General features: G+C 43.8%; 49 protein-coding genes and 1 long non-coding RNA gene across 83 annotated transcripts; 25 read left to right on the top strand and 25 right to left on the bottom strand.

Moving 5' to 3' along the window:
* The first annotated feature begins 2,641 nt into the window (after positions 1-2,641).
* LOC6548140 (Na(+)/H(+) exchange regulatory cofactor NHE-RF1) lies at positions 2,642-13,257 on the top strand. Its single transcript, XM_001975196.3, has 2 exons — positions 2,642-3,358; positions 11,978-13,257. Exon 2 carries the CDS (start codon positions 11,986-11,988, stop codon positions 12,877-12,879), a length of 894 nt encoding a protein of 297 aa, XP_001975232.1. The 5' UTR covers positions 2,642-3,358; positions 11,978-11,985; the 3' UTR covers positions 12,880-13,257.
* A 139-nt stretch (positions 13,258-13,396) lies between these two features.
* LOC6548139 lies at positions 13,397-15,553 on the bottom strand. 2 transcript variants are annotated; one of them, XM_001975195.3, is made up of 4 exons: positions 15,340-15,553; positions 14,973-15,165; positions 14,096-14,857; positions 13,397-14,042 (listed from the first exon to the last, which is right to left on the bottom strand). In XM_001975195.3, exons 1-4 carry the CDS (start codon positions 15,445-15,447, stop codon positions 13,540-13,542), a joined length of 1,566 nt encoding a protein of 521 aa, XP_001975231.1. In that variant the 5' UTR covers positions 15,448-15,553; the 3' UTR covers positions 13,397-13,539. The 2 variants fall into 2 exon arrangements, with proteins under 2 accessions (XP_001975231.1, XP_026836254.1); XM_026980453.1 differs by lacking the exon at positions 14,973-15,165 and having other exon boundaries at positions 15,340-15,411.
* Positions 15,554-16,348: 795 nt separating this feature from the next.
* LOC6548138 (MAGE-like protein 2) lies at positions 16,349-18,257 on the bottom strand. The gene is made up of 4 exons (XM_001975194.3): positions 18,134-18,257; positions 17,782-18,012; positions 17,198-17,677; positions 16,349-17,074 (listed from the first exon to the last, which is right to left on the bottom strand). Exons 1-4 carry the CDS (start codon positions 18,140-18,142, stop codon positions 16,808-16,810), a joined length of 987 nt encoding a protein of 328 aa, XP_001975230.1. The 5' UTR covers positions 18,143-18,257; the 3' UTR covers positions 16,349-16,807.
* A 2,644-nt stretch (positions 18,258-20,901) lies between these two features.
* LOC6548137 (proteasome subunit alpha type-5) lies at positions 20,902-21,967 on the top strand. The gene is made up of 3 exons (XM_001975193.3): positions 20,902-21,032; positions 21,093-21,231; positions 21,288-21,967. Exons 2-3 carry the CDS (start codon positions 21,099-21,101, stop codon positions 21,887-21,889), a joined length of 735 nt encoding a protein of 244 aa, XP_001975229.3. The 5' UTR covers positions 20,902-21,032; positions 21,093-21,098; the 3' UTR covers positions 21,890-21,967.
* A 211-nt stretch (positions 21,968-22,178) lies between these two features.
* On the bottom strand, positions 22,179-28,134 carry LOC6548136. Its single transcript, XM_001975192.3, has 3 exons — positions 27,600-28,134; positions 27,279-27,442; positions 22,179-27,220 (listed from the first exon to the last, which is right to left on the bottom strand). Exons 1-3 carry the CDS (start codon positions 27,655-27,657, stop codon positions 22,778-22,780), a joined length of 4,665 nt encoding a protein of 1,554 aa, XP_001975228.1. The 5' UTR covers positions 27,658-28,134; the 3' UTR covers positions 22,179-22,777.
* A 164-nt stretch (positions 28,135-28,298) lies between these two features.
* Positions 28,299-34,036, top strand: LOC6548135 (uridine-cytidine kinase-like 1). Of its 4 annotated transcripts, none has more exons than XM_015156290.2 (8): positions 28,301-28,732; positions 29,615-30,093; positions 32,020-32,321; positions 32,386-32,492; positions 32,563-32,870; positions 32,928-33,114; positions 33,172-33,765; positions 33,825-34,036. In XM_015156290.2, exons 2-8 carry the CDS (start codon positions 29,855-29,857, stop codon positions 33,939-33,941), a joined length of 1,854 nt encoding a protein of 617 aa, XP_015011776.1. In that variant the 5' UTR covers positions 28,301-28,732; positions 29,615-29,854; the 3' UTR covers positions 33,942-34,036. The 4 variants fall into 4 exon arrangements, with proteins under 4 accessions (XP_015011775.1, XP_015011776.1, XP_001975227.1 ...); XM_026980244.1 differs by lacking the exon at positions 28,301-28,732 and having other exon boundaries at positions 29,369-29,726; positions 29,790-30,093; XM_015156289.2 differs by lacking the exon at positions 29,615-30,093 and having other exon boundaries at positions 28,299-28,732.
* Positions 34,025-35,918, bottom strand: LOC6548134 (threonylcarbamoyladenosine tRNA methylthiotransferase). Its single transcript, XM_001975190.3, has 2 exons — positions 34,794-35,918; positions 34,025-34,726 (listed from the first exon to the last, which is right to left on the bottom strand). Exons 1-2 carry the CDS (start codon positions 35,784-35,786, stop codon positions 34,046-34,048), a joined length of 1,674 nt encoding a protein of 557 aa, XP_001975226.1. The 5' UTR covers positions 35,787-35,918; the 3' UTR covers positions 34,025-34,045.
* A 287-nt stretch (positions 35,919-36,205) lies between these two features.
* Positions 36,206-37,725, top strand: LOC6548151 (S-methyl-5'-thioadenosine phosphorylase). Its single transcript, XM_001975189.3, has 3 exons — positions 36,206-36,500; positions 36,571-37,350; positions 37,411-37,725. Exons 1-3 carry the CDS (start codon positions 36,450-36,452, stop codon positions 37,447-37,449), a joined length of 870 nt encoding a protein of 289 aa, XP_001975225.3. The 5' UTR covers positions 36,206-36,449; the 3' UTR covers positions 37,450-37,725.
* Positions 37,726-37,735: 10 nt separating this feature from the next.
* On the bottom strand, positions 37,736-39,399 carry LOC6548150 (actin-like protein 6B). Its single transcript, XM_001975188.3, has 3 exons — positions 39,048-39,399; positions 38,128-38,970; positions 37,736-38,065 (listed from the first exon to the last, which is right to left on the bottom strand). The coding sequence occupies exons 1-3, from the start codon at positions 39,244-39,246 to the stop codon at positions 37,830-37,832; spliced, it is 1,278 nt and encodes a 425-aa protein (XP_001975224.1). The 5' UTR covers positions 39,247-39,399; the 3' UTR covers positions 37,736-37,829.
* A 22-nt stretch (positions 39,400-39,421) lies between these two features.
* On the top strand, positions 39,422-40,669 carry LOC6548149. Its single transcript, XM_001975187.3, has one exon. It carries the CDS (start codon positions 39,615-39,617, stop codon positions 40,590-40,592), a length of 978 nt encoding a protein of 325 aa, XP_001975223.1. The 5' UTR covers positions 39,422-39,614; the 3' UTR covers positions 40,593-40,669.
* Positions 40,598-53,774, bottom strand: LOC6548147 (myotubularin-related protein 14). 2 transcript variants are annotated; one of them, XM_001975185.3, is made up of 6 exons: positions 53,149-53,774; positions 42,531-43,378; positions 41,829-42,467; positions 41,621-41,764; positions 41,200-41,562; positions 40,598-41,136 (listed from the first exon to the last, which is right to left on the bottom strand). In XM_001975185.3, the coding sequence occupies exons 1-6, from the start codon at positions 53,263-53,265 to the stop codon at positions 41,001-41,003; spliced, it is 2,247 nt and encodes a 748-aa protein (XP_001975221.1). In that variant the 5' UTR covers positions 53,266-53,774; the 3' UTR covers positions 40,598-41,000. The 2 variants fall into 2 exon arrangements, with proteins under 2 accessions (XP_001975221.1, XP_026837112.1); XM_026981311.1 differs by having other exon boundaries at positions 41,621-41,785.
* On the top strand, positions 46,898-47,450 carry LOC113564354. Its single transcript, XR_003407949.1, has 2 exons — positions 46,898-47,098; positions 47,185-47,450. It is a non-coding gene; the product is annotated as an uncharacterized LOC113564354 (long non-coding RNA).
* On the top strand, positions 49,690-51,045 carry LOC6548148 (glucose-induced degradation protein 8 homolog). The gene is made up of 3 exons (XM_001975186.3): positions 49,690-49,718; positions 50,209-50,339; positions 50,394-51,045. Exons 2-3 carry the CDS (start codon positions 50,237-50,239, stop codon positions 51,002-51,004), a joined length of 714 nt encoding a protein of 237 aa, XP_001975222.1. The 5' UTR covers positions 49,690-49,718; positions 50,209-50,236; the 3' UTR covers positions 51,005-51,045.
* Positions 53,775-54,433: 659 nt separating the features above from the next.
* On the bottom strand, positions 54,434-56,417 carry LOC6548146 (probable G-protein coupled receptor Mth-like 3). Its single transcript, XM_001975184.3, has 7 exons — positions 55,916-56,417; positions 55,706-55,856; positions 55,474-55,650; positions 55,156-55,410; positions 54,928-55,099; positions 54,656-54,850; positions 54,434-54,587 (listed from the first exon to the last, which is right to left on the bottom strand). The coding sequence occupies exons 1-7, from the start codon at positions 56,414-56,416 to the stop codon at positions 54,434-54,436; spliced, it is 1,605 nt and encodes a 534-aa protein (XP_001975220.3). The 5' UTR covers position 56,417.
* Positions 56,418-57,869: 1,452 nt separating this feature from the next.
* Positions 57,870-61,861, bottom strand: LOC6556115 (probable G-protein coupled receptor Mth-like 3). Its single transcript, XM_026980786.1, has 9 exons — positions 61,716-61,861; positions 59,910-60,413; positions 59,700-59,850; positions 59,468-59,644; positions 59,150-59,404; positions 58,922-59,093; positions 58,653-58,847; positions 58,510-58,597; positions 57,870-58,271 (listed from the first exon to the last, which is right to left on the bottom strand). The coding sequence occupies exons 2-8, from the start codon at positions 60,408-60,410 to the stop codon at positions 58,513-58,515; spliced, it is 1,536 nt and encodes a 511-aa protein (XP_026836587.1). The 5' UTR covers positions 60,411-60,413; positions 61,716-61,861; the 3' UTR covers positions 57,870-58,271; positions 58,510-58,512.
* A 226-nt stretch (positions 61,862-62,087) lies between these two features.
* LOC6556117 (probable G-protein coupled receptor Mth-like 3) lies at positions 62,088-66,196 on the bottom strand. Its single transcript, XM_026980776.1, has 8 exons — positions 66,177-66,196; positions 63,619-64,122; positions 63,409-63,559; positions 63,177-63,353; positions 62,856-63,113; positions 62,628-62,799; positions 62,367-62,561; positions 62,088-62,297 (listed from the first exon to the last, which is right to left on the bottom strand). The coding sequence occupies exons 2-8, from the start codon at positions 64,117-64,119 to the stop codon at positions 62,186-62,188; spliced, it is 1,566 nt and encodes a 521-aa protein (XP_026836577.1). The 5' UTR covers positions 64,120-64,122; positions 66,177-66,196; the 3' UTR covers positions 62,088-62,185.
* On the bottom strand, positions 65,320-67,429 carry LOC6548145 (dynein light chain roadblock-type 1). Of its 3 annotated transcripts, none has more exons than XR_003407906.1 (3): positions 67,047-67,429; positions 66,481-66,984; positions 65,320-65,753 (listed from the first exon to the last, which is right to left on the bottom strand). XR_003407906.1 is itself a non-coding variant. In XM_026980787.1 (3 exons), exons 1-3 carry the CDS (start codon positions 67,068-67,070, stop codon positions 65,688-65,690), a joined length of 312 nt encoding a protein of 103 aa, XP_026836588.1. In that variant the 5' UTR covers positions 67,071-67,429; the 3' UTR covers positions 65,320-65,687. The 3 variants fall into 3 exon arrangements, 2 of the variants coding, with proteins under 2 accessions (XP_026836588.1, XP_001975219.2); XM_026980787.1 differs by having other exon boundaries at positions 66,763-66,984; XM_001975183.3 differs by lacking the exon at positions 65,320-65,753 and having other exon boundaries at positions 66,117-66,984.
* An 8-nt stretch (positions 67,430-67,437) lies between these two features.
* Positions 67,438-68,121, top strand: LOC6548144 (dynein light chain roadblock-type 2). Its single transcript, XM_001975182.3, has 3 exons — positions 67,438-67,558; positions 67,620-67,698; positions 67,770-68,121. The coding sequence occupies exons 1-3, from the start codon at positions 67,556-67,558 to the stop codon at positions 67,979-67,981; spliced, it is 294 nt and encodes a 97-aa protein (XP_001975218.2). The 5' UTR covers positions 67,438-67,555; the 3' UTR covers positions 67,982-68,121.
* A 545-nt stretch (positions 68,122-68,666) lies between these two features.
* Positions 68,667-76,779, top strand: LOC6548143 (dendritic arbor reduction protein 1). Of its 9 annotated transcripts, none has more exons than XM_026980778.1 (2): positions 68,667-68,928; positions 73,024-76,779. In XM_026980778.1, exon 2 carries the CDS (start codon positions 73,700-73,702, stop codon positions 75,233-75,235), a length of 1,536 nt encoding a protein of 511 aa, XP_026836579.1. In that variant the 5' UTR covers positions 68,667-68,928; positions 73,024-73,699; the 3' UTR covers positions 75,236-76,779. The 9 variants fall into 9 exon arrangements, with proteins under 9 accessions (XP_026836579.1, XP_015011777.1, XP_026836580.1 ...); XM_015156291.2 differs by having other exon boundaries at positions 68,674-68,770; positions 73,024-75,811; XM_026980779.1 differs by lacking the exon at positions 68,667-68,928 and adding an exon at positions 68,935-69,079 and having other exon boundaries at positions 73,024-75,811.
* Positions 76,780-76,841: 62 nt separating this feature from the next.
* Positions 76,842-80,139, bottom strand: LOC6548194. Its single transcript, XM_001975180.3, has 4 exons — positions 79,704-80,139; positions 78,990-79,633; positions 78,008-78,926; positions 76,842-77,944 (listed from the first exon to the last, which is right to left on the bottom strand). The coding sequence occupies exons 1-4, from the start codon at positions 79,996-79,998 to the stop codon at positions 77,352-77,354; spliced, it is 2,451 nt and encodes an 816-aa protein (XP_001975216.1). The 5' UTR covers positions 79,999-80,139; the 3' UTR covers positions 76,842-77,351.
* A 587-nt stretch (positions 80,140-80,726) lies between these two features.
* Positions 80,727-84,422, top strand: LOC6548193 (probable serine/threonine-protein kinase clkA). Its single transcript, XM_001975179.3, is given in 9 exon segments — positions 80,727-80,853; positions 81,656-81,964; positions 82,025-82,149; positions 82,255-82,706; positions 82,781-82,882; positions 82,942-83,162; positions 83,223-83,521; positions 83,579-83,892; positions 84,168-84,422. Coding segments are annotated over 8 exon segments (1,851 nt in total). The 5' UTR covers positions 80,727-80,853; positions 81,656-81,687; the 3' UTR covers positions 84,229-84,422.
* Positions 84,423-86,263: 1,841 nt separating this feature from the next.
* LOC6548191 (putative uncharacterized protein DDB_G0287113) lies at positions 86,264-87,291 on the bottom strand. The gene has a single exon (XM_001975177.3). It carries the CDS (start codon positions 87,001-87,003, stop codon positions 86,458-86,460), a length of 546 nt encoding a protein of 181 aa, XP_001975213.1. The 5' UTR covers positions 87,004-87,291; the 3' UTR covers positions 86,264-86,457.
* A 2,788-nt stretch (positions 87,292-90,079) lies between these two features.
* LOC6548190 (protein 5NUC) lies at positions 90,080-93,138 on the top strand. Of its 2 annotated transcripts, none has more exons than XM_001975176.3 (7): positions 90,080-90,154; positions 90,778-91,041; positions 91,098-91,248; positions 91,312-91,568; positions 91,627-91,921; positions 92,002-92,299; positions 92,358-93,138. In XM_001975176.3, exons 2-7 carry the CDS (start codon positions 90,806-90,808, stop codon positions 92,918-92,920), a joined length of 1,800 nt encoding a protein of 599 aa, XP_001975212.1. In that variant the 5' UTR covers positions 90,080-90,154; positions 90,778-90,805; the 3' UTR covers positions 92,921-93,138. The 2 variants fall into 2 exon arrangements, with proteins under 2 accessions (XP_001975212.1, XP_026836796.1); XM_026980995.1 differs by having other exon boundaries at positions 90,090-90,154; positions 90,799-91,041.
* A 3,008-nt stretch (positions 93,139-96,146) lies between these two features.
* On the top strand, positions 96,147-99,364 carry LOC6548189 (protein 5NUC). 5 transcript variants are annotated; one of them, XM_026980931.1, is made up of 8 exons: positions 96,147-96,178; positions 96,651-96,762; positions 97,252-97,478; positions 97,532-97,682; positions 97,740-97,996; positions 98,055-98,331; positions 98,394-98,694; positions 98,756-99,364. In XM_026980931.1, the coding sequence occupies exons 2-8, from the start codon at positions 96,739-96,741 to the stop codon at positions 99,304-99,306; spliced, it is 1,788 nt and encodes a 595-aa protein (XP_026836732.1). In that variant the 5' UTR covers positions 96,147-96,178; positions 96,651-96,738; the 3' UTR covers positions 99,307-99,364. The 5 variants fall into 5 exon arrangements, with proteins under 5 accessions (XP_026836732.1, XP_026836731.1, XP_026836730.1 ...); XM_026980930.1 differs by having other exon boundaries at positions 96,149-96,178; positions 96,596-96,762; XM_026980929.1 differs by having other exon boundaries at positions 96,153-96,284; positions 96,596-96,762.
* A 553-nt stretch (positions 99,365-99,917) lies between these two features.
* LOC6548188 (protein 5NUC) lies at positions 99,918-102,184 on the top strand. Its single transcript, XM_001975174.3, has 6 exons — positions 99,918-100,196; positions 100,257-100,398; positions 100,451-100,707; positions 100,761-101,037; positions 101,094-101,397; positions 101,456-102,184. The coding sequence occupies exons 1-6, from the start codon at positions 99,943-99,945 to the stop codon at positions 102,022-102,024; spliced, it is 1,803 nt and encodes a 600-aa protein (XP_001975210.2). The 5' UTR covers positions 99,918-99,942; the 3' UTR covers positions 102,025-102,184.
* A 6,158-nt stretch (positions 102,185-108,342) lies between these two features.
* Positions 108,343-114,663, top strand: LOC6548187 (protein starmaker). Of its 3 annotated transcripts, none has more exons than XM_001975173.3 (4): positions 108,343-108,990; positions 111,700-112,075; positions 112,207-112,359; positions 113,475-114,663. In XM_001975173.3, exons 1-4 carry the CDS (start codon positions 108,939-108,941, stop codon positions 114,367-114,369), a joined length of 1,476 nt encoding a protein of 491 aa, XP_001975209.2. In that variant the 5' UTR covers positions 108,343-108,938; the 3' UTR covers positions 114,370-114,663. The 3 variants fall into 3 exon arrangements, with proteins under 3 accessions (XP_001975209.2, XP_015011779.1, XP_015011778.1); XM_015156293.2 differs by having other exon boundaries at positions 108,576-108,990; positions 112,210-112,359; XM_015156292.2 differs by lacking the exons at positions 108,343-108,990; positions 111,700-112,075; positions 112,207-112,359 and adding an exon at positions 112,366-112,792.
* Positions 114,664-115,903: 1,240 nt separating this feature from the next.
* LOC6548091 lies at positions 115,904-116,380 on the top strand. The gene is made up of 2 exons (XM_001975171.2): positions 115,904-116,056; positions 116,120-116,380. The coding sequence occupies exons 1-2, from the start codon at positions 115,961-115,963 to the stop codon at positions 116,255-116,257; spliced, it is 234 nt and encodes a 77-aa protein (XP_001975207.1). The 5' UTR covers positions 115,904-115,960; the 3' UTR covers positions 116,258-116,380.
* A 1,643-nt stretch (positions 116,381-118,023) lies between these two features.
* On the top strand, positions 118,024-119,600 carry LOC6548090 (cathepsin L1). 2 transcript variants are annotated; one of them, XM_026980263.1, is made up of 4 exons: positions 118,024-118,091; positions 118,267-118,497; positions 118,558-118,766; positions 118,830-119,600. In XM_026980263.1, the coding sequence occupies exons 2-4, from the start codon at positions 118,276-118,278 to the stop codon at positions 119,533-119,535; spliced, it is 1,137 nt and encodes a 378-aa protein (XP_026836064.1). In that variant the 5' UTR covers positions 118,024-118,091; positions 118,267-118,275; the 3' UTR covers positions 119,536-119,600. The 2 variants fall into 2 exon arrangements, with proteins under 2 accessions (XP_026836064.1, XP_001975206.1); XM_001975170.3 differs by having other exon boundaries at positions 118,035-118,091; positions 118,270-118,497.
* Positions 119,601-120,230: 630 nt separating this feature from the next.
* LOC6548089 (U3 small nucleolar ribonucleoprotein protein IMP3) lies at positions 120,231-121,205 on the top strand. The gene is made up of 3 exons (XM_001975169.3): positions 120,231-120,614; positions 120,680-120,891; positions 120,952-121,205. The coding sequence occupies exons 1-3, from the start codon at positions 120,478-120,480 to the stop codon at positions 121,146-121,148; spliced, it is 546 nt and encodes a 181-aa protein (XP_001975205.1). The 5' UTR covers positions 120,231-120,477; the 3' UTR covers positions 121,149-121,205.
* Positions 121,206-121,287: 82 nt separating this feature from the next.
* Positions 121,288-123,781, bottom strand: LOC6548088 (pickpocket protein 28). 2 transcript variants are annotated; one of them, XM_001975168.2, is made up of 9 exons: positions 123,752-123,781; positions 123,535-123,706; positions 123,278-123,471; positions 123,019-123,219; positions 122,671-122,952; positions 122,503-122,618; positions 122,361-122,449; positions 121,724-122,309; positions 121,288-121,602 (listed from the first exon to the last, which is right to left on the bottom strand). In XM_001975168.2, the coding sequence occupies exons 3-9, from the start codon at positions 123,427-123,429 to the stop codon at positions 121,319-121,321; spliced, it is 1,710 nt and encodes a 569-aa protein (XP_001975204.1). In that variant the 5' UTR covers positions 123,430-123,471; positions 123,535-123,706; positions 123,752-123,781; the 3' UTR covers positions 121,288-121,318. The 2 variants fall into 2 exon arrangements, with proteins under 2 accessions (XP_001975204.1, XP_026836824.1); XM_026981023.1 differs by having other exon boundaries at positions 123,535-123,689; positions 123,752-123,767.
* A 49-nt stretch (positions 123,782-123,830) lies between these two features.
* Positions 123,831-125,131, top strand: LOC6548087 (probable palmitoyltransferase ZDHHC24). Its single transcript, XM_001975167.3, has 2 exons — positions 123,831-124,153; positions 124,214-125,131. The coding sequence occupies exons 1-2, from the start codon at positions 123,922-123,924 to the stop codon at positions 124,816-124,818; spliced, it is 837 nt and encodes a 278-aa protein (XP_001975203.1). The 5' UTR covers positions 123,831-123,921; the 3' UTR covers positions 124,819-125,131.
* A 220-nt stretch (positions 125,132-125,351) lies between these two features.
* On the bottom strand, positions 125,352-129,824 carry LOC6548086 (DNA repair protein RAD50). 2 transcript variants are annotated; one of them, XM_026980839.1, is made up of 9 exons: positions 129,480-129,824; positions 129,098-129,239; positions 128,829-129,042; positions 127,594-128,772; positions 127,114-127,537; positions 126,884-127,053; positions 126,565-126,825; positions 126,401-126,503; positions 125,352-126,343 (listed from the first exon to the last, which is right to left on the bottom strand). In XM_026980839.1, the coding sequence occupies exons 1-9, from the start codon at positions 129,735-129,737 to the stop codon at positions 125,378-125,380; spliced, it is 3,717 nt and encodes a 1,238-aa protein (XP_026836640.1). In that variant the 5' UTR covers positions 129,738-129,824; the 3' UTR covers positions 125,352-125,377. The 2 variants fall into 2 exon arrangements, with proteins under 2 accessions (XP_026836640.1, XP_001975202.2); XM_001975166.3 differs by having other exon boundaries at positions 129,098-129,821.
* Positions 129,825-130,097: 273 nt separating this feature from the next.
* LOC6548085 (28S ribosomal protein S29, mitochondrial) lies at positions 130,098-131,446 on the top strand. The gene has a single exon (XM_001975165.3). It carries the CDS (start codon positions 130,210-130,212, stop codon positions 131,386-131,388), a length of 1,179 nt encoding a protein of 392 aa, XP_001975201.2. The 5' UTR covers positions 130,098-130,209; the 3' UTR covers positions 131,389-131,446.
* A 368-nt stretch (positions 131,447-131,814) lies between these two features.
* On the bottom strand, positions 131,815-134,719 carry LOC6548251 (KH domain-containing, RNA-binding, signal transduction-associated protein 2). 2 transcript variants are annotated; one of them, XR_001448459.2, is made up of 5 exons: positions 134,154-134,719; positions 133,489-134,092; positions 133,331-133,431; positions 132,891-133,275; positions 131,815-132,834 (listed from the first exon to the last, which is right to left on the bottom strand). XR_001448459.2 is itself a non-coding variant. In XM_001975164.3 (4 exons), the coding sequence occupies exons 1-4, from the start codon at positions 134,452-134,454 to the stop codon at positions 133,031-133,033; spliced, it is 1,251 nt and encodes a 416-aa protein (XP_001975200.1). In that variant the 5' UTR covers positions 134,455-134,719; the 3' UTR covers positions 131,815-133,030. The 2 variants fall into 2 exon arrangements, 1 of the variants encoding a protein (XP_001975200.1); XM_001975164.3 differs by having other exon boundaries at positions 131,815-133,275.
* A 257-nt stretch (positions 134,720-134,976) lies between these two features.
* LOC6548250 (KH domain-containing, RNA-binding, signal transduction-associated protein 2) lies at positions 134,977-137,545 on the top strand. 2 transcript variants are annotated; one of them, XM_001975163.3, is made up of 5 exons: positions 134,977-135,395; positions 135,461-135,965; positions 136,026-136,127; positions 136,266-136,447; positions 137,185-137,545. In XM_001975163.3, exons 1-5 carry the CDS (start codon positions 135,140-135,142, stop codon positions 137,328-137,330), a joined length of 1,191 nt encoding a protein of 396 aa, XP_001975199.1. In that variant the 5' UTR covers positions 134,977-135,139; the 3' UTR covers positions 137,331-137,545. The 2 variants fall into 2 exon arrangements, with proteins under 2 accessions (XP_001975199.1, XP_015011780.1); XM_015156294.2 differs by lacking the exon at positions 136,026-136,127.
* A 408-nt stretch (positions 137,546-137,953) lies between these two features.
* On the bottom strand, positions 137,954-138,784 carry LOC6548249 (DNA polymerase epsilon subunit 4). The gene is made up of 2 exons (XM_001975162.3): positions 138,506-138,784; positions 137,954-138,451 (listed from the first exon to the last, which is right to left on the bottom strand). The coding sequence occupies exons 1-2, from the start codon at positions 138,684-138,686 to the stop codon at positions 138,165-138,167; spliced, it is 468 nt and encodes a 155-aa protein (XP_001975198.1). The 5' UTR covers positions 138,687-138,784; the 3' UTR covers positions 137,954-138,164.
* A 201-nt stretch (positions 138,785-138,985) lies between these two features.
* LOC6548248 (KH domain-containing, RNA-binding, signal transduction-associated protein 2) lies at positions 138,986-141,268 on the top strand. The gene is made up of 6 exons (XM_001975161.3): positions 138,986-139,279; positions 139,337-139,458; positions 139,516-139,880; positions 140,006-140,095; positions 140,237-140,319; positions 140,567-141,268. Exons 1-6 carry the CDS (start codon positions 139,114-139,116, stop codon positions 140,698-140,700), a joined length of 960 nt encoding a protein of 319 aa, XP_001975197.2. The 5' UTR covers positions 138,986-139,113; the 3' UTR covers positions 140,701-141,268.
* Positions 141,269-141,496: 228 nt separating this feature from the next.
* LOC6548247 (ventrally expressed gene D protein) lies at positions 141,497-141,976 on the bottom strand. Its single transcript, XM_001975160.3, has 2 exons — positions 141,873-141,976; positions 141,497-141,813 (listed from the first exon to the last, which is right to left on the bottom strand). Exon 2 carries the CDS (start codon positions 141,811-141,813, stop codon positions 141,568-141,570), a length of 246 nt encoding a protein of 81 aa, XP_001975196.1. The 5' UTR covers positions 141,873-141,976; the 3' UTR covers positions 141,497-141,567.
* Positions 141,977-142,232: 256 nt separating this feature from the next.
* Positions 142,233-146,405, bottom strand: LOC6548246. The gene is made up of 3 exons (XM_001975159.3): positions 146,121-146,405; positions 143,273-143,554; positions 142,233-143,140 (listed from the first exon to the last, which is right to left on the bottom strand). Exons 1-3 carry the CDS (start codon positions 146,173-146,175, stop codon positions 142,791-142,793), a joined length of 687 nt encoding a protein of 228 aa, XP_001975195.1. The 5' UTR covers positions 146,176-146,405; the 3' UTR covers positions 142,233-142,790.
* A 2,025-nt stretch (positions 146,406-148,430) lies between these two features.
* LOC6548245 lies at positions 148,431-156,648 on the top strand. The gene is made up of 3 exons (XM_001975158.3): positions 148,431-148,896; positions 155,888-156,091; positions 156,151-156,648. The coding sequence occupies exons 1-3, from the start codon at positions 148,836-148,838 to the stop codon at positions 156,477-156,479; spliced, it is 594 nt and encodes a 197-aa protein (XP_001975194.1). The 5' UTR covers positions 148,431-148,835; the 3' UTR covers positions 156,480-156,648.
* An 11-nt stretch (positions 156,649-156,659) lies between these two features.
* LOC6548244 (protein turtle homolog A) lies at positions 156,660-167,633 on the bottom strand. Of its 3 annotated transcripts, none has more exons than XM_026979964.1 (7): positions 167,549-167,633; positions 164,299-164,449; positions 159,448-159,669; positions 159,059-159,381; positions 158,403-158,960; positions 158,133-158,337; positions 156,660-158,070 (listed from the first exon to the last, which is right to left on the bottom strand). In XM_026979964.1, exons 2-7 carry the CDS (start codon positions 164,360-164,362, stop codon positions 157,937-157,939), a joined length of 1,506 nt encoding a protein of 501 aa, XP_026835765.1. In that variant the 5' UTR covers positions 164,363-164,449; positions 167,549-167,633; the 3' UTR covers positions 156,660-157,936. The 3 variants fall into 3 exon arrangements, with proteins under 3 accessions (XP_026835765.1, XP_026835766.1, XP_001975193.1); XM_026979965.1 differs by having other exon boundaries at positions 167,341-167,632; XM_001975157.3 differs by having other exon boundaries at positions 164,299-164,428; positions 167,549-167,627.
* Positions 167,634-168,355: 722 nt separating this feature from the next.
* LOC6548473 (neurotrimin) lies at positions 168,356-171,138 on the bottom strand. The gene is made up of 5 exons (XM_001975156.3): positions 170,789-171,138; positions 169,465-169,944; positions 168,888-169,397; positions 168,672-168,806; positions 168,356-168,613 (listed from the first exon to the last, which is right to left on the bottom strand). The coding sequence occupies exons 1-5, from the start codon at positions 170,964-170,966 to the stop codon at positions 168,417-168,419; spliced, it is 1,500 nt and encodes a 499-aa protein (XP_001975192.1). The 5' UTR covers positions 170,967-171,138; the 3' UTR covers positions 168,356-168,416.
* Positions 171,139-172,247: 1,109 nt separating this feature from the next.
* On the bottom strand, positions 172,248-175,717 carry LOC6548472 (RNA polymerase-associated protein Rtf1). Its single transcript, XM_001975155.3, has 4 exons — positions 175,505-175,717; positions 174,433-175,393; positions 173,184-174,368; positions 172,248-173,125 (listed from the first exon to the last, which is right to left on the bottom strand). The coding sequence occupies exons 1-4, from the start codon at positions 175,583-175,585 to the stop codon at positions 173,022-173,024; spliced, it is 2,331 nt and encodes a 776-aa protein (XP_001975191.1). The 5' UTR covers positions 175,586-175,717; the 3' UTR covers positions 172,248-173,021.
* A 1,923-nt stretch (positions 175,718-177,640) lies between these two features.
* On the top strand, positions 177,641-225,812 carry LOC6548470 (kazrin). Of its 5 annotated transcripts, XM_026980760.1 has the most exons (15): positions 177,642-178,173; positions 178,735-178,896; positions 201,640-201,700; positions 201,952-202,257; positions 203,005-203,638; positions 205,630-205,845; positions 206,695-207,597; positions 207,653-207,713; positions 208,135-208,334; positions 208,395-208,889; positions 209,062-209,223; positions 209,314-209,458; positions 212,516-212,627; positions 224,369-224,392; positions 224,453-225,812. In XM_026980760.1, exons 4-15 carry the CDS (start codon positions 202,144-202,146, stop codon positions 224,903-224,905), a joined length of 3,519 nt encoding a protein of 1,172 aa, XP_026836561.1. In that variant the 5' UTR covers positions 177,642-178,173; positions 178,735-178,896; positions 201,640-201,700; positions 201,952-202,143; the 3' UTR covers positions 224,906-225,812. The 5 variants fall into 5 exon arrangements, with proteins under 5 accessions (XP_015011783.2, XP_026836561.1, XP_001975189.1 ...); XM_001975153.3 differs by lacking the exon at positions 178,735-178,896; XM_026980762.1 differs by lacking the exon at positions 205,630-205,845 and having other exon boundaries at positions 177,643-178,173.
* On the bottom strand, positions 199,553-200,123 carry LOC6548471. Its single transcript, XM_001975154.3, has one exon. It carries the CDS (start codon positions 200,069-200,071, stop codon positions 199,607-199,609), a length of 465 nt encoding a protein of 154 aa, XP_001975190.1. The 5' UTR covers positions 200,072-200,123; the 3' UTR covers positions 199,553-199,606.
* LOC6548469 lies at positions 225,811-226,224 on the bottom strand. Its single transcript, XM_001975152.3, has one exon. It carries the CDS (start codon positions 226,162-226,164, stop codon positions 226,012-226,014), a length of 153 nt encoding a protein of 50 aa, XP_001975188.1. The 5' UTR covers positions 226,165-226,224; the 3' UTR covers positions 225,811-226,011.
* A 329-nt stretch (positions 226,225-226,553) lies between these two features.
* Positions 226,554-229,149, bottom strand: LOC6548468. The gene is made up of 2 exons (XM_001975151.3): positions 229,051-229,149; positions 226,554-227,143 (listed from the first exon to the last, which is right to left on the bottom strand). Exon 2 carries the CDS (start codon positions 227,113-227,115, stop codon positions 226,900-226,902), a length of 216 nt encoding a protein of 71 aa, XP_001975187.1. The 5' UTR covers positions 227,116-227,143; positions 229,051-229,149; the 3' UTR covers positions 226,554-226,899.
* On the top strand, positions 227,220-229,044 carry LOC6548467 (probable hydroxyacid-oxoacid transhydrogenase, mitochondrial). The gene is made up of 5 exons (XM_001975150.3): positions 227,220-227,316; positions 227,380-227,464; positions 227,662-228,036; positions 228,091-228,232; positions 228,290-229,044. Exons 1-5 carry the CDS (start codon positions 227,267-227,269, stop codon positions 229,030-229,032), a joined length of 1,395 nt encoding a protein of 464 aa, XP_001975186.1. The 5' UTR covers positions 227,220-227,266; the 3' UTR covers positions 229,033-229,044.
* An 11-nt stretch (positions 229,150-229,160) lies between the features above and the next one.
* Positions 229,161-230,078, top strand: LOC6548466. Its single transcript, XM_001975149.3, has one exon. The coding sequence runs from the start codon at positions 229,569-229,571 to the stop codon at positions 229,884-229,886; it is 318 nt and encodes a 105-aa protein (XP_001975185.1). The 5' UTR covers positions 229,161-229,568; the 3' UTR covers positions 229,887-230,078.
* On the bottom strand, positions 229,880-241,558 carry LOC6548465. The gene is made up of 6 exons (XM_001975148.3): positions 241,454-241,558; positions 241,236-241,308; positions 233,558-234,110; positions 232,940-233,494; positions 231,167-232,880; positions 229,880-231,104 (listed from the first exon to the last, which is right to left on the bottom strand). Exons 3-6 carry the CDS (start codon positions 234,089-234,091, stop codon positions 230,773-230,775), a joined length of 3,135 nt encoding a protein of 1,044 aa, XP_001975184.2. The 5' UTR covers positions 234,092-234,110; positions 241,236-241,308; positions 241,454-241,558; the 3' UTR covers positions 229,880-230,772.
* Positions 241,559-246,908: the final 5,350 nt, after the last annotated feature.

Raw genomic sequence — 246,908 nt, forward strand, 5'->3', positions numbered from 1 at the left:
CTGCTTGTGTGAGTGCGAGGAGGATGGTCTGTTGCTGACGTTAAAGTCGAAGCGAGACGGCGGTATGCAAAGAACCGTGACAAAGCAAACACATATGTACACACGTACCGTATATATGTGCCGGCCAATGTGTGTGTGTAATTTTATTTCTATTTGCACAGCGGTGTGCGTTGTTCGTTCGAAAGTTAAATTGAATCGGTTCCGTTGGCTTTCTGTGTTTCTCTGGCCGCCTGGTCGGTTGCTTAAGAAGATTGAACGATTTTTGCACGGTTTGAGTTTTGAAAGTTTTGAAAGTTCATTTGAGTTTTCTGTTTGGGACAAATTATAATGGCGGTGCTGAATTCTTCTACTAGGACTGCTGATTCGATTCTACAGCGTTTTCTAAGTATTTATTTTAAATACATACAAATTGAGCAGTTCTCTGTCATTAGGTTTCCAACCCCATTGAAAACGAAATTTAAATCATTTATTACGAAAACCCCCTGCTAGGATTAAAGAAAACTTTTTTATTGCAGGTGCTGAAAAGTTTTTGGCAAAATCTCAGCCTGCGCAGCTGCATTTGCGTATTCTTTCTCGTTTCTTTGTTTTTGTTGATTTCGTTTTTTGTGCATATAAATTTGTTGCCTAATCCGGCGACGTTTTCCCAGGCAGTTGCATTTAAAGCGCCATTTGCAATAAATATTCATGCAAATCGGCAGGGAGCTAAGAAAGTGCCACCAACCACCCACCAACCTCGAGAGATAAACAGGTGAATCGGCAAACAGAGCAGGTGGCGCCCTTCGTTCGTTCCTAATTAAATGTAAAGGCGTTGCGCTTTAAATGCAATTGCCCTGCTCTCTAAGTGGGAACTTATTTGCAATTTCATAATTGCCAGTACTAGTTCCATCTGCACGACTGTCCGCCCTTGCCGCGTTTCCCGAGTTTGTTGGTCCAACTTTTTCAAAAACTAATTAAAACGATAAGGGCAACCGAGTGGAGCAGCGAAATGTCGCCACGGAGTCCCCAAAAACGCGAACATGACACTGGAACAAGCTAATGCGTCTTATGTTTACACACTATTTCAATCCTGAACCACCTTTAAAGGGTAGAAAAGGATTTTGAACTATAAAATTTTATTTAAAATTTATTTTTTTGACATCATAAAAAATATCCAGTAGTTTTTTTTAGAGGGATTTCATATTAATAACTATCAGTCATCACCAATTTTTTTCGTAGTGGAATGTGCCGATGGAACTTTGACTATTCCACTGCGATGTTTATCCAAAGATCTGTCCAAATTTGCATTAGCACACGGCTTTTGTTTAGTCTCCCACACGTGGAGTGAAAAGAGTGGGCCCAGGGGCAGTGAAAGTCAATTTACTTGAATGCCCAGGCGGAAATTAAATAAATTCCATGAGCACACGTCAGGTGCGCCAGGCCGAAAATGACAGTTGTCAGCTGTCAAAGCAGGGCAAGAAGTACAGTTGACCACATCCATAAGCGTGAGCTCAAGGACTTATATCACTCAATGGCAGCGATTCTCATTGCTTTTAATTTACCAGTGTTCCACTACATTTCATAGATTTCGTTTAGGAACTGGCTTCTTTCTTGCAACGAAAGACAAAAACAATTGGAATTGCAGGCAGTGCCTTCTCGTTCATCCCTCTGATTGATTTCCATACAGGTAAGGCAGTGGCTTGGAAACATCGTTGGACACTGCTGATAAGAGGACAGACAATGGGATTTAAGGGGCTCAAAGGGGAAGACAACAGAGTGATGGGTTCTACGGAAATTAAGAGTTTGAAAACGAAACCATTATAAGATGGGCTAAAAAAATGTGTAATTTAGTGGAGGGTGAGTAAAAATTTGCTTAAAATTATTAAATTTAATAAACATTTAAGCACTCGCACATAATAAAAAAAAAGCATTTTCCAAAAAGTACCTTTCAGTTTTCAAATAGTCAGCCCACTACACTGTCGCCTTCAAACTCGGTTCGAACTCGGTTGAAACTTACCACAGTGATCTCTACACAAAGTTTTCCTCCACGCTTGCCCAAGAGTATACTACACAAGCAATACAAGAATCTTTTTCTCTTTCGCATTGATATTGAAATTGAGACCTTTTTTCTGATTTTGTTCTGACTTACACCTTGTATAAAAAAAAGTCTCATTACCTTCTAATTAATTATTTGTGTACATCTCATGTAATGTAGACTAATGTAACGTAGCATAATTTAATATTGTCAAAAATGTATAAAGTAATCAATAAAAAGTGTATTGTACTCAACAAAATTACCAGATCTATGCTCGATTAAAACCACATCAAGATTTTGACTTTTTCAAATATCCCTTTACCAAATATTTTGCGAATTCAAGTGAAACAGGTCAGTTATCTCAATCTTAATCGTTACCAATTTACGCCTTTTGGACGAACTTATATAGGCCGATCGAGTTCTGCCCATCACCTGTGACGGCGGATACTAGTAGGTTAGAAGTTGGAGTTGGAGGTATTTTCTGTGCGTGTAAAATTTCGGTTGTTTGCTTTCATTTCATTATTTATTTATTTAAACCAAAAGCCAAAAGTTGGTGCACTCACCTGTTTGGCGTTTTGCAACACCGTTCTTCAGGTTTTCCAGGGCGACTTCGTTTCTGGTTGTCAGTTACGAATTGCCCGCGAAACCGTTAACAACACAACTGATCAGCTGTTTGGCATTTAGCAACACCGTTGGCTGTCCTTCAGGGTTTCCAAGTCATACTTGTATATAACTAAAAATATACCTAACTATTCAAATATAAATTATCTTTCTAATTTGTACACAAAACATACGCAATCACAAATGATTTGACACGCAGTGTGTTATACTATGGTTTTTATTTATTTTTAACCGCTCTCACCACACCTGGCGGCGCTCTTGCGCACACGTCATCAGCTGTAGCCCGCTAACAACAACAACTTGATTTCAATAACTTGAAATCAGTTGCGATTTGCCCGCGAAAGCGTTAACAACGTTCCAACGGATCTTCAGCGTGCGATAAAAATACATACATAGAAATAATATCAGGAAGGCAGCAGCAGCAACAACAACAACAACAACGCGAGTAGCCTGTCAACAGTTATTTTAGCCGAGAGATTTTTGTGTGACTTTTTCGTGTGCTTTTCGCTTTCGTTTCGTTTGGTTGTTCGGCAACTCCTTCATTTCATTAAAAATAGTAAGGTCTTGCAACAACAGCAAAAACAACGTGCTTATGTGTTTGTATGTGACAGCGTTTGCATACGGAAAAGAGTAGAGTGTGCAACAACAATAGCTGCAACAATAACAAGAGACCAACATCAACAGCAACATTTGAAAGGGATCCATTTGTACTTGTTTGTTTGAGCGGTAAGTCGAAAAATGAAATTTGCAGCCTTGAGACAGTTTTAGAGCCACTGAACTTGAGCGAAATGCGAGCAGAATATCAATTGATCCATTGGAATTACTACGAACGAACGTAACAAAACAACGTGCCAAACATAAATGTGCAAAAATAATTATAAAATCGCATTGAATCATTTGCCATGATTTAACCAAGTTAATAAAAGTCCATTTCATTTGCTGGCCATCCCAATTGAAAGCCATCAAAACTGTATTTTCAATAACTGAAATTAAATAAACAATTTACACACGCAAAGCGGTGTGGTGTCGGAAAGAGAGGGCGATTTGGCTGCGGGAGCGAGAGGGAAGAGAAGCTGCAATCAGCCTTAACGATTACACTGAAAAATATATTGTCACAGGTTAAACAACAGTTCTAATTGCAATTGGTGGAACTGCAAGGTGTTTTAAACTGAAGCCCATTTTAGCCAATAGAGATAAGTATATCTCAACGATACTGATAAGGGTATTATTTGCATTTGAAATTGTATCCCCCCAACAACAACTTCTCGCTCTCTGCATTCAAGCTGAATCAATAAACTAAATAAGCCAAATTAAAATGGTATTTTATTGCGTACCGCTAAATGTGTTGCCCTGTTAACTACTTTTGGCTGCACTAACAGTCGCACCCGCCTTACATAATAATTGTTTTGATTTATTGCCCCCTCTCGCTCGCACTCGCTCGCCCCCTCTTTTTCGGGCGCATTGCATAAGGTCGTTTGCAAATGCGACATGCATGCGATTTTGTCTCTTTCTTGTCGCTTATCGCTTGACGCGGCCTCTCTTTCTAGCGCTATTCATAAATCGCCTTAGGTTCGGCGGGTTTTACTCCCACTTCTTTTTCTTCTTCTTCACGACACTAGACACTCCACACTCCGCACCTGCAATTCACCTGAAAAAGCCCCAAAATCCCCTATCCCCAAGTGACAACTCAGGTATTCCAGCTATGCCTCAAAGCAGGTTTTCTTTAATGGTTTTTTTTAGTCTTTTTCTCTGTTTTTGTTTAGACTTTGCTTTTATTTTAGTTTCGAGTCGCTGGTTGTTGCACTAATTCACCGGTTTACTTCTCCTGATTTGCTGGTTGTGCATTTTTGTCGCGTGTATTTCTGGTTTTTTCATAGCTTTTTTGCGCATTTTTCTTGCGGGTTTTTCTGTGGCACTTGCCACGATTAAGATCTGCGCGTTCTGCGCTCGTCACTAGCTATGCTAATTCGATTAATTCGGTATTTAGCGATCGGGTTTCGCATTTATCGCGGCCACAGCCCGTCGATTTTTGACACATTTCGCGGATGGAAAGATCTGTGCAAGATCAATGAATATGTCAGAAGCACAACCAGTTATTGAGAATTGGCCTAGAGTTTGTGGAATTCCACAAACAAAGTTTAGTTTCAAATTGTTATAGAAATCTATTCTAATGGAGATTCCCACGAAAGAAACAAAAAAACTTTTTATATAGAATTCTCCAATAAAAAAGGGTATTCATTAGGAAGAAGACTGTCAGCTTTCCCAAAGAGCTCGAGTTCAATATATCATTTGTATTTCTCCCAGCAAACAGCTGATTGTGAAGGCCAAAAGTGATCGTGATTGCTATGATCGCATTTTCGAATTCGTAGCCTTGAATGCTGAATGAAATTCGAAGCAAAAATAAACAATGATAACCGTTGAGCTTCCATAGAATTTGCAAATCCTAAACCTATTTATCATATTTGGGCGAAAATGAAGTAGTGATTCATGAGGTTCCCACATCCATTCATTTGCATTTTGAATGGCATGCGAAAATCTTCACAATTGCAGTGTCTATGTACAATGGATGTTACCTGAATATACGTAGTACCTGAATCTAGTACCTGAATATACAGTTTTTAGCTTTTGCAAACATTTCTTATATCTTCAATGTGATTGTGTTAGCAAAGCAACAATTTGCACCCTACACTCGCACATTGTTTGTGAATTATTATTATTTCTACTTAAGCTGCCGATCATTATTTTTTCTAAACGTTAATTTTTAATATTCCCAAGGTCTTCGCTTTACTGGAAATAAATAGATTCGACGCCGTTAAGATTCAAGATTGTTATATAAAAAGGCAACGCTGCCAGTTAATATATCAAATCAAAGCTTAGAAATTTTACTTTCCGCCTTTGATAAACTTTCGAAAAAAAAGAAGACGAGAAAAATAATGGTATAAATTATACAAAATATGTGCCTTATTAAATGGATGGGGCGAACAAACGAAAACGAAAGCCCCAATCCCAGTCGGAGTTTGGCTCCGAGTCTGGGATCTCTGACAGAAATGCTTTACTTTCCTACTCCCTTTTTTGTTTGGCTGCTCGGACAAAAGGCCCAAACGAGATTCAACAGCCGAAGAAACGCCTAAAAACAGCAGCAGCAGCAACCAAACAAGTACAAAGCCAAAGATATTTCAAAAGGCCAGCACAAAGCAGCCAGCAGAGAGAAGACCAGACCGAGCAAACCCAAAAAACAGGTTCTAGAATCAATTTTTATTTTCTCAAGCTCAACCAAAAAATAACTACAGAAACAGAATAAAACGAAATTCAAGTCGCAACAGGAAAGGAAGTTCGAAATTCGTTTCACCGAAATCTCAATGCTCTAAAAGGGAACGAAGGGCAATGTTTATTGGAGGCATACAAACAATTTATTAACGATTTCCAAGCAATCAAGTGCCATCAGTATGGATACTTAACACTTTTAAGCGGTTAACACATGCATTTTGTAATAAAGTAAAATACAAAAAATGTGATTTCCAACATATTGAACCGAATATGTAATAAACACATCTTTCTTAAGGTTCTTTTTTAAGCTAAACTAAATGAAATCAATATGGTTATTGTATTTCATGGAGCTCTTATGAAAGGGTATCTCGAAAATATTCGCCGGCTGAACGCACGAAAAATATTTGAGGCAGCCGCAGCATCAAAATGAATTTGGTTAGGACCAGGTTTCTACAGATACAGAGATACAGCATCTAAGTGGCTCTCCCTCTGGTGCCCCTTTCAACCCCCCTGCCATCCAGCCAGCATCCCTCACTCAGGGCAATCTTAAACCTTATTTTTTATTATTTTTTCTGGTTGCTAAAAAGTTTCTGTACGCTGCCCGCAGTGTCGTCAGCCCGTCAGCCGCTGTATGCTTTGTATCTGTATATCCGCGAGCGAGTATCTGGCGGTTCGTCGCTGGTGTGCGGTGCCACATGCACACGTTCTGTGAGATACATTGCGCCTAGAATTTTTCAGCCAAGTTTTATGAGCGTTTTTGCGCCAGCCAGCCCCGACCCCGACGAAAACAAGTCGGTTACTACACGGCTTACAACCAAAAACAATTTGTTGCATCTGCAAGACTGCTGGGGCAGCGTTTTAATTCTCTTTTTTCTTTTTCTTTTATTGACATTTCCTCTTGTCGTGTTGAATTCTATAATTTTACACGTAATTTCCCCAGCCGGGTGTTTTGCGTGGTTTATTTTGTTTTTGGCAACTCCGCAAATTGCTTATTAAAGTTTTGATTGATTGCTGAGTACGCCCAGAGAGATCCGTTGTACGTAAACTTGAACCGCCAAGAAATGATATATGTATGTATGCCCTGGGTTGGTCTCCTCTTGGGGTTTCTCTTTTCCCATCGCATTTTTTCCGGCTAATGAAATGTGCGAAGTGTAATTGCAAGATTCACTTTTTTCCCAACGAGTTTTAATTTATTACAGAGTAGGGTTGTTATATGGGAAAAGGCACGAGAGATCGGAAGACGGTTAGGTATTATTACTGGCTTGTGGCAAGCGTGTAAAATCAGTTAAGGTTCTCCTAACTGCTTTGCTAAGTAAAAACAAATAAACCTGTTCCTTTGCTGACCCCCTTTTTCATGTGACACAGGATTTACCTTGAGCAAATAAATATTTTAATGTACTTTGCTTGTCATGGGTGCGGTTCGATTAGTAAGTAAAGTGTCTACAACAAAGTGACTTCTTCTTTTCTCACCTGTACCCCATGTGCAGGTGTCTCAATCGCAAAGTTGCAGACTGTATCTCGACTTAAGGTTCGAGTTTCTAAGCGAGGCTGGCCCCTCAGGTCACATTCAGATTTACATTCACATTACAGCATTCAGTCGCCAGTGTCATTGAATAATATAGAAAACCGCAGTTTGCAGTGGTGAGCTCGAGCTGAGTTCTTTGGGCTAGCATTCAGAATATTTATGAAGTTATAACTGATATTTTCAAGAATTTAGCAAATGAACTATTAATAACGTGAAAATTCAAATACTTAAGTGCCCCGAGAACTACTGAAGCGTGCTCTACGGGCATTTAACTAGCCAGTTTTTCCCAATCGCGTGTCAACCCTCCAATTTAGCCTTATACACCCTCAATACCTTAGGCACTAGCCAGAGGTATGCAAAGAGTAAATAATCATAACCAGTTTCGCAGAGTTTCCCAGCAGTACTCGAGGTATTTGCTAACCATTCTCAGCCGCCCGCGGCGACAAAACCGACAGTCAGTCAGTCGGAAGGCGCATCTGGAATCCGAGATCTTGAATCTTTGGTTAGAGGCTGCTAATGAATTTTTATGGAGATCTGTGCAAGTGATTCATGGGTGGCTGTGGAACTGCCACCACAGTTGACCAACTGCTGGGTGCTAAACGCAGCCGAAAAGAAGTGGGCTCTAATCACTTTGGCGTCATCTTCCGAAAAAGGCCTCCACATAATTAGCCATTCATATCAGCAGCAGTGGACAAGGGCAATGGGCTAGAAATTTTTTAATTAAAATCTAGTTGCGATAAGATAGCCGTCTCGAATCCGTAGAAGAAGAACAATATTTGATAACGTCAAACACGAAAATTAAAATGTGTCTTAAATTGTTAAGATATGGGAGTGCAGTGCAAAATAGCGAATGAAAATCAATTATAGGTGTCCCGCCCTGAAGTTTGAATCACTCAACATTGAAATGGATTTGTTATATCTCATAAATCGTCGATCACGATCCAAAGATAGTGAAAGTTCTTCCTGCTCTTGCGTTTCACTTTTCTATATGTTTTATTACTTACGTAAAAATCTCTGTTTGAGCACACGAAGCAAACAGGCGAATGTCGTCAGCCTTTGTTTAATTTATTACGTAGCCTTTAACTTTTAGTCACTTTTATGGCAAACGATGAAATTATCATTGTTACTGTGTTTGTTGTTCGGCTGGCAGTGAAATATTGTTATAAGTTGATATTTTTAGCATTTTAGCCGGCTGGAAATGGCTTGTGATGCATCATTTGAGCAATGTAAAGGGCTTACATAATAATTATACATATATGAGCCGCCAGCTTGGAATGCCTGCTTATTTATGACTTGGCTAATTGAGATTTAGGGGGATTTTTGGGCGTTGAAAGCAATTACCTCATTACTGCGTGTTAAGGCCAGAAGGTGGACACTTGGAACACCCCTTAGACATAGATCCTGAAAAAATAGAGCTATATCTAGCTGACATTTTTAAGGCACTTTAAATTACCTGCAAAACAGCGAAACAAGTAGCTGACAGTGAATCCACGACCCCTTCCATATCTGATTACAAATCCGTTCCCATGAATTGATATCTCGAATGACCCACTCCCCGCAATTCCAGCCATCTCGAATGACTCATTTACTTAGCACTGGCTGTATGAATTCCTCAGCTAGGCAGAGATGAATTTGCATTTCATTGTTGCGGCGATAATCCCAAAGTAAATCCCCCGAATGGGGCACTTGGTAATTTCATGTTATCTTTGCTATTCGGATGCTTCCCTTTCTATTTCCTGCCTTATCAGATCGCCAGTTTGCATATTTACCCAAGATATAATTAAATTCGGTTCGAATGTGCGAAAATCTAACAATACACTGAGCCTAATTAGAATTCACTTGAAAGAGTGCCGCCCAGAGCAAATGTTTCCGTTCGGAAAAATTCCGGAAAGCTTGGTGGCTCCAGGAAAGCGTCTATAACGGATATTGGGGCAAAGGGGAGCTGTGGGTCTGGAGAATCCCCAACCGAATCGAAATCAACTACCTGCAAGTGCCTAACGGCTAATTTGCTTTAATGATGAGAAACCGCTTAAGTAAACAAACAGCCAACAACAATGGAGGCTGCCTGTTGTCCCCATGCGGGTTGTCAACGGGGGGCGGGGCTGTGGGCGGTGGGGGGCTTGGGGCTTTGGGCTTTGGCCAGCGGCGATTCCCCAAGCGTTGTGAATGATAAAACTTAGCATTGGTATATGTGTGTACTTCATGCTTGATTGCAAATTCAATTAAAGTTTGCGCAGTTCTCTAAGCTCGAGAAGCGGAGAAACTGGAGTGTTGCCAGGTGAAGGGAGTGAGGGGGTACAAACTGACAACGGGAAATCGCTTAGCAGAGCAAAAAAAATTGGGTAAAAACGATTTATGAACTTATGAAATATCACTAAGTCGAAGGTTTGCCTTTAACATTTTAAGATGTTTTCGTCCACAATTGAAATTGAAATAGTTTTATAATCAGTGCAAACCCCTGATTAATTTCAATTATTTCATAGCACCATCTTCAATTACATTTAATGGCAATTTTAATAATAGTTGTGTAGCTTATTAGCCACATGCAGAATACTATTTGTTTCGTTTAATTTCCGTCCGTCAATTCAACGATTTTTGTTTGTTGCCTATGATGTTTTGTGACGTTTTGCCAGCCGTCAGTTCCGCTTCCTAATATAAATATTAATCGGCTGGCTGAGAGCCATAAACCTACATACATGCGAGTGTAGGCAATTATTATTATTTTTATTATTATTTCGATCTCATCCCGTGCAACCAGCACAGGCACCCCTCCCCCTGAAACTGGCAAATTGTCTTATTGTTGGTTCTGAATTGATATTTTTTTTGCGCCTCATTGTTTACCTTTGAATTGAATTAAAAATCGCTTACAATGGAAGCTGGCAACAATTGGCGGTGGGAAAGTCAAGGTCAGCCCCTGCCCGCCCACAGCCCGAAAACACGAGCTCATCTTGTTCCAATAAATTAGGCTCCAAGGGGGGGAAGTGGGGCTGATTGTCCGCAGCTAATGCCAACATTCATAAATCTTATGGCCACCGATGATTCAACGGTCGACAACAAACCGTAAAAAACAATAACATAAATAAGTATATAAATAGAAGGCAAACGAAATTTAAGCTGAGGCGGAACACAAAAATGCTTTTGTAATTTGCAATGCCTGCGAATGTGAATGCGACTGCGACTGCGACTGGAGTTTATTCAGTTTATTCAGGCATTCAAAGTTCAGGGCTTTGAAGTCGGCTGCTGCATTCATTGCCTGAAATTACGAGCAATTATTACCGGAGCGGTGATTTGAAGTGCTAATGCCGCGATGTTTGTCCCATCAGTAATTAGCACGTTAGCAAATCGAGTGTAACATGTCGTCCGGAATGCCAAAAACTCTTTTCTTTTCGCCGAAACCTGATTGAGCTACGTTTAGCCATTAATTGTCCTAAAAACAAGATGATACATATCGAAATAATTCAATTGGTCGTAAAAATACGATTGCTGCATACTTTTAGACAGTTGTACAGCTTGTACAAAATTCAGTATAAATTTAGTTTTCTAAATAACGTCCCGAAAATGTTTAGACATATGTATATGTGATAGGGAAATGTACACGTATTTTTCACTACTTTACTTCGCATACGTTAAACCCATTTCCGAACTAAAGTTATACACGTTTACTGTTATGAATGATATTTAACAAAACATTTTTGCTAATGCCCTGTTGCCAAGTTTTCAGGAAAATCACGTTCCTTTCCGGCGAGTGTGTGTGTGTGTGTGGGTGGGTGCGATAAGCGGGGAGTACTAAATCATTTTTGACCCATGAACACATGCATGTGGAATTTGTATTTACCCGCTTGCCAGTTTCCAAAACCAAAGTGGAACACCGACGAATACAAAACCGAATCTTGAGCACGGCTATAAATGGTATTTGTCGAGCAATTACCCTTATGGCCAAGTACTTGCCAGATATGCCCATCGAAACTATTGACCAGAAGTAGAGCCGCAGAAACACGTACCTTTGTGCCGATCGGCCTTTGGATGGACCTTTTAGCCAGGGTCGTTTTTTGGGGTCAGGTAATGTGGGTCAGCATATTGTCCAATGTCGCCCATAAAGGGAATACGCGATAAGCTGGCCAAAAACTGAATGAACTGGAAGTTTTCTTATCTCTCAGTATAAACATACAACCATATATCTATATACATATATGTGTATCCACTGGGCATTGCTCTACCCCCATAAAAAGCACAACTTAATGAAGAACTAAGCACGATATTGCGACATTTCCATTCCAGACTCATGTATCGGTTGCCAAAGAACAATGGCTCATTATGAAATCTTGCATTTTATCAGCAAATGTCTCTGCGGCAGTTGAGTTCCACACACTGATTGGTGAACCAAATGGGATTGATATATTCTGCTCAAGAACAAACATTTTGAAGTATTTTTGCAAATATAGTAGTATAGAAAAAAAGTAATTAACATTTTTTAAAGCCAGTAATCAACCAGTAACCCTGTATTATTAGAAACTATAAATAGTGTCATACTTAAGTATTTCATTTCCTTCCAGAAGCCAAGATGTCCACGCCCACTTCCCCGAAGACGCCCACACCGCCCACTTTGCCACCGGGCGTGACCAAAACATGTCACATTGTGAAAAGGCCCGATTTCGATGGCTACGGTTTCAATTTGCACTCGGAGAAGGTGAAACCAGGACAGTTTATTGGCAAAGTAGATGCGGATTCGCCGGCAGAGGCAGCCGGCTTGAAGGAGGGCGATCGCATCCTAGAGGTCAACGGGGTGTCCATTGGCAGCGAGACCCACAAGCAGGTGGTGGCCAGGATCAAGGCCATTGCGAATGAAGTCCGCTTGCTGCTCATCGATGTGGATGGTAAAGCATTGGAGGTGAAACCCGCATCTCCATCAGCAACCGCTGCCTGCAATGGAAATGGCAGTGCCAGTCAGAATGGATACGAGGGCACCAAACAGGAGATGCCCGGAGCAAGTGCCAATATCAGTAGCATCAGTATGGTGAGCACCAAGCGATCCTCAAATGCCAGCAGCATTCAGAGCGGCAGTACCATGAATGCCTCCGATTTGGATGTGGTGGATAGGGGAATCCCGGCAGCCGCAGCTCCGGTGGCTACCACACCTTCTCCCGTTCAAAATGGTAGTAAACCCTCATCGCCGATTAATAATAACACCCTGATGAGCACACCCCCACCGCCCTCCGCTACCAAGGCTGGCATCAATAACAATGGCAGTGTTTATAACACCAATGGAAATGGCACAAATGGCATGACCACGCCCACTACGCCTCCCCCACCGAGCAGTGGCAATAAGGCGGGCAGTTTGAATTTGCCACTGACAGCCGCCGAAATGCGCGCCAAGTTGGCCTCCAAGAAGAAGTACGATCCCAAGAACGAGAGTGTGGACCTCAAGAAGAAGTTCGACATCATACAGAAGCTCTGAGACGAACAGGGAACCCAAACACACAATACTACTTGTTATAATGTCAGGATGAGGAGCTAGATAGAGCTGGTTTTGTCAGGCATACACCACACAATATATAATATGTTTAGCTAGTAGTACGAAGAGTCACTTATTAACTAAGCAAGTTTTTAATTATTACCCCCTAAGAGAAAGAGCGACCAACGATGGTAGTGTAGGCGGATATGATGGAGCACCTACCCTTGGAATATCTATACATACGACATACATGTATTCTTCACATTCAAATATTGCAAACTCCGATTGGCAATGTTGCCCTGGTTCATTGAACAACTTTCGTTGAATATGTACTTAGTTTTGCTTGTATTTTTGTAAAGTAAATAAAGCAAAAATATAAAAGAAATACAACTGGAAGTGTTTTACGATGGGGCAGCTGATCAAACAACACGGCAAGTCTGACTATGAAAATCGCGAAACTAGTGGAGTATTGCAAACAAAGCCATTCAAGTATGTTTCAGTTAAAAGCCAAACTCTCTTATACGATTTCATTCTTTGTAATACTTCAAATTGTATCCACTTCACTATTTATTGATTCACTGTATAAACAGTATGAAAAGTGCTTATTTCTAGTAACTAGAACAAGGACAAATTGTTGGCCCTAAAACAGACCTTATTTGTTATTTAAGATAGTAGCTCCTGGCGCTTAAGGTTGCATAAAGCAGCAGCCACCACGATCATTTCATCAAGATATCCCAGCAATGACTTTTGCTGAATAGCTCCATTATCCAGCATCTGGAATTCCCTAAAACAATCGATCATATCCCTCATTTGAGATCTACAGGCGGGTTCTTGGGCATTGAATGTGGGCAGTTGAATCGCTGGAGCACGCTTAGAAGTCAGTGCTCCATCTACAACGGATAGGGATTGCTGGTTTGCTAGCTGCCCACCCAGCCGTTGTGCCTCGAATTTGGTAAGAGATCGCTTTGGTTCTGCCACAGCATTATCCTCATCCGCTGAGTCGTGGGTATCTCCGCCGCCCGACCTGCGAGCACGGTGTACTGCTTTGCCTGGTTCCGCGCATAGTGTCAGGTACTTGGGAATGACATCCCGAAATCTGCTGGCCTCAAACAACTGAAGATCATCGCAACTGCCCGGAAAGGCGCTGGACACATAACTGATGATGCCTGGAAAAAGAGAACAATTTTAATAAACGTACTCCATTTAGGCTAACAATTACCATTCGTATTGATGCATAATATGAATTTATAGCTGTCGCAGCCCAATCCCAGATCAATCGGCACATTCGTTTCCACACACTCGATCAACGACCGCACATGCAGCAGGTTGGCCCGGTAATCGAATGGGGTATGCTTGAAGCGCTCGTTGTGGTGCCGTGCATCTGGCCACCGAATCAGTGGACGGAGGTAACGTGCCAGCTTGATAAGGGTGCGCTTGAACGTGTCCTCGACATCTGATTCGCTCAGCTCAAAGTTCTCGGCCAACAGGGCAAACTGTTCGTTTTGTTTGAGTTTCCTTAGAGTCAAGCAACAGTCCAGGTGGGTGACATTAGCATTGCGGCAGATCTGGCGTTTCAGTAGTGACAGGTGCTCTGGAGCAACACCCAAATGAAGTAGTGGCGCTTGTTCCACCAAACCAAGTGTCATACTTCGCATGCTCCTCTGCGGCTGTGGTAGTTCCCTCTTGATAAACACAGTTTGTCGCACGGCGGAGGAAACAGCTGCCACAGTTGGTGTGAACTGAGTGGAATTCCTACGCATGCTTGGTGTGCTTGGCGACGAAGTAACAACCGCTGAAATCGGAGTCAAAGGCGTTGTTTGCGCAGGTCTTGTCGTTGCCTTGATGATTGTGTTCGGCGGCAGAGAATTTATGGCCATTCCCAAGCTTTGGGTGTACTTTTTCGCCAGCATCTGGAGCTGATGGCCAGAGGATCCGCTTGGACCAGTCTGAATCACATACTTGGGTGTTTTGAGAACGGGATCTAAAATTGTTTAATAATTATAAGTATAAGTGCTACATAGTAATTATAATAGTAATTACTACTTAAAAAATGATTTTCCTATATTTCCTATTTTTGTTGGCTTTTTGTTACTCACATCCCACTGTACCAGTTGACGCTGTTGTTGTTGTTGTTGTTGTTGTTGCTCCCGCGGCCGCGGCTCCAGTTATCGTTCCTGTTGCTGCCCTCTTCATACTTGACCTAACAAGCGCTGGTATTTTGTTGAGAACTATACCGCCAGTAGTAACCCTCACTGAGGCATTACCCGGCTCCAATTTTGCAAACGGTTTCTGTGCAGATAAGTACAATTGCCTACTTTATTAGGATTTATGTACATTTCGAAAATGTGCTCAGCACATCACGCAGTTCAGTTTACAGTTATTTGTGCAACTCTTGATGATTGGGCAACGCCGAGTAACAACAAAAAGAATGAGAGTTTATACATTTGGCAGACTTTTGATTACCTTTGTGTTATCCTGGGAATCTATTGTTTTGGGGTGCAGGACCACTGTGGGCTGTGCGGCCACCACGCCCCCACTCGAATTGCGAAATTTTGTAATTGTTAGCGGCATTAAAGCGGCTTGATTAAGTATTTTATCCAAGAGCGAAAAGAGTTACTCTAGTGTTGCCAATAATAATTCAATAACTGAGCTACCAGATCGCCGGCAGACTTAACAGCGCACTGCCAACAGTCACTGTTAAGGTACGCGCCAGTTTTGAAAGCTCGAGAGCCCATGCTTACAAAATTGAACTACAATTAGTGGATATTTCGAAATGCAGAGCAATTTGGCTACGCGCTACATTTACTGCCCCCGAAAATGAGGCCATTGCGCACTTGAAGTGCCGTTTTGTTATGTTTTTGACTGTGTTTCGTGACTGTTACTATTGCGAATCAATTGCAAATTGAGCCGTTAAATGAGCACAAAGAAAAATCGGAACAAAGAACACATTGATTTATTTCATATTAAATATATCTGCAATGTATGTAAAAGATAGATGAAAGGTAGATTCCAAATGAAATATAATTTAATTAAAAACGGGCCCTAATAGCTAATCATTTCAAGATGTGAATACCTTACCTCTGCAATGTTTTTTCTAGCCGTGTAGCCATCAATTTGTTGGCAATCCATGCATTTATTTTCCATCTCAATCTTTTATGCCATTATGACAGCCCGCCTTAATTGCGAAAATGTTGCCAAGTTTTCAGCGACTGCTGGCGAGTGCTTCCTGCAATTAATTTGGCAGTCCGATGACGCAACGGATCGCTCCTTGCATAATGAACTGGCCCCAAGAATACACACTCTGCACTGACAGTAAGTGGTAACTGGTTTTCATTCGTTTTCATTTCCATTTTCCGCCGCGAGCGTTACGTGTCTGTCTTTCGCATGGCGATTTGGCCATGGCTGGCTGGTCAATTTTCACTTTCACTTCCCCGTCATTGCACCCGAAAGCCCATTAATTAACGACATCTGGTCGGTGTTTCTTTAGCTTATAATTTAAATAGAAATCGTAGGGTCTAACACGACGATAAAAGTACTAACACATTTGGCTTAAAACTGATGCGGAAACCGCTTTCGCGGACTTCCGCCAGATCTCAATGGGAGTAGCTAGTAAGTTTGTCCTCTGACTGCTACTCCCCGCCGGCTCTCCCTCTTCTGCTCTGGCTCCTCTTCTTCCTCTTCTTCGTCGTCATCTTCTTCTTCTCATTATCCTCCTGGCCAAAGAACTCGGCCTCTCATCGACTACAATTCCTCCCGCTCGTGTCACCCGTTCAACGTCCAGCTCAACGTTGCTGCGTGGATGCATCTGAGAGATGCACATGGACTGGCTGTCAGTGTCGCGCCTGCTGCTCCTCGTACTCCTTCCTGTTCGTCCTCCTTCTTCTTGTGCTCGCTTTCTGTGCGTCTGGCTCTGGATATCACCGGACGATTCCTAGTAGTGTCCATGGCCGTGGCTGTGGTACTCATGGTGGTCCTCGTGGTGGTGCTTGAAGATCGGCACCTCGACGTGGTACTTCTCTGGCACTGGAATCTCCTTGTGGATGGGCACCTTCACCTCCGTGTAGACGGGAATGGGCTTCTCGATGGGCACCTTAACCTCATAGGGCACGGGCTTCTCGACGGTGTACGGAACCTTCTTCTCGACGGTGTAAGGCTGGGGCACGGGCACCTTCACATGGACTGGGTAGGGCTTCTCCACCTGGGTTGAAATTGGAAGAAGTTGGCAAGTTAAAAGGGGAATTCTATAGGACCGATATCTATTTTTGAAGGTTTTTGCAAGACTTATTTTGGATGTCTCTGTTTTTAAGTGATCTCCACTCACCTCAACCTTGTAGGGCTTGTCGACGGGAACCTTGACCTCATAGGGCACCTTCTTCTCCACAACAACGGTGTATGGTTTCTCGACCTCGACATCGTAGGGCTTGGGCACCTCCACGTCGTAAGGCTTCTCCACCTCGTATTTGACTTCATAGGGCACCTTCTTGATCACCTCGTACGGCTTGGGAACCGGGACCTCAACCTTAACCTCATGGGGCACCTTCTTGATCACTTCGTAGGGCTGGGGCACTGGGACCTTGACCTCGTAGGGGATCTTCTTGATCACTTCGTAGGGCTGGGGCACGGGCACCTTAACCTCGTAGGGCTTGTCGACGGGCACCTTGACCTCATAGGGGATCTTCTTGATCACCTCATAGGGCTTGGGCACATGGACGGGCACTTTCACGTACTCCTTGACATGGACGGGCACCTTCTTCTCAACGATGTAAGGCTGAGGCACATCCACTTTCACCTCGTAGGGGATCTGTTTTAGATGTTGATAAATGTTGATTTGTGTTACACACATTTATTAAAGGACTCGGACTTTAAAATGGTTTGCATGGGAAAGGATTGGGGGTAAGGACTCACCTTTTTCTCGACGGTGTAGGGCACGTGCTTGGTGACCGTGTATGGGACGGGAATCTTCTTCTCGATGGTCACCGTCTTGATGTGCTCGTGGTGGGGCTGGTAGTGGTGGTAGTCGCCCAGGTGGAGGCCCCTCTTCTCCACGGTCTTGCCATCGCCCTCGGCCTTCTTATCCTCGACTGCTCCGCCACAGTGGGCCAATGCCACGCACACGGCGAGACAAGGAAGTACGAACTGCAATGGATATACAATTTAGAGGCACGATTCACACTCTGGTCACTGAGAACACTGCGGATAGCTGCGCATCCTCGCTGGGCATGCGCACTTCCGCTCCTCTGATGGACGCCACCATTACCATTCGCATTGTTGAGCTGCTGATTCGACGTCTCACGGGGGAACAATTACTCCACTATTCGCTGTGCTGCACGGGTAACGAGATCCAAGCTGGGACTGAATCGCTGAGCCGCTGCACTCAGCTTATATACACCGAAAAATTGGACTGTCTTGTCTTTCTATATCTCGCAACGCAAGTCGGCGGTGCGGCGCATTCGCAACTCTTTTGCTGCCCGTTGTTGTTGTTGTTGGGGATTTTGGCTTAGTAATGAAAAGTCAGTCGGGGGAACGGTGTTATATGAAAACAAGTTTCGGTTTCGTTTTCCACCAGCAGGGGGGGTTTTGGATGTACGCCACTGGAGGCACGACTCCTGCACTCGAGATATTACAACAAGGTAACCGGGTCGTTATCCTACAGACAATAGCTAGGAAGTGGAAATCGGTGGTACACAGACCCACATAAAACTTGGCGGTGGCTTTGATTTGTTGGCCCAAAACCATATCCAATTGGTGGCCGAGGCTTCCGTTTTCTTTCTGGTCCCACACCTGGACATATGATATATAGATTCGAGAGGCTGGGATTATGCAAATGCCTGCGGCTATTGACATCAACTTTGTTGCAAACCCAACTCACCGAAATCCAATAGCCAAAACATAAGACCCATGTGGTAAGTGGCGGAGACAATAAGAAGGTTAAATGTAGCACAATGCGTTTGGATATTCGATATATTTCACATTTGTGTATTTCATATCGTCTTATAGAGCTTTATGGGGTCATCCACAGCATCTCGTCGTGGTGAGTGGGACCACAAAAGATATACACTGCAAGAAGTGACTTCCCTTCGAATTTCCAATCTTCTAGAGGAGTTAGGAGCTTTGAGTTCATCCATGTTTCCTTAAGAACAATAACCATATGCTTGATTTACGTAATCTCATAGATTTTTCTAATAGTTCATTAAAATGTACTTATGATGGTGAAGGAACTCCATTCCTAACAAAAATATTCAGTAAGGTTCAGTAAAAGCCTGTGGTAACCAAATGGGGAAATACTATTTCTCATTAAAATTAAAGTGATTAAAATGAAATGAAATCCATCTAATGCTTAAATGTTTCTAGATTAAGCTCTGTTTCGCCTCTTTTCGAGTGCATAGCGTGGTTCAGTTATTGGCATCATTGGGTCAATGGATTTCCTAGTCTTATGGGCAAGGGGCTGCATTGGTGGACCGCCGAAACGAAACCCCTGACACATGGCTGCCACAACTGGCAATTTGGTGGCTCCCTGGCCGATCGTGATTGCTACCCAGTTCTGCCGCCAGTGGGAGCCCACGGCGTGACTGGATATATGGATATGTAGATACATACAAATGTATCTGCTGGATAGGCCATCGGAACCCGTGGATGTGCATGTGCGACGTATTCGCCGTGTGCATTATGTGATGTATGTATGTCTGACTGAATGACTGGCTGCCTGGTTGCCTGGAATTTTGTGCAATCACTGCAGTCATTAAATTGAAAACATACTTAGCTCCGTGGTCGGCTATTTTAAAATCCAACGTGTGGCAATAGCAACAATTCGACTAAACACGGCGACTTAAAACAAATGCCAGGTACCTCGCATTTTCTTTTATTTTTCGCCAATCCAGCCTGGCTTAAGCCCGAAATACAAAAAAGAAAAGAAAAGCGACAGACGCGGAAGACAGGCCAAGCATTTACATGCCCATTCTATTTCATAATCAAATTTAGGCCCCCGGTTTTTTGCCCGCTAATTGCCCATTGTCCAGTTTGCCCCACTTCTCCCCCGCCCCCCAACAGCATTTGCACCATTTTGCTATTGCAATTCTTCGGCGCGATTAACGGCTCTTTCGGTCTGATTAACGGGTTTGCAGTGTCCCTCCCGCTCGCACACGCCACCTGCTCTCCCTCTCTCTTTCCCGCGCACTGCATTTGGTCAACGACCTTCAGTTGTTTTTATTTATTTTTGGTTAAGTGGTGGCGATACTTCGCCCCTGCTCTTCTCTTCTCGCGCCACTCCCAAATCTTCAGAAATCTTCGCATCTCGTGGCGCACATTCGCTTTATCTTTGAAAGAAGGGTAAGACAAGATGGCAACCTTGACCCAATCGTTATTCCATTTCCATTCAATCATTGCTTCTCTTGTAACGCGGGGATTTTCTGACCGTTGGAGACTGTGCGTGTGGGGTGTGATTAGATTTAAAATTGCCATAATTGGACAGTCGCGCAAGCCGACGAGCCGCCAATGTGAAAGTAAATCTCTTAATTCGAGTGTTATTCAACGGCTTCCTTTAGCCCACATTACACTGGTGCTGCATTTGTGTGTAATGCTAATCAAAGTATATCTAAAATCAGAAATATATATATATGATGTCAGTAAACTAAATCAAGTTATATATGTATCTGAAAATGGGTAATTCAACCGGGTCCTTGAAGCAGTGCACCATTTAACTGGTTGTTTGACTTATATAACCTTTTAAAGGCTTAATGGCAATCGCTTCAGTTTGGACATTTAAGCGGGAAATGCAATAAACTCGATTGGCATTGTAGCAGAGAAAAATCCAGCCAAGTCCCTGAAAACGCTAGAAAAAGTAAGCGTTTTAAAAACGATAAAAAATGGTTTTAACCGTATATAAAAATAGTTCCTAATTTAAAAAAAAAAAATAGTTTAATAAAATTCAAATTTTTATAAAAATTAACAGCGACAATCTTGCCAGATCAACCAATATTAATATGGCGCTGCCAGTCCATGTTTATTACAGTAATGTTAATATGGCGAAATGTTAATGTCTGCTGTGTGGCAGCACTGGCTATCGATATATTTCGAGACGGCACTTTATCCGCAAGTCATTATTTCAGGCCAAGCACTGCGGCATTTGTTTGCGATTTTATCAAGGAAATTAAAGAAAAGTAGGCCCTTTCGAAGTGCTCTTTGACAAGAAACGTGCATAACCCTCACCCAAATTACAGCCCAGCATGTTTCTCACCCGTTCCGAGTACGACAGAGGCGTGAACACCTTCTCGCCGGAGGGACGCCTCTTCCAAGTGGAATACGCCATTGAGGCCATCAAATTGGGCTCCACAGCGATTGGAATTTGCACGCCTTTCGGTACATTTCCGCAGGGCATACGCAAATACCTATCTAATGGTAAAAACTCATTCCAGGTGTGGTTTTGGCCGTAGAGAAGCGCATCACATCGCCGCTGATGGTCTCCAGTACGGTGGAGAAGATCGTGGAGGTGGACAAGCATATTGGATGCGCCACCTCCGGCTTAATGGCCGATGCCAGGACTCTGATCGAGAGGGCGCGCGTGGAGTGCCAGAACCATTGGTTTGTCTACAACGAGCGCATGTCCATCGAGTCCTGTGCCCAGGCCGTGTCCACCTTGGCCATCCAGTTCGGAGATAGTGGCGACAGCGATGGGGCCGCCGCCATGAGTCGTCCCTTTGGCGTGGCCATCCTTTTTGCCGGCATCGAAGCTGGAAAACCGCAACTGTGGCACATGGATCCCTCCGGCACGTTCGTGCGCCACGGAGCCAAGGCCATTGGCTCGGGCAGCGAAGGTGCTCAGCAGAATCTGCAGGTCTACTACCACCCCGAAATGACCCTCGACGATGCCATCAACCTCTCACTCACCACACTGAAACAGGTCATGGAGGAGAAGCTTAACTCCACCAATGTGGAGGTGATGACCATGACCGAGGAAAAGGAGTTCTATATGTTTACCAAGGAGGAGGTTGAGCAGCACATTAACAAAATTGCGTAAGGGGTAGTGGTTTTTAGTTGGTTTAACTTCCAATGTAATGTGAATAAAGGGATTATAAATCGATCTAATAGAAGGTAATGCTTGTTTTCGATTATCATCTTATTTTTCTTATTCGGTAGCATTAATAAAAACAATCAGAACTGGGACTTCTGTCCAGAGTTAATTCTTGTGGCGCTAAAAACAATGATTCTGAATTCTCATCTGAAGAATTAACCGCGGCACTTTGTTTTACTCTTTTGAAGCGGTTCAGCCTAGTTTTTGAAAATTGCAAAAATAAAGAAAAACTGTGTTTCATTATATACAGTTGACTTTATTCGTATGCATGTATATTTCGTGTAATTGTGTATATATATTTCTTGTATTTGCTACAACATTTGTGGCTCCATTGGTGTCGCTGGATGCCGCTACAATAATATCTCGTTTCGCATAATAATATATGTATAATACACGCAATCTAGACACAAACTGCTGAGCAAGTCAAACAGCTCGGATTAACTTGGTTAATCGCGTACAAAGGCAAATCATAAAGAACTGTCTTTGTTCGATGCACAGACTTCTAAAGTTTTCTCCATTTTCGCTATAATTCATTGTTTTGCTTGCGTGAATACATGTGTAAAACATTTTGCCTAGAACCGAAATACAATGCAAATAAGGCAGATTAAACATTTACATCTAATTGGGTTTCGAATCGAAGGGATTGCAGGTATGCGTGTGTTTGTTGCTGGTGGACAGACAGGGAAGACGATCAAAATGAACAAGTTGTATACCTATATCGTACGAGAATATCGCTATATATAATATATATATATCTCTATATGCGTGTGTATAAATACATAAGTAAACGGGGGCTAATCCCCGCGAGCATTCACAATAGTTTTCATCACACATCTAGGTCTGATGGTGTTCGCTGCCACTGGGACTGCAGTTGGTGTTGGTGTTGTTGTTGGTGTTATTATTATTATTGTTGTTGTTGGTGCTGGCGGTGGCAGTGGCGGGTACACTGGTGCCACCACTGCTGCTGGGCGTCCGCATCATAATGCGGGACAATCTGGTATCGCTGAGCGAGTAAATTTCCGGCTCAAAGACAGGCGGGCACTCCATATTTGGGTAGTCCGGCGTTGCCGCTTTTGAATCCACCGATCCCGAACTCGACACTTTTGGTGTGGCTGCACTCTCTGATATCGCTGCCTCCGCTGGCTCCTCCTCCCTCTGTCTGCTGGCGTTGACGGGAGGCGGTGGAGCTGGCGGCAGCGGCGGTTGCAAGCCCTCCGACGAGCACAAATTAGTGGTCGAGGTGGTTATGATGCCAGGTCCCCGGTAACTTCTGTAGCCCGCCCGATTGTGCGTGGGCAGGTCGATCTGGGAGAAGATCTCATGATCGCAATCAGGATCCGCACTGCTTGGTGGCGTAACTGTCTGTTGCTGCTGATGATGATGGTGCCCGAACAGCGTGCGATGCAGCAGCGGTGAGCCCAGGAAACGATTCTCCTTGGAAGCCTTCGCCGGCGTGCCACCCGATATGGAGAGCTTCGAAAAGATCGGTATCGGCGCCGAGTTCTTGCGATGCGCATCGTACTTGGTGCCCACTATCTTGTCTCGCAAGTCCTGATTGTACGTCTGGCTTTTCTTGATGCTGCTGCCACTGCCAATGATGGCAGCTCCATTGCCCACGGCTTCATCTAGGGCGTGATTCGATTTGGACTTCTTGTTCAGCGGCAGCGTCATAGTCATCGCATGACCCGGTGCACAGCCACTGCCCGTGGTGCCAGTTGAGTGCTTCGAGAAGGGAAACCGACGATCGCTGCTCGATTTTCCCTTGGACTTCTTCTGATCCGCACTGGATCCGGAACTCTTACCGCTGCCGCTGCTGCTGGTCTTGTGCAGGAAACTGGAGAGCTGTAACTGCTGGGAGCGCAAGAAGTGCTTGGCCTTGCTGCTGTGCTGCTGCTGCGACTGCTGATGCTGTTGCTGCTGCTGCTGTTGCACGTGCTGCAGGTGGTGTTGGTGATGATGATGATGCTCTTGCCGGCTACTAGAGCTGGTGCTCGGCTCATCCCCGCATATCAGCTCGTAACCAAAGTCGCGCAACTTCTGACCTTCCTTAGTTCTGGTTCTCTTAATACTCTCGTCGTCAGGCTTGAAACTGATCTCGTAGTCCGGCGTCTTGGGCAGACTCACGCTCTGGATCTTGGGCAGCTTCTCCAGCGGTTTCGTCACGCTGCTGCTCATGGCGCTCTGCTGACTGGCCGTGGATTCCGTCCGTGCGTGCTTGTGCTTCTCCACTCCCAAGTGCACGCGATTGTTGTACATCTCCTGGGCCTCCTCTTCCTGTTTGCGCAGCATTAGATCCTTAAGCGTCACAAAGCCCTGTATGTTGTGACCGTGGTCCAGGGTGTTGCCCACACTCATCTTGGGGAGTAGCGTTTTCGAGGTATGGAAATCGAATTCCACCAAATTCGGATTTGAGGCGTGCAAGAAGTTGAATGGTGCCTTCTTCAAACTCGACTTGCTACTGGGACTTTGACTCTGGCTCTGACTCGGACTCTCCTCGGAGCTCTGATGCTGCAGCGAAGTGGGAGTGACTGTAGGCGTGGGCGCTGGGGAGGCGGGCGGTCCCAGAATCGAAGCGGGCAATGATGCGGCAGACTCGGTTCCACTAACCACCGAACTTCTACTAGAGCTGCGCGATAGCTTGGGACCCACCAAAGGTGGAATCTGTGTAGGCGGCATTGCGGGATCATGGTAGCCCGGGGTATTGGCACCAATCTGGATACCAAAACTTCCGCCTGGCACCTTCCTATAGCTGCGGTACTGCTCCGTTGGCACAGGAATGTCGCTCGATGGTTTCGCTGCACTGCTCTTGAATGTATTCGTAAACTTGCGAAACGAGTCCAAGTAGCCCCGTTCATGCTTAATGGGCGCAGAGGAAGGCGGTGTTCCACCAGAAAGTGTCATCGACATGGACATTGACTCCTTATTGCCCTGCGGCGAGGGCGTGCTCAGATTCTGGATCACAAGGGCATCGCATTCCTCGCCTGAGCTATCGTTCTCCGAATACAAATCCTTTGCATCATCACCGCCTTTTGATCCCGTGCTAGGCGGCACTTTGAGCGAAGCCTGGCGCAGGAAGTCCACCCACTGGTTAAGTGCGTCCAGCGACTCGGCCGCAAAGTAGAAGCTCTTGGCCGTGTGGTAAACTTTAAAGGCATGCGGTTTGGAGTGCACTTCTTTTGCCAATGAAACCGTAAAGCCGGGCAAAAATATTACCAAGCTGGCACTGGTACTCTGCTTACTGCGAAATCCGTACAGTATTGTATCCAGCATCACGAAATAGATCCTCGCCCAGTAAGTCACACCGCGATGATTTTTTTTGCGCCTGTACAGGTGACCTTGGATGTCCCCAGTTCCCAACAGCTTGAGATTTGTGTTCCGTCGCTTGGCCATTAAGCTGTGCTTCTTTTTAAGGGTCAGAGTGCGGGATTTACTGGGCGTATGAAGCTCACTGATCTCCGAGGGATCGACTGCGGCTGGCACAGGTACTGGCACGGGAATGGAGATACTAGTGACACTACTAGCCGGTTGCATGCTGGCTGGTTTTGGTGGAGGTGGAGGCACCGCCGGTGGCGTCATATCCCTCTGCTTGCGGGGTCGCGGTGGCGGTGCTGGAGGTGTGACAAGCAAAAACTCCTTTCTTGGCTCAATCGCTGGCGGCGTATCCGATTCCTCACCAGAATTGTCGTATGCCGGAGTACTATGACTCTTGTCTAATCGCCCCCTTCGACCCTGCTGCAGCAAAGGCATATTAATGGCCTCGGCGAGGGGCAAATCCTGACCTCTTGTCGCCAGATTTATTGCCTCTAGGAGCTCCTCGGCGTTTTCGGTTTTGCAGTTGCGCAGCGTTTCCAAGGCATCCTCATCACCCTCATCCGCAAAGGGAATCGGTTCAAAGGTCTCCAGTATGGTGTTCTCAACGTTGCAGATAAACTTTTCATTTTTCATCACATAATCTTCCTTGGCGTCGAATCTAACTACTTTGCTGACTCCCGGCTTGTAACGATCCACGAGGAATTCGCGCTGCGAGTCCTCCGTCAGCTGCTTTAGTTTTCTCACCTCATGAAACATTCGCCTGGCCTTGTCCGTGGAGGTATCGCCCGCAATCCCGATACAAGTGGTGGGCCTTGCGGTCATCTCTAGACCATAACCGAAGGATATCGACTTATCCCGAATGCTGGGCGAGCCAGGATCGCAGTTGGCGGGCGAACCAACTCCTGGCTTTCTTTCGTGCCACGATGGAACGACTAGATCCGAGTTCTTCAGGCTGAGATACTCGCATCCACAAATAGTATTTCTTCGTTGGAGCAAAGCTCTTGGCTTTGGGTAATACAAACGGATCTCTCGTGCGGCTAGCTTGGGATCCGTGGGTGTTGGAATATCACTGCAGCTGGAGTCTGAATCTGAGGCAGAGGACACTGGATTGACCTTGGTAAGCACCTCTCTTTTCTCGCTGCTTAGGGATTTACTGGGATCTGGAACCGCGCTTCCTGTCCCTCCTGTAGCCAGTTGCTCCGTGTCCAGGGTTAAAAAGTCAGAGCGGGGACTTGGCATCTGTGCCGCCCAGCGAGCGGCCATGTTCCTCTTCTTGCTGGGCAACCTGTACGGCTGCATATAGATCTGTCCAAACATCTTGGTGTGCTTGGGCCGTTTTTTCACCGTCAGCACCACATCGGGGAGCGCCTCCCTCAGATGCTCCAGCACTGTGCGATGCTGCCATCCCACTACAGTCTGGTAGTTGATCTGCACAATCTCGTCGCCATCTTCGATTTTTCCGGAATTGTGAGCTGGTGAGTTGTACTTGATATCCGTGACACGGTGAATGCCATTATAACTGGACTCTATGTTGAAACCCAACTCGGATTCGCGTTTTTTTAGGGTGACAAGGTTCAAGGACGCAGGCTGTAGTACCATGGGATCAGATATGTCCTGGATCACAAAGTTGGCAAGATTCTCGAGCCGTTCCGCCGACTGGCGAATCGCTGGCACCGGCTGCAGGGCAAAACGATCCCGGTGGGCAATTGTGGCCAGCTCCAGGCCGCACTTGAGCACATTGCCACAATATTCGCGGTACATCTCCTGCTTACGGAACGGTGTTCGCTCCAGGCTGCCCACCAATGGTTTTAGAGTGGCTATCGTCCTGGTAATATCGTGCAGTATCCGGGTATCGATCTTGGTGCTCTCCGCGTGATTCCTGGCCAGTTCGCGATGCAGATTTTTGGCCGCCGTGGCCACATGCAAGGCCATAAACTGCAGATTGTCGTTTTTCAGGTGATAATGCTGAAATATCAAACTCAATTAGGAGTGTGTATGGAACGCTATTAGCTCGGGGTCTCACAAAGTTCCTTAAGTTCTCCACCGCCTCCAGCACGATCTCCTGATGGCCAATGCGCAGCATGCCCAGATTCTCCAGCTCGTATGGCCGTATGTTGAGCAACGCCCGTCCGCCGATCTCCTGCTTGGAGAACTCGTACAAATACCCCTTCATAGACTCATCCAGACCTGCGCAAATCAGGAAAACATAATTACTATGTGCCTGTTGAAACCTTGAACAAAGCGGAAATTCGTGTTGCACTTGTTGTTGCTGCTTTTTGGGGCAGTGGCTGCGATATGCAGTTTTTTTTTTCTCAGCTGCGTTTTCCTTGACCTCGAGCGTTACCTTTGATCCAGTCGGTGACCTGGTCGGGCGTCCACTCGGCGATGTTGATGTAGGCCATCGCTGCTGCTGCTGATGATCCGCTGGGCCGCACCTACGGCATATTATCAATCCGTGCTTAAAAACACTCGAACCAACTTCAGATTTGCTATATTGTTGCGTCTCTCTGGTCCGGAGTGACCATCTTCTAGAGCTGGAACAATACTCGGTGCTCGTTCGATACTATCGAACTAGCCAGGCAATCGATTATTCATGCATTTCAAAATGCAATTTATCCAAAGTTTCTTTAAGATGCACAGTAAAAGAAAAGAAAACGAAAAATAGGTTTATGATTTAATACACATGCTCCATCCCATACAGCCCAAATGCAGCCACTGGTTACTTGATGTATTAATTTGTTTAGCCTCAACAAATATGACTTCAGTTTGTAGTGCATCTATATCGTCATCGATAGATACCTATATACCTATACTTGAAATAATCAAATAAGTCGACTGTCTCATGCATTGATATTTTCCGAGCTCTAGCGCTATTGACATACTCTAATTTTAAAATTTTAAGGTAATGACCCATTGATATGCTCTATTATTCTTATAAACTGAAAGTAATAATTATCACAAATTTAAAAATCCCGCTTCGCTTCGAACCATTCACACTGGAATTCCATTCTATCCATTTCGATATCGATACTTCCAAGCCCACAGCGCTTTGCAACACTATCGCCTCCCTAATCAAACAGCTGAGCGCCTTCAGAACGAAATAGAATTCACCCAAAACATTCAAATGAAATGCCTCAATGACAGCATCAAATGGAGATAAACAAGACAATGAGCGTCCCTCCGCTCCAATGCCTTTCCCCAGCTGACAATTAGCACTTTACTTGACCATTTAAGCTCGGGTAGCTTTACACATATGTATGTATACGAAGGCGGCGCACGTTTTTCCAACGCGATGCCTTCAGAAACGAATCAGTCACTTGCTGGGAGAGGGAGAGGCACGACGAAGTAAATCACCGCGTGTTTTTTTCTAATCGCTGCAACTGGCTGCTGCAATCACTATTCGCTGGTCGAAATGTCTGTGACCCAGACGAAACAAATCAAGTTCTACAACCCATCGAGTTCCGCTAGCTCCGACAGGTAACGAACGACTTTTTAATGCCGCATTAATTCATGCACGGCCGAAAGTAAAGTGTGAAAATCCAACAAAAGTCATTAGAATGTGATACACACTCACACACACCCGCGCACATGCATATCTATAGAGCATGTGCTCCAAGCCATTCATCGTATGTACGAGAAAGTACATACATACGTACTTACATGTGTGCGTTGTGGGGCCTCTAAACACGCAATATAAATAAATGCTGGGAAAATGGCATAGGGCCTGCGTTCGCAAACACCACTACACGTGGAAACGCATAACATGTGGTAAATTCAATTTCGATATAGTCGCCGGTTGCATCGGATCGGAAGAAAGAGGAAGAGAGAATGCGAAGCGAACCCCTTGCGAGAACAGTTAAATGATAGAGATGGGCACGTGAACAAATCTCTTGTGACGGTTGAAGCTTGCCAAAATAATAATTCATACTTTAGAAAGAATTTCAAAATAAGTTTGGGGAGATAAGTAAAAAAAAAAATTGTTTGTGTAATAGCGTATATGGTGTGAAATATTTTATGACGTTATGCATCTAATATATTAGCATCGTGTTTTCTCTAACAAATAAAACATCCTACGCTTAACAAAAGTCAAATAGATACACATGTAGTTGTTGAGCAAATATGATTAATATGAAATCACCTTCGACCAAGTCGTGTCACGCCATACCTCACGTACCACACGCCCACCTCTAGGCGAAGTCAGGCGACAACAACAATGCGGAGACGACGCCAGCAGAGAAAAACGCAGCGCAGCTTTTTTACCTTAGCTGCCTTAACACTTTTTCTTGTCATTCAATCCCCAAACGCCGCTCACCTCGCACTTCTCGCTACACCTTCGCCTTTATTTTTTGTTTCTATTAGTTATCGAATAAATATTGGCCGCAACGCAAAAGGTGGAATCGCTGCTAACGAAATAAAAGCTCTAAATCACATGTGATCCACGCCGGCGGCGATTCGCGTGAGCGTATTGTGAGTGAGTGACCCATTTTGGCTTGGCATCGCCGGTTGCTATATTTTTGCTGCTTCCACATCCAAGTTCTCACACCCACGCCGACGGACTGAGTGATTCAAAATCGCTGGCGGATCGGGATCGAGCTAAAAATGAGCAGCATCACGTTTTTGTGCAGCAAGTCGGGCCACAACAACAACAACATTAATAGTAGCAACAACGATGTGCCAAAAGGGGCAAAAGCGAACTCAGCATTTGCAGCCGCATCCGCCGGTTTACTAACCATCGCAACCCACCATCAGCAACCACATCAGCAGCAGCAGCAACAACAGCAACAGCATCATCAGCAGTTAAAGGTTAAGGCTATAGCAGCCAAAACCAATGGTCACATGTAATTCATTGCATTTTCCCCATTTTTTAACGTAAAAAACCAATCGAAGTCCCATTTTACATACATACGTACATATATGTATATTAATTTGTGCATGGGCATCTGTGTGTGTGTGTGTGTGTGTGTAATGAGTGCTGAGTGCTCTTTGTTGTTTCTGTTGTGTCATTTACCGCCATTCTAATTGTTTTGGTGCTGCGCTTGTTTGTCCAGTACTCCCGTTTCGCGACGTATCTTTCTGTTCTCAGTGTTTAATTAACGCTTGCTGGGTTTAACATTGTTTATTGAGTCTGCGGTCCGGCAAGTAACAACAAATGGGGAGAAGACTATAGCGTCAGCAAGTGCGCTCTCGATTCTCCAACATGGCAGCGATCACAACAACGCACATGAGCCACGTCTATCGGTTGCGTTTGCCATTTCCAGTTCTCTTTGCCTCCCTTTTGCTCCTCATGTCCTGCATATCCCTGGCCAGGAATCTCCCGTTTGCCGTCCTTGTTCCACCCGCCGCCTGGAAGGCCATAACCTGTTGGATACTTTTTCGGGAAGAGAGCACAGCACACGTGGCAAGCGCTCATCTCTTTCTCTTCTTGTTGGTGTGCAAAACCTATAAATATGCTGAGGAATCTCGTCTGTGGCGTCACCAGATTGTTGGCCCCACACTGAGAGAAAAATTGAGAGCTGTAAATAAAAAGGTATTTAGAGGTATCTTTCGTTTTAAACAAATTTGATTCTTCTAAATTTACATTTCATCGCGGGTAAAGGACCGTGTCTTGAGATTTTTACATGGTTTCTTGCATTTGAACAAAGTAAAGTGTTATGAATTTAGAAAAGTTTGCTAGAATTAATATGACTCAGTTTTTCTCTCAGTGTGGTGAATTTCTTTTTGGCACGCTAATGATGAGCAGAAGATACAGAGAAAGGCGGAAAGAAGAAGTGCAACGAACGCGCCTACTCAGCATTCGATAAATGAATCCGTCTAGCGTTGCTTTGTCTGCCTGCCCCAGTGTGCTTATAGTATTTGAATTCTTCCCAAAATGTATATTGACTGTTATTGCATGTATTTGGACCTAGTTATTGTCTGCCTGCTTTGTGTTAAAGGCTAAATATGGCCGGAAAAACTATTCGCTTACTCCCAAGCGTAAGGTCACGTCAGCATTCTGCAACGCACATGGCATAAATACCCAAACGCAATAATTGATTGGGCATATTTATAAAACTATTCTATCAATAACCTGTTAACCATTTTATAGAAACAATAATAACAACAATAATTTACTTACATATTAAACCACTTGATTAAGTGCTGTACAGTACATATACTTCATTCGCTAAGTTCCTATCATGATTATATCGCACTTCATGCCAAATCACATACATTGCACTTTCAAATTGAATATTCCTACAATACTTTCTCGATACCCACGTGCTTTATTAGGGGAGCTGTAATTGTAACGTGTTAGCTGTTCTCAATGAATGCCATATAGAAAAAGCTTGATAATAGCAAACGATTTTATCTTCTATCACGTTCAATTAAGGCCTCAAGTAACTGGGCTATTTATAGAGCATATTGAACAGAAGATTAATTTTGCGTCGGCGATATGCCTGGCTTCTTGCGTTTGTGTGGGTGCAAATACATGTGGAGCTGGGGGCTGTTAAAGTAGAGTAGGTCAGTGAGTATACTGCATCCTTGAACTTACAGCTTTAAGCTTGCATTGCAATAGCTATTTGTTAGCAATTTCACTAACAAGTTCTGTAATCTACTCCTCCGTACATAACAAAATATTTAAAATTATTATGCAATTAATCAGTGCTCGGTGATAAAAATGTTATCTCATGGCTAATCACTAAATTCCAATCATTATACTCGTAGCTAACGTCATCGTTAAATTGTGATAATCGCTAACTAATCTGTATATGTACTTTTTGCAGCGATGACCGTTCGGATGTCACTGAGCAACTCTACGTGGATCCGTATTCCGACCTGGGTAATGGCCTGTCCGGGGATCTCAACTGCTGCCCGGCCTCGCCCACCACAGTGCCTGCCAAAGCATCGTTGGAGTCGCCTCTGAAACGTTCCGGTAGGAGACAGCGAACGACATCCATTGGCAACCAGACAACCACCGCGAATCCGTCCGAATGCATCATACGTGCAAATAATCGCACGATCTACACGGCCGGACGTCCGCCGTGGTATAATTGTGCTGGGCAACAGGTGGAGCCCTTCGTCATAGGTATACATATATCACTCCCCAAAAACATACTTTTCTAGCCTCTAATGTGCTTAATATCCATCAGGAATCTGCGGCGGTAGTGCCTCTGGCAAAACCACAGTGGCTGAGAAAATCATCGAGAGCCTCGATGTTCCCTGGGTAACACTGTTATCCATGGACTGTTTCTACAAGGTTAGATATTGGAGGATATTGTTTTGGTTGATGAAATCTATTAACCGAATTTACTATGATTATCCTGTAGATCCTTAATGAAAAACAGCATGAGCAGGCCCTAATCAACGAATATAACTTTGATCACCCGGATGCCTTTGACATCGAGCTGCTGCTGGACGTGCTCACCAAGTTGAAGGAGGGCCGCAAGGTGGAAGTTCCTGTCTACAATTTTGTGACACATGGCCGTGAGAGCCAAACGAAAACCATGTACGGGGCCAATGTGATCATCTTCGAGGGTATTCTTACCTTCCACAGTCCTGAAGTACTTAAACTGCTAGATATGAAGATCTTTGTGGACACAGATCCCGATATTCGTCTGGCCAGGCGGTTAAAAAGGTAGGTCGTGGCTCTCGACTCTGCCTACCTTGATTAAAAGCAAATGTTCCATTTTAGGGACATCTCACAGCGAGGACGTGACCTAAAGGGCGTGCTGAAGCAATACCTAAATATGGTTAAGCCCTCCTATTGCAATTACATAGCTCCAACCATGGCCCATGCAGATATCATTGTTCCTCGTGGAGGTGACAACAAGGTGGCCATCCATCTCATTGTTCAGCACGTGCACACACAGCTTCAACTGGTATGAAGATCTTACACATCGCCGTTGCCCTAGTTCATTTCTCTCTCCATCTTTTAGCGCGGATTCAAGCTGCGCGAAACTCTGGCCAACTCCTACAAGGACCAGCCAATGCCACATTCTCTGCACTTGCTGCATCCCACGCCCCAGATTAAGGGCCTGCACACGTTCATCCGTTGCCGAAATACGTCCCGCGATGAGTTTATCTTTTATTCAAAGCGCCTGATACGGCTAGTCATTGAATATGCGCTTAGCCTATTTCCCTTTAAGAAAACTACAGTAGAGACTCCACAAGGTGTTCTTTACGAAGGCAAGCGTATGGAATCGCGCAAAATATGCGGCGTCTCAATTCTCCGAGCTGGTGAAACCATGGAGCAAGCCGTTTGTGATGTGTGCAAGGACATTCGCATCGGCAAGATCCTCATACAGACCAATCTGAAGACCGGTGAGCCGGAGCTTTACTACCTGAGGCTGCCTAAAGACATAAAAGACTACAAGGTGATACTAATGGATGCCACCGTGGCTACAGGAGCAGCGGCCATGATGGCAATTCGGGTACTCCTGGATCACGATGTACCCGAGGACAACATTATCCTGGCCTCGCTTTTGATGGCTGAGATCGGTGTGCACTCCATTGCCTATGCCTTCCCTAAGGTGAGATTGATATTAACTTCCAGAAGGGGGCATTTAACATTGAGCTCTCCTTTATGTAGGTGAAAATTGTTACTTCCGCTCTGGATCCGGAGATTAATAGTAAGTTTTATGTTATACCCGGCATTGGTAACTTTGGCGATCGCTACTTCGGCACGGAACCCTCTGATGAATACTAACGAGATCCGGGCCAATCCATACCTATATGGAACCATCAAGTTTCTAATGTATCTTAGGCTAAGTTCAAAACGTTACTTAAATTATGAATTTGAAACAAGATGTTTTATTGAAGTTGTAATAAGAGTCGAGCGACAAGCTGTATCAGAAAAGCCAGACTTCCCACCACAAGAGCAATGCCCAAATAGCGTTGGATTAGTCTTTCGCGGCTCCTGGTTTGCACCTGAATGTTAGTTACCTCCTTCTTATTTGCACATCTCGTCCAATCGCGTTCATCATCTAAAATTTCTCCCACCATGCTGAACTTGCTAGCGCTGGTAATTCGCACATGCACACGAGTACCAAGAAGATTATCCCGCATGGGTAGCAGTACCTGCTCGTAGCTCTTGTTGTGGCCCACGTAATGGAGCTTGTCGTGTGAGACTTCTGTGACTAAGACAGTGTATATTTCACCCACTCTTTTCGCATAGGGTTCATAGCTGTAGAAGAGATCTGTGAGTCGTTTGGTTCGCTTTTTCACTAGATTTGCGGGAATGCGCTCCATCTTAGCAGCTGGTGTGCCCGGACGAGGGAAGAACTGATTGATGAATAGACTGGGAAAGCGATACTTAGCGCACAGGGTCATCGTCTCCTCGAAATCCGCTTCTGTCTCTGTTGGGAAACCGCAAATGATATCTGTGGCAATTGTTACACCGGGAACACGCTCCCTCAAAAAATCCACGACGTGTTCAAAATCCTGTCGACAGTACTCCCGTTTCATCTCTCCCAGCACTGAGTCACTACCACTCTGCAAAAAGATACAATTGTCTAGCATATACAATGATTGAACTAGGTCTATTGAACTCGATTTTTACCTGTACAGGAACATGCAAAAAGGCGTATACTCTAGGGTGCTGCAGCACCTTGGCCACTTCCTCAAGATGCTCCAGAATATAGGGTGGATTGGTCATGCCCACACGCAGCATGCAGTGCTCGGGGATCACTTCCACAAGCTGCCAGAGCAATTCCGGCAGAGAGCTTCCTATATCCCTGCCATAAGCTCCTGTATCCTCGGAAGTAAGCCAGATCTCGCAGCAGCCTTCAGCAAACGATTGGCGGGCGCGCTCTACAACCTCCTCTGGGGGGTAGCTGGCCAAATCCCCACGGGCGTGCTTAGTCTTGCAGTAGGTACATTGATTTAAGCATCCAGAGTTGATGGATATGATCTCGATTAACTGATTCTTGCGGACTTTGGGTAATGAGAGTGGTGCTCCAGCCACGCGTCGGCCATGGACCTTCTTTTTGTTCTGCAACAGCTGGACACTGTTACCCTTAAGGGTCTCTTCAACGACCTCCACCACTCGGTCGATCTGCTGGACACCGATTACAGAAAGACCGTTCAAGTAGTCCGACTTGGGGGCTCCCTGGGGGACGCAACCGGCGACCACAACGTGCTTGCCATTTCGCATGCCCAACTTAATCTCGTTGCGGAACGTGTCTTCCGAAGGATTCTTCACCGTGCAGCTATTGAGTAGCCACAGATCCGCCTCCTCCTTGCCGCTTAATCTGTATCCGTAGGCAGCCAGCTGCCCGGCCATGTACTCCGAGTCCGAATTGTTGTGGGCGCAGCCCCATGTTTTCACAAAAACTTTTTGGGTGCCGGGTATAACACTTTCGTGGATGGTAGACTTCGGTTTATACTCCTCTTCCTCCTGAGACTCAAGTCGGATTTGGGTTCGTTTCTTAGCGCGAACCGTAACGTTCTTTTTATTTTCGTAGCGCTCACGCGGCTTCACATCGTCGGCGGATATCAGATCCTCGATGTCATCCACATCGTTGCCTGGAAGATCCTGTCCAAGGTGGTACATTGTGTTTCCGTCTCCTAGTTCAAGCTTTTATGCCAAGACACATGTGCCGCACTTCCTTTCAGCTGTTTACATTCAGATTTCTTCTTCTTCGCTTCGATAGTGTTGTGAAGTGCGTATGGGTAGGGTACCGATAAACGGCTCGATAACAGGGTCGGCTGTAAGTTCTAGTCACCCTACATTATAAGCGTCAAAATCAAGTTCGCCACTTAAACGATACAATAAACAATTTATTCTATGCCAGTTTTCACTTAATGTGTTTAGATTTCATTGAAATTGTGGTTAGTACGAAGAGCTATCAATTTTAATAGATAAAATAAAAAGAATTTGTTAGTTTAAAATTATGATAATTTAACAAATGATTATACCGCGATGGCAGTTTAATTTCATAATTCATAATTAAACTTATTAATTTAATATAACTATTATTATACACTATTATTATAAACTTTATAAAAAGCTCCGCCTACTGCAAAAATAATTAAATTACCATAATTACACACCCACGACGACGTAGTGAGTGCTATTTCAATATGCCCGAACTTTTGCGGCTTATGCACCCTACCGTGTAGACACACAGTTATCAGTGCGCTATCAGCGGGAACATTCTACTCTGCTCCAGACCGCCTTCCCAGCAGCTTGTAAAAGCACAATCCGTCGCTAGCCATGATTACGATTAAATGTAAAGACACCAATCTGGACCCGCTTCCGATTAAGGTAAGTTCATGGCCCGTACAAAAATGAAGCACCTAATTTTGTTCAATGCCAAACTATAAATAACTCACAGATTGGTATTATTGGCGGTTCGGGACTTGACGACCCAGATATCCTGGAACAGCGGCAGGAACGCGTGGTTGAGACGCCCTATGGAGAACCGTCTGATGCTCTGATTGAAGGCGAAATCAATGGAGTACAGTGCGTGCTCCTGGCGCGTCATGGACGCAAGCACGACATTATGCCCTCCAATGTTAACTACCGGGCCAACATCTGGGCCCTTCGCGACGTGGGCTGCACCCACCTAATTGTCTCTACAGCATGTGGGTCCTTGCGTGAGGAAATTAAGCCGGGCAACCTGGTTGTTCCACATGACTTCATCGACAGGACTACTAAACGCCTTCAGACCTTCTACGATGGCAAGGCACAAAGTCCACGTGGTGTTTGCCACCTGCCCATGTTTCCGGCGTTCAGCGAACGCACTCGCAACATTCTGATCGAGGCGGCCAAGGAGCTGGACATTCCCGCACACGATAAGGCCACAATTGTGACGATTGAGGGTCCGCGTTTCTCCTCACGCTCCGAGAGCCAAATGTTCCGTCAGTGGGGCGGAGACCTTATAAACATGACCACGTGTCCGGAGGTGGTGCTGGCCAAGGAGGCAGGCCTACTCTATGGGTCGGTGGCCATTGCCACGGACTACGACTGTTGGCGCATGGGCTGCGAGGGTGTCAACGTGCAGGATGTACTTCGTACTTTTGCCGAGAACGTGATCAAGGTGAAAAAGATCCTGGTTAACGCTGTTGGTCGAATCGCCAAGGAAGACTGGTCGGAGGACATACTAAATGCCAAGGTAACTGAGCTGAGGTATACATAAGTATTTATAAACTAAGTTCATGTGTTTCTCCCATAGCAATGCGTTTGCAACAACACAATGTCTGGAGCCATGTGACGATTTATAAAACTCTGCCACGAAATAACAGAAGAGACGCTGATTCGCCGCAAGATTTATGTGCCACCACTTTATCAACAGTTCCACAAAAAGCGTGGACCCAGAGTTCACTCCATATCCATTACGTACGAATTAGATCCGAGGGACAAAAGGCATTCGGTAAAAACTCCATTGAAATGTGAAACTGTAACGTCCGCGTCAGGGTCGCAGTAAATATATACATATGTGTGTAACTAAAAACATTTCGTAATCAAATGCAATCTATTCCTAAACAAACGCTAGAACGTCTTCTGAATAATGGGACACTTAAAAGTTCACATTTATATTATTACATAGAGTTGCGTCTTTAAAATTAAAATTGGAATTCGATTGCGCTGTCTTTACGGACATTTCCGCTCGACTTGGCTCTTGCCGGCCTCCTCGTACTCCTGTGACGATATCCACATCTGCTGGAAAGTACCTATGCTGGCTAGGATGGAGCCGCCAATCCAAGCTCCGAATCTTCGCTCCACGCTGCCATTGGCAGAAATCATTTTTAGGCGCGTGTTTGAGGGAGCACGTAACTGGAGATCGCGATTTAGGCGCTCCGGGAAGCCTTGCAAAAGAGTATTGCCACCTAAGAGCAAAATATTAAGATATTAGTGGTGTATTGAGAATAAACCTTTGGATAATGCCTACCAGTAACGACAACTGAGCCAAAAAGTGACAGCCGCACATCCGCATCACACATGCCCACGCTGGTGGACGCCAATTGGCCAGCTCCCAGCATGGCGTTGTCAAAGAGACTCTCTGCTATCTTGAACCGCTCAGAACCAAAGTCCTGGTGATATCCATTAGGAAACTCATAGTGCACCGTCGGGATCTGGGCAGCCACCCGTTCGTCAAATGGATTCTCTAGAACCTGCAGCACATTCATCTGAAAGTCCTGCATCATTAGCTGCAACATGTAGTTCTGCCACGACTGAGTCAGATTCTCTGGCAGTTTGCGCAACGTAAACCGTCCGTTGTCGCGCTCCTTCACGACGTCCTTGGAGGCAATCTTGTATACCGGTGACAGATCAATGCCGTGCTTCTCCAAATGCTGGCGGCACTGTCGTGAAAGAAAGTCTCCACCCAGAGGTGACTTAACGACCGCCTGGGAGAGCACATAGCCCTCATGGACAGGAACGGCTGAAGTGTGAGTGGCTCCGCTATCGACGACCAAAGCGGTGGCCCGCCCGCTGGAGAAGGCAGCCAGGACTGCGTTTTTCACCAGAAAGAAGGCTGGAACATTGTACTTTTCGAACATCAGCTCGGTCAACTTCTCGCGGTTGTTGCGGACATTCCACGATGCCTCGGAAAAGAGCACAGGGTGATATTCCGGCTCCGACTGAATGACATTGGCGTAGGCGTAATCAATCACTTTCTCAAACAGGTCCCAGTTGTCGATCATACCGTCTTTCATATAGGTCTGTACTTCCATATTGGAACGGGGAACGGTCACGTAGTTGGTGTCCACATAGAACTTGCGCTGATCAGCATCTAGAGGAGGGATTGGCGTTTTTTTCGGGGTTTTAACGGATTTTAAACGATATATAAAAGGCTCTGAGGAAACTCACTATTTGGCGTGGCATTGTTGTCTGTTTTGGTCTCCGGATCGAGATTGGTCTCCGGAGCGGCTCCAATTCCCACAACCGAGGGTATCTCCGCCTTGGGCGAATCCTCCTGTGCGTAGCCCACACGCAAGGAGTGATGTCCGGGATCGAAAACCAGGGCACCTATTTCGTCGCCGCCATATAGCATGGTGCCGCCACTCATTTTGGGGCGTTTCGAATAACTTTCCGCACGAGGTGTTCAAGAAATTCGCGAAAATATTTCAGTCTGTGTATATTTTGCGGCTTTTTTCACGACGCTTCTTTCTCGCTGGTGATGGTATGATCGGCTATCGATTGTTAACGCCAAATATCGAGTGTGCAGCCTATCGATTGGATCTGTGTTATATCGATTGTTGTCATCGAAAAACATTCATCTCTGTTAGTTTGCAATACAAACGCTAACATAAAATATATAAAGAGTTAATTAAGGAAATAATAACAACAGCTCAATTACCGTTATGTGGTAACTTGAAACATACGGACGAAGCATATTATAAAACCTTGAAACAACCTACTGCTGAAAATAATAAAATGAGTACCGACAGCGCCGAGGAAACGGTGACCCATACCAACGTTCCGCATATGGAAATCAACGTATCAAACACCAACATCAGTGGCCAGGTCGTTTTAAACGACGTGCTGCTTATGGAGATGCTCAGCCGGTATCCCTTCCTCATCATAACCGAGGTGGAGCCCCAAATGGACGATGACTACGACTCCTGGGGATGGAATCAGCTGGCCAAGTCCTTTAACCAAAAGTACGAGGGCGTTGAGCTTAGTGCTCCGTTCTCCGTGACTGAACTGCAGCTGCGGTGGGTGAAACTGCGTCCGCTGATCAGTGCTTTGTCTGGTGCCCCTGGGCAAATCCCTGATCCCCTGTGGCGGGTGATGAACAACGTGCACAACCGCATGCAAGCGGAGAAGCCGACGAATGTGCCCAAAACCAAGTGCCAAGAGTTCCTTCTCAGTCAGTTGAATTTAGTGAAATCTCTGTCGCAATCGGGACGCCGGCGTTTAGAAGTAGAGGTCCTCGACCTCATTCTAGAGCAGGAGCGCCTAGAGAAAGCCACTCAAAAGCTTGGTCCCAAGGAGCTAGAGACCGCTCAGAGCGAATACGACGAGTTTCTTAAAGCAATACGGGTTAAAGAGCTTCCAGCAGACACTTTACTCCGTCCGGCAATGTATAGATTCCGCATTAGTCCTCACTCAAAACAGAATATCGTAAATGCCAATGGAAGGAATGCGGGGACTAGCAAGACAATCAGCGATAATTATGTTAGCAATGGATCAAATGATGTAGAAATCAAAACAGAAAAAGCGGACGAACCTGTAACTCAAGGTAAAAAAAAATTTGACGACCGACCGACTGAAACACCGCGCTACGTTCCACTTAAAAGCGCGAAATATTACATTAAAAGTTGTCGCATCCGGGTGAAGCGAGTGGATTTTAAGGATTATGTTCCTTTAGTCAGAATCCGGCGTTCCAGGCGGCCTACGCTGAGAACATGACTTTCTTTCGTATAAAATGCACATAAGTTTATTAAAAAATACATTACTATAAATTACAACTTAAAACTATTGTATAATCCAAATCGCATTTTATATTTCGCTTGCTTTGCATTCTCGAAGAACTAATAACTAAATAAACAAGGAGCGGGGAGCGGGAGAACCAAGAGAACAGGAGAGCGGGTTAGCCAGGGCAGGAGGACTACGGAAGTTTGCTCATTGCCTAGGATCCGTCTGGTTCTTTCGATGCTTATCGGTAATCAGTTATCCGTTACACTACACAATCATCAACAGTCACTAAAGAACGCAATTCAACAGGTCTATAAATACAGTCGTTGGTTGAAAGCGCAGCACTTAACAAGAAACAATGGGGTGAAAATCTAACAAACGGTCATTGCTGCTGATCCTTTCTCAAAACAGTTGGTCCGCCAGGTTCCCAATGAACGTGGCCAGGTTCATGGATGAGCCTTCCTTGAATTTCAGTCCAATCGTCTTGCCGTAGGCTTGTATAAAAATGGCGCGCACTGCATTCAGGCGTTGCTTTCGTCTGCAATTGTACAACGAAATTATGTCATTAATGTCATTGGCCAAGTATCAAGCTTTAACTTACAAGTTTATGCATTGCTTGCTGGCCATAGTGCTGCCGCCCACATCTTTGGAGGAACCGTTTGCGAAACCGTGCGTCGAGCTGCCGTTACTGATGCTGCTTCCACTTCCACTTCCGCTTCCACTGCCGCTCGATGCTGCATTGATGCTGCAGTGGTAGCCGTTGCCGCCATTGCACAGAGGAATGTTTGAGGAGCCGCCACCATCCGCTGCTTGTTGCGCCACAAACCGCATCATGTAGCTGCCGTTCATCATGGAGTCAATTGAGCCCGTATCGGTAACCACCTGCCAGCTGCCATTGGAGGATGTAGACTCCTGTCTTTGTCGCGCATTTGATCCGGGCACTGAAATGGGGCTGGTTCTAGATCTGAAACAGGTTGAGCCAAAGTTAGTCAGGTTTCTTATTTTGGTCAGGGCGGTTCAACCTCTTCGGATTGGGCGACCTGCTGGTCAGCGGATTGACTTGCGATGGCGTAGTGGCATAGAAGTTATCTGTTATGGACATATCACAGTTGGAACAGTTTGAGTAGCTGTCGTTGCTATCTTGATCGAAGGAAAGGATGTAGTCTCTGCAATTGAATGTAAATGAACTTATAAACGCAATGTTTAATTGCTATACTTGGCTATACTCACTCCTTGAGCGGTTCATCGTCGCAGCAGTCGGATTTAATTACAATAACACTACTGCCGCTGCTGCTGGATGTCTTGGTGCGCTTGCGGTGCTCCACAATGCTGAACTCCTCGTCAGTGATAAACTTGAGCACGTGGAAGCAGAAGAACATGATGTCTTCGCCTCGTTTAAGGCGATCGGGCAGTTGATGGCCAAACAGGTACCAGTCATAGGCCAGTGTTAAATACGCCATTTGCATGGCGTTCAACGACTGATGGATGAGTCCATCTGCCCACAGAGACAGCCTGACCAAGGAGACAAACAGTGGAGTGCGATCCCAGCCGCTGATGCAGTGAATTAGCAGGCCGGAGCTTTCCTCTTGCACGTATTTCAGCGTGGCTCTTAAGTAGTTTTGGGTGATGGCCACCAGATCCCAATCCCGGTACTCCGACCACGCCACATCGATATCCGCAGCGGGTCCCATGTTGGGAATGTTGATATTAGCATCGTTAAACGTTTGCTTCCAGTTGTAGTGCAGGTTGCGCGCCATGTAGTTATTGTCCCGGAACTTTTTAAAGAACTCACAGCCCGGATACGGCAGGGATAGAAGATTAAAGCTCTTATAGTGCTTGTTGGGATCCGCTTTCTCTGACGAGGAAACGCTAAAAAAAAATAGGTTGGTGATCAGTGAGTGTTTTGAACTCAGTATTTTAGAGTGTACTCACGCCATGAAGTATTTGATCTTGCGGTTTTCGACCATCAGGTCCACAATGGTTGAGACATTGAGCGAATGTAGCAACTGGATGTCACTCTTGATGACTTCGTCGTAGCTGAACTGCGACTGCGCCTGGTCGTGCATGTGGGTGATCAGCGACTCGTCCGTGGAGTCCGCATCGTTTTCCTCCCCATTTGGCGCGGTGTAATTGCCGCCACTCAGGCAGTCGTAGGCATAGTCCACCACCTTCCGACCGTAGGTTTCTGGCATAACGGATAACGTGGCAGAACGGCATATGTACTTTCCGCGATACATGATCACAGGGACGGCGAATCGTTGACGGCATCTCGCGTACTTGGCCATCGTTACCAATTCCCGCATTCGCTGGATATCGTACTGATCCTCATATATCGTATTTTGGGATTGCTGTTGCGATGACTGCTGTTGCTGCTGGAGAGGATGTGGCTGCTGGGAGGGGTATTGCGTGTGGAGGGGATGCGTCTGCTGCGAGGGATATGGCTGCTGGAGCGGATGCTGTTGTTGCGTCTGCAGGGGATTGGCAAAGGTCACAAAAGCTTGGATGCCCACACCCTCGCTTCCGGTGCTTCCTGCACTGCTGTTCAGGGGCGTGGCGGTAGCGGTTGTTCCCGAGGAGCCACCACCTCCCAATCCTCCACCAACTTGCCCGAAGAGTCCATTTCCCGGTACCAGCGTCTTGGCCATGTGCCCGTGCTCACATTCTGGGATGAGTATTCGGCCGGGATATCGCGGACTGAGCAATCCGTTCGTATTATCCAGCTCTATTAGGCTGTAGTCGAGCTTAAACAGGTATTCGCATTTCTTGGAGATGTCGTACTCCTAAAAGAGAACGATAAATATAATATAGTATGATATGACAATATACATATGTATATAATAATAGTTATGTTGCATAAAGTCGTAAAGGAGCTGTTTAACCTTCCTTGCCCCACCTAGCATATTAAAGACTGAAGTTGTACACGCCATTAAGATGCTGATCCGTATACGAATGACCTTAGTACCTATTCACTTTGGATAACCATTAAGTATTTGACGGGCAGTCGATGGTTTGCATAAATCAGCGATGTCGGCGACGCTACTTAATGAGATTAGATTAGAACGCGGAGTGCAACTGGTTTTCATGCATTCTCAATGTGTGTATACAACGTATACTATGTAAACATTCCTAACCCGAGTTCAATGGAACTTGGACGCTCCCAGGGTAGGAGAACTGGAATCTGGATCGTTCGACTTCGACTGGTTACTATCTGCCGCTCAAGGGTTAAACGAGATAAGCTAGGAGGGGTAATGGCCAAGTTACTACACCAATTAGCCATTTAAGAAATTCCCAACATCTGTATATACATACATAATAATTTCAAAAGAAACAAAATAATACGTATTTAATTTCTTGGTATAGATGTAAAACTGATTTACTCGGTGTGCTAATCAAGAAGAATTCTAAAGGTTGTTTAGGCGACTGGCTAAAAATAGAAGGAATGGCGAGCAAGGGGGCGGTGGCGGCGAATGGTGGGCGTGGCCCCCAGCCAGCTGTCCCAGGCAAACAACTGCGACTAGATAAAAGCACAATAATAATACAGCAACAAAAAAAGCGACTCGTGCAAGCACAAACACCTTGGGAAAACAGGTTTTTAGCTCACAGAGAGAAATGTGCACGCAAATGGCGAAGAGAAAAACAAAAAATTATAAAAAGACAAAGACCGTAGCTGCGCAAAAATTGGCAACAACAAAAGCGAAGCAGCGAGCAAAACAAACCCGATGAAAACATAGTGGGGGCTATGTGTGTGTGAGTGTGTCGGTTGAAAACTACTGCACACAAGTGCGCAGTGCGAAGCGAACGAGCAAAACAACTAAAACGCAATTACAATTACCAACAAAACGCCGACGCAAACACGCAAAAACGAATTGCTGTTTATGGTGCTTTTATTGTATTTTTAGCATTTGTTAAATTGCATAAGCAAACGCTAAGTTTAAAATAAAACGAATTGTCAATATCAATACAAAACTACTATCGCTTTAAAATTGATTGTACATTGTACATTGCTTCCAGTTGAATCTAGTATTTGCCAATTCACATATTTTAAATGTAATGCGTAATAAGCGAAAAATGGGTTCACGGACTTATGCAAAATTAGCGGTGCTGCAACTATTAATGCTGAGGGGGAAAATTGAACTTTTTGTCAATGAAGTTTTGGTTATAATATATAATGTAGTAAATCCAATTTAATATGAAAATACATTTTTAGTGATAGCCTAAAAAAGTTGAGTTTTACTACAATGAAGTGTATGCTTCTACCAAAGCTCAAAGTGCCAAAACCGAGTATTAAAACAATTTAGCTACTTTTGCAGTTTCTTGCAACTACTTTCGGCAGCACTGCTTGAGAGTCAATGAGAGTGAGGAGCAAGCGAGGGGAAGAGCGTGAGAGAGGGATAGGGCTGCCAGAAAGAAAATATAAGCCCCATCGATGGCCGGCCGATGCGCGAGTGTGAGAACATATGTATGTGTGTGAGTGAGCTTCAAGTCGGAGAAGCTGCCGTTACAAAGCAGTCAAGTCACACATGCAAACGTGTACACATGCACAGGCGGCTACTGTTGTTGTGTATTGTGCATCGCACTGCTTGCTGACTGCTTCTGTTGCCGTTGCTTCGTTGCTTTTGCTGCCGCTGTCGTTTTTTCATTGTAAGCGAGCAAGTGCAGCTGTAAGTGCAGCAGCGCTGCTTGAAAAACTGCGCGCCTGTTCCAAAGGCGCTGTAAAACTTAAAAACAACAAACAGACGCGCGCTCGTGTAGTTACAGCGCGGAAAATAGTTTGCGAGCGTGGTGATCATTAGGCCTCATCATCATTATCATTGGCGCTTTCATCATCGCTGACCCAAATAGTGAAATTCAACCCGAACGAAGGCTGGCTCGAAACCCAAGCTCGCCTCACAAACCCGGATTTTAAAGACTCTGCCGATGCTGGGCCATCAGAAATGCAGCAGAAGCTGCAGAGTGCGACACACTTTTCTTTGCTCTCTCGAAAAATGGAACCGAACGGCAAATAAAGCAGAAAAGCTTACAAAAATTACAAAAAAAAGGAAGGAAAGAAAGAAAGAAAAAACTGAACAACAGCGGCAAGAAACCGCACAGCTGAAAATAATCGTACTCGCACTCGTGTGCAATCGAACCGAGAAAACCACCAACCGAACCGAACCAACTCGACCAAGCACAGGGAATCAGCAAAAGAAAAGGGAGGAGAGGGTCGTCCATTCAGTACAGTACGGCTTCCTTAACACCGACTTAACTCTCCTTGAAATGTAACTTCCAAAATGTAAATGTTTCCCTCTTTCGGAAACAGTTTAATATTTTTAAACACTTTAACTGCATAACACTTTAATTGCAGCCACAATGGAACTGCAAAACCAATTCAGAACAACAAATCCCTCGACTAAGCTTGCACTTCTTGTTTTAATAATTATTTCCATGCCATATTTCCCAATACGTTATGTTTACTGTAAAAGCTGAGGCTTGAGCTCCTGCTCTGACTCGTGTCTCGTTCTTTTTTTTGCCGAATAACCTGAAAAACTTAAGGAGGCCTCGATGCAATCCACACGTTGCATATTCATCAATCCGCCGGCGACAGGGAAATGGCTTTTCTTGAATGAATTATTGAGTGGACGAACTAAGGCTTTAAACTGGGGCCACTGACCACACCCAAAATGACTGGGACTGGGACTTCCGCCTTTGATACTCGTTGTTCTTGTTTACATGATTTATGCTTGCGCTTTAAAATGTGCAGCGTGTTGTTTTCGCCGGCGTTCAAAGACCCCCCGATATGAAAACAAGTTGCGCCCACGTTTCAAACGCTGAGTCGGCTTTGGGATCAGGTTCCAAATCAAGGAACTGGATGCGCAGTACAGTTCTGTTGGGATTATTATTAGTTAGAGCGCTCTTCTTTATCTCCGAACAATTCAACATATTTGCGCTTTGTTCGTAGGTGTAAAAGCAAGTTATTTCCCATCATAAAGCAGCGAAACAAAATACATTGTTTGCATTGTTCATTGTAAAATATATTGTTTTAAGGTTAAGAACGAGTAATAATAGGTTACCTCTGTACCCTAACAGCATTGAGAATAATATGCTAAAACTTTGAACCACAAATATGCGATGCATGTTTCTTAGAAACCACTTTGCATTTTTTTCCAATTATTTTCGCTAATCTTTACGTTAACGACTAGCATTTCTTTTAATTTATGTAACTTCATTCACATCGATTGGGTATATTAATGAACTTTTAATATGCAAATTGCCGGTGCAGTTGATTTGCATATTTTTCTTTTGCATTATTTTTTTTTTACTCGACAGTGTGTGTGGGACAACTTTCGAAAGGCATTGAAACCGCTTTGTGGATGATATGCGACGGAGATGTTTCCAATGGAGGTCTGAGGCACGTTTGAGTCGAAAGTTTTTTGCCGCCCTGAAGAGCTAAATGTTTTTTGCCTGCCAAACAAACGCATGAAAGCACTTCAAACACTTTGCCATGGCAATAATTGAGCGCAGTAAGTGGGCGTTACGAATACTCGTAATGAGTAAGAGCAGGGGTGTTTCAGAAACCTATTTATCATTTGCTTAATTTATTCGCCAGCCAGTCAGGAAGACAATTTCCTCGCCCACACACGCACACTCATACCCACAATCAGAATTGAGTTCCGCCAGGCGCCGATCGCTTTTCTCGCTTTCTGGTTTCCCATCAGGCAATTCACTGTGATGTGAAAAGAAGGTCATCGGAATAATCGATTCAGTTCGGCAATGCCAGCATGGGCTAGCAGAAAATGAAATGGAATTCTATGTCTATATGACATCATATATTAATATCATATATTAACTAATAAAAATTAAACACATCGTGGATATGTAGAATATATTTTTCGCAGTGCTTTACCGCAAATTAAAATCAATAGGTAGGATTTCTGCGCTCCTGTTGGCCCCTTGCAATCGAGCACACAACTTAACAATTCGTTTGCTTTCGGCCAACATCCCTTATTTAAGCTTTGGGCATAATCAAACGAAAGCCGATCCCTCCATCCAACATAACGAATCCGAATCTGAATCCGAACTCCCTGCAAATAGTGGAGTGAAGGCGGCATTGCCATTTCGCACATTATCGATTTTATCTGTCAGCGAACAGGCGAGCATGAATGTCAAGTTGGTGGCTCAAAATCGGCAGCATCCGAAAGCACACGTAGCTGGAAAATCGGAGGAGTAGTAGCGAACATGGCGATGGCGAGTTGTGCCCTTCTTCTAATCATGCTTGCATGGTGGGTCCGGATGCTAGGCAGTTAGTCCGGAATGCGCGAGGAGTTCCGCAGCAGGGTGCTTCGATTTACTCCACTTTGAATGCCGTTGCAACATCCATTCACACATATGTACGTACACGTATGTAATCTGGAAGCATTGGAACCCTTTATCGGACTGGCCCTTAATCAAATCGAACTCGCTGACTCTCTCCATTGCGGACATGCGCCCGGAAAGCTGCTGCTGCATCCCCGATAAGAGCTGGAAGCGCAGCTGCTCGCATTACTACAGCTGCGGGGATGCGGAGATGCACTTCCCCTCCAGACCACTAGACACTCCTCCCGAATATCCCCTTCGCACACCCCCACCCCACCTCCCAGGGGGCTGTTCAATGTTGCCCCACTACATCCACTCCTGCGTTCCTGGCACAAGTGTCTGCGGTGCGACCCACGCACCTTGCAGCAACAGCTGGCCATCGAACACATTTGCACACACACACTGCGACCGAGGGGGCGTTGCGGGTTGGCGCATCCAAACGCGTGGGAGCAAAGTTCAACGTGCAACAGGCTGCCATAAAAGGGTGCAGGGTCCCAAGTCGCCTGTGCACAGTGGGACTGATAATACGAAACTAACAGAAATTGGTTATGTACATATACAAACAAGTAAGAACAAGCAATTATTCGATTTAAATGGAGGGATACAATTTGTTTGACACGCTTTTTAATTATTACCCCGAAATCTAACCTTTATTCAAAAGTTTGACTTTGTAGGAGTGGAAACAATAGAAATCAAACGCTTATTTTGATCCTTCATTTGACTGGCATTTATATTTCTTTACCATTGACACAAATAAAAACAATCATTGACCCAAAATTCATGGCAGTTCTAATTTCCCCTCTGCACACTGAGGTCATCCAATAATTATTTTTTGCATGCTTGACGAGCTATTATAATGTATACATAAATTAAAAATCAATCACCAAAAACGCGTAAGCCTTGTCAATTTAAATGTATTTTTTATACATTTTTGAATATATATATAATGAGTATAATAATATTATAATAATAAATTTAAGGAGCAGCGAATTATTGTTTACTAAGTGAACATAAACATGTTATGATGTATTTCAGGATGACCAAAGCTCTCATATTTAAGCGAACTTATCCCACTGTGTCGAACTTTGGTTGCAATTGTTGCGCTGGAAGGCGTCGCACTTCCGCTCTTCCGGCGATTCCTGCGCGCCTGTGCCGCATTTTCCAAAGCGCCCACACAAATGACACCGCACGGCTTGCAGCGCAGCTGCATCCGTTTCCGGGGGCGGGGGTGGGAAGCTGACGTTATCGGGGGCGTGGCCACGGCACAGACTGCTGCCAACGAAAGCAGGCGACCAGGAGCGGCCAGAAGGGTCAAATACTCTATCCTCAGTGCATCGGCGTATGCCACAGGGAGGCTTCACTGTTCCTGGAACTGTTGCAACCCCCAAAACGAGTGCAATCTCCACACTGGAAGCGAGCTGCAGACTGGAAGGCGCCAGGCGGGATACACATTAATGCGGAGGAGTAGCTGCCATCCAGGTCCTGCAGTTCCTGGGACCAGAGTAGTGTTCCAGCAGGCGCCAAAGGCAGCGCTCGCTACGCGGCCGTTTTTGGTCCAATTGGTTTGGATTAAGCCGATTGTTGCCAAAAAAAAACAAGTCAAACTACATAGATATCAGCTAGCCATTGCTAGCCATCCGAACAATACAAAAAAAACAACAGTACGTTTTTCCATATTCCATTCCATGGTATTGCAACATAATTTCACCCTTTTCTTCGTTTTCAGCAGGTGAAATTTTTGCAAAAATCTTTGATTGACAACGAAAGCAGCAACAAAAACAACAACAGGTGGGTTCTAACACTGTGCGAAAAAATAAATTAAATATACAAATAAAAACAACCAAAATGGCCAAAACAAACAAAAATGTTTACGAAAGTTATATATTTATGAAGAAAAAGCCTTCCTGCTATTTTTGGCATTTTTGCTTGGCCCGGATTGACTTTTTGGCGCCCGCACAAGCAGACAAATGGTTCACCCCACCCACGCAGATACTAAATACAAATGCAAAACCCAATACACACTCGCATTTGCATCTGCAACAGTTTTCAATGCCAGGTCATAAAAATAAATCAGTTTGCGAAAGTACAACCAATGCGCAAAAGTGATGTGAAAACAAAAGTGATATAATGATCAGAACATTGCTAATAGATGATTAGCAACGGATCTTTCCTATATGGCACAAAGAACGCTTGGCCATTAGTAAAACTAAGAAGACAGATCTCGACAGCTTTCTAATAACTTTTCAATTGACTTTTTCACGTATCATTCATTTTCCAGTACCTAAATCAGTTTAGAACAATTGAGAATGGCCGAATATAGGCCATCAACTTCGTGGCCCCACCGGATGATGAGCTTCCAGTGTCGGCAGGCGGATCTGAATCGCCTGGTTATGAACTATCTGGTTACGGGTGAGTCTCACTAGTATGCTTTCTTCCAGGCTGATGTACAAAACATCCATTTAGAGGGCTATCAAGAGGCCGCCAAGCGTTTCATGACCGAGGCGGCGGTGAAGCCGGGTCCGCACATGGACACCATCGGGGATCGATTGAGGGTTCAGGATGCCGTCCGGGTGGGTCAGGTCAAGTACGCTATGGATCTGGCCACACGGATCTATCCTCGCCTCTTCGAGACCGACAACTATGTGTTTTTCCACATGCAACAATTGCGTCTGATCGAGATGATCAGGGATCAGAAGATGGAAAAGGCCTTGAAGTTCGCCCAGAGCAAGGCAGCGGGATTTTCCAAAGTCGATCCAAGGCACTACCACGAAGTGGAGCGGACCATGGGTCTGCTGGCATTTGATCGGCCGGAATACAGCCCCTACGGGGAGCTTATGTACTATTCGTATCGCCAAAAGGTGGCCGGTGAAATAAATGCAGCCATGTTGCGCTGCCACGAGGGTGAGAGTAAGAGCAAAGAGGAGCCCATGGAGCCAAGAATGATGTTCCTCATTAAGCTGATCCTTTGGGCCCAGGCCAAGCTGGATCGCGAGGGATTCACCGACTTCCACAAGCTTGATCTTGCACACGGGGATTTCGAGGAAGAGTTCCGCCGGAGTTTCCAGGGTTTCTAAGTCCATAAGCATGCCATAATTATCCAACGATCGGTCGGCGTCTACTGCAAAACTTTTTAAATGTACTTTTTTTTTTTTTTTTTAGCAAATCTACATTTATAAATGTAATTTTTTGTAGTGAACCATCATAAATAAGTGTAAGTTTTTTGAATGGATGTTGAATATTAAATATTTCCATGTCTTGATGTAAATTGGAGCCAACTTTATATTATTAATCTCTCGGTTTGTGGCTGAAGGCATTTAAGAAGTTTGCTTAAACGGCAAGTTCTTTTGGTAATCATCGTCACGTGATAAACAAGAGCCGCTTTTAATGGTTTGTTTTTGATTGATCATCGGAGACGACGAGTAATACATTTGGATTTGGAAATCTCTTAAATTCAATTTTAATGATTTCTTAAATATATATTATAGGTACTATTATTATGTTCAAGATTTATCTTAAAATTCCCGTGAATCATAGTAAATACTTTAGGGGTATATTTTCCCCTTTTTTTTTGCATTATTATCTCGTATATTTAAGATATTTAATGTTATTTACATACATTCTGTGGAAGTTTTAAACCTTATCGCCGGCCTATGTCATCTGTTTAAGTATTGTGACTTTGGCTGGGACGCCTAATCTAATCGGTGTGGCTAAACTTAACCCTGAACCCCGAGGAGACTGGGAAATAAACAAGTGAGAGAGAATCGCACACATATTTCACCCTTTGCACCCCATCAAAAATGCAATGCTTTGTATTATATCAAGGGGCAGTAGAAGCTTTTTGTTTGTGCCTTCAACTAGCTGGCTGATAAGGAATATGAATAGGAAAATACTTGTGGAAAATCAAATCGAAGGTTGGCGCCCTGCGTGGCGATAAGACCTGGCTATAGTTTGATAAAACACACGTTTACAACAAAGTATTAGCCCTTCTGCGGTGGCGGCACAACATTCTTGCCAATTGCAGCTGAATAAACCCATGTGAGATCGTCGCGGAAACGTGAGTTACGTGCCAAGTTTCGACTTGGCTTTCCTCGCTCTGTTTCCAGGCAGCCTGGCACTGAGATTTGGCTTAAATATATGTATATATATTCGCCAGCACTGGCATGCAAATGAGCAGCGCTGTTGCCAAGTTGCCATTACAATTGTTATTCTGGGTTATTGCCAGTTAAGCGGGCGATAAGACGGCATTACATACTAGACTATTTAAAGGCGTGCGTGACATTCGAGAGGTTAAATGGGTGAAAGGTTTGAATGGGGATGAGTCGAATGCAAAAGACAACAATCAAGTTCGTGCGCGTGTCGGGGAAAGAAAATGCACATTTACGCATGTTTTAGGGGCGGGCCCAAAAAGGCCATTAGGCTTTTAATTATCGCTTAGCACAGCTTAGTGGGACATTGAGTTTCAATGGCAATTCGAGAACAAAAGCTATTAAGAAAGTTTTCCGGTTTTGGAAAACCTGCTTGCTCGGCATTTCCTAATTAAATTAAATTTAATGCCCAGATTAAGTGCAAATCGATGAGGAACTTTGAAAGCTAAAACTCAATATAATTCTTAAAAATGGATTGAAAATTTTTATTATAACAAGCATAAAACGAAAGCTGCCAACACAAAATAATATTTAAAACACTTGCTTATGGAAAAGTTAAGACTTTAAACAAAATCAATTAAATTAAATAGTATTGTTGCCTAAATTAGACAGATTTTTTTTTATTAATGATTAGTGATCTAATAGGTTGATAGAAGAAAAGGTGATAGACTACCAAATTGGAAAAGCTATCCAATGAATAATTCCGGTCATAGAGGAAACGAACCATTAAGTCCATCGACGACATGTTTTAGCGCCTATTGATTGCCATGAAATGCGATTTTCATCACGGGAAGCTTAATGGCGGCCATTTTGAGTGACTGAGTATTTTTGGGGCGCGGCATAAGGAAGACGGCAATGAAGAGGAGCGCAAGGAAGGGAAAAGAATAAGAGCAATAGGAGGAAAGGACATTATGACGTGTCCTCGGCATAGACGCAACGCACACTAGCACGCCAAACATTTCGTGTATGTGTGTGTCTGTGTGTTTTTGCGGCGACAGCACGTGCACGTGCGCCTAAATGTATGTCACACCCACACTCACTGATACACGCACACACTGGTCTCGTTAACTTACCGCCGTTCCTTCCTCAAAGGCCGCCGCCTCGAAGGACTTTTTTTCGAAAGTTTCCAATAGATCGTGTAGGTGCTGCTGCGTTACGTTGACCATGTGGTTTGGCGTCAGGCTGCACATTTTTGCGGCGCTGCATTTACCGTTCTATTCCTTTTTATCCTCTTAATCACACACACACACAAACACTCACGACACTGGCAAACGCACACACGTTTACTCTCGCAAAAAGACGCCGAATATGAAAAATAATTCCCGTGATTTTTCTTTTATATTTTATCTGCTGCGTATTTGAGTTGCGTTTATCGCTTCTACGTCGTTTACACGTTTCGCTTTTCGCGTTTGTTTGCTTTGCTTGGCTTTTTACGCCCTAGAAGACGGCGACGTCATCAACTTTTTGCGGCAGCAAACACAATCTAATTTTTGGCCCCTGCGCTTACGGTTAGTACTACTACTGTTATTGTAGTCGTTGCGTTCGCAATTCCGTTTGTAATAAAATGTACTACGTTATATTTTCTATTCGCAACGGAGGAAAGCGACAAACCTCAAACAGCCGCGACTAAAAAAACAACATTAATAGGTAGAGGTGGAGAAACATCGATGACCTCCGATGCTTAATCGATTAGCAAAAGTTTTCTGTTATCGTTTGGTACTTGCGAGTGATGGGCCAGCATTGTTGACTCAAACCCTGGTTCGGATCACCGGTGTCAGAAATGTTTTTACATTTCGTTGGGGCATTTTCCCAATTTGATACAGTGAATCAGTGAATCCACGTGCAAATGAAAGAGTTACCCCATTGAATACTCTTGCGCAAGGTACTATTTTTTTAATGGTTACCTTCAAAGCCTGCACACAAAATTGTGTCAGTAAAAATATTATAGTAATCACTTCATATATATAAAAATATAAGCAATGTATGTAAACTCTGTTCGTTTTATTTTGAGTTGTTAGTCTCATATTGCCTCTTGTTTACTAGGTGTTTTTCAATAAACATTACTCAGAACAAGAAAGAATGCTATACTCGAGTTCCCCGACTATCAGATACCCGTTACTCAGCTAGTGGAAGTGCAAACGAGAAATAAAGTGAAATAAGCTACAAAAAATTGTAAAAGTGTGGGCGTGACAGTTTGTGGGCGTTAGAATGGGCGAGGCAAAAAGTTTGTTGGCAAATCGTGAGATCGAGGCGTTCATACGGGCAGACATGGCCAGATCGACTCGGCTATTGATCCTAATCAAGAATACTTTATATGGTTGGACATACATTTCAACAAATCTAGAACACCCTCTTATTCTACGAGGAACGGGTATAATTACTCATATCATACGTCTGGCATTCATCTTCATATGGAAAATGTACTTTTGAAAGCATGACAGTATCACTTAAATTAAGTCGATCTGCTTTTGATCTCGCGGTATGGTGGCTCCATTGGAGGTTTCGTTGTCCCCTATAACAAAATATTATTCTTAGGTAGCAGATGAACGAGTATCGTGATTATCGAAATAGATTACTTACCCTTGTATTATAAGTTTTAGAATTTTTGGATTTAAAATAAAAAGTACAAATATGATGGTACCCTGGGACCAGTTAAAGTAGTCAGCCACTATTAAAGCCTTGGCCCAAGCCTCCCTTTTGTTCAACATAAACGAGATTATTTCGAAGCTCCAGGACAAGCCCATGACGATGAAGAGTCGCAGGAATAGGATGTAACTTTAAAAGATTTGGTAAATAAATAAACATTTTAACTTTTGACTTTAAAAATGACTAAAATATTGTAAAATCATTACGTCTGTTTGTCCGAGTTGAGCCTTTTGGTTTTTGTGTGCTGTTGAGTAAAGTTTTTGGCTTCCTTCTTCACTTTTATGATACGAATAGCCGTCAGGACGAACATTACTATGTTGAAAACGATTATCAGTAGCATCGGGCCATAGAAGTAGATCATGACACCCATATCCCCAGCTGTTGGTTACAAGAAGGGTTACATCGCAATTGTAATTATAGGAATAGAAACCCACTATAAATCCAACAATTACTGCCGACGCCCACGCGGGGTTTCAACTGCTCGTTCTTAACCACCTGGTCAGCTATATAGGTGATTGCGGTCAGAAGTAGCGCCATGCCCCAGGCGTATAAATTGTAAGTTAGGAACCGATTTTCTGGCAGGAAACGGTTCAACCAGTTAGAGGATCCATTGAACATAATCCAGTAGTTTATACTAATAACGGAAAGCCAAAAGAACGCGGCCATGACGGAAAAGTAACCCAGGAACCCTGATGATGTTGATAACAGAATGTCAAATTAGTGATCCTTGATCTTTGTCGCCATAAGCAAACCTGCTGCAACGCAGAAGCCGGATGAGTATCTCCACACGTTTAGGACCAGGAAGAGGTAGCCCAGGAACAGGGAGACCAAGTAGCAGATGAAACACATCCCGTATAGGTTGCGAAGCTGCTCGACGTAGAGGTACACGCTGATCGTGAGGACTATGCATACTAGGGATAGCACTATCGCTGTGGAAGTAGGACATTAAACTAAGAAACAGGCCAAACAGGGATATAAACTTACCAACGGTTTTCCATGTTTTAGTGGGTTCAGATGAAAGAGGACAGAAGTGGGGCGCAATTCGGGTACTTTTACCCTTGAATGAAAGATGCTGGACGCAGTACTCCCGCTTGTTCAACTCCTTGGTGTCCCAGTGACGCAGAAGGGATCCATTCTACGGAGATTCAAAGGCGTTTAAATTTTTCATAGGAGACAGAAACACAGGCACCCTGCCTCAAAAAGAGTGAAGCCGTTGCCCGGCATTTCGTGATCCAGAAAATACATCTTGGGACATCCGGGCAGGTCCAGATCCGACTGCACGATTAGGTCCTCCTTGAAGTGTCTCTTGACCACCGACCCGTCGCGGAGCGTCAGGTTCACAAAGGGGTCGTGCCTGTCCATCTCGTCTTTTGACATGTCGCCTTTGCATTTGCTCATATGCATTTTGTGGTACGGAGGGCAGCAAAACCTGATGCAGGGCCTTAGTTGGCAGACACATCCTCTTACGTGGGTCGCCACCCTCTCCCTTGAGTCATTGGCCAGGAGCTTGAAGTCATATTCAGCAGTCAAATGGGCGGGGATCAACAAGCCTTCATAAAGGTACGTTCCGTTCGAGAACCTTTGTGCTTTTGAAATATCTACGGTGTCGTAGAAGTCGCAACCTGGGATTTCGGCAATTGAATTTTGCATCAACAGCAAAAGAACTGCGATTGACAATACGTCTATTAACCGCATTTTCTGCAAAGAAAACTAAAATCATAGTCAACTCATTTTAAATTAAATATGCTATAGTTTATCACCGTATAACTTTAATGTCTACGTTAAGAAGAATGCTCTGTCTTCCGTAATAAAGTAGCAGAAATGATCTCCGCGAAACTGAACTATCTGTCTAAAAATTGTGTCATGGCCTATAACATTTTGAGCAATTTTTTATTTAACATATTATTTATTACTCAGTTTGGTGATGTTACAAAAAAATAAACAATTTTTCGTTATCACGGGATATGAATAAGTATAATGTACTGACCTAAAGCAAATACAGTTTTAGAAGTTATGTAGGCAGAAGATTTATCCGTTGAAGAGGAAAAACTGCCAATTCGTATAAGCAATGTCCTTCTAATGCTTAGCGGTCCGAAATCACAGAAATTTGAAATATAAATTGCACAACGATAAAAAGGAACGACAAACGCAAAGAACATGCGTTTCCGACAAGAGTTTTAAGATGACTGATCGCAAAATGTAGGCCGCACAACTCTACCGATATAAGGATGAAAAGGGAGAACGAGAAAGTGCTCGACTATATAATACCCGTTACGCACAACTACTGGCGGTAGCCGTACAATGTTTTTGCCATGTAGAGAGATACAGATAAGTAATAATTACGATTTTACATCATCCACAGGATTTATGTCAGACACGAATTTAGCAAACCCAATTGCCCATTACCTTCTCTATTTGAAACTCATTTTTCTGACTTTGAAAACCTTCAGCACAGTAAAATGGTATAATAGATTCCTTAAAAAGTATGTAACACGTAAAAGGAAGCCCTTCCGATCCTGTAAAATACACATATTCTTGATCAGGATCACTATCCGATTCGAACTGGCCATGTCCGTCTGTACGTGCGTAAGGAGGCTGTGATCTCGGGAACTATTGAACGAAGTTAAGATTAAAGTTAAGATTGAGTTTGTAGTGACGCCTACGCTGTGCAAGTTTGCTCACAACGTTGCCACGCCCACTCTAACGCCAAAAAAATTGCATCTGCCCCATTCAACTTTTGTATTTTATTATTTTGTATATCAATTTTTATCGATACTAAAAATAATTTTGAAAAATCATTTTACGCAATGCCCCATGCTGAGTAATGGGAATCTGATAGTCGACGATCTCGACTATAGCGTTTTTCCTAATTTCCTCTATCGTTCAGTGGTGAGCCTACATAAAATACATATGTAATTTTTACTTAATGTTTATGTAAGTTTATAGAATTTGTTTTCAAATTTTTTAAAATATTTTTTTTGGATGGTATGCGTGATAAATAATTATACCCGTTACTCGTAGAGTAAAAGGGTATACTAGATTCGTTAAAAAGTATGTAACAGGCATACCGACCATATAAAGTATATATATTCTTGATTAATAGCCGAGTCGAACTAAAAAAATGTTCTAACAAGAATATAGTCTCCCGTCACTTGATTCACGGCGATTACTTTTATTATAAACACCATACATTTTAAATATTTAAGTCTCTGGAAACACTATTTTGTGGAAAGAATTTATGTTATTCATTAAAAACAATTGTATGAATCGTTGTTCAACAAACGATAAGTTAGTAAGTCATATTAGTTAGTCATGTAATATAATTATTTGTAGTTTTTTAAATGCTGATTCAAATCGAGAAGTTGATTAATAATAATTAATTATAAATTAAGGGTTGTTCCATTTGTTCCAAATATTAATTCCTAATATAATTTCCAAATATTCCTGAAATGCATTACGTCAGCCATAGACCCGTGGATAAATGCTAAGTATTCTTGTCGATACCTTGGTACTTGGTAGTCGTTGCTTTGGTCTCGTATTCCTGGCACGTCTAGGATAGATTAGAATAGATTATTATTAAGGTTATGACTTAATGGACAACCACATGCAACATTTAATAAATGCTTAGACAAACACCGTGCAGAAAACAAGACACTTGAGAGGTGATAAGTAGCAGACATTCGTAGCCTAAGATGAGTAAGCAAACACTTTTATATTTTGCTGCCTGTTAGGGGTACTAAATTAAGGGTTTCCAACACCAAACGATCTGATAAACTGATAAACATTACCTATTAAAAAACACTGGGGTCTATTTTCGTATTCTGAAGTGAGATATTTTCATCGCTGGCGCCGACTTCATGACTCTTACCCTTAATTCTGCAATGATAAAGTCTGAAAATTTGGAGCTCTAATGGAAGAAACGATTACTTACCGCTCCTTTAGCAGTTTCAGTGTTCCGGGCCTTAGAATAAAGAGTACGAAGATGACGGTACCCAGCGACCAATTGAAGTAGTCAACCACTAAAAAAGCCTTCGCCCAATCCTCGTTCTTCCTCAACAAAAACGATATTATTTCCAAGCTCCACGACAAGCCCATGACAATGAAGAGTCGCAAGAATAGGGTGTAACTTTAAAAGATTTGGATAATAGGTAAACATTTTAACTTTTGACTTTAAAAATTACTAAAATGTAAAATCATTACGTCTGTTTGTCCGAGTTGAGCCTTTTGGTTGTTGTGTGCTGTTGAGTAAAGTTTTTGGCTTCCTTCTTCACTTTTATGATACGAATAGCCGTCAGGACGAACATTACTGTGTTGAAAACGATTATCAGTAGCATCGGGCCATAGAAGTAGATCATGACACCCATATCCCCAGCTGTTGGTTACAAGAAGGGTTACATCGCAATTGTAATTATAGGAATAGAAACCCACTATAAATCCAACAATTTCTGCCGACGCCCACGCGGGGTTTCAACTGCTCGTTCTTAACCACCTGGTCAGCTATATAGGTGATTGCGGTCAGGAGTAGCGCCATTCCCCAGGCGTATAAATTATAAGTTAGGAACCGATTTTCCGGCAGGAAACGGTTCAACCAGCTGGAGCTGCCGCTGAATGTATTCCAGAGAGTAAGGCTGATGACAGAAAGCCAAAAGAACGCGGCCATGATGGAAAAGTAACCCAGGAACCCTGATGATGTTGATAACAGAATGTCAAATTAGTGATCCTTGATCTTTGTCTCCATCAGCAAACCTGCTGTAATGCAGAAGCCGGATGAGTATCTCCACAAGTTTAGGACCAGGAAGAGGTAGCCCAGGAACAGGGAGGCCAAGTAGCAGATGAAACACATCCCGTGTAGGTTGCGAAGCTTCTCGACGTAGAGGTACACGCTGATCGTGAGGACTATGCATACTAGGGATAGCACTATCGCTGTGGAAGTAGGACATTAAACTAAGGAACAGGCCAAACAGGGATATCAACTTACCAACGGTTTTCCATGTTTTGGTGGGTTGAGATGAAAGAGGACAGAAGTGGGGCGCAATTCGGGTACTTTTACCCTTGAATGAAAGATGCTGGACGCAGTACTCCCGCTTGTTCAACTCTTTGGTGTCCCAGTGACGCAGAAGGGATCCATTCTACGGAGATTCAAAGGCGTTTAAATTTTTCATAGAAGACAGAAACACAGGCACCCTGCCTCAAAAAGAGTGAAGCCGTTGCCCGGCATTTCGTGATCCAGAAAATACATCTTGGGACATCCGGGCAGGTCCAGATCCGACTGCACGATTAGGTCCTCCTGGAAGTGTCTCTTGACCACCGACCCATCGCGGAGCGTCAGGTTCACAAGGGGGTCGTGCGTGTCCAACTCGACCTTTGACATGTCGCCTTTGCACTTGCTCATATGCATTTTGTGGTACGGAGGGCAGCAAAACCTGATGCAGGGCCTTAGTTGGCAGACACATCCTCTTACGTGGGTCGCCACCCTCTCACTTGAGCCGTTGGCCAGGAGCTTGAAGTCATATTCAGCAGTCAAGTGGGCGGGGATCAACAAGCCTTCATAAAGGTACGTTCCGTTCGAGAACCTTTGTGCTTTTGAAATATCTACGGTGTCGTAGAAGTCGCAACCTGGGATTTCGGCAATTGAATTTTGCATCAACAGCAAAAGAACTGCGATTGACAATACGTCTATTAACCGCATTTTCTGCAAAGAAAAAATCATTTGCTGTATGTATAAACATATTGAAGACAAGATGATTTGGAAAGTCCATAAGCTTCTGAAGTGAAGGGCAAATGTTGTCAAATTTGCAAACATGAGCATACGTGTGCGCACATATGTATGTATATATGTTCAGTGATCGACTATCGCTGTATGCGTACAAGAGCGATGCTGGCTCTAGCGTTCTCTCTCTCAGCTGAGAGAGAAAAAATCGTGTGCAAAAAAACGTATGGCGCTTACGCATCGTGTTGTTCCAGTGTCTTTGGTATACATTCATATGTACATACATATCTTTCAATAATGCTAATGGGTTGGTTGCTATTTGGGAGAGTTTTTTTGTGTGCTTAACCAACAACCTCTCTTATACGCATTTGTTTGCTTTTTATGTGCTTGCTTGTTGTTCACTTCTTGGAACTCGGCCGTAACATTTTTAGATTTCTTAGAAATTTGCACACTAAATTTGATAGAAATTAATTTATTCTATGCTTATGAATAACAGTTCCACGAAAAAAAATTAGAAAACATTTAACACAATGTAGAACGTGTGCAAAATTGCCAAGTCGATGTTTAATACTATAATATACATTTTTTATTGTTACCAATCCACTTTTTATACTCGTTTCTTGTAAAGTAAAATGGTATCATAGATTCGCCTAAAATTATGTAACAAGTAAAAGGATGTCATTACACATATTCTTGATATTCTTTTTAAGCTACATACATACATATATGAATTAAGCTTTCATAAAAGTCTACTTTCTATTGCAAGTAGTATATGTACTTATACGCCGGAACTCGTCTGATCAGATGACTATAGCATATATGTACATACATACATATGTAGATGCGATAGGAATAATCAAACATTTTTTTGATTTTAATTTGACTTAAGCTGCCATAGGCAGAGGTAAAATTTAGTGTTTACTTTACATTCTTATATTCACTGCAAGGGTATATTTGGTGCGGCTTGCGGAAGCAGCTTGGTTCTACTATACATTTGTATATGTATAGTCTCTGCCAAAATCTATCTGAAATGTGGGTATTACTTACATACATTTCGGCTTTTTAAAATATGTTTAGTTAACGTCTGAATACAGTCATGTGCAAATGTATACATATGTATATGATGTGACTGGAAATTTAACTTTACAACAATACCATGTGCAAATTCTTAAATGTGTTAGAAGAAAGAGCGCAATTCACGCTCTCTTAAACAAAACATGGTAATTGAAATATTTTGGACTGGATACTTAGTATTATTGTTTTAGGAATTGAATAAAGATTAACCTTTTACACCAACAACTGATTTTCTGCGACAATTTAAGTCCCGATTACCCGATGACCCTTAGGAAATAAGTGTGTAGATACGCAACCGCGTTTCTTTGCCGACTGATTCGTTTCCCGCCGAAAGAGAGACTATTAGTCCAAATTCACATGTTGCGTGTGTACATAAATACATTTTGCACATACATATGTGTGTGTTCACCATATTTTTTGGCACTGTACTCTCTTGCGCTGTAGTTTAAAAGTTTTTAATCCCATTTTGCTTCTGTTAAGCTAAAGGGTTTTTTAACCTACTTTACTCAAAATTACTCATTCATATCATCATAGTTTATCAGTAACATTTGCATCTTCACATGAAGATACAATGTACTAAAGCGGTTATCAATTTTGAAGTCCAAATATTTTATTGTTATTGAATTCCATTAATTTTTGCTGAAAAAAGCGACTCCCTATCTATGTACATCCAATTAAAGCTATGCTCCGTTTGGATCCGCACTCGTTCCTTCACAAGCCGTATCACTTGAATTATATCGATCTGCTTTTGGCATCGCGTTAGGGTGACTCCATTGGGCGTTTCGCTGTACCCTACAGCAAAATATTATTCATAAGTATAAGCTGATCGAATATCATGATTATTTGAAACATATTACTTACGCTGATATTATAAGTTTTAGAGTCCTCGGTTTTAAAATAAAAAGCACAAATATGATGGTACCCTGGGACCAGTTGAAGTAGTCAGCCACCATTAAAACCTTTGCCCAAGCCTCATTTTTGTTCACCATATACGAGATTATTTCGAAGCTCCACGACAAACCCATGATAATGAAAAGTCGCAGGCATGTGCCATACCTGTAATAGATTACAACAAGTGCACCTTTACATTATAGTAATTATCTAATAATGTATAATCATTACGCTTGTGTGTTCGAGTTCAGCTTTTGTTTCGTTTCTAGTTGTTGGTTGAAGGCTTTCACTTTCTTCTTTGTCCGTAATATGGGAATCGCAATCAGGAGGAACATTACTATGTTGAAAACGAGTATCAGTAGCATCGGGCCATAGAAGTAGATCATGACACGCATATCCCCAGCTGTTGGTTACAAGAAGGGTTACATCGCAATTGTAATTATAGGAATAGAAACCCACTATAAATCCAACAATTTCTGCCGAAGCCCACGCGGGGTTTCAACTGCTCGTTCTTAACCACCTGGTCAGCTATATAGGTGATTGCGGTCAGGAGTAGCGTCATGCTCCAGGCGTATAAGTTGTAAGTTAGGAAGCTAGGATTTTCCGGCAAAAAACGGTTTGACCAATTAGAGGTTCCATTTAACGTGATGAAGAAGTTTGTACTAATAACGGAAAGCCAAAAGAACGCGGCCATGACGAAGAAGTAACCCAGGAACCCTGATGATGTCGATAACAGAATGTCAAATTAGTGATCCTTGATCTTTGTCGCCATAAGCAAACCTGCTGCAACGCAGAAGCCGGATGAGTATTTCCACACGTTTAGGATCAGGAAGAGGTAGCCCAGGAACAGGGAGGCCAAGTAGCAGATGAAACACATCCCGTGTAGGTTGCGAAGCTGCTCGACGTAGAGGTACACGCTGATCGTGAGGACTATGCATACTAGGGATAGCACTATCGCTGTGGAAGTAGGACATTAAACTAAGAAACAGACCAAACAGGGATATCAACTTACCAACGGTTTTCCATGTTTTGGAATGCTCAGATGAAAGAGGACAGAAGTGGGGCGCAATTCGGGTACTTTTACCCTTGAATGAAAGATGCTGGACGCAGTACTCCCGCTTGTTCAACTCTTTGGTGTCCCAGTGACGCAGAAGGGATCCATTCTACGGAGATTCAAAGGCGTTTAAATTTTTCATAGGAGACAGAAACACAGGCACCTTGCCTCAAAAAGAGTGAAGCCGTTGCCCGGCATTTCGTGATCCAGAAAATGCATCTTGGGACATCCGGGCAGGTCCAGATCCGACTGCACGATTAGGTCCTCCTTGAAGTGTCTCTTGACCACCGACCCGTCGCGGAGCGTCAGGTTCACAAAGGGGTCGTGCCTGTCCATATCGTCTTTTGACATGTCGCCTTTGCACTTGCTCATACGCATTTTGTGGTACGGAGGGCAGCAAAACCTGATGCAGGGCCTTAGTTGGCAGACACATCCTCTTACGTGGGTCGCCACCCTCTCACTTGAGCCGTTGGCCAGGAGCTTGAAGTCATATTCAGCAGTCAAATGGGCGGGGATCAACAAGCCTTCATAAAGGTACGTTCCGTTCGAGAACCTTTGTGCTTTTGAAATATCTACGGTGTCGTAGAAGTCGCAACCTGGGATTTCGGCAATTGAATTTTGCATCAACAGCAAAAGAACTGCGATTGACAATACGTCTATTAACCGCATTTTCTGCAAAGAAAACTAAAATCATAGTCAACTCATTTTAAATTAAATATGCTATAGTTTATCACCGTATAACTTTAATGTCTACGTTAAGAAGAATGCTCTGTCTTCCGTAATAAAGTAGCAGAAATGATCTCCGCGAAACTGAACTATCTGTCTAATACCAGCGAAAACAAAAAATTGTGTCATGGCCTATAACATTTTGAGCAATTTTTTATTGATCATATTATTTATTACTCAGTTTGGTGATGTTACAAAAAAATAAACAATTTTTCGTTATCACGGGATATGAATAAGTATAATGTACTGACCTAAAGCAAATACAGTTTTAGAAGTTATGTAGGCAGAAGATTTATCCGTTGAAGAGGAAAAACTGCCAATTCGTATAAGCAATGTCCTTCTAATGCTTAGCGGTCCGAAATCACAGAAATTTGAAATATAAATTGCACAACGATAAAAAGGAACGACAAACGCAAAGAACATGCGTTTCCGACAAGAGTTTTAAGATGACTGATCGCAAAATGTAGGCCGCACAACTCTACCGATATAAGGATGAAAAGGGAGAACGAGAAAGTGCTCGACTATATAATACCCGTTACGCACAACTACTGGCGGTAGCCGTACAATGTTTTTGCCATGTAGAGAGATACAGATAAGTAATAATTACGATTTTACATCATCCACAGGATTTATGTCAGACACGAATTTAGTAAACCCAATTGCCCATTACCTTCTCTATTTTAAACTCATTTTTCTGACTTTGAAAACCTTCAGCACAGTAAAATGGTATAATAGATTCCTTAAAAAGTGTGTAACACGTAAAAGGAAGCGCTTCCGATCCTGTAAAATACACATATTCTTGATCAGGATCACTATCCGATTCGAACTGACCATGTCCGTCTGTCCGTATGAACAAAACAGCCATGGCCACATTTTTGAAAAATGTAATATTTTTTTACTTTTTCATTAGTCTTGTAAATTACTATCAATTTTTTTGTAAAAATAAATAAAAATTTCCCCATTTAAAGAATTTTTTTTTTATTTATTAATTTTTTTTCGCAATTTTTACCGATACTCCAGAACATTATAAAATTTCTCTTTCGCACTTCCACTAACTGAGTAACGGGTATCTGATAGTCGGGGAACTCGACTATAGCATTCTATAGCATTGTTTTTTATTGTGTTCAAAATATGTATGTTCCTTTCAATTATTTAAAAAAATTTATAGCAAGAATATAGTTTCCCGTCACTTGACTCACGGCGATTACTTGTATTATAAACACCATACATTTTAAATATTTAAGTCTCTGGAAACACTATTCTGTTCAAAGAATTTATGTTATTCATAAAAAACAATTGTATGAATCGTTGTTCAACAAACGATAAGTTTGTAAGTCATATTAGTTAGTCATGTAATATAATTATTTGTAGTTTTTTAAATGCTTATTCAAATCGAGAAGTTGATTAATAATACAATTATAAATTAAGTGTTGTTCCAAATATTAATTCCAAATATAATTTCCAAATATTCCTGAAATTCATTACGTCAGCCATAGACCCGTGGATAAATGCTAAGTATTCTTGTCGATACCTTGGTACTTGGTAGTCGTTGCTTTGGTCTCGTATTCCTGGCACGTCTAGGATAGATTAGAATAGATTATTATTAAGGTTATGACTTAATGGACAACCACATGCAACATTTAATAAATGCTTAGACAAACACCGTGCAGAAAACAAGACACTTGAGAGGTGATAAGTAGCAAACATTCGTAGCCCAAGACATACATATGAGAGGTAAGGTGTGTGTTTATTTTACATTCTTATATTCACTGCAAGGGTATATTTGAAATATGGGTATTCATTTCGGCTTTTAAAATATGTTTAGTTAACGTAAGAATACAGCCAAATGTTTCTATGATGTGTCTGGAAAGTTAACTTTAAAACAACACCATGTGTTTCATACACATGTGTTAGAAGAGTCCAATTGTTTTGGCAAAGCCCTTTCTTTTAAGCCTTCTGGATACTTAGTATTATTGTTTTCGGAATTGATTAAGATTAACCTTTTACACCAACAACTGATTTGCTGCGACAAATTTAAGTCCCGATGACCCGATGACCCTTAAAGTTGGAAATAAATACCATAAGTTATGATACCATAAGTTATTTCAATCTAATTTAATCAATACAAAAGAGAAACTCCATCATCGTCAACCTATATAGCATCCTTTGGTAGTCAAGCGTTGAGTGCTGATAATAAACGTTCTGAAATGTTATGGTTTTAGTCGTGCATTGCATATTGAGAAATGCGGTCGTTGGTCTCGGTTTGTTTGATAACTTTGTTTCTTACACAAGAGGGACACTCACAGTTATTAGAGTCCAGCATACTCGTTTTTACAAATGTTATGGGACGCACGGAGTGGATACGTTCCTTGCTATAATCTTTTTATATTCCATCGTAAAATATCGTAAAATATTATTTTTATGCATAGGTGAACAATGAATAATAAAGAAATATAAGCCTTGTCGTTGGAAATCCGAATGTTAAATGATAAATCATTTCTTGAAATAATCGTGCGCATTCTGTACTACGAGTATTGTTATCTTGGAGTCCGGCACTAGGAGCACCTCATTAGTTCTGGTGCGTACTCTCAGCATTAGCAGTTCGTCCGTGGGATCTATTTTACTCATCCCACGTTCCAGTCTTCCTCGGATAGCCTGAAAAGGTCCTGAAAATTGCACAGCATCGTCTCGGACCATCGTACTCATCACCGGATGCCCCGAATCGTTGAGGATTACTACATCTCGTACATTTTGTTTTGATTTAATCTGGTCGAATGCTATTTCCACATATCGCAAGGTTCGTGGTGGCTATTTAACGGTATATGTAAGCATGAACAAATATATTTAAATAGCACATTTGTAGGTTTTACCTTTTGTGGAGTATCCAAAAACATATTTCTCGTTTTCGAAATCCTACAGAACAATACTACTGTTATATTTAACCTGATTTCATTGTTTTCTTGGTTTCCAAGGTGCACGTTGCTACATATATGGGTCAATATGTCAAGTTAAACAGTTCTGAATTGTAGTTATATATATGGGTCATATGGTTATATGGGTCAATATGTCAAGTTAAACAGTTCTGAATTGTAGTTACTTATTTACAGTCAGTTTAAGCTTATATACTTATTAAATTATTAAATCGCATTTATATCCTTAATTGCCGTTACCTTTTGTCATCCAAATTATTCAAATCGAAAACTTCATATCGATATTTTTCTGTTAACTTATCTGGAACTTAATGGTCTGTTAAATTAACATTAAGCTATGTGCCATCACTGGCAGTCCATCTCTAATATTGAACAAACAAAGTTTACTTCTTTATTCAACGGAGTTAACGCTGATTTCTGCCGTGTTTCCAACAAAATTATAGAACAAAATGGTAAGTAAGCGGTGTATATACACAAAAATATCAATCGACTAAAGTTTCTTTATGCTTACAGTCGCAGGAAGTTGAGGAAACACTCAAGAGAATCCAGAGCCACAAAGGTGTTGTGGGTACAATTGTGGTCAACAATGAAGGTGGGTGGTTCAACATCAATACAATGTGTGCTGCGATACCTAACTAATTTGCAACGCCAATTTCCAATTAGGTATTCCGGTCAAGTCAACGCTGGACAACACTACTACCGTTCAATATGCTGGACTAATGAGTCAGCTGGCGGACAAGGCACGAAGTGTGGTGAGGGACTTGGATCCCTCCAACGACATGACATTCCTGCGAGTGCGATCCAAAAAGCACGAGATCATGGTGGCGCCCGACAAGGACTTCATCCTGATTGTCATCCAAAACCCAACCGACTAAATGGCCTGGGGCGTCGTCCCAATTGCTGAATTAACTGCACATTTAAAAAAATCTATCCAAATTGTCAGCGGATGAAAGGAAAGTTAAATAATAATATAATGAAATTTTACTTAATACAGTATAATTATTTATGCATAAAATGACGTCACGTAAACATTTTGAGCTCCTAAACTTCAGGTGTTTTCAGCTGTTAGTCACCTATAACTATTGGCAGGGGCATTCATTATTTATTTTTAAGACACAATTGAATTATGTATCAGATGTAGGATCCCTTCCTTGAAACAAATAACTTTAGAAATAACTTTATTTCACCTTAAATATTAACACGTAATAATAATATTCTTTTTTAATGCAAAAATTTTGATAAGTTTTGGCTAGGTGGTTAAGTCTCAGCTTCAATCTGCTACCGACGCATTTATCGAATACTATCGCAGTGAACGATATGTACTAATACTACATTTTCTTGTTAGCTTTCTAATTTTGTACTTTGCTAATTTTTTAAGCATGCTTAAAAGTATATTATGTTGGATAACATTGGTCCTTTAAAATTGAGAGCTCAGCTACCAATAAACAACATTAGATGGGTTTTTACATATTTGGAAAGATTACAGAATTTACAAAATTATGGTAATCATTTTCTGTAAAATGGCTCAGAATCTATCGAAGGTGAATCAAAAAACATCGATTGCTCGTAGGTCCCGACTATCGATGTTTGACCAGCGCCTTCGCTTGTCACGGTCACACTGCTGCAAAGTCGAGCAAGACGGATTCGTGTGTTGGTGAAAACCCGTGAGTTTTGCGTACTTGCATTTAAAGAAAACCCCTCAACGCCCGTGGAATAGTCAATAAATTGATTGGAGAGCCCATTCAGCCACCGTTTTGTCCCAGTGTACGCGTGTGCAGCGAGTTAAGAGATCCACCGATCGATCGAATCGTATTGAAAAAAGGTAATTCGAAAGATGGGCGTGCAGCGAAAAGCGAACGACTAAAGAAAATGGCGTAATCACGCACTTCGAAACCCAAAAGGCAGTCAGCAAACGCAACGCAAACGGAATCCAAATCCACGAAACCCCAATCGGCCAGTCAGCATTACTTTGGGTGAAAAAACAAGCGTGAAAAAAGTGAAAAAATTAAATTTAAAAAAAAACTGTGTGGTGCAGCCATATTTGTTCCGTGAAAATGAAAACGATACACACACACACGGGCAAACTCAAGTGTATATAGTATATCTGTCTATACATATGTGCTAAGAATTAACTAAATAAAATGAAGCACTCGTATCGGATCGTCATCGCACCGTTCCGTTGTTCGCAATTTCATTTCCAACGCGATTCTCGTTCAACGTACGTTGGTACATAGCCTGCTCGTACATACACGTACATACATACATACCTATGTATGTACAGATGTACTTTCAATATCGACGATGGCATCACAAAAACACGACGCGCACACAGACACGCACACACGTACCGTACAAACAAGCATACGTGCGGACACAGAGCAGGGTCTGTATGTACGTACGTGTGTTTATATATGGGACTGGTTGTTGTTGTACATAACGGAGAGTTATACACATAAGGGCTGGCTGGCTCAATATAGAAAGAAGCATGTGGCTGCGCTGCCAGCGTCGCTGCATGCAGCGCGTAAGGGATTTTATTACGTCGGACGTTTCGGTCGTCGGTCGCTGGGTTCGTTTTATATTTTTGGATATTTTACACATGTCCATATGCCCGTCTATTCCCCTGCATCATCTGCATCCTCTCCCACATGCATCTCTCGTTCGCTCTCTTTTTGCGTGCGTGTATGTGTGTGTGTGCGTGACTCCTTGAATGCAACGTAACGGGAAACGGGCAACTGCAGTCATCAAACGGGTGGGAGGGAGACGGCTACAGCCCCCCGCAACGCAGGGCTCCGCACTTGCCTTCATAAACACAGTGATCACCCACGAAAGTGACCTCGCCAAACAGGACTCAAACGTGCCAATGAAAACAAGTGAAAATCATTACAAATTACGGAACATATATACCGAGTGAATCACCCTAACAACAAAGTTTCAACGTCCAAAACGTGAACTAGTGTACAGAAAAAAATATCGCATCTTACTATTAGTTTTATGATTAAGATAAATATTTGGTTGAATACTATACATTCTTATTGCATACCATGTTGTCTTTATATGAAATTGAATGTCGAAACAAATCTAAGATTGGTAGAAGTTATTGAACTTTGCTGTGCTTTTTTCAATTAATATTGCCATTGTGCATAAAAATCCGATATAAACACAAGTAAAAAAGTACATGACTACACTACACAAGGGGCTAGCATAGCTTTTCAACGTTTTCCGCTTTGAGCAACTTTAATGTCCATGTTTAAGCCCAGTTAGGAAGAACATTTGTTTATTGTTGTCAAGACTTTCATCTGTTGTTTCGTGTTATCCACTTTCAATTGATATAATCATAAATATCGATGTGCTTTTTTTCTGTGTGTGTATAAACAGTTGCCTGAACATGACTCAATTCCTTAAAACTTGATTAGTCAGCCGACTTGAAAGATCCCGGACCGAATTCAGAAACTTATCAAGGGCAAATGATTAGATTAAAAAAAAAAAAGGAGAAATACATACTTTTAGGCCTGCCAACATTCCAAGGGCTTTGAAAAACTGGCGACCAGCATAGTTTCAAGCTTGAATCTATAGTTTCCCCTTCAAGTACAACCAGTTTTTTTTTTGTTTTGCTTTCCATCATTTTTTTTTTGTATTTTTGGCCGAACGCAAGGCCAAAGTTCACACAACACTAAACAAAGGTTCTCGAACCATTCGTTGTTGAGTGTACAATGTGCCGTGTCTTATCATGTGCGTTGGGAATTCGCAGAGCAGCACAGAACTATCAATCAGTGCCCGGCGCTTATTATCTCTGCAGCTTTTAAACTCACAACTTCCCTCTAATTGCGCAAAAGAATGCCGAGTGCGCAATCAGCTTGGAAAATGAGTGGAAAACGCTGTGCGAACGATCAAAGATCGCAGCTGTTCTACGCAAATCGTAGAAAGTCGTTTCCACATAATGATAATTGAAAAACTTGGCAAAACAGTTGATCAAACAATTTGATTGGCTTGATCTTAAATTTCAGTTGGCAGCTTCATTTCACGCACACATGCTGTTCTACGTTCCATCAATACATTGTAATAAACTTTGTAAAGATTCAAATGAATTCATTTTAATAGGTGGTCTCGATTGTAATTTAGTCTATGAACTGAACATTTTGGCACGTTTTTACCTCTTCCTATCCAGATAAGGGTACTGCAGGCCGGTTCTTGAAACGCAGCAGCAGCAGTTTGAAGTCAACTGGCAATTTTCTCATCTGCTCTGCTTCGCACTGAAGAATTCGCGTTTTAGGTGTGACAAAGCAGTACTTATTCATAAAGGATCGACTTCCATATCCTAGTTTAGCAGTCATTTCTTGGGCGGATTCCTGCCATATTGGCTGCTCATTGGCGAGCCATCTCTCTGCATCTTGGCAAAAGCTGTTCGGCCTGACAGCACCGCGTCGAAGGACTTCTGCCGTTGAACTTTCGACCCGCTGACCAGGCCCCGAGAAACTTTTGCCCCAGCTAGTCAGCAGTTTCGAGAGGCGCACAGCTGCAGTAATTTCGATCGGAAGGCGACCGAGTTTGCTGCAGCAGCTAGCTACACAAAAGTACACACAGTAGTCCTTCGGTTGACACAGCCACCCCGCACACACACACACACACACACACACAGGCAGATATAGACATATATGTATGCGGGCAGAAGGCAGCAGCTTTCTTCCCTTAGGCGAATCGAAAACTCGATTTTCATCCCCGTGGCGAGCAGAATTTAGTTTTAATTTCATTACAGACCAGGCGAAGGGAAACAGTGGAAAACATGCGTATTAAAGTCGCTGTTTGCTCAGAGTGGGGAAAAATCTATTCCCTGGGAGTGAAATTTATATGCGCGATTAGATATAGGTGTGTTACATGGTGGGATTTCTGGACAGTGCCGGGAGTGTGCGGGGATTATGAATGGGGCATGTGCTGGGTGCGCGTGTCGGCATAGGAGCCGTCATAGCCCAGAGTCAGATGATAACACGGCAAATACATACACGTACCCGTGGTGCTACCACAAAGCTAATAATATAGTATGGGATGGAGTCGCAGCCTTATCGCTTTGTGGTTCGAACAAAACAAAAACAAAAATAACTTTAAACCGAAGTCTTAATACCCTGACACTGTTTATAGTTCTTAATATGTCGAATGAGCTTCTAAAAACTGTTTGAACATATAAATTTAATTATGCTAATGGAACCAAGACTCTTCAAAGTTCTCCAAGTCTGAAGTCTGGAAGTCTGATGTGAAAACTATAATACCCTGAGCGAGGGTACACAACAAAATAAAAGAAAACAGCAATACCAGGGGGAAACCTATTTTTGGATTGCCAATCGCTAAACAATTCTCTGCAGGATTTGCAACACCTGCCATCTGTATTTGGCATCTTTATCTCGCTTCTCCTTTTCAGCCGCTGCACTTTTGACCCTTCAACCACTTGTTTTCGCTGTGTTTTCGCTCGAAAAGGAGCACACAAAAGAATGTACTATAGAGGTACCGGAAAAGACCTGCTGGCAGAGACCGAAAATTGCAAATTCTGCGGCTGAAGCTGAGGCCGAAGCCGAAGATTTCCAAAATGCCAAAAACAAAACTGCACATGTGTGCCTGTGCCTGCGTGAGTGCTCCCATTTCGGTTATTTTTTGTTCTTTATTTTGTACGAAAGGCGGCTAGGGGTAAAAGAAAAAGGGACCTGAAATCCGAGCTCAACGAACATCTGTTCCAAAATATACTGCGTGTGCTGGTTGTTGATTTCACCAGTCGAAGAAAATATTAAATACATGAGTGCATTGTACATATCGCTTGAAAGATATATACAACTGGCACAGACACAGGCACTCACATACATACATACACACATGCAGTGCGAAGTGTGAAACAAGACTCTTTTTCACATACCTGCTTTTTATTTTATTCCAGGTAAATCGACGTCCACGACTGCGGAATACCTAAGAGCCAAAGCAGCGAAAGAATAAAGAAACAAGGAAACATTTGCACGCCAGCGGAGCAACTGCACCAGAGCACCACCAGCGACAAGAAAAACCACTTCAACAAAAGAGGATAACATACTGGAAGTGCTCCACTCGCATCGCACACACATACACACACACACACACTCCTGCCCAGCAACATACACACACACATCCACACTGAACGTGCCCGACGGTGGGAAAGTAAACCGACATCTTTTTACGACCGCCGAGAGTTTTGCAATCAGAAGAAGTCGGAGAGCCGAGCCGCGTCGATCGGTCAGCCCTTTGATAAGCCAGAGAGAAGGGAGCAGCTCAGTTCAGCTCAGCTCAGCTCAGCACAGAGAAGTGGAGAATAAGAGAGAGGAACAGGTTGCCAAGTCGAACGCGCAACGAATTTGGAAATCGAGACAGCCGAAAGTGCGTGAGCGTGATCGTTTGTACGTAGCCCCCGAAAAAGTTCAAAAGTAACAGAAATATACAGATACCCGCAGATCCGGACTTGCATTTAGGCCAGAGCAGCTTGAAGGGTTTCCAACCCAAGCCCATGAGCAGCTGAGCCAGCGGCAGCAGCTAAAACGGAAACCAGACTTAAACCTTAAGCACCCGATCCAAGCCGAATCCAAATGAAAACGTTAGTGCTTAGTCCGGAGGACCTGCAGAACTTCAACAAGTTCATCTATGACCCAAAGTCGGCCGCCCAGCTGGCCGCCAGTGCTGGTGCAATTGGAGCAGCGGCGGCGGCAGCAGCAGCGGTCCATGGTCCGCCGGCTGGCACTACAGTGCAGCTGCTTCAGAGCGGCGGAGTCGGCGGATCGATCAATCCGGGCGTAGTGCCCGTTTCCGTGCCCACCAGCACAGCCAACAGTGCCAACAATCTAATGGCGCTGCACTACTACCTGAAGCATCCCGGTATCCAGCAGATGCCCATCCCACAGCAGCAACATCCGCAGCAGCATCAGCATCAGCAACAACAGCAACACCACCAGCAGCATCAGCAACAGTTGTTGGCCCAGTCACAGACGCAGCTTAAACAGCTGCAACTCAAGCAGCCGACAATCCACCAGCACCAGCAGCACATCAGCTACCACCACCATCCATACTACCAGCAGCAGCCACAGCAGGCACCGCCACCGCAACCACAGCCTCTGAAAAGTCAGCCGCAGTCGCACCTGCCCGTTCACGCCCTCAATCAGAACTCTAACTTCTCGGCGGCCAGTTCCAGTACGGGCGGCACTGCCTCCAGCCATGCGCCCACCCAGCAATCGAATGGATCCAGCGTATCACCCACCATTGTGTCGAGGGTGGCGGCCGTTGGGACACCTAGCAGCAGCAATATTGCAGCCGCGGCCAATGCTCTTCTACGGGCATCGGCCGCCACCACAGCTCCGAGCTCCTCCGCCTCGTCGTCCTCTTCGTCCTCATCCGCGTCGTCGAGCTCTTCGTCCAGCAGCTCCTCTAGCGCCAGCAGTTCAGCGAACTGCGCCAAAAAGCTGAAGACGGAACCAATACTGTCACAGTACAATCAAACGGAGCGCCTTAATTTTGCCAACACATATATCGTGTGGAGCGAAGAGCACTGGCGGCGGGTGGTGTTCCACGACGAGCGTAGGTTCAATCTGGATGGACCAGATGGCTTCTCATACTATTTCCACGATTTGCGCAACTACGAGCGAACGCTGTCGCAGCGGCCGCGAGGAAACTCTGTGTACATTTACCTGATGGTCTGTGTGGGAGGAGCCGTGCTTCTGGAGGTGTCATCCGCCAAACAGCGACCAGAATCTTGCATCGAGGCCATCATGCGGGAGCGGCCCAATATTGTAACCAAATTGGGCGGTAACTCGGAGTTTGTGCTGCAAGATCACAATTGGATGTCGCACGCCCTGCCCACCGCCCAGGATCTTCTGAATGCCGAAGGCCTCAAGACCCAGAAGTGGCCCACCATTGCCCACGATTTGAACATCATGGAGAACGTGTGGGGCTGGCTCATACGCGAGGTGTTCGACGGTGGACGAAAGTTTTCGCGCAAGGACGACTTGATATTCCGCATCAAGGAGGCGTGGTCCCGCCTGCCACTCGACCTGATCACCAACCTGTACAGCACGCTTCCGGAACGAATCACGGAGCTCTATTACACACAGGGCGTCTACACGAATTGTTGACACCGGCGTCCAGAGCAACCAGGGTGTGGACAGGGCTCAGGGCAATTGACCGCTTTGGCGGTCGTGCAGGTGGACAGTGATCGTGTTCCACAACCTGATCCGAGGAGTAGGCGCTCCTCGGCGTCTGTCAGAAGCCGGAGAGCAAATGAAGGAAATCTTTATATACAATTTAACTTAACTTTTTGTGTATAGCTTTAAGATGTGTGCAAAGGAGCTGACGGGACTGCTTGGAGACCGACGGACTGAAAGCGAGAAAGACAGACGATTGGCCGGACAGACGGACGCACCGACTTTGGTTATAAGTTATACAGTTTTTTAGTTATCTAAACAATTATGAGAAGCAGAAAGCATCAGATTGTGGGCAGAACACTCGTTAAGTGTTGCCATATCGCTTTGTAATTAGTGTTTTTATCCCGCCCCTATTCCCAATTGCCCTAAAAGCAGCCCCTTCTCCCCCGAAACCCTCGTTATTCGTAAGCCTTAATTTAAGTTGTCGTTTTCCTTTTTACCCCCACGTCCCACTCTATTAAGAATATAACAAATATATTAGTTACAAACAAGTTTATTTGAACTTAACACCCCTTTTGTTGATTGTTTTTAGTTGTGCCAGCGGGTAGAGGAACAAAATTGAAATGCCAAGCGAGCAGAGGAAGCAAACAAAATAAATTGTAACTGAAGTATTATTTTAAGGCATAGTTTTTGTTGTAGCAAATTACGGAGAACTCACACACGTAAATCTTTACAGACACACCACGCATGAACACTCAGAAGAAGAATCCTATCATGTAAAATTGTTTACGAAGAACAGAACTTACAATTAAACTAATTATCAATGTAATTAATACATATTAAACGAGAGAGAACTAATAACAAATCGAAGAGCAAATGCAACTTAGTGTTAATGTAAGATCAAAACAACTAACCAGAGCAAAGAGAACTATAGTTCGATGATAACATGCTGAAACTCAACACTCCCCTAATCCCGAACCCTCCAGTCCCCCAACTGAGTCCTCCCCAAGGCATTGGAGCTCAGAGCCCACGAACAAGTCTCCTAGCGACACTAACTTCCTTGACTACCACCCATGGCAGCTTCCTGGGAGCTCCATTGGGGGAACACGACTCTGAACCAGACAAATTCTTAGTACGCCATACTGTGGTTTATACGTACGCACCCAATACTTAGCAATACAATTGAACTGAAGAAACGGCATTGCACTTCGCAAGTGCAAGCAACTAATCTGTAGAATACTTGAGCCACTATGGAGGAATACTTGAAATAAATGCCACTAAATGCATTATGCAGGACAACCTCTCTCAAAACAAATTTGGCAGTTATGTGAATGTGATTTAACCCCTTGTTTTCGCTTCTGCATAATGGCTCGATCCGAGGAATCGGCAACTTTATACATGCATATACATATACGAGCAAGAACAAGAAAAATCAACAAAAATGGAATTATTATGATTAATAAATAATAAAAAAAAACCCGAAAAAAATGCAATTACCAATAAAAACTACCAGCAGATACGTAAAAAATCGAAAAGCAAGCCTTCATTTCATTGGTGGTGGGCCTAGTCAATTCGTTTCCCCAGAATTTAATTTACATTTTGTTTCGAGTAAAAGCTTTATTTAAAATTGTGCGTTTCCTGTATACATAATACTTTTCAATACGTAAATAGATCTGTGTATATTATATATAAAATATTTCTATATACTCTACTTGGTCTATTGGCACTGCAAAGGCGGTTGGAATTGTAAATATTTAGGCGTCGGTTTTATTTTAAAAGCCAATCAAATTTATCGGTTGCACACTTAAAAGATCCCAAATTCGTATTTGCCTTTTTAAGTTTGGTGAATGGGGTCTATAAAATCTTGAGACACGTAAGGTGTTTTATAAAATAAATGAATGCTAACAAAATCGGAATCCGTGGTTCTAGTTTGATTGGCGTTTTAAATTCAAGTCTATTCTAGGCACTTTGAGTCTGTGGCATCTATTGATCACTAGCTAGTTATTAAATATTGTAAATAGTGCACCATCAAAAATCCGATGATTATGTCTTTGATCATCCTTTGTGTATGGAAATGTGAAAATACTGTTGTGGTTGATTGCCCGCCTTACTTAATCAAGCTACGCACACAGGTCGGACTGCAAAAGGGCATGTTCTCCTTGACGCAGAAACGTCCACCTATAAGCGGCTTGGAGCACTGGGCTCCAGCACAAACAAAGCAACTGGCATGCCAGTGGACATCGCCCCAAGCGACGCCCTGATCTGCGGGTCCAATCGCAATTTTGCATCGCTGGCAGCGGACGGCAAATAAGCGGTCATAGCACAGCAGGCAGAGGGGCATGTTGGACTTCTCATCCGCTATATACTGCTGACCGGCCAGCGGCTCATCGCACTGATAGCAGCAGAAGTGCTTGATGTGGAACGTTGCTTCCTCCGCGGCTGTGTACTCCTTGGTAAAGATCAGCTCATCACAGGCACGGCACCGCGGAATCTTCAGCCTGATGGCCAAATCGCGACCGCAAAAAACTTGTCCTTGGTGGAAAAAGTAGACCAAGTCGGCCAAGAGCTCCCGGCATGTGATGCACTTAAAACAGCCGGGATGCCAGGCTATCTCCTTTCCTGCTCGATCTGCCTTAACTACAACTTCGCCCATGGCGATCGGTTGGCTGCAGTCGGCGCACAAAATTGTACGATGAGTGTCTGCAATGATTGGAAAGATTTAATTATTTTCATTATTCAAGAAGTAAGAGTGGGAGCAATCACCCTTGCCTGAAGCTTCATCCCCGCGAAGACGTAGCTGCTGGAACTGTTCCGGCATGCCGGCGCAACTTGGGTACATGTTCATGTCCTCAATGCCAGGAATGCTGGCGAATCTGCCCTGCCCAGCGGTAAGATCCTCGCTGCCGTAGCCCGGTGTGGGTGGCTTTGAGTGGAAGCCAGAATCACTGCTTTGCGATGTGGGCAGTTCGCCAAGACTGGGTTTCGGGTAGGAAATATCCTTGCAGCCATTAGCCATATCGGCAAAGACCTTGTCGATCTCGTCCAGCAACTGATCGTCATCGAGCAGCCAGTCATGCACTTGTTTCATTGGCTGCAGCAACTGGCATTGGTCATGTGAGATGCCCTTGTCCTGAAGCGAACGGAACAGGCGGTCATAATAAGGTGCGTTGGAAACAGCGGACTGCAGCATGTTCTTATCAAGCCCCACGGATTGAAGTTGAGCCCTCGTGGCTGGGTTGAGACCTCTAAGCTCCGCCAGACTTGCCACTGGAGCTGGGATGTTGGAGATAACCACCGAGGAGGGAGCACGTCCAGCACGCGCTTCCTGGAATGCATGTTTAAGCGGCTCCGCATGAAGTATTTGCGCAAAGACAGGATCACGATCGTAGTCCGTGTTGGCAGGCAGTCCGCAGTCGTAAACTATGGTGGAGACCCCGCCAAACTTTACCCTTCGCATAGGCGTATCCTGGCGCATCTGAGCTCCCATTCTGATCTGCACTGGGTTTTTCAACGGCAATGGAGAATTAAAAGGTGTACCAGGAGATGATTTTATGGGCGTCATGGGCGGCTGAGGACAGATGGTGTTGATGTCGGCTCTGAACTGCGGATTGTTCACATACTCCTTTCGAAATTCAGCAATGGGGCCAAGCTTTGGATCCCTCGAGATGTTCAGCTTCTTTTCCTGAAGTACACAAATAGATTACCTTTTTGATGGCCTTCTCAACGATTTTGTCAATTTAATTACCTGTAATATTCCCAGAACCTTGTCATACACAACACCATGAGTCACAAGGCTGAGCAGAGCCGGCTTGCTAATTCCCAAAAGCTTTTCTCTAGTCTGGGCTTGCAAAGCTCCATTTTCCTCGAACTGGGCTGTCGATTCGCATAGAGGCTCTGAAAAAGCAACCAGTAGTTTGGGATGGGCACTCGCTGGGCTTGCCAACGCCTGGGCCACCTTGGGATTAGCAAGCAGTTCGTTTAGAGTGTCATCAGCAACTGGCAGGAGCCCCATAGATTTCCAGGTCTTTTCCGCCTCCTGGGAAGGCATCAAAGTGGGAGCTACGTGCTCCACTTGGGCGTGATTAAGACGGTCTCCCAGGCGCACAACTACGCCCTGTCCGACGCACTGCTCCCTCAATTTCTGAACGTATTGCTGCAGCTGGATGGCCTCAGTTTCCGTTAATCCATCGCACAGTGCGGCATCGAGGTCGTGAGGTGGAACTTGCAGCTCGAGTTGCATTTTCCGCTTGAGGGCGGCATCGCTTCCAGCCACAGGTATTTGGGCGGTGCCCAGTTTTTCCATATAATCAGTGACCACATCCGGAGCGGCATTAGGCGGCACCCACTCCAGCTGCACGGGTTGACTGGCCAGGGCTTTGATTTTGATATCTGCAACAGTATGTGTTATGTTTTCCCTTGTCACCTCCATATGTTATACATATGTTTCTGATTCACTTACACGCTGGTTTCGCCCTGATCTGGCCAAGAATCTCGAACTGCGCCCAACCAGTGGCGTCATCGTCGTCCGGACACACATGCTGAATCTTGGGGCACTTGCAGTTCCGGCACACCTTGCGCCAGAAGTGCAGATCCAGCCCCGGACATTTGTCCTTGCACTCGGCACACGGAGCTCCAGCTCCGGCTTCGTGACCCAGCTTGGAGCGCTTCAGTTGCTCCCGACGACTCTCCAGCTTCGATAGCCATTCCGGCGCCTTGGGCGTCTCCACACAAGAGTTGGGGCTCACGGCGGACATTTCGCGGAAATGCTCAAGGCTAGAACATCTAATATATGTAGGTATCACTTTAATAGATCCTTTGTGTTCGCCAGTTGGCTTTCCTAGGAGCGGTGGCTTAGGCAAAAATACTGAAATAGACAAAAGTATACCGAGGTTATATCGATATGCTGCACTTATCGATAGGCATGTTTCTTATCAGCTTAGTTCTTATTGGGTTTATAATTTCAAATACATTTCTAATTACTAAAGATTAATAAGCTAAAATAAAATATATAAATATTGTATAAATATTAAAAAATGAAACGGTTCTGTTATATAGCCATTCTTTAATTTTAATTTGAAATGCAATCATTGAGGATTTTGATTGTAGGCATGTTTCTTATCAGCTTAATGCAACCTCTTCGTTCTTATTGGGTTTATAATTTCAAATACATTTTTTAATTACTAAAGATTAATACGCTAAAAGAAAATATATAAATATTGTATAAATATTAAAAAATGAAACGGTACTATTTTATAGCCCTTCTTTAATTTTATTTTTAAATGCAATCACTGATGATTTTGTAAGTTTAATTTTGGATGCTATATATAAATAAATTAAATAAAACCATTCAACGAAATGAGCTTGAAACAATTAAAATATTTAACAAAAGCTATCTTTCCATAATTAGGTCAACTGAAACGAAAAGGTCGCGATTTTCCAGTGCTTACTGTACTGCCCGCCAAAGACAATGGTATTTTCGGGCAATGAGCTTTTCTGAGCTTTCGACGCGCGGTCACACTTGTAGAATTGTTTTTTTTCGCGAATTCAATTGCAGTTTTTTCGCAACCTTTTAAATTAAGAGCAATAATCGAAAGGGCCATTTAACAGTGGTAATTAACTTTTTAAGCTAACGCCACACTTGGAAAGTGTTTGTGGGTTGGGAAAGCATAGGAAAATCCAGTTGCAGAAAAGCATCGGAAAGCAACAGAAAGCGCTCGATGCAATTTGCAAATACAGAAAAAAAATAGGTGAAAAACTGCGTCCCACTGAAAAGTGAAAGTGCAGCATGGGCCGCGAGACGCGTGCGGGGGCACCAGTTGGACTCCCAGCAGTCGCAGTGGAAAACTGCCCGAAATCAGGCGCTATTTTGTTAGTCCTGAATCTGGAAGGATAATATCGTGTTTACCGGTTTTGCCAACCCAAAGCTTTTGTGTGCGGAACTACGGCAACAATTTGATTTTCCCATTCGCTCAATTTTGCACGGTGGTTGTTTTTGCCCGATGCCTGTGACCGTGTGTGTGTATGTTTGTGTGCAAGTGTGTGTAAGTGTCACTGTGTGAATGTGTTGGTAAAAGCGTTGTTAGTGGTTAGCCGCCTAATTGATTTCCATAAATAATTACATTTTCGCCAGTAACAATAAAATTGCATATTGAACATCCTTGAAAACTCATCCACTGGAAACTCGGATAGTTTACAAAAATGATGAAAACTTTTTTATGAAGGGGAACCAAGGTTTCTTCATAGAGATCTTAAGACCTAAGACCTTATAAACCTAATTTCTATGCTTGAGTCCTGGCAAATCCTTTTGTTACAGTATGCTAAAAAGTGTATATCCTTAAAAAATTATATACTTACAAAATAGAAAATTAAAAAATATCCTATCATTGTCATCAGTATCATTAGTTTCTTTAGACCGCAGCTCCGGGGAAACGGGCGAAAAAATCATGACCGAGAAGTACGATGGCAACGGTGACTTTTCCGCCTTTAACGACGATGACAACGACTTTGGCGGCAAGCCTCGCAAGCCTGGTGGTTCCATAGGAGCACCAGGTGGCGCCCACAATGGTGACGCTTCCGTCCACGATCACGGTCATCATGGCGGAGATCCCGGCGGCAGTGTCCAGATAAACGAGAAAGCCAATGAGTATATACGCGACTGTATGGCGGAACGAAATCGCATGGACAGGAAGTTTCCCATTGCCGAGAAACTGCTGGAGGGCGGTAGGCAAAGTTATTGTTATGAATTCCAAGCATGATCTGATGAATCTGGTCTTATTTTAGAGATTGAAAAGGTCCAGACAACAGGAAGGATCCCTTCCAGAGAGCAAAAATATGCCGATATCTATAGAGAGAAGCCGCTGCGGATCTCACAACGCGTTTTAGTTCCCATTAGAGAACATCCCAAGGTAAATTTCACGCTGATTAGCTTGTCTAGTAATTGTAACCAATTCAAATTGAGTTCAAGTTTTATGACAGGCGCATTTCATAACCGGTAAATTTATATTATTCAGTTCAACTTCGTGGGCAAACTGCTGGGACCCAAGGGGAACTCCCTTCGCCGCCTTCAGGAGGAGACCCTTTGCAAGATGACCGTCCTGGGCCGCAACTCCATGCGCGATCGAGTCAAAGAAGAGGAACTCCGCAGCTCCAAGGATCCCAAGTACGCTCACCTCAACAGTGACCTGCACGTGGAGATATCGACAATAGCGCCGCCCGCCGAAGCCTACGCCCGAATCGCCTACGCCATGGCCGAGCTGAGAAAGTATTTGATTCCAGACAGTAACGACATCATCCGGCAGGAGCAGCTGCGCGAGTTGATGGACAGCACTAGCCTAAATGACAACGATAATGCCAAAAGTGGCTATAAGAAGACGTCTCACATGCAGGGAGGTAACAATGCTATGGGTGGCGGCTCAATGAACCCGATTGGAGGGGTTAAGAACACCCCACATCACAGTTATAGGTGAATGATTTTTTTCTAGTGATAATGTGAAAAACTTGCCTAATTTATTTGTATCTTTCGTTAACCTATTTCAGGGGCTCACAGCAGTCATCTTTTAGCAAAAATGTGCTGGCTCCGAAGCAGAAAGTGATGTCCATATTGGAAAAAGCCAGGACGGCCATGGACGAAACCTATGGGTATGGCCCTTAAATATAGATTTTATCAAGGATTCTTACTGACTAACTATATTTTGCAGTCGGGGCTATGACGACGGCCTTGGTTATGATCCGCACCAGTCGTACGATAGCTACTCCTATGGCACTCATGGACATGGACCCCATGGACCGCCAGCTAACATTCTAGGCGGGGTGGGCGGCATCAGCGGTGGCGGAGGCCGGGGGGGCCACTACGAAAGCTCAGATTACGAGCCGGATTATGGGAGACGAGAATACTATCAGCACTCGCCCGGATATTCGGGTAAGTTACGGAACGCTTACCTCAGCAGAAAGTATGTTATATTCTAAGACATCTTTCCAGCTGGCGGCGGCGGAGGGGTAGGTCTCGGCTCCGGTGGCGCTTCTCAATCAAATGCCATCGGCGGCACTGTTCTCAGTTCCAATCACAATCGCAGCCATGTTAACAGGTGAAATTTGCTGGACCCTAGCAGTGCCAGCGGTGGTCGAGCTACAAACCCAGCGGCATCCACCCAGAATTTGACCATGAAATCCCAACCCAATAGCAGCAACAACTTTTTGCCAAATCACGGAGCAAGTGAGTGCCAAAACGGCAAGAACATAAATCCCAACTACTACTACAATTCCAACGGCAGTTCCAAGGTGAGTACCGACTGATAAACCGGCTGATACATAAAAATAATCCCCTCTATCTTCCAGGTAAATCAGCAACAACTTCAACAGTCGCACCCAAATCTCCCACCGCAGCTATCAGGCCACAACAACAGCAGCAATAGCAGCCGCGTCAGCAATATCAATAACACCAGTAGCCACAATAATTGCAATAGCAACTTTCACCCAGTCGGTGACAAAAACTCCAACGACGTTTCATTTATATCCTCCTATCGACTTGGTCCAATGGATGGCCAAAAGAGTGCCAATAGCAACAATATCAACAATCACACATTAGGCAGTAAAAACCACAGCAACAACACCACCACAACCGCTTCAGTGCCCAATATGCTCTTAGTAAGGTATTGAAATGCGATATTAACGAACGCAGAAGAGAACTCCTTCGTCCTTGCACACACTAAATCCACACTAAATCGATGTCTTTGGGCAATGCAAATGAATACTCGGGCCTTATGTTAATCCGCTTGATTGCTGCTTACAAATACCTCTCCGCTTATCAGTCGAAGTTCCAGTATTGATTTGCATTGATCCAAAAACGCGAAAAACCCTCTCGATCATACACCGCAAGCCAAAGACAAGAACATCTCTCTAAATCCAAATTACCATTCTCTTACAGACCTGCTAATCCTTCGCTACATATTGGCACATTTCCGTACTTGCCCGTGCAGTTTTTCTGAACCCAACAGATACAAGAACTACAACCAGAACAAGCAAATCGAAAATCACATCAACATCACAGAAACTTTGTACACTTGAGTTCATGAGATTAGAGGAAGGCGTAGGAGGAGGAGTATTTACAAAATGGACAAAATGAACTTTACGATATATACCACATACAAAACATATACATAACAAATATATTTATACATATATTTTTGCGTGCAAGGATTAACATTTAATGATGATGAGGCTGGATCAACAAATCGAAAACCTTACTTTCGCGTTGGCTATAAAACACAGACGAAACTGTGTCCAGTTTTTTATCTCTATTTACAAACCATCTTAAAGATACTAAAGAGCCTGAATGATTAGTGGGAGCTGTAATCGGTGGGTGTAATCAGTAGTTAAGCACACGGCTCAGCTCAAAGTTGAGCTGGGATAGTCTGGCTTACAGTTACAGATCGAATCCAGTTGATACAGCAAGACAAAGCTATGTATAGGGAAAGAAGGACCCGACTGACGGTCGGTAGATACAAAATCTATGAGATTAATTAACTTAATAGAATATAATAATAAATACAAAGGGCACATTTAAACCATAATTTTATTTATATATACATATATTTAACATAACTAACGATACAGATAAAGAATATATATATATATACACTTACAAATTCTAATATTTACATAATTAACAGAGATCGACTAACCCCATGTTGACAACAAAAGTAACAGATTAACCCTAACAAAAATTATCTAATACTCGAGCATTCAGAATTAAAATATCGAATACTAAAGATCTACAAATAACTAACAAATTACAAAATATATACAAGTTTATTGTGAATCAATGTCCATTAGTGGATACTGCTGCAAATGATTACTTTATTAAAACACCAGATACGAAAACAATAACAGAGTAAAAGGAATACTTAAACGCAAACATAGGAATAACAAATACTCCATTTACTTATACACGAATATAAAGTTCTAACTAAACCAACAATGTAACTCAACATTAAATTAAAGTAAAAACAATGTAATTCAATGTACTTAACCCATTTAACCCATGACACCGGACAAAGCAAAGTAGTTTACCTAACTTTTCGTTTCCACAATTGTTCAACAATGAGTCGTCTGCCTTGTCCAGATGTCTCCATTAATTATGCACTGAACTAACAAAAGTAAACTAACTATAACTCGTAATCAACAATTTGATCCGTTGCCAAGCTCAAAATTTCGTTTTCTGTTTTCTTACTTTAGTTAGTTTTTAGATTAATGAGAATTCTCAGTAGAGCTTAAGTAGAACCAAGAGAGTGTGCCAAATGTTTGTAGGAAGGGGATCGGGATCTGAGTGGACGGATCCCTTCCAGGTCTGAAATTACCAATTGAAATGCCAATTCATAGATATTATCATTTTTTATATGTAACCTAATTTGAGAATCGAGCGAATAAAGTTGAGGTTGCTAACGCAATGAAATAATCATATACTCGAATAAGAATAAAACGATATCTTGTCCAAAAACCTTAAGAAACATTTACTTACAACCATGTGAAACGTTGAATTGTTGAAAACAATTAAAATCTAGTTTTAAAGAAATATCAGTAATACAGATAATACAAAGGAATTACAACCATTTATTACAAATAATTATCGTTGTTACAAATTATACAGATAACTAATATGAAATTATAACAAATGCTACTTTAGGGCGATTCCAAGCCCCAGATAATTTATGATACCAAGTTAATGAAATAACCGAACAACAAAAACACCCCGCCCTAACAACAATAAGAATATATACACTTATATGATATACATACCTACAAAATGAATTCAAAGAACTAATATATGGCGATTGAGTTATTCTCATTAATTATTATATGTAAAATTAAATAACACAAGTAATAACTAAATGAATAAACAAATAAATATATTTAAAATGTATCGAAAATCGAAGCAGTATAGTGTTTTTATTCCCGCATAATTGGGCCAACCTCAAGTAAAACTTCTTCCTTTGTGTTTTTAGTTTCCATATAATTTATTCGTTGTTGCTTATGTGTTTTATATTGCTTTACAATAATTGACTAGAGTAAATAGCTTAGGAATACCCAGATCCCGATGTTGCATAATTTCCACCCCCAGAAAGTTCGCAACCCTTGGTTTCTCTCTCGTTTTACTTGCAATGAGATCGCAGCAAAGTGACTAGAATGAGGAGGAGATCCTGCCCTCCAATTTGCCCTTAGGCGTGCAGCAGTCCATCGCTTTGCCCAACCAATTTCCCGAGGAGCGTCTGGTAGAGTGGCGACTCCGTGGGCACTCCCTCACTCTGGAGGAACAGCAGCGTTTCCCTGGCGCACATGGCGAAGCCCAGTGCCTCCGCCTGACTCCTTTGGGCTGGCGTCGGTGGCGCAAACTGGGCCGCTACCTCGGCGTCCTCTTCACTTTCCTCGTTATCCTCAGCTTCAGCTTCAGCTTCTGCACCCGCATAACCAGCTCGATCGTCCAGATCCTGCTCAAAGGCATCCAGTTCCGCCTGCAGCTCCATTATCTTTTGCAGCGCTTCCAAGAGGATGCGATTGGGGGCATCTGGCGGGGATGGGCAGTCCTGTCCTGGCTCTTCTGCTGGTGGAGTTAAAGGACGATGGCGTTTCTCCGGAGCAGCTTCGTTGGGCTGCTGCTCTTGTTGCTGCTCCTGCGGCTGGACACGTTGCTCCTGTGCCTGCTGCTGATGCTGCTGCTCCTCCTGACTGGCTCGCTTGCGCTTCATGATCAGTTTGCCCGACATGGTAAGTGGATGAGCTCCTAGATTTTAGCTGCAATCGTTTGGGTATTCCAACTCGCTCCTGCGCGACACAACCTTCGTTCACCTGGCGATCGCCACGACTGAGCTGCGACCAACTGCACCCTGGCGACCAACTGGCAACTCCAACCCCAAAATGTGGCAGGGCCCAGAGATAGTGGCATTAGGGGATGTGCCGCGCCAAGGAAATTAAAAACAACAATCCATCGGCAACCAAAAAAATTGTTGCAGCTGTTTGAGTTGCGGCAGCTGAAGCGGGAGGGCAACAGGATACTGGCTACAGGCCACAGGCTCAACGGCGGCAGCAGGATATTGCAACCCTCAGCTGGCGCTGCCTCTCCCTCTCTCCCTCTCGCTCCAACTCTCTCTGTCTCCCTCTGCGGCTGCAGCAGCCGCGCTCCGAATATCCTCCCTTCCTCCGTGCATCCGTCCTGCACCCCATCCCCCTGCTCGTCCTTTCCGCCCTTCCAGTTGTTGTTGTCCCGTGTCTGTTGCCTTTCGGTGCGGCATTGCCGATTCCCGAGTTACCTTTTTATGTCCGTTTTCAATGAAGGGTGTCTGTGAAAGAACATTTACAACTAATTCATCTCCCTATATAGAGCTAATATGATTTTTGTTTATTGAACATTTTATAGCCTAAATATCTTATTATGAATATGTAAGCACTAGCATTTTCTCTATAATTTAATTGGAATTTATAAAAATTCCCAAGTCACCTTAAATGACGAATGATTATATGAACTTAATTGTTATATGTAAACAAATCTGGATTCAGTCAGTTAATTTAAAATACATTCCAATCTGGTTTCAGCGAACATCGACCGATATAATTGCTTAAACTGCTATTCTTGGCAAAACGTGCTCTGCTGACGCATTTAGAAAATAAGTGATTCAGGTTAGAGAATATGTCCACGTATCGTTAAGAATTGTGTTCTCTCCATTAACTACCTAAATTTCAATCACTTAAGACGAGACTTTTTAGATATTGTACCTATACCATAAAGGTTTATATACTTTCATTGAGTTTAACCGGAATTGGTAAATATTTGAAAATTTGTATAGGTATACTGGAAAGTAATAAAAAACACTTTTTTCCAAGTATTTCTAGCATACTGCGCTCAATGTGTGTGTAGGGCATTCCCGAGTGCAGCATGCCCGACCATAAAAGCATTTGCAGCTGGCACGCTTCACATTCATCTCTTCGATCGGCACTTCCCCTGCGAGTTAGTTTGACCTGCCACTGGCAATGATAAGTGCAATCCTAAGTGCACTGCGAGAAATTTCCGCATTGCGTTGTCATGGAAATGGGCATGCGGCATGAGGGGTATGAGTTAGTGTGAATGAAATCAAGTCCTCTGTTGCTCTGTTGGCATGGAGAACCCATTCTTATCGGCTTTACTACAGATTGTAAACGGAGTACAGGTGGGCGCTCTAAATGCTAATCGATAATGCTGTCAGCATTTTGAATGAACATAATTCGCTTTATGGTTTATGTCTGCGAATTGCGTAATCAGGGCCATAATTTAAAGCGAAAGGATCTAATTTTTTGGCTTGCACGGGAACACTCCCCGTGTGCCCAAATGTAAGATGACGCAATAAATGGACAAACTATCTTATTGATAGCAATGAATTTTTATTTATGGTCAAGGAAATTGGGCGTTATTCGATTGATTTGTGGCTGCGAATTTGACACTATCTCAGCAAATTGTTAATGAATGTCGGAAGGCATTTGAAATGTCTGTGAACTTTTGAAATGTCTGATTGCATATTTGCATATGAAATTGGGTGTACATCATTTACGTGATAAGCAATGTTGTTGAGGGTGTATCATAATTGAATCGTATATTACTTTTATCTCATTATTGTCGCACACTTGACATTGTGTAATATTGCGTGCTAGTTTGCCCCTCATTTCAGCTCAACTTGGTCCCAGCATCTTTTATTTATTTTCGAACCAACTCAATTGCTAATGTATCTTGTATCTTTCGGATATATTTAGGCGGCAACGAGAGCAGGAAAGTTGTACCTTTCGTTTAAAGTATTTGCCCGACCACAGGCAGCAAATACATTATCCACAGCCGCAGCTGTTGTGTCCACAGTGCCATATAATACGTACATACGTATATGATTGAACAGTTTGAAAAGCACGCGACAAGTGGCGGCGGATTATTGGGGGTGTACTGTGCCCAAAACCGGCAATTGCGATCACATCATGTGGCTACAAGCTCGCAGTGCACTCATAAAGTAATTTAACCAAAACGTCAATTGCATCTCCCCCATATTATCAATCCAAAATGGCCATGAATCTTTGAAACAAATCAAGAAACTCGTTGTTATTAATGGAATGCGCCTTATGTTCGCAGAAGACACTTGTGTGGAATTTTCGGGAAATTAACAACAAAGATCGACGTTCGATCGATCGGCGCAGGCGGAGACTCAAAAAATAAGTACAGTGAAAGCCCTAAATAAATACCCTTTTGCGTATAATTTCGTGACAGTGGAAATGCTTGGCTTGAACAGTAAGCAATGTACCAAAATGGCAACTAATTACACATGTTTAGCTATTTAGCTTTTAGCTAATAATATTTAGGAGTACGCTTTTTCTAAAATATGTGTTCGAAGTTACGATCTTTGAATGCATTTTTGTATATACTCAGTAATACTTGTATGCTGTTAAAGCTGCAGTTACACTGAATGTAAATTCTCCGTACCGAGAGCGCACTGTATATATTTTTTCGTGCCCTTCATATTTCGTCGTGGGAACGCCGCGTTGTGTTTGGACAACTGCTGGACTAACTACCTGGCTCCGTCCGGCTGACTATGAGTCAGATACACAGATAGATATTGCCAATTCACCGTTATCTGATCTAAACCCGTCGATAATCGCGCGATAAGCCTGCTTCTGACGGCTCCCAAAACGGCTCCAAGTACAGTGGAGCATCGCAGAAAGAGCAGTGGCGTTCTCAACCATATTAACCCGCAATACGAGGCGTTATCGTAATCAGACCGCTCGCGAGTCAGTAAATTCGGTTTACTGCTTAGGGTACTCGGCTTTATGTTTTCGGCTATAACGGTTCTCGCACTCTCGGCCAATTTTGGTGGGCCAGTTAGCCCTCGGACTGTGCGACGAGTGCATGTGAGTAGCGATCGCTGAGTTTTCTAATTCGTTATTTGGCAGTTCGAGCTTGCGGCGGTATTAGAGTTGTTTTCGCTGGCGATCAGGGCTTTTAGGCCGAGTTAGCTTTTCGGCCAACGCCATAAGCTGGCTGACATTGGAGCTCGTTTCCGAGTTCAATTCAAAACCAGTTGGCCCAGTGAAGTGGGGGATGGACAATAGTCGAGCTGAATGGACTGGGGATTTGTGTGTTTTTGCACACGCAGTGTGATAGGCGGCGATTAGATTTAGAGCAGCCAATAAATAATAAATTGCGATTTCTGCACGCTCGTGATTGATAAATATTTGACTCTCAGCCGTGGATGATAAGGTCGAAAATGACCTGCAACAGCCTAAGTAGAAAATCTGGTTTACAACGGCTGAAGTGTTCCCATTACTTGTGTAAAACTGATAGATAAGAAACGAACTACCACTAATAATACGCTTTTTTAAGTGCTAGTACTGAGTGCATTTCTATTAGAAGAAAATGATTTTGGTGTGTGCAACAAACCAGTTTCCATGCAATCATGCAATCAGTGCTTAATACGATTTCACCAACGATTATCCACCCCCTTTTCATCCCCTCGTCTATGATAACTTATCAGCGATAGTGTTTATTGCTCCAGCACCAAAATGTTACCAGCCCGGAGCTTGCTTATCGGCTCATGTTGCCTACTGGCCCTACTGATTCATCCGGTGCAGCCGAATCCCATTGCTCCCCGGGCGGAAGTGGCAGCCGAGTTCATCATTCTGCACAACAACGACATGCACGCTCGATTCGAGCAGACGAGTGTGACCAGTGGCACCTGCACCAAGGAGGAAGCCAATACGGACCAGTGCTATGGAGGATTCGCCAGGGTGGCCTACGAGTAAGTGCGTCAGGTTGCCCAGAGTTCTGCTAATTAAGCTTCCAAACTTAAACCAGGGTGCGAAAGTATCGCAAGGAGGCGGAGGAGGGTGGAACTCCAGTGTTTTATCTCAATGCGGGGGACACCTACACCGGAACTGCCTGGTTCACCGTCTTTAAGGACAAGATCGCCAGTGCTTTCCTCAACAAGCTGTCGCCAGATGCTATTGTAACTATTAATTGATGTTATCCGCATTCGCTCACTATATTTTATGAACCTGCATTTGAATAGTCCCTGGGCAACCATGAGTTCGACCAGAATGTTGAGGGTTTGGTGCCCTTCCTCAATGCCGTGGAGTTCCCCGTTCTGGCCTGCAATCTGAACCTCACCGATGTGCCCGAATTGGCGGCTGCCAAGCAGTTAGCCAACTCCACGATCATTCAGAAGAATGGGGTGAAGATTGGCGTGATCGGTTACCTTACGCCCGATACCAAGGTGCTGGCCTTCCGGAATAAAGTGGAGTACGAGGAGGAAATCGTGTCCATCAAGTGGGTATAACTAAAATCCGCTGAAGAGCGGGAATTATCTAATTAATGTACTCCCCAGTGCGGAGGCCGAAAAGCTGAAGGCTCAAGGCATCAATATCATCATCGCCCTGGGCCACTCTGGATACCAAAAGGATCAGGAGATAGCCAAGAATTGCCCCGAGGTGGACGTGGTCATTGGTGGCCACTCGCACACATTCTTGGATGCCAATCAGCCGGTGGCCGATCCCACTGACTCAAATCCGGAGGCGGTTCGAGGTCCCTATCCCACCACAGTGGTGCAGGCGAGCGGCAAGAAAGTTCCGGTGGTGCAGGCATATGCCTACACCAAGTACCTCGGAAAGATTCATCTTCAGGTAAGCTCCATATATTTTTGCACTTATAAAAGAAATTTTGTTGTATTTGTTTATTTTTTTTTGTAATTTCCACTTTGCAGTTCGATGCCGAGGGCAATCTGATCGAGTTTGACGGTGCTCCCATTTTGCTGAATGCCTCCATAGCTCAGGAGCAGGATCTGCTGGATTTGCTGGACGTATATCGTCCCAAGCTGGAGGAGCTGGAGAACATGATCCTGGGTTACACTAAGGTGTTCCTCGAGGGCGGCAACATCTGCCGGATGAGGGAGTGCAACCTTGGAAACTTGGTTACGGATGCCATGATCTACAGTCGCGTGGTGCAGAACAAGGGTGGAGAATTCTGGACGGATGCTTCGATTGCCTTTATGCAGGGAGGAGGTGCGTTTGCTTGGTGTCATTAGAGAGTTCGAAATCATATGAATCTACGTCTATTCAGGAATCCGTGGATCCATCGATAAGACCGCAGATGGAATCATCAATGGGGCCACCCTACTGGCTGTTCTTCCTTTCGAGAATAATCTGTACATAACCAGGATACTCGGAAGCACCCTTCTGGCCGCCCTGGAGCACTCGGCCGCTGTGAGGCTGCAGGACTCCAATGGTGGATTCGTGCAGATGTCCGGAATGCGTGTGGTGTACAACTACAACAATGAGCCGGGCAAGCGGGTGGTTTCCGCCCAAGCCTTGTGCACCAGCTGCGCCGTGCCCACGTACAAGAGCGTCAATGAGACGGCCCTGTACAAGGTGATCGTGCCCCAGTTCCTGCTCGAAGGCGGCGATGGATACACGCTGACCGAGGAGTCGGATCCCTTCACCGAGAGCATGGAGCGGAACGATCTGAATGCCACCATGGAGTACCTGAAGCAGCGCCATTTCGTGTATTCCGAGATCGAGGAGCGCATTGTGATCCACGAGAAGGCTGACACCGGATCGGCGTCTGGTATTGTGGCCTCCATCTCGTTGCTGCTGCTCTCTTCCCTGCTAACTAGATTCATCTAGTCGCACTTTCAGCTTCTCATTTCGGAACCGTAATCCATAAACAATCTTAGCCACATCTGGCCGTTCGCACCTGCGATTGCATTTTTCCGACCTAAATAGTTAAGGTTTTCAGCTGGCGAAGTGTGGTTGCTGATAAGTTTTCCCCTAATTAAAATAATATGTGCTTTTTCACACACGAACCTGAACTTACTAGCTAATAAATGTTGTGAGAACTGAAATTACCTTGCTTTTATTTTAAACATTACTCAATATGCAAATCGATTAGTTTTTGAGCAAATCGCCTATAATCTAGGTATAAACTATATATGGATCTAAAAAATTGTAGGTATCTGCATTTCTCATAACATATGTTATACGAAAAATCTACAATGCCTAATATAAATATGTATGTATATGCGTTATGCCCTAAGTATTCAATATTATAATAATAGGTTGGAAAATATCTCCCTTCCGCTTTTTTGCTCTTTATTCAATGCCTTATAAAAAGTGTTACAGTGATCGGATTTAGGTCAAATATGCGCCGTTTTGTTCGATAATCTGTTTCCATCTAGATGGCAACTTCATAATAGAAGAAGCCCCCCTCCTTATTTGCGAAGAACTCGGACAGCCACTTTTCACAAGCCTCTTTTGAGTTCAACTTTACACAACCAAGGGCATTCGCCGTGGACAGGAACAGGTGGTAATCACTTGGCGCTATGTCCGGGCTATATGGTGGATGCGATAAAACCTCCCATCCGAGCTCCCTTAGCTTCTGACGAGTCATCAACGAAGTGTGTGGTCTGGCGTTGTCCTGGTGGAACACTACACCCTTCCTGTTGGCCAATTCTGGACGCTTCTGGTCGATCGCCTGCTTCAAGCGGTCCAGTTGTTCGCAGTAGATGGTTGAATTAAGCGTCTGGCCATATAGGAGCAGCTCATAGTAAATGATTCCCGTCCAATCCCACCAAACACAGCAAAACCTTCCTGGCCGTCAATCCCGGCTTGGCCACTGTTTGGGACGATTCACCGGCCTTCGACCATGACCGTTTTCGCTTGATATTGTCGTATGTGATCCATTTTTCGTCGCCAGTCACCATCCGCTTCAAGAATGGGTCGAGTTCGTTCCGTTTCAGCAGCATATCGCAGGCGTTGATTCGGTCCCAAACATCAAGCTTTTTTTGTATCCAGCCTTCTGCAGATGGTTTAAAATGGTTTGGTGACTAACTCCCATCTCCTGGGCGATGTCACGAGATGCCACATGCCGGTCTAACTCGATGTATTCCATGATTTGATCGGTATTTGTCGTCACAGGTCTTCCGCCGGCTGGCTTATCCATGGTGTCGTTTTCACCGGCTCTGAATCGTCGAAACCATTCCTCCGCGGTTCGAAGTGATAGAGTACCATCCCCCAAAACACCATTAATCTCACGGAACGTTTCTCTGGCGGATTTGCCTTTAACGAAGGAAAACTTTAAAATAGCGCGAATTTCGGCGTTAGTGAACTCCATGTTTACACGTCTATAACTGTTGAACGCAATATCGTGCATATCGTGCCTAACTAATCGTGCATAGCGTCGTTTTGTAGGTTATGTCAAGACCTTTCAAATGATGTATAGTATTGCCAGATACGAGCTCTGTAGCGCTTTGTACATAGCCGCGAAATTCAAAAGACGTAAGGGAAGGGCGGAAGGGAGATATTTGCCAAACTAATATAACGTAATTTGAATGAACTCACAAGGAGTGGCGGTTTCTCGAGAAACTTCTGTAATCATCAGCACAAGGCCTAAATATAAAAATGACACATTTAACACAAAAACTCAATACATATGTTATGAAGTACGGGTTGGTGATCGCACCCTGCGATCGAATGCGATCAAATAATGTTGGCACTGACGTCACTTTGAACGGTTTTCCCACAAAGCTACTCCAAAAACATGGAAAGTACGAATTGCAAATGAGGACAATGAAATCCACACAAAAAGAGACGTCGTTTCAGCCAGAAATCAGAGTGAAGTCTTCTTATCAGTTTCATAGTTTATGTGAAAGATCGGTGTATACATGCATACATATGTACATACGTACAGCCCAAATTCTCAACTTTTTTGATGAAATGAATAACATCGATATTTTGTAGAATGTATTCCTCTAATCCAGTTTGATGCAAGTTATAGCAACAGCCATTGTTGTCAAAAATATTACCTATTGTTTCAACAACACCAGGGTACTACATGTTAACTAAACATGAGCGAACGCCTTTGTCGAGTTCCCCGACTATCAAATACCCGTTACTCAGCTGGTGGGAGTGTGATAGAGAAATTTCAAAAATGGATTGGCATACTAATTTTTGAAACTTTAACTTTTTTTATTTCCTTTTTTCACAAGCTGAGTTAAGGGTATCTGATAGTCGGGGAACTCGATTTTGAGATGATAATGTTGTAGAAATTCAAAAAAATTAAAATATGTCCCAAGGCTGAAGTTCTAAACTCCATAACTCAACTTATCTTAATCGGATTTTTAAGTGGCATACCTCGAAATGTTTCTGGCGCAATTATCTAAAAATCTTCATTTAAATTTCTGATGTTGTATGACATCATGTTGTATGCATTCAAATTTATAAATTTATTTTACAGTGCCTGAGATATCGAAGACCAGTTCGAATCGGCTATCAATAATATATGTATATACTTTATGTGATCGGAATCGCTTCCTTCTGTCTGTAACATACTTTTCAACGAATCTGTACACCCATTTAATTTACGATTAGCGGGTATCAAATGTGCGCACCTACACATTATTATGATTTATATACTTTCGAGCCTCTTCCGCTGTCGGCTTTCATGTTGACATAAACTATTTATAAAATAGAAATGGAAATGCTAATAGTGAATAATATAATAATCAGCAAACATTTTGTTACCTATTGAGTGCAATTGTTTCTGCGGCACAAAGTAATTTATATATTTTAAACTCCCAGTGCTCGCTGCGATGCGATTTTTTCCAATTGATAACACATTACCGAAGGCCTCCAGAGTCCGATACGTATACATAATGCTGCGTGTACGTAACGCAGAATCCCGAAGAGAATCTCGGGTGCAACCGGGAGTCTCATGTTTTGCCGGTCAATTTAAGTGATACTCTTGCCAACAACACACATGCTCCCGTGCAAATAAGTATAATGTAAATAATAAGAAGAGAAGTGCAGAGAGCCGACCGCGACTGCGACTGCGACTGCGACTGCGACCGCAGTCAGTCAGTGCGATTGTGGACATTGGCGGCAAAGGTTGTGCGCATTTAGACCGCTGAAACATGTGGAAACTGATCGCTGTTTAAGTTCTATTAAATTCTAAACACAATTAACCATTAGCTGGCGGAAAGTGCTGATAAAAGTCTGGCCAAGCTCGGATACAATTGTGGTGGTGGCAGGGTTAAAAGCTGCAATTTTAATAGGCACTTTTTTGCATGCTTTTGCTTTGATTAAAGTGCAATTTGATATTATTTCCAATGCAACTATAGAAAAGTCCAGATCCATAAATAGTACCATTTTGAGATCGCACTACAAAAGTACACACATATATTTTGCTATGTGTTTTTTTTCACATACTTGTAGATTTATTAAAGGATAATCATTTAAATTACACTTGTTCCTAGGCGGGCCATAAATTATACCATTATTTGTGTTTGTTTTTCTTTCCACAAGTTGGATGCCTGGCCTTTCCCAAATTTTTGCAAATAAATTTTGAAATAATATTCAGACATTCCATGGATGGGTGAAAAAACAACTTCAAGCCGAATTTCATTCCCCGCGTGAACAGAATTTCTGTGTGGCTCACTGATTTTTGGATGACCCAAGCAGTCAGGCTCCAGGTGATATTTTTGTGCTTTGTAAGCAAATTAATTAGCCACTCCGCACGAGTAAATTGTATTGTTATTTTGGCACTCGGTCTGCTTTGATTCTGTGGCACTTTTGAATAGATCATTTTGTACACTAGCGGCGCTGAGTAAACATGATGTTTATCATTTGCGGACTTTAAAGATATGCACGTTTCTGTAGAAACTTATTTGCAGATAGTCTGCTGTTGCGAAAAACTTGAAATTTAATTAATTTCTGTGCTTTGTTTTCACAGCGTGTTTGTAGCCTTCTGCTAGCAGCTCAATCAATTTGATAAATTGTAATTCACTAAGTTAATGATATCGCTGTCTGCAAAGCTTTGTAGTTTCTGTTGTAAAGCAATTTAAGTTTATGCGACCATAAAGATTGTCGCAAAACACTTGTCAACTGCTTTTGGATTTCCTTGATATAAGCTATTCGCTGAGCAATAATGAAAATCTCAACTGTCATTCCCAATTGGCTAGAAGATGCAGTCACGCTGGCTTTTCGGGCTCTTCGCGGTTCTCCTGGCCCATGGGAGCCAGGCCAATCCAATTTTAAGCCCTCCCAAAGTGGCCACCGAGTTTATCATCCTACACAATAATGATATGCATGCCCGATTCGATCAGACGAGCGTTAATAGTGGCACCTGCCCTCCGGAGGATGCACATACGAATAAATGCTATGGAGGATTCGCCCGGGTGGCCCACGAGTGAGTTATCTATGCGCAGTATAGAGCGTACTATTTTAATCAACCCTTTCCAGAGTTCGAATGTATCGGAAGGAGGCTCAGGAGGGGGGTACTTCCGTGTTGTACCTTAATGCTGGTGATACCTACACTGGAACTGCTTGGTTTACTATTTTCAAGGACAAAATCGCCAGTGCGTTCCTCAACAAATTGAAACCCGATGCTATAGTTTGTGTTTTCCTGCATTTCTCCGACAAAACATCTTCAGTCCTACTTTATTTTTAGTCCTTGGGCAATCATGAGTTCGATGAGAGAGTAGAGGGCCTGATACCCTTTCTTAACGATGTCACCTTTCCTGTGCTGGCCTGCAATCTGGACCTTAGCAAGGTGCCCCAACTGGAGGCCACCAAGCACTTGGCTCACTCCGCCATCCTGGAGGCCAATGGCACTAGTATCGGTGTCATAGGTTATTTGACACCGGATACCAAAAAGCTGACATTGAACATGGATGTGGAATTTAACGAGGAGGTGGAGTCCATTAAGTGAGTGGGAGAAACATCGAGATCAACCGAACCTAATTTCGAAAATATTCCTTCAAAGTATCGAGGCAAAGAAACTAAAGGCACAGGGTATTAAAATCATCATCGCTCTTGGCCATTCGGGTTACTTGAAGGACCTGGAGATAGCCAAGAGCTGTCCGGACGTGGACATCGTCATCGGTGGCCATACAAACACATTCCTCTACACCGGTGCCCAGCCGGATGCGGAGCACATAGACGGACCCTATCCAACAATGGTCAAGCAGCACAGTGGCAAGGAGGTTCCCGTGGTGCAAGCCTATGCGTACACCAAGTATCTTGGAAAACTTCATGTACAGGTAAGTGCAAAATGTACCTAAGTAATAAATGATATGATATGTATCCTAACTTGTATCTCCAGTTCGATGCCAATGGCAACCTCCTCAAGTGGGATGGGTCTCCCATCCTGCTCAATGCTTCAGTGGCTCAGGACCAGGACCTTCTGGATCTGTTGGAGGTCTTTCGCCCGAATGTCACCATGCTGGAGAAGTCGGTCGTGGGGAAAACCAAGGTTTATCTGGAGGGAAGCAAGGCGGTTTGTCGGGCTGAGGAGTGCAACCTGGGCAATCTGATAGCCGATGCAATGGTGGCTACTCGGCTGCTGGAGGATGAGGGCGGTTATTTCTGGACAGATGCGGCCATTGCTCTCATGCAGGGTGGAGGTTAGTCGGATGCACCTGGTCTGTTTGTTGGTGACAAATAAGCAACATTTGAATTCACTAGGCATTCGTAGCTCGATTGAGAAGCGATCGGATGGCGACATCTCCATCAACGACCTCCTCTCCGTTCTGCCGTGGCGTAATAAGCTCTATCTGGTGCCCATGCCGGGCAGCTCTATTCGTCGAGCTTTAGAGCGTGCAGCTGCCCTGCGGGGCAAGGATTCGGACGGTGGCTTCCTGCAGGTGTCCGGTATCCATGTGGTCTTCAATGCCCACAAGCCCGAGGGTCAGCGAGTGGTGTCCGTGCAGGTGCGATGCGCCGCCTGCAGAGTGCCCACCTATAGCGATCTGAACGACACTGCCGTCTACAATGTCATCCTGGGAGAGTTCCTGCTGGATGGTGGCGATGGACACGTATTCAGGCACCCGGCCCACCAGCCACAACGCCTGCAAAATAACGATATCGAGGCGCTAAAACAATATCTCGGGCGTCGGGACTACGTCTATCCCGAGATCGAGGGTCGCATTGTTTTCATAAACTCATCCAGTGCAGCACTCATGGGCTCGGCAGCCCTGCTGCTCATCTCTTCCCTTCTCATCAAAATGATTACTTAAAGTAAAGATACAATGGAAGGTATTCGCTTCAAGCAAGCTGAAAAGATTATTACCATTAGTGCGATAATTCTTTTTAAGTGCGATAATTATTACGACAATTCTAAGTCTCAACAAAATTCTTTAAGGCGATAAAGGTGCTTTCATTTACTCCGTATGCCTTGTTAAATAAAAATATATTTTGTCTTTTGCATTGCATACTTTTAGGCAGACAACAATAACTAATAAAACTAGTTTTTGTTGCCTGGGACATTTCTCTAAGCGATGTTGGAATTTTACAGAATAATTTGACAGTAGAATAAAGTCAGCCCCTGACTTAAATAGTATTTTGTAAGAAAGTTAGTTAAAAGTTAGAAATTAAATTACATCGTTTTTAGTGTGACCGATTTCGACGGGCTTAAATTCAAATTTTACAGCGGCAACAAATAATATTTTAAGTTAACGTCTGGATAACTTTTATGAGCAAGAAATCCAATAATCTTACTGTCCATAAAAAAAACCGATAAAAATTGCTGTAAATAATATGAATAATTGAAAACACAATACAAATTCAAATTATGACGTTGGTTTAATGATATAGGAACTACTTGTTAGCACATCCTAAAAGTAGGCATTTCAAAAAGGCAGATCACAGTTTTCATGTGCTTCTCGGTCACTTTTATTCATTTGCTTGTAGTTTCAGTAACGATGCGTGCACCTACTCCGCAGTGGAGGGGTTTCCTCTCGCTGATCCTATTCTTTCTGGACGGGATCAGTGGCTTCAAGTTTACCCTATTACACACGAATGACATGCACTCCTGGTTCGACCCCATTTCCGGTAAGGATGGAAAGTGCAAAACTGGCGACGATGAGAGGGGTCTTTGCTTTGGCGGATTTGGACGAGTGGCTGCTGTGTAAGTATTCCTGACGTTGGAGTAATCCTAATGGCAACAGTGTCAAGTTATCCATTTCAGGGTGGCGGCAGCTAGAAGTTCTGGAGGTGATCCAGTTGTCTACTTGAACGGTGGCGATACTTTTCAAGGCACTTCGTGGTTTTCGATTTATCGAGGGAAAATGGTGGCGCGAATGCTAAATTTTCTGGCTCCCGACGCCATGGTACTTATTGCCTAATTGCTTGTAAAATCTATTCGCAATGATCACTCCGCAGACCCTCGGAGTTCACGAACTTGACGATGGAACAGACGCCTTGGCCGAGTTTTTGGATAACATTACCTTTCCGGTGGTCAGCAGCAATATAAACCTGAAAAATGAACCAAAACTTGCCGATAACAATAAGTTAGTGACTTCCTCGGTTATCACAAAGGGTAATCGTAGGATCGGCATAGTGGGCTATATACGGCCGGATACCAAGGAGCGAACTCAGCCGAGTAATGTGATGTTTAAGCAGGAGGTGCCCGCCATCAAGTAAACACATTTGCACTACCTGTGTAATAAGTAATTTATAAGTTGCATCCTAGCAAGGAAACAAAGAAACTGAGGGATCAAGGCATCGATATCATTATTGCGTTGGGACACTCCGGCTACGAGAAGGATAAGGAGATAGCCAGGCGATGTCCGGACGTAGATATCGTCGTGGGTGGTCAGTCGCACACGTTTCTCTACTCCGGAAGGGCTCCGAGCAAGGAAATCCCGGAGGGTCCCTATCCCACGATAGCGGTGAAGCCCGATGGCAGGAAGGTGCCCGTTGTTCAGGCCTATGCTTATACGAAGTATTTGGGCAACCTTTCCCTAGAAGTGCGATCTAAAGTCTTAAGTGTATCCTACAAATCGACTAAGATTCCATTTTTCAGTTCGACAATGGCGGCAATCTGCTCAGTTTCAAGGGTCGCCCCATATTATTGGATAAGCGCTTCCAGCCCAGCCGAGCTGTTCAAGATTTTCTTCAGCTGTACCGCCAGGTGATCGATGACATGGAGCGCCATGTGGTGGGCACCACCTCCGTTTATCTGAATGGCGATCCCAAGAGCTGCGGTTACGGCGAGTGTAACTTCGGCAACTTCATCGCAGATAGCTTTGTGTATGCCCGAGTTGTGCAAACGATGGCGGATAGAAGATCTTGGACGGATGCTTCCATAGGACTCATCAACGCGGGCGGTAGGTGATTACGTCTAGCTTCCGCAATATAACAATTGGCATAACTGGAAACACCTAGCCATTAGAGCCTCGATTGAACCCGGGGAAACGGGCGCCATCACGGAGGCTGACGTGGTCACAGTGCTTCCCTTCAGCCAAGAGCTGTTTTACACGAGGATTAGCGGCAGACAGCTGATGAAGGCGCTGGAGCACTCTGCCCATATGCGGAGCAAGCACATGACCAGTGCCCATTTGCAGGTCTCGGGCCTTCGGCTCAAGTTCAACCACAGCTTGGCCAAGGGCGAAAGGATCACAGAAATCCGGGCGCTGTGCTCGGAGTGCCAGATTCCACACTATGAGGCTCTTGATGCGGACAAGTACTACGGTGTGGTAATCCCCTCATTCCTATTGAACGGCGGCGACGGCTACAGTTTCATCGACAAAAATCGACCGGAAGTGGAAAATATGACCATCCTTGATCGCATGGCTGTCATCCAGTATCTCCAGGAGCACAAGGTTATCTATCCAGAACGGGAGGATCGCCAAGCTGTGCAGCAGAAGCACCTTGCCAACTCGGGCTATCACCTGTCAGTTGAACTCCCCTTGATACTCTGCTTTTTGTGCTTTTGTCATCGATGTCTCGTTTAAGTGCCAGTCTCCATGGGGCATCATTATCATTAGTACTCGCTCTCTGTTTTTGTCTATTGCGCAATCGCTTAGAACACAGATTAGTGACTAAGTCTGTTGTGAACAAGTATGCATATATATAAGCACAGGTGTCGCAAGTTTGATTATATATGCACGTACATATAGGAAGAATCTAGATTATACTGTTTGCAGTCTTTGCGCTTAATATATTTTTTATTGGTTGTATTCCCTTTAGCAATATATTCTTGATAACGATCATAAGTCCATATAGATGCTAAAACTGCCTCTCTGTCCGTATGTCCATATGTCCGTATGTCCGTATGTCCGTAGCTCGTAGAACTAGTTCGTAATATTTAAGTGTTATTAAACCACGAAGAATTCTTTAAAATTATGGAACATTCTGAGCCATAGCATGCTCTTCTGAATTTTATGCGTGATTCGCTCAAATAAATGTTCTAAGACTTGGCCCAAACAAATGCAAGCTCTTAAGATGTTAAAGGCACATCGTGCGCTCCCCCAACTATATTTCTGACTTTGACTGATCAGCGAGTGCCTCGACTATATTCATATTACCAGGTGCTACCAGCATGACTCCTCCACTTCTGCGGCTGCCCGTAATTGACTGCCAAATGAAGGCTACCAATCGGCATTCGTATCTGTATCTGTGGCTCGGTCTCGGTCTCGGTCTCGGTTGTTGGGTCTTGGATCTTTGGACCAGAGTCTCCGGGCTCCCGACCCTGTCTTTATTGCTGGCGGTTCTGGTCTCGTTCTCGGGTGTCTTCTGCTGGTGCTAAGCACTATTAAATTCCCCATGGTTAGGCTTTTCATGAGAAGTTCACGGCGCACCGACCCCGCCGACCTCTGCCCACATAATAGTCATCAAGCTCGTGTTCGCCGCCCCTGCAGCGCCCCTTCTCCTCGCTGCCCCTTGATCCTCCTCGGCATCCAGGCTGTGCCTCCAATGTCTGCTACTGGCGGCGTGTTCCAGCTTCACATTCAGCTCCATCTCCGTCTCCGTCTCCGGCAGCCACTGCAGCTCCAGAGTTCTTCTGTCGTGAGAAGCACATACACATCATGGGCACACACACTGCATCCACATCCATGTCCAACTCGATCGTAGGCGACACAAACACTATCTACTGGCGGCATTTCGCCATGGAATTGCGTGCACCGAGGAAAAATGGTTGACCAATTATGCACATATCCTAAAACTGGAACAGGAGTCGAATTCAAATTCAAAGAACTCTTTGTTCACGACAGGACACTTTATTTATCGGTGTATATAGAAGGTGAACTCAAATGGCATAGTAGTATTTTCACAGTTTTTCTCACTGCTGGCGAAGAGGGCGAGAAGGGTGGGAAATGGGGGCGGGTCAGCGGGAGCCGGCATGTAATTATGTGGCCCCATATACCGCGTCCGCTTCTCGGACAGCGGTCAAGTGCAGAATCGGGCACTTTGGAGCGGCAACACGCTACAGTCGGCACCTGGTACTCGCCTATCAGTCATTCGGTTAGTCATGGCTCAGAGGGGTTCTTGAACCCGAGTGTATACACCCATACGTACATCCACATCCACGCCCACACTAGCCACATCCACATCCACACCCGCATAAAGGTTGGCAGTGGCATTTCAATTTCGCAAATGAACCCCGCTGCCCGTTCTAACTTGGCTATAATCTCGGCCGGGCCGATGTGTCTGCACAGAAAAGTCTACTTCCGTCTTCTTTCATTTCTATTTGATTCCCTTCATTAAGAATGCTTCTTGGTTTCCTGCTTGGTTCCCGGCCGCTCCACTCCTCCTCCTCCTCCGCCGTTTAAGTTGGAACCGTTTAGGTCTAATGGCCGTATTAGCGACATGAGAATAGAAGATCGCGCGCCATTTGCTCGGGCATTACCGGCAATCCGAGTATCTGGGCATCTGTTCCATATCGAATTGAGACATGGACATGATTGTGTTCCATGGACGTGATGTGTGTGTGAAACTGGAAGCAGATCATGCATGGGTCAATGAGTTGCGCGACTCACAAATTAGTGGAAATCATCGGAGACCCCGCACCGAAAACGCCAAGAGATGTGATTTTCGTGTTGATGCGGTTAGGTTGCCATTGTTGCCAGTTATTCCTGTTGTTGTGCTGGTCGTGATTTTGTTGCCCGGTTCGCCAGAAACGTTGAATTGGCTTCACCTTTTGACATGGAATTTGAAATGACGTGAAGCAACAGCCGAAGGAAGAGCAGCTCCTCCCCCACTACCTTCTCCATGGACTCCTTCTGTGTCCCCAATCCAGCCTCCTCCACTTTGATTGCCAGTTAGCCATCCCAGCCATCCAGCCATCTCAGCCATCTTAGCCATCCCAGTTGTAACCCCATCCTCCGGCAAACGCTCATTTGGTTTCGTTTCTCGTTTCGATTCAGCTTCATTGCTCTGCGATCGAAATTATTTACCGTTGATATGGTTATGGTCAAGGCGAATGGACAAGAATCCGACAAAGCAGGCCAATTACGATTTCCTGGAGGTGGGAGGATCATTGGGTTACCTTGCTTCCACTTCGATATGGACCGAAATATGATTCAAAAGTCATGGGGAAATTTATAATTGTGTGGGAAGTAACGAATCATGACCGAAAGGCCTAGAAATTTGAATCATTCCCGCAGTTTCGAATTCATTTAGAAGTGCAACTACTTAAAATGTAACTTGATTGAATCCGTAATATCTTTTTCGATTTCCTGAGGTCATACCAGTCTTGTATGCCCCATCCTCGCCATAAAGTTGCAAACGAAAAGAAATGGCATTCATTTGTGAATATTTTAATAAGTTTATTATAAATGCACATGAGTCATGGCAGAAACTACAAGGAGGAGTGGGATTCGGACATGAATTTATTTATGCATGAACGGATCGCATCGGATGGGCTGGAATGGTATGGGATGATCTAGGATCGGGACGGAACCGAATGGATTGGATGGTATGGATTGGATGGTATGGGTCCTGATCGGTTTGCTGGTCATGTTCCTGTGATTTTGTGGGCTGGGCCCTCACGACAGTTGCCATGCTGGCGATGTGTGTGTGTGTTTGTGTGCTATGTGACCTCCGATGCAAATGCTGATGACCTTCGTACCGCCAAGGACACACACACAAAAGCACAGATACTTTGACTATCCGATCAGAAAGATATTCTAATTAGAATGCAGGCAAGTGGAAACTTGTGATGTCCGCCTCAAGAGAATATCTTAGCGTCATTTCTTAAGCCGCAGCAACCCGACTCACATTAATCCTTTGATCCCAGCGGAAAAAGTGTGTATTAGTGCTTCATCTCTGCTTTCAAACTCCTTGTTGTGCACCTCCACACAGAGAAAATGCGCTGAAATTCTTATTTAAACAATATGTATATTATTCTGCCTTATTTTCTGGCAATGTTGAAGGATGTTCAAGAAAAGTTACAACATAGGATCATCGTGTATGCATTTTTACGTCCTTAACGCCCTTTTCTATAAATCATATCAGATCCATTATCCAGTTTTCTTTCTGTACACTTTAAGCTAGATGCCATGTCCATGTCGTCATCATCAGCATCATCGCTAAACTTGACGCTAAAATGGATGTGGATACACAGGAGCAACACACACACACATACACACACACTCGCACACCCTAACACACACTCGCAGACATGGGAGCAAAGGGGACGAAAGGAGTGGCGCAGGAGAGGAAAGCCAAAGAGGCAACCAAAGTCCGTTGGCAAAAGCCAAAGTCGAGGATTTCTACCAAAAGGCGAATTAAATTCCTCAATCTGGTGCCGAGTTTATTTTTAGACCAAAAACAAAAAGCAACAGCAACAAGAAGAGCAACTAGCAATGAAATGGGAACAGGAGGTGGGGCAGGAAGAGGAAGAGTAGGGGGAGGCAGGCAGAAGCAGATGGAGAAGAAGAAGACGACAGCGATCATGCGAGGAGCGCAGATACACCGCAAAAAAAAAGAAAAAATCCAGTTGATTAATGAGTTGTCCATTTGAAATAGTAAGTATACAATGGAGGTGCATTAGTTGAGTGACCGATTGTTCAACAAATGATTTAAAAGAATTCACTTAGTTACGTGTGACGTTTCGCGCAGTGTACTTCCTCGCACAAATACAAATGGTGAGGATCAGAAGATCAGGCTGAGAAGAAGAAGCAGCGGCGGCCGCGAGTATAGATGGATGAATGCTGTTAAAGACGAAGGCCATCCAGCAAGCGGCCCCTTGCCACACCCCCTGCGCCACCGCCTACTTGTGGAAAATCCAGATTGCAAGGAGTCCAGCCAACAGCCAGCAGTCGCATCGGTCACATTAAGAAGCTCCACTGTGCGTCGCAGTCGACGGCGTCCACCCGGCGGCGGTTTTAGCAACAAAAAATAAAGAAACAAAATAAAAGCCAAACAAAACGAAGGGCCAAAATCTTGGTGCGCTGTACTCGCGATAGAATTTCCGATTGCAATGGGCACGCACAGGTTTCTTGGCCACCAATCCACAGTTGCACCACCCAATCCACAGCACCACTGAGCCACCGAACCACCGACCTGCACATCCACATCCACATCCACATCCTCATCCTCTGTCGTCCAACTGGGAAATTGCGGGCAATTCATTTCCCATGACTGCTAATCACTTGGCCATTATTTTGTTTAGCCGAACGCGTACATAATTATAGCCTACAAGCGTCGATCGGCCGATGTGACCAATGGGATTAACTATTGCTTAAGCTAGAATTAAACCAGAATCAAATAAGAATGATGGCTGGAGTCGTTGAAGTGGGGATAAATTATCCATACCTACAAGATATTTATGCACAAACAAAAAAGCATCCCGTTTCCAAATTACCATCCAGTTATACTCAGCCACTGACCCACATATCTGTGTTCTATCTACAAAAATCGAGATCATACACAATGGAATAATAATACACATTAATAAACAATAAATTAACACAACGATCTTTTTTGTGATGATATAAGTTCCTTTTTCGATTCTTCAGCGTGCTGAGTTCAAACTTTCCAAATTGGTGGCTAATTTTCTCTAAGCCACTTAAAGCTCTTGGTTATTAATAATCATTAAACCAATATTTATCCTTCCCCATGTTCTAAGACCCATTAGAAAGCTGCGAGCCAGAAGCCAATGGCACTGGAAGTGGAAATGCCTTTAATTACACATGCACACATTTATCATATTTTTTGTTTTTTCGGGTGGAAGGAGGTGGAAAAAGAGGGAGTGGAAGTTTCGTGTTTTGCGGCTGGCATTGGCACCCGCAGCATGGAAATATTGTCAAAATGCAAAGCAGAAGATCATTATTACATTTCACGCTTCCAGCAAAAGTAAGTAAAAGGCCCAAAGAACCGAAACCGCAGAAAGTTCCACGCGGCGAGTTCCACGGGCGACTCAGCGTCGCGATAGCGTACCAAATTAATGGAAATGGAACCACATTGCGTTCCTTGGGTTCATGGAAGTGCCAGTGGCAGTGGCAGTGGCGGGGTTTTCGGGGCTTATGAGGGGGCAAACGGGGGGCAAGGAGGAACGTGCGGCGAGCCCTACAGGTAAGACTGTAGCGAAGACGGCGAAAGACCAGCAGAAAGAGCCCAAAACCAAAGCGTCGTTGTGGGAGAAAGAACAAAACTAACAATGGACTGCGATGACTCCTCCGCCGACGCCGACGTCGACGTCAGCTGCGCAGTCCACTTTGGCTCCGACTCCCATTGGAATGATGATGACAGCGACGTGCAGTCGCGTTTATAGGTGTGAGTATGCACTGAAAGAAACAACGTTTGTCCTTTGTTCTGAATGTATTGCCCTAGTTGAACGATTCCCTCGATTGGTGGGTCACTGATGGCGATGTTTGGAAGACCACAGCAGCTTTTTATTCCTTCATCACTACGTGGACAGATCTTCCGGTGAAAAGAAACCCTTGCGGTATCTCAAATCTAAAAAATGGGATCGAAAGATATTATCTCTAGCTATGCTGTGGTATTTAGAACGCTAGTTGTGAGGCTGTTATACTAGTATCCTTTAGCACTTCCAATTTCTTTCCCTGTATTAATATTTCGGTTTGAGCCCGCTTTTGTGTGCCTTTGGTTATTGCGCTCTTTGTCTAGCACTCACACACACCACGAAACACAGGAAGAACTCGCACACAAACACACACACACACGCACACACACTCGCAGAGGGAGGCCAATTTCCAATCACATCCATGAAATAGGCAAATAGTTGGTTCTGTTCGGTACGATTCGGCTATTTCTTCTTTCTTTTCCACGGTCTTTTCCCGTTTTCAGCCAGCAATTTCCTTCTTAAGCTAACTGCTTTCGGCACCAACCGACATTTACCAGCGCTAACTTGGCCAGAACAGAAGCTCGGCGGATCTAGAATTTCCAATTACCAATTGCAATACCAATTTCGGGATCCAAGGATTAACACAAGTCGCTGGCTCTAAATCAGTATCTGCATCTGCATCTGCGTCTGCATTAGTGTCTGTTTGGCCGTCCGTGTGTGAGTGTGTGTGTGTTGACTGGAAGAGGAAACTGGAACTGGAATCGCTGGAGTTCTTCTGGAAGCAGCGAGTCTGATCGTCGTGTCGTTCTTGGCTTCTTCGGCTTCTTCGGCTTCTTGGACTTCATTCCCATTTCCATTCCCGACTTCTTGGCGGACTTCATTCGCGCCTGCGTGATATTGGCCTGATCAGTTGAGCGATCAGTCGACGACGAAGGCTTGCAGTGAACGCGACGTGAAGTGCTGAACTCCAAACTCTCCGAACTCCAAACACTTCTTCTTTAGAGCCACCTCGATCGCGCGTCCCCAAAACGCTGAGAACCCGATTCGTATTCCCCGATCGTCGCCAGTGGCAATCAGATAGTGCTCCGCGCTCCCGACAATCCAACCACTGAAGGAAAGATGGCCAAAATCGTACTCTTCTGCCTGCTGGGCCTCTTGGCATGCGCTGCAGGTTAGTAGAAAAGTATTTACCGAATTTGTATTCCCTTATTGGTTGGACTATGTGTTTCTCCTTTACTTAAAGAAACCAGAAGGATTGACAGAAACCTGTAGTAAAATTTATTTTTGTGGGCGATAGGAAGTCAACGTTACTTTAAGCCTAGTATATGACCGTTCTTAAAAGATTTTACCATACTTTACTACACCTAACTGAGGACGATTGAACTTGTCTTAAAAAAAATTAATGAAGAAACCAACTGCAATTACTTTAAGTCTGCAAATTTAAAAAAATTCTGCTTAAATCCTTTTAAATTTTATTCAGTACATCCTGAAATGTCCACTTTGCTTCTAAAAACTAACTAATTTAAGATTGATTCCAAACATTATTTCACTCAGAAGTATGTTATCATAACAGTTTAGAATTGTTCAAGTGCAGAACTCGTTACGAACGTGACTAACTGGCCAGCAAATTAAACGTCTTCCCAGAACTTGGTATTACGGAATTATTAAGTTTTCTAAATGCCTTGCTAATTGACGGCTTACCCCTGTCCGTCAATGATAATTCAATCTCGAAGAAACCCCTGCAATTATTCCTACCTTCTCCCATTTAACAAGTAAACAAAAGAAGTTCCAAAGAAGTGCAAAAAAGCACCTAGCCAAGCCTGGAAAAATCAAGGAAAGGAAAGAGATTCTGGGGAAACGAGTGATGCATTCCCATCATTATTTCCGAATCAGAGTCGCAGTCATTAAGTCTGCTCGGTGTTTTTGCATCGATTCTTCAGGTCCAGTCTTCCAGTCTTCGCAGTGAGCTCTCTTCTCATCGATTACCCACCAGCGTTGTTCCCGTTCCCGATGCCGAACTGGCTTTATATATATTTTTTTTATCAATTTCCCTCTGCTTATCCCAGTCGCCATCACCATTATAATGATTCGCCTGCTAACTGGCCCGAGGGCTGTTAGGTGCCAACAAATAACTAGAGTTAGCCGCATCCTCCGGCAAAGGCATCAGCATCAGCATCAGCTTCAGCATCCACATCAGGGTTCCGGCAAACACTAGCATTGACTTTGACTGCATCATTAGAGACGTGCTAGATTCGCGATCTATCGCTGGCCAGGCGTAATTACCTACGGAAATTATGGTGCTCAAGTGCTGCAGGGAACTGGGGTTCGGCTCCGCGAAGTCCAATTATGGGGTTACCTACACCGATCCCGATCCCGATCCCGATTCCGATCCCAATGCCGATCTTGATCTCGATCCCGATGTTGTACTTGGTCTTGGTCTCGCAGTTGAATTCACGTCCAGAGTCAGTGTCAAATTAACTGCAATTGGGACGGAGCTCGTTATCTTCGCTCTCCAAGTGCCGGGAACGATCCTCCACTCCGAATCCGATTTAGATTCGCCATCAAGCTGAACTCATTTGGGGGAATTAATGCCTGAATTGAATCTGATCCCCCGGGCTAAGCTCCAAGCTGAAATTGCCCCATTAAAATGAAATTTAAGAATTTCTTCGACCCGTTGAGCTTCTGATCTCGTGGCGTGGATCATTATTCTTATTAGGCAGATGGATATCTCAGCTCCTCGGACGCATAATAAGTTGCCCAAATATCTTTTCATTCATAAATCTTCGCCACGACTTGTCTATCATCAATCCGATCAAAGGCAAAGACTTTGAGTTGACTTCGTGTGTGTCTTGCATTTAAATCGCCGGAAATAATTTCATATACGAGCAGAGTACACACTTGGGCATGGCGATGAGTGTGTGTGCTTGTGCTTGTGCTCAAATACTGGAACTCTCTTGATGTCTAGGCCCATGTCTATATATCCTATATCCAATATACCATAGCCCATATCCCATATCCCGTGTCCAATGTCCATCCGAGACAAGTGCCATAAATGGCCAAGTGCGCGAGGGTTCGTTGAGTCAGTTGGAGAACAAAGTACTCGCACTGGTATTTGTGTTTATCTTTTGAGCCGCTTTGTAAGAGGGCCAACACACGCAGCTATATAGAGATGTGTACACAGATACTTTACGAGACGACCAATATCTTTGTCCCTCGACTACCTGTTGAACCTGAACCTGAACCCCATCCCAATCCCAATCCCAATCCCATTTCCAAAGTCACTGTCATATTGCATTGTTCCCAGCCTCGCAGACTTCTCTTCACTTTGCTTTACTTCTCGGGTCAGCGATTACATAAGACTCGAATGGGTCTCTGGGTTTTCGTCTCCATTTCGGGCTGTCCAGCGGGCTAATTAATGTCATCAGCACCTTGATTCCCCATTTCGGATTTCGTGTAATTAGCCGCCAGAGGTCAGGGACCTCATAAATGCTCCTGGTCATCACCATCACCAGCTCCATCATCATCATCTTCGTGAATCACGCGTCCGATTCGGGGGTCCAAAGTTTTCTTCATCGTTTTTATGGACTGGGGGCCCAGCGATGGCTAGCCACTTTTTTGGTAATCCTATTTAATGATGTTTCTGCGATTACGAATGCTATGTCCGCAGTTGAAACCGTTACCGTTTTTGCTGTTTCGGTTACGCATTGCGATTCCAATAGCGTCTGGAATCCAGAACCTAACTTGGTTAGGTTCATTAACCCAGGGTCTAATCCACTTATAGTGTGATCATATGACTAGACCTTTGGTCTTTACAGATATACATTAGTAATACCGTTGAAGATCTAAATTAAAAGTGATAATCTGGGATTACTTTCAATAGGTCAACGCATTACGACAATCCACCTGGATGGAGTGCAGTACTTCATCAGTAGGATGAATCCCTACTCCCCGGAGCTCAACTACTTCCTGGCCTACCAGTACTGCCGCTCCCTGGGCCTGCAACTGGCCTCATTTGAGACGAAGGAGAAGGCCGAGTCGATGACCACGTATCTGAAGAACGCCGGTTACGGCAACTACGATTTCTGGACCTCCGGCAATCGCCTGGGCACGGGCATGTTCCTATGGATGAGCACTGGTCTGCCGTTTAACGCCACTTTCGATTTCTTTGAGAACTCGGCGGACGCCATCCAGGCCGGTCTGCTCGATCCCGTCGATCATAATAGCAACACCTCGCCCCAGCGCACCGCTCGCGACAGGTAAGGACTACAAGCTATCATATAGGATAGTACCCCCTCCAAGTTATAACTCCCTGTGTCCTGGGCCCTGTGCCTCATAACTATGCCCATCTATATCGATGTCCTCTCTGTTTCCCCGCTCCAATCTACAGCAGCAGTGGCGCCGAGAAGGGATGCGTGATCCTGAAGCAGCCCACGCTCAAGTGGATGCCCGAGGACTGCTCGGCCGTGAAGGACTTCATCTGCGAGCAGACCCGCTGCTACTACTACAACTATGGCAGCATCCCCGTCTCGTCGGCGCAGGGGTAAGGACACTTGACCGCGGAGCCACTCCACATAACTCCACAAAACTCCACCACTCTACACAAGCACACGCAAATCGAACAGATATAAGAGCACTGATTGGAGGAGGAACTAAGAATATTGATAATGCAATAAACAAATTATGCTATAATTAACGTTAATTAATTCGCTATACGAGCTGCCCGCCGGTGGCGATTAAACAAATGTCCCTAATTAAGTAAAAACAAATGAAAACATATTTATACCAGATAAATGTTGATACTAAAACCCAACCCAGATCAAGAGATACCGCAAGGATAACGTGATTAAAAACAAGTTACTTTAGTTGACCACAAACGAACACACACACACTCTTACACTCACACACACACACTGACAGAGTGCGAATCCGATTTCGATTCCCAAAACAGAATTTGCAAAAGAATGAACAAATAGGTGAGCTAAACCCCAAATCGTTACCAATCTACCATAACTACACACACAATCTATATGCATACGTACATCTAAAGACTAATGCGACTTCTTACTAACGCCACTCCAAGTTCTATGGGCCAAGCCGAAAAGTTGGCTTGCCAAAAAACCATTCGATCCTGATTCTGATTGCAAAATGTATGATCTGAAAAATCGACAAAAAGAACACTGCCTTGTAGACGCCAATGGGGTGGCCGCGAGAACGAAAGTTTGTGCAATCCTTGAGGTTAAAAAGCTAATTTGTAAACTCATTTTAGATACCAATCCAAAGAGGATTCATACTACTAGTTAATTACGAAATGTAAAACTCTAATTCAAAAACTTAATCGAGACTCAAAGTTAGGATCTGTGAATTCATATTTTCGAAACACTCTCACCCAAGGTTGCACAAACTTTTGCGAGTCATCCCAAATGAGCGCCGAAAATGTATCTTGTTTGGTGGTTTGGGGCTTAGCTTCCTTAGTTGTTGTACCGCTCTCGTTGCTGTCGTTGTTGTTGTTGATGTTGTCATGAAGAATTGTGCTCAACTAACTAACTTTAGGCTAAGCAACTTTCGCACTAACCCAGCCCTCGAACCGCCCAGGAATCAGTGATTGCAACTAAATGCCCTTTCGTTATTTCTCCATGTCCATTGTGCGCCGTTTAGACGTCCCATCACCTCCACGACCCCGAGAACTCCTGCCGCCCTGATGAACCTGCATGTGGCCGCCACCACCACTCCCTTGCCCCTGTTGATGTCCACCAGTGGCGCCATGTATACCGCTGCCAAGGCCAAATCCTCGCCAGCCGTGGGCCACCGACTGATCGACGATTCCAGCTCCCAGCAGCAGCCATCCTTCATGTCCTTCAAGCTGAACCACGATCGCTCGCTGCCCGACACGGACTCCACTGACGTGGATGTGGAGGATCAGGAGGAGGACTTGGATGGCGAGCAGCACGACGACCATGAGGCTGAGGGCGAAGAGGAGCACGAGGAGCACGACAACTTTGAGGAGCATGCCCGTGAGCTGAGCAACGACAGCGATGGCGACATCAAGGAGCACGTATTCCCACTGAGCGACAACGAACTCCACCCCGAGGTGCATTCCATTGAAGAGGTACAGCAGCAGCTGCAGCAGGAGGATGCGGATGCGGACTCGGCACCAGCTCCAGCGGCGACTGAAGAGAACGAGAGCTCGCAGCACGATGTCGAGGCGGATGGAGAGCATGACCAGGAGGGAGCTGATGGCGAGACCGACTTGGAAAGTGAGCCGCATGTGGATCTTATCAAGGCCAACGAACCATTGGCGATGCCCAGCTCCACTGAATCCCCAGCCGCCGCCATCGAGGAGCGCATCAAGCAGATTGCCCAGGACTTCCAGAAAATGGCCAGCTCCCAGGAGCTGCAGCCCAAGGAGGAGCTGACCCCCCAATCCTCGCTCTCCCTCAACGATCTGATACGCACCCTGCGGCCCAACGAACAGCAGATTATCCCGCAGATCGACTCGGACTACTCGAATGCCATGCGTGTCCTGGGCAAGCCACTGGCGGCCAACAACTAGGCATCTCTTCATCCCTCTGAATGCCACTAGCCTAAGTTGTGTGTGTGTTTGGGTCGAGGAGTTATCCAGCTGGGCATCCGGGTTCCACTGAGGAATGGCCATTTTCGAGAGCCGGCCGGACATGTCCGAAAATGACGCTTCTCTCTGAGGACCTCGATGCCCATGGATGACCGCGCTAAAATCCAGCGAGACATTAATCTATATATAAATATATATGTATTGTATGCTTTAATTGTATGACAACCACCACAAAAAAGGAAACTCTTGATTAATAAACGTAATAAGTAAACACGATGATGTGAATTATTGATCGATATAAAAACCCAATATGGGATTAGTGTTTCACGAAAATAGGAAACATGAGAATCCTCAAAATTTCAAATAAAATACGACCCTATGGTCGTGTCTTAAGATCTTCCAAAAAGAAAACCCGCAAAGTGATGTTCTATTGTGGGCACTCGATCGTTAAAGTGTTTAATAATAGAATTTAATCCCCATATACTAGAAATAACTCATAACGGCTCGCCTTGGCCATGGCCAAAGCGCAAATCATAAACAAGTCAGTGGGATTTATTTGGCTTGGTCGAAACGAAGATGAAAGCCAATAATCGTAAATTAACTGCTAAGGCTCTAAAAACTGAGGTGTGTGCCATGGAATTTTATTGCACTCGCTCCACGAAAGCCAGCGGCCGAGGAGGAATAAATAAATTCCTCCGGTGGGCTTACATCATGCTGCCCGCGTCCAGTCCGTGTCTGCATTCAAATCTGCAAATCATCTTTCTTAATTTAAAGAGGATTCCGAGACGCAGACGCATCACATCAAGTTTTATGTGTGTCGGTGTCGTTCAACAATTGGATGAAGATGGAGATGCGACTTTAACCAAAGATCCGAAAGGGGCCCCTGTCCAAGAGCCCCATCCCACTACCAGTCCCAGTCCCAGTCCGCCTCCCTGCCCACCTGCTGCTCCGTTCTTGGTCGTCCTCATCTCCATCTCCATCTTCATCTTGAGCTGCGACTTTGCGCATGCGCAGACGACTGACTTCGTTTGAAGTTCTGTTGACTGATGTTGTTGTGTGTTGCTGCTAAAAGTTGGTAATGAACGAAGCACACACAACTGGGCATCCATACATACACACGTATGTGGTATGTGCCAGCAGCAACAACAGCAGCAGATGCCAAGACAACCTTGAAATGTGTAGCAGGGTCCAACGAACGAATATAAAAAAGGTTCTTTGGTTCCTTGGTTCTTTGGCCCTCCGGTTCTTTGGCTCATTATTTCCTCACCCGCTAACCCCTCCTTCCCCCGCAACGCACCAAGAATAACCGGGAACAGCAAGTAACTGATCTCCCAATCAGGACAAATCTGTGGGGTAGGCGACGGCTCCAGAAAGCAAAAGTGCCCGGTAAGTGGTGTATTTTTAAACAGCCAGAATGCGAGTGCACAAGCGATTCCGTTGGCGATGAAACCCGGAAGTTCCGGAAGCGAAGCGCTGGAGAAAGTTCAGACTTATATAAGGGAATCTCGCCGGAATCCGGTATCAGTGCAATCCAAGCTCTTGCCTTGCAAACCTTATCCCTTGCAACCACACAATGAGAGTACTCCTGGCTCTAACTTTCCTGGCCACCTTGGCCCTTGCACTCGCCTTTCCCCAGGTGGAACATGGATCTGTAAATGGACCCAGTGGCGTAAGTATTCCTCAGACTAGCAAAGACATTTGCTAAATTAGCTTCATTCCCATATACACTCAGCGCTTTCCCATGACGAAAAATTGGGCGCAACCTCCGGTGGATCTGCGAAAACCCATTATCTTTCTGCCAGAGGCCACGCCCATTCACGAAGCCCAGGAATCTCGCCCCCGACAAGCCAGACATCACAAGAGTGGATAAATGCCAAGGAACACCTATTTATTAATTAATTATGGAACACACAGCAAGTGTATCTGTTATAAAGAGAATCTGTTGCGTTGATATCATATAGATAGGCATTTTATTTAGCAAAGCCTCGGGAAAGTCAAGGAATTTCAGAAAAAAATATATTTTAAAATAGTATATAACTGGATTTGTCATTATTCGACTTGATCGAACTATATACACACTTCAAAATGCACAAAGCGCCAAAATTTGGATTACATTAGGAAAAGTACCAAACTCAACTTACGTATTTTTTAATATTTTGAAGATTATTACGTATTCTTGTAACCAGTTTGTTCGAGTGCTATATGTCATTGACTTAAACGAGTTTTTGATTTACTTCGTTAATCACACAGAACACAATATTTAAAGCATGTTTAGACTAACAGTGCTAATTTACTACAAAAGAATTATGTCTGCGCCGATAATGGAAGCCATAAAACTAGGAGAGCATTACAATTTAATTGTTTGAATATAGCTGAAGAATGTTAATTAAGATCTTTAATAACCAGTTTGATACTCATCGAATTTTTGCACCTGTTCAGATGGAGCTACCGTTGGATATTTTGCCATTAATCAAGGCCAATTTCTGTTTTAATTTATTCTTTAACTCATCCAAGATACTAGTTTCCCATACGAGTTTATGCATGTATACAATTTTATGACGAATTAGCAGTATGAGTACTAAAAATGTAAAAACAAACAGGCATACCTAATTTTAATCTTTAATTGCAATTAACCTGAAGATGATATTTAATTAAAAACAAACCCTATGTCTGGCCCTATGCCAATAATAAACAATCCGAAACGTTATAAATATTCATTGCCGTGCTGACATAATTAATCCGTAGTCACCTAATTCAGATAAAAAACTTGTTTTCTCGAACTAATTGGGGATCCCCCAGTGGCGGCGGAAGCGACGAATTTATTACATCTCGAAACTGTTCTGAAAAATTGAATAATTTTCCATTTCGGCACAGCTACTGTTTTAAATCCCGAAAAAATAATGTTGAACAAATTGCAGCTATTCGAATAAAATGTGGTACACCATACAAAATAAATGAATTATGCACGACACTATTTCAAATTGTGAGGCTATAAAAGATCGCAGTGAGGTTGACCCAAAAAAGTAGATCCCAGTCCATCGTCCAGAAAGGTTTATTGACTTAATTAATAATCCTTTAGACTGATACTCCACTCAACGGTGTTTTAATTAATTGGAAACGGAACTGAAGCGGGTTTTGCTTTTAAGCCTCAAATTTGCTCGGTGCAATTAACGTAATAACTAATTTACTCGACTTCAACAGCGGGTTTTTTTATCGAGTTCCGGTTTTTCGTGAAAAGATAAGTTATCAAAAAGTGACTTGAGCAGACACTAAAAGTGTTAATTACGAACGAGATCCGTGCGGTGAAATGACAATACACCCAAATAGAAAGTAACCCAAATGAGTAATCGTTTTATCAGATAAGATTCACCACCAAGTCTGGCCCAAAAGAGATGAAGTTCTGATGCTCCTCTATTCCGTGCCATCTTGCAGGGCGCTAATGAACCGAGACGAGTTCCCAAACCACTCGGCGAATATCGTCGGATCGCACACATCAAAACAGTTATGGCACACATGGTATAATCAACGCGTTTCGATTTCTGTATAATTCCGAATCACTGGACTTGGGATTTATGGATTTGAATGGGTCGGGTGGGGGCGAGGTTGGCCAGTTTCTAGCCTGAAACCTACTAGTCTAATGGCTATATAAGCCCCGATCGACGGTCGAGCCAAAAACATTTGTGTGGACCGTGTGAGCGCGTAAGGTTAGTCTATTGGAAATTATTGCGATTACCCGCATCGGAAAAGCTCGTATTTGCAATACAGCTGTGCATCGGCTGATAAGCCTCATATGCAATCAAATTTAATTAGTACTCGCTTGGACTACGTTTACAATAATGGGGAAACCAGTCGGAATTGATAGATTACATATCTTTTTAGCAGATCAGAATGAAGCTTCTGTTGGTTCTGCCACTCCTGGTGGCTGTGGTCTCTGGACAGGGATTTGGAGGCGGATTTGGAGGTGGATTCGGAGGTGGCCTAGGCAACAATCGAGTGACTGGAGCATTCCAAAATGTGGCGGGCGCCGTTCAGAATGCTGCAGGCAGCCTTGCCAGTGCCGTGTCCAAAGTGCCTCTGCTCTCGAATGTCCAGAACTTTGGTGACTTTTTGGTGAGATAGGCAGCACCTAGTGCTTCAAGCGGTAGAAGTAAGACCCAAACCCATTTGCAGAGTCAATCTGGAAAGACCTATTTATCCGCCGCTGATCGCGCTCTTCACGAACGTGCCTTCGCCTCTACCAAGAACGTGGTGGACGCCGGAAACGCAGCCTTTGCCAAGGGAGTGAGCACCTTCAAGCAGTCTGTGAACGCATTCGCCGATCTGACCCACCCTGAGTTCCTTAGTCAATTGACCGGTCTCAAGAGAAGTCCGGAGGCTAAGTAAGTGCTGACATGCCATTTGCAGCCGGAATGGGATTTCATTGTATCTACTTTTGCACACAGAGCTCGTGCTGCTGCCAGCTTGAAGGAGGTCATTTTGCCTAAGAAGCCCATCCCGGATGCCTTCGATTGGCGCGAGCATGGCGGTGTCACGCCCGTAAAATTCCAGGGAACCTGCGGCTCCTGTTGGGCTTTTGCCACCACTGGAGCCATCGAGGGACACACCTTCCGCAAGACCGGCAGCCTGCCCAATCTCTCTGAGCAGAATCTGGTCGACTGTGGCCCACTCGAGGATTTCAGCCTGAATGGCTGCGATGGTGGCTTCCAGGAGGCCGCATTCTGTTTCATCGATGAGGTGCAGAAGGGCGTGTCCCAGGCGGGAGCCTATCCCTACAAGGACAACAAGGAAACATGCAAGTACGACGGCAAAAAGTCCGGAGCCAGCCTTAAGGGATTCGCTGCTATTCCGCCCAAGGACGAGGAGCAGCTGAAGAAGGTGGTGGCCACCCTGGGTCCAGTTGCCTGTTCGGTGAATGGCTTGGAGACTCTTAAGAACTATGCCGGTGGCATCTATAACGACGACGAATGCAACAAAGGCGAGCCAAACCACTCGATTCTGGTCGTCGGTTACGGATCGGAGAACGGACAGGATTACTGGATCATCAAGAACTCGTGGGACGACACCTGGGGCGAACAGGGCTACTTCCGCCTGCCCCGCGGCCAGAACTACTGCTTCATTGCTGAGGAGTGCTCCTATCCTGTGGTTTAAGTGAAGTTTGTGATGTCGACTTGGCCTTGTGTCCATTTCTTAAATAAAAGTCTTTTTTAAATTTATTCATTTCTTAAATTAAAGTTTTTTCTAAATATAATTGATAATTTAGGTAAAAGTATTTCAATCCCTTACTTTACTTAAAAATTAAATAGAATAAATTAAAAAAAAAAGAAAATAGAATCTTTTCGAGAGAAAGAGAATCGAAAGAGGTGTTTAGCAACTTAATCTGAATACGTGTATATTACTAAATATTTATGTGCAAACCAGAAGATCTAGACACTCGTGTAAAACTAAAAAGAACTACAAGATAGAATGCTATAGTTGAGTTAATTTTTTAATTTTTTTGAATTCATACATCAGAAAAATTAAATAAAAATAAAAAAAAAATAAATGTCTAAATTTGAATGCAGTTTTTTAGAGAATTGCGCCAGAAACATTTAGAGGTATGCCACTTCAAAATCCGATTAAGATAAGTTGAATTAGGGAGTATAGAACTTCAGCTTTGGCGCATACATCAGAAAAATTACATCAAAAATTAAACGCTTCCTTCTGCCTTTACACTTACTTTTCAACAAATCTAGTATACCCTTTTACCCTACAAGTAACGGGTATAATAAATACCCGCCGATACTTAGAGCAATTAAAAGTAATCGATGTTTGCCGGAATTTCCCTATGTGTGGTATCGATAATTGCCAAATTTTTGTACCGAAAACTGTGTTAGACGCGGCTGATAGGCGGCTGATATTTGATGAGCAGCAGGCGGGAAATGAAGTGACGAAAGTCACGGCAGAAGGCCAAAATGGATAAAATAAGCTGATATGCTAATCAGCTGTTTGTTTATGTGGTGCCTTACTTGTGGGTGCTCTGGTCACACTGCGCGGCCCATGTGCGAGTAGTTCGTAAACAAATAATTTATTTTCAAAATAAAATAAATAAAAATGGTTCGGAAACTCAAATTTCATGAGCAGAAGCTGCTCAAAAAGGTGGACTTCATCACCTGGAAGGTGGACAACAGCGGCAAGGAAAACAAAATCCTTAGGCGCTTTCACATTCAAAAAAGAGAGGACTACACCAAGTAAGATAAACCACTGATAAACTAAACTGCTCACACTCAAAGCCGCTTTAAATTTATTTATTTAGGTACAACAAGCTGTCCAGAGAAATACGGGAACTGGCAGAGAGGATAGCCAAGCTGGATGCTTCAGAACCTTTCAAGGCGGAGGCCACGACCATGCTCCTTAACAAGCTGCACGCCATGGGAGTTTCCAACGATCAGCTCACTTTGGAAACGGCGGCCAAAATATCCGCCAGTCATTTTTGCCGACGCCGCCTACCCGTGATCATGGTGAAACGTGAGTGCCATCCCTTATTATCACTTGAATTCCGTATAATAGAACATATTCCAATGGCAGTGCGAATGTCGGAGCACCTGAAAGCGGCCACAGACCTCATAGAGCACGGTCATGTGCGGGTGGGTCCGGAAATGATAAAGGATCCCGCTTTTCTGGTGTCCAGAAACCTGGAGGACTTTGTCACCTGGGTGGATGGCTCCAAGATCAAGGAGCATGTACTCCGCTACAATGACATGCGGGACGACTTCCAAATGTAGAGACTACCTTTAAGATTCCCAGTAGAGTAATTAAAACTAATTTTTAATAAGAACCGCTAAGACTTTGTTAAATAATCATGTTCAACTTTATTATATTTTCTATAATAATGTTTAGAAATGTTTAATATTCATTATTACTTAGCAACTTAGTTCCAACTCTGGACTGGAGTTTATTGGTAATTAAATCCTTTCATGCTTTTCCCTCTTTCGTAGGCTCCTGGGGAAACGCCTTTGGGATATAGCTCTTTTGAGTGAAAGAAACTTGGGTTATCTGCGGATTGGCTTTGTTCAATACCGAAGGCATTATGTTTGAGACTGCTTTCTGAGTCCACATGAGATGACCTCTTCCAAACGAAAAGCTCCACAAGGGGTTTTAAGATCAAGAAGTATAGGATCTCGGCCAGGGAGATGACACTGAAGCCCATGAACAGGCCCATTACACCACCGACATTTGCTGGAATGAAAATCAGTAATCACTCAATCAAATTGATTGATCGAATTGAGCCTATTAAGTTGATTCCTCTTTTTTAACTGGATCCGACTGTGGCCATAACTTGAAAATAGTAGTTACTCACATAAGAACTCGGTCAATCCCACGTAGGCATTCTTGGTGTTTCCATAGTAGACCGACTCCCGGTAATAAACGTTTATCACGGCAATATTCTCGCTGAGATAGGACTTGTTGAAGCTCTCCACCAGCGGGTTGGCCAGCTGAAAGTCGTTGGAGGCCAGCGGAAAGGAGAAGCCACTGGCCAAGTAATTGATATCGAAGCAGCTGGGCAGGCACTTTTGGCGACACTTGGCCCAACCAGGTCGATTGGACGCCCGCTGGGCCCGCCGCACACAGGACATGTCCACCATGGAGCAGATGCTGGCATTGCTGTAGATTAGCGGATGGTCGAACGGAATGCAGGAGCAGGTCTCGTAGAGGAAGGCGGCCAGGCACTCGTTCTCGCAGTTGAGCCGCGTGTAGATCCGGTAGAAGATCAGTTCCTTCTCGTTCCTGAACAGGCACTGCCGGCCATCGCGGGATATCGATCGAATGGCCGGAACCGCCTCGGCGCGAACCATCTCGATCCGGTAGTTGGTCTCGTAGCCAATGGCTGAGATGAGACCCGCCTCCTTCACCTTGGGAACTTCGATGGGATTGTGAAAATAAACCTGCAAATGGTAGGTGTTAAAGGCAGTCTGTATGTTATGCTGCATGCTTACTTTGAAACCAGGTCCATTAGTCGAAGAGCAGTAATATTCGCCCATTTCACCATTAAGCACGGCAGTAAATCCCAAGGTGATACCAGTGCCTAAAGTGCACACTTAAACTATTATATTTATTAACTTTTAAACGATAAATTACCACTAGCTGGGGCTGGATAGTACTTGGGCGGCAATTGTGCCGGATAACCTGACTCCGGATCCCACATAACACTTTCAAAACCATCTGCATTCGTCAAGTTCCGGTTGTTATTTGAGCTGTATAAACAATATGTCAACTATTGTGCTTTTAATGAACTCTTGTAATTACAATGGCTTGTAGAGATATTCCGGCGGCTGAAAATTGAAGACGCAGCACAGGCCCTCATCCGTCAGGATCTGCTGAAACAGTTGCGAACAGTTCCGCTCCACGGCACTGAATCTGCAGAAGAGCAACATTCGCTCGCAGGACTGCGAGTGGTTTGAAAGAAATTCGGATATCTTCAGTTTATTCGTGGCGAAATTCGAAGCGGAGAACTCCTCTTCAGTTTGACTGGATTCCCAGCTGCCCGATTCACATAATACCTTCAGAAGGGCACTCTCATTGGAGCCCCTAGAACATAGTTTGATTTCAAAATGATTCACCTTATGATTTACGTTAGAGGAAAGCCCAACTTACTCTCTGTAATTGGCCACCAGACTCCTCTGCACCTGGTTCATATTGCAAATGGTTATTGCCGGAAAGGGCACCTTCAAAATGGAGGTGGCCTGCGGGCTGATGCCGATTATAACCGGAGTGCTATCCCACTTAACATAGATGTTCGATATAAGGTGCACTGTGATGATGAGGGCGGTGACAAAGGAGCCGAGGAAAAATGATCTGAAACGGGTTGACAAATTTGGCACAAAATTACCTTTGAAAGTGTCTCCTTCCCCACCTCTCCCAGCTGCTGAGACCGGAATCGCCCACAAACTTCAGTCCGTGCAAACTAGTCTGGTTGAGGAACTGTCGCAGGCTCCTGGCGAAGCTCTTCCACAGGAACAACGAGGATCCGTGCCTTTGCGGCCTGGCTGACAGTGACGGTTCCATTGCCAACTGTTTGCTTAATGACCCTTGACACCTGCATAAATACTTGGTATCGCAGGCAATCAGTGTTAGCGCACTTATTAAAGAGCCATGTAATTAAGGTTTTACCCCGACTACGGCGGCTTTCGAAGGAGTGAATCCTTTCAAGTTGATTAAATTATCAGTGCTGGCCTGCCGTTGGCATTTCTATATGCACGGCACATGCCATCAAGCATACGAACTGTGGCCCGTCTGGATAACATGTGTAACTTCAATTCAGATACCTTTGGAGTTTATAAAACTATATATTCAATGAATATATTCAATATACTCAATTCAATCATACCGAATGCAAACTTTGCGCCGCAAAAACTTCAAATGGGAGCTTTTGACCGCAAAAGCTTGATAAAATAAAGCTTGACCGCACGTGATGTCACAGCAACCGGTTATCAAGTTAGTTCTCTTACCGACATTTCGGAGATCGGTGCCTATTTGTTTACGCTAGTCACACAGATCATGAGAATCCGGAGCAACCCACTGCCCCGCCGGCTGGTAGACATCATGTGCTTCCTCATCATTGGGGTCTTTCTGCCGGTGGTGTTTATGTTCGAGATTGTGGTGGTGCTGCCCGCCTTCCACGAACCGGGTGGCTTCTTCCACACCTTCACCTTCCTAATGGCCATGTTCCTGGTGTTTAACATCAAGGGAAACATGATTGCCTGCATGATGATTGATACCAGTGCAGATGGTAAGTGCAAGAATAACGAGTTCCATCATAAATCCGATCAAATTCATATTCCATTCCTAGTGAAAAAGCTGGACCCAACACCGGATCAGGCGAACTGGCGGGAGTGCGACGAGTGCCAGAAGCTGGCTCCACCCAGATCCTGGCACTGCAAGATCTGCAAGGTGTGCATTCTGAAGCGGGATCACCACTGCATCTACACCGGGTGCTGCATTGGACTCAGAAACCATCGCTTCTTCATGGGCTTCATATTCTATCTCTTCGTGGGATCCGTTTACGCACTGGTTTACAACTCCATATACATGTGGGTCATCCACGGCCACATCTACAGCAACTGGCTGACGGTGATAAAACTCGCCTGCCCCATGCTATACCTGGTAACGGGCACTTTTTGGAGCAACCTGTACCTGCTCTTCTACAGCTTAAATATTTTGGCTCTGGCTTATGGAGTCATCCTGCTGGTCTACCATGTGCCTATTGTTTTAAGGGGAGGTGTTTCCGCCGATCGCACCAAGGAGAGCAAAGTAAAGTACGACCGGGGAGTGTATCAAAATCTGAGAAGCGTTTTTGGAAACCGCATGCACTTAGCGTGGCTGTCCCCACTGATTCGCAGCGATCTGCCGGAAGACGGATACCACTGGAGTGTCTCTAGGAACAAACAAGACTAAGACTGATTAGGATCTAGGATAAATATCTGCCATGCGGCTCCTACCTGGGAATCCCGTAGATGACTACTGTGACTTTGGTAACCTTTGGAGGGATATATGTTAATCTTAGGGTGGTGAAGTTGTAACCAATTCCGCCGGATAGAACGGATGCCTGGCCTGTCCATTCCATTTCACCTTCATCGATGACTAATATCATGTTAATATGAAAGCACATGCTACCCTGTACAAAAATACCTAAGAGATCTTCCATTAACTCAACTATATTTAAAATACCTTTTGTTTGTACTTGACATCTATAAAATCCACAAATTCATTGTTGAATATTTCAATTTCATAAATAGGAACAGCAAAAAAGTGCATCATGCCAAATTGTACGGAGTAGCATGTAACTTCCGCAGAAGTAAGGATTCCCAGCAACACCAGACCACACGTATAGGCCATTTCTGAAAACTAAACCCATCATCACTTGAAACCACACCTCTGTGGCCAATTGTACCCGTCTATAATTAATTAGATGACTAGACAAGCACATATAGATTGATAACAAAAATTATATTGTTTATTGATCTATCAAAGCTTTCTTTGATGGACCGGCCTCCACTCTCCGTATAACCGACTTGCACTCGTCGTTGCGGAATACCCGATGGTAGGAGGTTATCTTGCCCAGCGACGAAACGAAATTCTCGTCGTGAGTAATGATGATGAGCATAAAGTTGGACTGGCTTTGGCGCTCCTCCACGATGCAATTCAGGGCTTCACATAGTGAATTTATATTGGCGCGATCCAAGTTCGTGGTGGGCTCATCCAAAGCTAGGACACCACAATTACTGCTGAAGGTCTCGGCCAGTGCCAACCGGATAATGAGGGAGGCCAGGACACGTTGGCCAGCACTACAGCGTCCCCGCATCTCGATCTCTGAGTAGTTCTTTGACTGAACCACCCTGTAGTTGTAGGTCTTTCGCCGATCCGCCGAAGCATCCGCACTTACCTCATCAGTTTTCACCTGAATATAGTCAATGTCATTTCCGCGATATATCTTACGCCAGTACTCGCGTATCAGACGGTTAATCATCTCCATTTTTTCAGAGTGAAACTGGATCAGTGCCCACTCCAACGCTAAACGATATTGGCCCAAGTCCTCAATGCAGAGACGAGTGACCTCTATCTCGTAATTGGCCTTCCGGAAGTTCTTTAAAGACTCCTTAAATCTAGGCTCATCGATTTCGCGCTGCAACTTCTTCACCTGGTTGTTAATCTCGCCTAGCTGGCCCAGCAGTTCGCCCTTACGCACTGTGGCTTTATCCCTTTGGTTAGTTAGTTCCACTTTCTCCTTGCTGACGCTGTGAAAGTCGAGGTTACCCAGTTGCTTGTCCAGCGTCTGGCAACTTTCTCGTAGCTTGGATTCTTTATCTTCGAGCTGTTTCAGCTCGCGGTTATCCTTCAAATCCCGTTCAACGGTCAGCTGATTGGAACACTCTGTTTTAATTGTATCGAGTTCGTCAGATTTCGAAGAGATTTCGATTTCCTAAATGAATAATATTTATATAGCTTTTATTTTTATGGTATCCATTCGAATACTTGCCAATTTCCTTAACTGATCTTTGGAGGCCCTTATGATTTCATCAAGCTTTTTGATTTCATTTCGAAGATCCAATTTGGCGTAGTCCTCGGCTTCTTTGTTCAATCTAAACAGTATGTTAAGACGGCGTAGTGTGGGAAGGATTAGATGTATCTAGTTTTACCAACCGTTGTATGTCCTGATCTGTGCTTTTGTAGGAGTTATACTTGGAATTCAGCTGAGCTAACTTGTCACTTTCGATTTTTTTCAAGCGCTCTTTTTCGTCTATTGCTGCTCGTAGATTCAGCTTAAGAGGTTGGATTTTGGCCTTAAGTTCATTGATTTCAGAGGCTACTGTTGCAAGGAAACTAGTGAGCTTCTCCAAACGCTCCTTTAACTGTGGCAAGCTTTGCAGACCCTCTCGCAGATGTATTTGCCTATCTTTTAAACTGCAAAGGATCAACAGGAGTACATTTCAAGGAATACTTAAGGAGTATTACTCTATACCTATTCTTCTTTTCGCGCAAACGGTTAAGGGCATCCATTTGCTGCTGGAATGCATTCTGAGCGGAGTCTAACTCCTTACGTTCCGTTTCCAACTCTTTTGAAACCTGATTCTTCTCCGCCTGCAGAGCATCCATGGATACACTTGAATCATAGGAAGCTGGTAACTTTCCCTAAAAAATAATTATGATTTTATTATGACAAATCAAGCCAGTTAAAAGGGATACCAATACCTTCTGCTGATCCAGATCTTTTGTAAGCCGTGCAGAATCTTTTAAAGCTTCGTCTAATAGAGACATATCACCCATCATGGAATTCGCCAACTCCATATTATGCGTTGGCTCGCCAATTAAAGCGAGTAAAGTTTCATATTCGCTGACGCTCTCCCCTAGGAGCTCCTCGACTTTTTTCAGTTCCTCCTTCTTTTGGGGCAAGGATTCCTTAAGATCCTTGACCTTAATAATGATCGGTTTAATCTGCAATAAGTTCTCATATTTTATCTGCTCCGCCTTTAGGGCTTTCTCAGCTCTGGTGATATTATCGGGCAACTTTTGGATCTCATCAGTTAGCTCGCTGGTCAAGTCGCAAGCCTCATCACTAGTCATGTTGTGGTGGCATAATGGGCAACATGGCTCTTCATCCATTTTCTGTATATACCTAGAATTAAAAGTATGTAAGTTAAGCAGCTTAAAAACATATTTTATCAAACTTACTTCTTATAAAGAGCCTCGGACGACTTAAGGGCGCCGTGGTCGAACTGCAACTTGGAAATAGCCGTTTTACTTCGCTCCAGCAGATCATCATACGGAGTTGACCGACACTTTTGAAATATTAACTCCTCGCTCTCCTTCAACTCCTTTTCCGTTCGCGAAATATCGCCGATGAGGTTCTTACGCTTAATTTCGTATGACTGTTCTTTTAGTTTCTGCGAGTTTGCCTTCTCGTTAAGATCTTGAATCTCGCGACGAAGTTTGTCGTAGACTCCTTGCATCGATCGGCGGTAATTGCAGGTAATAGGTTCCTTGAAGAACTTCCCAAAATGATCAGAGTGTCGGCTGCGCACGCGATGTACCTCTTGGTTCTTTTTATCAAGCTCCTTTTGCTTCAGAGAACACTCGGCAACTAGCTTGGCCATGGACCCTAAGAAAGTCAACTGTTCGTCCAGCTTCTTAAACTGAATCTGATTCTCAGCAATACTGGCTTTCTTTCTGGCAATTGCATCTTTTATAGCCTGCTGGTCAATGTCTTTGGTAGCGGTCTCATACAACTCATTTACCTCGGTTATTTCTTTCTCAAGCTTTTTCAAATCCTGCATGGATGTTTCGATTTTTTTTATGTCCTTTCCAAGAGTTTCACTCTCTCGTTTGCTGGACTCCCGTTGCTTCTCCTGCGCGGTCACACTTTGCTCCGACTTGGTCAGCTCAATGCGGAGCTCGTCAATCTTGACTTGCCGACTACGATCAGCCTTCTCGTTTTGCTCAACGATCTCTGTTATTTCACAGTGCTTGGTTATTAACATAGCCTCGATATCCTGAAGAACTTCCCCCATCTTTTCGGGATGCTCCACCAGATCACTATTGATGGTTATATGGACTTCCCGGCAGAAGTCCTTAACCCGCTTCAGAAGCTGTGCTTGACAAGCCAGCTCGCTCTGATGCCGCTGTTTAGCCAGACAATGCTTTCGGTCCTGGGTGCCCAACTTTTCTTGCTCAGAGACTCTGGACTTCCTAATCTGGGACAAATCCCCCTCCACCTCGGTGCGTTTTTGATGCATCTCCTGCATGCGCTGATCAAAGTTATTGATCTCTTGATCCAATTCAGCAAGAGTACCTCTAAAGGGGGTCTTGATCTTACTGGTTAAAGTGGATATTTGATCCTTGCAGTTTTTGTGCCTAATAAGCAGGTAGAAATTATATATCCGTAGGTGAAATGAGCTGTTGAAACTTACTTGGTGTCCATTTCGACTTTCTGCGCTTGGTATTTGCCAATTTCGAACTCTACATTTCGTATTTCCATCAGCCTGGCCTCAATCGGCTTCATTTCCTCCTCGCACTCGCTACATTGCAACTTAATTGCGTCGCATTTCCTCTGTGCCATTTGCAGATTCAAAGTTTTAACCTCCATTTCCTGCTTAAGGTAGGCCACATGCTTCATTTTAGACTCTGTGGAGGATCTATATTGAGCTGATTATTTATACATGAGCTGTATAATACGTACCCTTTAATTTTAGCTCCTCCATGGCATCCTTGCGAAGCTTTATGATTTTATCCAGGGCCTTATTGTACTCGGTGATGCCGAATATGGCATCGAATTTTTCCTTTAACTTCTTTGACTCGTCTAGCGGCCAACTGGAGTCCTCCTGATGGCAAAACAGGACATTGTTGATAATAGCCTTGGAGACACCCATAAAGTCCGAGATGGCCACATCGATGTCCACGGAGCGCCCGCTCAGGGAGTCCTGCTTTTCGCGCTTCGACTGTCCGGCGCCGGTCAGGAAGTTGATCGTGGAGTCCATTGTTTCGAAGGACATTTTGTTGCGCTTCTTGGACACCTTCATGGTGCGGCATATGGACACCTGGGCGCCCCGCCTGTCCCTCACCTGCATCTTGATCTGCGCCAACACCTCGTTCAGTCCAAAGATCTTGGGGTCGTGGACGAAACTCTTGCCGCGATCACTGCCCGGCGGACACTCGCCGGTTAAGGCGTACTTGAGGCACTCTACCACAGTCGTCTTTCCGCACCCATTCTCGCCCAGAATCAGGGTAACCGGTGATGAAAACTTTATGCTTTGAAGATCCTCGGCATAGGTGCCGAAACTCCGGATTCCCTGGATGGACAGCGATTCAATTGACGACATCTCGTAGCCCGTTCCAATTTAATAGAATTTCATCAAGGGCGCAATTTGCCGGCTGCAGGGATGCAGTAAACGATAAGCAATCTATCGAAATCTATCGATTGTTATTGTCGGCATTTTCAAATTGCTAATATTAGGGGTACTCCGCTATGATCCGCTACTATGCTGTATATATCGCATACATGTTAAAATATACTGAAATGCATAATTAATTAGAATCCATTCAGTACCAAAATACTAAATGAAAAAGATTAATTGTTTTGGAAGAAATATAAAATTAACTATGCCACATTTAGGGAAATTCATAACCGATAACTTGTTATAATATTAAAGCTTGACAAATTCGTCATATCGAGCGACCTTATGGCGCGGGTAACTGCCATCACCGGTACGTTATCGATAGTCGCCAAGTGCCGATACCCATCAGGTCGCAGGTTCCCAGGTCTTATTTAACAAGCCATTCAGCGATTTCTCAATGAAAATGATCCGGAATCGCTTTGGCAGCCTGTCGCGTGTCTCCGCCCAGTTGCAACGCCATGTCCAGCAGATGTCCACGAACGCCGCAGCCGCTCCGGCGGAGGGAGCGACCATCAATGAGTTCCGAACAGCGGTATCCAATCCCGGCGAGCACTCGGCGCTGCAGGTGGCCAAGTTCTACAGCATTCCCGCGGAGCAGAAAAAGCAGATCTTCAGCGGCGGCGGCCTGCCTAAACAGTATGAGCAGCAGATCAAGACGTTCACCGAAGCCTGTCTGATGGTCCGGAACCCTGCCCTAGAATTGCTGCAGTACATCAAAAACGGAGACCTAACCAAGCCGGTGGTTCGTTATGTGCTGTACGGAGAGAATGGTACAGGCAAGACGCTGACCATGGCCCATGTGCTGCACTACGGTGCCCTCAACGACTTTTTGCTGGTCCACGTGCCCTGGGCGCCCAACTGGATGAAGCGGCCCAAGGAGGCGTCCAATGCTGCCGGCCAGGAGGGCATGATTGACCTGCCTTTTGACGCCGCTGCTTGGCTGGTGCACTTCAAGACTCAGAATGGCCCCCTGCTCCAGCGATTGCAGCTGAAAACGGGCAAGGAGTATGTGTGGAGCAAGCGTGAGAGCACACCGGCGGGTTCCTCGCTGATTGAGCTGGTGGAGCACGGGATAGCACGCATCAAGTATGCCTCAGAGACCACGGCAGCGCTTATTGCGGAACTAAAACAACTCTCCACCGCTGGCCAGTGCAAAGTAATGGTGGCCATTGATGGCTTCAATGCCTTCTTCCATCCGGTTACACGCATTTTCTCCGACAACAAGCAGCTCGTGACTCCGGATCGGGTCACACTCACACAGCCCTTCCTCGATATCACCAACTACGACTGGACAAACGGAGTGTGCATCCTGTCCGTGGACAAGATCGCTATGACCGAGGGCTACATGGACTCCTATATGCCTCGTTATCTGCTCGGCAAGGAGGGCTTTGAGCATCTAGATCCCTTTGTGCCCATTCATGTGGAGAACTACACGGACAAGGAATTCCAAAGCTACATCAGCTACTATCTCGACCGCCACTGGATCAACAAGACGCCGCAGGGATTCGATGAGCAGCTCAAGTTCATGAGCAACAAGAACCCCTACTCGCTGATGCAGCTGGTGAGGGCCTTGTAGAGTGCGGAAGTCCTGTATTTGTTAGCCAATAAAGTTAAATGATTTGTTATTTACCGGACAGATGCGGTTTGCTTGTTCTACGCTCAGATTGGAATTTGTAGTAACGAGTCTGGCACATTCAAATTGGAAATTTATTTAACGATAATCAGCAATACATAATAATGCACAGTACTTTCGTACGTTTACATATACGTGTGTGGGGTTTGCATGCAGTGTTCAATGCTCAAAATCAATACAAATCGGGCTCGGGTTCGGGTTGTGTGCAAGTTTCGTGTGTTTTGTGGCTTCAGAAGCATCGTCAACAAAGTCTAGATCTAGATCTAGTCAGTGCGGATCTGCTGGCTGCACTCTCTCTATATTTAAGACTATATCTTAGGTTCCGTTCCGATGTGGGTGTGAATGAACAAAATAATAACTAGGCTGCAATTAACATTTGTCGTCATATTCGTATGTATATTTGCATAATTTCTATTACAATTTTAGTTGCTTTTAACAACAATAACAATTATGTTTGTATGTATGTATGTGTTTGCATATTTTCTCTGATCGGATGTGGTTTGCTATGTCCTTTGCATTATCGTAGGCGAAATCGGCCTCCTGCTCCGATCTATGTTGTAGATTCTCGTTTGCGTTTCTAATGTTCATTTGGTTTAAACTTTACGGCTTTAGGTGAATATGCTGATGCTTTAAATATGCGTACGCGCGTAAGTTCGTGTGGTGTTGCATATGCTCTATGTGTTATAAATCATACCGCTTGTATATACTTGTTATATATTATTCATGATCGTTTGCAGTTGGTTTTTCTGTCCTGGCGACGTAACAAATAAAAATAAAAAGCCTCCTCTTCTAAACGTAAACATAATACAAAACGCATTACAACAAAAAATGGGATAAACTTAAACGCAGAGTTGGAAAAGCAATAAAATTAAGCGACTGCGTGGAAGGATACGTATAAGAGTAAACATAAGGAGATATATATATTCATTTATATAAATTAGAAATTGATGACATCTTCGCATGCGTCAAAGGTAAAATAAAAATGTTAATAAAATGCGACAAAACAAAACAAGGACATTTGGCTCGACTGGGACCATCCCTGAATGCGTCCATTTCGTGTCCGTTTCGGCCCGATCCAACATCGAGGCGTTCTTCTCCTTCTCCTCTTTCTATTTTCCTTCTTCAATTCTATTCTTCCAAATGCTCGCAGGACCCAACACACGGATTCCAAAGTCTTAGATCGCAGACCCTCGTGATCCTACAAACCCAATCCTCGAGGAGACGTTGCGTGCGTGTGGGGTGGTGGGTGTTTGTCTGGTCGGTTAGTTTTGGTTTTGGTTGGGTGCTTGAGGTGTTCGTCTGTTCCTCGGAGCATTTGTCTACTTAAGCTAGTTTTCTTAAACATAGATTTACTCATTCGTTTCGTTTTGGTTTCCACCCTGCCGAAATCTTGATGAAATCAATGCATGACAAGTTTCCAATGTTCTCATAGTTACTACATCTACCTTTGGAGCTGTGTGTGGTTGTGGGTGTTTGGATGGGTATGACAGATGGGCGTGAATACTTCCGGATGAGGCATCAATGATGGTGAGGAATAGTTGAACAAACAGCGAACGGCAGCGGGCGGTGCATCCTCCCATCTGTATTATTTCTTGACAAACTGATAGGGGGCAGCAGGACGGTAGCGCATATTGGGTGGCACAGCGCCACCGATGCCACCGCCAGTGGTGGCCACGATGCTATTGGCCATGATTCCGCCACCGCCAGCATTACCCAGCCCGGCATTTCGACCATTGAAGCTGGCTGCACTGACGACCATTCCGGGCGGTGAGGCGCGCACGATCGCTTGCGGTGGCAAGGTGGTGTGCATGGCATTGCCCCGCTGGGCGGCTGCAAAAGCGAACATAGAATCTATGGAGTATGGACGAGGAGAACAGGAACTTACCTGGCACATAGGGTTTTGGCTGGTGGTACGCATTGTTGTGTGAGCGAAAATAGACAGTCTCCTCGTTGTGGCGATAGTGTGATTGTTGTTGAAACTTTTGTCTGTGGAACACATACGAGTTTAGCTTGGCTATTAGAGGATATTGAACTGCGACCCACCTGTAGTTGCCGCCGGAGCGCTGGTTCCCATTGCCATTGTTGCTGCCGGATCCAGCTGCTCCGCCATTTCCGTTTCCGCCTCCACCACCGCCTCCTCCTCCTGCACCACCAGCTGCCGCATTAGATTGCTGTTGCAGCTGGCGGAGCGTCAGCTTCTTGGCCGCCTCCGGATCCTCCATGAGTTCGCGGTACTGCTCTTGGCGGATGTCATCGTGCTTGTCCGGCGTGAGATACCGCCGAATCTCTGCCAGGGCGTAGGCCACACGTGCGTACGCCTCAGCTGGCGGAGCAATGGTGGACACCTCGACGTGTAGCGGAAGATTCAGGTGGGCGTACTTCGCGTCCGCGGAGTTGCGCAGCTCCTCCTCACGGTCGCGATCCTTCATTGAGAAGCGACCAAGTATGACGATCTTGCACTGCGTCTCCTCCTGTAGGCGGCGCAGTGAGTTGCCCTTGGGACCCAATAGCTTGCCAACATAGTTGAACTTCTTGTCCTTGATGGGCACGTGCACTTTTTGGGACAGCTTGATAGTGCGCTGCTGGTAGACATCGGCGTACTGGTCTCTCGTGGGAATGCGTCCGTTCAGCTGCACACGCTCCAGAGCTGCAAAAACAGAGCAAAATCAGAGTAATTACCATGAAGTGCCCCGGACAAATCAATTTACCTTCGTCAATTAGCTTCACCGCCAGGGGGAAGTGGTTTTCCATGCGCGATCGCTCCGTCATGAGCTCCTGCATGTACTTCTGGACCGCCGGCGCCGGCTGGGCCTTCTCGCCGTCTGCATTGGCATTGTGTTCGTTCTCATGCTCCCCGTTGCTCGTCCCGCCGCTGCCGCCGGTGGGCACCACTCCTGTCCCGGCCCCTGCCGAACCCGATGCTGATCCACCGCCGACTCCCGTCGCCGTGGAAGCCACCGCAGAGGCCACCGCGGATGACCCTGGCACGCGCAGTCCGTTCTCCGCCATTTGTCGTCCTGCCTTCGGGATCGCTGTCGCTCTATCGTCCTGCTAAGTCGCCGAGTCTCGGATTTTCCGTGCGCGGATTGCGGGCGATTGCGTTTGCTGTCGATTCGGTATGATTGCCAAGTTAGCACACTTCAGCCTTCCCAGTGGCCCTAATTTTTCTCTCTTTTTCCAAGTGTGTATTTTATTCGGACATTTACTATGTTAACGGCGCGGTCCGGCAACTCCGGTCTCTCGGGCTGGCTCTCGTGCTTTTGCAGCGTGCTGTTGGTTGCCTATCGACGGTGCTGTTAAGCGCGCACTATCGATAACGCTATCGATACACTATCTTTGCAGACACTTGCAAACGCTAGATATCAACAGAAGAGATGAGTCAGGTGTCTAGTCATAATTGTTTTTATATGCATTTTATGATTTAAATTGAAAATGTAATTGAAATGCTACCTTAGTTATGGGAAGGTTTTAAATGAATTTAATATGACAAAACCTGCGGCTGTACATGATGGCGGTATGTTATCGATAATACCCGATAATACTTTATCGAATCCGTGATGCCGATCTATCTATCGATGTCCTACCACATACATACTTTTTCAGCCAACTAATTCTGCAAGAGTGGAATTTTGTATTCAATAGTAGGACTTTTAGAATTTACGAATCCTCAAGGCCAGAAATCGCCTAAACCGCAATGCCGCGCGACTACGATAGAGACTACAACGAGGACGCCGCCGACTACAAGCGGAAGCGACGTGACGAGGAGCCAGCGGCTACCGGTGCTCCAGAGACTCCTGAGGCGGATGGCGGCGGACACACCACAAGCCACGCCACCCTACGGGACACGCCCCAGCTAAATGAGAAGACCAATGCGTATCTGCAGGAGTGCCTGCTGGAAAAGAAGACGCTCGAGAAGAAGCACATCATCACCAAGCGTCTGCTTGACGACGGTGAGTTCGGAACAGCGACTTTTTAGCTATACTGGATCTAATTTCAATTTTTCACGGGCCCACAGAGGTGGAAAAGATCTTGGTCAGCGGCCGCATACCAAAGCCCGAGATCTATGCCAACGTGTACAGTGAAAAGCCCATTCGCGTGGCCCAAAAAGTGTTGTTCCCCATCAAGGAGTACCCCAAGTTCAATTTCGTTGGCAAGATCCTGGGCCCCAAGGGCAACACACTGCGCCAGCTGCAGGAGGAGACTATGTGCAAAATGGTGGTGATGGGTCGCAACTCGATGCGCGACCACGGTAAGGAGGAGGAGCTTCGCAGCTCCGGAAATCCAAAGTACGCCCATCTCAGTCGCGACTTGCACGTGGAGATATCCACGGTGGCCCCACCAGCGGAGGCCTATCACAGGATCAGCTATGCGCTGGGCGAGATCCGCAAGTTTATGATACCCGATGCCAACGACGACATTCGATTGGAGCAACTACGCGAGATGGACGGCAAGGAGCGCATGTACAAAAAGTCTCACCACTATTCCAAGTCCTATGGCGATCATGGCGCCTACAGTTCCCGGTAGGTTTGCCCATTTTTGTTGATTTTTAATTGGTAATTGAGGAAATCCTTTCTGCATAGCACCCCGCCTCCTGCTTCTTCGAAGCCTAAAGTCTATTCAATTCTGGAGAAGGCACGATATGTGATGGACGATCCCAACTATGGGATCGTAAAGACGCACAGGTTAGATAAGTTCAATGATGCCTTACAAAGCCTTTACATAACAAGATATTGAGTTTTTAAATGATTAGATATTCAGATGCTCTAAATAGCTCTTTTCTGATATACCAAACCTTTTATAATCCAATACTTTTTCATCAGATCACGGGACCACGAGCTTTACGACCACCATGGAGAATATGATCGCTATGCCACACCGCCGCCACAGACATCGAAGCACTCGACCCACCACGCCCAGTATGACAGTAGCTCCTACGAGCGCGACTATAGGCGTGAGTATCACCCCCACTCGTCCTCCTCTTCCTACGCGGCGGCCTATCCAGGTAAGATATCTAGGTTGTTAGACCAATAATCTCTTCCCCTCAGCAGGCATGTAAAACTGAACAAAATGAAAAAAGAAAAAGAATACGACAAATAGTAATGTAAACGTTTTAACTCAAATCGCGCAAATCAAGAAAAAACTCGAACGCAAAACAAAATCTATCCAACTAAGCGACGATAAATTGAAAACGCAGAAAAAAACAGAAACCGCCACAAAGCCGCGTACCAAAATTATAAAAAAGCAGCAACCCATCCCATTTTAACAAGATTTTAAATGCACTATGCCTGAATAGAGGCCAAATCAACTAAACCGAACAGCGACAAGTAAATCCATCTTCATTAATTGGACGACTACTAACATACTCACAAGAAGCCAGAGCCAAAAGTATAAAAACAATCGACCAAACAACAATCAAATTACTTAAATTCACACTTTGAAAACAAAACCATAAAACTTCATGACGAGAAACCCAAAAAATTTGAATATGCTTAAACTATAAAATCCAAACTGAAAGGTTTGTGGAAACAATTTTTTTTGAAACGTGAAAAATGCATTTTACTCAAACAATAACGTTTCGTAGGGTGTAGTGCATTCAAAACCGGTTAAACAATATATTTTTCTTTTTTTACAATGTATATACATATGTTAGGCAAAATAAAAACCAAAAACCAAAAACAGCACCACAGAGACAGAAACAATTTAAAATCTAAACAACAAATAAAATTCTTTCCAAAATAGCAAAACCAAGCAACGGTCGTTCATCATCGTCATATCGACCAACCACCTCGGGCTCGGGATCACATTCATCTGCTCACTACGAAACTGGATCCCGATCTCGAGAAAGCGTGCGATATCGCTCGGCTCCATATCCGAAAATACGTTAACCCATCGATTTTCCAAAACCCCAAGAAACCAACCCCAACAACAACTACAACAACTTCAACAACAACAACCACAACTAAACAAAGTTAAGCATAAAGAATAAAATATATTCCAACGAATTATCAAAATGTTTAAAGTCAACAATCCAACTATGCACACCTATTAAATATATATATCTAAACGAAAATCAAATAAAAAACGTAACTTTTTATTCCAATTGTTGTCCAACATTGAAATTGTGTTTTAAATTAAAACAAGAAACCATCAATGCAACAAGTTTTATCCTCGAAAAGATTGTAAAAATAAAACAAATACTTCAATCAACCTAATACTAGTTAAAGCCAATACGAAAAGAGAACTAAACACAAACAAAAAACCCCCAAAACAATTAATTTATCAATGCATAATGTTAGACTAAGCTTGCAAATATTGTTTCATAAGATAATGGAGATAAAACCAACATAAAAAGCAAAATATAAACCACAGATATATATATGCCCAACGACAAAGTAAGTATCGCCTGCGGACATAGTATGATTAACAACAAACCACACTATTCAGCAGTTAAATAAATTAACCAAATGCCGGCTTCGATACAAATTCCCCAGAGCAAAGAGTATTGTGAAACGTTAAACGTTGTCGTTTATAATTATGATTTCTTTTTTGTTTGTTTTCTTTGCGAATCAACAAATGTTTTACAACTTAAATATTATTTTTAACATAAAACCATTAGGACGTTTAGAACTGAATGTGTTTGCCGCTGAATATCCCTAAATAAAGAAAAGTATAATCGACGATTTCAGTTTCATTTTTGGGTTCTTCTTGTGCTTGGATGTTCAAAAGTTCATGGCTCCATCAAGGAACATCAAACTGTCCACAGCAGAAATGGCCATTTCCACGTCCCTCTTTTGTATAGTTTTCTTTTTGGACTGTGCCGTGTAGCTATATGATTCCCGGGACAACGAGGCTATGAATAGTTCAACTGCCTTGGCCACTATGAACACGGCTTCATTGTTGGCCATATGCAGATCCGGATCCAGTTTCATTATGTTGCGTATCCTGGCCAGCGGTAGTTGTGTCATCTTGGCTTCGTGATCAGAAGGTGCCTTGTTGCCATTCGTCACTGGAAGGAGAGCAGCCATAAAGATAAAATCCTAGCTGGATGCATTTAACTTACCTGGCCTATCTGCAATTGGTTCTGCTGGAGCTTCCGCCTCAGGACTTTCCGGGGCTTCCTCAGTGATATCCAAAGGCTCCTCTGTTTCCCCTAGCTCCTCCGCCTCAGTCTCCATGGCCTGCTGAAGCTCCAAGTCCTGTTCCTCAGAAAATTCATGCTCAAATAGGTCCTCGCTCGCCATTGTCGACGACAAAAATTGAAAACAAACTAGACCAATGCAATCCAAATACCATATTGTTAGAGATGGGTAGCAAACCAGCCGCCAAAAATATCGATATTGCACTGTCTGTACAATCGAAAGAGTGGTAGCTCTGCTAGCCCTTTCGCAAAATTCGTTAATAAACTGATTCGAGTTTTTTAAATAATCTATAATTGTATTGATTCCATTTCTTGAACGCCATATATTTTACAAACCTACATAGGAAAATTAAAAATCTAAATTTAAGCTATATTATTGCCTACTAACACTGAAAAGGTTGACAGTCCCGAAACTTCATACGTTTCAGAGCACTGCCACAATTTTAGTTCAGTGGTGTACATACCAATTTACAATCACTCAGCTTGAATTTTGCTCGAATTTTTCTTGTGATTTTTTGGTTAAAAGTGTCATGATAAAAATGGAAACCCCAAGCGAGTTTACTGAGAAGCAGCCACCTACCCACGACCACCAGCCTCGTCTGAACGAGGTGGCCCAAAAGTTTCTTGCCGATTTGGACGAGGAGCGCCAGCGTTTGTCCTCGGAGTTTCCACTATGCGCACTTCTAATCGACGAAGGTAAAGTCAAATCGGCCTTTTACAGGGTATTTTAATGGTACTAATCCCAACTCGCAGCTGTGGACCGTGTCTACTGCACTGGTCGTATTCCCGGCAAGGAGTTCTACGCGGACGTGTACAAGCAGAAGCCGATGAAGATTACCCAAAAGGTCTTCGTGCCCGTTAAGCAGTATCCCAAGGTGGGTCTTACACCATATGCGGTTCCCCCGTCCGCGAAATTAATACTTGTTCCATAGTTCAACTTCACTGGCAAGATCCTGGGGCCCAAGGGCAACTCGCTGCGCCGTCTTCAAGACGAGACCCAGTGCAAGATAGCCATTAAAGGTCGCAGTTCGATCCGCGATCGCAACAAAGAGGAGCAGCTGCGCAACACTGGCGACCCGAGATATGCCCATCTTCAGAAGGATCTCTTTCTGGAGGTCAGCACGGTGGCCACACCGGCGGAGTGCTATGCCCGCATAGCCTACGCCCTGGCCGAGATACGTAAGTATCTTATTCCAGACAAGAACGACGAGGTTTCGCATGAGCAGCTGCGCGAGCTGATGGAAATGGATCCCGAGGGGGCCAAGAGCATTCACGGGCCCAATCTGGAGGCATATAGGTAAGTGGGATGTTCTTCCCTGTTATGTATTCCATACATACTTAACAAGCAAGTTCAGCATGTGCTATACATATACTTATATATATATATATATATAGGGATTTAAATCAATGCATATTTTTCAGATCTGTCTTCGACAAGAAGTTTGGTGGCAGCAGCAATGGGGCTCCTAAGTACCTTAACCTAATTAAGCGAACTGCGGAAAATCCGCCCGAGTAAGTTAATTGTAAAGTATAATTTTGTATCATTTAATTACCCCACCAGGAGTAAAGGAGCTGAGAGTCCCAGCGTCGTAGAAATACCTTTAACCCTAGCCAACATGCGTTGCCCAGTAACTAACATTTCGATCTTTATAGAGTCGACGTGGAGGAGGTGGCCTATGAGTATGAACATCGTATGCCCCCCAAGCGTCCTACCACGGGCTATGAGTACAGCAAACGTAAGTGGAACCCAAGCATGCATTCTTATTTTCTTTCTTAGTGGCGGGGTCTATTCCACTCCGCCAGTTGTATGGGATGAACCTTTGATTAGAATCTTGGGTGTCAGTATCAAAACAAATAACAATGAATGAGCAAGATCTCGAATCAAACTATATAATCTCTGGAATGATTAATAATCGAACCACTTCCTATAGTAATTACACACACGCATAAACTACTACAAATAATAATAAACCAATTTTATAGCACGTCCATCAATAATACCGACAAACGCAGCGGCATATAAACGTCCATATCCGACTGACATGAAACGTATGCGCGAACCGCCCATCAAGTCCTATAAGCCCAATCCGTATAGCATACTCAAGAAATATAAATAATAGAGCTCCGGTTGATTTCGTCGCACACCGCTATAAATGAAAACTAAGGACGATGCTTACGATATAAAACCCATACTGAGAGCACCTTGAAAACACTTTAAACAAGAAGAAAGCAGCATTCAAAATGATGCAATCAATGAATAAACATTAACATTTATAAAAAGCGCACTGGCGCTATCAATTCCCACAAACATAATATTAATCTTAATTTAAAATTCGCATAAATATGTTATAACTGTTGGCATGCCTTTTCTGGACCATTTCAACAGATAATAAGTCTAATATATACTATTATGTTTAATTATAATTTACTGACCGTATTTTTCGATGAATTTCAAACATCTGTAATAAAATAAAACGCATTGAATGAATTTAATAAATACTCTGCAATCAGATCTAACTATGACCGCCCCTCATTTACAATCAATATATGCATTACATTCTTAAACGATTGTCTCAGTAGCAGTAGAACAAGGAGATATATCTAAAAAAATAAATTGGTAAAGAAATAAAACAGTAAGAACTTATCACATTGTTTAATAAAAAGCAACGAAATGAAGATCACACTCAGACATTTAAATGCGTTTAAAAATAAGTTAATAAACCATTCGAAATTTATAAATGAACAAGAAAGAACATTGAATAAACATATAAAGCGTTTGCATAACTAAAACATTTCAGGTTTTTTTTAAGCAAAGTACTCTTTATTTTAAAATCTGATGGGTAAGTAACTTAACTGTAACTGTAGTAAAATAATGTCGTACAGTAAGGTAAATAAATAAAGGCTTAAACCAAATGTCTGTTTATCATTGGTTGTATTTCCGTGGGTTTTTATTTAATATCTAACAAAGGTTTTCCGACTTTCAACTAACATTGATATTGCAAGGGCCTCCCGGTGAAGCTGGCTATCCAGATCTGTTTCCTTAGCTCCTTTTCATTAGGTTCTGTGGAGGACTTGTGCTCCTGGGCTTGTAATCGTTGCAGGATTCTGTGATAGACCACGTACGCAGTTTGGGGCTGCCCACAACGACTACTTCCGCAATGCTCTGAGGACTGTGGCTCCTCCACGTAAGTATCTTCGATTGAAAAAGGATTCTCGCTGAGTGGTATCATCTGAATGATTGGGATGTTGACTGACTGATTCCTCACAAAACTGATAGGCGAACACTAACCTCGGTTTTACGCTGGCGCTGATTTACTCCGAGCTGACTAGATGTGTGTCCTGGCCGCTAAGCAGTTGACGACTGAAGTGGAAGGTAAAGTTGTCGCTTGTGGCTTGTGCCACCACCATTAGCACCACCCTTAGGAGCCACCATATGGCTGCCAGGCCCTGCGCACGTTGCGGAATTCCTCCTCCCACTCCTGCACCGGGGTTGCAGCTGCAGTGAGCTCCTACAAGGACCTCAGCGCTTTGTTGTCCTGGTCGCGCGTGTGTTTTCCCCCTCCCACTGACAAAAAGCAAGCCACCGAATCCTGCCGGCCTGCATACTCGTGAGTGTGTAGGTAGACAGGGGTGGATTTCGTTTCGTTGAATGGATTCAGCTGGGTCTATAGCAGCTCTAGTTTATTTCAGTTTTACATTCGACAAAATTGCATACATTGTTTTTATGTACTCATAATCTGTTCACATATATTTATATATATAGTTTCCTTCACAATGATTCGGTAAGCCACTTGGTATCGCATTTTGTTCCGCTAAGTTAAAATCAATTATGTACTAATCTCTCGATTAAGCGCAATACTAAAGCAATCACACTAGGCTAATTCGATCCTATAGGTAGCGTATCTAAGTCCAAGTAATGGTTTACAAACAATATTACTTCAAAGGAGTCTAAAACATCGATATTGGAAGTAGGGGAAGCAGAGTTGGAAGTGTAATTTAAATAAACTATAGCTCGGGGAAGCTCGCTTCCCGGAAAAACTGTTTTCCGTATAATACAGTAACAAAGCAACACCTATCGCCAATTTGCCAAGCCATCGACGTAATCCGGGGGCTGCATCCCAATGTCAAGCTCATCTGTTGCGGTGCGCATCTCCAAACGTAATGCCGGTGGTGCAGATTTGTGGAGCGGTCTTGAACTCGGACTGCTTCAAAATCGGAAGGTCACTGCCAACTGGAGAGGGGCCAGAAAGAGGCCCAGCAGCCAGAGGCTAATGTCCCGTCCGTGAGCCGCCGAATCCTTGGCGGAGGAGGCGGTGTCCGCCGGTAGCGGAAGCACTGATGGAGTCGGTGTACTTGGCTGCCGGCCAAAGCGAATGGTAGCCTTGTGTCGCACTTTGTTCGGCAGCACCTCGCACTCGTAGTGCTCCTCCGTGGCATTGGATGCCAGGGGAACGGTCAGGGTGAACTGCTCGTCCAGGGCGAAAATGTGATTGAATATATTCATTCCGCTGGATAGCTGTACCTTCTCCTTGTACCACAGAACCACGTGGTGTGCAGCTTGAAAATAGGAAAAGAGGGGGAAAATCAATACTTGGCATGCAGTTTTCAGCAAAAGTTTAAGGGTACAGGAAATTTAATCATCACGTTCTCAAAAGTTCTTCCTACAAGCAACATGATTTACCCACTCACCATTATAATTTTTCACTGGACACTTCAACTTCGCGCTGGTCGAGTTCTGCGACACAGTGACAACCACCTCGCTGTGCTCGAAGTATGGCTCAGGGACTTGGGGATCAGCGGTGGCTTTGGCCAGATTGCCCGGAGCCCGCTGCTGGTCCTCCTCGTAGTCGTAGTCCTTGCTGGTGTCGCCTGCTGAGGGGGCAGTGACTGCTGCCCCGGCTCCTCCTGCGTTGCCGCCTTCAGCGGCTGATGAAGATTTGGCTGGGAGTGCCTCCGGCAAGGTCAGCACACCTGGAATAAATGGTAATTAGTCGGGCCGGGGCACCCGACACACACGCAGATTAAGCTACACGGATAAAAATGCTAACGATATCTGTTTGCGTTGTATCTTTTTCACGGATTAATATCAAAATCGATACATCGATGCCCCTGCATGCGGTTAAAAGGGTTATTTGTATGTCTGCGTCAGCTCTTTTTGCTCGTATAAATATAAATTCCACAAGGTTGAAACATAAATAATAGGTAATTTTCCTCCTGTGTACGCATTGAAAAGCACTCGAAAAGCTGCCGGCCCAGATTTCCGTGTTTGGCGATAGTTTCCAAGCCTAAGCCCCAAAGACGCGGAAGGCAACATAAAACCATTAACGAAATACGGATAACATGCCGCCAAGCCCCTTTTCCATATGAATTTTCCCAGGGAGCGTGTCAACGCCCATTCTGGAGTGATATGATGGTTACGACTCCAGTTGGAGGTCAGGTCACGGAATGGAATCCGAATCGGGAATACTCGGCATATGCAAGTATCTGGAACAGGTTGTATATGGATTTGGCTCAAGGATGTGGGTACAGCGCCTTGGTTGCGTCATTTGCACATTCAACGCAGTGCTTAATGGCTGCGAAAATTGCCAATTTGCCATATAAAATTCGTGGGTTTATGTGTTCGTTGGCCGGGGGGAGTGTGTGTGCCAAAGTTATTAGTTTTGTTTGCACTCTCGTTAGGAAAAATTGAAAGACATTGGCAGACAAGTTGGGACACCTTTCTTAGCCTTGGCTCAGTTGGTGTCCCGTCTTGTTTGCCCGGAAAATGCGATTTGGGTCAGCGGAAAATGGGGATGATTTTATCTTCCCAAATAATAAAGGCAGTATGGATCAAGTTTAATTTATTGCCAGCGGACTCAGTGGGTGTCTTTAAGCATTTTGGTGCCCAGAAGTATGCTATTAAAATATTGAAATTCCCGAATTTAAGCTATAGCGGATATCTTACTATATTTTACAATACACTAAGCTGAGGTCAAGGTACCGTAAGTCCTGATATTTGTACATTTTCAGGAATTTTCAGGGTCAAGTGTAGAAAGTTAAGGCCCATCCGTTTATGGGAATCTGCCAACTCATGTGGCAAGCCCATCCAATCCCACGCTTCTGTTGTCCTCCCCGTATAAGTAATATCGATAAGCCGGACACAATGCCGCGGAAAGCACGCATGATACGGCAATTACCTCGCCACATTCTCATCCCTTTGACAGCTCATCATCTATGCCCCATGTACCAGAGATACCCGGACCCACTCCCAGTTGCTTAATTATTCAAGAGCCACTTTAATCATGTTGATATTTTTAACAATGTGCTCATTCCAACTCAAACCATACCCCGGCCACCCATTTCATTTACTGTTCCACTAATTTCTCTGTTCGGAAGCACTGAACAATGCTCATACACGCACAGAAAAGTTTGCTTAAAGCAACATGATAAATTGGTAAACTCTTCTCCAAGAAATTGGTAAGCAACTTGAAATTGGTAAGCTCTTCTGGACCATCCAGCGAACGTATTTAAGTATTTAGGCCATTGCCAAAAAGATAAATTGCAAATTGGAAAAATATAACTTTTGCCCCGTATGGGCGAGAGTTTTTCTCCCTGTGGATAATCATCGCGCGTTGGGAAGACATGCCCTGCTTACAAGTGGTTCCCAAATTGTCGTCAATTCAATGAATGACACACGTTCTTCCAACCCACTTTTCCCTCCCCCTGCCACTCCCCACTCCCCACCGCTTCCCCCTCACACCCTTCCACAACTCCCAGCGACGTTTAAGGAAAACTTTGCCAAACGTGTGGCGACCCTATGAAGTACTTCTGCTTTAATAGATTCGGTGGGCAGACAAGTGTTTTATGGAGTTTGGAGCCAGCTCCTTTTGGGGATGGCGCAAATGCAACCTCCGGTGAATAACTAACCATTTGATTAATTTTGATATGTTTGATGAGGCAATCCTATATCATGGCACGATGAGTAATCTTTGTGATTCACTTAATATTTGGGGTAACCTGGGGATACTAATTCCGGATAACTTGTTTACGAATAACTTAATGCTTCACAACAGTTCCCTTACTTTCAAATGGAAGTTCTTTTACTTTGAATAACTCGAACGATATTGTGGCATATGTTTTATTTACTAGTCACACTTTAAAATAACACACACACTTTTGGTTAAGATGTGCCCTATTTGGTCAGTGGAAAAACGGGGTAAGTGCAGTGTAATCCATCGATTACTTAAGCGCCCGCAACCCACACACAAGCACGAGGCAAATGTCTATCCCCAGGATTATAATCTCTAGATTATGCAAATTAGCGTGGATGAGTGGGTTACGAGGAGCAGCAGACAAACAAGAAAATCACAAGTATTTCTTTGGTGGCTGGATGATATAAAGCCATTGGAGGGCCCTTCATTTTTATGGAGCCCGCATATGTAAATGGTGCCGAAAAATCCACTGCCCATAAAGATTACAAAATTGAGTCGAAATTGATTTGTCTTTCATTATGGAGCACTGTATGCGGCAAAAGATGTGAGGGATGCACCGGATTTACCTGGGAACTGGACAGATCCACAGGCGATAAGAAGGAGCAGCCAGAGATGCCTCATTTCAGTCGTTCGCTGTTAGCTGATTGAGGGTATGCCAATATCCACTCCTCGAAATCCTTTGCACTTTTCTCAATTTTTCTTATGTGACTGCAAACCAGTTTGCCTTTTGCCACCTTTGAGGATAAACGGCGACCGAGACACTGAACTTTTTGTTTTGTCACCAGCGTTTTTGTGACTTCTGAGCACTTTGCGTGGGCTGTCGTTATCGTGTCTGTTGTTCGCCGAGGACTGCCAGTAAGGAATATGGACTGCGATTGCGAATGCCGATGGAGGGATATTCAGGTACAGTGGTGCGTCGAAAAACGACTTGTGCATAATTCGCAACGTTAAACCTAAGACAATAACAGCTTTCAGCAAGGCTTTCTTAATTATGATAACAAGTTTTCCAAACAGCTCAGCCAATTACACCTTCAAGTGCGTCCAGCATGAGACTTCCGAGTTAGCGAAGCTCTGCTGTATATTTTCGTGCTTCAAAGTAGGTGAAAAGAAGGAAAAAGGAAGGCAGCAGCGCGCCAGCATAATAGCCGAATCCGAAGCCGAATGCGAGTGCGAATAACTGAACAACCGAAGCCGGCGAAGGAGAGCAGGATGAGTCATGTTGCACAGTCGCACAGGAGGAGTGCCCAATTGGAAACGCTGCACCACAAAATACCAATTTCCCACTAGCCAGGAGAGGGAGAGAGTGAGAGAGACAGCGAGCCTAGGTCAATACCGTTTCCACTTTCCAGCATTCCCTTGCAGTTGGTGCATTCTACCCATCCCACTCCCACCCGCTGCAGCTGGCCGTGGCCGCGTTGCCAACTGCATGAAGAGAGTCGTAGAGCGCGCTCTTAAGTTGCCAACGCAGGGATTCTGCGCGCCTCTTGAAACATTTCAATTTTCGGAGCTGCATATTCCACTAGAATTCTCACATTTCCCTGCTGTCAGCATTATATTCTTCCAGTCTTCTGCTGGCTTTCAACTTTGTTGTTGTCGCCCTTGTTGTTTGATTAATTTGTTTTCAAAAGAAACGAATTCTCGGAAATTCTACGAATGCATTCCAGTGTGTTGGCTCTGGTGTGTGCATGTAAATATAAATATTTGATTAATATCCACGCCCATCCAATCCCACACCACTATCACTCTGCCCCACAGCCTCCGAACCCGAACCCGAATCCGAATCTGAATCTGGATCTGAATCCCCCTTGGAAGCGTTCTAAATTTGCGGATGTTTACAAGCTTGGCACCCAAAAAAGAAGACAACGCAAACATCGCACCATTCTAGCACTGAAAATATAATAGACCTACTTACTATTCAGAGCTTAATGCAACTTATTCTTTCATGATATACCACTCTTAGCATCACCTCAAAGATATCAAATCAATAACTAATCAGGATAGTTGCATATTTTCTACAACATCAGTTATGCAAATTTTACTACAACTTAATTTCGAAATTACCTTGTAGGTAGCAGCCACATTTTTGCGCAGTGCAGCGCACACACAACCTCAAAGAGATCTATCTGCGCAAGACACATAATGCAATGCACTTTGTTTTATGCTCGTAGATTAATTTTAATTGTTTGTTTGTTTGTACAGTGCAAATGTTGCATGTATCTACATTTAATGCGGTCGCTGTCGCACCCATAAATCGTATCTGCATCTGTTGCGCCAACCATCCAAGTATCCGTATCTCACCCGATGTAGGCGTCATCATCAGAGGCAGGAAAAAAAACGGAGCGGGATATTACCCCTTGGAAATCGAGGAAATCACGGCTTCCCAGGCCGACTTTGTTGGAGCCCTGAGAAAATGGCGCAATTGCATCAAGCAAATTGTCTCCGGGGGATGCAAATAAATTTCCGCGAATCTTGGACTGCAACTTGAGGACTGTTCTGCAGATCTCGGATTCTTCGCTTCGTCGGGAAGACGGAGGGACGGAACGGAAAGTGCTGCTTGCAATTGCTGGAATTTAGCATGAGCATGTGGCGTAATGAAATTGTATTTCGCAACTTCATTTTAACTTAATTGGGGCTTGTTAATGGGGATTTTACAGTGTGTTTCGTTGCATTTTTTGTGCACAATCTACAGGGCCAACGGTCCACATCCGTTAATTCATATTTATGGCCAGGAAATGCTTTCCTTCTATAAATACAACCCCTTTCGAAAAGAATGTTTTTAAATAAAATTATTTCGCGCCACATAATCCGCGCTCTCTTAGCGTTCTCTCTTCGCACTCTCTTAGACTTTCTCTTGGAAGGCAGTCGTGATAATCCCACCAAGCATAAAACCTGAAAACCAAAAACCGCTGCCCATTTCTCGTTTGGCTGTTACCCCGAATGGACGGTTAGCGGAAGTTTGAGTTTACCAAAATCTAAAAAGTTGAAAAATCTATAGAAACGCAAAAAATATCAGAACCGAAAGCAATTTGTCTTGTGTGTGCAAGTTGATGGATACAAGAATTTAAAAGTGCTGACAGTGCTACCCGGAAACTGGAACACCAGAACGTCAACATAATTACGCGGCAATAATTATCGAAACCCCAAAAAGATCACCAGAAATCAATTGGTCCCGTGTGACACAGATTGCGGGTCGAGCAATCGAAAAGTGCTGCCTTATTGGATACCTACAATTTAGACGCCGATCGTCGGGAAGTGCACTTCGCATACAGGAAAACAGCATTATGATGTCCAGCAGAGCTCTTCTAATTGCCGGACTCCTACTGATCGTGGGCAGTGGCGCGGGTAAGTTCCTCCTATAAGGTTGAACCTGATGCAATACGGGGCTCTATAATCTAATCAAAATAGGAGGGCGACCCCAGACATTCAGGTCTCGTCCCTCCACTAATCGCAATGCATCAGATTCGGATTCGGATTCGGATTCGGATTTGAAGTGCAGGAATTTACTATAAATCGATGTGATTGTTGGGCGTAAGCCGGTTGAGATGATAATGCCGTTGCCGGAATCTTTCAAACGCATTCTGACCTACATTTGCCCCAGCGATCATGCACCGAAAAAAATTTTAGCTTCAGCCCCTACAAATATAGTATATTAATGTTATGCATGATTCACTTGCTGTTCACATAGCTGATTTTTCGATATGCTGGCATTGTGCAAATGGTCAAGATTTCCGCATTACTCAAATGATTTTTTATGGATAGTGTTTCGCTAATGTTTCTATTGCTCGCGTAATTTTAGCACTTTGTACAGTGAGTTGAACAGTAAAGTTGATAATTTATTACCCAAAGCCCGTCACATTAATTCAGTTATTTATCACGATCGATGAATGGCGGCAGCCTGAATGCATTCGAGTTTTCCCCGCTCATGCAGTTGGCCGGATCGGTAGGAAGTATCTATCTGAAGAGGGGAGCGGAGTGCTCTTTGCCATTTGCTGTTTACTGTTTGCTATTTGCCATTTGTGATTCCGAATCGGTTACGGCTGTTAATTATTCCAGACTTTACCCATTGTCCGCGGTCCAGGAAATGAGCAAAAACAATCCGGTGATCAATGGGAGAAGCCCGAACAGCAGGAGGGTTGGGTTCGGTTGGGTGAGGATCGGTGTCGGATTCGAGGCCATCGGATACCGGGGTCCTGTATAATTAGCCCCTTGGACTCACCGCAATCCTAGGTAGGAGCCATTTCCCTAAAGAAGTGTGGCGAAGCAGCGTGAGAACATTATTGGTCGTGGTGTGATCAAAGATCACCAACCTCCGATCACCTGGAACCCTTCTCCTGCCGTGTTTGCTTACCCCAATCCATGGACAATGAGATTATCATCAAATTGATTGGATTGCGAAATCGCTTGGCGGTATGTGCATAGAAGCGCCGCTTCCTTCGACCGATCTGCTGACATGTTTCGCCAGGAATTCATGTTTACTCAGTCCATATTTACCATATTCACTTAATATTCCATAGTTGTCCGACTGGGCTTGACATGGGTAAACAACAAGCCTCACTGATGATCATCGAGATCACTGTGAGAAAAAATGGCAAATGCTGTAAGAGGTAGTGCAACATGTCGCTTGTTTAAAGCCTAACAATATTAGTTTGGAATTATATTACAGTTCGGAGATTCCAAGTAAAAGTTACGAAGTATATGTTACCAACTCCAAAGAGTGTGAAATTATCGATTCAAAAATCCCACCACTCAGCGCTTTTTTCGAGATACTTTTTACCGAAGAATTCGAGCAGTCTTGATTTCGGGATATGTTTTTCCTTGTGCAAAACTCTGGTTTTTTCCTTTTTATCGCCGCTCTGTGGATTGAATTTCATGGCATTTTGTGTGTAGCCTGCTTGGTGCGAATTGAAATGCCCGGGCTGAGAAAACGTAAAAGAGAAGGCATCAAATGACCGCGAATGCTTCGAGAACCGCGAAGCATAAAAAAAGATTTGCTTCTGCTCGAAATGCGAGGGAGTCGAGGGATTCGAGGGATCCGAGGGATTGGAGGGCTGAATCCCCGAGTGGGAGTGGCCGGGTGTGAGGGCCCTGCCCTTGTCTGTGCAGAAATTCCTGGCCAACGGAGGCCCGGGGGTATTTATTTTGGACCCAGATGACTCACTCTTGCTCTTGTATGTTCGCCATGGCCTGGTATTCATGTATTCATTCGCGATGCCGCCGATGGTTTTCATTCTCGATTCTTTGCTTGCATTCATACGTACAGTGTGCACGAGTATGTATACTCGTACACTGCAAAATATGGGGGCTTTGTGGACGGGGGTGGTGCCTCGGCGGGCAAAAGCGAGTTAAGCCAACTGGTAACCAATTCTCGGCAATTAAAGAATCAATTTACTTAACGTCGCTGGCGAATCGCCCGGCGCTGAATGAGTTGTCGTCCGCGGAGTGCGGGTTTTCCAAGGGGGGATGCAGTGGGGTGGGGCTCGGTGCAGCAACACTCAAGTGGGGCACGATTATATGTACAACACAGACTGTACATAACAAACATAACCCCTCCACAAATGCACACATAAAGCGCTGATGATCGGCACGATAATGGAGAACCCAACTGCTGATTCAGCGGCAGGCAGAAGTCAAAGTCACAGCGAATACAACCAAAAAGCCGCAGATGCTGCGGCTTGGTAGAAATATTTCCAGAATCCAGAATCCACAATTTACGAGCCGCACATAGGAAGTGGGATAGCCAATAGTGCCGGGAAAACTTACTGGCAGGGTATGCCACCCAGCTATGTTGGCTACTTTGGATAGCGAACTTGGAATGCCTGGATTTCGGATAGTTCTCCAGAATTTTCGAGATGCCTAATGGCATCGAAGAAGGTATGGGATACCTAATCATTTAAATGCATATTAAACAAATAGTAATAGATATGCCATATGTAGCTTATTCAAATAGTTTATTTTAAATATAAATTATTTTATGGAAGCTCATTGCTCAAGCTAATTATATTGCAAAAACATTCTTGCATGTCAATCGATTTTTGTGGCAAACTTGGACTATAATGAATACCATGTAAAATGTCATTAGATATTCACCCAAGCCGTTTGCCTCTCAAGTTTTTTGAAATTCAAAGCCCAACGAATTGTGTATGCAAAAACTAACTAAATTCTTTTGTTTTCTGCCGCCCTTAGGAATTTCCTAAAGACATTCACGAAGTTCTGGTGCGTCAAATTTTTGAATATAACTACGTCTGCGTGCTAAAATTTCAATTGAAGGGATCCAAGTCCGAATAGAGGTCTCTTGGCAAATGACAATAAATAAGCCAAATCGAAGCGAACCCAAATAGTTAGCGGGGGAATTAGTTATGGGAAGAACTAGAAAGGAGTGCCGCATATTAATTAGATGCCACTCGGAAAACACGAGCCCTGCCCCAGAGCTCTTTGTATTTAGTATGCGCTGGGCGTAGCCAAAGTCGCGCCTCAACTATATGGCATACTATATAGTAAAGACGTCTTTGGCCTCCGTTGGCAGTGCGCCCGCACAATTTGGAACCCAAAATCCGTGGCACTTGCCACAGACACGTGCAACTACATTTCCCAGTACTTTTCGAGGGGGGAAAGAATGAAAAGAAAGAAATTTGTTTACGACGATCGGGGGCGCAATGTAAAATCGTTTAAGTGAAATCAATGTTCTCTATTTGGAGAGGCATATGCATAAAGAAAGTGCCTCCAGAATCTACATAGATGTGTTGGGATCATGGAAAATCGAAATTTATTGCGTCCACTTGATGCCATAGCTCTTCCATCTGGGGGATCAAGCAAATGGAAATTGAAATAAATCGATTTGGATAATGGAGGCCGAAATGATTGGTACAAGCGCGCATATATTTGCATATTTTAGTTTTAAAGTACTCGATTACTTTGGCAGCTGCCAAATGGATTTCGGCCTAGACCATCGCCCAATCCCTTCTTCATCGCTTGGCACACGCTTGCGAATAATTTGCTATATTCGGCATCTGTCCAATGATGCACATCTGCCTCTGCATCTGTGTCCCTAACACCCACCCCTCACCCCTCAGCCATCTGAAGTAATGCAGCTCCTGGCCAATTCCAAAGTGCCCGGTGCGTAGGTAGTCACTTTATGAGGTTCTCTCCTCCCGGTTCGTGGCCGTAACCTGATCGCTTTCACAGAACCCGAATGCCATTATCATTATCCGCTTCGCTCATGTCTCTATCTGCCACACACCAGCACACAATGCCCAATACACACTGTACAGGAACGGGCCAAACAATTTTCGGCTCATATAACGCAGCCCGTCCCTTGGCCAGGTCTTTCTCCTCGCTTTCTGCGACTGTCCAGTCACGTAGTGCACTGCGCAAAATGCAGCTTACTCTGCGCATAAATCAATCAAATTCAATTCATCCTGGCGTGGGATGAAGATACTTCAGGCTACAATCTTCCATAACAATGTAGTATCAACATCGCATTGCCATATCAAAAAGGTAACGCAGACTGCCACCGAATTGCGCTCAGTGCACCGAGTGCAGGGGGGAGGGACATGGGCAGACCCGGCTGGACAAACCTGAAAACACTGGGAAAGGAGATCAAAGATCAGCGAGCTCGCTCCCTGCGCGACTGGCTCTTAATTTCCTCGGTGCCCTATCACAGGTAGTAAAACCAACAGCAAAAGTGCTGCACTTGAATGATTCCCGGCCAGAGGGGAAATGCATATATATATACATAAATGTATATACATATATACAGAGGTCGGCGGAGTGACTGGCATTAATGCTGACTTACCTTTGGCCCGCGGGTTATTAGCTGAAATGCATTTATTTAGAATCATGGTTATGATAAATTGTTGTCGGTCTAATTCTGAGTAGCAATTAAAACGGGCGGGAAACAAGGGCTTGAAAACTTTTATCTAGGGAGATAACAAAAAACACGAATCCCGGGTTAAGATAATTTCGGGAGGATGTGAAATGAAATTAGAGGTTAAAGGGCGGCTTTCAAATTAATGGTAATATAAATGCTCCGCTTTAATGGCTTAATCCTCCCCTCTTCTTCTTGGAACCCTAAATTATCGTGTGTTTCGTCACTACGTAAATCCCTCCATCCTCTTGCTACCTCTTCCTTGGTATTGAACGCATTAGTACTCAAGCAACCTTATCAGTTTCCCTCCTGACGCTTATCTCTCCATTTATGTGATTTTTTTGCGAAAAGAATAAATAAATGTTGTCTTGTTTCCTGTGGGCTTAAAGTTCTTACAAGAAATGTAATTCTCAACGGATTTTTTTTCTGCGACCCAAAAAAGAATCTCACTTCCTTATCGAAACATGTGTATCGGAAGCCCGTCAACAAAAGATGGATTCAGATCAACATCCCGAAAGCCAATTTCTGCAAATAAACTTTCATTGCAATTGTTGTTCGTTACTCGACGCTTATCTCCCGATTCAATGGCTGTTTTTTACTTTTTTTTTGGTTTGTGGGGCGGGAAGCGTGCAACATAAATTCAGATGGCTTCAGTGTCTTTTCGTTCAATGTAAATACGGGAATAAATTTCTTTTATGGCTTAAGTTTACGACAAAGAGCGAATGCGTGAGTGAATGTGCATTTTTTGTGGAATTGGAATGGGGCACCAGGAGGTTATGGGGAATGCGAGAAAAGCAGGGAAGCGATCGCCTCGATTTCATCGCAATCGGTTTTTGGCAGGAATTCGAATTTCAGTTGGAGGCCCAGTGAGAATTGCTGTTTGTTTTTATTGAAGTTTGTGTTTTAACACGCTACGCTGAGCAAACGATGGAAAACTGGCCAAAATACTCATAGAAACGAGCGACCAAAGCGAATGGACAAAATGTAAATTTAAACTTTTCACAATCACCCAACCAAATTGTCCCTTTTTTTGAGGGTGTGTGCAGTGTTTTACTATGTGCACGGCAAAAAACGGGAAGCTACCTAGAGGTGTATGTCTCATTACTTTAAAATAAATAATTGCGGGTATATATATGTTATCATAGATCTAGAGTATGTGGTTTTGATTGCTATGATTTAAAAAAAATATCTAAAAATATCTAAATATATGGAAACTCTCAACCAAAGTTTTAAAATAGTTTTTTTTTTTTAAGAGACTTTGCTAAAATAATGACGAATTAATCATTTTTCTAGGTAACAGATTAATTTTATTATATATCAACTTGTCGGAATTTCTCTCCGTGCACATTCATTTGTTAGAGTGTGCGTGTTGCAGTTGGCACTATGAAAATGGACATTGTTGTGAAATGCTTTCAGTTCGAGTTCGGTGTGTCCATCGGCGACACCACCGAAAAACAAAAAGTGGCCCAATGAGCAGTCGTTCTTCTGGCCGCCGTAGTTGTTTTTGGATTTCCGTCAGCACGTCACATGTGGGTGCGGCGATCGCCCAAGGGGGAGGGGCGTGGAAAGGCGGAAAAGCGAGGGGACGGACGGAGCGATTGCGACTGCGACTACGACTACGAGGGGGAGTGTTGGGTTAGGCACTCTTGTTTTCTCTTTCCACTCGCTCATTTTAATTTTCGTTTTTCATGTGACCCCATTTCACCGAAATGTTTTCCACCAAATGTGTTTGTACACATGCACAAAATGCAGTGGCGTACGCAGGATTTTTCGAAGGGGTCGTTGGGTATTTTTACTTAAACAAATATTATATAGTCAAATATATAGACTTGAACATAAATATACATTTGGGAAAACGAACGATACAAAATCATAAATAATTATTGAAAATGTATTTACTTTATGAAAGTACCAAAGAAATTAAAAGTCCCTTTTTGCGCCCCTGGGTTTTTGTTGGTAATTATGTGGGAGAACGAAAAACTAAAGGAACCCGTGAATGCGAATTGCCAGCCTTTAATTTAACCCATCATCGGTGCAGCTGTCCCCTTTACACCCCCTGATGAATTTGAGCTGCGAAAATGAAAATGAAAACGATAAAGATAAACACAAACACAGCCCGTTATGATGACCTACTGCACACTGCTGCATAAATCAACAAAAACATAAGGCTGCGCTGGTTTCGATTTCCATTTAATTTCCTTTAATTAACCCACCGACTAACTGCGGTGGCTGATGTGACCCCCGCGGGCAACCGCTATAAACAATGCCATGGGCTATAATTACAGACGATCTGGCTAATCTACCACACTTACCACCGATTAATGGGTCATCGGAATGCAGCACGGAAGAATTTTCACTTTCGCAAGAGCTCTTTGATCTTCATTAAAAAATACATATGTATATATATTTCTTAGAAGCTTATTAAGCAATTATTCACAATAACTAATAATAGCACCATCTCCATTTCAGTGTTCTCCTACCCACAATCCTCACAGGACGACTACCAAATGCAGGCCGACGATGACTTCGACTACGGAGGAGAAGACCAGAGTGCGCCCAGTCCGCAGACGAAGTCCTCCACTCCCATTTCCAGCGAAAAGGTGAACAAGACCCTTAGTGTGACGGGCATCCGTGGCGAGGATGTGGTGCTCAAGTGCGATGTGGGCATCGATCGTAAGTGAAACAAATGAGGTGACCAGAGGAAACCAACTAATATTGCATCGCATTTTCAGTGCACAGCTCAGAGGACGTGGTGGTCCTGTGGTACTTCGGAAATAATGTCATTTCCAATGGCAAGAACGTGGTGCAGCCCAACTTCAAACTGGACCCCAACTACGACCTGACCATCCTGAGGGCGAGTCCCCAGGTGGCTGGCAACTATCTCTGCAAGGTGCTGCCCTCCGAGTCCGTGGTCCACACGAAGGTTACCATTGCCGAGCATTCCTTGGACGCCATTGCCCCGGAGAGCTCCACATCCGCGGCGGGAACTGCGAGCAGTTTTCTGGGATGCACTGTACTGGGCTCGATCGTGTTGCTCCTCCTGGGGATGGGCACACACTAGTTAGTTTAGTATTACGCTGGTGGAACGATGCCACCTCTTCTACACTCTCCACTCTACTCACAGGATATGAGCATTTGAAGTCTTTGTTGATTGTAAATTTTTGTATTTGTAAAGACACAAAATCAATTCTATTTATTGAATAAAAAGGAACCAAAGTAAACTTAACCAACGATCGCTCACTGCCTTCAGAAAATTTACTTTATTTGCTTACTTATCGCGGACTCAACGAAAATTACAATATTCATGTAAGACACTGGCTTTAAGTATATTATAATATATATGATTCTGTATATGTGTATATGCTTCAAGGTCGGCATTTGAAATCAGGTCCTCGTCAAAACTTTGCTTATGGAACTTTACTTTGTGGCGTTTTGATTTGATTTAGCGAGCAATCAGTTTCGATTGATTGCCTCGATTGGCACGTTTATTGATCAGCTCTAATGTTATGATTCTTAAATAAAACACATATAAAATATATTCGCGCACTCACAACTTGATTACGCATACGCACAGTGTACATGGTCAGCGTTATGGCGATATTCCTCAGGTATGGTAGCAGAATCCAGGACAATGGTAAAGCCAAACCCGATTATCAACAGTACACAGTACGCAGTGTATATTTTACCTATATGTATATGGCTCCCTTCGACTTATCAGTATCCCTAGGCATAGGTACATATGCGTTCTTGCTTTTGATTTGTATATTTTGAATCGTTCTGTTCCTTTGAGTGTTGATGTGGCGTAGTTTCGTAAAAATAAGTTTCATATGTATGGTGTGTGGTAGGTACACATATGTATGTCTAAGCTTTGGTCTAGTTTATTAAATAATTAGCGTGCCATTCGATAGGTGCCCCCTGGCTCCCCTCAGTTACCTTTCAGTTACCCTAATGTTTGTAAGTACGGTTGGGTGTACAAAAATATGTCCTCAAAAGTCACTAGAACTTAAACCGATTTTGGCGGATTGTATGGTACTGCCATATCCCAATTTTCAAATTTTCCAATTTTCCAACTTTCCAGTTTTCCATCGGTTCGGGCTGCTCCTCAAAAGTGCCAGCATGCACATGCAGACAGAAAAACAAATAAATATTATAGCTAAGGTTAATCAAAAAGTTTGCTTTCTCGGTTAAACCGATCGTCGCAGTTGCTCCGCCCTAGTCGCTTCTGTAGCTTTAACTTTAACTAAACTTTAGTCTAAATTAACTGTAGTCCTCGCCCTTCCTCCAGCTATTTCCTTGCTTGGCACAAATGTTTCAGTGGCGAGTGGTGATCGCTCCAGCGTGTTCTATAGCATAACATTAACATTGACCCAAGCCAGCGGTCGCGCATTAGCATTTTGTATAATTAGAATACTTTAGTTTCGGTTCTTATGTGCGTTGTCGCTATCGTACTCAATGCCTCGATAGCTGAGTAGTCCGGAAATAAGTATGTACACATCTCGGCCTGGATGGGGGCAGCCCTTAGAGGCGGACTCGCAGCAGGAGCGCTCCCAGCAGGATCACTGCCACATTCAGCCGCTGCATCGATGACGCAGCTCCTTTGCTCATGGGCATGATTCCAGCCCGCACGATCTCTTCCGGGGGCAGTTCCACCTCTGTCAAATGGACATGATAAGCAATGGATGTGAGGAACCTAGCAGTGGTGCTCCGTGCTCACCTTCTTCTGGCTCGACCTCGAAGCCGTCGGGGACCTCGAAGACGTAGTCGTTCGAAAAGTGGGACCATCCCTGTGTGTTCTTCGTCTTGACACGCGCATGCCACACTCCACGACTCAGCTCCAGTTGGTGGGTGATCCTCCAGATGTTGTCGGTGTTGTTGTGGCGATGTGTCTCCAGCACTAGCACAGTGCTCCAAGTGTAGGACTGAAATTGGAAAGATTCGATCCGGTTGGGACAGTCCAATCATACTCATTTTCAGAGCAACTCACCCCAGTTAGCTGGTAGTCCAGCATGGCCTCGGAAAGGGGCTGGTGACTCCTGACCAGCCAGTGCAGAATGACCTTGTTGCCTGCGGTGGTCATGTCCTCGAACTGTGGGGTCTCCGGATTGTAGCTGACGTGCACCTTCACCTCGTTGGAGCCAATGGCGTTCTCCACCTGGCACAGGTACTCGCCCAGATCGCCATCGGTCACCTCCCTGACGAGCAGGGTGGTGCGATTGTGGCCGTTGTGCACCGAGTCCTTGAGCGAGTACTTGTCGGAGAGCTGCAGGGTCTTGCCGTCCTTGATGAAGTAGCTCCTGCCAATGGGCTTCGCTCGATAGTTGCAGTACAGCTCGGCGGTGGCGCCCTTCTCGGTGTTCACGTGGTGCCGATGGGTGGACACGATGGGGCTGTACTGGACATCGATGTGCACGGTGCCGTGGGGAGGATGGCGACTGCCATCGTCGGCCAGGCACTGGTAGTCGCCGGCGTTCTTCTCATCCACATTGTCCAGGATGATCACGCCGTTCTGATTGTCCACGGAGGCGGGCTGTCCGTTCAGATCCTGAAAGACGAACGTACGGGTGGGAAAATGGACGGCGGATGCCAGCGATTGGAACTGAGTGATTGTGCGGGTGTGGGTGTACGGTTAGGAAAACATACATTAAAGGACCACTTGATGGTGGCATTGCCGGGCAGATAGGTTCGACACTCGAGCTTGTGGTGGTCGCCCTGCCTGAACGTCTGCGATCGATCCGTGATATCGCGATCATCGCAGAGGATCGACAGCCGGGCGCCCACCCGCAGTGCCGTGTGCTGTCGAACCCTCTGGGGCAGGATTTCGCAATAGTAGTCGTCCGAGTCCTCCGGCGTCACGTTCCTCAGGAGTATCGAGTTGTTCATCATGCACTGCACCCGCTGTCCAATGGCATTCTGGCCATTGGCTATGATTATCTGGTTTCTGTACCACACCACCGCGTTGCTAACTGTACGGATTGGGTGTTGGGGTTATTAGCTCGGTTTAAACAGGGCATCGGTGGGGCATAGCTTACGCTGGAAGTTCCGTGCGTCGCAGTTGAGGACCACATCCTCGCCCGGCTTGGCCTCGATCCTCAGGTCCATAACCTCGAAATACGGCGGCGCTTGTTCCTCAGCTTGCTCTTTCGTCGCATCGATAATTTCATCATCGAGTCCATCGTCGCCGTACTCATATTCGTCGTCCTGATAATTTGTATCCTTGGCATCCGTGTCGATGGGCGATCCTGCACAGCTCACTGAAAAGTCAGAACAGGCACTGTACTTATTTGATGTCTTAAAATGGTTTCCACCTGGAAACAACAACCCAAACCAACTATTTAATAACCCAATGTTTAGTCAGTTTCCGTAGGCATTTTATGATATTGAAGAGATTTACGAAGCGTGTGTTGTTTAGATCATTGCGTCATTCTGGTGGGTATAGGCAAGGTGCACCAATGAGTCATCAGACTGGATCCCTGAGTGGTTCCAGACTTAATTGGAACTGATAAAAATCACACAACATCCACAGCAACTCCTGCTTCCAATCGAAAGGGTCGCAGTACAAAGAACTCGTTTATGAGAGTGAAGTTCTGCAACGGAAATGAGTTTTCACCAGGAAGTAGGGGAGATTCGATAGTGTGTATTTGCAGATACTTATATAGATTGCTTGAAATGTGTGCCATTAGTCACAGCAGGTATCGATTTGGGAAACTGTATTAAAGAACTCCTAAAAGTATACCATCTGCACTACATAACTTTTTACTCATCTCATAAGACCATTTCCGAGTAGCTAAGGCTGAGTAGTTAATTCACTGGTAAACAACATGCTAGATATGAGAGATATGTCTTAAGTTCTAGGTAAATTAGCGCAGGCCATAAAGTCAGGATCAGTCAAAGAGACTTTTTGGAAATCTTCATGACTCTGCCTATTTGCATAGTGAGTCTTCCAAAACCAAAGGTATGAATTTATGCAAATTGAATGAGTAATTGCTGTGCAACCGCAAGTTGGTATGTATTAGCCATAACAATTTGCTTGCCATATGCGGCACGTCACTCACAAGTCATCTAACAACCAATATTCGAATGACTCGTGACTCATGGCCAACTTCATCATGGCCATCCCATAAGGTTATGATGGATATTGTCGGAATTACGCAAGTGGCTCAAACTCGCTATCAATGGTCGATAAAAGCTCTTTAAGGTAGGCACGCTCGATCCAAAGACGGAGCCAGTTATCTTATCCAATGGCCTCTCCTTACATCCGCAGTCAGACGGCCCATTTATGGTCTGGGCCACTTTGATGGTAGGAAAAACACAACAAGACAACGTACTCTTGGCCAGCCAGAGCAGCTGGTTTGGATGGCCTGGCCACTGCTGACAACTGCAATCCTCGGCTCGTGTCAAGGTTATGGGTGCATGGAAACATGGACACATGGAAACAGGGGCTTCCCGAGAGCGGACTCCACGCAATTGTTTGCCAGCAACTAGGTCAGAGCCAAAAGTCAGTCGAGAAGCTGGGAGCTGGGAGCTTGGAGCTCGGGTGCCCAAGTGCGTCATCCAACCCCCTGGGCGAGCATTGTCCTTGGATCGATGATGGTGTTGGTGTGGCGCGGGGTGGCTTATAAAAAACTGCTCCCCGGCAACAACATCAACAACCACTCGGCTTAAGTTCATCCGTATGGACGTTGATGTGCCCAGACCCCACACGCCGCCCTCCTCCGGCTGCCAGTGCAATCGTTTTAAGTGGAACAATGGCGACAGGATGTCGCGGCGCCAGCTTCACTTCCAGACTCTCCCCACTCGTCCTGCCACTCCTTCTCCGTCTCTAAACTCGAGTTCAATGTTATACACAACCGCCATTTATGGCCTGCATTGGCACTGGGACGTCCTGGAGAATTTGTCGCAACTTTGATGACTCTGCATTCCCCGGCGGATGAAGTCATGTTTAAAGTTCTAGGGAAAATAGCCAGTTAGCTTTAAAAACTGTGAGTATTGTCATTGCTTTATTTTTGTACTTGTCCAAACTATTGGGCTTTGTTTTTGCTTTTTATCGTGACACCAATAATACTTTTCGTTATGACAAAATAACACTTTAAGCGGTTTGAAGGATTTGAGACTGAGACTCACAGCTGCATTCCCTTGGGTATGCAATAATATTTTTTCATTACTTTGCCCCAGATTCCGCGTAAATATTTTGCATATTTAGTAAGTTCGTGGGACCAGGCGCCAGTCACTGATATATGATATATTTTCCACTCATATCAGGAAGGTTGGTAGGTCTGTAGAGTCGACCGACCACTGATAACTCCCATTGAGATTCAGTTCAAGATCTCCGTTGATAACTCGAAGATAGCTGAAGATTCAGTTCAAGATTTCCGATTTAGATGTCTCGCATATGGCCAGTGCATCGCAAACAGACGTGGACAAGTTATGAGGTCAATAAGTAAACAAATCTACAGCGGCCCACATCGACATCCTCGTCTGCTGACTCAATGAAATGTGTATAAATAAATGATGCCAAATTTTCCAAATCCCGAAAAGGAAACATCGCCCAGATTCTGCCGAGTCGTCAGAAAAGGGGGAAAACATTCTTGAATCGGCATGTCATGTCTTAAGTCGATGGAGCCGTCAGATTGTGATGGGGGTCGTAAAAGTTCGCAGAACTGGGTGAGATTCAGATGCTGGACAGGGGAATCTTGATAGATGTTCATGCTCATGCCAATTTTGTCTTATAAAAATTATACTCAAATTCTGAGAATATTTTGCATGCGATTTGAATCCGCAAGAAAGAACTCCCTAGTGGAAAATTCGTTTTCTTTTGAAAAATGTGATATTTTTTCATTTTTGTATTACTGTGGTGAACTTTTATCGATCTGCCAAAAACTTTTTGCAACGTCCTCTCTACCGCCCAAAACTGTCACGCCCACGCTTTTGATAAAATTTTAAATTAAATTAAAAATTAAATTAAAATTAACGGGAAGCTTTTATCCTGCATTTCCCTTATTTTAGTATATATTTTAATTTTTATCGGCATTAAAAAGTTAAGCGATTTATACACACAATTTGTTCATGGTTTTAAGCTTATAAAAACTCAGCATCAGTATCAGTATATAAAACATGGCCATATTTGGGAGTTTATTGCAATTTCGGCAAGTTCCACTGTTGGCACATATCTACATATAAAATTTAAATTTCCATAGGGACACAAAAAGCATAATAAAACAGACGATAACGAAAAACACATAATAAATGGAAAATGGAATGAAATCAATTGAAATGGCAAATTGGCTTCCCGCTTTTAGGAACTTTTGGGTGGGGTCTCTTGATCCACACCCATGTGGAGCATTTTTATTGATCCAATCATTGATTTATTATGCGATCTTTATTTTTGGAAAACGAATGTTTCTGATGCCTGCGAATGCGTAATTCGATCATTTTCGGTTTCGTTACATTTTCATTTCGTTACAAAAGCCAAGCACGTACATATGCATATTGCATGGGTATGCAAAACCAAACACTTAATCGCCAATTCCAGGAACACTGTTTGATTATATTGAAAAGGGGAGACCTTGACTCGCCGATGTTTTCTAGATAAATAAACTGAACTTCCATTAGGAACAGGTCTTTATCAACTTCAGTTCTGCAATAACTGAAGGGTGAACTAAATTTATGTTCATGCAGACAAACAAATATTTTACTTTGCTGGATGGGTGTATTATGAAATATTGTACAAATTTACTTGGGCAAGTTGTGTTTGTAGGCCAAACAAGCTAGCTAGAGTATTTCGCAGCACCTAGAATTTTGATATACGAGAAGGCAAAGTTCCAAATTCCCCGCGGCATGTGGCTTTTAGTTTGTTTTTTAATGGTATTTTCGGTCATACGCATTTTCCCATGGCTAAAATTGGCCGAATTTCATTTTTAATTAAAGAGCAAATATCGAAACACGTATGCAGATATCTGTGTGTGGTGGAATCTGCCCTGGGACATCGGATTACATCTGGAGCTTGGGGGCGTTTTCACGACTCATAGGAGAAGTTTACGAGCAAATATTCCTCATTAAAATGGCATTCTTGCAAATATTTATCCAACTCGCTGGGCGATAGTCGTTTGTATTTTTTCTTTTTTGCAGACATGGAGGAAAGTTGTGGGGATCCCACTCCATCTTTCCCAGCCGAGGTGCCGAGGTATGTACGAGAATTGGAATGCGGAGCGTTATCAGCAAACTTAATTTCCAGAGCAGAGGTAAGTGTTTGCCGCTCTCCCGGACGATAAGATATGCGTTTTTTTTTCCACTGCCACAGTGTGGCTTCAATTTAAGGCCATACGCACGTGGCTCACACCTATATACCTGAAAGCTATAACCGAGCGTATCTGGGGCTTTCCGGGGAGTACGACTGCTATACGATAGGGCGTACATACATATTTGGACGTGAGAGCTCGTATCTGGATGGCTCATACTTATTTCTGAAATACTGTAATTCATAATAACTGGCAATTACGTAAACTCATTGAAACGTGGAGAACTCTTTCAGTTTTCAATGGACTACTACAGTTCACTCTACAGCAGGATGATATTTCATATATTATTACTTTTGTAATATAATCGGAAATATTGAATGGTATCAACCCAATAACCCAGTTTTGAAACAGCAGTTTTATGTACAACTAGAAGACTTTGCTGCTCTTCACTTTCGAATCTCCTTATCACTACAAGTAGTCGTAAAAATATTACACATCCATTACAACTCTCTCCAACTTTCGACTCCGACTTTTTCACGGAGTTTCCCCTTTCGATTAAAACACTTTGGTGGCAATCAAGTCGAATCGTGTTGCTTTGAATTAGTTCTTTGTTTTATAGGCCATTAGATTGGGTCCTTGACTTACCGTACAGTTGTCCAATTAGCAGACTAATGAGCAGCAGCCTCGTCGAATCTTTCGCTTTGATCATGGTGATTCGTGTTTGCCTGGTTTGATTTTGTTTAGTTCGTTTTATTGATTGGAATTTGGTTCGGAGCTGTCGGAGGTAGGTCGTTAGCTGCAATTAATATGGTTGGTTGGTACTTAATTAATTTGCTAAACCATTATGTTACTCCCGATTGGGAGCCGCAAAAACCGCCGAAATACTTTTACAATTTACTTTTGGCTTTATGATTTTGTAATTTCGCTTATCGTTTATTTCGTGCACTTTGTATGCGAGTTGCGCCGCGGACCGGAAATTTCTAATTGCCTTGGACAAAATGCATGGAAAAGCGCCAACTACAAACGAATTATTTGCAAAAAAAAAAAACAAAAAAATGTAAAAAAACATATGGCAGGTAAAGAAAATATTGGACCAATCTGTAAACATTGCTCACTCGCTTGGCCGCATTATGTTATGCAAGCCGCCAGTTGTATCTGGTAGCAATTTGCTCTCCGTCGATAAGTTGTATCTTGAAGATATTATGATCTCTACGCGAAAAATGGCCATTTGCTAGTTTAGCTACTAATTTGCAGCTCACAACAGCGTACCTCTCTCGAAGTACAGTGCGAATTCTTTGGAAAAACATGCATTTTCTTGCATGTTCACGCTGTAAGTTGGTTTCAGAATGTATTGCCTATTAAAAAGGTTATTTTGAAACTTTAATTTGATCTAATCTTCAATGTTGCACGGTGAAAAATGAAATTAACAAATTCTTTACATATTTGTTACAACATTTTTTAAATTAAAAACATCAACAGCATTGTAAGGCGTTTTTCTATAAATAGCTTTTGAGAAATATTTTGTAGAATTTAATTTCTCGTTTATGATAGCTTTTATTACTAGAAACTCGTGCATTTTCGCCACTTTAATTTGCTAGGCTCAAGGAAGCTCGACTGTATTTTTCTCTTTTGGGGCTGACTCAATGCCAGCTGGCCAGTAAAGTGGGTCGAAGTGGGGGCTTTGGGGGTTCCGTTGGGTCAGGGTGTGCCAAGTCGAACAGCATGCAAATGTTTATGCATATAAATAAATTAATGTGCAAATGCGAAAAGTCGATACAAAAACCAAAAAATACACAAAATTCGGGCTGTTGATATAAAAGCTGTTTTGCAAATGGCGGGCATAGCGCACCCATACAAACAAACAATCTGCATATGCACATATGTGCACTTAGTTGTTTATATGCTCGACTCATAAAACAAACAATTTTGCAATGCCCGATGATCATAATCCATCGCTGATGCATTTGCGCAAAAATTTGAGCATTTTGCAAGATTTGCTCGGCAAACAGTCGACTTATTGATTCTCTTCTGAGCATAAGATTGACACAAAGTTTTCACACATCTAGGTAAATAGTAACTGAATCTGAAATGTTTGTATTAAAAATCACAATTTGTGTGTCAGAAATCTTTTTTAAGCAACGTAAGTAACATTTTTTTGCTTGGAAAACTCAACGCATCTTCCTGCCATCTGCTGCTGTTTGTAAATATTTCCCTTTTTCCCGGCTTCTTTTCCACTGAACAAAAGCTCCCTGATGAGTGAGAATTTCCGCACTCACTTGTGCTGCTGAGTTTTCCCAGCCAGTATTTTATGGGTTGTCACCTGAGTAGACGACACCTCAGATACAGATAAACGCTCGCTGGCACCTCCATGCGGCGACGAAAGGCCCCTTAACTACCTCTAAACGGACTTTACGCCCCTCCAGTCTGTTTATCAATTATAAAAATCACAGGGGGGAGGGCGTGCAACTAGGCTTGTTCTACTCGATACTCTTTAATGGTGTATTTAAAATGGCACACCTGCTGCATAGAAAACTTCTGAGCTGAAAAATCGTTAACGCGATTTTGATCTGTTAATGAACCATGTAAATATAATTCCTGTTATTAAAAAACTTGAAGAATTTACTTATACATTGTTAATTTTGTGGTAATTGCAACATTGTATTCAATCGAATACTGCATTCCTTTGGCAGTAGAGTCTTAACTCAGTTCTTTATAAAAAATTGAAACTATGTAGACTACCACTTTCAGGGCATTTAAGCTTCGGCTTGCTGCGTCCAATTTTTTCCCCGTTTTTTGTGAGTTCTTTAACTTGGTTTCTCTTTAAATCAATGCCTTGATTGTTGTTGTTTTTGTCTTTGGCGCTTTGTTTATTTACATTGGGCTCAAAGTTAACACACAGGCGCACACACCCGCTGCACTTGTGTGTGTGGGGGGAGGCACAGATGCAGCTGTCTTCCATCCGTAGAATGCTTTTTGGGCATCCCAATTGGAACTGAAAAGTTTTCTGTTGTTTCTTCCCGTTTTTTTTTGCCTACTCTTAGTGTAAATACGTATAGAAAATTAGTTTTCCATTCAGCGTTTTTGTAAGCAATTCCCATTTTCTTTCCGCTCCCAGCAGCTGGTACCTAATATGCCCTCCCCCCGCCGCTTCCCTTTTACTGGCTGCTCCCCAACGCTTTCCTCCTGCATTTTCGCTTTCATTTGACCATTTTCCTTTGCCATTTATTCTGTTGTTTGGCGTATTTCTGTTGCCGGCACAACGGCAGCTATTTTACATATTTCTACATATTTATAGAATGTGCAACGAAGAATCTGCCAGCGAAGAAAGAGCGAGACAGCGAAGAATTGCAACTGAAACCGAATTTGAATTTGAATTTGAATCTCTGCCAAATGGGGAGCCCAAGGAGCAGGATAAAAGTGAAGATATGGAGCACATCTGCTGGCCATTTTGGCCATTTCGTAGACCATTTTCATGAATCATCGCCTGTCGTTTTGGCCCGAAGACGATCTCAGGGCCAAAGTTACAGAATGGATGCGGTGCGCTGCGTTCGAGATTGTTGTTTTGTTTCGTATTTATTTTGCCCGGAGAGCCTAGAGGAGGAAAACTGGTTTCTGGTCCCCAGATACCGACGCGAGATGAGTTGAAATTCGGCCGAAGCGGTACAAAAGTGGTTTCTTCCTCTTTACCCTTTTGCTTTTCCAGATTTTGTACGAATTACGTTTAAAGCACTCGCGCGTTGGCAACGCTTTCGCCCGCCCGCCGATTTGTACACGTTTTAGCCAGGTCGCATGCAAACGTTTACAGCTGTCGGTAATTGGCCTTAAGCCTAGGGTTTTGCGGGGCACTAGGCGCTAGACAATAGGTTTTGGTTTGGTTGGAGCTGTGGATGGAGACCTTTTTTCTGCGCTGGGGCTGCGTGGAGAACCGAACGCGAAGCTGTTCAAACGAGAACTAAAAGTCGAGCGCGTGCTGTGGAGACTAAAAGCACTTTGAAACAATTGGCAAGCGGAACAGCTCTCCGATGCATTGGGGCCTTTGGATAACAGTCCATTTGCGGAGAGAGTTTGTGTAGAGAGCGAGAGCGAGCCAGAGAGACGGAGAGAGAGAGAGGGTAAGAGAGAGGGAGTCTTGGGGCCTAAAGATGCGTTTGCCTCAGTGTCACTGCCAATTGAAGTTCAAAGAGGAAGCCCTATACCAAAGAGTGCCCTTTACGTGGTTTGCTGGGGCTCATGGGTTCACCCATGCAAAATACTTCCTTCTTAAAGTACCAAGTTCTCATGTATACATATAACACATACGCACAGGGGCCGCCAATTTGCATTTTAACCTTAATAGGTTCGTAAGTTTGAAAATTGCTCATAAGCTTGTTATGATTATATTTCTATTAATGTATTTTCAGTACACTTTTATTAATTCCTTCCTGTTCCTATAAATAAATATAGTATCACAGTAAGTTTGAAAATAGCTCATGAGCTTGTTTTGTATTTTCAGTACACTTTTATTTATTCCTTCCTGATATATTCATTATATTCCGTCATATATTGTTGCAGTCATAAATAAATATAGTCACAATCACAAGTAAGCATTATCTGGTTGCTTTGGTAGACTGCCCAGGAAACTTATCTTAACATTTTGTTCACCAGAAGTGAATAGTCACAAATTCTCATTGCGATTCATAATGAGCTAAAGCATCATTCAACACGAATTTTTTGAATATTTTTATTAGCATTAGAGTAGAAGTGGGTATACTTTAAAATTAGTCCTAACTTATTAATCGTAATAGATTTATAAGATATAAGGAATATATAAGGGCACTGATTCCGCACCCATTAACTGAGCCCGAGTTGAACATCATGCTGGCCGATAGAACCTCTGATCTCTGGGTGATTTCGTTGTGGAAGTCCTCTTCGGTCAAGTCATCCTGAAGCTCCGATTCAGTCGAGTAGTTGGGTAGTTCAACTGGGTGAGTAAGAGGTAATCTAATCAAGGGATCCATATATCATTTGCATTGACTCACCTTCCCCACCTGTGGCAAAACGCACTACCTTGCTATTGTCGCTCCAACCAAAGCTGTTTCTGGCCAGCACTGATACTTCGTAGAGACTAGCGGGTTGGAGGCCGTGTAAAGTATATGTGGTTATATAGATAAGTCCTAGATAAGCCGTTTTGAGCATAAATAGATATTTGTAGGATAATGACTTGTGTATGTTGAATATCAAATAGCTATCCATACCATTTGTGGCCTGCGCCGGGATCGTGAGTTCCGTCCAGTTGTTTTTCGCTTGGCGGGTGACATTCTTGGAAGGAATCTGTCGGAACTTGAGCTTGAACTCCATGATGGGCAGCAGGCTCTCGGTCTGCCAAACGAGGACATGCGACGTGGAGCTCTGCGTGCCCGGGTTGATCTTGAAGAGGCAGGGCATCGGGCGCCCGGTCAGCTCCACACTTCCGCTTTTCACGGATATCTGATTGCTGGCACGGCACTCGTACTGCCCCATATCCGCGTTCCTCACGCTCTTCACCACCAGCATGTGACGCACGGCGTTCACGTAATGATCCACCGACCGGTTCGTCTGCAGCTCCGACTCGTGGGTGGTGGAGTGGGCTCCCAGTGCCACCGGCAGTCCATGGTGGAACCACTTGACCGTGGCCGCCGGCGCCGCCTCCACAATGCACTCCAGATGGGCACGGGAGCCCAGTTTGGTGTACACCACCGACTGAGGTATGCTCACATCGGGCGAAACTGTCGATTCGGGAAGGCCATTAAGTAAAATTCAATTGAGTAGTTGGCTTCACAGTTAACTACTCACATAGCACATGAAGGTACACATTGGCCGCGGCTGGCTCACCCACTCCATTGCTGGCCACGCATTCTATGAGGCCCGCCTGGTTCCTCGACTTGATCTCCAGGATGAGACTTTGCCGGTTTCCCGTGTTGCTCTGTGGCTGCAAGACATTGCCGTTCAAGCGCCATGTGATGACCGGCTGCGGAACTCCCTGGGCCTCGCACACCACCTCGAAGGTGGCTCCAATGCGCTGCTCCGTGAGATCCGATGGTTCAATCAACACCTGAGGCGCCAATTGCACTTCGATGGCGTGCTGCTGGACCACATGACCCGTGTCCGAGTTCATTTCGCAGTAGTAGTCGCCGGTGTCACTGGACTGCACGTTGGCCACCTGCAGGCTGCCATTCGGCCAGAGCATTATGCGATCCGGCGGCGGGAGCTCCGGGTGTCTGGAGTCCACCAGCGCCACGTCGTCCCGATGCCAGCGGACGTAGCGAAAGGGAGCTGGGAAAGTTGTTTTACATATTTGGATTAATTTACCTAATATTATTTCTGTGCGCATTCTAAAGGGAATTTATTTTACTTTTTGTGGGGCTTTCTAGAAGTTCTTTTTGTATCTTAAAAATACTCACTCAAGGGAACAGGACAAACAATCTGAATTCAGCAGAATTGTATCTCTTATCCTAAAGTTATCGCGGTTATCTTACTGCTCAGATAAATAAAAATTCATACAGTAAACAAAAGCTTCCGCCCGAAGCCCAAACTGATTGCACAGGTCGTCAATATTGAATAACAAGTATCCACTGTATTTAAGTTTTTTGCTTATTCAAATTTCAACACAGGAGTTCTAGTGAAATTTGCAGATTAATTATGGCTACTTCAAAATGATCCTTAAAACTTAAAGGTTAAGTTAAGCATTTCTGCATGGGGTGGATTTCCACAAGAAGTTAACTGGTCTATTTATGGGGTTTCCCGCACACAGCAATTTGTGTAGGTTTGTGTAATCTTGTAACCCTTTGAAAATGCAATTGCTTCTGTCAATAATCCTTTAATTGGCCATTTAACAATATGTCTCGGGAGGGTCTTCCACAGCGACTTGAATGCGCCGCTAAGTGTGTTAAGCGTTCAATTAATAGAATCCGCTTCTGGACTTTCTCCAGCAGAGCACTATTATTGTCGGATAATACCTCCATTTGCGGCATTGTGAGTTCATTTCTTCAATCGAATTAAATCTCATTGTTATGGCCAATTGCTGCTGGGTGCCGCTTCAAGGCCCCAAAAGCGGGGCTAATCGCCAGAAACCCACAATATGCACTACGATTAGTACCACGTTTAGTGAATCACTTACTGTTTAAGGTGCACGGAAGCTGCACTGTGTCGTTCTCATAGGTTTTCACTGTGGTGGGTATGCTCTTGAACTTCTGGCTGTTTTCGAGATCGTTGTTAAAATCCAGTTCGGCTTGCACTTGGCCAAGGAGCAGGCCCCCCAAGAAAAGCCCCAAAGCCGAGCACATATGGGGTGTCATTTTGTTCTCACTTAGCTTCTATGCTATTTCTGTTTCTTAAATGAAATTACACTGTGATTTGGTAATTCTATAATTCACGGTCGCGTGTCGGAATTAGAACGGTCCGATCTGGTCCGCGACGAAGTCAACTTTGAACTGATCGCTTTGAGCTGAGCTGAAGCCACAGTTGGCGTCCCCTGAGTCGCACATACTGCACCACCACACGCGCACATGTACAGTGGAGCCCCGAGCGGCGGACGGACAATGGAAGATGCCCGAGTCCGGGGCGACGATGAAGAAGCCGCTGCCGCTGGACAGCACCCAGCACTTGTGTATAAGGCATGCCGATGCCGGTTGATTGGTCGCCGCCAAGGGGATTTCTCCCACATCGGTACACAGCGAGAAAACTCTATGCACTACTAGAAATCCCATACCATTGCACAATATATGGTTTACTTTTCCGATCTCGATCTTACTTAATAATGTATAATAGCAGGCTTTGCTATGTTGGCTATGCCAAAGATTTCACTGAAACTGAAGCTTATTGATCAAATTTGTTGCAGTGCATTGACGGGAGATGTGTGTGGGATGCACCCACACCGATGTCGCTGCAAGAACATTTGCATGGGCCACGCATCGGTAGTTTTCGGATTCAGAATCGAGATTCCGTCGCTGATCTATTACACTCTCCGCTTCAGAGAACGTGCTGCTGTTGCATATTCCGAGATAAAATGTCATTGTGCCACAATGGTGCCCCCATCCAAGTCGTCATCATTGTGATCGGATCAGTCACATTCACCATTTGGGTACAATGTTTTCGGGACAGCGAGGTTCCCAAAAAGACAGAAGAAACCAACTTCGAAAATATTCAAGCGGAAGTGCATTATGGAACGATCAATTCAAGTTTATTTCAAATTAGCATCCCATTTAGCATGTATTTCAACTGCATCGGAGTAAGATGTGGATTTCATTACAACTGATCGGATATGTCGCTTATATATTTTGACCGTTAGTCTGTTATATATTTGCAGATCTTGAAAAACGGCTTTTCTCTGTGACGAAACGCGATCGTGTTCAATTAAAAGACAATTTCATCGAATTAATTGAATTAATTTGGTGAGAACATGAAAGGAGTCAGCCAGCTGCGCAAACAGACTGCAAACCAATTAAAAAGTACCAACTGTAGCGATCTTAAGCATAGCCAGTCCAGAATGGAGACCATAAGATTACTGTGTCGTTGCTGTTTATGTGGAAAAAGGCGCCAAGCATACAAGATATCAAATCCTATCAAGCCCGTATGCCAACACTAGATGCTGTTTATTGATCATTAACATGATTTTAATAGTCTTTTTCGTTATTATAAATAATTAATATTTATTTTGTGTATATTTAAGTATATGTAAGCTGATGCTACAACTGATGAATTTTGCCTAAAGCTAATACAGCGTTGAACGGTTACAACCAACGGATATATACTCGCTTGAATGTGTGTTATATCCCTCTCGATCAGCCTGTTTTATATTTGTTCCTGGAATATCCTTAAAATTTTCCATATGCCTGAGTGAACAATTAAGTTTTCGCTGAAAACTAATTCTTTATAAATTATGTTAGTTGTTAATTTATTGAACATTATCGTCCGAAATGATTAGGCTGGGCTGGATGGGGTTTTGCTATTTATGTAATACAATTTTAAGCTTAAAAACTATAAAAATTGCAGTATATACTTAAGTAAGTCCGTTTTGCATAGGAAATCCAAATGTTTTCTAAAAATAAAATCATAATCGTGAAACAGAACAAACACAAACAGGGAAAGTATCATCCATTAGGATGTACAATTCTGACGCAATGGGAAAACCTTCGCCTCGCCCGACCTATCTCAAACTTTTGTTTATCAACCTTATTATATATATGAACTGTAACTATAAGCCGAGCTGATTGCCCGTCGTTTCTTTGTTGCTTTTTAAGTTGGGTGAGTCGTTGTAGCAAACGATTGCTGTAGTCATTTGGGCACTACACTAAGCTAGGACGTGAACATGTGACACTATGTCAATGTGTGTAGACCAGCGTCATCATTTTCTAGATGAGGCCGCGCTTTTTTTTGTAATCCTCCAGATTCAGCGAACGTTTGGAGACAGTTTCAGCTGGTTTGTTAGCCGGTTTGGGCACTGAATTCGTATTAACTACAAAAGACAAATTGTTATGCTCGTTGCTTAGCTGGAGGAAATTTAAGTGACATACCTGGCAGCGGAACATCTAGGTCGATGTCAAAGTCATGCAGTGAGTACAGACTGTAATCCTTGGAGTCCGTGGGCTTGACGCTTGCACTCGAAGTTCCTGCTTCGTTGGGCCTCTTCTTTCCTGGGGGTGGCGGCGGCAGGGGTGCCAGCTGCACGTCATCCTCGTCCTTCTTGGCGCCCTTGAATCCCATGCGCGGCTGAGTGATCCGACGTGTGAAGGGATCCGAGATCTTGAGCCCTTTGTTGGCCCGAGCCTCCTCTAAAATTGCCTTCTCAGCATCCTCCACATTTTTCTTCCTGTTCCGGTCGTTTATGTAGGAGATCAGATTGAGGGTATGTGATCTTCTTTTGTCGAGTTCAGAGGCTCGGTTCTCCAGCTCGTCGATTTGCTGTCCCAGATCCTGTGCGATGTCGTAGTCGCCTCGCAGCATAGCTGCATCTCGCTCCTTCATCAGGCAGGTTTTCTTCATTGCATAATTGGTGGGTCGGTTCCGGAAGCGGTTCTTCTCCTCCACGATCTTGTCCACGTCCTCGTCCTTGAACTCGTAGTTCAGTGCTTTCTTGATGTCGTTTTGCTTGATCGCTATTAAGTCGATCGATGGCATCTGGACGTGCGACTGCTGGCAAACCTCGTTCCATTTGTTGAACTCGTTCTCCGTGAACTCCTGGTTCGAAATGAACTCCAGTCGGAACACCCGCTCTTGGGTTCCGTGCTTAAGTCTCAACCCGCGATTGGTACGTGTGGTGCCCAGGCTGTAGATCTTCCCCGTCTCCACCACTCCCACAATTTCGGCCACTCGATACACGGGTTTCTGGCCATTGTTTCCGATGCTTATCCGGACAAAACAGTTGAGTACAGTGCTCTCAAAGATTGGCAAGTTTACAAATCGTTCCATTTTGTAGCGAGATAGACGCAACTTGTTAAGATCCTCGCGTGTGGTTATAAAAACGGGCCGCTGAGGCACCTTTTCTTCGTCCTCGGATTCGCTGGAGGCCTTGCTGCTGTTGGAGCGTGAGCGTTTGCCCGTGGGCTTTTCATCCTCATCCCAATCACTGCTGCCTGAGTCGTCTGAGTATATTTCAGAGGCTTTCAGTTTCACAGCCGATTTACAACCAGACACGCTTTCCAGTTCCTCTTTGTCGTCATCACGATCTTTTTCTGCCAGGCGTTTGGCTTCCTCTTCCTCTGCAAGGTGAATAGAAAAATGATTAGATTAGAGTGATATAAGGATTATGAATGATTTGCATACCTCTTTTGGCCTTGCCCTCTCTTTTGGCTTTTAATAGGGCCATGGCATTACTCCTCTTGTCGTCCGTCTTGTTGGCCTCCACGTTCTTCTTGCGCTCCTTGGAGCGCTCCTTGTGATCAAAGTAATCAGACACGCCAGCGGCGGAAGCCTGATCGTCAGGCATAATACTGGCCACTGCCGCTGAAGTGGAAGCCGCATCTCGGTTAAGGGCGGGCGAGGATAATGGACTCGCTGACCGTACTTCGTTGCTGGGTTTGGGTTCCACATCTAACAGCGTGGATGTGGAAGCTTGTGTTGGCAAGGGCGCCTGGGCTTCCCTGGCCTTCCTCGCCTTCTTCTCGCGCTTTTCCTTCTTCTTCTTAGCGCGTTCTCCTTTGTTCTTGGACTTTTCTTGGTTCTTTTCGCCGCGCCTCGCCAGCTTAAGCTTCCGTTCGATTTCCCAGCGCGTTCGCATAATCTCTCGCTGCTCAATGCGCTTGTAAATCTCAGTTTCACGCTCCTTTTCGGACAAGCCATTGAGACGCCTTCGATCCTCATCATCGCCCATGAGGTCATCGTCGAAACCGTCGTCAAACTCTGAGTCGGAGCTGGAGGACGAAGAACTAGAGGAGTCGGAGCCGGATGAGGAGGAGTTGGACTTGGACTTGTCAGAATCGCTGTCAGACACCTCGCCCTCCTCCTGTTCGCTAAGCTGGGCGGCCTGGATAGCCTGCTCCGGGGGCTTGTTCTCCTGTTGGGCCTGTGCTGGACTCTGCCTCGCTGGCTGGCCCTCGTCCTGACTGTCGTCATCCCAATTGGACTCCGAGGAGCTGGAGTCTCTACTGGCCTTCTGACGCTTTTTCTTCTTGGTGGCGGGAGCTCCTGCTTTGTTGTTGGCCCAGTCGGAATCGGAGTCGGAGCGGGAGCTCGACTTGGCCGCCGTTTGGGGCTTCTTCCGCTTCTTGGCCAGTGACATCAGGTCCTGGGGATTACATATAAGGTGTATTTTCAGTTTTTATATTGATTTTCGTTACATCGCAATATGGAGAAAGGGGCGCGGATGTGGGATTTGATCTGCTGAATCGCCACTCACCGATTCCAGATTGGTCTCCGACTCGCTGTCGCTATCGCTGGAGTTGGAGTCGATCAGGGATTGCGTCCGCCGTTTGCCCATTTCTGATCGTTTTCCTGGCCTTCACTTGCTAATAAAATTTAACCAAACCAGTACGAAAAAATTTTAGTGCGTGCCGTTGGAGATGGAAAACGAGTGCGATAGCTGGCTATCGGCCTATCGGTGCTTTGTCTGTCCGCGCTATGTGGTATCGATATGCTAGGGCTGGCAACTGATATCGCCGTATCGAACTGTCAGCTGTAAGCGCGCGCAAAGTATTTGATCCCAGGGAACAGATTTTGTGGGAACAGTTCGAATAGAGCTAAATCACCGACTAAAATATATTTCTTTTATAAATTGAAAACAAATCGTTTTTTATATTCAATTGTAAATCGTACAAATAATTTCTCTGTTGGAATAACCCTTATTTAGGATAAGAAAGAGGTTTAACCTAATAAAAAAATAGGAATAGGATTAGTAAAAAGAAAATAATTTAATTTACAAAACAATGAGAAATATGCATACATATATACATATGTACATATGTGCTCTAAAATGCTGAATCAGCTGAAATTCACTTAATAACTCGTCAATGCTTAAAATGCTTGACAATCATCGTTGAAGTCTGTATGCTAGCTCTGAGTAACCGACAGGAAGAGTCGTGTCTCAGATTGATTAATTTTCAAAATTCATCGCCTAAATTCAGACACACCATTTTAAATGATTTAGAACGCTTGTATGTTATGCGGCACCCTTAAGTAATCGGTTATTTTGAACTCGAGCGCGATTTCTTTTGGAGTTTTTTTGGAGACGGACAGGACGCGACATGACCTCCCACCCCCTGCCCACACTCACTGCGGGGAAATACCTTGCGGCTGGTGCAGCACGTGCACATTTTGCCGCGCTGTCGAGCGCAACACTGAATCACACTTAAAGCAGAGTTGAAAAAATACGGCGAAGCTGTTCGAGCAAGGTAAACAGAAGGATTGGGTGGGGGGTGGAGGAGCAGGGGAATGGAAATGCCGGCGACGGCAGAATTTAAATGCAAATTTTGGCATCCCCATTATCCCTATCCCAGCACCCCCCCTTCAATTTGCATGATGATAGCGAATGGCTGGGCGGGAATGCTGACTTTGTGTACCCTGTAATAGGCAAACATTTATCTGCACGGTGGTAAGTGGGTTATGCACTTGTTTGTGGCCCACGCAAAAACACATTTTGAAAACTAAATTAAAGCCACACCTGCTGCCCCCAACACACCACGGAAAATAACTTACAATCAATATTAATTAAAATGCAGGCGTTTTTCAGGTCCCTCGAGCGCGCTTTCCCTAAGTTCGGGTTGCCAAGGGGGGCGAAAGGGGTGGGTTTTTTTAGGACGGAGGGTGGAACACGCACCCACATACGAACTTTCATAATTCGCCTTAAATGCTGCGGGGCAATTTGCAGTAGCAGCAACAGCAGCAGCAGCAGCAGCAGCAGCAGCAGTTGTAGCAACAATAACAGCGCCATGAGGAAGCCCATTGCACATTCAACAAAGTGCACATTCTGCAGCAACAACGACTACGACTACAGCAGCAGCAATGCGACAGCTCATGAAAACAACCCACTCGATGCCACCGCCCACCCCAAAAACCATATTACAAAACAGTGAGTTCCCCAAGTGATGCACTAATAACTTGTTAGTACTTTCATTTGGAAATTGCACCTCAAAATAGGGTTTGGCACTTCAAAGATGCCTAATATGTATCAATACAACCCTTCAAAACATAATGAACATCATGAACATTAGTTTCTAAAATCCCGTAAACAATATATTTCGCCATTAATTTGTTGATCTGCGGATTCTGTACTACAAGGCCATTACCCAGCGACCCCTGTAGATGGATTTCGCATTAACCACCCAACCCCCGACGATCCACCCCCGAAATGCCGAGCTCAGAGCTTTCGAGCGCAGCTTTGGAGCATGCGCAGCAAAGCGAGAGAGTGAGGGCGGAAGGGAGGGAGAGCGAGAGTGAGAGAGAGCCAGAGCAAACGAGAGCGGCGGTTGCCCAAGGGGGTTGGCCATGGCCCCCGCTTTGTTTTTGCCATTTTTGGGTTGAAAGCTCTTGTCCGGCGGCGCTGTTGCGTTGGCGTTGCGTTTTTGTTGCGCCGGCTGTTTTGCCAAAAGTGGTAAGAAAGAGTGAGAGGGAGCGGCAAAGAAAAAACAATTCACTCGCGAGCGCGAGAGCGGCCATTAAAGCTCGGCTCACCTAGCTGTAAAAACTAGCAAAGTTCGCAGCTCAATTTTCGTGCGTTTTTTTCTTTTTCGCCAGTTCAACGAAAGAAGCTCGCGAGTGCGGAGCGAATAACGGTAAACGCTAGCTCCCATTACGGTCCGTCGCAGCATAGTTTAGTGTAGTGTAGTGTAGTGCTTTGGTGACCGTGTAGCGTAGTGTTTTCAAGTGAAGTGCAGACGGGGGTGGTTGCAAACAAAAAGCCCATAAAATACTAAACGCAAATAGGCAAGAAAGCAAAAATATTTAACACAAGTGTGTCGGTTCAGTGTTTTGTGGTGCGAAAATCTCACGAAAATAGGAAAAAAGAAAACAAGAGAAAAAATCCAATAAAAACACGGCCCGCTGAGCGTTGAGCCTCACATAACGGAAAAGGTGAGGAGGGGGTGGATGCACTGAAACTTCAGCTTGGACATAACTTAAAACTTAAATTAAATGCATTTACATTTGCATATCAAGTTATATTCAAATCATGAATGAAAAAAATTAACTGAACATAAAATCTATTTAAATTTTATTGTAATATAAAAAGTTATTCAAACATATGTTAATAGGTAGGTTTATAGGGTTTAATTCAATTCAATTGATTTTATGTCCGAATATTAAGTTACTTTTTTCTGAGTGTATTTAGGGTTTATGCTGCTTGAATAAACTCTATCTTTCCAAGACCACATCTTTTTGTTGTTAAAACAAATCTCACAGGGCAGCAAGTGACAGAGTTTTAGTTTTCCGCATTTTCCGCACTTTTTCAATATTTTTGTGCGGCCAAGCCGCGGGCGTGGCTTTCCCCCCTTTATTTTCCTTTTCTTTTTTTGGTTTTTGTTAGAAGGATGCGGCATTTCGTTTTCAGTTTTTGTCGGCTCTTAGTTCTACCCGTCTCTTTCTGGACCCGCTTGGCTGTCTCTTTCTGGCTGTTAATTTGTCGTGCATTTGCAGCTGGAGAAACAACGTCAACAGCTAACTGGGGAATTACAAAAACTCGCGCGTCCAAAAAGAAAAAACAACCAACAACGAGAGAATAAACTAAAAAGAAAAACAAGCGCGGAAAGTTGCTCGCTAAATAAAGGATTTTCCACCCAGCTGGAAAGTGTTGAGCGGGTGAGTTTGGGCCAAATGAATATTAATTGGCCTGGTTCGGTGCTGCTGACTGAAATGAAAGGCTGCCAACTATCTCGGTCAGCAGAGAATACAAATTAGGAAATTACTCCAAATAATTGCGCAATTAGTGGTTGAGTTTTGGCGAGTAATTTGATTTGAAAATCGTTCATTTTAATTTTGAAAATCGGACCAAGCTTCGAAATAAGTTGGATGTCCATATACACACTTTATATAAATTCGGCTTACAGCATACGTTTATATTCAGTATAAAATACTCAGCTTAAGTCGAACCAGATGACTTTTCCCTGGGAAAGCATGTTCTAACTCATTTAAAAGCTGGGTAAACTATGATTTAACACCTTAAGCTCAATTTGAACATATTTTAAGCTCACGTTTAGTTTACCTCGAGTTGTTTGCTTGTTGTTTTCAAAACCCATTGCCTAATTTTCACCAACTGTAGGCTATTGTCGGAACAAATTCGATAAAATTGAGCTGGAAAAGACTGTTGCCCAAGTATGCATTCTTACCCATTTAATTTTGAAATCTAGTCAATGTTGCCCTTTCCAATCTCCCAGAGCCACTCCCCAAATATTTCGATTATACGTCCTCGTTCTGGGCCATAAAGAATCCGTTCAAAAGGTTAGGCACACACGCAGGGAAAACAGAAGCTATACACCTAAGGGCTTGGGCTGAATAAACAATGCCTGTGGAGTGACCGATGGACAAAGGCTGCTCCTGCTGGCCACTTGCGCTCGGACTGGAAAAGGGGAAAAGGCGAAAAGGGGAAAAGGGCTCCATACTAGAGCCTGCTTGCTGTGCCCTGCGCACATTTCCAATGCAAATTTAGCCGGCAGAAAACTCAAATCAGAGTGAAACACACTCACATGTGTCGGCTAAACAAAAGAAAATACGACGAGGCGAACTCTGAAGTGCTTAAAATGCGTTTTGTCAACATTAAACCGAAATGGCCGGACGGCAGATAAGCGAGTCAGTTGCCTTTAGGATTTCGGGGGGGGGGGCGGCATGGGGTCTGGGGGGATGATTAATGCTGCAGAAATTGCTTTCGGATTTGCCAGTGTGCAACAGCTATAATGGCCTTTTCTGACAGCAGGATTACGGAATTCACTGAGCAAAAAAAAAAAAACAAAAAAAAAACTAGCCATTAAAATGGGCTTTATTTGCATACAGCTTGCTGTTATCCTTTGCCTGGTCTCACCATAGAAACATTTGCTGTCCGATATTTCCATTTACTTTAATAGGATGAATTTATTTATATAAAGTAGGTGGTAGATAAATGTTGGTTTATATTTTAATAAATACACATAGAGCAGAGTTCTACATTTTCAATGAATGTCTAACTATCTCAATTGGTTGAAAGTCCAACTATCTTAATTGGTTGTATCTGAAAACTCTGAGCAAATGCCACAGAACAAATTGGCTTAGTCCATATACACTTAATTCAAATAAAACAGCTAGTTTGTTTTTCCCTGTACATCCGAAACTGGCAAATGCACAAAGCCAAAGACGCTGCCCGTTTTCCCGAGAGCGGGGGGTGGTTGGTGGGCGGAGGTGGCCGGGAGGGTGGCACGGCCTGTTGCCGGGGCCAACCCTCAAGGATGCTGCAACCCTTGGGCGAGGACTCGCATCTCGGCGGGCAGAGCAACAAGCAGCGACAAAAGGCATGAATAATTCAGCCGGAGAATGCAGCTTGAAGATGCACGGAGCTGCGACTGACGGAATAACGAGCATAAATCCCGGCTAGGAACTCCGGCTCTCGAAATAATTGCTTTGAGCTGCATCGCTTGCCATGGAAATTCAGCGCCGAACTGTGACACACCGAGTTTTCCTGGACAAAGAATTATCGGAAGGCCTGCGCTGCTTTAAAGCCATTTCCCCCATCGGATTGGAGATGGAGACTTAATGCGTTAGGCGAATTATAACCACTGCCGGAAGAAGAACCCCTTCAGGTTACTCGAACTGTGGGGCGTGGCTTGACCCCAATTTTTCCGCATTTCCATGCTTCCATGTTTCCATCTTCCCATTTAAGCATTGCCAAGCTTCGCACGTATTTCCCCAGCTAAATTAGATTGCGTGTGGCATGTGGCAGAGGTAACAAAGGCAGAGGCGGCAGAGGTCGAAGCACCGCCAGGTGCAAACTGCGCTGTCGACAGCTTTGGCATCAAACCAACCAAACCCCCTATTTATTAGCATTTCCCACGTTGCGTGATAGCCACCCCTTTCGCATAAAAGAAAAGTAGAACTAAATGCAAGTTTCGCCTCTAAAAGATGACGAAAACGTATGCTCGGTTCGTAATCTCCTTTCTGTAAATTAATAATGTTCCGACAAACCCAGCAAAATCACGAAAAACCCACAGCTTAGCTTAGTGAAAAGGTAAAACAGAAGCATGGCTTACATCCCAACTTTATCCCAAACTCTATTCAGTTCAAGAAGGCTTAAGTGGTAGAACAATAAGAAATAAACTCAATGTCTCGTTAATTCGATGGGATGGAAAAGTAGGAAATAATGAGGCACTCGAGATGCAGAAGTAACTTATTGATTTGGAATGCTTCAGCGATATTTGAGTTCTTGTACTACAATGAACATATTCTTGCATAAAAAGAGTGCAAAATTTGAACATTTTAATTCCAATTTAACATTAACCGGTTTTAAGTGGGTAAAATTCGTGCAAGTGCGAACGCCTTGTGAGTAGCTCATAAAATATAACAATTAATTTAAACGAATCCTCAATCAAATCACCAAATACGCTTATGCATGCAAAAAGGTTTGTAATTTGGAATTATTCATCTGAATTATTCATGATAAAAATGTAAAGAATGTTACTTGAAAAGTATTTTATGTGATTTGTTCGTAAAAAAAGAAAATAAGTTGCAATTGCTTATCTAAGCTGGTTTATGTGGAAGAATTCTACTAGAAATTTGATTTTAAATAGTTATAAAACATTCATTGCCCAACTTGCGCCAATTGCTTGTGGGCCAATTAAACTTTAATTGAATTACAACTCTCTGAATTCCGTGGCACTCAGCCAAACGCACAAGCGTGAGTGTGAGTTCAATGTCAGTCCCTCGTTGGTCGCCAGTGGGTTAATGATGCACGACCGAGACGAACGAAAGCAAAAGGCAGAAGCCAGTGCTCCAAGTTGGAGCCACCGGAGCAGCTGGAACAGCTGGAGCAACCAGAGCAAGAAATCACAGCCCACGCGAATCGGCGAAGCGTCAAGAGAAATCATTTCATTATGGGGCAAGAGACTCAGACTCTATAAGATGCCCCCAAACCCCCGCATGCCGCACCATCCAAGCGGCCTAAGTGAATGAAAATGAAAAAGTGCTGGTGGCACACACAAGTTACGTGATCAGAATGATAAAGCCGGGCTCAGCAGGCATCGGACATATGGGTGGAGGGTCTATGCTATATGGTATGGGTGGGTGAGTAGGTGGTGGCCAGTGGATGGGTGACTGTGGTGACTGACTGATGGCGGGTGATGGTGGGTGGCTGGCACTTGAATCGAATAAATTTTCATTGTATTCGCGCTCCGGCGGATTTAGTTTCTATCATTCCGGCTTTTGTTTGATGGACTCGAGGCTCGAATTAATTAAATCGTCACCGATTGTTGTGCTGTCCAGCGGGGAAATGACCGAGTCCAAATCGGAATTGGAATCCAAATCCGAATCCGAGTCCGAGTCCGCATCAAAACGAAATTAGTGGTCAAAAATGCTGCGAAATCCGTATTGCCCTAATGGGCCTGGCAGATGTCACGGAGTTCATGGCCGCCAAATCTGGCGCAGTGTTGAAATGTAATTAAACTTTTAATTAAATGAATTAAAATACCATCTCGATGACATCTGTGGGGAAATTGTCATAGCCCCCATGGCAACGCGGATGTTGTTGGCCATAAAAAACCTCTAATGCCTACAGATTTGGGCTACACGGAAAACTCATTTTTGTACGTGTACAAATATTTGCATAAATGTGAATTATTTATATAAACGTCAGCACTGGAGTTTGTATGGCACTTGAAAACCCTTGACTTTAAAACACTGTAACTTGCATCTAACTTGAGCCAGTATTTTCCCCAGTGTACTCGGCTTGGCCTGAGTTTCTTTGAACTGCCTGCTTTTAATTGCAGACAAAGCAGGCCAAATGGAGGCCAGCTCCGTGAATGCGGTCAGCAAATGGGCGACCACGCCCACTGGTCGCCCCCATTTATTAGTTGGCCTGCGGAGCGAAAGAGAGCCCCACAAAGGCGATGGGACAGAAGAGGAAGGCGAATGTGTAACCATAAACCACCCAGTTAACCACAAAAACGATTTTGGTTCACCTCTGTATATCCAAGTTAATGCCAGGTGGGTGGTGACTTTCCGGGGTGCAGGTGGTCGGCCACCTTGTGGGTCATGCACATTCAACCCCGGTTATCCTTGCAACAGGACCCAGAGGTAATTGTTCATCACAAAAAGGTACAAAAACGGAAGCCAATGGACTTAATTGAGCAGCAAGAAAACTGAAAAGGTATAAAAAGATGGAAACTACCGCACATGTTGCTACCATACAGGAGCTTCCATTTCTAATCTTAGTCATAAGAAGTGACATCATGTTCAAATAATTATTTCTATTTAAAAACACGCCTTTTAACCAGTTCATCTAATTACCGTGCGACTTAAATAAACCTAAAAATGCGTCGCATTTTGTGCACCAAATTAGATTAGAAATATTTCCGTGTGTGCGTAATTAAACATAGAATCCTTTTCAAAGTAACGACAGGGATATGTGGAGCCAGAAAGACAGAGGGAAAAGTGCAAAAGCAACAGTCTGCTAAACATAGCCCACTTGGCAGGGTTGTCAGGTTTTCCATTTTTGTACCAGTTCCCTGCGCCCCACTCGGTTCTCTTGTTCATTTTTCGGTAGTTTTATTTGCTCATCGTCGAGTGACATTTTGGCTGACGTTGGCGGACTTCCTTCCCCGCACAACCAACAATTTGGCCACGGGGCGGACGACACGTGCTGTTGGCAGACGACGTGTTCAGCTCAGCCCTTCCTCGCCAGAAATGCCTCCTCCTCCGTCTGCTTGGTCGCAGCCGGGAGTTTGTTCATTATTCTCAGCCCCGGGAACTGTGGTCTGAAGTCACGAAAACAATGATCGCTTGCCACATATTAGTTTCCTCACTTTTTGAAACTGAAAAATAGGTACATATTTGCATTAACTAAGCCGCATATAAGGCTATTCATTCGATCCAAAGTTGTGAGCCAAGCTTATATTGGTTTTAACAAATATGCGAAAGTTTAATTAAGCTAACTTCACCAACATAGTCATATGCATATCCGCAACGAAAGAAAAATTGAAAAAAAAGTGTGTTCAAACAATGTGGCTGGAAAATAAATAGGCAGATTTTTCTGGCACGAAACTAACAAAGAGAAAGTATGAAACATAAAATAATTATATAAAAAGTATTCCAGAACACAAAGGCTTTAATTGAAATCTATAATTTGATCGAAACAAAGCTGGGCGGAACAATTAATTTGCTGTTAAGAAACTTTTTTCCAATTTAATGTTACATTATTACATAATCACAAGCTGCTTTGTAATGTAATATATTTTAAGTACACATTAATATGCTGCAATTGGCTGGATTCTGTGTCGCTGTGCACAATAGAAATCTCTGAAGTTTGGCAAACAATTTTGCGTACATTTATGTTTGCACAGGTTTAATCAAATAAAGCCGAGTCTCGCGTTTGCTGGAAAGTTCGATTTATTTTATGACAATATTGATTCGATTGATTTACTAGTTCTATTTCAACGGCGCGTTTCCACTGTTTCCCCTGGGGTCGATTGTGTTTTTAATTTCGTTTGATGTATTAACCCCGACACCTCGCCCTTTTTCCACCCTCATCGCAATCCAATATCACCCCGACACTTTCGACTACCTTGACAGTGGCCATCGTAAATTGTTATTGGCATTTTATCTGGCCCAAACGCTTTAAATGCAGATTTATGCAATTCCCATTTGATGGCGAATAATATTTGTGGCCCCCTTCCAAAGACCATTGAATTCAATCGAAAGAGGGAATACTGTTTACCCGACCAGGAATTCCAAACATCCATCCATTCATTCATTCACTCATTCATTATTATTGACAAATAACCATAAACAACACGGAAGCGGCTGAAAAACTGTGGGATATTTTTTAAATATTTGTGTTTTCCAATGCTCCTCTGTTGTTGGCTGCAGAAAAATTGCGTTGTGTGGAAAACCCCCCGCCTAAGTCCTCTTGTGCCATAAAAATTCCATCAGCATTGGAGCAATTCCATTAGCACGAAATGATTTGATGCGGTTTAGCTCCTGTTATCTGCGGTTGAGGGGGTGTTTTTTAGGGGTTATTTAGGGGCTGTTCCAGACGTGGAGCAGGAAGCACAAGTGGATTGAAAAGTCATAAAGTCGTCCTCCGCCTTCCCGCTCCGCTTTTCTTTTTCTGTCCCTCGCCTGGACGATATGCGTCCTTTCAGAGATATTTTTTGTTTCTCCCAGCACTCCCAGCAAAAGCACTTTTTAAAGCACTTTCCTTGGCTATGGTATGGCATGCTGTTTTCACCCAAAGTTTTTTGAACAATTTTACAACTCTCCGTAGAACTGGTGGCACTGACCCACCCGTGCAGTCGAAAACGTCTGGTCAGTATAATCACCTAATCCCTCTGGCCGCACAGCACCTGCTGCCTCCGAAATGGTGTTGTCTAATTGAAATATATGGCGGAGTGGCCCGAAATCCTATTATATACGCTTTCCAGACCCCAGGGGTACCATTTTCCATCCCCGTTTCCTGGCTAAAGTGCAGGTCTGTATATCGATGGTCGCCATTTGTAGCGAATTAGAAGGAAGTTATATCTGTATTGATATATATTACATGATATATTTCATTTTCTAGATCTTTGGAAACAAATTATTGAACTACCTAAAGTGTTAGGCGCGTTTTATAGCAAATGTGAGAAAGTTCTCTCCCAGACAAATGCCATCAGAACCCAAGGTATATCGAATGTACTTTTTCTCTGTGCAGCAGCAAAGTGTCAGGATAATGTGAAACGTATACCGCCGTGAGCCGGGCGACAACTGCTCCTGGTGAGGAATTTAAGCACACATCAGGGGGCGGAGAAGTGGGCGGCAAATGCAGATGCAGCCGCAGCAGCAGCCACAAAATGCCAGGAACGCATAAAATGCCGACATTACCGCCATCAGGGGGGTTATACGGAATTTTTGACGGGGGTTTCTGGGGGCTCGATAGGCGACGGCAGCTGGAAAAGCGCCGCATGTGTGGGCCAAAAGCTGCCGCCTGGGAAAGGACGAGGAGCTGGCCGTCGGAAAATGGAAAAGGAAATTGAGTGTGTGTAATGCGTACTTATGGCGCACATTTTAAATGAAATTTTCGCTGCGACTACGCTTCCTGTCGCTTGTCTCTCCCATCCTCTGGCCATCTACTGGCACTGAGCTTCCCCATATCCAGTATCCCCTATATCCTGTTTCCCCGATATCCTGTATCCCTACCTTCCGCTAAGCAATTTCGATTGCATTGAAGTGCGGCATGCGAGCAACAGGTGGCGCTGCTGGAGGACACACCTCGTGTGGGCTGCATATTTTCCCTGCTTCCGTTCGTATGTTTCGCATATTTGCCTGCTTCCTTCCCTTCTGCCTCCTATAGGATTATATGCACCTTCCATATATACCTATTATCCCTGCCTGTCCCTCCCATTTTATTAAATTCGTGCCTGTCTGCCTGGCAAGTCGAGGTCCTGGCCAGGAGCTTATTCCCGCCAGTGCGCTGGGAGCTCGCCTTTCTGCCAGCCTTGGCCCCCTGCAGGCACAATTCATTTTTCATGTAGTCTCTGGCAAAAACACACGGAACGTGGAGAAGACGAGTAGGTGGCAGGAGACACATAGCCGAGCTGCATCTTGGTCAAATGCATAATTAATTGGTTTAGACTGCAAACAACTGTGCTTGGAATAAAAACAAAGAAAATGCGAGAAGTTCGCTGAATAAACGGCTTTGTGACTAAACTAAAACACAAATACTTTGTTTCTGTTTAAGAAGCATTATAAACTCCTAATACATATAACAAATACATTTTTTATTTAAATAAAACCTGCCAGCATCATGTTTACCACAACTTATTTTATGTAGCCTTCGGTATTCCGCAAAACTATATCAGTACAATAAAACGTATGGGATTTGTAATTTAATTTAGGCCAATATGAAAGACTACTTGTTTTTGTACCACTACAGGCCGATATTTGTTTATTTTTATAAACCAATTAAGTCAACTTCATACTTCCCTCTTACCCACTTGTTTACTTCCAAATTTGATTAGTTTTTGCGGCGTTTTGCGCAGTGTTTTTGTGTCAGATACATTGTGTCAGATACTCGTGCATTGCGACAAACTGCGAGCTACGAATTCCGGCTTTGCACTCCATCTTCCACTGGCCATGTTTGTGGTGTTCCTTGTGCTCATTTGCACTCGAGTCGCGTTCTGGCGGCTGCCATCGCCATGGATAATAAATTTGTCAACTTGCAGTTGCATTCGCAATGCTGTAGCATAGTTGTTCTGTAGTTTTCCCCCGCTCGGAAAACCACGAAAAAAGCGCAACGTGAGCTTCATCTGTTCGCCAGTTTGTTAGCTTTTCGCCGTCAGCGGCTATTACACATTTCATTTTATTGTCACGTACGCAGCACGTCTCTTTATGGCACACACGCCCCCTCTCCGACCGATTTGCAGATATATCTATGGACTAGCAGCCATATATAGAGCGTTCAGTTGTCTAGCCAGAATCGGCCAGAATCGAACATCGAAGGCTGTCAACTATTACTGGGTGTGGCTACTGAATTTCAATCGCTTATTTTACTACTGCTGTAAAGCCGAGTTTTCTTGTACGAAATCAGTTTACATTCATACGAATTTTCAGCAGACTTACGTCACTTCATTGATGGCCGGTAGCCATGCTTTAATTATTTCAATGGGCGTGCGTATTAAATATCAATTAGGTAATTTCCAAGTGCAGCTCATTGAGTAACTAAATATTGACTCGCAAGGTTCGAGTGTCGATTTGTCAGCCTATTAAGTAATTAATTACCGAACTCTTCAGTCTTTTGTGGTCAAGCAGGGAAATGTTGAGAGAATTGTGAATTTAAATTGTAAAAAGCAAAAAGTTGATGTATGTATGTAACAGTGATCTCTGGCTATATTGCACAGAAAACTCAAATGCAATTGCTCAACTAACTCTTAGAGAAACTAGCTAATTAATAATCTCTTTGCACAATGAACATTAAGCATAAAGATACAGAAATGCCATTTTCTCTTGTAGATATAGCTTTTAGTTGGCCTTAAGGCCAGCTGCATTTAACTGCAAATTAAATATTAGGTAGTGGGAAAAGCATTCTTAGTTGAAGAAAAACTACTAATTTTCAGCTGCTTTTAAGTACCGCTGCTCATGCATTTTGAATGGCGATGACGGGAAAAGTTTGTCATTTAATGCCGTCATTCGTTTTAGAAGAAAAGAGTTCCAGAAGTTGGACGAGGAAAACGCGATAAGATGGCAGCGAAAACATTTGCTCTTTGTTACCAACAATTGGAAAACACCTGAAAAAAATTAACTTCTGTTTAAACTTTGTTTTTGGCAAGAAGCCAATTAAAATTCTATGGAACGAATTAGAGTGCAGGCGGCATTTCCATTCCCATTCCCATTCCCGTTGCCACTCGCCTCGCACTAATTCACTTTGCAGTTTCATCTCTTAGTTACTTATGCCATCTCTGCCATCCGTGGAAAATAGTTTTCCTGCACTTTCCGCGTCCTTTTTCGGTGGCGGATTACACGGATCTGCGCAAAGTCAGGTGCAGGCGAGCCGGAAAATATATATATAATATATATAGATGGATATGTATGGAGGACAGAAAAGGAGCAGACTTATTGCATTACTTACGCTAAATAACCACTTACAAAGTGGCATTAGACGAGGGAGATGAACTGATCCAGATGGGGTAATGAAGGCGGCGATGTTGACGCAGTTTCTGCTGGTGAACTACTCATTAAGGAAATGTCATGGCATTCGCGACCAAATGCCAACAGGTAAAGGCAGTTGAGGTGGGGTTGGACTTAAGTGAAAATGTTCGGGGAAAATGCAAATGGAATGCGCCGAAAGACAGGCGAGCGAGCTCGAGATATGCATTCCAATACACAAATGAATCAGTATCTGTATCTATATATCATCTGCAGCTACATCTGCATCTGCATATGCATCTGCATCTGCATCTACATCTGCATCTGCGTCGTGGTTAAACAGGCATTCGAAGAGAGAAACAGCTCGACGTGGAAAGCCCGGAAAAATCCTCCTCAGTGAGTTGGTAGTCTGGCTGTCATGCCTTTGATTGAGTTTCCACTGCCTGAAACTCGCATTCAGGGAATTGTTTGCCTTTCTGCGTATTCAAAAAATTTAAAGTCCGTTTTACCGTCTGATTTTTGTTTGTCTTCCCAGCTTAAAGAGCTTTCAGCTGGAATGTTTGTTCGAAAGTGTACGCAAATTAAAACAAGAGCCGCAATCAAGTGTTCATGGCTGAAAATGTGGATACTTCCATAAATGAATAGCAAAACGGGTTCTTTGTTTGTCGATTGTTTGGGCTCTCAAGGCATTCAATTGCCCGTTTTATTATGTAAATATGTAAGATGTTTTCTTCTAAATAATTCAACAATACGGCTTGAATTTTAAATAAATCTTGAGTGTACTTAATGCATCGAGTGCTAAGTCAACGTTAAGTTATTGAACTCAAAAGCCCGATAAGTTGATTGTGATTTTAAGTTAATCATTCAATATGTTGCATAATTATCGCCTCTATATTATAATGCGAAATTATAAGTAGAAATTAGAGACACAAACAGTGCATATCTGCCTCACTATTTCCATGCTGTCGATTTGCATTTTGCTGGCAAGCAACTGAGGCTCTGAAATGTAATATGGCAGAAAACCCAATTAAAACGCTGCACAAGACAGGATCCTGGATCCTGGATCCTGGCTCGTGGGTAATGGGTACTGGGTAGTGGGTAGTGGAGCAACAAAGGCTGCGGCAGCCACGAATAATTTCTGGGCTGTGGCCCGACAAGTTTAATCTCTTTGCCCGATGCAGGCAGCTGTGCTCAGTCGTTCTGACTTGGATTTGGTCTTGCTCTTGGTTGCGCATGGAGCTGGCTTCTTGGGGTATGCAATATATTTTTGAAATGGCCAAAAGGGATGTAAATGGCCACACTGAGAAACAAGTTCTGAAAGTGTCAGCCAATGTAAAGCATGGAAACTGCATTTAGATTCAAGTTTTTACTCACTGTTAGCATATACTATATAATGTAGCGAAGAACTCCTACTTTAGATTTTATTATTTCATTTCAGAGAGTGTCACTAATTGAATGCGAATCGCTGGCCTGGCTAGTTTATTGAACACGATGGGCGTGGGGACAGCCATTTGTGAAGGGGTTCGCAAGGGTGTGTTGGCATATGGGTTACTGGTTCAAGCGGGCTGACAAATACTTGCTCAAGTGCTTAGTAAATGCAGGCAATTCTTTTGTGGGAAAGGAAAGGAAAGCTTTTAGTGAAAGTGGTTGGCATTTCCATACCAAGCCAGCTTGAACTTTGATCAATATCAGCAGAGTGGCCCCACCCAATTCCCCTGCTTCCTGGGGTCATAAAGTGCGAGAAGAATGAACTAATCGCTGGTCAGCCATGAAAGGGCTAACAGGGCGTGGCGGCATGCTGAAAAGTTATGGCCGCCATATAAAAAGGACGCCATGTCGCTGGATGCCAGTGAGGAGTGCATGGTCACACCACACATGTGGCTTTCGTTGCACTTTCGTGTGACATCTTAAGTGCATATGGCTGCAGGTTGCTGCTGCTCCGGATCCTCCGCATACTCCGGATGATGCTAAGCCACTGCTTACCGGACTCGCTTTTACGACTGCAATTTGCCAGAGACAAAGCCATCGGAAATCTTTCCCAGTGGGTTGCCCAGCGTACTCCCTTTTTTCGTGGTTTACGGCGGCGGAGAGTTTACATTGTTACGTTCCGCAAGGCAAAGTATTCATAAAGATTAAACGGCGACAAGGAAGCTGCGGATTAGCTGGTACCTCTTACTGGAGAGCAGAGCTTGAAATGGCTTTAAGTTCCTCTGCGAACGGCTAAAAAAAGTGCTTCAGACAGAGTCAACACTTTGGTTGAATTAAAATAGTGGCCAAAATAATATCTGAACTGGAATACTCACAACAAATAAGTGCAGAAATGAAGAGCCAAAACAAGCAGCCCTAAATAAATAAGAAATTAAGCTTGGCAGTTTCATGTCTCCTTTGAATTTGGTAATCGCCAAATCAATCTTGTGGCATGTCTTATTTTAAGCGATTACATCCGCACCAAGAGACTCCAATTAAGTGGGAAATTTCTGTAGGGTTGGTTTTTTGTTTTTAACATCGGGGAATTGCTCCATCATACAACTAGTTTCCCATCTTGATCTCTCTGCGTTTTGTTCACTCCAGCGAAGCGTGTTTTTCCAACTCCGTTTTCCCACTTGAAGGTTTTTGGTCCTGCCTCGACTAGTATGACAAAAGTAGCTTAACTTGTTTTTGCTTTTTATTATTTTTTACTTCCGAAGAAGATTTATCGATGGCCGTGCCAACTCATACATGGACTGTTCAAGGGAGCACGTCCCTTTGCCATAAAAATACGAATATGAGCGAAATATTCTGGCATGAATAAAAGGGAGGGGAACTGAAAAAGATATTCCAGTTGATTTGAGGGCATGTTGGGTAGCACACACAAGCAGAAATTTTCAAAATAGAATAATAATTTTTATCCGTATCGAAATATATTTATCAATACAATAATTAAAGAAAAGGTTGGGTTGACATTGCTGTTACAGAACGTATCTGTGAGGACTTTTGACTCAAAATTAGAATTCTCCCACCTCTTCTCTACGGGCATCTGAGAAATTTTAGAATTTATTATATTTACAAATTATATTTACGCACACCGAAAGCGATTTGCCGGTAAGCAATTTCATGCAACTGCGGCACGCAATCCGACGACAATGTGCACCAAAACCCGAGAGTCCTTTCAGTATTTGGCAAGTACTGGCGTTAATTGGTGGGCGTGGCCAGGTGGCCATCTGAAATTGAAATTGAAACTGGCGCTGATTATCTGGTCGACCGCCGCTGGAACACGACCGTCTGCCACCCACTTGGCATGAGTTGGGGCAATAAAAACTTATTAAGCGATGCTGGGTACGCGGGACTTGCAACTTGCCATAAAACCCGGACAGCAAGGGGAAGCCCCAAGCACGAGGGCCGCTGGGAGGGGCAGCGGGGGTGGTAATCGGGATGGGAGGGCCAAAAGGATAAATGGAGAAACATTTGGCAGAAATGTGTCGTTGCCTTGGGGCAGGACCGTAATAAAAACGGAGGAATAAAACGAAATAAAAGTATAAAAAATGCGCATACGCCGCATTGGCTTCGCCTGCCTTATAATAGACATTAATAATATATCGCCGTTTCCGCACCCGACTCCTTCTCATCCGATTGCAGTGGCAAGTGCGATAAACCGTTTAGCAACATCCGGAACCGGAAAGCAGAACAAGATGGAGCACTATAGTCGAGTGTCGCGACTATCGGATACCCGTTACTCGGCGAGTGAAGCACTAGATGGATTGAGATGGAAAGCAGAAGCATTCCACTGAACTTAGTCGCAATAATCAGCTTGTTTCCTATGACATGCTTTTCAACGAATCCAGTACACAGTTTGCACAACGAGCAACGGATATAAGTGGAGGAAAATGTGTAAAGCACACTCCTAGCGAAATTGCGACCATCCACTTTCTATCTCTGCACATTTACATACTAATTCGATTCATTACAGTCCCCTGGCTGGAATCTTAATTGAGGTAATCAATGCATCTGTAAGCTGATTTAGGTTGAGTGGTTTCTTTGGACCCCAATCGGCTTAAATTTCAATGCATTTTCAATTTGGCATTTCGCATCTGGCCATCCTTGAACTCCGATCGAATTCAATAACAAGAAACGTACAAGAAGGACACGCAAATATTTTGCAATGAGATATTTGCTCATATGCACACAATGGCCGGGCAGCAACAAAGGCTTCAAAAAGTATTGGGAAAACTTTGGCGACGCCTCCCACTCCCACTGCCACTCCCCCACTTTCCATCTGCTAACTTTGTGCAGTGCCATCTGCGGAAAAGTTTATTGCGATAAATGAAAATAGGAAGCGCACAACGAACAGTTACAACAAGATGTTGAAATAAGTTGTCAAGCCAACGCATCCGGCTGTTTTATGTATTTTATACTTTTATTTTGTATTTTTTTTTATTCTGCCCAGAGGGGCGTGTATAGTTTTCCACTTGTCTGACTGCGGCGGCTGTCGGCGATAAGCGCAAGGCATTGATAAACATCCCAACTCCATTTCTTTCGCAGCTCTCCTGCTTCATGTTCGCCCCCCTTTTGGGTGGGGATGTCAATGGAGGTGGAGGTGGCTCTCAAGCAGTGACAATGGCCATGCCGTGCCCACAATTGGTTTGCTTGACAAAACGACTGGCCGGCTATTGTAATGCACCTAAAAAAAAAGTGTAAGGCTGCTTGAATGTATCCCTACTGCTTAAGATTAGGCGGCTTCAAAATTGCACTGAAAAGTCTTGAATCCGCTGTGATATGTTCTTTACATCACATCATATATATCATATATATCAGTAGAAATTACTTCTTATTTGCTCCCCATGCAATCTTGGTTCTTCTCTCACTGCACTGAAATCGCTCAATTCTTAAGGTTGAGGACGTCGTAGTTGATTTTCCGCAGCTCTGCAGGCGGCAGCTCGGAAAAGCGACCACGGGTTGATGGGAGAAAATGGGCGGCTGTTGGGGGGGCGGCGAGCATCAGTGGGACACTTGGCTGTCAATGGCAGTTGAGTTACGACAAAGGGAAGAATTGCACGGCAGAGTCTCCTCCTTCGGCTTCCATGGCTTGTGGAATTTTTCACGCGTCACCTGTGGCAGATAGTGCAGCTCCCGCCGCCTCTTCTCGGCGGGAAGTCTGTTGTCTTGGCTTGGCCAGGGGGGTAAGAGGGTCCTAGGCCTCTTCCGATGGAGGAGTCGGGTTGAATGAACTGCGGCCGTAATCGATGCGCCTCCATGTGCGCGTTTGTTCTGCTGCCATTGTTCGGGATATCAGATACACATATCCTGCCACCGATGGCGGCGTCTGCCAGGAGGGCCGGGCCACAAAAAAGGCCAGGATAGGCAGGATAGGCAGGACATTCATTTGATAACATTTTATTAGCATCAGATGATGGCGGTTATCTCATGACTGCACTTCACATATCCGCAGGCAGACAGATGGCAACCACAATGATTGTCAGTCAAAATAAGGACAAACAGTGTCCGTGTCAATGAGTTTGTGGATGCGAAGGGCTCGAGGGGCGTAGCAGGATAATATAGGATATATCTAACCGATTCAGCAGGTGCTAGTCACGTCTGCCACTTGTGCTTATGAATGGCACTACACTCTCCGCCAAGAGCGGTAAGGGGATTTTCCCGGTTCAAGTCCTGTGAGCACAGGATAATGCACTGCAATGGTTCTCATTCGGATTACTCCGCCCATACACGTTGATATGGCAATCGAATCCGCTTTGAGTTGCACAGTTGCGATGCGGCAAAATAGGTTTGCTTATCGGTGCAATCCGAAGTAAGTAATTGAAAGGCAAACGATTGAGTTAAATATGAAGCTCGGTTTTGTATCAAAGCTTCTAAGCAAATTTAACAGCAAATATGAATCAGAAAAACAGCAGAAATCCATTTTTATTACAGCTGTCAGAACTTTTAAGCCTTTTCAAACTCAATTAAGCCATTTGGACTTTAAATGAAAATACCAAGTTCGTTACAATCACATTCAGGTAACAATAATATCAGCTTTCATAGATGCGTTGATGTGATTTTTTTGGCAGAAAACATTTACAATATTTTTACAATAATTTGAGCACTTCCTCTTAGGATCGAATTACACATTTTCGGTTTTGAGTGCAGCCTCAAATAATTTCGATTCCATTGTAAATTCTACATTTGCCGTAAATAATAGTGTACAGTCAGATTGTTTTACACTGCAGCCTGCAGTTGTCGTTGGCAACCTCGAAGTGCACAGCTGCCCCACAACTCCAACCCCATTTATTGCTTTGGGCTTTTCATATTTTAAAATTATAACTCTCCTTCTGTCGCCAGCACTTGCAACCACTGACATTTTTGGTCTCGAGATATTTCATTAGAGTAAAATGCTGCTCTGTGGCGCAACCACACAGTCTGCAAATGGTGTCGGCCAAGTTAAATTGCGGGGAAAATGTATGGTGGCGTCCAAACAAAGTGCAATTTATTTTGCTGATTAATTGAAAACGGAGGTGGTGTCATTGCGATTCGGAGCTTGACCTTCGTTCTGGGAGCGGTGGAGCAACAAGGATTCGAAAGGATTCTTGCGGGATGTTCGGTTGGAAAACGTAAACAAACACTTGTCCAAGGCTAGGTCGGGTTTTTCGAGAGATCCTTGCTGGTTAGTTCTCCAGCGCTTGCGAGCTTTCGCCAGTGCGCAGGAGCGCTCTCTCGTCCTTTTTCCCATCTAGCTGTGCTTAAGCTTTTGTGACGTCACAGGGACGCCGCCAAAACGGCACTCGAGCCAAATGCCAAGGACTCGAGCCGAGCTCAGTGCCATTCGAGAGATTCGCCAAGTGAGACGTTCCAAGCGCCGGAATTAATCCCCACATATCCTGCGGTCGGTCACTCTCTCTCTCTCTCGCTCGCTCGCTCTCTTCCTGTCCCGCTCTCTTCGCGGAGAGGGTGTGCGTGCGTGTGTGAATAAAATCAACAAGAGCATAGCCGAAAAAACTTTCAACCAAGCGTGTCCAACAAATTAGAAAGCTAAAAAACCAAAAAAAAAAAAAAACGGGAAAATAAAAGAAATCAACATTGACTTCAACTGTTGGCCACGTGGTGTGTGGCTTTCTTGTTTTTCCACTCAGAAGCCGAGGTAAATTTTTTCGAAAACAAACAGCCAGACACAGCATCGCCGAAAACAAGAAACAATCGAATTTTCGGGGGGAAAACCACCGCCAGTGAAATTCGGTCAATATTTGTGCGAGTGTGCGTGGAGCAGGGAAATTTTTTGGAGCTTGTGTGTCACTGTTTTTATTGTTGTTTCTGCGCGCAAATATAAAGGAAAACCACCGAGCAGGCGAATGGGGAAAATCTGTGTCAGTCGCAATTACGCACTATCTCATTTGGGAATTTCTGGCCGCCTGGGTTTTGTGAATGAATTATCAAAGTGTTTGCACGCATTTTTAAACCGATTTGCGCCTGTGCAAATCCTTACTAATTTCCGAGTGGGTGTTCTTACTAATGACAACACCAGTAATTGTTGCCAGACACGACAGGCACTTAACTGCACAGAGAGAAAATGCAGAAGCCAATTCATAAGCTTCTGCTATGAATGCATAAGGAGTTGTCACTGTAATTTCAAGAAATCAAAGCCATATGGGTCAAAGGTATGCCACCTGGGTGAATAAATCAAAAGGGACCGGCGGAGCACCGCGGGCGGTAAATGTTGCATATTACGTGAGCTTTTACCACGACCATGTGGCATACGTTACGCATACGCCATGTGGCCCCCTCCGGAGGCAGCAAGGGCTGCCAACAGTGCGTCGCGTTATAAATCGCACGACAATAACTCACTGCGAGCAGGAAGGGCTTGAAATGGCGGGGATTTGGGCCCAAGGAAGGGGTAACCGGCCAGAATCGGGTCGGGTTGTGACCGGGAAAGTCGCAAACTGAAAGCTATTAAGCCGAAAGACTTAAAGACTTTTGCCACCCACCTCCGGGGACGGTGGCCGCTCCTCCTGCGACCGCCTCAATTTCCCACACACACACACACAAACACACACATCCGTTTCCTGTGACAGGGAGCAACAACGAAAACTCACTTAGCCATGCTGCCTTCAGCCTCTGTGTTCGCCAGACTCACTTGACATGCTCTTAATACCAAATAAAAAACAAGGCTCAAGGACGCTGTGGAAACACTCCGTTCCACTTTTGCACTGCGAGTAAGGCCAAAACCCCCCACCAGCCACCCCTTTCCACCCAGCCAGCCCAGTCACTCCGTCATGTGTAAATTTTTAATGTTGCCAAGACCCCCAAATGTAGGTTATCAAATTGTGTTCAAGTTGTCTTCGCCAAAAGCGGCGGAGAAAAAGTTTCACCGCTCGCAAACATTTTAAATGACTTTGTAGTCGGCGGCTGGTTGTTTTTCGTCGTATTTCCCTTCTGACGCCGCCTGCCAATTGGGTCAAGCATTTACATTTCACGCCTAGCGGAAAACTCAGCCAGAACTATGCTACTCCAGCAAGAGCTTCCCACTTGCCCGGCAGTTGTGTTATAGAAGCACTCCAGCGTTCGGTAGTGGTGCATCTATTTAGTCAAATTAAAAACACAAATTCAACTCTGCTCTGTCGGCTGCCACTAATTAATTGCAAACTAAATGAGTTTCTCGGCATAAAACTTTATCCACAGCAAAGCTGATTGCTGTCAGTTTTGCGGCCGAAGAAGGAGAATGCTGGCGATGTAGATTGCAGCGAAATCGCTTGGCAAACACAACAGGGGCGGAGATAGGGGGGCTTATAAGGCTTACCATTTTCGGGGAGGGGCCCTGGCTGAAATTGTAATTTGCGCAGCTCCCACACATTCCACTCGCTCCATTGAAGTTTTCCGGCTGAGAAAGGGGCGAAGCCATCGAGTCATACAGGAAATTAGGGCTAAAAGCAAGTGTAAAACGGTCAGCGCACTGAAAACTTTCTAACCTCAAAGGGCTGGTCTTTTGACCAAAAAAATATTGCAAAAATTCCAACTTAGCTTGTATGGAATTACTCGGAAAAGTGCATGCCACTTAAACTGCATTCTGATGCACAAGGAACTTTACAAGTCAAATTAATCAAATAAGGTTGATGAGCATTTCAAGTATGTTCCGTGACTTGGGCAATATTATAAAAAATGCGTTTTTAGAGCAGGTCAATGCAATTTTGCTCTCTGCCATTCCCTTAACTGGTTAGCTTAGTCATCACGTTATGAGTCACACAGCAGGATATGTAAGGGCAATGAAGTTAGCCCTGCGGAAATAAAGTGTTCGTTTGCAGGTAATCGAATTGAATGCTGGCCAGCTCAGCCAGCTCAGCCAGCTGAGGCAGGAGTCGAGTTCGAGTTCAGATGGGCAGGACCTTGATGATGGCTGTCAGGACGGACGGAATGACCAGTCACTGATTTGGCAGGGCACTGAGCCATTAAATTCCCACTTGACGTGTGCGGCGGCTTGGCTTTCGCTGGCTGCCCGCGGCGTGAATCTGTTAATTCAACTTATTAATTTTCATTGAATTTCTCCCAATCGCCACCGTCGCTGTCACTGTCGCTGCCACTGCCAATGTCAATTGTCACCGAGTTGTGGCGCCCTAGGGCGGAACTCGACATTATGGCACTTTGGGGCGTGCTCGTTGGTCTGTGGTTTGTGCAATCAAGTCGCTTGAAATGATTTGGCTCAGCACAAATACTGAATTAATTTGCATGCATTTGTAGGCCGCCTTTCAATCGATATGCCAAAACTTATTGGCCATTTGTTCGGCAAATTCATTTAAGTCTTTTCCATCTCAAGCCTTTGATTTATTTAGTTCCTGAGCTCCAATCCACAGAATAATAAATTAATAAATGTGCGTATTGAATCAAAGGCAGCGGCAATAAATTTCAAATATTTTTCATCCAGTTTTAAGAACGCAAGCCACAGACCCACACACACACATGGGACCCCAATAAAAACCAATTTATGAAGCATACTTCTCAGGGCATTCACACAGGGACACACACACACACAGTGAAAGCCCAAGAGCTTAATTGAATGCGAAGGCAACTGCATAAGGAGCGTCACCAGCAGGCCACAAATCAAATAAGTTGGGCGAAAACAGGTCAAGTGCTCAGCCTGAACTTCAAGTTTGATGCTGGGTGCTGCTAACGGGGCGCAAGATGCTTCTGGACAAAGGGAAAGCACTTAGTTGGCCACCAGCAACACGCTCCTTTGACTCGTGATGTGTGTGTAGCCAAACAAATATGTGTGCACACGCTCCTGCTGACTTGCAGTTGAGTGCACATAATCGGGATCTGGCTTTCAGAAGGAGCAGGGGGCAAGCTCTATGAAAATCCTTACAAATCGCCACCCACTTTCTACTTGAGGAGTCCCCTGGGCGACGGCTAATTTGTTCTGCTTCGACACAAATTGTAACTAATTTTACGTACTCAACTTTCTGCTTTCATGGCAATGCAAATTGCCGGACAACCTGGACAAACTTAAAGCCCTGAAAGTTGGCTATAAAAACGCATCATGGGCATGTTGGAAAGTTGACAAGCGATTTTCTGCAACTATGTCGATGGCAGACTTGGTCGAAAAGTGGAAGTTCGACGTGCGCTGCGACAGGCGAAACTTTCTAAGCGGAAAATGGTGTCTTACATACACCGAGGAAAATGCCTGAAGCGGAAAAAGGAGCTCCATAGATAATATACAAGTTAGCTTTATTATTCCTCATTTTCCTCATCTCATTGACTGTGCCTACTTTTGAATTTTGCCCCAAAACCGCGAAATAGTGCTGGCGCTCTGTGCCTCGTAGAGATGGGTCAGTTTCCGGAGCAGCTTCTCCTGCTTGGCCTCATCCTTGCGCACCTGCACCTGGTGGTTGTGGTCGCTGAGGTTCCTCAGGCGCTTCGAGATCTGCGCCGTCCGCTTCCGCACATGCTCGTCCATATCGCGAGTAATGCGATCCCGGCAATCCAGCCAACTTTGGGTGGTTTGGCGATGGTGGCGATCCGTGATCAGCGCCACTCGCGCCAGGCGGACGGACAGCTGCTCCACCTTTTGCTCGCCCAGCCAGCTGCGTCGCTCCTCCGCCTCCTCCAGACGCTCCTCCTGCGGGCGTGGCGGAGGTGGGCGGTACTTGCGGTGCAGTCCACTGGGAGGCGCACTCCGCACAGGATCCTCCAAGTGCACGTAAAATGCCGTTTGGTTGGGATGACTCATAATTTGGAGAAATGTAGCAAGGACGCCCGAAAGTTATGTACACAAATTTAAAAGCTAGCTAGGAGCCTTATAAAATGTATAAAGTTTACCTATTTTAAAATAGCACTACTGCACATGAAATGCAAGTTCGAAGTGACTTAAATTATAACTTTAATAAGTACGTAAGAGGGGTACACGAGCATTTTAATTACCTCTCTGTCGGTATAATCCAGCAACAAGCCCATAACAAGGGGCAGCAATAGGTTTCCATCCAAAAAAGCAGTGAAATTTGAACACAGACAGTTTAAAAAGCATGTTAGCAGTATATTCCGTAGACCCGCTGGGGTTTCCCCAGCCAGGAGGACCTCATCTATCTGCGGCCTGTGCTGTCAGTGTGCAACATAAATACCCATTCAGTCGGCCAACAACAGGGTAACTTTGGCCAACTTCATCTGTGTTCGTGGCACGGATGTAACGCAAAAGTTGCTTGTTATTATTATGATTAAAGTTTGTGCACTAGTGTGGCCCACACCACATTAGTGCGGCTGCCACGCCCCCATCCGCCTGTGCCCGCCCCTTGTTTTACCACCTGGCTTTGCTGCTTTAATATAAATGTTTGTGGTTTCGTCGTCAAGGTGCTCGGGAATCGGCTTTAACTGCGGGGTTGGCCGCTTCTGTTGCTCTAAGCCGTATGTATTCGTAAACATTCACATGTGCAGAAGGCTCCATCGCTCGACCCCAAGCATCCATTCGGATCATGGGTTTCCAGGGGGTTGGCAAGCAAAAACACAGGGCCAAAACATGACCGCAACATATTTTGCTGGTCATCCTTTGTTGTAGTGGTCTTAAAGCGGATTAAACCTAAAGTTTTGGGGTGTCAACGGGAAACCGAAAGATCATACTGCTCACGTAACATATGGCAAGCGATGCTCTAATAATAATAGCACTAGTGTTTAATAGTTGGCTTTTATCAGCTACAGCACATATTTTAGCGTCAATAAGTAATTTCAGGTATCCAGATTCCATCCGTGAACTTTTGCTTTTATTTTCGGCATGATTTCGACACTTTGCCCCTTGCTGCGCTGGTTGTTTGTTGGTCAAACTGAAAAGTGCACGTCATGTCACCTTTGCTTTCAACCAGTTGGAGTTACGAGTGCCTCGTGGGGTTGTTTTGCGCCCGGTGTCACATGCTTCATGCCCAGTTAACAGCTGTCACTCCGCCCCACCGAGAATCCACTCCGAGTTGCGAGCTTGAGCCCTGTAATTTAACTTTTTCCTTAGGAACAGCTGCCGCAGTGACAACTGGGGCAGGAGCACTGTGAACTGTGAACTGCAAACTGCGAACTGTGAACTGCAAACTGCGAACTGCAAACTGAGCGTTGGCATGCAATGGCGTTGGAAAAAAGCAGCGCAAATGGAGGTTTATGGCTGGTGTTGGCCTACATGCAAACAGCTAAGCCCGACCGGGGGATTCCCAGTTTTTATGGCCATTTTGTGGGCAGACCCAAATTAGTTGAGCTGCCAGCGGAAATCGCTGCACATCCACGGCGCGCTGACTGATGCAAATTTCCATTTCTGTTTACTTGCAGGACAACCCGTAATTGAATGCAGATTGAGCGGCGAGGAAGTTAAGGGGACAGCCAGCTTAGAGTACGTATTGTTCCGCGCTTTAGGACTTAAATATCTAGCCAATAGCCCAGATGAATTATTCGTTTACACTGCGGAAATCTTGCCCTCGAAATGTATTAGGCATAATAGCATCTTGATGCGATTAAAAGCGAAGTACCATCATTACAATATATAGCTGCCCACTTTGGGCACCATCCTAAAAGATGTCGAATTCACTGTAGCTAGCTCAGAGTGAGTTTAAACTAACTTTGTTTGACTTTTTCTCTGTGTAGGCCTAAGTCAGAATGTTTGAGTGTCGATTAGTGCAGAGTGGTGGCAGTTGAGGCGCCCAGAAGAAAGCCCCACAACGTCCTTCCGCCCACGCGCACGCCCCTTTTGGCCGGTGGGTTGGTGTGTGCACTCTAGTGGCGCCTCAGTGTTTGTGAGTGTGTGTGCGACAGGTGCTTGCGTTGGTGGTGGTTAGCATGCAAATCAACGGTCTAGCTGCCGGACCAACGATGGCAGCCTCCGAGCCACCAGAGCCGCCGCCGCGCAATCCGGACCGCATAAACGCCTCGCTGCACAAGCTGGGCGAATCCGTAAGTACAATCCGAATGCACCACCCCGCCCCACGCTTCCCTCGCTCCCCTCGCTCCCAGATAACAGACTTAAAACCCCACCACCCGCACCACCAAACAAGAAATTCACTTGATGTTTAACCTAATTGGGCCTCATTCATTGCTTGGGAACAGCTTGCATGCCACGGGGTCCACTTTCACCCACCCAACTCCCCTCTTTTTTGGCGCACCACTTCATCTCGCTCTAGTGCGCTTGATCAAAAACAAACTGAAATCTCAAAAAATTACCCATTCTGCATCCCTCATTGACTTGTTGACAACTTCGGGCTCTGTATTGCATAAGTTGACTTCTCTTTAGCTATCTTTCCGTGCTATCTGAATTTTGCTATCGCTAGGCTACATTTTTTAAGCATCTCCTTGCCTATTTTGCAAAATCGAATTTCCTAAATTTATGCAGATTCAGATACCAAAATATGCTTGGCATAACGTGGAAGCGTCTTCAAATCGAATCAAAAGCTTAAGCTTAAGCAAGAGCTGTACCGAAAAATAATTGATATTTTCATAACTCTGTTGTGGCATAATAAACACTATTTTTCGATAAAATAAGATTAAACGAATCTCTCAATGGATTAAATAAATGAAGAAAGGATTTTGCAAAGTGGGCTTGGCATAAACACACGATTTTCTCTTTCTCTTTTCTCTTAGCAAGCGTTTTCTGCGTCAGAATGTGAATACTTTGAGTAATTAAGTGCTTTAAACCCCTTGCAGAAAGTAGCCAAATCCCTGGACACCTCAGTGGCGACGGGACTGAAGGAGAAGGCAGCTTCCGTGAACAACAACAAGCCCATAAGACCGCTCCTATCGCTGGACAGCTCGGTGACGGCCTCGACATCCTCGACAGCCTCGACAGCCTCGACATCCTCGGCAGCAGCAGGAGCAGCAGGAGCAACAGGCTCCGGTGGCGGAGGTGCACCAGGGAAGCCATCACCGCTGGTCCTGGCCTCCAAACGAGACCTCACGCCCAGCAACGAGAGCAGCTCCTCGCCGTCCAGCTCGAATGGCAGCAACCAGACCCTTACCCCACCCATGACCGCTGACCATCAGCCGCTCCAGCAGCAGATACAGCACCACCAGCTCCACCAGCACAGGAGTCCTGCGTATCCTGGCAAGACAGCGGAAGCCGCAGGAGCAGTGCCTCAGCAGCAACAGCAGCAATTGCCGAATGGCATCGGCAGCAGCCACTGCAGCAGCAACAGCAACACCAACGGCAGCAGCAGCACTTGCAACTCCGGCACAGCCATGATCCATGCGAATAACTCGAATTTAATTGCCGCTGGTCACTTGGCGCAGGCAGCCGGCCCCGCCCACAACGCCCCCTCCAGCGGCAGTGCACTCAATGCCGGTAAGTGTGCGGGGAGAGGGGGTTGCTGTTGCAAGGGTGAATGTGTACACGGCGAGAAACCTCACCTAAAGTAAAAAACAGAACAGTTCCTTTGGGGGTGGTACTTACTGATATAAACGCTTATTCTTGGGGCAAGTTCTTTATAATATGATTTAATTTAACCGCTTTTGGCGTTTAAGTGTTGAACTTAATTACTGTGCTTGGATCTGGTGTTTCGCTCAGTGTATGCAAATGCATTTGTAATGTGAAGGCGTGGGGCGCGGGGCGTGAGGAGGGGGAGCAATCAGCAGATTGCTGCGGGCAAAGAAAGGAGCTACTGGGGTAAGGGGGGTGGTTGGATGAGGGGCAGTCCTGTGGCATGGGGCACGGATCTTTGCGGCATGAATGCACAAATGCTGGCCACTGTGAGAATGCCAAATGGGTACCGGCCAGCAAGGAATTAAATCAGCGTTCAGGTTGAAAGGATTCAATCAGGAGCGCTGATTTAATTCCAACTGCCAGTTGCGTAAAATATGAAATCCCATTTGTTTTGTTTTAAGCCATTGCCAAAGTATTTGGCGGCACAAAAGGGGCAACAAATGAAATGTTGTCTTGTGGCCAGAGAGATTGCCAGCTACCAGTGAGCTGCAGTGGCAACCAGAGGTAAGAGCCACCGCAGAACGAAACAACTAGGACCGCAGGACATGGATGCAGTGGGGGCTTAGGTATTTCCAGGCATGTGGCACGGGGATAGTGCCTTTTTTGCCTCGGTCTTTTGGCCTGGCCAACGCATCGGATTATATCAGAATGGCAAAGTGATGCACACTTCAAAAATCTGACAAATGGATGGTAATGGGCTTCGTCCGTTCGTCGGAGCTACAAGCACCATCTCCCATCTCCCCCATTGGAGCATCTGGCCATCTGTCAATCTGCCCGTCCAGGAGCTCTGACCCATCGCTTTTAGTGCTGCAGTTGAAAAGTCAACGAAGCAGATAGACGGGGTCATTCCGGAGAAGGTGAAAAAGTCGGTGGATCCCAAAGTGGTTGCGGTCGAGTTGGGCTTTCGAAACTTAAACGCTGAAAATTTGACGGAGTGTGGCTGATGCAGCCCCTTTAGTTTTGGGACTTGACTAAGAGTTAACTCTTCAATTTGGCAGCTTGCATTTAATAAACAGCGCAGAGCATTCATTCCGTGTTGACCTCAATTTAAACATGCATTTTTGTTGCCTTTTATAATGATTTCATGCCGCGCATTAAGTGCTAATTAAATTTTCATTTAAATCCTTGGCCATAAAATAAATCCGTGTTGACAATCAATAAGCAAAAAAGCTGAAAAAACGGCATTATGCCTATCCACTGGGGGGATTTGTATGTGAATAACGATTATCCTCGCTGTGTGTGTGTGCAATCAATTTGGGTTCATCATCAGTCATTCACATGGATGAGTTTGTGACCTGGGCTTTCCAATTGTGGCTGGGGGAATAACTAGATAACCACAATGTGCATCTCGTACAGGCGTTCCAATGAACCCATTGTTATCGCCATCACTTGCTGACTCGTTTGCATTTAGATTAATGTGCCGACAATCAATATTAATTCATTTCCATGTTCGACTGCAATAATTGTTGTTTATTTACTCTTCAATGCTGTTTGTCCGTTTTCGATGAGACTAAATCTAATTTCGAGTCCTGCACGACCCCTGCATTCCCATTCCTCGTCCTCCTATATAAACACACATATATCCGTCGGTCCGTACCATCATCGAACCACTCATGCATACCACCAGCCCCATTACCATTATAGCCATTTGTTGGCGTTGTTCTTATATACCTGTTGTTGTTGTTGTGGACGTTGTTGGCCGTTGCTGTTTATTTGTTTTATTTGGAACTACTTATTGGGTCAACCCGAATATGTTTGCCTGCCCCCAAATACCCCAAATACCCCAAACACCCCAAGTCCCCCCAAAAACCATCTATATCTGTGTATCTGTATCTGAACAATGCCGAATTCAGTCGACAAGCGAAATGCCAACCTTTCGGAGCCGGAGCCGGATCAGGACCTGACCCCGCATCTGAATGTAAACCTAAGCCCGAATCCGTCGCTGGCCCTGGGAGCCCCGCACTCCCCCACATCCGCCGCATCGGCGGCCTTGCTCCTCCTCGAATCCTGCGATGGAAATCGCAACGACGAGTCAAGGTTCCACCGCCTGCATTCCGCTCCCCGCCCAGGTAAGTCGATCAATCTATGCTCCCCGCCCCCTTTCGCTTTCATCTCAATTTCCGCTCTGTATTTTTAATTGAAGCAGCAGCAATCACAATTAACCCGCATCCCCAGCACACCCACCATACCCAGCACCCAACTTGTTCCACCCGTAAAGTAGTTGCACTTGATCCCCATTCATCCGCTTAGTGCCTGCCGATTCATTGCCCTGGCCTGGTTAAGTTATAATTGCACTGGGTTTTAGTTCGCCTGCAAAACTTTGAATGCGTTTTCAGTTCTCAGTTCCCAGTTCCCAGTTCTCGTTTTGCATATTTAATGCCAGTGCTCTGGCACCAGCTGGTTGTCCATAGTTTTGCTCAGTTTCTTCGGTTCCAGTTAATATTATTTCATGCTAAGGAATCCGGGCGGGGAAAAGTGTGTGAAAAATTCTCGGGAATCGCAAGTGGAAGTGGGTGGCCAGTGGAGGACATTATTGCTAATTATGAGTAGAAAATCGATTGGCAGGCATGCAAGTCAGTAGTGGCTATACAATGTGTATCTGCAATATAAAAAGGCGAACTTGACACTTAAAGTTAAGCAAACCAACAAGGGAGTTGTTTTAAAATATCATTTTGAAGAGCACTTGTAGAAACATGAGTTTCCTCCGCATTTTTAGACAAGAGCTTTCAGCTGCGGTGTGTAATCCTTAATAAAAATGCTTTGATTTGCCGCGTTTTTGGGTGCTTGAAGGAGAGCTTGTAAACCTGGCTTGCATTCCTGCTGCGATCACCGCTTCTCCGCAGCTTGGTAGCTGTAGCTAAGATCTAACGAGCGGGGTCCACTTCCTTGACCCATCTAAAAAGATCCCCATTTTGCAGAGGCCACCATGAAGCTGCGCGAGGAGAACGATCGTCTCAATGCCGAACTGCTTCGACTGAGACGCCTCCTCGAGCTGTCCACAGATGGGGCAGTGGGCGGTGTGGACACCGCTCCCGAAATGGAAGCAGCCTCATCCGGCGAAGGATCAGCTGCCAGGGAGCGCATCGAGCGCCTGGAGTCGGAGCTCAGGTCGGTGAAGAACCAGCTGCTGACCATGCGGCTGGAGCGGAAGAAGCTGCGAACGGACAAGTCCGATCTGCTGGGACAGGTGAAGCAGCTGTGCGCCTCGCTGCAGGAGAAGGAGCAAGAGCTGCGCGACTTCATACGCAACTACCAGGAGCGGGTGCGGGAGACGGAGACAACGAACGCCAAGATCTCCGGGGATCGGGATCGCGAACGCTTCCAGCTGCTCAAGCAGGCACGCGATGAGGCGGAGCGTTCGCTGGCCCTGGCCCAGCAGCTGTCCGCCAGGGATCTGCAGCTCCAGAGGCTGCAGGAGCAGCTGCAGGAGGCACGCCGCCAGCTGACCGGCTGTCTGTCGGATCAGGAGAGCCTGCACTCCTTTGCCCCACTCACACCTCCGTCGGCTGCCTCGGGAATGCTCAGTCAGATGGCCGCCGCATCGGGCATGGGCGGGGGATTGGCCGGCATGCGCGCCACCACTGAGGACAGTGGGCGTGGCAACTCGTTGTCCGCCTTCAGCGGCAGCTTAAGCGGAGGATCCGGCGCCACGGCGGGCGATCGCAACTCCTGCTCCAATGACTCGGGCCTGAGGAACAGCAGCGATCGGGAGAGCACCGGCGGAGAACTGAACTTCAGCGATGGCACCTGCGACAATGGACCCTGCATCACGGTCGATCCCGACAGCATCTCCCTCGTGTCCAGCCAGAACATGTACCAATGTAAGCACACCCCTGTTTCCCATCGAATCCCACTTTAGCCAGGTTTTCGTTTCAGTCGGCACACCCAAGGAACGGAGCCCCACATTGTCTCCTCTCAATTCGGCGGCCTACTCAAGGTATGGTACAAAATGAACCTAATGTTGAGTGCTCACAGATTTTAAAGCTTTTAAAGAATTTATTTCACAATACAGAAACATTGTCAATGGACGGTGCTCAATGAAAAACGTTATTTGCATTGCTATCAACTTGTTTAGAAATATTTAACATCGTGTGTTCACTTTAATCTGCGCGTTAACGGCTTTAATTAATTACATGTCGACAGCAAATGCAAAAACTAAACAAATTAATAAATGGACGCTAAAATTACATTACACGCCTATTATAATTTAGCTCAAGCACTCATTTGCATTTGGGTATTTCGAACACTTCAACATTGATAAATTTCTATTTAGCATAATTGCTAGCTAAAACATAAAACAAAAATGGTGTAGTCATTTGCATTCAATATCACATATTACACTTCTACCATTCCAATAGGTCCGTGGAACAGTTGGGCTCCCCGGTGGACCCCGAGGGGCCAGGCAATGGAGCCATCAGCCGGAAGTTCGCCAGCGCCAGCAAAAGTGGACCACTCGGTGCTCGAAATGGACGCGGCGGAACCTGGGGCAGCATATCACGAGTGTTTGCTCGCTCCAGGAATAAAAGCAAGGCCCTATCCGCTGATGGAGTTACTGAATGTGAGTACCAACGGTTTAGATATTTATATAAACTTCTATAAATATTACTATTCCCTCCAGATACCGACTACTCGTGGAATCCGTTGACGGAGGAGGGCTACGCCGAGAAGCTGCGTCTGCTGCGGGAGGCCTCCCAGCTGCCCATCGACCGCTGGCGGGCCACCCAGGTGCTCGCCTGGCTGGAGGTGGCCCTGGGCATGCCCCAGTACAGCGCCAGGTGCGCCGAGAACGTGAAGAGCGGCAAGGTGCTGCTGGAGCTCAATGACGTGGAGCTGGAGGCGGGCCTGGGCCTGGCCCATCCGATGCACCGCAAGAAACTGCGGCTGGCCATCGAGGAGCAGCGGCGTCCGGAGATGGTGCGCTATCCGCTGATCACGCAGCTGGGCCACACCTGGGTGGCCACCGAGTGGCTGCCGGACATCGGACTGCCCCAGTACGCGGAGCCCTTTGTGCAGTCCCTGGTCGACGCTCGCATGCTGGACACGCTCTCCAAGAAGGAGCTCGAGAAGTTCCTGGGCGTCACGCGGAAGTTCCATCAGGCCAGCATTGTGCACGGTACGATTAAGTCTTTAAATATTTTTGTAAGCAAAAACCACTGAGCAGCCGAGATCGGTTATACTCGTAAGTTAGTAATTCACAAATATGCTTGGGTGCATTACATGGGGCATCCTTCTCGCTAAACATTGTAATCCTATTAAATGGCAATCCCATTGCCTTCCATCTGCAGGCATCCACGTGTTGCGCATCGTCAAGTACGACCGGCAAACTCTGGCCATGCGGCGGGTGCAATCCGAGACGGTGGACACGGACCCCATTGTGTGGACGAACCAGCGGTTCATCCGCTGGGTGCGATCCATCGACCTGGGCGAGTACGCGGACAATCTGAAGGGTGCGTGTGCCATATCGATTGGCCTTTGATTATGCCATTCAGTGCAGCAATCAGCAGGGCTCCTCTGACCCACTCTAATCCCACCTGCAGATAGCGGCGTTCATGGCGGCCTTGTGGTGCTGGAACCATCCTTCTCTGGTGACACCATGGCCACCGCCCTGGGCATTCCCCCCTCGAAGAACATAATACGGCGACATCTCAACACGGAATTCGATGCCCTCATTTTGCCCGCACGGTAAGTTTTTAGGGTTTACCAGTCCCACGGAGCCCATCTAGATATCTCAGTGTGTGTGCGTGTGTGCGTGTGTGCGTCTGTGTGAGTGTGTTTGTGTGCGCCCTGTGTGTGCGAGTCCTTTGTGTAGCCCCTCGGGTTTGACATGTGAATTGTGGAAACGTAAATATGTAGCGTAACACAGCGTTTTCATTAGAGTTGTCTTTGTTTTGATTGAGTTATTGCCGTTTTGTATTACCATTACCCGAGTTACCCCGAGTTTATATAACTTCCTGTTAACGGTCTTCGTTGTGAGTTTGAGTTGAGTTTGAGTTTGTGTTCATTTCTGCACCTTCGTTAAGACCATATCGTTTACCGAGTTTTGTTTTTGATTCGACTTTGCTAGCAGGAAGTGTTTCGTCACTGTGGGAGCTCTTCAGATCTCATTTCATCATCTGCATCATCATGTACTTTCATCCACACCCGAAACAGACACTCATGCTCACATCATCTCTGGCTATTTAATATATTTAGTGCTTTGTTCATTCGTTTATAAGCTGCTTCTTATCTGCATACCATCCATCTATCTTCTTCCACATCACCAATGAAATATGACTGCAGAAATGCCAAGTTCTCGACTCATTAGATGTCATATCATGCGATGTCATATCTGTATCTAACTCTGTCTACTCGTGCATAAGTATGTAAAGGTCCTCCAGCCTGTATATTTAGATAGTAATTCTGTACTTTGTTTCGTTGTTGATCATGTGAACGTGTCTTAGACGATCTGTTAAGCAAAATAAAACCGTCCCACAAGCGAATCGCACTAATGGCGGCCCTCGTGGCCATGTTTCTCTCTTTTTTCTTTCCCACAAAATATCTCGAACCATGTTTATTTGTATCTTCTATATTCGCAATGCAGATACCTAATTTACTGTCAAATGGAAGAATTTCAAATGGAAGCCTCCAGACAATTGGCCAAATTGCAGGGCCACTAAACAATCCGCACGAACCAAAGAACTCGATAACGAAAATGAATAATAATCAAAAATCAAACGGGATTCATACTGATTTGTTGTTTAGCCAAGCTGATAAAGATGATACGATAATAACTATAGGGAGAGAACAATAACTGGAGCACAGCGCTAGTCATTTCGTCAATACGAATAGTTGATAGATCCTCGCCAGGATATTCACACATCCGAGTAGTAAACGTACATGTAATCATACCACAATATTATAAAGTGCTTTAGGCATCGAACTAGGAACGCACACGTCAATAACAAAACCAGTGTCCAAGCTTTGCATATCCGATATCAAAATTATGAAGATACTCTCTGAGGAGCGCTTAACGTTGCATTTACTTAGGTTGATTTACAAGTCGAATCGAGCATTTAATGTAGTAGAAATCTAGGGTTAAGGCTTTACGTCAATGTAGTTGAGGAGGGGATTGAAATACATACTCGTATGTATTTCAGACATTATCAATTGTTACGCCTAAGATGAGCATTGCAAATGCCGAAACACACACCCTTCCACATGAGCGTCTTTCGTCACTAGGCCGAAGCACACAAGTTCCCGTTCCCTGTGATACAGAAGCTGTTTTCTGAGCTCGGTTAGACAGCCACTGAGCGCACAATGGAACCCTAAAGACCAATAACATAACCACACACTCGCACACAGATCCATGGACACATACACATCTACATTTCCGTGGTTAGATGATATAGTTCATGTTTGGTGTTGCATACTGTGAAGCGTTTTGATTGAGTTTCGCCCTGCGGTATCGAGTCTGCCATGGCTAAGGTTCCTCGAGTATGCTCCTAAAAATGTAATTGTATTGACATGGCTTGCTTATTGCGTATGGCTGTATCAAATATTTGCTTGCATACTTCTGGGCAACAAAAATGCAGAGTCCAGGATTCTGAAGATTTGACCGCAGGGCTGTAGCTCCTCTAAGTTAATTTTGTTAAGAAGTCGTTTGTTTGGTTTTGCAATTTTGCAACTACAGTGTCAATTGTAAGTAAAACTTGCTTACTAAGTAGCCTACATATCTCTCTCTATTTCTGAAACACACACACACACGTACTCGAAAACATACGCAGACAACCGAAAACCAGTTCTATGTATGTGTTATCAATGTTTTTAAGTAGCTTGAACTAGTCTAATCGATGTCATCTTAATAAGTACCATTGCATACAAACACCCTAACGATACTACATAGATATGTGTGATTGGATTTCCAAGGCTTAAACAAAAAACGCCAATTTTTATGGCTGCTGGTTTCGTGTCTGTTAGCAATGCTATTCTTTTTTCAAGTTACTTTTACTTTCTAGTTTCTATTTTTTCGGGGGTTTTTCGCTCACCATATATCTTTGATTTCATTGTTGTTTTACGCTACGTGTAGTTAATTGTGCCATGGCGAATACGAATCAAAATAAAAGTAACTCTCTAACATTGATTAATCAAATTCTTTCGTCTTTGTCCCGTTTCTTTTCCATATTTCCTATACTCGATCCACTCTCTTTTGCTTTCACATCCGTATGTTTCCCTTGCATTTCGTAATTTGGTAATCGAATCGACGGCTTGTTGTTGTTGCTAACTCTGCTTGATTGTCTAACATGATTACCAACACAACGACAACCATACCGACAACAACTCAACAACACAATCAACAACAACTCAACAACAACTCAACAACAACTTAACAACAACTCAACAACACGCCTATGAAACTACTTTCTGTGTGTGTATGTGTGCCTGCCTTGCCTGCTCTCTCTCTCTCTCTGTCTCTGTATCTCTGCTGCTCTGCCTGACCGCCCGCACTCCATGTACTCCAATTTCAAATCTGGAAAACTCCACACTCCCGTTATCTGCCGTCTGTGTCCTGTCTTTGATGTGCTGCCTGCCTGCCTGCCTGCCCATGAAAATCGAAAAACATGCACATCCAAACCCGTCCACAACATGATATATGCCCCCGTGAACCCACAACACCCACTCACCACCCACCCACACACACACACACACGCATACGACCTATGCAAAAATTCGCAAATCGAAATTGCCATGTTTGTTGTGTAGAGCGACTCTGGGTCAGGGCATCCGTTCCGGTTGCGGCGTAGTGCCTCTAACGGGACCCGGCGGACTGCAGCACTATGCCACAACAGATCGCCGCTCGAGCGGCAACCTCAGGGTAAGTACTTAAAACTAATCATATAGCTAGTTATAGCCAATTATGTCTTGATTACAATAATCGTCTGCCAGTCAACAAACAACTACTGCTGTATCCTTAGCCTGAATTGACGTGAAGCTTTTGTTGTCGCTCGGTGTCTGTGTTATAAATTATTTAAATCCCTAAGAGGTAGCTTCAGCAAGTGTTCTCATATCACTGGGAGCATGTTTTCACAGGCTTTCATCTAAATTGAAAATTTAATTTATGATATGTTGCTGTTGCAACCTGTATTGACAGTAACTTACACTCGAAGCTGCCTACGAGTATGTGATAAACTCTGAGTTCAAATAAAGGACACTCAAGGATGCTAAAATGTTTCATAGAAAATCGGCTGGCATCTCTATGCAAAGATGGCAAAAAGTACCTTGCGGTTTGTGACTATTGACATTTTGACATTTAAAATCTATAGAGAATGGCGCCAGAAACATTTAAAGGTATTCCGCTTCAAAATCCGATTAAGATTAGTTGAGTTATGGACTTTAGAAGTTCAGCGTTGGGACATTTTTGATCTTTTTTGAATTTCTACACGATCATAACATCAGAAAAAATGACAAAAAATATTAAAAAAAATAAAATTCCAAATTTGAATGCAGTTTTTTAGAGAATGGCACCAGAAACATTTAGAGGTATTCCGCTTCAAAATCCGATTAAGATTAGTTGAGTTATGGACTTTAGAAGTTCAGCGTTGGGACATTTTTGATCTTTTTTGAATTTCTACAAGATCATAACATCAGAAAAATGACAAAAAATATTAAAAAAAATAAAATTCCAAATTTGAATGCAGTTTTTTAGAGAATGGCACCAGAAACATTTAGAGGTATTCCGCTTCAAAATCCGATTAAGATTAGTTGAGTTATGGACTTTAGAAGTTCAGCGTTGGGACATTTTTGATCTTTTTTGAATTTCTACAAGATCATAACATCAGAAAAATGACAAAAAATATTAAAAAAAATAAAATTCCAAATTTGAATGCAGTTTTTTAGAGAATGGCGCCAGAAACATTTAAAGGTATTCCGCTTCAAAATCCGATTAAGATTAGTTGAGTTATGGACTTTAGAAGTTCAGCGTTGGGACATTTTTGATCTTTTTTGAATTTCTACACGATCAAAACATCAGAAAAAATGACAAAAAATATTAAAAAAAATAAAATTCCAAATTTGAATGCAGTTTTTTAGAGAATGGCACCAGAAACATTTAGAGGTATTCCGCTTCAAAATCCGATTAAGATTAGTTGAGTTATGGAGTTTAGAAGTTCAGCGTTGGGACATTTTTGATCTTTTTTGAATTTCTACAAGATCATAACATCAGAAAAATGACAAAAAATATTAAAAAAAAAAAAAAAAAAAATTTGAATGCAGTTTTTTAGAGAATGGCACCAGAAACATTTAGAGGTATTCCGCTTCAAAATCCGATTAAGATTAGTTGAGTTATGGACTTTAGAAGTTCAGCGTTGGGACATTTTTGATCTTTTTTGAATTTCTACACGATCAAAACATCAGAAAAAATGACAAAAAATATTAAAAAAAATAAAATTCCAAATTTGAATGCAGTTTTTTAGAGAATGGCACCAGAAACATTTAGAGGTATTCCGCTTCAAAATCCGATTAAGATTAGTTGAGTTATGGAGTTTAGAAGTTCAGCGTTGGGACATTTTTGATCTTTTTTGAATTTCTACAAGATCATAACATCAGAAAAATGACAAAAAATATTAAAAAAAATAAAATTCCAAATTTGAATGCAGTTTTTTAGAGAATGGCGCCAGAAACATTTAAAGGTATTCCGCTTCAAAATCCGATTAAAATTAGTTGAGTTATGGACTTTAGAAGTTTAGCGTTGGGACATTTTTGATCTTTTTTGAATTTCTACAAGATCATAACATCAGAAAAATGACAAAAAATATTAAAAAAAATAAAATTCCAAATTTGAATGCAGATTTTTAGAGAATGGCACCAGAAACATTTAGAGGTATTCCGCTTCAAAATCCGATTAAGATTAGTTGAGTTATGGACTTTAGAAGTTTAGCGTTTGGACATTTTTGATCTTTTTTGAATTTCTACAAGATCATAACATCAGAAAAATGACAAAAAATATTAAAAAAAATAAAATTACAAATTTGAATGCAGTTTTTTAGAGAATGGCACCAGAAACATTTAGAGGTATTCCGCTTCAAAATCCGATTAAGATTAGTTGAGTTATGGACTTTAGAAGTTCAGCGTTGGGACATTTTTGATCTTTTTTGAATTTCTACAAGATCATAACATCAGAAAAATGACAAAAAATATTAAAAAAAATAAAATTCCAAATTTGAATGCAGTTTTTTAGAGAATGGCGCCAGAAACATTTAGATGTATTCCGCTTCAAAATCCGATTAAGATTAGTTGAGTTATGGACTTTAGAAGTTCAGCGTTGGGACATTTTTGATCTTTTTTGAATTTCTACAAGATCATAACATCAGAAAAATGACAAAAAATATTAAAAAAAATAAAATTCCAAATTTGAATGCAGTTTTTTAGAGAATGGCGCCAGAAACATTTAGATGTATTCCGCTTCAAAATCCGATTAAGATTAGTTGAGTTATGGACTTTAGAAGTTCAGCGTTGGGACATTTTTGATCTTTTTTGAATTTCTACAAGATCACAACATCAGAAAAATGACAAAAAATATTAAAAAAAATAAAATTCCAAATTTGAATGCAGTTTTTTAGAGAATGGCGCCAGAAACATTTAGATGTATTCCGCTTCAAAATCCGATTAAGATTAGTTGAGTTATGGACTTTAGAAGTTCAGCGTTGGGACATTTTTGATCTTTTTTGAATTTCTACAAGATCATAACATCAGAAAAATGACAAAAAATATTAAAAAAAATAAAATTCCAAATTTGAATGCAGTTTTTTAGAGAATGGCGCCAGAAACATTTAAAGGTATTCCGCTTCAAAATCCGATTAAGATTAGTTGAGTTATGGACTTTAGAAGTTCAGCGTTGGGACATTTTTGATCTTTTTTGAATTTCTACAAGATCATAACATCAGAAAAATGACAAAAAATATTAAAAAAAATAAAATTCCAAATTTGAATGCAGTTTTTTAGAGAATGGCGCCAGAAACATTTAAAGGTATTCCGCTTTAAAATCCGATTAAGATTAGTTGAGTTATGGACTTTAGAAGTTCAGCGTTGGGACATTTTTGATCTTTTTTGAATTTCTACAAGATCATAACATCAGAAAAATGACAAAAAATATTAAAAAAAATAAAATTCCAAATTTGAATGCAGATTTTTAGAGAATGGCACCAGAAACATTTAGAGGTATTCCGCTTCAAAATCCGATTAAGATTAGTTGAGTTATGGACTTTAGAAGTTCAGCGTTGGGACATTTTTGATCTTTTTTGAATTTCTACAAGATCACAACATCAGAAAAATGACAAAAAATATTAAAAAAAATAAAATTCCAAATTTGAATGCAGTTTTTTAGAGAATGGCGCCAGAAACATTTAGATGTATTCCGCTTCAAAATCCGATTAAGATTAGTTGAGTTATGGACTTTAGAAGTTCAGCGTTGGGACATTTTTGATCTTTTTTGAATTTCTACAAGATCATAACATCAGAAAAATGACAAAAAATATTAAAAAAAATAAAATTCCAAATTTGAATGCAGTTTTTTAGAGAATGGCGCCAGAAACATTTAAAGGTATTCCGCTTCAAAATCCGATTAAGATTAGTTGAGTTATGGACTTTAGAAGTTCAGCGTTGGGACATTTTTGATCTTTTTTGAATTTCTACAAGATCATAACATCAGAAAAATGACAAAAAATATTAAAAAAAATAAAATTCCAAATTTGAATGCAGTTTTTTAGAGAATGGCGCCAGAAACATTTAAAGGTATTCCGCTTTAAAATCCGATTAAGATTAGTTGAGTTATGGACTTTAGAAGTTCAGCGTTGGGACATTTTTGATCTTTTTTGAATTTCTACAAGATCATAACATCAGAAAAATGACAAAAAATATTAAAAAAAATAAAATTCCAAATTTGAATGCAGATTTTTAGAGAATGGCACCAGAAACATTTAGAGGTATTCCGCTTCAAAATCCGATTAAGATTAGTTGAGTTATGGACTTTAGAAGTTTAGCGTTTGGACATTTTTGATCTTTTTTGAATTTCTACAAGATCATAACATCAGAAAAATGACAAAAAATATTAAAAAAAATAAAATTCCAAATTTGAATGCAGTTTTTTAGAGAATGGCGCCAGAAACATTTAAAGGTATTCCGCTTCAAAATCCGATTAAAATTAGTTGAGTTATGGACTTTAGAAGTTCAGCGTTGGGACATTTTTGATCTTTTTTGAATTTCTACAAGATCATAACATCAGAAAAATGACAAAAAATATTAAAAAAAATAAAATTCCAAATTTGAATGCAGATTTTTAGAGAATGGCACCAGAAACATTTAGAGGTATTCCGCTTCAAAATCCGATTAAGATTAGTTGAGTTATGGACTTTAGAAGTTTAGCGTTTGGACATTTTTGATCTTTTTTGAATTTCTACAAGATCATAACATCAGAAAAATGACAAAAAATATTAAAAAAAATAAAATTACAAATTTGAATGCAGTTTTTTAGAGAATGGCACCAGAAACATTTAGAGGTATTCCGCTTCAAAATCCGATTAAGATTAGTTGAGTTATGGACTTTAGAAGTTCAGCGTTGGGACATTTTTGATCTTTTTTGAATTTCTACAAGATCATAACATCAGAAAAATGACAAAAAATATTAAAAAAAATAAAATTCCAAATTTGAATGCAGTTTTTTAGAGAATGGCGCCAGAAACATTTAGATGTATTCCGCTTCAAAATCCGATTAAGATTAGTTGAGTTATGGACTTTAGAAGTTCAGCGTTGGGACATTTTTGATCTTTTTTGAATTTCTACAAGATCATAACATCAGAAAAATGACAAAAAATATTAAAAAAAATAAAATTCCAAATTTGAATGCAGTTTTTTAGAGAATGGCGCCAGAAACATTTAAAGGTATTCCGCTTTAAAATCCGATTAAGATTAGTTGAGTTATGGACTTTAGAAGTTCAGCGTTGGGACATTTTTGATCTTTTTTGAATTTCTACAAGATCATAACATCAGAAAAATGACAAAAAATATTAAAAAAAATAAAATTCCAAATTTGAATGCAGATTTTTAGAGAATGGCACCAGAAACATTTAGAGGTATTCCGCTTCAAAATCCGATTAAGATTAGTTGAGTTATGGACTTTAGAAGTTTAGCGTTTGGACATTTTTGATCTTTTTTGAATTTCTACAAGATCATAACATCAGAAAAATGACAAAAAATATTAAAAAAAATAAAATTCCAAATTTGAATGCAGTTTTTTAGAGAATGGCGCCAGAAACATTTAAAGGTATTCCGCTTCAAAATCCGATTAAAATTAGTTGAGTTATGGACTTTAGAAGTTCAGCGTTGGGACATTTTTGATCTTTTTTGAATTTCTACAAGATCATAACATCAGAAAAATGACAAAAAATATTAAAAAAAATAAAATTCCAAATTTGAATGCAGATTTTTAGAGAATGGCACCAGAAACATTTAGAGGTATTCCGCTTCAAAATCCGATTAAGATTAGTTGAGTTATGGACTTTAGAAGTTTAGCGTTTGGACATTTTTGATCTTTTTTGAATTTCTACAAGATCATAACATCAGAAAAATGACAAAAAATATTAAAAAAAATAAAATTACAAATTTGAATGCAGTTTTTTAGAGAATGGCACCAGAAACATTTAGAGGTATTCCGCTTCAAAATCCGATTAAGATTAGTTGAGTTATGGACTTTAGAAGTTCAGCGTTGGGACATTTTTGATCTTTTTTGAATTTCTACAAGATCATAACATCAGAAAAATGACAAAAAATATTAAAAAAAATAAAATTCCAAATTTGAATGCAGTTTTTTAGAGAATGGCGCCAGAAACATTTAGATGTATTCCGCTTCAAAATCCGATTAAGATTAGTTGAGTTATGGACTTTAGAAGTTCAGCGTTGGGACATTTTTGATCTTTTTTGAATTTCTACAAGATCATAACATCAGAAAAATGACAAAAAATATTAAAAAAAATAAAATTCCAAATTTGAATGCAGTTTTTTAGAGAATGGCGCCAGAAACATTTAGATGTATTCCGCTTCAAAATCCGATTAAGATTAGTTGAGTTATGGAGTTTAGAAGTTCAGCGTTGGGACATTTTTGATCTTTTTTGAATTTCTACAAGATCACAACATCAGAAAAATGACAAAAAATATTAAAAAAAATAAAATTCCAAATTTGAATGCAGTTTTTTAGAGAATGGCGCCAGAAACATTTAGATGTATTCCGCTTCAAAATCCGATTAAGATTAGTTGAGTTATGGACTTTAGAAGTTCAGCGTTGGGACATTTTTGATCTTTTTTGAATTTCTACAAGATCATAACATCAGAAAAATGACAAAAAATATTAAAAAAAATAAAATTCCAAATTTGAATGCAGTTTTTTAGAGAATGGCGCCAGAAACATTTAAAGGTATTCCGCTTCAAAATCCGATTAAGATTAGTTGAGTTATGGACTTTAGAAGTTCAGCGTTGGGACATTTTTGATCTTTTTTGAATTTCTACAAGATCATAACATCAGAAAAATGACAAAAAATATTAAAAAAAATAAAATTCCAAATTTGAATGCAGTTTTTTAGAGAATGGCGCCAGAAACATTTAAAGGTATTCCGCTTCAAAATCCGATTAAGATTAGTTGAGTTATGGACTTTAGAAGTTCAGCGTTGGGACATTTTTGATCTTTTTTGAATTTCTACAAGATCATAACATCAGAAAAATGACAAAAAATATTTAAAAAAATAAAATTCCAAATTTGAATGCAGTTTTTTAGAGAATGGCGCCAGAAACATTTAAAGGTATTCCGCTTTAAAATCCGATTAAGATTAGTTGAGTTATGGACTTTAGAAGTTCAGCGTTGGGACATTTTTGATCTTTTTTGAATTTCTACAAGATCATAACATCAGAAAAATGACAAAAAATATTAAAAAAAATAAAATTCCAAATTTGAATGCAGATTTTTAGATAATGGCACCAGAAACATTTAGAGGTATTCCGCTTCAAAATCCGATTAAGATTAGTTGAGTTATGGACTTTAGAGGTTTAGCGTTTGGACATTTTTGATCTTTTTTGAATTTCTACAAGATCATAACATCAGAAAAATGACAAAAAATATTAAAAAAAATAAAATTACAAATTTGAATGCAGTTTTTTAGAGAATGGCACCAGAAACATTTAGAGGTATTCCGCTTCAAAATCCGATTAAGATTAGTTGAGTTATGGACTTTAGAAGTTCAGCGTTGGGACATTTTTGATCTTTTTTGAATTTCTACAAGATCATAACATCAGAAAAATGACAAAAAATATTAAAAAAAATAAAATTCCAAATTTGAATGCAGTTTTTTAGAGAATGGCGCCAGAAACATTTAGATGTATTCCGCTTCAAAATCCGATTAAGATTAGTTGAGTTATGGACTTTAGAAGTTCAGCGTTGGGACATTTTTGATCTTTTTTGAATTTCTACAAGATCATAACATCAGAAAAATGACAAAAAATATTAAAAAAAATAAAATTCCAAATTTGAATGCAGTTTTTTAGAGAATGGCGCCAGAAACATTTAAAGGTATTCCGCTTCAAAATCCGATTAAGATTAGTTGAGTTATGGAGTTTAGAAGTTCAGCGTTGGGACATTTTTGATCTTTTTTGAATTTCTACAAGATCACAACATCAGAAAAATGACAAAAAATATTTAAAAAAATAAAATTCCAAATTTGAGTGCAGTTTTTTAGAGAATGGCGCCAGAAACATTTAGATGTATTCCGCTTCAAAATCCGATTAAGATTAGTTGAGTTATGGACTTTAGAAGTTCAGCGTTGGGACATTTTTGATCTTTTTTGAATTTCTACAAGATCATAACATCAGAAAAATGACAAAAAATATTAAAAAAAATAAAATTCCAAATTTGAATGCAGTTTTTTAGAGAATGGCGCCAGAAACATTTAAAGGTATTCCGCTTCAAAATCCGATTAAGATTAGTTGAGTTATGGACTTTAGAAGTTCAGCGTTGGGACATTTTTGATCTTTTTTGAATTTCTACAAGATCATAACATCAGAAAAATGACAAAAAATATTAAAAAAAATAAAATTCCAAATTTGAATGCAGTTTTTTAGAGAATGGCGCCAGAAACATTTAGATGTATTCCGCTTCAAAATCCGATTAAGATTAGTTGAGTTATGGACTTTAGAAGTTTAGCGTTTGGACATTTTTGATCTTTTTTGAATTTCTACAAGATCATAACATCAGAAAAATGACAAAAAATATTAAAAAAAATAAAATTACAAATTTGAATGCAGTTTTTTAGAGAATGGCACCAGAAACATTTAGAGGTATTCTGCTTCAAAATCCGATTAAGATTAGTTGAGTTATGGACTTTAGAAGTTTAGCGTTTGGACATTTTTGATCTTTTTTGAATTTCTACAAGATCATAACATCAGAAAAATGACAAAAAATATTAAAAAAAATAAAATTCCAAATTTGAATGCAGTTTTTTAGAGAATGGCGCCAGAAACATTTAGATGTATTCCGCTTCAAAATCCGATTAAGATTAGTTGAGTTATGGACTTTAGAAGTTCAGCGTTGGGACATTTTTGATCTTTTTTGAATTTCTACAAGATCATAACATCAGAAAAATGACAAAAAATATTAAAAAAAATAAAATTACAAATTTGAATGCAGTTTTTTAGAGAATGGCACCAGAAACATTTAGAGGTATTCCGCTTCAAAATCCGATTAAGATTAGTTGAGTTATGGACTTTAGAAGTTTATCGTTTGGACATTTTTGATCTTTTTTGAATTTCTACAAGATCATAACATCAGAAAAATGACAAAAAATATTAAAAAAAATAAAATTCCAAATTTGAATGCAGTTTTTTAGAGAATGGCGCCAGAAACATTTAGATGTATTCCGCTTCAAAATCCGATTAAGATTAGTTGAGTTATGGACTTTAGAAGTTCAGCGTTGGGACATTTTTGATCTTTTTTGAATTTCTACAAGATCATAACATCAGAAAAATGACAAAAAATATTAAAAAAAATAAAATTCCAAATTTGAATGCAGTTTTTTAGAGAATGGCGCCAGAAACATTTAAAGGTATTCCGCTTCAAAATCCGATTAAGATTAGTTGAGTTATGGACTTTAGAAGTTCAGCGTTGGGACATTTTTGATCTTTTTTGAATTTCTACAAGATCATAACATCAGAAAAATGACAAAAAATATTAAAAAAATAAAATTCCAAATTTGAATGCAGATTTTTAGAGAATGGCACCAGAAACATTTAGAGGTATTCCGCTTCAAAATCCGATCAAGATTAGTTGAGTTATGGACTTTAGAAGTTCAGCGTTGGGACATTTTTGATCTATTTTGAATTTCTACAAGATCATAACATCAGAAAAATGACAAAAAATATTAAAAAAAATAAAATTCCAAATTTGAATGCAGATTTTTAGAGAATGGCACCAGAAACATTTAGATGTATTCCGCTTCAAAATCCGATTAAGATTAGTTGAGTTATGGAGTTTAGAAGTTCAGCGTTGGGACATTTTTGATCTTTTTTGAATTTCTACAAGATCATAACATCAGAAAAATGACAAAAAATATTAAAAAAAATAAAATTCCAAATTTGAATGCAGTTTTTTAGAGAATGGCGCCAGAAACATTTAAAGGTATTCCGCTTCAAAATCCGATTAAAATTAGTTGAGTTATGGACTTTAGAAGTTCAGCGTTGGGACATTTTTGATCTATTTTGAATTTCTACAAGATCATAACATCAGAAAAATGACAAAAAATATTAAAAAAAATAAAATTCCAAATTTGAATGCAGATTTTTAGAGAATGGCACCAGAAACATTTAGATGTATTCCGCTTCAAAATCCGATTAAGATTAGTTGAGTTATGGAGTTTAGAAGTTCAGCGTTGGGACATTTTTGATCTTTTTTGAATTTCTACAAGATCATAACATCAGAAAAATGACAAAAAATATTAAAAAAAATAAAATTCCAAATTTGAATGCAGTTTTTTAGAGAATGGCGCCAGAAACATTTAAAGGTATTCCGCTTCAAAATCCGATTAAAATTAGTTGAGTTATGGACTTTAGAAGTTCAGCGTTGGGACATTTTTGATCTTTTTTGAATTTCTACAAGATCATAACATCAGAAAAAATGACAAAAAATATTAAAAAAAATAAAATTCCAAATTTGAATGCAGTTTTTTAGAGAATGGCGCCAGAAACATTTAAAGGTATTCCGCTTCAAAATCCGATTAAGATTAGTTGAGTTATGGACTTTAGAAGTTCAGCGTTGGGACATTTTTGATCTTTTTTGAATTTCTACAAGATCATAACATCAGAAAAATGACAAAAAATATTAAAAAAATAAAATTCCAAATTTGAATGCAGATTTTTAGAGAATGGCACCAGAAACATTTAGAGGTATTCCGCTTCAAAATCCGATCAAGATTAGTTGAGTTATGGACTTTAGAAGTTCAGCGTTGGGACATTTTTGATCTATTTTGAATTTCTACAAGATCATAACATCAGAAAAATGACAAAAAATATTAAAAAAAATAAAATTCCAAATTTGAATGCAGATTTTTAGAGAATGGCACCAGAAACATTTAGATGTATTCCGCTTCAAAATCCGATTAAGATTAGTTGAGTTATGGAGTTTAGAAGTTCAGCGTTGGGACATTTTTGATCTTTTTTGAATTTCTACAAGATCATAACATCAGAAAAATGACAAAAAATATTAAAAAAAATAAAATTCCAAATTTGAATGCAGTTTTTTAGAGAATGGCGCCAGAAACATTTAAAGGTATTCCGCTTCAAAATCCGATTAAAATTAGTTGAGTTATGGACTTTAGAAGTTCAGCGTTGGGACATTTTTGATCTTTTTTGAATTTCTACAAGATCATAACATCAGAAAAAATGACAAAAAATATTAAAAAAAATAAAATTCCAAATTTGAATGCAGTTTTTTAGAGAATGGCGCCAGAAACATTTAAAGGTATTCCGCTTCAAAATCCGATTAAGATTAGTTGAGTTATGGACTTTAGAAGTTCAGCGTTGGGACATTTTTGATCTTTTTTGAATTTCTACAAGATCATAACATCAGAAAAATGACAAAAAATATTAAAAAAAATAAAATTCCAAATTTGAATGCAGATTTTTAGAGAATGGCACCAGAAACATTTAGAGGTATTCCGCTTCAAAATCCGATTAAGATAAGTTGAGTTATGGGCCTTATAAGTTCATCGTTGGGACATTTTTGAATTTTTTTGGTTTTCTACAACATTATACATTAGAAAAATTAAAAAAAAATAAATTTCTAACGACGTAGAGTAAATATATTTTATATATCACAATATTAACTCCTTACCATACATAGATATTGTACATATATAATTATTGATTTGGAATAAATCTATATTCCTAAGGCACCTAACAACAAGAAAAGTTTCATGACAGTTCCAAAGTGTTCCCGCGGTTGGCGAAAGTTTAGGATATGAAACAATTGCTCTTGCGCAAATAAAAAACTATTAACATTTCGTTCTTTTCATTTATGATACTAAACAGATTTCGGCATGGAAAGGATCTCAGGTGAGTCGGCGCGTCACTTACTCAAGGAACACATTTTAATATTCGCATTTCCGCTTGCAGAGCTCCCTCTCTAAAGCCTTTCGGTTTAACAGCAAACCACATCGCACCGGGGACCGCAGCTCCTTTGGGAACTCCACCTCCCCAACGCCTTCGTACAGCAGCAGCGAGGGTGGCGGAGGAATATACGCAACCATAGGCCACCAGTATCCGAATCCGCACACCAATCTCCAGCAGCAGCACTACCATCACTTCCTGCCGCCGCCGACGACGGCCCCACCGCCGATTCCCTCGGCTGGGGGCATCTATAGTCATGGTCCGCCGCCTGGTCATCGGGTGAGCGCTCCGCCAGTGGGAGGGGTACTAGATGGGGTGTCCACCGACCCCCAAATGCTCTACGAGCAGAGTCGACGGCGCGTGAAGAGCATCAGCGATATTGGGGCCTCGACGAGTGCGGGCAGCGTGGGTGCCTGCAGTCTGGGGGGCATATCGGCCTCCTCGGAGTCCCCGGAATAAGAGTGAAAAGCTAGCTAGATAGGATTACAACTACCACTACCAAAGATACTCAGCTGTACTCCCGCATGAAAATCCCTTCCAGCCCATATCCCATTACCCCTTCCAGCTGCATTTGAGCTTAGAATCTACAAGCAAACTCAATTATATTCAAGTCAGTGTCAGACCCACCTACAAGATACAAGCATTCCGCAGATACACCCACATATGCGTCAAGTAATACATGATAAGCGAGTAATCATTTGATCAAATCAGATAGAACTTCGAACTATATGCTAAACGTAATTAACGACATACTCGTAATATATTGTAGACTAAGCCCACTCGCAGGCAAGAGAAGTAAGGATCGAATCGAATCGAATCGATTCGAATCGAATCAAACACTCCACCCCAACTCAAGCAAACTGCATTAGTCTAATCAAGCGCATATATGTAATTCTAATTGTAATTGTAACTGTAAAGATAGCTCTAAACCGATTTAAATGTGAGAGGCAGATACTCACTGAATTAAAAGCTGATGCAGGCAGCTGCAGATGCGATTGCAATTTAGATAAATTGAAATTATTTTGTAACCGAAACTATCGTAGCTAAGCAAATGGAAACGGAACCTATTGAATTAAATTTGATAAGCCGCAAACGGGCGGCACTTTGTAAATTATGGCAAGCCCTAAGCAACGTTCAATATCGCATGGTAATGGTAAAGTCCGAAACCGAATCAAATATATGGTAAATACAAGCGCACTACCCGAAAAACCCCTCGCACAACCAAAGAAAGTCAGTCAGCCTGCTTTATCCGCCAATCAATCAGTATCGAAGAATCCCCGAAAGCGTCAGGGTATCATTAAGCTGACCAATTTAACTGTAGACCTATGGCAAAGAAAACTATCGAATAAACCCATGATCAAAACTCTGTTGTAAACGAGGGAGTCTTTATTGTGCAGGGAAGATAGCGCTCGCTAGATGAGCAGGATCTCAACATATTGCATTTGCTCGACTCCAAAACACTTCACCTTCACCGAGAGTCGCCGTGCCTCCTGTGTCCTTTGTGGTTCGGTGCATCTTCGGGGAGATTGCGCGGCGTGCCCCATCTCCTCCAGCCGCTCGGATTGCTAGCGTCGATCGCTGTCGTTATCGTTCCGTGGACGTCGCGTTGTGTGGGGACGACCCTTGGGCTCCGGATTGGGTTCCGCCACGGTCAATGTGCCCAGACTGCCGATGAGTCCGAGGATCCCAAGCACCAGGAACAAACTAAGCCACTTCATCTCGCGATCGCGTTGTCGAGTTGTCACCAGTTTAAAGCAAACTGCTGACCGATCCGCCGGGTGTGGAGCGTTTTATGGTCTGGCGCCCAGGAGATCCGCGACGATCTGCATGCTAATGAGGGAACAGCCGTCAACATCGTTTACCATTGCCAGTAGTTTATGTTCGCAGATCGCCAGATATCGCGGCAAATTGAGTTGTAAATCTAGCGCGAAAAATGGGCGGACATACATTTAGGTAATTAGCTCCAGCGAACAATTGTTCCCATTGCAATTGAATCGCAGTCACATCTTGCTGTGGGAGCTGTAATTAAAAATGAATTGGTTTCCGAACGATAGCGAATCGAATTTATTTCTATCTTTTTGGAGTAAGTATTTGACAATTTTCGAGCTTCCCTCCTTGTTGTTGTATACATTAACATAGGTGCAATGCCGAGGGCAAATTGTTGCCATTTTAAGATCTAGGACAACCATATCGAATGTGATTGGTACAAATCGATTACTTGGTAGAGTAACAAAACAAAGCGAGTCTTTAACGAAAGCAAACAGTTGAATACACGGACAAAATGACTCCTAGAAACTATGTGCACGACGACCTCTTAAGGTTGGTAGTTAGAATATAAAAAAGCCGAGCACTTATCAAAAATGCCCTAACAAAGGCCACTAATCTGGCGAAGTAGCTGCTAACACTATAATTTACAAATATCACAATGAGCTGGCTTTCCTGGGGAGGTGCAGTCAGAATCTCCATCTATCTGCGATGACCGGCGGACTCAGGCTCAGGTTTTGCTGGAAAACTTGGCAGAGCTCATTCATCTCCCGCTCCCTTTGCAACTCCTCGCGCACTTGATGCCACATAGACTCAAATCCGCTGTCATAGGATGCCATCGAGGCATCGCCCTCGCAGGAGCTGTCTTCAAAAATAAAGGAGTACTCCATCTGGTAGTCGCACATTTTCGGTTCTTATACTTGTAGTTCGAAGCTGCAAGACAGAAGAATTCAAATTGTTAGCTATCGATTGGAAACGCTGTGTTTTGGCGCCAGCTATCGGATCGGCTTCTTATCAAACGGGCAACCAGACCAGCTGATTTCATTGATCTACACAATGTCGCGGAAGAACGTCTTGAGTTTGATCAACACGATCGTGGCCAACTCGTAAGTAAAATGTACATTTCGCTACTGATTTCAATAAAAGCTGAATCTAGTATGGTCTTATAGTTGCAAGTGCCCCGCCCACTCGCAGAACTATGGCTCAGCAGCTCCCACCGCCTCCCAAACGGGTCGCATGGAATACGCCTTCGAGGTAAGTGGCGAAGCCTTGGACTTTGGAACACCTGCAGATAGTAGATTCTCATCTCCCAATAGTCTTAGGCAGCCTAGCAAAATTATATATTATTATTCGATCTTGTGAACACCTTTAACTTTAGTTTTTATAACAGCCATCAATTTTTGGTACAGAAATAACTTGGTTTCCAATTTTGCCAAATGTATTCGGCACAGATGTCAGCCTCGACTGTTCGCTTTGGACCCGGAGTAAGTGCCGAAGTGGGAGCTGATCTTCGCAACTTGGGAGCTCGGAAGGTGTGTTTGGTCACGGATAAGAATGTGGTGCAGTTGCCCTCCGTGAAAGCGGCCTTGGACTCACTGGCCCGCAATGGAATCAACTACGAAGTTTATGATGAAACGCGGGTGGAGCCCACGGATGGGAGCATGTGGCATGCCGTGGAGTTTGCGCGCGGCAAGGAGTTCGACGCATTTCTGGCCATCGGAGGAGGATCAGCCATGGATACAGCCAAGGCAGCCAATCTGTTTAGCAGTGATCCGGATGCACAGTTTTTGGATTATGTCAACTGTCCAATTGGCAAGGGCAAGGAGGTGAGGTCTAAGTTTCTGAATAAGTGCGCTCAACACCACTGGAATTCCATTTAGATATCGGTGAAACTAAAGCCGCTGATTGCGATGCCCACCACTTCGGGAACTGGTTCTGAGACCACTGGTGTGGCTATATTTGATTACAAGAAGTTGCATGCCAAGACCGGGATCTCCAGCAAGTTCCTCAAACCTACTTTGGGTAAAAACTAAACTCTTAAACGATTTATTCACCTAACTTCACACTTCCAATCCCTAGCTGTGATTGATCCGCTGCACACCCTATCCCAGCCGGAACGCGTGATGGCCTTCGCTGGCTTTGATGTGTTCTGTCATGCCCTGGAGAGTTTTACGGCGGTGGATTACAGGGAACGCGGCCCGGCACCCAGTGATCCCAGTCTGAGACCCACCTATCAGGGCAGCAACCCAGTGTCGGATGTGTGGGCGCGATTCGCCTTGGAGACGATCAGAAGAAACTTTGTGAACGCCATTTACCAGCCCGATAACCTGCAAGCCCGATCCCAGATGCACCTGGCTTCCACGATGGCTGGCGTGGGATTTGGTAATGCCGGGGTGCATCTGTGCCATGGACTTTCCTACCCTATTTCTGGGAATGTGAGGGAGTACAAGCCGAAGGGCTACGCCGCGAGCCACGCAATCATTCCCCACGGCCTATCCGTGGTGATCAGTGCTCCGGCGGTCTTTGAGTTCACTGCTCCAGCTTGCCCGGATCGGCATTTGGAGGCTGCCCAGCTTCTGGGCGCAGATGTGCAAGGTGTTCGAAAGGCAGACGCCGGTCGCCTTTTGGCGGACACTGTACGCGGTTTTATGCAACGCGCGGGCATAGAAAATGGCCTCCGAGAGCTGGGATTCTCCGGCAGCGATATACCCGCTTTGGTGGAGGGAACCCTGCCCCAGGAAAGGATCACTAAGCTGGCGCCCAGGGCGCAGACGGAGGAAAACCTGTCCCAACTCTTCGAGAACTCCATGGAGGTCTATTAATTTGGGGGCAAAACTTACCCACGCTCAACTTGTTCTCTTGAAGAAAAAAGGTTAAACTAACGGATCCTCGTTAAAGATCTGCCCATACTTGAGCTTTCAAAATTCCAAAAAATTCCAAGAAAGCACATACATACATATGTACATATACATAGCTTAGAGTGGTCCACTTTACTTTCGGGTGGACTTATGTGTAACAAAAAAATACCATTAAAAACCATATACAGACTCACTGGAAATTTGATGCCCTGCCAGATTTTTGTTTACTCTTTGTTATTTGGCGCTATGAATCTTATGTATATTCAGCATTAATTTGTGGCCTCTTTTGAGGTCTGGTAACCGTTTGAGAGTCCTCTACTCATGGAGCCTCAGTTCGTTTTTCTAAGCTGCAGAAAAAAGACCAACGCTGGGGTCAAAAATACTATGATATAAGATATTATTTATGGTACCTAAAACCAATAAAAGGTATAAATCTAACAAATAGATGCTCCAAACATAGCGTTAAGTATTTGTTATTATAATATATTGTAGATCTTAACATGTTCCACTCCAAGTATGAGTACTCCTTCATGTTCGAGTGCTCCGGATGCGGAAGTAAATTCCTAGGAATGCCCTACGACGGCGAGTTCGAGACAATGTGGCAACAGATCGGTGAAGAACTCCGTTCCAGACATAATCGGTTCCTGGACATGCCGTTCGATAGTGGATTTGAACGGATGTGGCGGCAGGTCAGAGAGGAACTGCAACGGGAACGGGAAGATAACCAATTGGCACTCTGTTTCCAGCGGAATTTGACCCTCTACGGAAAGGAGGAAGGGGAAGTCGGCCAACTTGAGACTTTTATTGAACGCAGATAAAACATATTCAATTTTATTGAAAGGCATGTTATTGTTTAAAATACGTATGTATGTCTATTAAGTATGCATTGTCAAGATTACGATCGGTTTGGTTAAAATAATTTATTGTTCTCGGAATTGGTTTCAATGTCGAATAGGTCAAGCAGTGACTTGCCATCGATTGGAAAAAGATAATAAAAAAGCCTTAAAATAGTTTACGCATTAATTATTTCCCTCATCTCTTGATCAGAATAAAAATCAGACGTCATTCTAGGGAGTCTCCTAACCGTTTGCTACGCAGACCCGCATCTGAAACTCTTACTACTTTCTGTTCATGGCTCCTCGTTTCTTGTTCCTGACTTGACACTCAGTTTAGAAACCCTAATCTGTTTAAGTAATTTTCGATCGGTTTGAATTTTTGCAAAATGGCACTAAATCTTCAAGTTGTTCCCGAAATTCTCAGAAGACCGCTGTGGATAAGTTGGATCTGGATTGCTGGGCAGAGGTTCGATAAATTGCAAGTCCGTTGCTTTCGAAACGGTTGAACATCAAACGCGTTCTCTGAAAACCTGTTGCCAAGGACCTTTGACTGGTCTTAACAGGATTAGGTGGTACGTGCTATTTCTAGGATAAAGGATTTTGTTAATGATTTATTCTCTCTCTCTCTCTTGTTCTCTTATTTGGATGCAAGTATTTCTCAGTTGTTGCTTTGTTTCTTCGCAATTTCGCTAATACTTTTAACTGCCAGCTACTGCTCCTCCTCCTGTTTCTTACATTCTTGTGCTTGTGTGTAGTCAATTGTCTGATGTGATTTTTTCAACTATCAATATACTTATAAATTAGAAAAACAGCGCAACTCGTTCGACTTCCGCGGCTATCGGCCCGGAACTGCTGATTCTAGGTGGACTTAGACCTGATTGATGGGCGCGTATCGGTGCACCTTCGGTTGCTTCAGATGCTTGGGCTCCTTCTGCACCTTGCTGGTGGGCTTGACGATGTCCTCGCTCAACTTCTGGTATACGAACGAGTTCTTTGAGGCCAGCAGCGCCATGCGGTAGCGCTCGCCGCGCTTGCGCAGCACCACGTAGATCACTCGGGCGGTGGAAAGCACGATCATCAGCAGGCAGAAGGACACGACGATCAGTGGGACCACCAGGTCGTAGGAGAGTTCGCCGTGGAAGATCACCTTCTCGGTGAACTCATCCGACTCCTCGCTTGCGTTGTCGAAGCCCAGTTTCTCTGAAAAGGTATATGCTACGATTGTAATATGTTCTATAAGCGAATAATTGGCTGACACTTACCAAGCAGGAACTTATCACGAGTCTCCTGAGAAATGTCCACTTCCTCAGCCTGGATACCATCGTTCTTTAGTACTACCTTCAGCTCCGAGGTCTTTTCAGAATCGATCTTGGCGTTGGCATTCTTCTTGGCCTCCTCGAAGCGATCATCATCGTTGCTGTCATCATCATCGTCCTCATCGTCGTCATCATCCTCCTCACTGTCATAGTCACTGCTGTCCTCCTCCTTATCCTCGCCGCCATTGTTCAGGTTTTCCTCGTCAGCATCTTCCTCAGGCTTCGCGGTTTCCGTGCTGACCGATCCCTTCATGATCTTCTGCATGCTGCTCAGTCTGCTCTTGTCCAGCACACTCTTGTCCAAGACACTCAGCAATTTAGCCTCATCCTCGTCCAGCTTCTTCTCGCTTTCCTTCAGACGCTTCTCCAGCTTGGCTTCGGCACTGTCGGCCTTCTTTTCGTCCAAGAGATCTGATTCTTCAGCATGCTTGCACACCTCGTGGGCCAAAGACGCCCAACCGGCCTGAGCCTGGGTCTCCAGCTGCACAATGGTGGCATCATCCTCCAGATTAGCCAGCACGGGCAGGCGCCTGGGAGTCATCTGCATCTGCAGGGTGACGTAGCTGATGAAGTCCTGGAAGTCGCGAGTGCACTTCAGCGGATTGTTGGTGATATCCAGGGAGCGCAGGTTCTTGAAGCTCTTTACATCCTCCGACGAGATCTTCTTGATCAAATTTCCAGAGGCGTTGAAGCTGCGCAGGCTGTCAAAGATCTTATAGCCCACACCCAACTTGCGATCGGAGAGCAGGGTGGTCAGCTCGCAGTCATTGACGTCCAGGGAACGGAGCTGGTGCAGCGGCAGGAAGAGGCGTACGGACAAGCGGCTGATGGGATTTCCAGCCAGACTCAGCTTCGTCAGCTCTCCGTTGTCCATGAAGATGAGATCGTCTATGCGGGCGATCAGATTGTTGCTCAGATCCAAGTCAATCAGCTTGTGCAGTCCAGTGAAAATCTCGCGTGGCAGATGATTAATGTTGTTCCAGGCCAACTTCAAGGTGGTCAAATGCGGCATCGTGGAGAAGGCCTTGTGACCCAGTGGACCGATGGCGCAGTTGGAAATATCCAGGTAGTAGACGGTGAACTCACCGCTGTAACTCAGGAAGCCATCGGTGGGCAACTGGCTCAGGCGAGGATTATCGTTCAAACGGATTACGTCCAGCTCTGAGTTCTTGAAGAACAGCATTCCCGAGATCTGGTCCAGATCGTTGATCGACAGATCGATGTGGCGCAGGTTCTTCAAAGTAAGGAACGAGTCCGGCTGGATCTTCTTAATGCCATTGCCCTTGAGGTTCAGATTGGTCAGACCAGGCATCTTGTCGAACATACTATGGTGCACTTGCACAATGGAGTTAAAGCTCAGGTCCAGCTGCTGCAGATCCGTGGTGCCGAAGTGCAGATCGCCATTGAAGGTATTGTACTTCAGGTGCAGTATGGACAGGGTGGTGCCATTGAATATTTCGCGAGGCAGTTCGGTCAGCGAGTTGTAAGACAGATCCAATTCCTCCAGAAGTGTAACCTTCTCAAAGGCCTTCTCGGGCAGTTTCTTGAGACTGTTCTGGCTCAGGTTGATGTAGACGACATTGGACAGCTGGGAGAAGGCCTTGGGATTCAACTCCATAAGGTTGTTGCGCGAGAAGTCCAGCTCCTCAATGCTGGAAGACTGCAGAGTTACAATTGATTAGAGCTAGCTTACAAGATACGGTTTTTAATAACACCCACCTTCAGCAGATAGTGAATGCTGGACATCACACTCAGGTCGTTACCCGAAATGGTGAGCATGCGCAGTTTCTTGTTCGCAACAAAGGTATCGGGATTGATGATGGCCAAGCCCACATCCGTCAAGTTAACAGCGTACAGCTCGTTCAGTCCGTGGAAGGCCTCGGCATGCAGGTACTCCAAGGTACAGTTGGCGATCTTGATGGAAGCCACATTCTTAAGGCCCAGATTCAGGAAGAAGTTGGGTCCCATCAGGATGGGGTACTTGGGACCCACATTGGCCACAACCAAGTCCGTGATGTCAGAGCCAAACTTCTGGATGCCCATATCAAGTCTGCTACAGGTGGCCACCAGATAGCTGTTGACATTCCGGTCACACTGGCAGAATCTTGGACAGGGCACGTCTTCGCTGAATACGACTTGCTCATTATCTGTCAAAAGGTCATCAGAGCCGTCGTCCTCTTCATCATCGTCATCCAGGTCCTCGTCGTAGTCATATTGGGAGTCGCTATCGATATCATTTGCACTTTGTTTGCTCTTTTGGTCGTTGGACTTGCTCTGTAAAGCAGGGAAACGTATTTATTTGAATTTGATCCAAGAAGGATGACTCAAGAAGTATACCTTGGGCTTCGAGGAGATGGCATCCACAATGGGCTGCAGCTTGGGGTTGCTCTTAGCCTTCTTGGGACTCGTGGAGGTCGTCTCGTTCTCGTCATCGAAATAGTTGTAATCATCTTCGTAGGAATAGTAGTCGCTGTCGTCGGTGTCGGTGGAGTTCTTCTCCCCGGCCTCAACGGTGGAATTGAGCATCTTGTTGAAGTGCGGGTCCTCAGCCAAAGCCTGGCTGTGCTTGGCCGCCTCCATCAGATCCTTCAAAGCCTCCTCGCTGAGGGACTTCTCGGTGCCGGCGGATGTGGTCTTCCTTGTGGGGCTCTTGGTGGTCGTCTCCACGGGTAAATTCTTTACCTTGGGGGTGGAGATCTTGGGCAGACTCTCGGCCGGGCTCACCTCCTCTCCGGAGCTCAGCTCGTTTTCCGTCAGATCATCGTGGATGAAGTGGATCCTAGGCCCCACGGTATTTGAGTGGCTGGCGTGGATAACCGCCAGGCTCAAGACCAGCAGCAGGACCCGCCTGCACGTCGACTGGCGACCCATTTTTCGGTAGATGGGCAAACTGAAATGGAGCAGGCAAGACAGTGTTGTACAGTTATGGCCACTTTTTAGAAACGGCAAAAACAGACGACTCACACCCAATGGGGCCGTATCTTATCGCTAATTGCTGGAGTCAGATAAGCAGGAATGCGTTTATTGAATCAACAATATTCTCGGTACTCCAGGGCTGGCCTCAGAATACGCACGTTGTACCAGATCAACGCTTCCTCCAAAATCTCCGATCTGCATGCCAAAATTATGAGCCATGTTGACCGCCCTGCTTATCACTTTTGCATCCGGAGACATCATCATTGACATCATTGGGCATGCTAATTTCATAGCTACACCATGGCCGAATCGACGAATTTCCAAATGTTTGCTTATCGTTTAATGGCAATTGGTTTTGCAGCCCAAATGATTCCTATGCGTATTTTCAACGCGTTACTCAGCATTGGGTAAGAGCAGAATTTGCACTACCTTATCGGCACAGTACTTCCCCTCTAGACTCATCTATTAGTAATGCAGAGACAGATAGTGGTTGGCTTACTCGACATAATAGGGAATCGCTGACTCCCCATCTCGAATGGAGTTGGGGCGTCGTCAGCTGGAACTTATTTATTTATTTGACTTTCGGTTTGCGTGCCCTTTAATAGCAGGCGACTGGTTTGGATACCCTAACTAAATTGATTCCAATCCGGGGAATCCCCACGGCGCGTTTCTTGACGCCAATTAATAACTCGTTTGCTCGCTCGCTGGTTCTGAGAAATCCTCAAAACCAGACTAAAAACTTGACGCTCTCCAAGTGGCTTATGCAATTTACGTCGTTTGGAATGCGTTTTCCAACCATTCGATGCGGTTTCCCTGGCGGATGGCCCTATTGAAAGGCCGCCTGTGTTTGCCTCGTTTTCATGGCAAAGCAAACACATAATTCGAGACCGCGGCTCGCCGAGTGGTAAACAAAGAGCTTTGGGTATTAATGCCTTTCGTAACCAGGCAAACGACCCGGGATCGCGGGAGATCCGACTCCGCCAGCAAAGTGTGAATGCAAAATGCGCAGTTGAGGCGGCCAGAATAGATCGCATTTATCCGGCCAATACACAGTATGGATATGGGAACATATGTACATATGTGCGCACATATCGTGTGTTAGAGCATTTCATTAGACCCCACAGCAAACCGCTTAGCCACCTCCGAGTTTCCAAATTGCGAGTGGGTGTCAGGTTGACTGGGAGCTGGAAGCTGGGAGCTGGCCACAGGCGCGCAGGGAAAACTGCAGTCTCGAGATCGCATTAAACGTGTTTAGGTCTCGCGGCTAACACATTTCATCGGGCCACGACAGACAGCGCTTTTGGGCCGCTTCGAATTGGCTTTGGCTTTAGCTTTGGCCAAGGCGCCGCCGACACTCCGACCATAATTAATTCCGTTTTTGTCATTGCAGCGACACACGTATATATGGATACACAGATGTCCGCTTGAACTGGGCTACACGAGAGCAGACTCTGTTCAAGTTTGGAGAGAAACCGGTAACTGGCACTGGCACTGGCACTGGCCATACTTGTACCTGTATGCAAATACGTTTTCCAATCGGAAACTCGTGAGTTAGCCGATTCATCATATTGCTGCGGCCATCTACAGCTATACAGATCAGACTAGGCGAGATACATCCGATCGGATCCCTCTCCGTAGATCTGTCTCCCCCGCCACCAAATGAAAATCTATAACTGAGTGCTTTGCAGTGTCGTGCATCTAATTAACTTCCAGCTAATGGGGAAATGCTTTCTGAAACTGCTTCTAGAACACCCTGACATTCGATCGAGATAAACCCTGATCTGGCCCTGTCATACCTAATGGCCCGGTACTCAGCGTAACCCGATACGGAAACACTTGGATCGTTTCGTTTAAAGGCACACTTCCCCAGAGTATCCGAGTATCAGGGTATAGCCTAACAAACTGATTTCGAGACTTGATACAAGCCACGATTTGTTTAAACGTAGACGTCTATTCAATTTATTAGTATATTTTGATTGGGCTCCACTGGTGGTATTTCGGTGTTTACCAACGATTCACAGACGGTTGGCATGTGGACGGGTTTGTCAACAGATTAGAATTATAAACGCTTCCCATGAGACCCTCCAACCCACATTTCCGTATCGAGTTACCCAGAATGTACCATGTCATGTGGATTGGACAGCAGATGGGGCCCGGTTATCAAATTGTGCATGGGTGCGTCGATCGAAATTGGAAACTGGGTGCGACCCTTGGCCAGTCAATATTACAAGGTATTTGCTCGAAGTATATGCCCGAAAAAGATCTGCATTCCTTTGGGTAGAGCGATCCCGTTGCTCGGCAAGGTTAGCTAATGAGCCTCGAACTCAGGTAGTTTCGCCTTGATTCCGTCTTACGATCAACTCCAATGTGTCGCTGGCAAATACCAAGAAATATCCAAATGAGTCTGTGTGCGTGGGTAGATAATGATTGAGATGTCTGGGTAAAAATAGCTGGCGTTAACAGGAAGTGAAACGAGAGAAACGGACGTGTAGGTAGAATACTGCATTTTTTCGGGAACTCGTGTATCCCTGAAAGGATATCGATTCATGGGAAGACTGGACAGACAAGCGAAACGGAAATGCCTCAGCTGATGCCCTCACTAGGGTGGTTCAAGCCAATTTCATCCGGCTTTAAAACTGCGGATCACGACATCCTCAAATTTGTTGACCGATTCATTAGCATCACGAGTTACTGCTGATTTTGACGATTTACGATTGTGATTGCGATTTCTTGCTAAAAAATACACCACTGGTCAACTGTGCAGATAATAAATTTCCACTATATAATAGTGTATAGCATTCGTTGACGCCATTCCGGAACATCATTTCTGCAACGTTAATTTTTTGCAGCCAGCCAGTACAATGGACAAGATTGCCCAAGGCGTGCACATAAAAAATAAACACAAAAGTATAAAAAATGCCGACATTTGACCACACAGACTAACACGCAGTTGGCATAAATGTTGGTACAAAAAGGGGGAAACTGTTGGCTCAGAAAGATGGCCAGACTGGTTTTTGGCTGGAAATTGCCACTCGAACGCGCAGCAGATGTGTGAGCCAAGTTAGCCCGGTGGCAGCCAAAACTCTGGCAGATGACTTTACCAGTTACGACAAATTCTTGCTAAAAGCCATTTCAATTCGCTCAAACTCAACCATTTCGAAAGGGAACTTCTAAATAATAGCCGATGGTGTCACGTTCGAGTTGCTTGAACTCTGCGCACACAAAGTGCTCTATTACAATCAAAATAAAGTCGTTAGTCTGTACGTAAATAGTTTAATCGCTATGACTCGTTGTAGTGCCTAGTCTGTACATATTGCCTGTAATAGTAGGCAGTGAGAAGTGCCACAATCAATTAAAATTGCTATTAGATTATGGGAAATCAGTTAGCTTATCTAAGAAGGTCACTGGAGCTTAAAAGAAGAGTGTACTTGCCAAGTCGGCAAACTAATTACACTTGGCGGTCAATTTTGCAGCAGCTGCAAGTTCTTATGAACAAAGCGAAATTGCTCAGTTAAGACCTTTCCAAAACTGATCGTGTAGTAATGCCCCCTGATCGATGGGACTTAAAGCTGCACCTTGTCTGCTGAATTTTTAGCCGATAAAGTGCATTTGCTGGTATCTGAGGAAATTCCCTGCATGGCAATTCAGTTATTAAGACTGCCATAAATTGATTTCAGCCATTCGGATCCGACATTTATGCCTGCTTCCTCGCCTTGCCTGCAATTGCCCTTTGTGTGGATCGATCGGTGCATCGTATATATAGCCCTGAATCTGAAGCAGGAAGCGTTCCATAAATTTAGAACTTAAGGAGGCGCTGCAAATGAGAAACCAGCTTTCAGCGGCGGGGGCGGTTCATTAGCGATATCTGTATCGGATTTCGATCCCAGCTTCCGACTTTTTAAGTGCCGGATAACTCGATTCTAGAAGCACGGCTGTGGCACGACTTTCTGCCCAGCTGGAAGGCTGAAAAGCTGAAAAGCGCTTTTCATTGTGCTCAGTCGACGGAAACCCGATTTGTTTACCCACCCGAGTGTGATTTTAAAAAGTAAAACCGACCTTTTTGCACTAAACTTTGCACTCGAACGAGGCTTTGTTTCCAATAACAAAAGCGTTCCGCCATCACGTATTGGTTATCGGTGGAACGACCGTTTCCAGAGACAAATGCCTGGAATTGTCAACCCGTTGAGCCATCTATATTTATTAATTGTCGAGTGTTAAGTGCCTAGAACTCATCACTGAGTGTTGAAAGGCACTGATCGCGCTGTCAAAAGGCCTGCAATCAGCGTTTACACTCATCAAGTTAAAGGAATTAACAAAGAACGGGTTTGCTTGCCATTTTCAGACTACAATGCTTGTAAAGCCTATCAGAAGATACAGCCAAGGTGAGGTAAAGCTCAAAATTGTCCACTTCTGTTACCACGTAAACAATATTCCTAATTGCCTTATTGGACAGTGATTGGTTCTACATAACATTTACGTTATTGTATACATTTTTGGGTTTTATGCAGCATTTATCGCATAAATGAAGGGCAGGAAGGGCTGCAATGAGTGTCTACCGACGCAGTTGGCCACGTTCCATGTGGCAGGCCGCATTCCGAGCCGCCAAACGGCTGCCACAGCACGTAAGCGCACTCCTCTGAGTCACTTTTAGCCAAGTCTCTCTGCATTTCATTAGCCCTGGCACAGGGGCATATGTGTATCCAAGTCCAATGCGAGACCCTGAACCCAAACTTTGAGGCTGTGGAATCGGCTTAAGATCTGGGGATCTTGAGTTATGGTCAGGCCAAAGCAGATCAAGGCAATCCCGCAAAGAGGTTCGGCGTCCAACGCCCCAAATGCTGGGTTCCAATGTACAATTGCAGAAGAGGAGAAAGTTGCAGTCGCGCTGAATAGGGCCAAAACATTTCCTCAGTTGTCAGCTGGTTTCGTTTTGCTTGGGACCATCGATGACTAATGTTTATGGTCGGAATTGATTAATACTAATGCCACTTTGTCTGACTGTCAGGCTTGATCGATTAGATTCAGGGTTAAGGTAAAAAGTCAACGCAATGTGGGTGCGAAATATGCGAGTCGAGCGTCACGCGCAATTGATCAGCGAATTGCTCGTTCAGCGCCGGTAGAGAATTGCATTTGGCTTTCCCTCGGCGACATAGGTATCCAAATCCATTCATATGACATCATTGTTGGCCGAAGCTGTTAAAATACAACAACCTGGATCGTTAAATCACTCTCAAAATAGTTTGCCCAGCGCTGTTTTCGCATGGCAATCATGTGCCAGAAAAAACTTCTAAGTGAGCCAGAGCAAAGCGGAGACATTGCGCATACGCCACATGTGCCGACACTTAAGTTCTGTGTAAGACACGGCTCTAACCAAGTTTACCCACACACCCAGTTGATCGCAAATGTTTGGCTGGCCACTTAAGCCCAGCTCCAAGCCAAACTACGGCTGTCCATAAAAGATGTGTTTAAGTATTCATAATTCGCCCTCCACAGCCTAGACGTAGAGCTAAGAGCCATACCTCCAAAACTCGCACTCCGACCAATTACCAGCCATGAAACCAGAAACAGCTAGAGCAGAGAGTGCTGTGACCTCATTAACTCTCAACTGGCCCGTGTTTGCTTTTGGCTCTTTATCTGTATAATACGAAGGCACGGGGCTTCGGATGTGTGGATGTATGGATGTGGGTTCCTATGTGCGGCCGGCTTATGCAGCGATTAGATAATGCCCCTCTGTATCAGCCATCAGCCATCAGCTAGCAGCTAGCAGCTAACAGCCGACTGGCGACAGCTTGACACACTATAGGTTGCCGATCCTGCCTCGGATCGAAAGCCCTGCCCAAGAACAATCGCAGGCAAAATTAGCATTCGAAATCGTTTTCCAGGAATTCACAGTGCACTCCTACAAACTGGTTGATTGCGTCTGGAAAAGCGAGTCGCACCTCAAAATTTAGTGCCGAGATCTTGGTGAATTATTTGTGTGCGATGTACGTTTCATTTAAATTCCAGCTTCGTGCTCGCCCCAGCGCGAACATTAAAATTGAAAATCTACTGGAACTGGTTCTGAATTATGCATAGAAATAAATAATTTATCTTTTGAGTCTATTTCGTAGTTTTGGTCTCTGATTAATTGGCCAATAATACAGGAAGCACTCAAAGCCGATTAAAAACGAGTCGCTATGCCCTTTGGACTGACAAAGCAGTACAAACTGGGTTTGGGCCATTCCAATACCCTGTTGGCCGTAAAGTGTGTGGTATATGCAAACTGCGATCATGGTCGAACCTAAACTATATAGATTTATCTCTCCGACTGTGACAGTTGAGCATGTTGTGTTTTTGCAGCAGAGCGTTGAGTTTGTTATGAAGGTGACTTCTTTTTTGAGCAAATGCATTACCGGTTTTCCAGCCCCTTTCCCTCTCGTTTTCCCCCCGATCACTTACTAATACCGATGCGCACGAATACATACACAGGTGTAATCTTATCTACCTGGTGACTCTTGTTGTTGTTGTGAAAAGCAAACGCGTTAACTGTTTTTCCCCGTCTGTTTGGCTTTCCCAGTGCATTTGCCTTTACTTGGCTTAAACGCTTTGGGGTTTTCGGAGTAATTGGGGCAGGGACATTAATTTGGCTCGTCTGATAAGCCAGTGGTAGGTGAACCGAAAATATGATCGCCTTGTTTGCAGAATTTATCGGGATAATTGCGACTCAGGTTTTAAGTTTATATGTCACCACGGCACAGCACCCATACACTCACACACACACACACACAGGAGCAGCTGCAGTTGGCGTATCTGTGTGCCAGAGTTTCGGTATGTTTTCTGAGGTACGCCAGGTACATTCTCGGGTAGCAGATACGCTCACACACACACTTGCAGCGACGGAAAGATACGCTCAGAGAGCGAGACAACTGCTGGACTGCAGGGTGCCACTAGCGTTATCCCACTCCCACTCATGCATTGAATGACGAAATTTTAACACTCGCTTGCACTGCACTTTTATTCCTGCGATGCCCCCTCCCCCGCAGATACTCTTCAACTCCGACTCACGAACTAAAGATACGATCGGATGGCCGAAATCCAGATCGGTACGAGGGAAACTCACCTTATGAGCGGTCTGCTTGCAGACAACTTTTCTCTAAGTGAAGCGGAGTAATCCAAATATTGGTTTTTGATCGCTGGAAGAAACACACAAACTTTATTGGTATTTGGCCGACACTGCAATTGGTAAAGGTGCTTCAGTTCCGCACTGTTTTATGCTTTACGACTTGAGACGCTAATCACGTGCTCGGCTGTTGATTTCGCTGGCTTATTTTGCTTTACCGAGTCGGCTGATCGTGGGATCGCTTTCTATTCTAGCGCGTATTCAACACCTGTTGAAGTTCAAAACTCAACTGAGAGTTCACACTTGTTGAAGATAGTGACGTTGGGCAGTATCGATACATCGGCATCGATGTTTTCAGCGATGTTATATCGATTTGTAAGCGACTATTCCTAGCGATTATGCTTTATAAATTGCGAAGTTCGTGAATTGCTTGCGGCTTTTAGTATGAACATTGGTAAAAACAACACTAACTATGCTTATATGTCTAAAATTTTGTATTGCCCCAATTGCAATTTGAAAATATCGTAATTTCTGGACTATCGCGTTTATTTAGTATTTATTTGAGTTGCCATACCGAATTTTACACGTGTGTATAGTAATGTAAGAATGCGGTAGATGTCGCCACGACTGTCTGCTTGTATAATATATGTAGAATAATGTAGACGAAATGTAATTTACAATGTAAGGTCTGAATTGAGTCTCTGAATTTTTGTTGCCTATCCAAAAGGCGTATCTGTAGGTTTCGACTAAAACTTTATATATTATTTAAAATCTTTGGATTGCTAATTTATTCTTAGTTGCTTTCTCGTGCTTTCCGATTAGATACTTTGTAATAATATATATAAGCCAATTTAAGAACGTATTTCTATACCATATTCTAGCGTATATAGCTGGATATAATTGAAGTACTTGCGCGTGCTATTAACATGATTTTCATTGCCATAACAAAATGAGACTGGTTATTTGCGTTAACATTTTCTCTCGGGAGCCAAGGAGATGTGCGATGTTCCCTTTTGAACGAGCGATCTCAAACTGCCAAAATCGAATCGCGAATAAATGAAAGTCCGCTGCCAAAATTGGTAACTGGTCAACACGGCGTCTGGATGCAGTTATTGTAGCAGTTGGGCATTTGTAGTTGCTGTTGTTGCTGTTGCCGCTGTCACGAAAACGTCAGAGTTTCCAGCCTCGGCCCCCGAATGTCTGACTGCCTTTTTGTATCTTTTTGTCAGCGGACTGCCAGTTGACAAAACATGCGCCTGCGCAGTTTTCGCCTTCACATTGAATATTTTCTTGTGAAAAATCTCAGCTTTGTGTTCAGTGGGCTCGCTGTTTTTGTTGCTCCAGGAGCGTAGTGAGTGAAAAGGGTAACCTGGTGAGCTTGATATGCAAATATACAAATTTCATAAATGAAATTATATACTTATATATACCTATATACCCCATACTTATGCTTATATGCTTATGAAACTACGTATTGGTATGTCACCCCTTTTGATTCCGCCACTGCATGTGCATGAATAATATCGCAGCAAATCGAAAACGAAATTCAATGAGGAACGCAGTTTGCGATGCCAGCACCAAATGCGGCAATCCGCCGCCACTTGGGCGCTGATCGATCTGTGCAGCACTGGAGCTCCAGAGGATCGGCTTGGATGGACGCGAAGACCAGTTGATGATGATGGCGTTGAATGGCGACCATTTGATTTGTGCGTGCCTGGCATCGCAAGAAGATGGACGCCGTGATGAAGACCCCCACTGGCAGCGATCCTGTAGGTGGATTCTGCCAACTGGAATAGGCCAGGAACTCCCAACACCGAAGGTGACCTTGACCCAGCTAAACGCCCGAGTCGCAGCAACGGTAAAGTCTGGCTAGATGCCTAGACAATGAGCTAAAGATTCGCAAACCAGTTTTGCACGGAGAAAAATATATGAGTGTGAATTTCATAATTTCACTACTCACTTCTATTTGAACAACTTGAGCCAGGGGATTAAAGTCGCTAGTCTCTCAGACGCCTTGATAAACTGATTTTAATCGCTTTGAAGAAGTAAAGATAGCTTGCAGTGAGATAATGTTTTCTCTGCACGATCAGGAGGGAGCATCGCGACCAATTTGGCTAGAGCCTGCGCTGGATCCCACCTCGTCGAGTATTCCCATTTCCGATTCCCGCTGAAAAGTTGCCCAGAACTCGGTGGCCTGATTACCATGAAGTCGAAGCCGAAGCTGCATCTGCATCTGCATCTGCATCTGCGTAGCCTAACGAGCTTGTTGCAAGTTGATTACGTTGATTAGCGACCACCTGCGAATGCCTGTTGCCATTTACCATTGGCCAGTGCACTTGCAACGGCGGGCTGAGTCTGAAAAATCTTTATCATTTATCGAGGCAGCGGCGTGATTAACTCGGGAGAGAGTCTTTGCGTAATGAATCAGGGTTATGTGCATTTGTCAAAATATCCAGGAGGCTCACATTGGGATTACATTTATGTGCATATGTACATTTTATGTTCAAGTGTTCGGGCTCATCCTGAGATCCAGCTTGAAGAATATTATTTCATTTTTTAATTGTTAATTAATGTCTTTGCCACTTTGCATTCACAATTCCACTACCTCTACAAGCGCTCTAGTCAAGAAGCTCTCGAATGGCCAAAACGTCTGTCACGTACGAGTGCCAGCTCTACCCATCCAATCCCGTTCCCATTCCATTCTAGGAATGGGCCGAGCCGAAAAAGTGAAACTACAGTTATCTATATACTTAAGCCCAAGCGCATTTACATGATATCATACAGATATTTGTACCCATGTCCCGACTCCAATGAACTCTCCCAGTCAGCGTAACTGTAATCGCCGCGACCCCAAATAAAGGCGCCCAATTTGATTCAACCCGAGCCGAAAGGGCGATCACGTTGCCGCCAGATTATAATATAGTAATAATTTTGGCCAACAGCCGAACAAGCCTTTGTAGAACAGCACGTAAAAACAATTAAAATACCCAGCCACCTCAGTTCGCTGTGTTAACTTTGTTTATCCAAATGCCCGAGGGCCAAAGAAGGCATCTGAAAATTACACCTAGGCTGAAAATAAATGTCCAGCGACCAATGAGCCGCAACGTGCGATTTCCATATACGATTTTGACTTGGATTCCGAATCCGAGTGCTGCACCCCTGTGGATGGAGTCGGCTCCAAATGCAGATGCAGTTGGTTATGAAACACGGCCGAGCGAGGGGAGTGACGGTTAATTGTGAATTTCCGGTTCATTGCAGCTCATTTGCCTGCCAGCCAGCCAGCCAGCCAGCCAGCCCCTCCTCGGTCCCCGGAGAACAGAGTGGAGCCACTCGATCGACGATCCACTGTGGGACACTCGCCCAGTCAGTCACTCAGTCAGTGAGTCAATGAAAGCGAAACCCACGGAGTCCGTATCTCATTAATGTGGGTCAGCCCGGCAAATGGCTGGCATTACTTTGCATTTGACGAGATTTCCCATCTAAGGAGTATTAGATTTGCCAGTTTGATTGCAAACTTTTCCACTTCTGATTCTCTGTTTCCACCTCGGCATTTTGAGCCAAATTAATGGTTACTGCACACAGGCCAGCCGGCAGCTACAATGAAGATAGCGTATCAATATTTACCCAAAAATTAACTTTAATCGAATTGTCAGAGCTGTCGCAACGCAAAGCCCGCAAAGGGAAAATTAGTCAGGTGCTCTAATCAATTAAGTCAGCCAGTCCGGGAATTCAGTTCAGCTGCAGGAGTATTTTCACTGGAAGGCCAACGCCTTAACCTTGGGCACCAGGTTCCCGCTACTGGACAAATAAACAATCTTTGCGATTCTGGAAATTGCATAACTCCACGCCAGTTGCCATTTGCCAGCTGATTGCTCGATTGTGGGAGGTGAGAAGTAATATATTTGTCAGCGGAGAGGGCTAATGTTATTAATAAATATCACGACTATCTAATCGGGAACAGAGCCAATTTTCGTCAAGTGTTTCCACTCAATGAAACGTATGACGCATGGGCCTTCTTTGAAGTAAAGGGCTTCTGGAAGCGACTGAATATGTAATATAATTACTCGGTAAATAGACCGCTGGCCAAACAACAATTTGAGATACACACAGCGATAGAACAAGGCGCCGCGAAACTCAGGCCGCCCTATTAGCTCAGCTTTCGGTTCTGATCGAGCCGCTCCACAGACTGTAAATATTATATTATTTATATGCAACTCTATAGCCGCTCCATATCCGACCATCGCCCACGATCCCCTGGCTTATAGATATGTCCCAGTCTGACGTCAACCTCTCCAAAAATCGCCAATACTGGCCCCATTTGCAATTAAGATTTTGCCATTGCCAAAGTTAAATTCATTCAGAGTTCTCACACCTTTTATCAGTTCGCCCAGGTTGGGGCGTTGGACACTTCCGACCGATTGACGTACACAAGAGCTGGAGAGGATCGGCGGCGTTGTTTCGGCGGGTGGGATAAACAATAGTCCGACACCCTCGAAATCTAGCCGCCTTTTTATGCGTTCTCTATAAACAGGCGGATCTTCGATCACCCGGGTACCGAGTAAACAAACGTATACCAAAAATATACATTATTACTTTCACATATAATACTCAACATGTAATTGTTCTCAACATTTCATTTTCAATGAAAGATGGAGAAAACGTAATCATTTAAAATTGAATGATCAAACATAGAGTTTTACCAAAGACACTAGAATATTATTAGAAATTATTCTAGTGTCTTTGGTTTTACAATGTTAATAAATTAATAAGAAGCTTCTATTATATAGAACATTTTCCGACAATTAACTTATATTCATATTGTATACTTTGTACTTTCTGTGAAACCATAAGCAGACTAGACTGGACTATTTGACATTCAGATCAACAAGGAATTAAGAACTAAATTAATGCACATGGGATATTTGTAGGGTATACGTCAGCCTATCCAGTTATCTCATCCAGAGGTGAGCAAACGAGCATTTCGCTTGCTGGCTTTCAATTTTGAACGATTAAAGAAAAGTTTTGGGGGTGCAAGTGCGAATATTTGGATGGTGAGATAATGATGTTTTGTGCGCTACACACCTCCCTGCAAAAATGGGAATCCGTTCAATTAGGGTCCAACTCGGAAATCTTGCGTAAAGGAGTGGGTCTTGAGAGCTGAGCGGGTGATATCACCCGAAAACTCATCGAGAACAAACAAGGCGAATGTGACTGTGGCGATAAGATAAAATCTAGCTCAAATATTTAACATTGGTATTAACACGAAGTTTTGCCACTCAGCTGCCTCGTACATGGCGCACACTCATATGTATGTGCTACTCATAGAAATTCGTAATTGCGATCGTGGGCTGCCTGAAGTTCACTCGATTCATTCACGAATGAACATTAACTTTGACCCACAAACCCAATATAACGTAAACAAACCCACCCACGCATTAACTTGGAGTTGAAGTAGGTGAGGTTTTACTACGAGTAGAGTTGGCCTGAAGTTATTAGCTGTTGCCCAAGAAGAGAGTGCGTATTTATCGATTGGCGGAAAAGAATATGGCAAACGATAAGATAGGCCAGAGCTTTTGATAAAAAAAAAGCGGACTAGTATCGAGAGCTGTGCACTTTGCGTACTTCTACAGCAGGAAGTGAAAAATGCAAACCGTGTTGAGCAAGCAAAACAAG

The sequence above is a fragment of the Drosophila erecta genome, unplaced genomic scaffold (assembly GCF_003286155.1).
Source record: "Drosophila erecta strain 14021-0224.00,06,07 unplaced genomic scaffold, DereRS2 tig00000092-arrow-pilon, whole genome shotgun sequence".
Classification (NCBI taxonomy): domain Eukaryota; kingdom Metazoa; phylum Arthropoda; class Insecta; order Diptera; family Drosophilidae; genus Drosophila; species Drosophila erecta.

Bases quoted from the DNA above. Each gene is read 5' to 3' on its own strand.
- LOC6548140 (XM_001975196.3), top strand. From the start codon at position 11,986: ATGTCCACGCCCACTTCCCCGAAGACGCCCACACCGCCCACTTTGCCA.
- LOC6548139 (XM_001975195.3), bottom strand. From the start codon at position 15,447: ATGCCGCTAACAATTACAAAATTTCGCAATTCGAGTGGGGGCGTGGTG. The intron at 15,166-15,339 runs GTAATCAAAAGT...TTATCTGCACAG, and splicing joins ATTCCCAGGATAACACAAAG to AAACCGTTTGCAAAATTGGA. The intron at 14,043-14,095 runs GTAATTGTTAGC...CTCTTTTTCCAG, and splicing joins ATTATGCATCAATACGAATG to GCATCATCAGTTATGTGTCC.
- LOC6548138 (XM_001975194.3), bottom strand. The intron at 17,678-17,781 runs GTGAGTCCTTAC...CATCTAAAACAG, and splicing joins CCTACACCGTCGAGAAAAAG to ATCCCCTACGAGGTGAAAGT. The intron at 17,075-17,197 runs GTGAGTGGAGAT...ATTTCAACCCAG, and splicing joins ACAAGCCCTACAAGGTTGAG to GTGGAGAAGCCCTACCCAGT.
- LOC6548137 (XM_001975193.3), top strand. From the start codon at position 21,099: ATGTTTCTCACCCGTTCCGAGTACGACAGAGGCGTGAACACCTTCTCG. The intron at 21,232-21,287 runs GTACATTTCCGC...AACTCATTCCAG, and splicing joins TGGAATTTGCACGCCTTTCG to GTGTGGTTTTGGCCGTAGAG.
- LOC6548136 (XM_001975192.3), bottom strand. From the start codon at position 27,657: ATGGCCTACATCAACATCGCCGAGTGGACGCCCGACCAGGTCACCGAC. The intron at 27,443-27,599 runs GTAACGCTCGAG...TGATTTGCGCAG, and splicing joins GGTCACCGACTGGATCAAAG to GTCTGGATGAGTCTATGAAG. The intron at 27,221-27,278 runs GTGAGACCCCGA...TTGATATTTCAG, and splicing joins TGGAGAACTTAAGGAACTTT to CATTATCACCTGAAAAACGA.
- LOC6548135 (XM_001975191.3), top strand. From the start codon at position 29,855: ATGAGCAGCATCACGTTTTTGTGCAGCAAGTCGGGCCACAACAACAAC. The intron at 32,322-32,385 runs GTATACATATAT...AATATCCATCAG, and splicing joins GGTGGAGCCCTTCGTCATAG to GAATCTGCGGCGGTAGTGCC. The intron at 32,493-32,562 runs GTTAGATATTGG...ATTATCCTGTAG, and splicing joins CCATGGACTGTTTCTACAAG to ATCCTTAATGAAAAACAGCA.
- LOC6548134 (XM_001975190.3), bottom strand. From the start codon at position 35,786: ATGTACCACCTTGGACAGGATCTTCCAGGCAACGATGTGGATGACATC. The intron at 34,727-34,793 runs GTAAAAATCGAG...ATCTTTTTGCAG, and splicing joins TTTTGCATGTTCCTGTACAG to AGTGGTAGTGACTCAGTGCT.
- LOC6548151 (XM_001975189.3), top strand. From the start codon at position 36,450: ATGATTACGATTAAATGTAAAGACACCAATCTGGACCCGCTTCCGATT. The intron at 36,501-36,570 runs GTAAGTTCATGG...AATAACTCACAG, and splicing joins TGGACCCGCTTCCGATTAAG to ATTGGTATTATTGGCGGTTC. The intron at 37,351-37,410 runs GTAACTGAGCTG...TTTCTCCCATAG, and splicing joins AGGACATACTAAATGCCAAG to CAATGCGTTTGCAACAACAC.
- LOC6548150 (XM_001975188.3), bottom strand. From the start codon at position 39,246: ATGAGTGGCGGCACCATGCTATATGGCGGCGACGAAATAGGTGCCCTG. The intron at 38,971-39,047 runs GTGAGTTTCCTC...TCCCTCCTCTAG, and splicing joins CAACAATGCCACGCCAAATA to ATGCTGATCAGCGCAAGTTC. The intron at 38,066-38,127 runs GTAGGCATTATC...TTTTGCTCTTAG, and splicing joins TGGCTCAGTTGTCGTTACTG to GTGGCAATACTCTTTTGCAA.
- LOC6548149 (XM_001975187.3), top strand. From the start codon at position 39,615: ATGAGTACCGACAGCGCCGAGGAAACGGTGACCCATACCAACGTTCCG.
- LOC6548148 (XM_001975186.3), top strand. From the start codon at position 50,237: ATGGCCGAATATAGGCCATCAACTTCGTGGCCCCACCGGATGATGAGC. The intron at 50,340-50,393 runs GTGAGTCTCACT...ACATCCATTTAG, and splicing joins TATGAACTATCTGGTTACGG to AGGGCTATCAAGAGGCCGCC.
- LOC6548147 (XM_026981311.1), bottom strand. From the start codon at position 53,265: ATGTGCAGCCTGACGCCAAACCACATGGTCAACGTAACGCAGCAGCAC. The intron at 42,468-42,530 runs GTGAGTACACTC...ATTTTTTTTTAG, and splicing joins AAGATCAAATACTTCATGGC to CGTTTCCTCGTCAGAGAAAG. The intron at 41,563-41,620 runs GTTGAACCGCCC...AACCTGTTTCAG, and splicing joins AGGTCGCCCAATCCGAAGAG to ATCTAGAACCAGCCCCATTT.
- LOC6548146 (XM_001975184.3), bottom strand. From the start codon at position 56,416: ATGCGGTTAATAGACGTATTGTCAATCGCAGTTCTTTTGCTGTTGATG. The intron at 55,857-55,915 runs GCAGGGTGCCTG...GAATCTCCGTAG, and splicing joins ACGGCTTCACTCTTTTTGAG to AATGGATCCCTTCTGCGTCA. The intron at 55,651-55,705 runs GTAAGTTTATAT...CTACTTCCACAG, and splicing joins TAAAACATGGAAAACCGTTG to CGATAGTGCTATCCCTAGTA.
- LOC6556115 (XM_026980786.1), bottom strand. From the start codon at position 60,410: ATGCGGTTAATAGACGTATTGTCAATCGCAGTTCTTTTGCTGTTGATG. The intron at 59,645-59,699 runs GTAAGTTGATAT...CTACTTCCACAG, and splicing joins CAAAACATGGAAAACCGTTG to CGATAGTGCTATCCCTAGTA. The intron at 58,848-58,921 runs GTAATGATTTTA...AATCTTTTAAAG, and splicing joins CTCAACTCGGACAAACAGAC to TTACACCCTATTCTTGCGAC.
- LOC6556117 (XM_026980776.1), bottom strand. From the start codon at position 64,119: ATGCGGTTAATAGACGTATTGTCAATCGCAGTTCTTTTGCTGTTGATG. The intron at 63,560-63,618 runs GCAAGGTGCCTG...GAATCTCCGTAG, and splicing joins ACGGCTTCACTCTTTTTGAG to AATGGATCCCTTCTGCGTCA. The intron at 63,114-63,176 runs GTTTGCTTATGG...CGACATCATCAG, and splicing joins CGGCTTCTGCGTTGCAGCAG to GGTTCCTGGGTTACTTCTTC.
- LOC6548145 (XM_001975183.3), bottom strand. From the start codon at position 67,070: ATGTTTTTGGATACTCCACAAAAG. The intron at 66,985-67,046 runs GTAAAACCTACA...ACCGTTAAATAG, and splicing joins TTTTGGATACTCCACAAAAG to CCACCACGAACCTTGCGATA.
- LOC6548144 (XM_001975182.3), top strand. The intron at 67,699-67,769 runs GTGGGTGGTTCA...ATTTCCAATTAG, and splicing joins AATTGTGGTCAACAATGAAG to GTATTCCGGTCAAGTCAACG.
- LOC6548143 (XM_026980778.1), top strand. From the start codon at position 73,700: ATGAAAACGTTAGTGCTTAGTCCGGAGGACCTGCAGAACTTCAACAAG.
- LOC6548194 (XM_001975180.3), bottom strand. From the start codon at position 79,998: ATGTCCGCCGTGAGCCCCAACTCTTGTGTGGAGACGCCCAAGGCGCCG. The intron at 79,634-79,703 runs GTAAGTGAATCA...ATACTGTTGCAG, and splicing joins GATCAGGGCGAAACCAGCGT to ATATCAAAATCAAAGCCCTG. The intron at 78,927-78,989 runs GTAATTAAATTG...TGTGTACTTCAG, and splicing joins AGGTTCTGGGAATATTACAG to GAAAAGAAGCTGAACATCTC.
- LOC6548191 (XM_001975177.3), bottom strand. From the start codon at position 87,003: ATGTCGGGCAAACTGATCATGAAGCGCAAGCGAGCCAGTCAGGAGGAG.
- LOC6548190 (XM_001975176.3), top strand. From the start codon at position 90,806: ATGTTACCAGCCCGGAGCTTGCTTATCGGCTCATGTTGCCTACTGGCC. The intron at 91,922-92,001 runs GTAAGCTCCATA...TCCACTTTGCAG, and splicing joins TCGGAAAGATTCATCTTCAG to TTCGATGCCGAGGGCAATCT. The intron at 92,300-92,357 runs GTGCGTTTGCTT...ACGTCTATTCAG, and splicing joins TGCCTTTATGCAGGGAGGAG to GAATCCGTGGATCCATCGAT.
- LOC6548189 (XM_026980931.1), top strand. From the start codon at position 96,739: ATGACCCAAGCAGTCAGGCTCCAG. The intron at 97,479-97,531 runs GTGAGTTATCTA...AACCCTTTCCAG, and splicing joins TTCGCCCGGGTGGCCCACGA to AGTTCGAATGTATCGGAAGG. The intron at 98,695-98,755 runs GTTAGTCGGATG...TGAATTCACTAG, and splicing joins TGCTCTCATGCAGGGTGGAG to GCATTCGTAGCTCGATTGAG.
- LOC6548188 (XM_001975174.3), top strand. From the start codon at position 99,943: ATGTGCTTCTCGGTCACTTTTATTCATTTGCTTGTAGTTTCAGTAACG. The intron at 100,197-100,256 runs GTAAGTATTCCT...TATCCATTTCAG, and splicing joins TTTGGACGAGTGGCTGCTGT to GGTGGCGGCAGCTAGAAGTT. The intron at 101,038-101,093 runs GTGCGATCTAAA...TCCATTTTTCAG, and splicing joins TGGGCAACCTTTCCCTAGAA to TTCGACAATGGCGGCAATCT.
- LOC6548187 (XM_001975173.3), top strand. From the start codon at position 108,939: ATGGCCAAAATCGTACTCTTCTGCCTGCTGGGCCTCTTGGCATGCGCT. The intron at 108,991-111,699 runs GTTAGTAGAAAA...TACTTTCAATAG, and splicing joins CCTCTTGGCATGCGCTGCAG to GTCAACGCATTACGACAATC. The intron at 112,076-112,206 runs GTAAGGACTACA...TCCAATCTACAG, and splicing joins CAGCGCACCGCTCGCGACAG to CAGCAGTGGCGCCGAGAAGG.
- LOC6548091 (XM_001975171.2), top strand. From the start codon at position 115,961: ATGAGAGTACTCCTGGCTCTAACTTTCCTGGCCACCTTGGCCCTTGCA. The intron at 116,057-116,119 runs GTAAGTATTCCT...ATATACACTCAG, and splicing joins CTGTAAATGGACCCAGTGGC to CGCTTTCCCATGACGAAAAA.
- LOC6548090 (XM_026980263.1), top strand. From the start codon at position 118,276: ATGAAGCTTCTGTTGGTTCTGCCACTCCTGGTGGCTGTGGTCTCTGGA. The intron at 118,498-118,557 runs GTGAGATAGGCA...ACCCATTTGCAG, and splicing joins AGAACTTTGGTGACTTTTTG to AGTCAATCTGGAAAGACCTA. The intron at 118,767-118,829 runs GTAAGTGCTGAC...TTTTGCACACAG, and splicing joins AAGAGAAGTCCGGAGGCTAA to AGCTCGTGCTGCTGCCAGCT.
- LOC6548089 (XM_001975169.3), top strand. From the start codon at position 120,478: ATGGTTCGGAAACTCAAATTTCATGAGCAGAAGCTGCTCAAAAAGGTG. The intron at 120,615-120,679 runs GTAAGATAAACC...TTATTTATTTAG, and splicing joins AAAAGAGAGGACTACACCAA to GTACAACAAGCTGTCCAGAG. The intron at 120,892-120,951 runs GTGAGTGCCATC...TTCCAATGGCAG, and splicing joins ACCCGTGATCATGGTGAAAC to TGCGAATGTCGGAGCACCTG.
- LOC6548088 (XM_001975168.2), bottom strand. From the start codon at position 123,429: ATGGAACCGTCACTGTCAGCCAGGCCGCAAAGGCACGGATCCTCGTTG. The intron at 123,220-123,277 runs GTGGGGAAGGAG...AACCCGTTTCAG, and splicing joins GGTCTCAGCAGCTGGGAGAG to ATCATTTTTCCTCGGCTCCT. The intron at 122,953-123,018 runs GTAAGTTGGGCT...ACTATGTTCTAG, and splicing joins CTGGTGGCCAATTACAGAGA to GGGCTCCAATGAGAGTGCCC.
- LOC6548087 (XM_001975167.3), top strand. From the start codon at position 123,922: ATGAGAATCCGGAGCAACCCACTGCCCCGCCGGCTGGTAGACATCATG. The intron at 124,154-124,213 runs GTAAGTGCAAGA...TTCCATTCCTAG, and splicing joins GATTGATACCAGTGCAGATG to TGAAAAAGCTGGACCCAACA.
- LOC6548086 (XM_001975166.3), bottom strand. From the start codon at position 129,737: ATGTCGTCAATTGAATCGCTGTCCATCCAGGGAATCCGGAGTTTCGGC. The intron at 129,043-129,097 runs GTACGTATTATA...GATCCTCCACAG, and splicing joins GGAGGAGCTAAAATTAAAGG to AGTCTAAAATGAAGCATGTG. The intron at 126,344-126,400 runs GCAAGTATTCGA...TTATTCATTTAG, and splicing joins AAGATCAGTTAAGGAAATTG to GAAATCGAAATCTCTTCGAA.
- LOC6548085 (XM_001975165.3), top strand. From the start codon at position 130,210: ATGAAAATGATCCGGAATCGCTTTGGCAGCCTGTCGCGTGTCTCCGCC.
- LOC6548251 (XM_001975164.3), bottom strand. From the start codon at position 134,454: ATGGCGGAGAACGGACTGCGCGTGCCAGGGTCATCCGCGGTGGCCTCT. The intron at 134,093-134,153 runs GTAAATTGATTT...CTGTTTTTGCAG, and splicing joins GGTGAAGCTAATTGACGAAG to CTCTGGAGCGTGTGCAGCTG. The intron at 133,432-133,488 runs GTGGGTCGCAGT...TGTGTTCCACAG, and splicing joins CGCTCCGGCGGCAACTACAG to ACAAAAGTTTCAACAACAAT.
- LOC6548250 (XM_001975163.3), top strand. From the start codon at position 135,140: ATGCCGCGCGACTACGATAGAGACTACAACGAGGACGCCGCCGACTAC. The intron at 136,128-136,265 runs GTTAGATAAGTT...CTTTTTCATCAG, and splicing joins GGGATCGTAAAGACGCACAG to ATCACGGGACCACGAGCTTT. The intron at 136,448-137,184 runs GTAAGATATCTA...TTTCCAAAATAG, and splicing joins CTACGCGGCGGCCTATCCAG to CAAAACCAAGCAACGGTCGT.
- LOC6548249 (XM_001975162.3), bottom strand. From the start codon at position 138,686: ATGGCGAGCGAGGACCTATTTGAGCATGAATTTTCTGAGGAACAGGAC. The intron at 138,452-138,505 runs GTAAGTTAAATG...CTCTCCTTCCAG, and splicing joins ACCAATTGCAGATAGGCCAG to TGACGAATGGCAACAAGGCA.
- LOC6548248 (XM_001975161.3), top strand. From the start codon at position 139,114: ATGATAAAAATGGAAACCCCAAGCGAGTTTACTGAGAAGCAGCCACCT. The intron at 139,280-139,336 runs GTAAAGTCAAAT...CCCAACTCGCAG, and splicing joins CGCACTTCTAATCGACGAAG to CTGTGGACCGTGTCTACTGC. The intron at 140,096-140,236 runs GTAAGTTAATTG...CGATCTTTATAG, and splicing joins ACTGCGGAAAATCCGCCCGA to AGTCGACGTGGAGGAGGTGG.
- LOC6548247 (XM_001975160.3), bottom strand. From the start codon at position 141,813: ATGATACCACTCAGCGAGAATCCTTTTTCAATCGAAGATACTTACGTG.
- LOC6548246 (XM_001975159.3), bottom strand. From the start codon at position 146,175: ATGAGGCATCTCTGGCTGCTCCTTCTTATCGCCTGTGGATCTGTCCAG. The intron at 143,555-146,120 runs GTAAATCCGGTG...CATTTATTCCAG, and splicing joins TGGATCTGTCCAGTTCCCAG to GTGTGCTGACCTTGCCGGAG. The intron at 143,141-143,272 runs GTGAGTGGGTAA...CCTATTTTCAAG, and splicing joins TCCAGTGAAAAATTATAATG to CTGCACACCACGTGGTTCTG.
- LOC6548245 (XM_001975158.3), top strand. From the start codon at position 148,836: ATGATGTCCAGCAGAGCTCTTCTAATTGCCGGACTCCTACTGATCGTG. The intron at 148,897-155,887 runs GTAAGTTCCTCC...TCTCCATTTCAG, and splicing joins GATCGTGGGCAGTGGCGCGG to TGTTCTCCTACCCACAATCC. The intron at 156,092-156,150 runs GTAAGTGAAACA...TCGCATTTTCAG, and splicing joins GTGCGATGTGGGCATCGATC to TGCACAGCTCAGAGGACGTG.
- LOC6548244 (XM_026979964.1), bottom strand. From the start codon at position 164,362: ATGATCAAAGCGAAAGATTCGACGAGGCTGCTGCTCATTAGTCTGCTA. The intron at 159,670-164,298 runs GTAAGTCAAGGA...CTGACTTTTCAG, and splicing joins GCTAATTGGACAACTGTACG to TGAGCTGTGCAGGATCGCCC. The intron at 158,338-158,402 runs GTGAGTTGCTCT...TTCCAATTTCAG, and splicing joins TGGACTACCAGCTAACTGGG to TCCTACACTTGGAGCACTGT.
- LOC6548473 (XM_001975156.3), bottom strand. From the start codon at position 170,966: ATGACACCCCATATGTGCTCGGCTTTGGGGCTTTTCTTGGGGGGCCTG. The intron at 169,945-170,788 runs GTAAGTGATTCA...CAACTTTCCCAG, and splicing joins GCTTCCGTGCACCTTAAACA to CTCCCTTTCGCTACGTCCGC. The intron at 168,614-168,671 runs GTGAGTCAATGC...TTACTCACCCAG, and splicing joins TTTTGCCACAGGTGGGGAAG to TTGAACTACCCAACTACTCG.
- LOC6548472 (XM_001975155.3), bottom strand. From the start codon at position 175,585: ATGGGCAAACGGCGGACGCAATCCCTGATCGACTCCAACTCCAGCGAT. The intron at 175,394-175,504 runs GTGAGTGGCGAT...TGTAATCCCCAG, and splicing joins CGGAGACCAATCTGGAATCG to GACCTGATGTCACTGGCCAA. The intron at 173,126-173,183 runs GTATGTCACTTA...TGTCTTTTGTAG, and splicing joins CCTAGATGTTCCGCTGCCAG to TTAATACGAATTCAGTGCCC.
- LOC6548471 (XM_001975154.3), bottom strand. From the start codon at position 200,071: ATGAGTCATCCCAACCAAACGGCATTTTACGTGCACTTGGAGGATCCT.
- LOC6548470 (XM_026980760.1), top strand. From the start codon at position 202,144: ATGCAAATCAACGGTCTAGCTGCCGGACCAACGATGGCAGCCTCCGAG. The intron at 209,459-212,515 runs GTAAGTTTTTAG...TTTGTTGTGTAG, and splicing joins GCCCTCATTTTGCCCGCACG to AGCGACTCTGGGTCAGGGCA. The intron at 212,628-224,368 runs GTAAGTACTTAA...GATACTAAACAG, and splicing joins GCTCGAGCGGCAACCTCAGG to ATTTCGGCATGGAAAGGATC.
- LOC6548469 (XM_001975152.3), bottom strand. From the start codon at position 226,164: ATGAAGTGGCTTAGTTTGTTCCTGGTGCTTGGGATCCTCGGACTCATC.
- LOC6548468 (XM_001975151.3), bottom strand. From the start codon at position 227,115: ATGTGCGACTACCAGATGGAGTACTCCTTTATTTTTGAAGACAGCTCC.
- LOC6548467 (XM_001975150.3), top strand. From the start codon at position 227,267: ATGTCGCGGAAGAACGTCTTGAGTTTGATCAACACGATCGTGGCCAAC. The intron at 227,465-227,661 runs GTAAGTGGCGAA...TATTCGGCACAG, and splicing joins GCATGGAATACGCCTTCGAG to ATGTCAGCCTCGACTGTTCG. The intron at 228,037-228,090 runs GTGAGGTCTAAG...AATTCCATTTAG, and splicing joins CAATTGGCAAGGGCAAGGAG to ATATCGGTGAAACTAAAGCC.
- LOC6548466 (XM_001975149.3), top strand. From the start codon at position 229,569: ATGTTCCACTCCAAGTATGAGTACTCCTTCATGTTCGAGTGCTCCGGA.
- LOC6548465 (XM_001975148.3), bottom strand. From the start codon at position 234,091: ATGGGTCGCCAGTCGACGTGCAGGCGGGTCCTGCTGCTGGTCTTGAGC. The intron at 233,495-233,557 runs GTATACTTCTTG...CCTGCTTTACAG, and splicing joins CCATCTCCTCGAAGCCCAAG to AGCAAGTCCAACGACCAAAA. The intron at 232,881-232,939 runs GTGGGTGTTATT...GTAACTCTGCAG, and splicing joins GCATTCACTATCTGCTGAAG to TCTTCCAGCATTGAGGAGCT.